This window comes from Ciconia boyciana, chromosome 9 (assembly GCF_034638445.1).
Source record: "Ciconia boyciana chromosome 9, ASM3463844v1, whole genome shotgun sequence".
In the NCBI taxonomy this organism is placed as follows: Eukaryota; Metazoa; Chordata; class Aves; order Ciconiiformes; family Ciconiidae; genus Ciconia; species Ciconia boyciana.
In genome coordinates this window covers 1,929,585-2,140,124 of record NC_132942.1, presented here as the reverse complement: position 1 = coordinate 2,140,124, position 210,540 = coordinate 1,929,585, and the positions used below count along the sequence as shown (strand labels likewise).

Sequence of the window (210,540 nt, the reverse complement as noted above, 5' to 3'; positions counted from 1 at the left end):
GCATCTGCAGCGCAGGCAGCCCAGCCTCCTTTCTGCTGGGCAGGAGCAGATCTGCTGGCTCCACTCTGCATGACCTGGTGGCTCGCAGCCCGATGCTGCAGCAGTTATGAGTAAACACCTCAGTATCTCAATACTTTGAATTGGGGAAGTCAAAAGTCAGTAGTGGTTGTGTGGCTTAGCTCAAGCTAACCTGCAAGCTGATTACTGCCCTCTTCGCTATACCCGCTTTGTCATCTCTAACAGGAATAGGGGGTTTTTTTTGCATGCTGCATGCTTATCTGTAGAGCTTTCTCACCATGCAGCTCCAAGGATCGTATCCTTGCAGGAACACGGACTCTGCACCAGCACATCACTGGGAGCTCTGCGGAGAACCTGCCTGGTGCTACCAGTCGCCCTCGGGCTGAATTTGTAAGTCATGCAGCTGAAAATATTAAGCCTCGTTCTTGGTCTGCTGTGTTTTTGGTGTTTTACAGCTTGTTTCTTTTGGTCTCCCACAAACTCATACTGATTTTTTGGGAAAAGCCATCTTTGGCTGGCACCTGAGCTGTACCTGCCAGCCAGGCTGAGGTTTCACCCCACCACTGGAGACTTCCATGGACAACTTGGTTTTGAATTGCTGTGGGACCTCAAGAGCGGTTGGGAAATCTCTCTTTTTCACCTTTTCCTCGGCCGACGGTCGGTCCGTGCCGTACCGCGGAGGTTCCCGTCCCTGCTGCGAGGGGTCGCCCACGGAGCCGCCTGCCGCTGCCGTGCTCCCCCTGGCCTCGGGTCTCCCTGCGCCAGGGCCGCTCGTCGCAGAGAGCACATCTGTCTCCACTTCTGTTTCTGGCCAGCACAACTGCTGACGGATTTTATGTCTCAGGCCTTTCCTTTTCCCTGCTCTCTTGCGTTTGGGATTTTCAACCACTTCTGCAGAATCCTAGCACTCTCCCAGAACCTTGAATGACCTGTATGATTTTTTTTTTTTTTCCCCTTGGCAAATTTTGGTTTTTTTGTGTTCAGGAGACAACTCCCACTTCCAAGAATTATAGGGTATTTTTGTTGCACATATCAGTAGTGCAAGCTGGTCTTTCAGCAGGGCTTTGGCTAGCTCCCAAAGGAACAAGACTGGTTCTTCACCATTGCATGACCAGTCTGTCTTCTTGTGACATGCTCCCAAATTGTTAGACTTTGCAATGCAGGGGTTTTTCTTTTCCTTCCCCCCCGCCCCCTTTTTTTTTCCCTTTCTGCTTGAGATAACAGAACTGCTCAAGTGCTAGTTTTTCTCTCTAAGCTGGCTTGGTGTCCCTACACAAATTGCAGTCACATCTTCCAGCCTCAGGTTCGTTATTGTTCAGATGGGTTTGGGTTTTTTTTTTCCATGTGAATGCAGGGTTAAGAAGCTGAAGGACAATGTAAGAACAAAATAGGGGAGTGTAAGCAACAGGTCTGACCTTCTCGATGCTCTACACCTTCGATCCCTATAGCTCTAGAATTTGTCTGATCTGTGAGTATGGGCAGAGAGAAGGCACCACAAACACTGACAGAATTGGTAAGGATAAGGATAAGGATAAGGATAAGGATAAGGATAAGGATAAGGATAAGGATAAGGATAAGGAAAGAAAATATTTCTGAAGAAACTCTGGAGGCTGGAGAAAAAGACAGTAAATGGAAATCCAAACTGTTGGATTAATCCAAAGTGACTCAGTTTGAATTTGGAATGAAGAAGAGTATGGAAGTGAATAAATAATGGAATTAATTAGTCACTTCATTAATTCTGATACTAATGAAATAGGTATTTCAGTGGGAGTCAGGGTGTGATAAGCAATGTTCATATGGCTGATTTAGGAATATTATTGAAAAAAGAATCAGATGATGCTACAAACGTGAAGACAAAGCTATCCTAAAAGCTGTGCAAGGTGCTGCTGATGCCAAAGCTGCAAGCTGGGATCATCACCCGGGACAAGGGCTTCTCTGCATCGAGGAACGGTGATTCCCATGGGTACGTGCCCGCACTAACGGGCTTGATAGACGTGGTGAATGCCTTGTATGAATTCAGCAAGTCAGTCTGCCCTCACAGCGTGCTCACCAAGCCCGTGACAGGTGAGACTAATGCTGAGCTTGCTTAAGCAGGAGCTTTTCTGAACCTGCTCATGGCTCAGTTGCATTGCCAGCACCTGGGCAGCTGTGGGAGCTGCTCAGCACTTTCTGCCTGGTCCCCAGTGCAGGATCGATCCCCTGGCTGTAGCAGTGCCACAAAGCCTCTGCGGAAACCACGGCAGCTTGAAACACTGCGGTGCCCAGAGGAGGTGGACCTAAAGTGGCACACAGGAACTAGCGAGCTATTGTGTGCTACTGTCACCTTCATATCTTCTTGCTGGCATCATTAGCTGGAAGCTGCAACTGTTTGCAGTAGCTGTTTTTGCTCCTTCATCTAGATAAGCATGAAGTTACGATGCTCAGATAAGGCTTCATTACTGGGGCAAGTATGTAATGCAGCGTGGATATGGTGCAGTAGCTCGTGCCTCTCTAGCCTGCCGGGCTCAAGAAAATGGAAATTTCTGAAAATCAGGGAACAGACTTCATTTCCTAGACTGTCCTTCCCCTGAAGACAGCAATGGCTGCTCGAAGCCACCTGCGCTCCTCTGCCGGGGCAGGTCCCAGGGGAGGTGGAGGACTCAGCGGAGCAGGGTGCAGGTAGTGCTGCGGGTGCCTGGGGGTCGGGAGCCCTCTGCGAGTCCCCCCTCCCGTCCTGTCCGGAGGTGTCAGGAGCGAGGGGTGTCCGAAGGGTGTCCAGGTGTGTCTGAGGGGTGTCCGAGGGGTCTCTGAGGGGTGTCCAGGGGTGTCTGAGGGGTGTCCGAGGGGTCTCCGAGGGGTGTCCTCTGGTGCCCCAGCACTGCTGGCCAGGGCGTGCAGCCCACAGGCGCTGTCGGGGGGGGACACGCTACGAAATGGTGTGTGAGTGTTTTGGTGGTAAATGGGACGAATGTGTGGGGGTAAATGGAGCCCTAGGGCAGAGTGAGATTTGTGACAGGCTCGGCGTTGTGTCCTTTTCCTCCCTTAGCTGAAAGGGCAGGCTAGATGTATGAGATCATGGGGCTTTGGAGACCATATCTTGTTTTTTAAATCCTCCTTAATAAATAGGCAGCTTTAGACTAATGTAATCTCGCACACGGAAACTACATTTCATCAGTTAACCTCATTAGTGTATGTTATGTCTCATTTGTTAAAGATAAGTGTTTTCTAGGCATCTCTGAAGTGGCTGCGATGTCCCACCTGAGCAGATGCTCTGTGGTCCCGTATGGATTTCAGCTGCAGCCAGTGCCGCGTATTTGGCCACATAAAAAGCTGCAACCACGGTTTTTGGGAACCCCTCCCGACCGGCTCTTCTCTCCGCTCCCGGGAAAGCAGTGCGGCTCAGGACCGCAGGGTTTGCCTCCTCCTGAGCTGGATCCAGCCCAATGCCAGAGACGAGCCCGTGACTCGGTGGGGCCAGGAGGGCTCCCCGCCACTGGCCGTGTTTCTATTAGAGTACGAATCTGCTTCTACTAACCTGCAGAAATGCTCTGAAATGCTTTCTCTCACTGATTATGTTTCGAGATTTTGTGCTGGGGGCTTAGTTTAAAGCAATCCAGCTGCAACAGAGTTTTCTCTTATCCTGGCAAATTTTCTGACCCCAAACTGACCCATCTCCTGGGGTTGTAGAGACTGTTTTACCTTTAGTTATACTCTCCCCTCTCCCAGACAGCAATAGAGAAAAGCCAGGTAAGTGCAAAAAGCAGGTCATATTCATATGAATATGAGTCATCTTCACAGTATTTAGGGAATGAATACGTAGCTATTTGCTGCCTTCCACCAGTGCATGCCCCTTGTTAGGGCGGCTGGTACAGCGAGGTACGTACTCATGTGCAAAACCAGGCTGAGGTGCTCCCGCAGCGAGCAGAAATCCTGCTTCGTGCAACGGAGAGAAAAGATAAACCCCTGGACTTTGTTCTTGCTGTAAGAGCATCCCAACGCAGGGCTGCTCCGTAGTGCAGTTCCTGCAGCACCTCTGCCACAGAAACTGCTCTGGTGCTTGTTCAAAGGCCAGTCCCAAGCCAGGGAAATTGAGAAATTTTGTAAAGGCTGATCTTGACCTAAATTACACAAAGTAAAATCTTTTCTTAGGAAACGGGCTGTTAGGAGGAATGTTGTTTACAGTTCTGTAACGGTCGGTGGGAGTGACTGCTTTCTGGAAACAATATGCGCAATATCTGACCGATTTTTCAGGGGAGAAAGGTTTTAACTCCGCTTGGGGAGATCGGAGCCTGCCAAGCAGAGATGGACTGCATCAGGGATACACTGGGAACAATGCTCTGGCTGGTTTTTACAGTGTTAGTTTAAACCTCGTATGTAAGGTTTATTAAGTATGTACTAATTAATGTACGTAATTTATTAAGTATGTATTACCACATAGACCACAAAAGCATAAAGGATTTTAAATGCAAGGACTAACCAAGGCTGTTGTTTTCACAGATTTTCCCTTTTCCTGCACAAAGTGATGCGTAGCAAGAAACGCCTGGTTTGCCGGTCTCCTCGGTGGTGTTAAAGACAGCGGGAAGAAAAGAGAAAGCGTTGGCAGCGCAATGCTACTCGCTGGCGGGGTGGGGTGAGAAGCAGAAAAGGCCTTGACTCTGTGTAAGCACTGCTCAGCAATAACGAAAACATCCCTGGGTTATCAACCGAAGGAATTGCTGAGCATCCCACCACTGCTCCTCTGCCTCGTCACCTCAGGGAATTACAGGACAATTGTTTAGATTTTTTTTTTTTCTTTTAAACTATTCTGGCTACCTTTTCCACTGACATTTCTCATGACACTGAAAAGCTTTCTAGTACAGCCTGGGCCGGCCAGTGGTCATGCCTTTGCTCCAGGCTGGGGCGGAGAGCGAGCAGCAGATGGCATCCCCATTTCTGTTAGTCCTGGCTGAGTTGTGAGCGACAGCTCGCTCCTCTGGGTCATCTTCCTGTCCTTGGCTTTCCTCTTCTCTTCTGCCTTTCGTCTTCTCTGTAGGAAGTGTCCCACATTTTGCAACAGCTTGGTCAAGCTGGGCTTAGGGTGGCATCTGACAGTGTCCCACTGATGACAGTGTCCGGTGCTAGATGGGAACTGTGCCGCTCTCCTCGCCTACCCGAGCAACTTCTGCCCTGGCTCGCCTTTAAGAAGCAGGAATAGAGGACTGCAAATAAACAAGTCAAGGTCATCTGGCCACCAGCATCTCCGCTTGCAGCAGTGAACAGCATTGTATATCTTGAACGTGAATTTGAAAGGTTGCACAGCCAGCCTCACAACTTCCTCTGCCCTTGCGTGTACAGCCTTTCCCTCCCAGGACTCCTAAAAAACCCTCATTCATGTGTCTTGATGACTCTGGTTTGAAACAGCACCTTTCCTTTCTCTTCTGAAATGACTGGACAGGTTGGCCAGATTGCAAACGGATGATGCACCACGCTGGCAGCAGAGTCCCTCTGCACACTAAAAATACGTTTCTCCCACTCAGGGTATTTTAAAATGCTCCCAAGGACTCTAAATTGTCTTATAATCCTGGCACTAGTATTCCTGAAGAGCAGATAGCATGAAATGAGAATTACAGGTGCTCCAAACTCTGTTAACCTGTGCTAATGCAGAAAGTAAAATGTTTCCAGAAGAGCAAAATGGACAGAAAACAGATTTCCCTGTGCTCTGCCCCACGTGGACAGACCCACCGCAAGGTAACGCGAAGGAACAGTGAAAGAATACGCTTGTAGGTATGAGCTGAGCTTACACAAGGTTGCGAGAAACTATGCTGTAATTAGAGCTCTCTGCTGCTTAATTAGCTAATTAAGCTCCAGTGTGGTCTTTTAAGCAGTCAGTAGCATTTGTCTGTGTTTGCCTCGTGAGTTTTAGGCTGGCATTTGCTGAGCAATATTGTCCCCACCGGTAGGTACATCCCATTATAGCCGACACTTTTAACACGTTTTAGCATGCTGTGGAAGGAAAGGTGAGTTTTTAGGATGCCCTGTAGTAACATTACAGTCACTCAGCAATGGTTGGTTGTTCAGGGTTTCTTTCTTTTGTTTTGCTTAAGATTATATCATTTCTGCAAACATTGTGGTAAAACGCCGACTTTGCTGCTATTTTTCAGTTTTATGCAGAAAGCTGGAATGAACCATAAAATAAAAGAAAAAACTGATGCATCAGGTCTTCTCCACCTTGCATCAGGTCTTCTCCACCTTGCATCAATTTCAGCAGTCGTGCATCATTTACAGTTACTTGTGAAAGCCGTTGTTCAAGTACTTAAGACCCCCTCTGTATGGGTCAGGCTTCCCGGCTTATTGCACCTCCAAGGATGCGCTGTGCCTCCTCGGGAGCTGCGTCAGAGGAGCACTGTTTAGCGAGGGACCTTCTCATGTTTGGTTCTTTCAAAATTCAATGTTTTGCTGTTGCCTGCTCTTGCTAAACCTCCGGCAGTGACTAACAGCACGGGCATTGGCTTGTGGGACAGCGTCCTTTGCATTTCCTCTTTACCGCTGTATTTATTTGCTCCGGCTAAGGTTTATTAGTTTCACAACCCAATGGATTAGCCGCTGTCACACTGCTTATAACAGCGTCTGGTTTCATCCTGGCTTTTCTCAGTCACCAAGAGGGGAATCGCTTTGCTGTGCACCCTTCCATTTCTTTACTTGTCACGTCTTACCTATCTGTTACAATCTTCACAAACCTTCTAGTTCTGTGGACACAGTTATGCTCAATTATTTATTAATGTGGTTTACTTCATTGGCGAGGGTCTATGACTTCCCAAAAATACATCTATGCCAAGTCTGTTTGACTTAAAACTTACACAACGCCTAGCTGGGCAGGTCCTCAAACTACCTCATGCCCCAAAAGCCAGCTCGGTGAATCCACTGCATTTCATTTGGAAACCAATGTACACTTCCATACATTAGCAGAAGTGTCATTTGCCTCTGACAGTTCAGATTCTAGAAAAATGTATTATCTTTATTAAAGAAAAGTGACTCACAAATACATTCTTCACTTCATGAAAAATACAGCTTAAGGCAATCCTGAGAAAAAAAACAAATCCAGCCTAAATTAGACATCCTTTGCTACCGCCGTTGTTTCTGTTGTTACAATTATCATCACCATATTTCTACGGCAAGAACCTGAGAGACCTGCTCAAGGTCTCATTTTGACCTGGCACTGAGCTGACAAACACAAATTCCTCACTCTTGGCTCCAAAGTTTGAAGATAACATGGGTTGAAAATAAATTTGGAGTAATATTAAAATAAATACGATCTGCTGTCACAATAAATATATTAAATAAATAAAGAATGCATAACGTAGGTATACTGCACTACAATTATGTCGTAGAATTTCAGGGAATCATCCTGATTTCAAACTTAATTATGCACATATTTAAAAGATAGCCTTTTCTCATTTTTTTTTCTCCTGCCTTCAGAAAATAAAGATTCTGCCAATTTTGTAAATGTCTGCAGTAGAGCACATTAATGGATCTGCCTTCTAATCTGTACTTTTTAAATTTCACTCACATAGTTTTATTCAAGCCTTGACATAATACTTTAATTATTATAGCGCACAAAACCCACAATAGAATTCATAATTTTAAGTTCTTTTATTCATTATCACTTTGACCATTCTGACTCTGTACAAATATAAAAGCTCTCTATAAATTAAATAAATATGTTAATACCTGCAATAAGACATAAATATCTGATAACACACATAGAAAACATTCACGTTAATGTTGTGCTGTCTCTTCGTGGCACTCTGTGGCAGCTTTGCAGTATTCCGTCAGAACCGGCTCTAGTGTTGGGTAAAAGATGTCTCCGACTAGCTGGGTTGCCGGCACCCATCAGCAGGGCTTCAAGCACTTCTCGTGCAGCTTCTGAAAGAAATTCTCGTAGCGCTTCAGGGCGTGCTGCGGAAGCATCTCTGTCATCGGACAGGAACCATCTTTCTCAGGTTTCTAGAATAATAAGAACAATGGGTAATACTGATAATAAGGGAGAGAATAAGAAGAGCATATTGCTGCGGAGTGGTCAGTGGCTGTTCAAGGCGATATTTAATCAGAAAGAAAGAGAGTTCTTCACGAATGAACGGAAAGAAGACTTTTGAGAATCTGGAATGCTTCTTCCTGGCTGGCTTTGCTTACTGAGATGTGGCTTAGGGCCTCTTCTTATTGATCTCCTGGCCAATAACAAGTCCAGGATTTGTCTGAGGGCAATGAATCTTTTAGAAAACTGTAACTTCTATCCAGAATCTATGAATTTCAGGTAACTATTTTCTATAAAGCCATTGCTGAGCGGCAGCCATAATGCTCAAGAGTGTGAAATTAAGAGCGTGCAGAGATGGTATCAAAATTCTGCTATTGACTTTAGTTGACCAAGATGCCGAGTTGCTTAATTTTATATGTTTTGAAAACAAACGAGCAGTCCATTCACAGTAATTTCACATTTTTACCCGTTTAATCACTATAAATAACTGATAAGAAACTTACTGTACGTCCTTTATTTAAAGTTGATATTATGTGGTCCATGTTTTTCTCCATCAGAGAAACCTGTGGTCTCATTTGATCATTCTTAAAGTAACGTTTCAGCCATTCTACGATTCTTTCAAGGTGACAGGGAACCCGGTTGCACTAAAAAAAAATACATCAAACAACAGCAAAATTAGATTCTGCCAAATTAGTCAAATTTTATCTTTCATTAAATTCAATAACTAACTGCGTGCACGGCAGAAAGAGAAATTACCTATTGTCTACTCTATTTCTGTACAATTAGGGAAAGGGGTACTTTCCTATCTTTTCTGGGATTTGATGATAATCTACAGCAGGACAGAAAAAAGCATATAACCAAAAAAAATCATTAGAAAGGAAAAAGAGGTAAAAGAGTTGTAAAAGAGGAATAAAATCCATTGGGGTTGCAGTTTTATCAAAATCACACTGAGTAGCCCGGGGAGATTAGATCTGCTAACTGCCTTTCACAGCTACCATCTCCGTGCCGAAGGACAGAAGCACCGTACTCTTCTGCCTATAAAGTGCTGGAGTTCTTTAAAGCTGCAAACTCTAAGCATTTTTTCCCCTAAAGATAAGACCTCCCAACAACAGGCTGCCTGTTTTTAGTTATTTTTCATGAACCTTTTTTCAGTTCACAGAGCCTCAGAAATCTGCAGACCACAGGCTGAAAACCACTGATCAGCAAGGCTGTGTGCAATAACTCGTCATGCCTGCAAAGTGCTTCCTTCGGAGACAAACTCCATTATGCTTTATAACACTCAACTCGTCCGTTTGCCAAGAGGTAAAGAACATTTTAGCGTTTCCAGTACTAACCGTATTCACCGCCTTCTGCTCTAAATGACAGCAGGTCACATTCAGGGGCTGTACCTCATGTAGTAATGTGGAGAACAGCCTCAGTATTAAGCTCTCTGTGAGAGCTCCTGAGATTGACTTCAGTAGGAGTATAACCAAATCTCAGAGACCCTGGTCTCAAAATTGGTTATTTATTTCCATACCTTTTTGCATACAAGGAACTTCACTGAATTTGATAGAGCTGCTCACGAACATACCGTTAGCACACGTATTCCCTTTTTGTGAGATTTGGTCTTTTTTAGTAGTCTAACTCTCTCTTTCTCTCAAGATCTGCTACAAAGCATCATCATTTTCCAAATGATTAACAACAGAGGTAATAAAGAAGCTTTAAAAGTCTTACCTGAAATTTCCCAGCAGGTACTGGAAGAAAGATCTAAAATTTTAAAAAAGAAAATAGTGTTAGAAGGTATTTCTCTTCTAAGTGACTGCCACATTGTTAAGCATCTCTAACTACATATCGTCTTCATCAGGTTTTCTATTTCTGAACTTCCTTTGGGGAAACAATTGCAGCGCCAGCTTCTGAGGAGAGGTTGATAGTGCCTTCAGCATCTCAAGTTTAACAAACAAAACACAGGACACGCAAACTAGAGCTGAAGCTAGCCCAGACCCGATTTTATACTTCCATCAAAAGAACTGTAGAAAATGAAGAAGAAAAGATAATGACCCACCTCCTTGCTTGTTAGAGCAACTAGAGCCTTGAACTTTACTTGAAATTCTTCTATTGCGCTGCCCCTTGAGCCAGATAAGCAGCAACTCAATAAGAAGATGTAGAGCAACAGCATTTTCGCTTCCAGGACAGCTACGTTTGATTTATGCCTTTTTAACACTGCATGTTGCCTATATATACTCATGTACACCTTGAATATTGAATCAAAGGGAAAGTTTTCTCATATAGGAAAAGGCACAAGAGCATAGTGTGAATTATTATAGGCACTGTGGGATGCCTCAGTGGGGACAGGTTGGGGGTTTCCTTCCCTCTGACATCAAATAAGGGGAAAATACCTTTGTAGATAAGAGGTGTCATTTTCTTACACGATATCAAAAACTCATCACAGGAAATAGGAGTATTCCTTGTATAACACACATCTTTATGTGGTTCCACTCTTACTTTTGCATCACACAATCAGATAGGTGGAGATCTGGAAACCTAAATAGTTCTTACCTTCCACTCAGTAATACGACATCCTTTGTTCAATAGGATTTTCTAACGTGAACTGCAGTTCTAGGTGTAGTGAAAAATAATACCAGATTCTTAGACATACACAGACCCTAACACCACCTAACCAATTTGACTTCTTTAGTCTTCCTCCTTCACCCTTCCTGTTCTGTCTAATTCAGCATGTAGTACATAGCTGGGAAAAGCAGGGGTTTAACAAGCAACAGGCAAATAGTAAAACCATGGTAGGCATTAATGGCAGAAATTAGCAGTCCTGGCATCAAGTAAAAACCTTGTCCTTCAACGTTAGTGGAAAAACTCTATGTACTGAAAAATACTGCAGTGCTTATAAATGGCTAAAAACTACTTTCAGGTGCCTGGCAGGGGCTTGTGAGAGGGCAAGAGTCATTCATTGAAAGGTTACAATTTTCCAACAAAATCAGACCAATCACCCAACAATGTGAGAAGAGTCATCTGGTTTTCCATAGCTATCTGCTTGAGCGTCACAGAAGCAAAGGAGACCTTGTGCACATCAAATAATTAATTTCTCAATACATAATTTTATGAACAGATCTGTTTAAGTCTGGTTGAAAACACTGCTAAACTAAACTTGGAAGTATTTTTTTAATATTAAAATACCTAGTCTTATCCTGAAATTCAGCAAGAGAAGTATAACTAGAGGTTAAAAAAACCCTCTTGAAAGGATCTTTTGATCCTAACTGACAAAGCTCCTGAAAAAGCTTTTAACACCAGGCTGATAGAGCATCCTCTTGTCAGAGCACATCCAAAGGAACGCAAGAGGCCCCCCAGCCCCAGCTGAAAATGTTTGGATCCTGGAAGAGCACGAGGGGAATAACACAACATATACTTATTCCTCCATAGAAATCAGCGTTTGACTGCTCTTAGAGACAGGACGCTGAGTAAGATGGACTTTTGCCTGACCTGGTATGGCCACTCTTTCCTACAGGGAGAGGGATAAAAAGCGTCTATGATAAACTGGGCAGAAGAAAAGCAGATCTTCTGCAAGATTTCCCTTTCCCACAGTGTGGATATAAAGCAAGCATTTTGTGATATCTCACAAATAGTGGTAGTTTATTAAAAATTATGAGTATAGAAATCAGCATGTCTATCATATCATATGCTAATAGAGTATGTATTTTATTATATTTAACAAGAATTAAAGGAGTAAATGTTTATTCTTCCTATATTGGCCAATGATCTAATCTTTTGGGGCTGTTGCCAGCATCTGAATCACCAACAATGTCTTAGCCATTTTTTAAATAATGAAAAATTTTGCCCCAAAAAGATCACACCCATGCTGACAAACCACCAAGGTATGATTTGGGAGAGGAACAAGTTGCACATGATTTTTAATAATGGAAGACTTTTGCACATCATCCATGGATAGAACCATGGCAGGTTTTTGTATCACAGTATCAATGAGTCTTGCAGAATTTGAATAAAGAAAGAGCTGTGACATTACGGGAGGTACGTGGGAGTAGAATGGAAAAAATGTATGAAGGCAACATAGGATAAGTGTCTCCCAGTAAAATGCCATTCACTCAACTGCAGCAGAAACAAATGAGATCGATATGTAAGGTTCCATTTCCGAGCTGAGTGCAAATATCTTGTCTGTCAGATTTTACGTCCATACTTATCCTGTAGGGTAGAGTGAAATCAGAACTGACAGTACATAGGAATTTAAAAAAAAAAAATCAGATAAATGAATCAGTGGTTAAAAACGTATCAAGGAAGAATGGGCACTCAAAAGAAAAATCCTGATATAAGATATTGTGAGGTAAGTGGTGCAGTGAGTGAAGAGCAGCATATGAAACGACGGGGTGGACTGCAAAGAAATGAGAAGGAAGACAAAATGATTTGGCTGGGTCAGCAGCTCAGTCCTGCTGGCACAGTCGGGCATCTGTGGCGTTCCTCCAGGCCTGACTTGGACCTGAACTGAGTTTGCAAATCAGGGGATGATAACATCTACATCCCCCAATTCTCTATGAAGTGGTGCATTAAGTTACATGTAAAAAGCAACTTGGACTAGTGAAGGCTAGCTCTTCTGATGTGTTGGCCGTTAGAACAAGTTTGGAAAGAAACATATGTTAAAGACACAGAAGTAAATGGTAGAATAAGACAAAATGTAACATTGATTGCTGTAGATGGATCATGCCAGAGTGACCAGATATCCTTGTTTGATAAGATAGTTCATCCTGTAAGAAGGCAAGGATCCTAGGTATCTTGGGGTTTAGTAAAGCACTGTATCAAACGATAATGTATTGGTTAATCTGGAGAAGATGTGAAAGTATTAAGGCAGATGAATATTTTACTGGGCTATGGTAAGAGTCGTGTTGAAAAGGAAAGTTATTAGGCTGAAGGAGGTAACTAATGAATGGCCTCAGGATGTAGTCTCTGTCCTACTGTCATTAACAAAGTTGTTGACCAGTTGAACAAAGAACTCAGACAGTGGGAGAGCTTGGCTTGATTATCTGCGAAAATGAAGGCTGAGAATAAGTGCAGTCTATAAACATATTGAGAGATAAGAGCAGGAATAAGATATCTTAGATACAGGACAATGTTCAGACAAATTTCAGATGGGGAACGCTCCAGCCACCAGCTGTTTAGGCTAGAAATATAAAAGTTTGTAACCACTAGCTGTTCTTCTACCTAATGTTCCAACCAGTTTTATAAAGGAGTGTTGACAGATTTCTGGAAGGGATGACATGATAATATGCGCTGCAGCAGACTGGAAACAGCGACTTGGGTAGTCCCTTCTGCTCCTCAGCCTTTCATGTTCATACTTTCACATTCACAGATTTATATACTCTGAAAGGCTGAGAACTGTGCTGAGTGTCAGTCAAAGGAGGCAGATCACAAGTGAAGAAATCATCCCCACTAAACCATCCCACAGCAGCATAAACAATGATTTAGAGAATAGATTTGATATTGGTGGGAAAATAGTGTGTGTGAAACAGAAAACTCTTACCAGAAACAATGCCAATAACTAAGTCTCCTAATTAACAACTTTTGGAGAATATTCCAGAGGTCAGACTGGTTGCAGAGTCAGGATATGCTCTGTGCACCATCCACCAGCAACGTGGAAAAGCATTGCCATGGAGAAAGCAGCAACAACAGAGACCGATGGCACTGGCCTCCTGAACAGCTGAGTCATAAGGAGGCAGCTACAGCCCAGGAGACAAGACACCAATGGAGTATAATCTAGTATCACCTGTCTAGAGGAGTTGTATTTGCTTCTGAAAGATGGGTATGACTTTTATCTTTGACTTCGGCAATATTCTTACAGCCTGCTGCGCCAGTAACGTCTCAGTGAAGTGAATACTAACCTTTTCTTGTCTCAAGTTCTGTAGTGGCCATAGCTCATGTTTTGTAAACCTTTTTCATGCTCATAAAAAGTAGGATTATCACCAGATTACGACCATAGAGAAAGCCTGAATGGCTAGCCACAAAACCACCTGCTGGCTGCCAGCTTATGATAAGGTCCAGGCTTACTTCATCTATCATTTATATGTTACTCATTTTAGTTACAGACGATGCTGAGATAGAGTACACAGGGCTGTTTTCCAAAGTTTGCCGCCTTTGCTACCTAACCATGATCTGATACAAGACTGGTTGCTTTGTTTCCCTCCATGGAGGATGCACAGTAAGCACTAAAATATGCTGGTAAAGTTATTAATCAATTTTGGAGTTGGCTGAAAGCGTAGGCAAATTAGATTCCCAAGACTGGCAGCTTGCCTGGTTTACCTATAGGTGAGCCTGAGATGGCTCCCACCTGGACAGGGGCTGCCGGGAAGAGGTGAGGGTGTTCACAGCATCTGCAGCCAGCAGCTCGTCCCTGCAGTTAGTCCTGGAGAGACTCCTGGTCCTTGGGAGCAGCATAAGAAAGTCCCAGGGAAGGCAGGAAGGAGCAGTCCTCTGGCTTTTTTTATTCTGGTTGGATATTTTTCTAACTGGAAGATGAGTAGAGGCTATGGAGCAAAGAGGAAGAGTTGCTTCTTGCGATGGACGTGGGAGAAGACTGGCACAAGGGGGCAGAGGAAGTCTGTGGGCCCTAGAAAGAAATGACCAGCCAAAGGGAGAGATCCTTTTTCCTACCCCCAATCACCTGGAACCTTCCTACAGTCCCCAAAACTGCCTCAAAACTCTGGTACTCCTTTCCAGCCCCTTTGTAGACCTCAAAGCGTCTATGAAGTGTTGAGTAAGCTCTGATTAAATGGCGCCCAATGGCACTAGCTGTGCAATAGACCACGTCTTCTAGATCTGATGATACAGAGCTCTTGACACACTGTTATCCTTATAATGCTCTTTTAGGTGATTTCTGAATGCGCTTTGTGCACGTGATCATTATTAACAATGTTATTTGGTGATCTAAAATTGTGAGAGATTGACTTTCTCATTGGGGAAATAAAGGTCAGTTGCAAAACTCCAGATCTGGCTTAGAATTTCGGACTGTCCTAATGTCCAGGATTTTTCCTCGAATTCTTTTCCAGGACAGACTGGAACGTTGAAAGTATTTAACAAACTATGCTAAGATCATAAATGTCAGAAAATCAGGAATGTTAAGAGTTTATGTTTTCACGGGTATGCAGAAAAGGATAGATAATGGTTGAGGACTTTATCAGAAGCAGCTGAAGGTTTTTGTATTGCAGGGAAAGTAGTTATTTCCCCTTTCCCTATTTTCTTCAGAGTAAGAAATAACTTACACGTTTTAAAGTGATTTGAACTTCTACGTCTTCATCCTAGTGAATGTTGATAGGAACAACATCTCTTGCAGCAGTTTCTGCCATTATATCCAATAACAGACACGCATATTAGCCATGATTCCCTGTTTAACTGTTTCAGTTGTATTATTTCGTGCCAGTTTTGTAACTACTTGTTTTGCTGTTGAGAGCAGTATGTGCATTATACTACCTACCACGTGGTATAAAACATGCACCCTTGCTAAAGGTATTACGTCTGTTTTCATTTTTTCTCGTTTCCTCTTATTTTCCTAAAAAAAAAAAAAATTCAGACTTAGCACTGTGACTAAGAAAGTATGTAAAACAGGCGGACTTAGTGGCAAAAAGCTGCATGGAGTTTCGACTACATTATTTAGCAACCTCCCTCCAGATACGTATAGGAGGCATGTCTGAATGCTTTCTAATTTTGTTCTAATTTAATTAGGAAATGGAGTTTTTCTTTGGGTTTCTTTCCAGATCATAGAAATTGCTGGAGCCACTCAGCTAGCAGCATGAAGTTGCTTTGGTCAGCTGCCATTGAGCTGTCTGTGGAACAATGGAAGCTGTTTGCATTTAATGCGAAAAGCTGCTGCAATTTATTTTCCCATTTTCGTTAAGTCCAACAAAATTCACCTTTGTGCATGCCGACTGTCACTCCGCAAGACAGATTTTCAGCAAATTACGAGCAAATAAAAAGTAGGTTTGGTAACAAAGGTAATATTGTTTCTTTACAAAGAGCTTATATTCTGTTTCCAACAATTTTTGTAGGGAGGTGTAAAATGTGGAAAAGAATACTATATGCCGTTAACTAAACATTTCTACTTAATGAGAGGCCACCTGATCTGCCGTTAAGTAAAACATCTCAACTTAATGAGAGGCCACCTGTCTGGGTTTCACACTCCGTGCATCAGAACGGTATTTGAACGCTCACAATGACCTGCATTAAATCTCTAAAAGAGGAAGCTGAAGTAGGAGGGCTAGTGCCCCGCCGCAGCTGCCCTGCGCAAGAGAAGCTGTTCTCCTCGGAGGACGTGGCAGAGGGTCCTCGCACATTTCATCTACTCTAACAGCACTTCTCTGTACGCCCGACGCTTTTTTTGAGTCCTGCTAAGATGTCAACTTCAAAAATATCTTATACCACCTAGTTTAGTCATTCTTTCTCTAGTTTTCATATGGATTTGAAGGGAAGTTCCCCTCAAATTAAACCTGAATGGAGCAATCCTACAATCAGATATATGACTACACTTTATCCTCTTCCTGCACTGAGCACAAAGAGATTGATGTGGAATTTCTGCAGTTTGTATTCTAGATTTCCTCCTAAGGAAGGTGAATTATCAGATCACATTACACCTCAGACTTGTAAGCCATTTCCTGACTCTCATTTGTCGCTGTGAGAGAGGGATGTATCACACTTACACTCCCGACAGCGTCATGGTGAACCACTGCTCACCCACAGCCCCGAGGACTCATGCTATTGCTGGAAATACTCGAGCACACACAATTACTAACAGGACTGGCATCGCTACAGCCAGCCAGGTAGCTATCGCAGCTCTGATGGTGCTGTGCCACCTTTTTGCATGCCGGCCATTGATCCTGTGCTGGCTCTGATTCAACAGCGCATAATGGGCAGAATGAGTGGACATCAAAGCCGGCATCGGAAATGTGGTTTCTGAGACAAGAAGCACCGAGCTGGATTGCTGCGGGGATCCGCAGATTGGCCTTAAAAGTGGGACTCGGCGATACAGCCTCACGCTCCCCACAACGCAATTACCCCCAGGTCTGTTCATCGCTTAATCAGACTGTCGGAAAAAGGGGGCTTGTCTGTGGGACGATCCCCTGTCACTCGGCTCCGTTTGATGAAGGGGCTGGAGGATTTGTCTTCCAACAGGCGACCTGTCTGCTATGAGGGCGAGGGCTGGAGCTGGGGCTGGCTGGAGTTTTCCACTGCCGTAGCTGCCGTACCAGCTCTGCGGGGGCACTGAGCCGTGGCAGCAAGCTGGAAACATGCTTTTTAAACTCTCTGAAATTATTATTTTACAATTGTTTTGTGTTTTTAATAAAAGCACTAACAGCTTCTTGGGGGGGGGGGGCGTCGCTGGGTGCCACTGGGGTCCCCAGGACAGGGCAGGCAGGAGAGGTTGGGGGAGACAGGCCATGGGGATGAGGAGAGGGGCTGGGGGACGAGGAGAGGGGACAAGGGATGAAGAGAGGGGCTGTGGGGATGAGAGGGGGCCATGGGCATGAGGAGAGGGGGCCCCGGGGAGAGGAGAGGGGCTGTGGGGATGAGAGGGAGCCATGGGGATGAGGAAGGGCCATGGGCATGAGGAGAGGGGCCGTGGGGATGAGAAAGGGGCCATGGAGATGAGAGGGGGCCGTGGGGATGAGGAGAGGGGCCACGGGGAGAGGAGAGGCGCCGTGGGGAAGAGCTCAGCGGGGTTTCCTCATCGTTGCTCCCCACCCCCCTCGACCCACACGGCCGGTGGAAGAAGAGCGGGCGGGAGACGAGGGGCAGCGACGCCGCCGGCTCCCTCTGCGGGGCCGCGGGCGGCCGGGCTCGGAGGGGGGCGGTAGCGAGCCCGGGCCGGGGCGGGGGAGCGGGCGGGGTCCGCCATTGCCGGGGCGTGGCGGCGGCGGCCGCGGTGGTTGCTGGGGCGCGCGGGACCGCGGCGGCGAGCGGAGGTGACCGGGCTGGGGGAGCGGGGCGGCGGCGGGCTTGGGGGGCGGCGGCGGGCAGAGGAAGGGCCGCCTCCGCTGCGGCGGTGCCATCGCCTCTCCCTGGAAAATGTCCACCCCCGCTGCAGCGCGGAGCTCCGGGCGGGAAACTCCCGCTGCCCACCTCTCCCCCGGCAGCGGGGTTTCTCCAGGAAATGCCCTTTCCCGCCCGGTGCCCCCCCCCCCGCTGCCGCCTGCCTCCGACCGCAGCGGTGGCCTGGCCGGGCCGAGCCCCGCTGGGCCTCCCCTGAGGCGCCTCGGGGGAGCCCGGGAGGCGCCTGGGCTCGGCCATGCGTGGGGGAAGGGCAGGGGCGGGCGGGCAGGGCCCTGAGGGGAGAGCGGGAGCCCTCTCAGCGCCGCTCCTTCGGCCGTATGAAGCAGCTGAAATACACAGATACACACGCTTGAAATACACGTGTTCACCATGGGTCGGTAGCGGGTCTTGGGGTAGGAGTTGCCTCCATCAGCTACCCCACCCCTGTGACAGGGGCAGCTCCCACCCCTGCACAGGCCCGTGGGCCCTGCCTGCCCCTGCAGCTGTGGCCTGCAAAGTCTCCCGCTTTTCTTCTTCCCCCTCAAGTTAGGACAAAGGCCATGGTGGATGTCCCATACAAATTTGAATGCGGCCCTGTCAGAAGCGGGCGGTAGCGAAGCTCTGGCACAGCGTTGGGTATTGCGGTACAACAGTGGAGTTTTAAAGGGAAAATATATTGGTGCCTCTGGTGTGTTTGGGGCATTCTGAAAGCGTGCGTGCGGGTTTTGTGATGTGGAATAAAGCGCGTTTCTCGTACGCTTCGAGGGGTTTTTTTGGCCATTGTTTTTGATTTAATGATAGTTCTCTTAACTTGGAGTTGATTAGCTTCTCAGCTTAAAACAAATGAGAGCTTTGCCTTTCTGTGTTCTGTACCTTGAGTCGTAACTAAAGAGCCATAGCTGTGTTTTTAAAGATGTTCATAATATTTTGTGCTTGCATAGATGTGTTGTCAGCTTTCAGTGACATGCTGTGATTTTTGCCTTCTAGATTTTTCACGAAGCTTTATTTTACAGGATTTATAACGTCTATACTACTGACTGTGGAAGAGAAGAAGTTCTGCAGAAATGTCGAAGATTGAGAAAATGAGTATTCTCGGAGTGAGGAGTTTTGGGGTAGAGGATAAAGACAAACAGATTATCACTTTCTTTAATCCGTTAACTATTTTGGTGGGACCAAATGGTGCAGGAAAAACGGTAAGATTTACTATGTGTTTGGTTTTGCACTGTAAATAGCTCTGAAAGGCCTCAAAATATGACTAATGATCTCTACAGAAGAGTATTAAGAATAGTGCAAAAATCTTGCTGTTTACTGTAAATATGGTGTTGTTTAGCATTATTAGAGATCTGCTTTCATGCCTGGATTTTGCAGAGCACCAGTTGTATTTTTCGTAGGAAATTGATCCAGATCCTGATTAAAACCGATTTTGCAAAGTACCATATTCTCATGATACTCAAAAAATAAAATGTTATTTCTTATTTCTCTCTCCTCACATATTTAACTCATTTGTAAATATTTGGGCTGTTACTGTGTTTTTGCCTGTAGTCCCTCTTGTTTACTCTAAATTGCCATTATAACTATATACTTATTTCTGTTTTCTTAGACTATCATTGAATGTCTTAAATATATATCCACTGGAGATTTTCCTCCTGGCACCAAAGGAAAGTCATTTGTTCACGATCCAAAGGTAAAAGTCGTAGTGACTAGATTTAATGTGTGTTTACTCTGAAGTCACATACTTAACTGCACTCAGTGTTGTGATGAGAACAGGGATGCTCGAGTTCTAGGCAGACCTGAGCTGATCGTATTGTTTCAGGAAAAACAAAGAGCTGGGGGAGATTAGAACATTACCCACAGCTGGGAAGGCATGTATTCATTTGGATGTTGAGAAGAATTTCCCTTATTCAGGTTTTTTGTTTCTACTAAAGGTTGCCAATGAAACAGATGTTAGAGCTCAGATTCGATTACAGTTTCGAGATGTAAACGGAGAGCTCATAGCTGTCCAGCGATCCATGGTCTGCACCCAGAAAGGCAAGAAAACAGAATTTAAAACACTTGAAGGTGTCATTACTAGAACAAAGTAAGGGTGGTTTTTTTTCTTACTTTGGCATGAAGATCGGTTTGGGTTTTGTATATTTTTACGTGTAAGACAAGAGAAAACTTCATAATGTATTCCTTGAAGTAGCTACCAGTGCTCTTAGATTAAAGCTATGTAGTTTCATCACTTTATTAGTTGACTCAAAAAATCCTACAATTGATAGCCACTACTTTAAGAACTACTTATATCTATTAACTTGCATTTATTTCGAAATTGTATTAACAATGATCAGTTTGAAAGTAGCATTGTGTGGAGTAGGTAGGTTTTACTTCCTTTAGCACCATTTTCAGTTTCAGGTCATTGTTGGCCCGTGTTTAACTCCGATCTCCACTGTTTAAGTGTATTCACTTCATTCAAGATCGGTTTTGCTCCCTCTGGTGGCTCTGCATAGTTTTAAAATGTGTGATAGTCTTGAGTACAGATATTTACAGTGTTAAATGCATGTGTTGGACATGGTGATGATATGCTTAAAAATTGTTACTCGTTACGTTTCTGAATCGATACATTGCAATGAGATTATACTGTTAAAAATGCAATTTACTTTTAAAAGAATTTGCCAGTAACGTCTTTGGGGATTTTCTTTATCTGTGCTACATAGGCATGGCGAGAAGGTCAGTCTGAGTTCCAAGTGTGCAGAAATTGATCGAGAGATGATCAGCGCCCTTGGTGTTTCCAAATCGGTGATTAACAATGTCATTTTCTGCCACCAAGAAGAATCCAACTGGCCATTAAGTGAAGGGAAGGCCCTGAAGCAAAAATTTGATGAGATCTTTTCAGCAACAAGGTTTTTCTCTTTACTGTAATTAAATAAAAACCAAGTAAGAAATGTCGTCTCTAATAATGTAGGTGTTAATTAAAATGTCTAAGGCATTGTTTCATACATCAGTATTGCTATAGTGCCAATAAGATCTGAAATTCTGGTTTTTTTTTAAGGTATATTAAAGCACTCGAAACTCTCCGTCAGGTACGACTGAAACAAAGCTTGAAAGTAAAAGAGTGTCAGGCAGTACTGAAGTACCTAAAACAGAATAAAGAAAAAGCACAGGAAATCCAGGATCATCTTAACAATAGAGAGGCCCAACTGGCTGCTTCTAAGGAGAATGTAAAATCTATCGAGAGTCAACTTAATCCTCTAAAGGTAATTTGTGTGACGATTACGTTAAGACTTTAATACAGACTTTAATACAAAACAATACATAAGTACTAAAGAACACAGAAAGATGTGAAAGCTGGACAAATTTCTTGATTAAAATCTTACACTTTTATATTGTGTTATCTAATCCTTTGCTCTGAAGCAGAATCAAGCCTCATACCTCAGCAAACCTGGCAGATGCTGGTCTAATCTGTAAACAGTCACTGGAGGTTTAAGAACATAGTTTTGTGAAATTCTTGTAGCGGCATTGGTGTTTTGTAGCTTAATTTAAAATCTCTCTTTCTCAAATTTAGGTGGTAACTAAAACTTATGAACTGTAACTAAAACAAAAACTAAACTAAAACTTAAAACCTCCTATTTTTAAAAAATACTTTATAAAGCTGAAGGTTTTACACTTAGACTAACTATACTGTATAGGACAATTGATTATGGGATTCATAAGCTGGTGAGATATTTTACTTACAGCATTCTTTCCCTTGCAGACTTCTCTGGCAGCAGTTGAACAGAATCTCATGAAAGTAATGAGGCTAGACAACGACGTAAAAGCCCGGGAGAGCAGGAGGAGGCAGATGGAGAAAGATAATCAAGATTTGCAACAGAAGATGGAAAAGGTTGCCTTTTAAATTCTACGCTGCCATCCTTTCTGCTGAAGAATCAGTCTGTCTTTTGCTACCCAGTGAACTAAGTATATATTTTATTATGCATCAGATGTTGGTGAAGAATGTTTTCATAGCCCATGTAGCTTGCTTGATGTTATCAGATATTGCAAACATGGCTCAGTAAAGCTGTATTGGTTTCTGTGTGGTTTGAGTTAAATTGCTTTTTGTAGCTTTTCCCTCCACCATAGACTAGCTTGCCAGGAAGGCAAATACTGACAAAAATTTTCATAAAAGTGATAATTACTGGTAACAGTGCCCTGCGGTGTGTAACTTGAAAATATCTACCTCTCACTGTATGTTGGTGACAGCCAGCGTTTGTTTTGACCAGTAATATTATTCATCTCCCTGGAGATTTTTTCTTTCTTTCTCTTAAAATAAGAAATAATTGTCAGTCTTCTGTTGTGATTGTGACAAGGCATTTAAAACCATTTTGAAAAATGGAAAGAAATTCCGTAGTGGTAAAAACTTAGATTCATTTGTTTTATCAGCCTAAGAAAAATAATTTCCTTTTCCGGTTTTGCTTGTAGCACATTTAATTTTTCTTAATATATGTCTTAATGTAGAAATTCTGTGTGGAAGGTGTTTATGTCTTATTTCTTGAATTCTGTTATGGTAAAAAATATACTTTTTTAAAACATCATTAATTGGCTTATAAATTTAGTTAAAAAGCTAACTTTATTCTGTATTGTATTTGGCGTACAGGTTTTTCAAGGGACAGATGAACAACTGAGGGATAGATACAAGAACCACCAGAGAACAGTGAAGGAGAAGGAGGAGAGGTTATCAGACTGTAAGCGTGAATTAGATAGAGCCACTAAAGAATGCCAGAGATTTAACAGTGAGAAATCAGAACTACTTATTGAACGAGGTATTTTAGACTTCATGTATAACCTTGTATTTGTTTTTTAATGTAATTAAGATCTGAAATGGAACTACTGATAAGAATTGAAGGGATTTGAAATGGACAAAACCCCTAAAACGTGTGTGAGTTTGGGGTCAGCCGCACAGTATGGTATGAGACCCTTGCAGGTCTTAGCGTTCTTCTCCTGGAGTTTCTAATGTGCATTTGTTGTTTCGAGCTATAATTACAACATCTATACTTGTCTTCTTAAAAGGACCATTCTTTATAAAAATATTCCAAATAGATAATTTATGGTGGCATTAATCGATGTCAGCCTAGCAGTTTACAACACAATTGTTTCACTGTCTGAGCTTGTACTTTCTTTAGGTGATGAAAATGCCTGCTAACCGGATGTGACTGTATAAGTGTGTTTTCACCAAGAAAAAGGTGAAAGCTGAATGCTTGGCGTGCTCAGTGTCTCGGGTGGGGGCTGGGGACTAGTAGTCAGAGGGCTTTGGGATAATATTCTTTCATGTATTGTGTATTCTCTTTTAGATGGACTATGGGAATTTCAGTAAAGCTGTAGTAGTTGAGACACAAAATATATGCTTACATAAAATATGTTTGGGCTTTGTTTATATTTATCAGAATAATAGTGTTCTAAGAGGCTTTCTTTTAAATTCTTGATTTATTTAATTAATAAAAATTTAGTTACCTGAAATAGCAATCTCTCAAGCTAAAGCTTGTTTTTACTCTGGAGCTTTTTGTGTTGTTTAAAAATACTTCAGTTTCAAGGACTTTAAGAAAATAGTTGCAACTGACTTTGAATCCTAAATGTATCTTCTGCCTCCGTTTTTGAGCGTTTATGTCACGTTTTCTTTTTGTGAAGGTCGTCTTCAACTGCAAGCAGATCGTCATCAAGAACACATCACGACGAGGGATTCATTAATTCAGTCTTTGGCAGCACAGCTGGAATTAGATGGTTTTGAGCGAGCACCTTTTAATGAAAGGCACATTACCAGTTTTCACAGGTTGTTGAAGGAGAGACAGGAAAGAGATATAGAAGCTGCAAATCATTTGATGGTAAGAATTTTGTTGGTTTAGTAGCGTAGTTAGGATTGGTTATTAGTGTGTTATTGGCCCCTATGTGTCTTCATGGTGCTGGGAGGAAGAATGTCGGGGGGGAAAAACTGAAGCCTTTTTTTTTTTTCTAGAGTTCTTTATTATGGGTTGCCTGAATCTTTCCATGGAAATTAGTTTTGGAACTAAGAGTGGTCATCAAGTGATCTGAATTGCCAAAGCTATTGAACAGGCAGTTCTTCAGATAGGTTTTTCTCAGCAGCCCTCTCATGCAGGTGGATCACTGACAAGCTAAAAAGCCTGAGGAAGAATTACAGTGGGCAACTGGTTTAAAAATAAGCAACTTTTTGTTGAAGTCATCTTCAAAATGGAGTTGCTGTCACAGAACGCTACCGGTATGATGCATCTGCATTTTCCTATCAAAACATTTCAGCAGAAAATTTTTGACAAGTTCTAGTTATCTGAGTATTTCAATGTCTTGTAATACAGTGGTGAATATTTGCAAGCTCCTGTGAAGAAGTGTTTTTAAATGTTGTTTTCCTATGAAAAAAATAATAAGTATGTTATTGCTGACTTCTTTCAGAGAGAATTTGCACGAAAAGAGGCAATGAAACAAAAACAGATAGATGAAATAAGAGACAAGAAAACTGGATTAGAAAGAACCATTGACCTGAAATCAGACATTCAAAATAAGAAAGAAGTTGAGCTGAAGAATGTAAAATATGAATTGCAGCAGTTGGAGGGGTTTTCAGGCAGAATTCTGGAGCTGGAGCAAGAGATTGTCAAGACAGTGAGTTACTGTAATTGAAAAATTTGTAGAAGTTTGAAGTAAAAACTTTTAGCTTTATCATTAAAAAATAAACAAACAAAACCCTTGATGTTTACGTCGTCTGCTGCATTTTTTCCCTTTTAGTACCCTCTCTGTGCTTTGTCTGTTTAGATGGTGTGCCCTTTGGGGCAGGGACTATTCAGTACTTTGTTTTTGTACAGTGCATGCATAGAATACACTGCTTCTGCTTGGTGAGTTATAACTAGGGTAATAGCCACAGCTGGTGATTTCATAAAATTAGTCAGTCTTAAATTATTGGGCCAGAAAAACATGACCTAAGGTGCTACATTACCTGCATTTTTCCAGATAACTTGTCTGTGAGATGGGCTACTTGGCTATAAGTGTTTTATCCGATGAAGTATTATAAAGTTACAAGCATTTGATGTCCCAGTTGAACAGCTGGTTATGCCTTTGTAGCCAAATATTTTATGTTTGTTAGCAGTGTATGAATTCAGTGCTTGACAGTGTTTCTTCTAGCCTCCTCACTAGGATAATTCCAAATTTAATGTACAGTACATGCTAAAATACAGAGAATCAAACTAAATACGAGTGAGCTTCCTGAAGTTAAATCATGTGGTCATGGCTTATGGTAAAAGCGTGAGCAACTTGAGGCAGTACTACACTTCAGAACAGTGTATCCGGTATCTGCTGTACATTCCCTATGCCAGCATCGCAGCCGTTGTCCTTTTTCATGTATTCTTTACAAATCTTCTAAGTGTCATTCCTGTAACAGCTAATGATACTGCTGCCAGGCAGCTTAAGAGCTTTTTTCTGTTTCTTTTAATCAGAATTTTATTGATTAGTGTAATTATTTAAGTCTTCTGGACTTTTATTTTTTGTTTAGGGACGTGAGCTGGAGAAGGCTGAGAGGAACAACAATGTAGAAACACTCGAACTGGAAGTACAAACTCTGCAAAATGAGAAAATAAACCTGGACAAAGCTCTTAGGATGTTGGATCAAGAGATGGAACAGTTGAATCTACACACCATGACAATTACCCAAATGGAGATGCTGAAGAAAGACAAAGTAATTTTTCTATCATCATCTCATAAGAGGGACATGGAGGGTCTATATTAATTTCAAGATTTGTGTATTTTTCAGCTGTTTATTAACAATCGTGTAAAGCTTCTGTCTGACTTCATAGAAGCCATTAACTTCATGAATGCACTGAGTGACATAAACTTAAAGATAGGAAAAAATGAATTTCAAATGCTTCATTTCCTCAGGCAGACAAAGAAGAGCAGATTAGAAAAGTGAAATCAAGACATTCTGATGAACTGACATCACTGTTGGGATACTTTCCGAATAAAAACCAACTTGAAGACTGGCTTCATGGTAAAAATAGGAAGATTAATCAGACAAGGGATAGTCTTGCTGACCTTAAGTAGGTATTAATTTAATTTATTATGTGTCCATAAGTATTTACGTAATGATTAATTTAAATGTTGGAAGGCTTAATATGCTTAACGTACTTGTTACTTTAATTCATTATTGTTTATTTAGGTATCTGCAAAATCAAAGAAAGCCTCCTGCAGAATTTTTGTAATGTATAGCTGATATAGTTTGTGCTGAGTAATAAAATCACAACATTTGTGGTATGTCAAAGACAGCGCTAAAAGCAGGTAGCAAAGTATTGTTCTTGGAACATCCTTAATTGTTTATGCTAATCCTAGCTGAATGAATATGCTTGGGGGTGGAAATTGCTGGTCTTCTGACTTTCTTATAAGTCACAGAGTGGTTAGTGACTGTGTCACGAGTTCATGTGTGATCACCTGGTCCTGATTTCATTTGATTATATAAAACAATTTGTTAGAAAAAGTAGGTAACATCAGCACACTATGCAGTGATACACATTAAACTTCCACAAAACAAAACCCCCAAGATTTTAAGTATAAGAACATTGCAGAACTCAAAAGTATGGAACATGAGTAGAAGGATGCCGACATTCTTTGCTTAAGAGGTTCAATAATATCTCATTAGCAATAATTGCTATAGGGGGAAGAAAGTTGATATTGTAGTATTCTATAAAGTTTTGTATGGCTTTGTCATTAGAAATTAGTTTCTCATCAGTAAGCACCTAGAAAACAAAAGGGAATTAAAATGAAACACTTTATGCTGTACTTAGATTAATAAAAAGTTGACCCTATAGATTTCCTGAAAAATCATTAAAGAACAACTGGCAAACAGCTCTGTAATATCTATTTCAGATTAACTTCCCATGGTTTTGTTTTTGCTTAAACAGTTTGAAGTCTGCATTTTTTTGTAATAAAAGAGTTTATGCATTGATGTTTCAGCAAACGACTGGCATCAGTAGAATGTCATAAAACTTATGTCAGTAATGAGCTAAGAAAAAAAGAAGAGCAATTGTCCCTTCACGAAACAAAACTTTTTGATGTTTGTGGAAGCCAAGATTTTGACAGTGATCTGAACAAACTTCAAGAGGAGATTGAAAAAAGTTCAAAACAGCGAGGTAAATTTATCTATAGCTCTACTTTTTTCCCTGAAACTTGTTTTAAATGTAAGCCACAGATATTGAGGCAGTCTGTTGCTTGTGCAGGGCAAACAATCCGCACAGAAACTGACTTAAGGGAGATTATTACTGAATCTTACTATTTTTTAACAAATTTTCCTTATCTTTACTACCATTTCTGTTTTACACTTAAGCAGGATCAGTTGTTCTAATTCTTTCAGTTAATTCTCTTATTATGTGTAAATGAAGTACCTCCTTTGGCTTACTGTGTAGGTAGATCATGACCTTCTCAAAGCTAAGGAAATGTTTGAGTGTGTGGACCTGCCAGGTGCAAAGACAGGTACAGAACCAGGCGTTTGGCGTGGGTTTGGCCCATAGGGCCTACTACTAACTGAAGGAAAGGAATTTCTGAAGGAAGTACTCCTTTCCACTGCTAATTCCAGAGGGATGAGCATGGTTTAATAAAAGAGACTCATAGAATAATTCAGGTTGATGAGGACTTCAGGAGGGGGTGTAGGGCAACCCGCTAAAAGCAGGGACAGCATTGAATTCAGACCAGGTTGCTTGGGCCATTTCAGTTTCCTGTCGTTGTGATTTTGTGGGTTATAATTTTGTTTCATTTATGGTGAACACATACCTAGTTTAGATCTGATTATGCACTGTTTATGTTTTTACATAAAGTCTTTTGTTTCTTTTTCAACCAGCTGTGCTTGCTGGAGCCACTGCAGTTTATTCACAGTTCATTACACAACTGACAGAGGAGAACCAGGCATGTTGTCCAGTTTGTCAAAGAGGTTTTCAAACAGAGGCCGAACTGCAAGATGTAATTAGTGATCTGCAGTCTAAGCTGCGTCTTGCTCCAGACAAACTGAAGTCAACAGAGTCTGAGCTTAAAAGAAAAGAGAAAAAACGTGATGAAATGATCAGTCTTAAACCGCTTCGGTAAAGTACTTAAACCCTATTGTTGCAAGCTGTTTCCTTTCAAATGCTTGGTTTTTGATAATTAATTATTATCTAGGCATCAAGGAAGCTTTATTTTAGGGCTAGTTAATTCATTTAAAAAATCTCATTGTTGAGATAAATAATTTGCTATCATTTGTTCTCTGCTCATTTGGACTTTAATATTAAACTATTTTCTATTTTTGGTATTACTGATCCTTTGGGACTTCTTGTGAGAGTGAGGCAGAAAAAGTGGTTAAATACTTACTTTTGTACCGACTATTTACGCTATACAGGCACAGTTCCCCTCCTTGTTATTTATCATTGTAACTTAAAATGGACAGACTGGTTTTGTTGTTAATGAAATGTTTTCATAACATGTCAGCTTAAATGTGTTTCTTAAAAATGCTGAAATGGAAGTTTGTCTAGACAGAATGGGACCTGAACCTATATTAAACACCCTTTAATAATAATATCTTGATTTATACTTCCTTTAACAATACCTTTTGGTGCTGGCAGTTTTGTATGAATTACGATGTTCTGGAAAGGCATCTCTGGGTTTTATAGTGGATTCCCAATGCTGTTTATGTTTCCTTGAGATTCAGTTATGTGCAATTCCATCATTTGGGAATGCATCTCTGTCTCCGATACTGATAACCCCTATTAGATTGGACTGAATTTATTCCTTTGTTTTAGTTATTTAAAAAAACTTTTTACGTTGTGATTTTTTTTTAACTTGCAAGGTAATACAAAGTGTAGGTAATATTATGAAATTCAGAAAAGGTGCCTACAGTATTTTCCAATTTCCAGGCTGAATTTGTCTGTATTTTTAAGGCTATGGAAGTACTAGACAGGCTGTTTTGTTGTTGCTTCCCTTTTCTCTTCCTGTTGCCTCCTTCCAAAATATAAACAAATAACACTAGCCCTAAAGAGTTTTTGTCAGAGTCCTGGGTTTTTTTTTCTTAGCGTACAAACAGCATTTAAAGTAAGAGTATGCGGGTTTCCCGCCAGCAGGCGAAGAGGCTCTAGTCTCAAGAAATTTGCAGACCGTTGTTCTGAGAGAATTTGGAGAATATATGTTAGAGGATAGACCTTTCCTTCACAAGAGGACACTCTTGTATAGTGGATTTAGACCCTCTCATGAGCATTTGTTGTAATTAAGTTAAAAACCAAAAGAGATTTTGTTTGCTTGTTTGTTTCATCTCACCTGTCTAAAATGAGGGATGTATTACCTTAGCTGGGTATATAACATAAGCTCAATTGAACGTGGGCAAGGGTAAAGGGAAACTACTTTTGGCTAAATTTAGTCTTCCACTGTTCAGTCATATCACAGATTTTGTGATCTTGAACGTCTGGAATTTATGCTGCTGGTTTTGACAAAGGAAATTTTACGGATTTGTGTTTTATTTAAGGCGAACTGTAGTTGAACTCCAAGGTAAGGACATACCAGACTTGAGGAACAAGATACAGAATGCAAACAGGGATTTAACAGGCCTGAAGGGTAAGATAGAAGAACAGGAGTCACTCTTGCGGACAGCTTTGTCTGAGGAGGAAGGTGCCAAGGCATGTTTGCAGGATGTAATCCTAATGGAAAGGTACCAGGTATGCTTTGGTAATTTCTTTTAACATGTATAAAATGATACTCACTCGCTAGCATCTAAATATGTAGGTATTCAGTAATATGACAAAACTTTGAGGTCTTGAGACTTTTCAAGCAAAGTAAAAAATACTTTAAAAGACAGCATAACATAGGTGATCTTGGTACTAATAAAACTTAAAAGTTTTATGTAATGATTTTTGCTTTTGAGGACAACAGAGTCCCTTGAGTTTTGATTCAACTCTGTGCTATAGTAACTGGGAAAAGAGGTGTAATCCAGAACTTGAGCACAAACACAAGTACACCAAAGTGTTTTTCAGTCTTTGTAGTCAGGCTTCTGTCATTATCATTCAGCATGCTCTCAGCATCTGCTCTGTGTGCTTTCTGAAATCTTGTCACATACGCTTCCTTGTTCTGTGCCATCTGAATATATGGTGAAGGGGAATTGATATCCTACACTTCTTACTATTCTGACGTAGGAGACTGTTTTGAACAGTCTTCATGCCTTTATTACTAACACAAAATCTTTGCTCGACTGAGAACCACCGGAGGGACAACTGCGTAGAGAACCTGGGGCCAGGCAAAGGACTGAGAACATTTCACAGGTGGGAGGTGGCAACAGCTCTTGGGGCTCCAACAGTTCTGTTGTTGCAGAGACACGTAACTGTTCTGAGGTAGCCTGGGGATCTCAAAAGCCCATCCCTCCGTACTGACTGATTTCCTCTCACAATTAGGAATTCCAGTTTCTAGCAGCCTGTGGGCTGACATAACCTTACTGATAATGATGTGACATTGCTCCAGCAGAGGAGATAAATTTGAAGGTCTTGAGTCAGGTGTGCCTTAAGCCCCAAGCCTGTTCTTGTGTGCCAAAGATAGAAAATACATTGTTAACACTAATACAATAGTAATAGTACTTTTCCTCATACTTTCAGACTGATATTAGGGATGTTGAACGAAAAATTGCTCAGCAGGAAGCTAAGCTGCTAGGGGTCAATTTAAGTAGAACTGTTCTACAAGTAAGCCACGAAAAACAAGAGAAAAAACACTTGTGGGATACAGGTAGGTCATACAAAACTGGTATTTAATTTTTATATTGAAAATAATATTCTAAACTTGCTGCCATTAAAAAATTAAACTTTATTTTACTTATTTTATATTCTGAAATAACTGCATTCTGATAGTTTGTTGTTTCATTTTCTGGGGTGATACTAGCTTAATTTAGAGTTAAATTTTCGTAAGGAAGACAATAAGTGTTTTAAAAAACAGATGGACGCTGTGTTTGTTTTCATCTACAGTTACTGGTAAAATTGAGTTAAATCAAAAACTCAAGCAAGACCAGCAAAATCAGATTCAGCAGCTAAAGAGTACAGTTAATGAGCTTAAAGCAGAGAAACTTCAGATCTCCAGCAGCATGCAGCGTCGTCGACAACTGGAGGAACAAGCAGTGGAATTAACCACTGAGGTTCAGTCCTTATGCAGAGAGATCAAGGTGGGAAATACTCTTTAATTGTTTAACCCTTAGCTTTGTTGCCCTGGGAAAAAAATAATAATCTTGTTATATATAACACTGTCTGTAATCCTAGCAAATAAGACACATTTTTAAATGTTTGTCCTGTACTGCTATTGCATATATTTGGGAATTCCCAGAACTTTATTAAGACATGTTTTCACATCTATTTTTCAACACAAAAAAAAGAGAAAGAAGTAACCACATGACTTTTTTTACCACTTGAAAAATTGTTGATCTTTAAGAGAATGAGAAAATAAAAAGGACTTTCTCCAACTACTTTTCAGGAAGCAAAAGAACAGGTATTTCCTTTGGATTCAACTTTGGAAAAACTGCAGGAGGAGAAGGAGGACCTACTGAATAAAAGGACTGCAAGTAACAAAGAAACACAAGAGAAGGTTTGTTTGCTTTTGACATAGCTGGGAGATAGGATTATATATTGGTTTTCAGGCATGGATGGAAGCTAAGGTACTGAGTTCACTTTCAGGAAACAGCAGTGACTTCAGTGAATGCTTTAGATTGGTGGAACGTTTAGGGAAGAAAAGGACATAACCACGTCAGGAGATGAACTCAATTGTAATTAACCTTTGGCAGTCTTGTCAAAGGCTTCTAGGGACATTTGACAATATTTAGTGACCAATGGTATTAAAAACCCTTCCTAATAGATCTAAGAGAAATAGCAAGGATGACTGTAACCTGTCCTTGCCAAAAGACAGACCTGTTTTACTCAGATGAATTGGCCCTCTTGTGTAAGCACAAATGAGTGATTCACCATTTGCTTTGGAAAACATTTTCATGGTAATAAGGAGGATCTGGGTTTCAAAAGCTGAAGGCTTTACTACTAAATTTAAGCAAATTATGGTAAGGAGTTGTACTTAGATAATGACGTTATCCAGTATCTAATCTTTGATACAGAGTGTACCAGTGGACGTAAGACTGCGTTTCATGTGAAATCTTTTCCCTGCAGATAAATGGCATAAAAGAGAAAGTTAAAGATATAAACAAGTACGTGAAAGAAATTGAAAACTATATTCAACAAGGAAAAGAAGAGTATAAAAAGGTAACCTAAAAAACGGTCAATAAAAAGTTGACATTAAAGGCACTTTTGTGTTTAAACCATATACCATTTTATTTCTTTAGCAAAAGGAGTCTGAACTTGAAGAAGTAAATTCTCAGTTAGCTGCCCGTGAGAAACAGAAGGAAATGATAAGTAAAGAGATGGAAATGATTCGACAGGATATTGACACTCAAAAGGTAGATGCATCGTTTTACAATGAAGTATATTTTGCACAGTTGAATTAATTTCTGGTTTTGGTTTAAGTCTGCCTAGGTCTGTAGTGGTTCAAAGTTTGTCTCGTCCTGATTTACTTAACCAGTTGTTAGTCAGAATAGCTGCTAAACATGCATTAGGCTGAAAAAAAGTCTTGAGATTTGTATATGCAAAAGTAGAAGCATTTTAGAGAACTTCTATCTCTAACTATAATTTTGTGGGGTTTCCAAAAGGGGTAAGTCTGTTGAGATAATAGCCAGCATTTTCAAAAGTATCTTTGTGTGGAGAATACCTGCCTTCTGAAGTAAGACTGCTGTAAGGTGTTTCGAATTACAGGTACCAAAAGTTGCTAGTTACTCCAGGCTTTGTCATGTACTTTAAATTCTTGTGTGTGTATTTCAAATACTGTTTACATTCTTTATAGGAAAGTTGTCTTTCCCCATTCTACCCCACCACGTACTGCCTAACTTGTACAACTGAGATGGGGGACTTTGTTAAATCTCATCCTAAATTACTTACCCTGTTTGAAACATTGATTAATATTTGCACACAGGATCACTTTTGTGTTTGCCTGTGACGATAAATACTGTAAGTATTATTTCAGGTTGAAATATGAAATAATACTGCTGATTTCCATTATACCCTATTTCTAGCACAAGGTAAGTTCTCACTGTGATAATTTTCGTTGTTGTCAATTATTTTATGCTTGCAGCATGTTTTAGAGCTGTGCAGAACTCATACTTTGTAATTGAGAATCAATATACTGAAACATTATACAACTTCTTGCTTTCTGTGGAGATAGATACAGGAAAGGTGGCTAGAGGATAATCTTACTTTGAGGAAACGGAATGAAGAGCTAAAAGAAGTTGAAGATGATATAAAACACCTTGTGAAGGAGATGGGAGAAATGAAAGTCTCGCAAATGAAAAAGTAAGCATCTTCAAATCAGAGCGGCATGTTTTGCACAAGAATTCACTGAATATCTGAATGTAATATTCACTGTGTTTTAGTGTGTTTCCTGGTCCACCTTTCTCCCCATTCATGTAGACCACTTCCTCCTTCAAACTTACATTTGTATAATATCCCCATGACGACAACATAAATGACTCAGTGAAATTATATAGTGCTTCTAGCTAGAAATACATATATGTGTATATGTGCACATACCTGTTCCAATCTAATCCATTTTTTTTAGTGTCTTCCACTGTTAAATCCACATTTAAAAAATAATTCATGTCTCTGGATAAGAATATTTAGTTTTCATTTTCAGTCTGCCCACTTAGGTCTCAGCAGCAAATTTTATATTTATTTCAGTAGTTTATTATAAATACTTTTGAAAAGGAATTAGCCCTATGCTGGTTCTTATGTGTGACTCATGCATTTAGCTTTCTAGAGGTTACCCAATTAATTAATCTTATTTTTCTCGGTATCCTAATTTAATTCCACCTATGAAATTAATTATTTTCTGTGTTTCTACATATAGCACTTTGGCATTTGAACTTGATAACTTGCTTCTCCCACTCAGATTAGGGATTTCAGTATGTTCTTAACAAACTAAAAAATATTTTTATTTCAATAATGTCTTAATTTCAGTGACGTTAGTACTATAATTTTAACTGTTGCAGACTTTATAGATACAATATAATGAGATACTGTCTAACATAAACTCAAAATTAGAACCCTGATTAAAACATTGTGAAACACTAAATACAAAAGACTTGTATATCAATTCCGGTTTCACAGCGAACAAAAGAATTTAGAGGAGAAAATAGAATCTCTGAAAAGAAACCATCATGTTGCACTCGGCCGACAACATGGATTTGAGGAAGAGATTGTTCGGTTTAGGAGGGAACTTCAAGAGCCACAATTCAAAGATGCAGAGGAAAAATACAGGGAGATGATGATTGTTATGAGAACAACAGAGCTGGCGAACAAAGATCTGGACCTTTATTACAAGGCTCTCGATAAGTAAGTATTGTCATAGTATTATGTATTGACATAAGTATGTCATACTTATGTATGACATAAGTATTGTCATAGGAGGGTAGTTCTTAAATGTTTTAGGGTTTATCACTATTGATAACCTTGATGCAAAAGCAGCTTTCAACTTCAGACTTCCTAAGAGGTAACTTAGGGATAGTAAATTGATGTAATTCTTTGAGGTATATAATTATTTCTCTTTATAAAATCAGGCATTTAAATATTAAGATAACATAACAAGATACAACTTTTTAAGTAAATTAAAATTACTACAAATGGCACAGGATTGGTAGGATGTAGGAAATTTGTAAGTTAATGTATATAATGTACATACAGTTAATGCATAATGTATATAATGTACATACAGTTAATGCATTGATGGCAATAATTGGAGTTTAATATAGTCATAGATAAGTCCAGTGATCATTATAATTTTATTCCCAGTTCTCTGTAGGACCCTGTTTGAGTTACGGTTGTACGTATTAGGACTCTCATTTGCAATGCAACAATTCAAGTTGGGAGATAATAGTGAGAGAACCCAACACGTCACCCACCTGTGCCTTCTGTGCTGAATTCTCGGTGTGAAATGATCTTTTGCTGTGTTGCCTGTGGTGGTTAGAGAATGTCCAGACAATAAACGCATTCAACTTAGTTTTTCATATGAAAGCATGTGGAAGAGCCAGTGGAGCTGCAGGCTGTTCCTCTGACCCTATTCCTCTGTAGCTTTTTTTTCCACTTGAAGGCATTTTTAGGAAGCTGTTGTAAGTGTGTGTCTCAAAATTGCTGATGGTTTTCCTTTCTTCCTGTAATTTTGGTTTGGGGGTTGTTTTGTGGGGGGAGTAGAGGGAAGTGTTACAGGATGCGCAGTGGGAGAATGTGTTTATTAAAAGTCTGACATGTTCTCTCAAAATACATAAATGCCACAGTACAAGTTTAGGAAAGGTGAAATCTATATTTAAATCCTTCATTATTAACCCAGATCTTTCTTGCATAGTCTTTTACACTACTTTCATTTCTATAGCAGTATGTTTTAGCATCTTCTGGTCATATCTTAACATGAGTAAGATATGCCAGGTAGATTTCTTGTTCCCCACCATGATCTTCTCAGGTAAACAATTGCATTTTCATTAAAGAACATTACAAGATAGAGGTGTGTTTTTCCCCTTTTCCAGTGTGGGTGGTTTTGTGCTTATGTTAGAGAAGGCAAGATCAAAAGAAGCATGTCTTGCATTTGATGGAAAGTGTAGTAAACTTTGTGATTGTTTCTGCTTCCTCTGGAAGCTTGTTTTCTAGTCTTGGACGGACTGGTCAAAAATAGCATCTCAAAATTTGTAAACAAATACAAAGTAAAACGTATGGCTCCCTAAAAAGCCTGTATGTTCAATTATAATGATGGAATTGCAATGAGCTATTGCAACTTGATGGAGAATGGGGAAGGATCTTGGAATCAGTGGATATGTTTCAGGAAATATGAAATTGGTGCTCAGTGACAGAAAGCTAAATTGAATATTAGGAATAAAAAAGAGAAAGAAAGAGAAACATTTTGGCCACTGTATAAATTCACAATACACCCATGTCTTGAATATAGGATGGAATTTTGGTCCCCTGTATTAAAAGGGGTCTAGTAGGGCTGGAAGAAGGAGCGCAGAAGAGCAGTAATGTGGTTGAGGGTACGGTATAATGGTCAAGAAGAGACACTAAATAGATGAGAACTTTCTGAGTTGAGAAGACAGGTCTCAATGGTTACTAACACAGTGGTCTAGAGGAACCCTGTTTTAAGCAGTTTTAATGATAAAATAAATATGTTTAATATTAGAATGTAAGCTAATCCAAAATTTATTTTGTGAAGATGTAAATTGTTCAGAGCACGTATAATTCTTCTCTTTCAGCATAAATGGAAATGCACTCCAAGAATTTCCCTTTTAGAATTCAGAATCTTTTTGTATGGTATCAAATCATCTATTGTTTCTATTTAAGGCAAAACAGGAAATCAGTCTTGTAATTTCAAGAAAAATAGATAAGCATCACTTATTGGTAATCGCCTGAAAAATCGGTGAGACGAAATGTTAACTCTAATGGCCAGAGATTGAAAGCTGTATCTGTAGCTGGGAAAACCAACATTTTGGGTGTTCTGTGCTATCAGTTGATCTTTATTGACTTAATATTTAGAGGTTTATGATAAATATTGATGAGGAATGCATTCTTTGGTTTAATTAAGTAAATACTTGAAAACACTTTATTCTTTCTTCAGACTTAATAACCTATGAGAGCTGATACTTCACTATCCCCTGGCACAGGTGGAAATAATTCCTGTAAGGGCCAGGGAGTAGGAAAAGTATATGTAAAAGTCCATTTCAGAAATGTATTTTATTTCCACCGTGTTTTTTTGAAAGAAGACATTGGCATAAATTGAGCAAGCATTTTTTTCATTACAGAGCACTTTTTCTTTAAAAAGCCAAATTAGAAATGTAGCATCCTCTCCTTTCTTGAATGCTTTCATAAGGAATCATCTATTATTGAACTGAAGTCATGTTGATACATTAACTGGGGAAATTCAATTGAAAATTAGTAATGACATCCTGTGTTGCTCTTGCTGCTGAAGAGAAGGGTAGCTCTAGTCATAACGTCTGTTTGAGTACTTATAAATTATATTCTCGATACAGAATTCTCTGCTCTGAGGAAACTTCACAGGCTCTTGTTTCCTACTGAGACCCAGTTATTTGCACTGCTGCAGGACTGTGCCAATGAGTAACACTAGTGGTGTTATGGAAGACTTAACATCAGATTCCTCTTCTGGGTGTCAGTCTGAAAATATACCTCACACATAAATTGTAAATCTCTTTAAAAAGTCAGGTAAACTCGCTCTCCGTTGAGTGACTGACTGCAAATCTTTTTGCCTTCATTACTCTCCTACTTCTTGAGACTGAGCTGTTTGTGAGAGTAGAACTATTTGCACAATAGAGTGTGTTTAATCTTTAGATACTTATGCATTCACAATGAACTAGTACTTATTACATTTTTAGTAAAAGTATTTAGGGAATGGAAAGGGAGCTGCTGCCTTCCTTAAAGCTCCTGTAGTCCGTAGCGGTCCATGGCTGCACCTATAACAATTTGCACTTTTTGTTGTTGTTCTTTAGAGCAATAATGACATTTCATAGCATGAAGATGGAAGAAATCAACAAAATAATCCGTGACCTTTGGCGAAGCACCTACAGAGGACAAGGTATGTAATTTTTTGTAGTTGTGCCCATATGTATGCATTTGATACTGACCACCGCATACTGAAAAGTGTTTGTTCAAAATATTTAAAATCCAGGATCTGAAAATAATTGGCACCATTCTAAAGGCTACATCTGTTGGTCACCACTATAATCTCCTTTATTACACATTATGTAGTTAGTTACAGGATAAAGAGAGGTAATTTTCCCTTTTCTGTGTTTTCCAGAGTTACGGTTTCCTTGAGACGGGGGAACTGCATGAGCTTATTCCTTCAATTTTGGAAAAATTAATTTCAAAGATGTATCTATTAGTGGGAGTTCTGAAGAGAATTTTTGATGATTACTGCATGTGATACCTCTCAGCTCTGTTTAATCCTATGATATTTTTAAAGATTTTTGATAATGTAAAAACTGTCTCCTTCCCATTTTCAGATATTGAATATATAGAAATTCGTTCTGATGCAGATGAGAATGTCTCAGCCTCTGATAAAAGAAGAAGTTACAATTACAGAGTAGTAATGATAAAGGGAGATACAGCACTGGATATGCGAGGAAGATGTAGTGCTGGGCAAAAGGTAATAGCGGTTTTTTTATGCTACTGCATTTTAGTATGCAGTAAAGAGGATTCTGAAAACTGACTCAGGTGAATGCAAAGGAGTGACACGTTCTGAAGTGACCGTGAAGAACAGGTGGCTCCAACTCTGGTTTACAGTGCTGTACAGCTTTCCTTCGCTGTATCTGGATTTTGCTGACAGTATGCAATATATGATTCTGAACATCTGAACCCTCTTTTGGGGTGCCAAGGTCCATTGTTTCAGTTGGGGACTGGTCTGAGTCCCTGCGGGAGTGAAGGGTTCAGCTTCCCTCTCTCAAGTTCCAATCCTCCCAGTCTGTCTCCTGCTTGTTACCACTAAGGTTCCCATAGCTTCAGGTCTGGTGACTTGCTCCCATATTTTTTCCTTCCTGAGGGCTGGCCCTTGGTGTTCTTTTCACAACTGTGCCTACCTCTAAGTATGATAAGACCTCTTTTTCTCCAAGTTATGCTAATTTCCCCTGCTGCCTGAATATAACCTTTCAGTTCATGTCACCAAATATACCATGCCATACTTTCAGGTGTTGCATTTCATTCTGTCCTATCTGTGTCAGCTATCAGCTCTGCAGTCAATACTTTAATGACACACACTGGCCAAGTGGCCTGATATCACACCTGCCTTGACAGTCCCAGTGATCAGAGGTTCATCATAGTTAACCACACCTCTTTCACATGTTGGGCCTTGAGAGCTGTTGTTTCCACCTGTCTGTTATGTTATGACAGAGCATCTAAAATATTCCTCAGCAAGAGAGAAGAACCAGCCTTGTTCATCTGCCTCCAAAATCACCATCTGTACTGATTTTTTTTTTTCTTTTTGAAGAGCTGAGGTATGGAAAAAAACCATAATACATGTAGCCATTTGACACTTGGCATATTGGTTATGCAGCGTGGGCATCCAAAGCTACCTGCAGTGTTACAGCAGGAAGCTCTACTTCTTCCTTATGTGAACCATTTCCACCAGAACAAACGATCTTCCTAAATGCAGAGGTAGTAGAAAGGGATAAAAATGCAGCCAGGCTGCTCTTATTTCTCCCCTGCTGGAACACTTTCTTGCCCATCCTTTGTGCCTGCTACACCGTAAATAGAAGACCTGGAGAGCTCTCCCCGACACTTAAGGCTCTCAATGCAAGGTGCCAGGGACAACCTAGCTGGAGGACACTGCAATTGTATGAGGGAGATGCATTCTCCTTTCTCTTCTGGAGCTGGAGCTTTCTGTCTCCCTTTCCTCTGCAGTAGCTGAAAGGGCTATGATGGCAACAGATTTAGATCTCTTTGATGTTGAGGAACAATTGCTATTATCGGAAGTAACAAACTGCCTACTTCCTTACCTCCAGAGTAGGAACTCCCACTGCGTTGCTTACTCCAGCAGAGTTTTGTTGGCAGCCAGGCCTTTTCCACGACCAGATGGTACAGAGAGTAGTAGAAAATGAAATGAAGGAATGGAACAAAATGATACACAATATTTTTAAGTGCATACAGCAATAGAATCATGAAAGGATATTTCATGAGAAGATTAATACTGTATTGTTGCTTGAATATGAAAAATGCTATCAAATTCATTCCCACCTGAGTGTAGATGTGTACTTGGTTTTGAAAATTCCACACTAATTTTGGGGGAAATCCAAATCTTGTAAAACAGCAGCGTAGGCAAAAAATGTGTCCTCTCCTAAAGCAGTCTAGAATGTTACGTTAGAGTCCTATGTAAATGAGAGTGAAACTTGTTCACAGTTTCTTAGTTTATATTCTGAGAATTCTTTGATCGTGAACTGTGATGCCAGCAGTCATGATAATTGGAAAGTATTTTTGGCAGCACAGTTTCCATCAAGTGTTCTGTCCTTTTCACTAGTTCAGGAGATCTAATAATAATATGATTAGGCATGTTAGTACAAAACTAACATGTAAGGTGGTAAATCCTACTGTCCTCAGTTTTAGTAAGTAGTCGGGAGTTCAGTAACTCAGGCTTAGTGGTACGCGTACAGATGTCCACCATCTCTGCTGCAGTAGGGTGGGGCTTGAACAGAGTATAGGGGTAATGCAGGTGACAATGTTGTAGCATCTTTACCTCGGATTGGAATCCTTACTTCCAATGTCTCCTGAATTTTGAGTATTTGACTTCTCTGATATTTTTCCAACAGTACTTTGTAGAATGCATCTTTCAATTCAGACTTGAAGTTTTAATGTAGTTTTTCAGTAACTAATTAGTTATTGTAATTTTGTGAACTATCAGCACGTTGTTATGTAAACTTTAGTCACGGTTTGTAATGGCCTTAAAAATAGCATGTTACATGTAGTTCCTCTAGAAACACTTCGAAGAGTGAGATTTTGGTGGTGTTTTTTTTTCCTTAGGTGCTTGCTTCTCTTATTATTCGTCTTGCTCTAGCAGAAACATTCTGTCTCAACTGTGGCATATTGGCACTAGATGAGCCTACTACCAATCTGGATCGAGAAAACATAGAGTCTCTTGCACATGCCCTGGTGGAGTAAGTGATCTCTTCTTGTAAAGCTTAAAGATGGATGTTTTCAAATGTTAATAGTAGTCAGCAGAAGTGAATTATATTTTAAGCTGGCATGTCTTTGCTGGCATCTGCAAATATGCATGCAAAGCAGTAGTTTTAGGTTCCCTCTCCTCTCTCTGTAAAAGAAAAAATACTTCTTAAATAATTTGGGGGGGGGGGGGGTTGTAGGTAAAAAGAGTTGCTAATCAGCGTTAGATTGCTTGACGGTTCATGTCATTCATTATCAATAGTGAAATATTTTTGTGCTATGTATTTACAAGTTCTATAAAACTAGAATGTGATTTAGATAAATATACACTAGATAATTTCTCTTTGTAGGATTATAAAAAGCCGCTCACAACAGCGTAACTTTCAGCTTCTGGTGATAACTCACGATGAAGATTTTGTTGAACTTCTGGGCCGTTCTGAATACGTGGAAACGTTCTACAGGATAAAGAAGAACATTGATCAGTGCTCTGAGATCGTGAAATGCAGTGTCAGCTCCCTAGGCTCATATGCTCATTAGAATTTCAAGTAATTGCGTATTATAGGCTGGCTTAGCTGCCTAACTTGATAGAGCTCAAATGAAGGCATCTGACAATATAGTTCCTTCATATCATATGCTACTGAAGATTTGTAACAGTTTTAGCTAGAGTATGAAACTATTAGACTTTTAAACTTTGTATCTTTCTACGTATTTCTGTGCCTGGGTTTAAGAATCACCATGATTTGAAATAATTTAAATTAGTACAACGCAGTTAACTTTTAGATGTATTTTACGCTTTAAAAGTGAAAATAAAGTTGTGATGTTCTTTGTGTATGTCCTGGTGGAGAGATCCAGATGCGCATCTGTTCTTCAGAAAAGCTGCACCTCTGTCGATAGAATAGGGCGTGCTCTCCGTCACTGCATTAGGGCAGGACTGATTCGTATCTCTCTAGTCAAGGCGTATCCACCTAGCCTACACAAAATTCAGAAGATTCAAAGATAACTTTTACTACTTTCTCTGCAAGGTAACATTACTCCAGCTGTTCAGAGACAGAATCTAAACGAACTATAACAGCTTTCTTTAGAATATCGTCCCATCTCTAACTAGATGAATGAGTGAATGGATGACAGAAGCATATTTTAACCATATTCTCTTTGCTTAGTGTCATTTACCTCCCTCCTGCTTTAAGATGATGACATTTGAGAGTTATGTCATATTCCGATTCTCCATGAGATACAATCAAGTTCTGTGAAACTGATACAAAAATGCCTTAGCGAGTTAATCTGTATGGATGCTGAGCTTCACCTGCACCTCTCAGAGTTCTTCCTGAAGCTCTTTTCCTTGGTACAGCAACACCCGATGGCCCTACAGAACGCAGGCCCAGGGGAACCTGCCACTCAGAATGACAACGGAAGGCCAACAGGGATGGCACGCGTCAAAATGCAAAGGACCTGATGGTCACAAGTCCTGAGCTTTCAGGACTTGTGCCTTGCCCCCTCTGAAGCCATGCAAGCCCCAGGGGATGCAGTTTCTGGGTCTCTGTTTCTTTGTAACCGAGTAAGGGGGCACCTCTTCTACCTTGAACTCTGGGCACCGGGTACAAGTCCACAAGCGGAAGCTGGACTTACAACTCTCTAAATCTTTGCAGACAGCAGTGATCAGCTGAACCTCCTTAGCAGGCAGCATATGACCAAAGCTCAATTTCAGGGGAAGAATCTTTAAACCACTGTGAAAAAAAAGTTGAGCTCTAACATCAGCATGTTTGTCTTTGGCAAATACACAAATGAGGCTGAGAACGTTGCACGCTGCCTCCCTCCTCCTTCAGGGTGCCGGAATCCCTTTATGTCTCAGGGATGAAGAGCAGTTTCCGAAAGCGGGTGAGGACAGGGGCAGGAGTGCGGGCAGAGCTGGCAGGTGCAGGCAGGGCCCGGGGCCAGTTAAGCACCACGGACAGAGGCAGCCCCGGGACGCGCCCCGGCGCCTGGAGGCCTTTGCCCGAGGGGATGGCGAAGCGGGGCCCTGCCTGCCCACGGGGGCTGTGCTGTGGCTCCTTCCTGGCTCTGCTGAGCCCCTCACCTTAAATCATCCCACCGCCGACACCACCCGCTAAAGGGCGTAGACAACATCTGCACCAAAAAAGACAAAACCCAAGAGTACCCCGGGTCTGATTCTTCGTCGCAATGTTCTTCAGCCTTCTACGTGGCCAGAGGGTTAAGTGGGCTTGGCAGTAGGTGCCTTAAAGGGTAATGCCTGAAAGTGAGCGCTTGAGCTAAGGATTATTTCCACTGGAATTTTCTGAAACTGCAAGTCACTGGAGTCAGGGTGGCCCCAGTCATCAGGAAACCACTCAAAGATAAGCGAGTGAATGGGACTTCCTAGCAATTACGCTCTTTCACCAATCCCCTGACAAGGCAATTAACACCAAATGGGGGGAGGGGGGGAAGAGAAGGCGAAGGAAAATGCTACTAACATGCATTACGTTTGCAGTTTTAAATAGGAAGCTTCACTGACTCTAGTACTACTTCCTGAAGGGGAATTTTCTTAAAGATATAATCAACAGAAAAAAAAAATGACTTTTAATTTTCAAATTTTCCTGTACTACCTGTTTATTTTAGCATGACACATACATCCCAGCTCATGAAGAATTACAGTATCTTCAGAAGCAACTCCCCAACCTTTGTGAATTCTGTGCTTTTTATCCCCCCCCACATTAAAGCCATGATTTGCAATTCCTCTATGAAGTAGTTTGGGCACATTTTTGCCTAAATCGGCCTTTCTCTGTTCCCCAGCTGCAAAATTTATCCTCACACACACTTTGGGGATTGAACTTTTTGCCAGAACTTGGAAAAAATACAGAAAATGTGGTGGGAAACTAACCTCTCCTATGTCAAGTGTCAGTATTAAAATGACAAAACATAATCCATGTAATGATTTTTTTCCACGTCTTGCCTTTGAATAATCCATAGGCTCCTCTATAGCTAACAGCATGGAAAAGAGACTCCACCAGCCCCGCGGGTTTGATACGGACTGGGAAACAAAAAAAATGTGCTCGTGAATCAAGTGTAGGAGAAACTTTATACGCCTTCACGATCTGCTGCTCGTGGGCACCTCAGGGAGAGCGAGGACAGAAACGGGCCCCCGCTGCGACCGGCCGAGGAGCAGGCTTTGCTGGCACCTCTCCTGCTGCACCCACAGGAAACAGGGCTGCTGCAGATGGGCGCAGTCAGCCACCCCCAGTGCCTTGTCGAGGGGATCCCTGCTCCGCCGCAGCTTCCTGCCTTGCCGCACGGGTGACGGCCACCGCCGCAGAGCCGCTGTGCAGCGAGCTGCCTGTGGTCCCGGCCAGACGGCTCGGTCGGGCTCGGCCTCCCCTCCAGCCATGTCCTGCGGGTGGAGGATGAAGGTGAGGGTGGCAAGAGGAGCAGAATATCGGGGGTAAGGGGTTGTCGCCCTAACGTGATGCTGCACGAAGTTCAACGCCGCCTATAGTACAGAACCAAGCAGAGGCATTTTAAGGCAAGCCAGGCACAGATTTATTGCAGTACCTCATTGGGCAGGTGACAAAGCGGTGCAGAAACTGGCTCTCCGCTTGCAATTTGGGTGGAGCTGGGGTGGATTTCCAGCGGAGAAACCCCAGCGCAGGAGAGCGGCTCCGCAGCACCCGTCCTCCACGCAGCGACGCACGCACACGCCTTCACAAGGAAGGCACAGCCGCAGGCAGATGCTTGCTCTGATATGCCATGATTTAAGAGCCAAAAATAACAACTAAAAATAATTTTAATGCTTTCAGTGAGTGCGATGGCAGTGAGCTCAGGAGCCAAGAATCAGGCGGTTGCCTGGGACAGAGAGTTCCTCGCCAAGCGGGCACCCAGCACCCCTCCGAGGGCACCAAATGCCTCCCGTGCCTGTGCAGGCAGACGTTGGCAGGTCAGCCAGGGAAAGGGTTAGTTGGGTGTGAGTCCCTTCCAAGGGATTTGGATCTGACTGCCGCCTCGGCCCTGGCGAATGCTTTTAGAGCCAGGAATCTGCACTCGATGGAGGGCTCCAGCATGCACTGCTCAAGCAAATGCCTTTCCTCCCACCTCTATGCCACAGCATTTATTTGTTCAGTAACATAACTTATTTTTGGTTTATCTGCACTTGGTAAGCAAGATAGCAACTACTTTGACCAGAAAAAAAAAACAAAACAAAAGAGGCCTTAAAGACATCCCCGTCTGAACAGTCTTGTCTCTAAGTGGAATTTATATTAGCAGTGGAAAACCAATACTTTGATTTTCTGACGCTTACTTACACAGTATCACACTGTGCTGTCTGCTTACAGACTGCTACAAAGACAGCTGCTTGGCCCAAAGTATTTTGGGTGTTTAAAACTTCAGAGAAGATGATTTTTTTTCTTTTTTTCCAACCAAAACTGCTTTCTGACCTGCCTGAAGTAAAAAGTGACTTACACAACACGTAACTTGCAACTTCCAGGAGCAACTTCTCCGTGAAGTGTCTAATGGTGGCGGTCCGGTTTTCCTCCTGCATGCCACGTTTTAGGCAAAAAGCTTTTGCATGCCCTAAAAATTAAAAATACAAAACCAAACAGATGTGATTATCTAGAAATAAACACTACGAACCAAACCCATCAATATAGATGATGCTTTCAAAAGCTTAATCAGTTACTGTCTCCCTCTGACTTTGCTAGCATTTAAATGTCACCCTAAATATCGTTTCTAATCTATTTCAGTATGACGGTTTGTTTACTACCCCCCCTCCCAGGGCAAGCTGCCAGGAGCCAGCACTTATTCTCTACTTACTGCAAGATTATACCTTCGGGAAATGTGATGCAATTTGCAAATTCTCCTTCATCCGGCTTCATCCTACTCTTGTGTAATTTGATGTATGCAGAAAAAAATAAATTGCTGTAGCTGTAGCGCACCTTTCCCTCCAGCTGCACCAGCTGAAGGAAGCAGGTTGGCTCCAGCGCCGGGCTGCAGGGCTGTCCCAGCACAGGGTCTGAAACACTCACAGTTTGTAAACTCAACCACTGATTCAAGAGATATTACATGTGCTGATGCAAGACATTAGGTGGTGACCCACATTCGAGGGGGTTTTTTCATGTTATAAAGTGTTTTATTTAACTTCTCCACCGTCTTCTGAAAGTAAGGAACGGCACACACGAGCAAACGGCCTGGAAGAAAATGTCGTGGCTTCTCAATGAGGAGTTGATAAAAGGCAAAGCTGGAATAGTGTTGGAAACAAGAAAATGGTTAGTAGGGTTGTCCAAAATCAGGCCCTCAAAAATGATAGAAGAGACCTGAAGTTGTTTATGTCACCTCAATTACAGCATCCACTGGACCTCATGAGTTTAATTGCATGATCCCGTCCTGTCCCGCCACAAAACCTACGGCTCTGTGCAGCTGGGACTGCCGTAGGGGTGAACGCAGCCGCTAAAGCTGCTAAAACAGCCAGGAAGAGGCGTACGGAGCCTGCTAGGAAACTGCGGGAGGAGAAAAGGCGGCCGTGCGCTGGGAATCGATTTCCATTGATTTCCATCCACGTCCAGTGATGCCATCCCGTGCTGGTGGTGGCCGCGGCTCCAGCCTACCCCGCTGCTCTTCATTTGTGTGTGATGGTTGTGGGCAACCAACCTTGGCTTTGCTGCTGGGAAAAAAGAAAAAAAGAGGAAAAAAAAAAAGCCATGGCTTTGGACACAGAAGAAAGCAGAATTTCTGGTTTCAGTTGCACTGAGGGTCTCGTCAGCTGGTTCCTCTGTTTTCTGGTGTCATCGTCCAGGGATGCGGCTGTGGAAAGGTCTGACCGGCACCAGCCCAGTGTGCGTCTTCACCCCCCCGTCCTCTCCTCCACGTGGGGGGACAAGAGGAGCCCGATGGGGAAAATTGCAACACCTAAATTAACCACTTGGATCATTTTTTTTAATTGGTTGGAGACCAACTTGGGGTGGCTTAAATCAGGCATGAAGAGCGTGGGGTGCGAAGCGGGGTGGGCACAGCCCCCCCAGCTGCTGGACCTCCGGGACCTGCCTGTGTTCTGCCTCTGGCCACAGCTGGAAGCAAAACCAGCTCTTTCATGACGAGGAGACCCAGTTCGAGCTGGGTTCACATGCCTGCGGTCCTGTGTCCACCCCGGCCGGCAGCAGCAGGCTCAGGGACGTGGTGTCCCAGCCCCACACCCCCCCCCTCCCTTAGGGAAGGGCAGTGCTACCGGCACTGGCACACAGTGCTACCGGGGGTGATGCACAGGCAGCAATTTCCCTTATTATTCACAATCCCAGCTAGGTTTATCACTCAGAGCGACCGAAGACGCTCTGAACGAGCAATTTCGGCTCCCTTCAGGTCAATGACGCTCCCGAAGGGCTGCGATCCCCTGTCCTGTGCCGCCTCTCACCCGAGCCCCCGGCTCGTCGCTGTTTCTCAGAATTGGGCTCTGCTTTCTATCTATTATTTTCCACCCACACGAGCCAAATTGATACATGTCAGCTTTTCCCATCATCAGGTTCATGTTACCGTATCAATAGTTTGGGGGAATGATTTTATCTGCCTTTGGGGGAGGTGACGCATGCTCTCCATGCATGGTTTGCAGAACGGGGTGTTGCCGGCCAAGGGCTTCCCACCCGCCGCGGCCCCCCGTGGCCCCGCGATCCCCCCGGGACCACCGCGCCGCGGCCGGACCCCACGCCAGGGCACAGGGGCTGGGACCGTAAACGTCTTTGGTGCGTCCCGCTCCGGCATCCCCGCTCCAGCAGCTTGGCTCAAGGGACGCAGGGACACCGGCTTTGGGACAGACGGACACAGGCACGCTGCGCTGCGCTGCCCTGGATACGCACCAGCTCCTACAGCTTCCTCCCAATGCCTGCGATGGGAAACCTCCAGGCTCCCGTCTGGCTCTGATCCAGCCTTTCGCTGTTGCAGGACATTCAGTGATTGGGAATCATCACCACCTTTTTTTTTCCAGGAAAACCAAATTTTTTCAGGCTAATAAAAGCAACGAAACTGGAGTGCTGCAGCCCAGTCCTGCCATTGTAGTGTTAGATCTTCCACTACAAAAAAGAATGCAGTGAAACGGGAAGGGATTTGTTTGAAATGAGAAGTTCAGCGCTTCCTCGGGCTATGCAACACCTTGACTTTACAAAAAAAAAAAGGGTTAAAGTTTAAATATTTCTACATTTTCTAAATGAATTTAACAATTTACAACTATTTACAAGCCTCTAAGCAGGTATAAGGTCTGGGGCTCCCCTGGACGGGATTTGCCCGAGCCGGGGCCGCGGCACCACAGGGCTGCCCAGCAGCGTCGGTGTTGGCGTGAGCAGAGCCATGAGGTGCCGCTGGCACCGAGCCGCTTCACCTCTGCTTGCAGCAGTGCTTGGGAAAAGGCAGTCAAGAATGTGGGGAAGAAATGAGCCATTTTGGCGAGTCAGCTTTTTTTTCCCCTACAAAATTCCCACTAACAGCACGGTTCAGCCATGGTGGGAAATAATTGCGGGTTCATGTCTGCTCGTCTGCTGAAGGATGCGGTGGTTTGAATCCCTGAGTTCTTGTTGGTTTTCTGATGTCCTCTGGGATGGCGCGGGGCAACGTGGGATGGTGTGGGACGGCGTGGGTTGGCGTGGGACGGTGTGGGTTGGCGTGGGATGGTGTGGGATGGCGTGGGCTGGTGTGGGACATCGTGGCCCACGGGCACGGCACTGCATGGGGCTGAAAGGCGCCGTGCCAAGCCGGGCGCTGCAGGAGCTGTCCTCGCAGGATGGGATACGTGCTACAGAGCTGAGCAAGTCCTGGTTAAAACCCAAACACCCACACGCCAGAAACCCCCCTCAGCTACTTCTTCCTTTACATGCAAGAGCATTTTTTGGTTTTTTTGCAGATGTTTAACATCTTGATAAAAGGTTTGAGGTTTTCTTTTCTTTCAAATCTGACTTTGGCTACTCAAGCTTCTCTGAAGTTCTCAAGCCGTTTCCTTCTCTGCAGTGTTGCTGTCACCACCAGCAATGACCAAGCTGTGGCACAGGGCACTGTGGTCCCGGCATGTCCCCAGGGCCACCGCTGGGGAGAAGGGGCCACGTGCGGGGAGAGGTCCTCCACGTCAGTGGGAAAGTGCCAAGCGGTCGGGGTGCCCTGGAAAGCAGCGCCGGGCACCGGGGTGCTCCCACCCGCATCCCGTGTCGGCGGTGTCCCCGGGACAGGCGGGTGCCGAGCCGGCTGCAGGTCCCTGCACAGGCGGCAGAGGGGCACGTTCGAGCGCAAAAGCCAATGTCTGTTTTCGTGTCACTTCGGCTGCTGGATTTCTAACCTGAGAGTGACGCCGATCCCCGGGCTGAGCCGCAGCACCTGGGCACAGCCCCGCCGAGACGGCAGAGCTGGTCTGGCTCCCGGTGCACGGTGGGGAAACGCTCCCAAATTCAACCAGACGCTTGCTGGGGCCGTGCCGTCCCCCGTGAGACATCGACATCCAGGGCAGGAGCCGGGAGCCCGGCAGGCGTCCAGCCACATGCATCCCGGAGTCGGTCCTTCTGCGTAACTGGTTGTCTTTTGCATCGGTGAGACAAGGAAAGCTTCGGCAGATATTTCTCCACACGTAAGATCATGGCCTGACTTTACTCGAGTCTTGCAATGTGCTTGGTTCAGTCATGCACATGTTCATGCAGCACGTTACAAACACACTTGATAGTAAATAGATCCTCAAACATCAAAGAGAAATTCTCATCTGCTCATCCCCGTATCTCTTCATCTATCAATTAGGTGATTAAAATCTGCATGGTAGCTGAATAGCAGATAACGTTGGTTAAGGGCGAAAAGTCTTCACTGTCATTACATAATGCCCTTCTTTGGGGCGAATGGCACTTCCCACCGTCTCGCCTGATCAGCACAGGAAGACACCTATATTTGGTAGTCAATGGAGACTATAAAAATGGTGCTCTGCTAAGCAGCCAGGCAGAGAAGCCCTGGCCAGCCAGCCCAGCCGGCACGGGAAGCACTCGGACGGCAGCGACAAGATGCTCCCCTCGCTGAAGGCTGCTTTTGCTCTCCTCTCCCTGCTCCAGCTCATTTCTTCCAGGCCGCTGATGACTACCTCTCCCAAACTAAAGCTGTCAGAGATCACCCACCGCATCCAACAGCTCAACTCAGGAGTGCAGGTAAATGCCGCTACACCTCCTGGCATTTCTTTGCTTACAGACCAGAGGAACATTATTGATGATGATGTTCCTTGGTGCTTTGGGCACCCCAGCTCGTTTCAGCCCAGACTTTGGATGCTCAGCACTTGACTTGGTGGTACAAGAGGCTGCTCGGGTCAGGCAGGGTGAAGTTTTCCACCTGACATTGGGCACATTGCAGAAAAAAATGCTGAGGAACAAGACACCCGCCCCCAAACCTCCCTGTCCAACATGCAGAGCTGCGTCGGGGTGACCGGGGCAGCTTGGTGTTGGGGACGTGGTGGCCCGGCACTGTGTGAGCTGCCGGGGGGGGTCCCCACTCTGCGCCGGTCCATAGCACCCGCATAGCACCCGCTGAGCAAACAACTGCTTGCAAGTGCTGTGCAAACCCGGGTCCCGTCTTCCCAGACGCCTGTTTTGAAACAATTTGCTGAAACACAGAGCTCGGCGGTGGTGGCAGCAGCACCCGGGCACATCCGTGCCGTGTCCCACCAGAGAGGGATGGGGACACGGTGCCCCTTCCCGGGGAAGGGCACAGCGGGCGGCTCCTCGGGGACGGTCTCGTAGCGACGGTCTCGTAATGACTCTCTCATACTGACGGCTTTCCCTTGTGTCGCCTCTCCAGGTCCCCTGCAATGACACCCGAGTGGCACAGGTCGCCTTCACGGATCGAAAGGTAAAAGATGATGGAGAGATAGGCGGAAAACGCGTTTGTAATAAACACACACATAGCCGGCGCCCTCCTCGCCGCGGTGCACAGCCCACGTAGCAGAGGTAGTTTTATTAGTCACCGAGGAAGAGCTGCTCAAGTGCCAGTCGCTGGGGGTGAGCACACGGCTCGATACCGGCTGCGCCTGAGGACCTGCCTCCGGTGCCGCTGCCCCCCCAGCTCCCCCCGAGCCCTTTGGGCACAGCCCAGGGCCCGAGTCACCGCACGGGGCTGCGATTACAACCGTAAAATGAAAGCAGCTTAGGAAGCCGCTGTGAAATCTCCCACCCGTCCTGGACACCTTGATAAGTAGCATCAACTTACATCAACTACTTGGTTCTAATAATGTTTCCCCCCTCCCCGTGTTTGCCAGCTGTCGGAGCAGGAGCTGCTGTGCCAGGCTGCCACGGCGCTCACGAAAGTCACCAGATGCAAGAAAGACTACGAGCCGTTCATCATCAACTTGCAGAGCCTGCACGGCAACACGGTAAGCAGGAGCTGCAGCCTCCCCGCTCGCCGCCCCACTGTGCGGCCGTGGCCCCCGGAGCGGCCGTGCCCCCCACGCCGGCTGCTCCCATGCACGGGCCCCGCTTCGGTGCCGGCTCCCCAGATGTACCCACAGGACTGATCAAGCCGGTATTTGCTGTCTTGCACGGGGCCAGACCTGAGCATTGCAGACCTGCGCAGGGCTGCAGTGTAATTTGCCTCCATGGGAAGAGGGTGAACGTCCCTGCCAGTCCCGGCCACCCCGGGCCAGTAGCCATGGGGCTCACTCCGCTGGGCACAGGGGTCGGGCGCTTGTCCTGAGCAAACTCCCAACCTTGTGGGGCAGCATCCTCGCAGCCCTTAACTGAATTATTCACTTTGGGCGACAGAGGCAATGGAAACAAACCATCTGCTTGGGCTGGTAGCCTGGCTGCTCGCCATCTGAGCCGCTAAGTCCTGCTGTCACCTCTAACGCTTTTATGCTTCTCCTTCCCCAGAACTGTTCCCTGAGCAACGACAACGAGATCTACCTGCGCAACTTCTTGCCGGCACTGGGGAACTTCACCCAGGGGATGTACAGGCGCCTGGCCACGTCGGCTGCACAGTGAGACGGGCACCGCTCCGGCGAGAGCCGCCGCTGCCAGCCCCGAGCCCAGGGATCTTACTGCTCGTAGCTCTTAAAATAGGTTTTGCTCCTCGTTGCATGCACTTCCTCAGCTCTGCCCCAGCCCTTCTAAACCCAACGCAATCCTAAAAGCAAGTCCCAGCGGGTACGCCGGGCACCTGGGATCACTCAGCCGCCTGCCTGTGACCGGGTGATGGGAATCGTCCCCTTCCCGGCAGGCGCCTGGCATCTCCCAAGCTTTCTGTCCAAGTGCCGTGTGTTAGACATTGCTCAGCCTCCGCAGGAGAGGTCTCGTCTGGACGACGCTGCCCTTAGCACTCCCTCGCAGCCCCGCGGCTCTTCCAGCCGGCACGAGGCAGGACGTGAGCCCTCGGGAGGGATGGATGGATGGACCCCCCCCGGGAAGGATGGCTATGAGCCCTCGGGAGGGATGGATGGATGGATGGATGGATGGACCCCCCTGGGAGGGCTGCGACCCCCGGGCAGGCTGGCAGGAGGGTTTGCCTGGCCGGGAGGAGCCGGGCATCACGCCTGGACGGGGCAGCCGAGGAGGCTGAGCTTTTAACTTGTTCACCTCCTCCTGCAGCGCCTACCAAAACCAAAACCAAGTTATCTGCTTCCTGTTCCTCTTAATGAAGGGAGGCTTCTTCATAATCATCTTCTCTTCCTAAAGCGATCGCAATCTAGGTTGAAATGATGCATTTTTCGCTACGGCAGCCCAGGGGGGCCGACTCCCCGCCGGCGCCCAGCGGGAGCGGAGCTGGGGAAGTGCAGCAGCCGAGAGCGAAAGCCGGGAGGGAGACAGCGGAGGGAGGGGGCTGCCTCGCCGCCGGCCAGAACTGTTAACGGTCCCTTGAATGTGTCTTTGACCTTGTCAGTGGTCTTTTAAGTTATTAACAGTGAAGGCAGGAGAGTCTGTAGGATAACTTTGGATCTAATGGGTGCTCATCGGCATCATACTTCTAGCATTTATTTATTATTATATTTTATTTAAATAACTTATTTTTATACTGTGTAATCTAAAGATTCAAGACCAAAAAGTCCGGGCTGTTGAAAGCTTTTCTTCGCTTGGGACCCAAAACAAAAAGGAAAAGCCAGTATTCAGAATAGGTGTTTTATTTTTAACTTATAGAAGAGTAGTTCTGTGGAAGACAGTCATATTTAAAATACCGCTACCTCATTCTTAGGGAACTATTAGTGCCTAATTGCCTTTCCACGACAACAAATGAATGTGTGCTGATTCGTAATTTATTGTTCTTCCCTCTATTTAAAATATTTGTATTACGACAGAGTTAATATATTCAGATTATCATGTAGTTGGATGTCTTTTTTTTTTTTTTTTTTTCCATTTCGACTTTGCACTGATGTTATAAAAGTGTCTCAGGGCTTAAGCAATAAACTACTGACTAACGAGCTCTTGGTTCCAATGGTTTATGCTGTCGCTTCCCCTCTTCTTCCCTTCGGCAGTTAGGGGGGTGCTGCCTCCTTGGGCAGGCGGCACAGGGGAAGGGGGTGGGGAAGGATGGCATTTCTTGGGGCAGTTCCCAGCAAATCTACCCAGTCTGCCATCGAGAACAAGTTTTCAGGAAAGCAAAAAGCACCGACGAACCTACCCGGCTTGCAGCGTAGGAAAACACGGGGTGAAGGGGAAGAGCTGGAGGAGCGGGGATGAGAGTCCACGTTTGGGAAGAGGGGCTTGCGCACGGGGCGATGATGAAGGGGAGCACGTCGGGGTGCAGAGCGCGGTCTGGGGAGCAGCAGGGCTGAAATGGGAGCCAGCGGGCGGCAAAGCGGTGCTGCACGCAGGGGAAGGCACCCGGGCCGATGGGCGAGGGAAGGGCCGGGGCCGGCTCACGGGCGAGCGCCCGCTTGGGTTCTGGCAGTGGCAGGTACACGAGTAGGAAATAAATAGGCAAACCGGCTGTTGGGAATTGTTATAAATGCAGGCAATTGCTGTCAATGCATGCGCTGGGGCATTAACTGCAGCCTTTGGATTTGCTCTGGATAAACCACAGCACGAGTAGCACCTGCACCAGACACGGCAGGCAACAGAAATGCACGAAAACAGCAGAACGTCCCTGCCACCGCCAGCTGAAATGTACCCTGGGCAGCACGTTACGCCCAGGCAAACCCTCGTGGCCCTTTCTCAGCGGCTGTCCCGGAATCGCTCCGGTTTGGCCCCAAGAAAGAGCCGGTGGCTGTGGCTTTCGGCGGAGCCCTGGGCTCGGTGGCTGCGGGGATGCCGGCGCTGGGAGCCCAGGCAGGATCCCCGTGGGATGGGGCGATGCTTCAAACCACAGAGCACAAGGGGGAGAATGGAAGTGGAGAAAAATTGCGGACACGTTTCTGAACCCAGCACCTGCCTTCGGTAGGGAAAGCGGCAGCAGGTTCATCCCGTGAAGATCGCCGAGACGAAGGTGCTGCCGGGGCTCTGGAGATGACCCTCCCGCCCAGCATGGGCAGAGACGGGGACCGTGCCGGGGCCGAGCCGTCCCTCCAGCGAGCGATGGGGCCGTCACTGCCATCGGCCGCATCCCACCCTCGGGAAAGGACGTGGGAATTTTTTCCTTCACTGGTGACTTTCCCATCGCACAGTGATGCAGTTTTCCACCATGATTTAGCCCGAGTAGTTCAAAGGTTACATTTTTCTGTTAATTTAGCGTTTTCTGTTCATTTATTCCAGTTTTAGAGCTTTCCACCGTGATCACTGGGGAAACCACTGTGGCTGCAGGATGGAACCACCACCTCCATCCCCTTCTCCAGCATCACTTTTAGGCAGGGAGCCTGCCACCACCCCCCGTCCCAGACCAGTGGGGTGGCTTCGGGCATCCCGGCGAGGAGCCCGGCCCCACAGCCGCCATCCGCAGAGGCCGCTGCCAGCACGGCACGGTCCCGCTCGCTTATCTGCTCTCCATCGAGAGCGGTGCAGGTAGGAAACGGCGCAGCGCTCCGCTGCAAATCCCTCGCAAAGGTCTTTCTGAGTCAGTGGCACTAACTTCATCTGGGGCATTTCATAATTAGACAAACAAAATTACTCTCAGTCTGGCTGCTCCTGGATAAATCGCAACTCTTATCAAGCATCTGATGGCAAGTTGCTATTTGAGTTAGAAAAATACCTATTAGTTATTACAAAACTCCAAAGTTTCCCAGCTCAGCTAATTTCTCAGCGTGATTTCCTGCGGCAGCGCCGGTCGGTGATGCCGGCAGAGCCCATCGCCTGAACCTCGCGCAGGCTTTTGCCCGAGCAGGGCAGGACGGGCCGGGGCAGCCTCCAGCTCGCCGAGACGCCGGGTGCTGGACTGGAGTCGCAAAACCCCGTTTTCCCACGCGAGCGCCGGCGCTCCTGGGCACGGCTGCCACGGGACCACCGGCCCCCGTCCCTCGCCCACGTCCCCGCAGGGTGCCACAGGCAGGATCACGCTGTTTCGGGGGTCCCGTTTGGCCAGGAGAGCCCCCAGCTCTCCATAAACCCCCCGGCCCCGGGAGGCGGCGATGCCCCGCTCCTACCCCGGAGGTTTTTGTCCCCGCGGGCCCCAGGCAGGGCTCTGCCGCGCTTTCTGTTTCTCCCCGGGCACAGGTTAAGATAACCGTAGACAGAAAATGGTATGCAGATGAAGGATGCTTTGCATGATTTGGAGATATTCAAATGAAACGCGAGATGGAAGAGCTCGCAGGATCGTTAGAGAAAAAAAAGCAAAGCTCCCTTATTTGAGCGCGGTCAGATCCGTGGTCTCCCCGGTTTGGCCACTTCCACCTCCTGGTGTAGAGGAAGTCTTAGGATACGGAGAAATGAAGAATCCCCAAGCCAGGCAGTTTACATACTTTTCTTTTGTATGTGACCTGACTCCTACCACTGTTATCTTACGGTGGAAATTTCCTACGTTGAAACGTAATGCAAGATCAGAAGAAAATCTTGACTTCTACAAAAAAGACCTGTTGTCCTAATTGGATAGGAGCAACTTTGGAAAGTGCAGATAAGGGAAAAATAAGTTTTTCCTACAGGTTCAGCAATTTTACAGCCATAAATTGAGATGTTTCTTCCAGAAAAGCACACACAGGTAAAGATCACCAAAATATCCAGAAACTGCGAGCTGAGGGGTTCAGCCCAAGCAGGCCATGAGCATCCCGGTCCCAGTCCTGCTCGTCTTCCTGGCGCTGTCAGCCTGGCAGGGCCACAAGGCCGCTCTGCTGCAGACCTCCAACCTTCTGAAGGAGAGCATCAGGCTGCTGAGCGAGCTCCTGGAGACGAAGGTAGGGCTCGTTCGCACGGCTCAGCCTTTACCCGCTGATGGGAGGGACAGATTGTTTCGCCGGGCTCAGCAAGAGCGATGCTGAGTCAAAGAAAGGTGCTGAGCGTGCAGCGCCGAGGCAGAGCGCATGGTTCACAGCGCTCCCGGGGCCGAGAGCGGGCGGACAGACGGACGGGTGTGCGTCCGTGTGCGCACGTGTCAGGATGGATCCATGTTAGCCGTTTCTCTGATTGCTCCTCTCCTTTGTGTCTTGATAAAGGTTTCCTGTGACAAGATGAACGTGACAAGTATTTTTGCAGGAGATAAGGTAAGAGAGAAAAAATTAACTCATCCTTCTTCGAAAACAATCATACGGCCACCATGGGTACTGGGAGAGGCTGCTGGGGGCCGGAGGAGAGCACGGGGCAGCCAGGAGGCAGACGTGAAGCCCCGGGAGTCCTGCCCGTACCGGTGCGGCACTGCACGGAAGCAAGGAGCCCATCGCGAGCCCCGAGCAGCGATGCTGGGCTGCCAGGCTGGTCCTCGCCGCTCCCGGTGCCCAGCACGGGTGCCCTCACCTTCCCGCGCCCATCTCCACCTCCAGCCAAAGCAGCATCGGCTGCTCCCGGCCACCCCGCAGGCGAGAGGGAGGCCCGAGGGGCAGGCAGGAATGGCACCATGTGTTTTAGCAGCATACAGGGTTTTTCAAGCTTTTCAGAAAGGAAGAGAGGAACTTCTTCCTTTGCCTTGGAGCGGTGTGTCACCGTCTCACAGACACCCACACATGCCTATCGCGCAGCATCTCGAGCTCTGGTTAGACATACTATCCCTCTTTAGCCCCTTATCTGGGGGAAGGCTCTTCAGTTAGCAGAAGATTTAATAGCAGATAATAAAGCCTATTTCTGATCTGAAAATTGCTGCCTAAGCCAAGCTCTCCGGCACCAGAGTTCCTGTTTTCACAGAAAGCCGATGCCCTCACCTCACGCTGCACGGGCAGGCGGCAGGCGAGGGGTGCAGCAGCCTCCCTTGGGGGACCGAGCACCCCCTCGGAGGGGCCCCCGCACCCCTCCTGCCACAGGGACCGGCCCTGGGAGCGAGAAGAGACGCCCGGGATGCCGCAGGACCCAACACCCGCAGAGCTGGCCGCGCTCACGGGGACGGGCCGGTCGCTTATTTGGTGGGGCCATTTGGGTGAAAGCTGAGGAACTGGGAGCGGGCAGAGCTCTCGGCGACCTCCCCACGCTCCTGCAGCGAGGTGGCCTCGGGAATGTCCCCAGGGAAGACAACTGAATAGTTTTCTTATTACCGCCAGCACTTCGCTTATTAGCTCCACGTCTTCCACGTGTCAGTGCTACGGGGCTTTACCACTCAAAGCACCTGACGGAGGCAACCTCTTCCCAAGGGCTTTTGTTATTCCCATAGAGCCTCCCATATTCCCTCCGGCTTCATTCCCGCGGGACCCCACAGGGAGCAGCTCCCCGAGCACAGGGTCCCACCCCCGGGTCCCACGTTCGCACCCACGCCGGGAGCACGATGCTCTAAGCACGTGGGTGCTCGCTGCTGCGCCAAACTCTGCCACGACTTCGCACCAGCGGCCGACGGCACCCTCCTCGCTGGGGACGGGAACAGCCCCGTGTGCGCACCCGCACGGCTGGGAAGCTCCAGGGGAGGCTTGGACATCTCGAGCTGTACTTTGTACCTGCCATTTAGAACGGAACTGTATTACTTGCGCTGTTTTAATCTACTGCTAACGAAGCCGGGAGGCCGGAACCCTTAACAAAAGGGTTTCTAAAAAAGCCACGTGCGTCTTTTCCCAGAAAGACGACGATATGGAGATCTTATGCAAAGCCACCACAGTCGCTTGGGAGGGCCGGAGCTGCCACAGGCAGCTGGAGGGCATTTACCTCAACTTGCTCCAACTCGTCCGAAGGAAGAGCGCAGTCCACAAGGTAAGGCAAGGCTCTCCCCTCGCTGCCCGCCGGCGCCGTACAGCCCTCAAGCTTTCTGCACGTCCAGCTTCTCCCTCGGTCCCCGTGTTTGCTTTCACCCAGTCCTCTCCCGCACCACCGCTAGCAGCCCAGACCGGGCTGGAGAAGCCGATCCCTCCCCCAGCAAGCATCCTAATGGCCATTTTTTTCTCTTACAGGCACCGTGCCCCGTGGCAGCAGGCAACACTACTTCACTGAATGATTTTCTAGTGGACTTACGCAGAGTCCTCCAACAATTAGTAAAAGAGTAGAGTTTGAAGTGAAAAAACACAGTTTGTTTTTTTGTTTGTTGTTTTCTTTTTAAACTATAATGACACTGTATTTTGCAAACATTATTTATAATAATTCTTTAAATAAATGTATTTTTGGACTAACTTTGCTGGTATTGCATAAAATGTTTCTCGGCCAGAAACTGGAGAGCGCAGGAGGGGGTTTGAGAGCTCGAAGGTGCCAGCTGGAGCATGGGGCACCGGGCTGCAGGACCCGGCGGGCAGCACCTATGCGCCGAGGAGCCCCCAGCTCCCGGGGAGACGTGCTCAGCCCTCTCCCACCACCCCAGCTGAAATGCCGAGGGGCCCAAGAGGAAGCCATGGGACAGAGCACCGAGGCCAGTCCAGAAGCAACGGGAACCAGGCTGATGGCAACAGGGGGAAACGGCAGAGCAGGGAAGGAAGGATGGGTATTTTCTATCCACGTTGTCGGAAAGGGGCAAGTTTGTGACTGGGTTGGAAAGCAGGGCACAGAGGGGCAGCGCTGACTCCAGGGAGCTGAGCAGCGACAGGTTTCTAGATGGAACTGGGGCTTTAGGAATAAGGGGGCTCAAAACCATGAAGTCAGAAGGCATTTTTGTTACTTTGCCATAAAAGTGGCAAGAAATACACGGGGCTACAGTGAACAGAGTCCAGAGCCCCCTGGCACAAGGGTGGTGCTGGCAAGAGTTGCCAAAACAAAGTATTTGTCCTGCTATGGGGTTAAGGCTTGTACTGACACGAGGAAAGCAGGTCTAAGCAGAGGGAAAAAGCCCCAGAGAAGCCCCGTTGGAGGACAGGCCACATACAGGGCCTGCTTCTAAAAGCTGTAAACTCAGAAGTGTGCTAGAGCTGCAAAGGGAGATGCCAGGTCTGTAACTCAGCAGGCCCTTAGTTCTTACCTCACAGTCTATTTATAGCCTGTATTTATATTATAACCATATATTTATATATATATATGCCAGTTATATATGGCATAGCCCTTTGTGGCACAGGAGTAAAGAGGCTCCAGCAGCAACAGCAGTGACAGAAATAGCAACAGGGAGCAAAACTGCACTGTCAAAGGGATGACTCCAGCCTGCAGCAGACCTGGGTGGTGGTTAAAGTCTCTCTAGCAACAAGGGACCCGAGTCTTGCAGGTATTTAGGTGTCTACCATTTTGCAACTTTGGCACAGCGTGGGAGAGCACTTTGGAAAGTCCCAGGACTGTGCAGGGTTTGGTTCGTGCATCAACTGAGTCACAATACTCGGGAGCTGCAAAGTTTGCAGACCACAAAAAACCTGTTACCTGCTACACGAGCAGGCTGAAATGTCTTCCAGAGGAAGAAACGCACTGCAGATCAATACAGCTTATGCAGCAAAGGAAACAGAGCTGAACATTTCCAATTACTGCAGGTAAATTCACACCATCTGCACGAATACAGGGTGTGACAGGCTTGCCATGTAGCACAAGGACAGTTTTAAAAGCCAGAACAGTGTGCAAAGCCTTCTCCCCATCAGCTGTACCGCCTATGCAGTGCACATATGCACGAGGAGGCAGAACACCTGCAGCACCGACTATTTCAGTGGACAAGCAGCTGCTCTGGCAGTGCTCTGGCTCAGCTGGGCTCTCCCCTTCCCCAAGGGCAGCTCAGAACAACCCCAGCAGAGGATGGGCTTGAACAAGGGGCTCATCAGCCCCTTGGGGCACATCTCCTGATCCGCATACCGGCCTCATCCCCCTGATCTTCTCCGGAGTCTTGCAAAGCATCCTCTTGTTCTGCCCTGTCTACCTCTTCCACAGGAGCTTGTTGCCCACTGCCCTGGGGCTTGGCAATGGGGGTCCCCCATGCACCCCAAATTCACTTCTCTAACTTCTCCAGTAAGTGCTGTATATCACAGAGCTACACAGCCTATTTTAGCTACCCTTCCTGACATATCTTCTGATTCAACTGAGTTAGAAAGATGCTATATGTATAAAGTTATTTGAAAAACATGCACAGAGGTGGAACTAGGAATCAAGGATTTTATTTCATGGTATGAACATGCTCCAGGGACGCAATACTGATATATACAGTGTAATGAATAAAGTTTAATCATAAAACAAAGAATAATCAGAAATAAACAGAGTTAGAAAACCAATAAATAGGAAGACAAATTATACAAACAGACTAGAGTTTTTCCTATATACAGGACTGGCTAAGCAGAACTGTTGAAAGGTGAAAGCTGAACATGTGCAGACAGTGTAAGTCAGTGAAAGGCACTAAGGACCATCTTCCCCTCCTCTTAAAGAAAGGAGCCGGAACAAGTTAAATATGAAATAATTCATTTACACAACATTAAACAACATAAAGCGTCAAAAACCTCATGTTAAGGTCGATGTTCTGGAATGAGGGGAATCTTCTGGTAGCAAGATGCAAAGATGAGCACACACAGTATATATAATATGGTAATATGGTTTTTGATAAATACTATAGAGCACGTACTGACCTGGGATGAGAATGGCTGTATTAAGCTCTTAAAAACCCACACAACCCAAACACCTTCCTCATTAAAACATGTCATGGACCCATTAGGCATTCACAGATTGTCCAGGGCTACGGAGAGGGCCCATATGGTAAACCCGCAAGCCAGACTCCCAGTTTTAAAAGAAAGTTCCCAGGACTTCAACAAAACACACCAGTTAAAAGGTAAGCCAAGCTGATAGAACATCCTGACCATGATAGTGTTCCACTTAAAATAAAGTCCTCTTGGGAGAACAGATAATTTGTTCTCCAAGCCCCCGTAACAGGAGATTACAACCAGTTTCTCCAATCTGCCAATTACAAAGGTGTGCAAGCAATTATTTATTAAGTGTTTTCTCTGCCCCAAGGCTCACTTAAATATGTAGAGTACTATTGTTTTCAGCAGCAGGACTGTCACATTAAATCGTAAAGCATATGCCTTTATAGTTAAGTTTTAAATATTTTAAATGCAGTGTCAAGGTTCACAGTAGTATCTTTAAGCCACTGATGTCTGTCGGGTAAAAGAATTTTCAATGGTCTTTTTGAAAGCACAGTTCAGGAGAAACTCCCTTAAAAACAGATCACTCAACAAGTCTTAGTACTAGACGTAACACAAAGGGAAATACAACAGTTATCCCAGGTTCTGAGAACTAGTACAGGCCAACATTATGCATCTATCTGCTTGGACTGAGAACTGACATAAGGCCTAAGACAAAACAGCATTTAAGCCATTTTCAGTCTGTCTTGTTTGACGAGAAGCATGCAACACAAGATAACCCAACTCTACCCAAGCACATTCAAAGCAAGGTCAGCTCTTCAAGGGCAAAACCAACTACAGCTTAGACCAGACAAAAAAATCTGAGTATTTACATCTTTAAATGCTAGGCCAGAGAAAACAAATGCCAGTGTTTGTATTTATCTTGTATGAACTTAGGTGACAAAGCCAGACCTTTTATGAACTTAGGTGACACTCCCTCCCCCCCCCAAAACAGAAGACAATATATTCTTCTAGGTCATGATCCTGAAAAACACATTTTAAAAAAGCAGGGAAAAGCTTACAACTCATTTAGAATAGCACTGACTATATTTCCAGAGCAAAATATGCCCTTACAAGACCAGTTTTAACTATTACAGATCCTGTTACAGACCCATTAGAGAGCCACAAGGTACATCCAGTTAGGTATCTTGACAGTAAGAAAGGGCTATCAGCTTTGAACTACTCTAAGGACTTCACAAGAACATTCTGGTAACTGCAAACATGGCTACTGGCAAGAACTCAGGACACCTAAAGAGCTGTCTTGTTCTTTCTGTCATGCTTAAGGACTCAATTTCTCCTATTAGTAATCACAGCTTTTTAAGGTAACACTAAGATTACATGGACATCACAGCTAATTACCACCACCCTGGCATGGGAACCGTTAAGATGCCTGCAGCTGATGTGCTCCAGCCCAAGTTATAAAGCACACACAATCCAAAAGGAGATGCATTTTCTCTGGGACACAAAAGCAATGTATTAAAGTGATATGTGTCTATTAGCAGCATAAATACCAAAGAAAAAGAGCAGCCACCACAAATAAATGGTTATCAGAGACCAGAATTTTTTTCCCTCTCAGAGCACAGCCAGGGACCCGAGATGATACAATCTACACAGGAACACCAACAGCATCAGCTATTTCAGGGGATGTTACTATTCTGGGAAAACTGGAAAATTCATGCCTGTTTTAATATAGGAGAGTCAAATTCACCCTCAGTTTAGAGCACTGGTCCAGTGCCCTTGTAGCCAAGGATGAGAAAACGGAGCCATAATGCTCACAGTCCCAAGGCTGAAGCCAAGTCCTAGTATTACAGCATTCCCCTTAAATAATCTCTGCTGTTCAGATTACAAAACAATTCACAGACATTTAAAAAATTCCATCTCAGAAGCATAAAAAGCAGCCAAAGCAATGCTGCAACACAACCTTAAAAGGAAGGAAAAAAAAAGCTCTCTTGCCTTTGCATCAAAGGCCTCCCTCCCCACAGTGCCAGCAGATCACACGCAAACAAACAAAAATAAAAGCAGTACTTAGACACACTTGTTTTCTGTTGCACTTAAACAGAGCATGGTCCCTTCCCAGAAGTCTCAGACTTTTGTAGTTCATGTTGCCCCTACCCAACTACTTTCTTTGTACAGCAAGACAGCAAATGAAGGGAACAGGGCTGTGTATTTGATACACAATACGATCAGGTTACTAGCCACAGTGAGGAATATTTAAATAAAAGGGTTTGATGCTCTTAAAGGTTTGCAGCAACCACATTCAAACACAGATCAGTGCAACAGAGGACAACAGTGAAAGCTGCCAGTTATGTGCAAAGCAGGGCATAAATCAGATTTACCAGCCTTAAATTTTAAGATTTCATCAACCGTTTTGAGCTAACATGTCTAGCACTTAAACACACATCTAGGACCCTTATTTTCTATACATTTCAACAAGGATTGCCAACAACAGTTTCCCTGCACAACACGTTTAACACATGGAATTTCACAACCATCATATATACCAGTTTAATATTATGTTAATATAACATACAATATACGGGCAACTAAGGAAAAATACATTTTTTTAAAATAAAGCTCCATACCAGCAAGGCATGGATTTTATAGCCATGTCAAACTGTGCCATCTCTGGAATTCCATATTCTGGCCAAATCTTACACTCACTGATTTTTATGGCAATTCTGAACAGGTCACACCTACTGCAGCAGAGAGTCAATGACGGCTCCTGGCCTTGCTGAACGTTTTCTGTTTGGAGAGCAGAAAGGAAAGGGAAAAATAACACCATACACACATCATTATGCTGTCTAGGAAAGACAGGGACCAGCCACATTTCAAGTGAAAATTACACAACGTTACTCTTCCACAAGCATCTGTCAAAACCAAACAAAAATAACCAAGAAAACCCATGCTGAAATCTCCCCTAACAGCACATTACTTTCCACTAATAACAGTATATGCACTGCCAATGTGTCAGATGTTAAACTGAACCACAAGACACAGTAAAATAAAGCAAGAAGCCAGAAGAGGGGAATGCAGCAAAAGGGCATCAGAAAAATCCCCAGACAAGTCTTTCTGGCCAAGATTTTGCTGTAGTAAAGAGATTTCAGCTTGGTTCTGTCACACTTGGCACCAGTAAACTTTATGCCGTGCAAAATTTTAGCATTTTGTCTTCTCATTAAGCCAATGTTTGAAGACTTATGGTAAGTTTGCATGCACAAACTTAAGCCTTCCCCTGGGTAAATCCCCCGTTACATATAGATACTCCAAAGTTCTTCACCTTCTACCCGTCTTGGGCCTGGATCTTCCTTTTGAAGTCCTCGGCCTCTCCAGCTTCATCAGAGATTGCCTCAAGCTTTCTTCAGTGTAAGCTAAGTAAACATGGGAAAGGTCCACTTCAAAGGGCTAAAAAAACAAAAAACCCACAAAACAAAACCATCAGAATCATTTCATACACTGATCAATGGTGCTTTTGTAATACTAGACAGACTCATCTCTTCAAAAGAAAAGAAAATTGAAATTGCACAGTTTCCCCATAAATATGCAGTGGTAGGCACAGACAGAACTTAGACCTATGCAGTTCAATACATGCTTATAAAGAGTGACTCACATCTTTTTCTTTTTTATCCAGGACAGGCGTCTGTTTCCTCATATTGTTTCCTGTATATGCAACACATTTCTTAAAAAAAGAAAAGGTCTGTTAGTAAAATCTACTGTGCACAGTAGAACTTCATCAATTTACTTGTGGGCTCAGTTAAACTCCTCAGAAGCTCGTGCTAACATTCGCTTGCACATGCGCCAGTTGGCTAGCTTACCAGCTGCCATTCCCCAATGTCCTCGTTCCAGTGAACGTAGTTTTCAATCATTTCCTAGAAAGAAATTAGAACAGTAATTGTTATAGACTTGCACAATCAACACTCCAGATGCATTTTCCAGAACATACATTCCTAAAGGCCTGAACAAGCTGCTTAAGAACAGTCTCGACCATTCCAAGTTGTTTTTATCAGGACAGCCACATCATGTTCAAAAACCCCTGTTGACACTCTGAAGGCTACAGAAGAGAAAAATACCACTCCCAAATTGTATGCGTTGGAATTCCCACTAAAGCACGGGTTTTCCATTATGCCTATGCCATCAGGATACCAATAAACACATTGTAATATGGAAAAAAGATTAAAGGAAATAGTTTTTATATTTTCTATTAAATAGTGTGCATCATATTTAAGCTTATCAGGAATTTTCTGGATATTGGGGTCACAAAGAAAACAAGAAGTGAAGAGTTCCAAGTTCAGTCTTACTACTTTGTATTAATATCAGACATGAGCAAGCACAGCTTCAAGCACAGTGGAAAAAAGGTTTTGAACAGACCCAGAGCATGGGCACACAGTGAATATACCAGTTAAATACATGGTGAATGTGATTTTTTTTTTTAAACTATTAGGAAAATATGCTGCAAGAGAACTGAGATGAGTATATCCCTCTGCCTACAACCCCCAACACATTATACACTGCTTCCCTAAAACAGATTCCATAACCATGGAATTGTAGCCAAAGTTACCAAAACCCCTGAGAAATACAACAAAGCCATTCTGCATTCATTATTCATATCATCATGCTGGTTTTGGAGCCAAATGCACCCACTAGCTCTGATCTTCTTCCAAGTGAACTTCAAGCAGAAGTCACTTGACAAAAGCCTCTTTTCCTCCTTTAACATCACCTGGTTCTAACAACACAGATAATGGCACAAACACATGAATGCAACCAAGCTGCACCTGCTCAGCCAGCCCCAGCAAACAAAGGCTCACAGCAATACACACCAACTCATTTGTGCTACAACTCAGCAGACAAGTGTCCATCAGTTCACCATCAATACCTCACAAAGAGAAAAGAAGCCAACTCATTCCATTTCTTGGACAGCAGAAAAGCTAGAGGGCTGAGCGTACGTAGCACAATCCTACGTCACAGGCTTAGGTTCTTTGTCTTTACCTGGTAGTCCTGAGGAATGAAGTTGTCTATGATAAGCATCTGAAGACGGAGTTCCCTGCTCAGCTGCCGAATATTCTCCAGTAGTCCTTCAATCTCTCTCTGATGCTCTTGTTGCAGATCGGCCATCTGAAGACAAACCAGGCATTTGAGAGGCATCAGACCTAGCTTAAGACATGGTAACAGCCTAAAAAAAGAACAGTCTTCTGCCTATACAAGGTTTTTGGGAAATGAAAGCAAACTCTGGTTATAAGTACTAGAATATTTATCTCTGAAGAATAAACCCTCTGAAATGTTCCAGCTCAGAGATGGCTGAAAAGAGCATTAAGTTCTCACTTTCATAAAAATGAAACTGGCCTTCTGCCAATCCAAGCCCTGCATCAGCTAAGAGCAGATGAAGAGTGTGCAGACAAGTTACATCCCTGGCAAGATTTCAAGGAAAGTCTCTGATCCCAAAGACAAAATGCACTTTTCATGAAGCAGGAACTCTAGATACCAGCCAAAGGACACATTGATCCAGTGTGATTGAGGAAGAGACAAGGGCAACAGGTAGCAAGGACAGACAGCTAGGAACAGAGGAGCATTTGGGCTGCTGTGAAGTAGGAGACTGGGCTGCCAGCAAACAATTTTTATTTTGTTTCAGAAATAACCAGTGTTTTTCCTTGAAGTTCTGAATATCTCGCAGTCTCACACATACCCCCTCTCAGCCTGGCTTGGGGAAAAGCTCTACAACACACCCCTGTGAAGCTCTGACACCAGACTTAATTAGATCTTTTTGAATTACGTGGGCCAAATGGACAGCACAGAAAGACATTTCTAAAGATATGGTACTTTTTCCAGTGTTACAAAGCTGATGGCTTACACTTCCCAGCTATAGTCCCTCACATGATCAGAGGCTGAGGACTTCAGACACTAACCTCTGATTTTGCAGCCATAAGCATGGTCCATACTTTCTTCAGCTTTTTAGTTTTCCCCTGTGCTTCTTCCTGGAGGCTGGTGTACTTCTCCTCGATGTCCAAGCGTTCTTGCTGTGTGCAACATTTAGCACAGACATCCACACATTAACACAATCAAAGAAACTATCTGCAATAGTCTGAACAAGAGGAGAAACTACTTGAACAAAACAAAGCATTTGCCAAGGGCACAGAGAGCTGGCTTAGCCAGGCTGGCTCAGACCCACAGCAATCACACTGCCAACGCGTGGCCTAGAGCCGCATTTCAGAGTAGAGCCGCATTTCGCCCACGTGAGCAATGCCAAGGCACACAACATGGTGTGTCCTGCCATTGCTATCTTCAGACAGCTACAGCATGTAACCCCACCTCCTTCTCCTCAAGCTCCTTGCGAAGCTGTTCTGCTCTCTTCCTTCGTTCTTCCAGTTCCATATTTGATTCTTCTAGAAGCTTCTCTTGCTCCTCTGCTTTTGCCAGCAAGTCCACTCCTCCCACAATCACTTTCTTCTCCAATGCAGACAGTTTCTCCAACAGGGACTGGTGCTCTTGTCTAGAGAGACAGGTAAGTGAAAAGCTTCCTATCCTACAGTGCTTGCAAGGCAGCAGGTTCAGCTCAGTTTTACAGCCCAGACAGCATTCACAGGGCTGGAAAAACTTGTCTTGCTGCCAAGGGTTTAAGTGGGGGTGAGGCAGTGCAAGTGAACGCAGGGAGTTCCCTGAGCTCCAGCTCCCAGCGCTTTCTCGCAAGCAAAACCAGGTCAGCAGAGAAGACTCTCCTGCTGCAAGTCGCCTCTGTGAGGGGCTGCAAGACACCAGCAATATTACCAGGCTACCCAAGGCACCCTCTCCCCAAGGGCCCTGCCAGCACAGCAATGCCCAGAGGCAGCTGCAGAAATGGAAGCAAGTGAACAGAGATCAAGGCAGGGCAGCTGAGGTGCAAACCAGGAACGCTGGCTGCTGTTGGAGCAGCCTCTGACAGCAGGACTGTCCTATTTGCATGGGCCAGTGCGATCTCAGCAGCTTTTCAGCTCCAGAGTGGAGAACCCCTACACCCAAAATGACATGCTCGTGACAGTGTGCTGCAGGAAACCTGGCTTGCTACACAGCTACTGCCCACTGACCCAGCAGTACAGCTGCTCTTCACAGGTCTGCAGGGTTTGGAGGATTCGTTTATGTTTCTAGGCTACCTTGCACAACTAGACAAGAGAAGAAAGAAGTGGCAAAAGGATAAAGTTTGTCTTTTCCATCTGCTCTAAACTCTGAAAGCAGTGTAAGCTCCTCTTTCACTTTGATAATAGCAAGAGCTGATGTTCAGTTTATACAAAGTTTGACAGGCACCTCACCGTGCATCTCCAGATATCCATAACCGAGTGGTAGATTAAGGAAGGAAAAACCCACACAACCACACAAACTGCTCAGAACAGGGTACTCACTGAGCTTTAAGCAAGTCTTTTTCTCTCTTCTCCAGTTCAGCTCTGGCTTTATTTCTTTCTTCTTCTTCCATATCAAGCTTAGTTTCAAGAGCTTTTCTCTCCTCTTCAATCTTTGCTTGCATCTCTACCATCTTATCAGGGGAAACTTTCTTTTTGCCTTTGGAAGAGATAGGGAAAACAAATTAGTTCACAGAAAAATAAGACAGCCTCTGTATCACAGCATTTTTTCCAAGTTCAGATTCAATACTTGCATTTAACAAAAATGAATTTAATTAGATGTCAGCTCCAAGCTGGGCACAACTCAGTCTTTCAAATCCCATTTTAACATTGACCAGTTGTCACTAGTTCCTACAGAGAGGGAACGCTGTATAACTAACACTGCAACATAATTCCCCCACAATAGAAAACATATGAAGAACACTTGGAGAAGGAACACTGCCTAAAGAGAAGTCTGAGCTGGAAACTCAGATCTTCTAACTATGTAGATTAGGCCAAATGAAGGAAAACAGAAGACTGCCTCAACCTACAGCTATAAGAGCTAAGCTACGAAGAGTTACTCAAATTCCAGATTACCATCCCCACCACACCCCTCGTTCATTGTCCTCCTTACAGGTTTACCCACTGCAAAGTGAGCACGTAGATATTTTAAGAACGCACAACTATGAAAATACAGAGACTAGAGAAATTCAGAACAGCCCTATGAAAAACAGGCAATTAAAGAAACTTCTTGATGGTATTTGATTTATGTAACAGCGACTACCCACAGATTTGAAAGTACTGAGGTTTGCTGTGACTTATTAACCATGTCTTTACAGCATAACTACTACTAAGCAAATCAGGTACATTTCATAGCGGGTTACAAAGGAAGTGGCCAGAACAACCCATTGAACCTATCGGCCTGAAGGGTTGGCCCCAAACCCTGTGATTTTGACACAAAGTGTGAGACTGCTGCTCTTGGAAGTCACTCTGCAAGTCTTGAGTGAACTTTCATTGTAATCCCAAGAGTGCCTAAGGTGGGTGAACAGAGACCCTTGGGGGTTCCTTGGAGAGAGAGAGCGCGCCCAGCCTACGTGCATTTCCTCAAATCCACAAGACTCCCACAAGTCCTAAATCTCCCTTTATTCACTACAAGCAAATCCTTCATTTTCATGTTTTGCTCTTCTCCAGAGATAAAAAAACCCCACAGAATCCAGATGCCTAGAAACTAACAGAAGCCATTGACTGTCAAGGGACTGTTTTTCATAGTGACATAATGCATCTGGTCAGAACATGCTCAAAAAAGTCATTGTTCAATAAAAGGCTTCCTTTCCCTCCAGTCTTCATGGCATTCAGCTTTATTTATATACAGGTATGACCTCTAGCAGACAGGCAAAATGCACTGTATTTGTAAACACGCATGCACATATGTACATATCTGTATGCATATTTATTCATGCACACAAAAGAATATAATTAGTTTTGTGGCAAAGTAAGGATTTCAGCACTACAGCAAACAACATCTTAGTTTCCATCTGCTAAACTTAGGAATCAGATAATAAGCACTTATGTCTGGATACGTGGTGAAAAAGTCTCTCGCTAATTAGTCTGAGTAAGAAGCTTTCTGAAAGCGCTATGCAGAGATCATCATATAAAAAGAGATAAGCCAGATAAAGGCTTCTTACTGTTAGTACACATTTCTATATATTCTCAGTTTAGGAGAAAAAGATGAACTCAACCCAGTTGTAAGAGCTTTCACAAGCTCTGCAATTGTGTTATAAGGAGATGGAAATCAATTACACCAACCTGCTTGATCTTGCATTAAGAGGAAGTAGAAAGCAAGTCGCAGAGAGGCAGCATATGCATAAAAACAGGAGGAAAGAAAATATATTATTGCTTTGATCATTTTGGACAAAGATCATCAGCATCAGAACAAGCATTGATTTTATATGCATGTTTCTAGAGTAGAAAACACAGGATAATAATCACTAAAAAACTCCATTAGAGCAAACATTAATGCATCGTGATTTTATGCTAGAGCAGAGAAAGTTTCTGTACTTCAGAGTGCTTTGCATATCCAGGATAATCTTCAGCTCACTCTTGCATTCTTCTGCCCATTCAATGCAATGCAGAATCTAAATGTAACATTATGAGCCTGCCGCAAAGATCATGCCCTAAGAAACAATTAAAGAGGGTAGATTTCTTCTTCAATAAGAGACTTAATGCTTCCCCCCCCACCCCCACTCAAGATAGCCAATTCTGTTATATTACCTGTGAAATATTAGCATACAGAAGACTCGTCCTAAGTTTTAACCAAGTTTCCAAGCCAATTCTTTGCAAGATACATGACAGTTGCACATAGGGAGTCTCAGCACAAGATTTCTCCATTTAATTACACAGGGTATTAGTTGGTTAATTTGCAGTAACTGATGCTTCCATAGAGGTATATAGCCAGTTTTGGTTATTCAAGCAAATGCAGCAAAAAAGGCAGGACAGGAAGGGGATAATGAAAGACACCACATGCAAAAGGGTCACGCTTGAGGACAGTTAATATCCCAAACCACATATAGCCACACTTATCCTAATCACCAAAAGCCCAGTGCAACTTCCACAACAGAGCTGTCTCCAAACTTGCAGGAGATGGACTCATCCACCCACTGCCCCATCAACAGTTTGCTATTAACTGTCCTCATCCAAGTAAAATACTCAGGTTTCAAGCAAGCTTTGAAAGAGCAAGTTTGAAGCAAGCAGATTCCAAGCCTACCATCATATGACCCACCAAAGGTCTCCCTTAGGTCGTGATCCTCCTTAGCCTGCTACCACACTTTCTCTGAGCTGATGCTTTCCACTAATGTAACTAGCGTAAGTGTGATTGAACTATACAGCAATACTTTCCAGGCTCTCTCCACACAGGGAGGAGAGTGGGCTGCATCTACACAGGATAACCACAACAGTGGGTGAAGTCCTTACAAGCCAAATCATGAGATGTGATTTATTGCTTCAGTCATCACTCATTGATGGTAGGATTTTTAAAGGCACAGACCCCTCTCTCTGACCAGGAGCCTACCAGACCTTCCTCACTGCTAGACCAAAATCTAGATCCCTTGTTCCTCTGAACTAAGTCCCACAGTGATCAAGAACTTAAAGCCATGGGGCAGTTAAAACCCAACCACCATAAAGGATTTTTTTTTTTCAGTATCTGCCAAAATAAAGCCAATCAACCAAGCCTTACGACGTTTTCTTTGCAAGTATAAACCTCGTGTTGATTGTTGACTGCTCCGTTAATTTTCTCCAGACCTAATTTTGAGAAGGCAGAGTCCAATATAACATAGCACGACCCATTTCACCTGTCTAGCTGTCCTTTTTATGAACTCATATTGTAGCAACTCCCATTAAAAAAGTTAGCTCAGACTTTTTTCTGATATTTTAGAGGGAGCGTTTAACACAGAAGTTGCAAACTGTTTTTTTTAACCTATTATTTCTCAGTCATTTTTAAATCTTGCTCAAGCAGCATACTAAATTGCTTCCTATTCTCTCACATATCTGGCTAACAATGTGCACATTGAACAACTGTTTCAAGCATGGAAGCAGCAAAGGAAAGGCATGCTTTAGCAGAGTTAAAAGTTCAGGTTTATCTTTCCAACGGACATAGCGGGGAAGAGTGCAGCATTGCAAAATGGAGTGTGCGGATTATGGAAAGGCCAAAGCTTAAAGGACTTAAGAGCTCCCACTCACTAGTGAAGGACTTATCCAGAGGTTTCTCTATGACAGAGCATGTGGAGTCTGAACTACTGCTGCTGCTACTGCCTGGAAAACAGAAATGCGTCCCACAGAAAAACCCAGAGAGGAAGAAACATGCAGATGGGAAGTTAGTTCTAAAGGAAAGAAACCCAGGAGGGCCAGCAACCTAGTTCAAAGAGGCACAGGTTCCCATTAGGAAGCATTTGCTAGGATCCCTCCCAGACTCAGCTTGCAAAGCCACCGTTTCCCAGCACAAGATAGCATGCTCAGAAAGACACTTCAGTTAAAACCCATCTTAACCAGCCTACAGCTTAAAACAACATGCCAAGGCAGCTTCCATTTCAAGCAACAACAGCACAGAAAACTAGATCATAGTGGTGAAGGCTGTGGATATCTGCAGTAGCAGAGGATTCAGTGACCAGGAGTCCCTTCCAGCCTTATGCACATGGCAATGTGCACTTTTCCCTCTGGAAGGCAGAATCAGCTTACACAGAGACAGTAACTGTGCATACTCCTGCTGAGCAGCACCCTTACTTAGGGAACTTAGAGTAGCTTGTTTGGAAGTTGAGTAAATCAGTTATTTGCCCTCTACTCCTTTCAAGCAGCATTTTGAAGGAGGTGTCCTCTTGGGAGGAGATTTGGGAGGACTTGGTTCTTGATGGAGACAGCGGTCAGTCTTTTTGTTTCTAGAAATTACCAAAAGGTGAAAAATGAAGTTGTTACAGCTATCTCCAAAGGCATGACAAAGGTCATTTACGACTCTACTTGGACAGATACCAAAATGAAGAGAGTGCACCTAAAGCAGGAATGCTTTAATAGGAATTTTTTTTAAACAGATGTGGGTGCTTCAGGACAGGAAGGCAGTTTGAATGCCAAAATTAGTTTACTAGAGAAGCTAGAAGTTGAGATGTAGCACTGGGTTTGACTTCTCTACTCCCCATGAAGCAGCATCAGAGAGGTTCTAGGGGCATAGCAAGCTCCCTGGAAGCCACAGCATCCCATAGTACACAGTGGCCTGCAGTTCTAGGTTCAGCAGCATCCCTTGGGGTTTAGATGTTACGCAGTAGTTTAACACTGGTGTAGGACAAAGCAAACTTCACCATGGGATTTCCAGAGTGCTCCCAAACAAGGGATGTGCAGCTCCCATTCAGCTTTTCAGCTTGCACAAAGACACCCAAAGGTGAAGTTTTTCCTCTATCAACATAAAATAGGACATCAGAAGAGTCAGTTACTGAACATCCATAAGACAGATGAATCCTTTGCCTAAACCACAGCCAAAATTCCCCTCCAACCATTCCCATGGTTATAAAAACCCGTGTCTGCCTACCATCGATCTTTAGTGTCTTCTTCCTCCCACCTCTGTGAGCAGGGGAAGTTCCACACCACCAGTCACAAGCCATACACAGCCACCTTGCGGCAACCAGGGAGCCACCACAAAATAAGATGTTACCACAAGCACAACTACCCAAGTGGAAGCAGATACTACACAGGTTCAGAGCTGTCCATCTACAGAGACGGCACCAAATAGCTTCGTTTCTAGGAGAGGCATGATAATTGCAGCGGCAGTAGGGCAGCTCTACAACTCCACTTTTCCCCGCCTGGCATCAGTTTCTGGTGCCAGCTACAGTTTCTGACACCAGCTGCTGGTTAAGAGGACATTGGTGGCACTGACAGGAATCTCTACTGCCTTACCCCGCCGTTTCTTCCGCTTCTCCCCATCCTCTCCAATCTCCCCATCGTCTTCTTCATCCTCCTCTTCAGAATCGCTAGTCTCAGAACCAGATATCTCTTCCCCTAGAACAGAAGATTGTGCTTTTTGATGTGCTTTCCTTCACCTCATATCAGCTTGTTACTGTGACAGCAGCATTTGTCCAAACCCAGCAGTGTCCAACACCAGCTTATGAGCACCTGCAGAAGTCATTAACTGTTGAGCAAACAGACAGCTTGCCATGGCTCAGGAAACTTAAGGAAAACCAAGATAAGCAATTTAATGCTGAAGTCAGCGTGTATATGTTAAAGCTCAAGTGGGTGCTTTTCAGGGAAATAAAGCACCCTTGCACTACTGAAGTGTTAAGCTACAAAGTTTTCCTAGCAGGATCTCCCCCATACCTTCTCTTCCATCTCAGATGGAGGAGAAAACAGTTAGATTAACAAAGTTCACACAGACTTGCTACTTAATCAGACACCTGTATACATGAAGCTAGATGGCTGTTAACTGAGAAAATGGCCAGCTTCACAAGCATTTATCATTGTTGCCATTGCAGACACAATGCTCAGATGTTTCAGGCTGTTTGGAAACCAAACTGAATAGAATCCAACATTTAACATCCTGGCCTCCCTGTAATGTTAGCAAATATAAGGCTGTGTGTTCTGCAGCTTAGTCTAAAATTTAAGAAGCCACCCTCAGCCCACCAGGGATGAAACAGCTACACCCAGCTCCCAACCCTTGAAGAAAGCGTTACTGACCATTTCCTGCTTCTCCTGAATGGGGCAGACTCCAAACAGCAAGTCATGCTGGAGTTATTGCTACAGCTGTTCTGTGCTGTAAGCATCTCTCTGGAGAGAGGTGTTGTGCCAAGGTCACTGTTTAGCAAGCATCCCTCTGGCAGGGTCCTTCGATGTTGACGGACTAATAGTGTCACAAGGCCACGAAGTTACAGGGCTTAAAGAAGCTTCTTATTTCTCTGTGCATTGTTTGAAAGTCAGCCCCGGTTCTAGCTCCAAAAATTTGGTTCATTTTTCCCCCCGAAAAATGCATCCCTCCTCCTCAAACAGGGAAAACATTTGACCTTTTGTGAGGGTACATTTTCATTCCCCACAGTGTAATTCCCCATTTTAATTCCCCAGGGCACCCGGGCACACCTAACTCAGCCCAGAAGCCACTGCTTAGCCTAGTGCCAAGTGCCACCTAGTGGGGAAAGCCCGGCCCCCCCGCCAGCGCCCTGCTGCCCTGGGGACACCTCTCCTGGCACCCAGCAGGACACTGCCCAGCTACTGAACTCGTGTGACTTACCCAAATAGCGAAGAATGTTCACACTCAAACAGAACGAGCGTTGGAATAGAGAGAAATGCTAGGAGGAAGGAGAATCTCACCTTCTTCCAGTTTTTTCTTAAGCTCTTCAATTTCTTTTTGAAACTGGCGGAGCAAAGCATCCTTGGGATCTTCATTAATCCTGGCCTTGTTCTTTATGTTCTTGGCTCGGTTTGCATACCTGAGAGTGCTGATAGTCTCATCATAGTTGTAGTCTGCTGGACCAATGTTCGCACACTGTAACACATGGAAGACCGAGTTACTGGAGGACAGAGTGTCAGAGCCCAGAACGGGGACCCATCCCCAGCTCTGCCTATCTCACACTGCTACTCCTTCCCAAGCTTTCCTGCTGCTTCTCCACCTAAGCTGCTTTTGGCTACCCATGCACAGCTTCTATTTGATCTTATGCACATGTGTCCATTTGCGCTATGTTTAGAACCTCACCTATACAGAGGCAAAGAGAAAAGACAGAAAAAGATGCAAATAAATAAAAGGTTCCCTAAGCTGCAAACAGCTCTGAAATAAAGAGGTAAATGCCAGGCTGTTCTCATGGCAAAGTCACTATGCTATCCCTGTAAAAATGCAGCTCGATTGCTGGCACTGGAAAGGGCATCTCTCAGCTTACCATCATGGTTTTGGAGTTGCCCCCCAGAGAATCCTGAAGGAGCCGTGTAAGTTTGGAGTTACGGTAGGGCACATGGGTGCTCTTGCCATCCACCAGCGCAGAGATAACATTCCCCAGCGTGGAAAGAGAAAGGTTGATCTTAGTAGCTTCCTTCAGTCGCTGCCCTGTGGCTCCAGTTTTTGCCTGTCTTTCAGAACCCTGGAAAGGGAACAGGGAGCAGAAGCAGGAGTGATAAGAGATCCTCTAATACATCTCCTTCCTCCAAACAGAATCAACTACACCTGAAGTCTTGCTAGCAGCCACATTGCTAACCACCTCATCCGTTATTAGAGAATCTGGCTAAGTACCTCAGACATTGTTAAAGGAACAAGTCAAACGGCTCTTAACTGAAGCTTTCAATGCCAACAAATTCTGGATTGCTCAAAGTAATGCAGCTGGGAAAAAGAGATATTTTTGTCCCTGTGAACAAAAATTTCATGAGAAGGAAGTCAGCAGTTACGATGAACCTCAGCTGGAGCTGCTAAGCACCATCTCCAGCCTTCACTATCAGCAGATCAAGGGAGAAAAGCAACACTGCAATTATTTTAAAGTTTCATAGAGCAACCTGAACATACATCACAAATAAAGTTAACATGCAGACATCGAATGCCTTTATTCTCCCCTTTCCTGTATCTTCTCCAAGGAAAGATACTCCAGTGTAAAGTTTGGGCTAAAGACACATTTTTACGAGCACAATTACGTCAGTTTGAAGTGAGTGACAGAGGGAGGGAACCTGCAAGTGATGACCTGCATGGTCACAACCCTCTAAAAAAACCAACCTCTTGCAAAGACCCAGTTCTGCTGTCCAGAGAGCGCTTTCCAATGTAGTTTATCCATTTAATGACTGATTTATAGAAGCAAGAGAGCGCTTTTACTGGGACAGACTCTAGCTACACTAAAGGCTCTTCCTGGTACACCTCTGATTTAAGGCCCCAAGAGAATATTTCACAGAAGTCAAATGTCAAACAGAAGTAGGGGCTTTAGCTGTGAAACAGGGGACATGTCCTTTACTGTGCCTTCAGCTGTGCATACGTGAGCAGCGATGCCCACCATGCATTATGGCAGACCTGGCTGGTCCTACTTACAGCAAGATCGACAAGGTGAAGTTTGCCCATGCGCACGTGCATGTTTCCATCAACCCCCTTCTCGCTGCACTCAATAGTGATAGTGAAGATGGCGTGCGAACGAGAGCTGTGCTCATTCATGTTTGTGGCACCAACAGAACCTTTTAATAGGGAGAAAAAGCAATGTTGTCTTCAGAATGAACCACGTGCTCCTGTAACACTCTTCCTGCTCTCAAAGGAGGCTTATGCCTGCCTCTTCACCCAGCCCTGTTTTTCAGAAGATGGAAGAGGGATGCTCAGACTGAGCAGCAAACTATATTCTTGGGCACTGAAGTTGCAGCACATCTCTAATCTGGACTGGCAGAAGTGTTACAGCCTGCTGTAGCTCTAAGCCAACCACAGACTCCCATCCCAAGAGGAGCAGTTTCTTTAAGGCTACAAGATCAGCAGCCTAAGGCACTCACAGCTGATCCCTGAGAACAGCTGTATTTTGAGAAATAAGATCACAGCAGTCCATGCCAAGAGCAACAGCAGTCAGAACCTTAGGTCATAAAACAATCTGAGCTTAACTAAGAAGTCTTCCAGAAAACATAAACCACCTCCCACTCACAGCATAGCACAGGCTAGTAGTTGTTCATCCCGATCAGAACTGCAGAGGGAAAAGAACCAAGACACACACTGGTAGTTCTGACAACACTGACTGCCCTCATTGCATCCTCCCCTTCACCGTTTCCCCCACTGGCACTGGCCGATGTGTGAGGCACAGCCTTCTTTACCTGCCCCTGCACAAAAGGGGTTTGGGAGGAGACATCCTTTTTGCTCTGCTCAGCTGAACCACCTTTCCAGCATTAGGACTAGGATCTCTTACTGTGGTCTCATAACCAGACCTCTGTTCTGTCTGAGCTATAAACCCGCCCACAGCAAGGCTACGTACGGTTCTTGTGGCCCAGAGTCATGATTCTGTCCATATCATCTGCATTGTTCACGACATAAGCTGAAAGGTCTTTGATATAAACTCCCACATCAGGTCTCTCTTTAACCTAAGAGAGAAACAGTTTAGATGGAGCATCCTTAGGAGATCCTCAATAGCAAATTTCAGTGGTACTGTAATAGTACAGTGATTTATTCCTTCAGGTTCTGCTTTGCACATAAAAGAATCAGAGCAGCTAAGGAATCAAGACTCATGCAGGACAATATTCCACAGGTTTCCCCCAGTGGCAAATAGTGACTCCAAATCTCAGTCTCCAATTCCTAGAAAGACTGCAGAGGGGCCTTTGGGGTAGAACTGCAGGCACAAACTGACTCAGACGGAACAGCCAATTTCTCACGCTGCAGCTGACCAAGTGGAAAAGATTCAGAGATGTCAGTAGTGATATCCAGCTACTGTATCTTAAAGGGAATAGTACATGTGCTGAGGAGCCCAACCTCCCACTTCCCTTCGAGTGCTTCTCTGGTCTTTAAAATATAATATTGCTCACCGATTCAAAACAAACATCACATTCAGAACAGCAGGCTCACCTCTAATCTCTGCGTCTGGTCTTTTCCTAGCAGGTCCCGCACTTCTTCATTGTAAATTTCCAGGTAAGACACACGAACTAAAAACCTGAAGACAAACAGTTGGGTAGCCTTCTTAGCAAGACATTTGTTGAAGTCCAACACACACAATCACGGAGTACAAAGAAAATGCAGTGATATACCAACACAATCCTGCTACCCCATCAAGAACTGCCTAAGTAGGAGCCTTTCAGCTAGGGCCAGAGGTACCATTTCAGTTGCCATTGTCAAGGTCAGGCTCCTACTACAGATGGACACACAAAAGACAGAAGCAGTGAAGAAAAGCCATTTACCTTGTATCCCCCTCTGCCTTGGCAATGTGACCAAATATATGGGCAAAGGAATTGGGAATGATGCCTCTAAGCTCTGGAACTGCTCGGACCCCTTCCATGGTGAAAGTTTTGCCTGTTCCAGTCTGCCCATATGCAAAAATAGTACCTGAAGGATAAGACGATATATGGACAAACTCTAAGAAGTTGCTAACTGCAGTTTTACTTCATCCCTTCTTAGCCTGATAGCACTGAACACCTCTATTTTTATGGAGTTGAAACTTTCCACCCACTCCAGTAGATACTGTACAAGGCTAGGAGCAACAGAAATGCTGGACAACCACAGCAGGCAGGGCTGAGCCGCTGTTTTTTATCCAGCCTGCAAGATATCCAAGAAAAAGTCAGCTTGTTTTAACTGTGCAGAGTGGTTAAAGTATGGAGTGCTAGTACACTTAGGTCTCACACACAAATAATTAAGGCAAGCCCAATTAATAACATGGTCAATTAGAGGAAGATCATTATATACCAACTGCAAAACCAACTATTGCTAGTGCTCTAACGCCACAGCAGAAACAGCATGAGGCTTCTACAACACAGGCCAAAGCACAAGCCCAGTTCTGAACCTGCAGAAGCGGCTACAATTGGGACTAGATAATCAGCCTGCACAGGAAGACATCCAGAAACTTTACTGAGATCCCAGACTCTGGTACTCCAGAAATGCACTGTTCTTAAGTTTAGTCTAGCACTGCTGAAAACTCAAGTTTGGATTGTCAAGCTACTGACATTATAGTTCGGAAAAGCTGAATTTTCATCAGCTGAAACCTGGGTGGGTTAGCACAAGAGCTTACTAGGCATTTTACAAACCTTTAAAAACTTTGTAATCTGTTGTTGTTTACAGCATACTGTTATGGAAAGCAGTAATTTGCTTCCTTACTAGCATCTGCTTTCCTTTACATAATACATTTACATGCACAACAGACACGCACAGAAGTCACGGTCATACTCTTCCCAGCTGTAGGAAGCAACAGATTATCTGTGGGGTAGGGCAGATGTGTTTAACTAGTCATCTTAGTTTAAAACAGCAAAGTTTAGAGGAGAAAATGCAGCGGTTATATGCACAAGTCTGGTATGCATACCTAGTTACTGCAGGACCGTGGCAGCTGCCTGGTTACTGAAATTGTATAGTGAAGAGCCGCTGAGAATTCTGATAATGAGATAAAGTGTATACCTTTTGCAAACAGAAGATACAGAATAAAAACATACAGCTAACTGACCTCGGCTGAGTCTTGTTCATCACCAATCTCCCACTGTTAACGATCATAGTAGGTACAACCACTGAGTACTCAGAACAGTGAGTACCTTCAGGCTATTTTAAGTTAGAAGCCACAACAGAAACAATACAGGGCTATAGCCCTCAGAAGGTGAAACTCCCTTAAATAAGATCAGCAGGAACTCTAACAATGCAGAGAATAGGAGATGGGATCCTTGACTTAAAACAAGGGACTTACCATTGTAACCTTCTAGGACAGAGTCAATAATAGGTCTTGCAGTTAAATTATAGACATCCAGCTGTTTACTCTCTGGTCCAAACACTGTGTCAAATGTAAATGTCTTGGGAGGCTCATTGGATGAGTCTGTTTTATGAACAGTTATAGTTCCTCTCATTTCATCTACATTGACTGCCATTTTGTAGCCCGTAGCTTTCTCTCGTTCATTAAGAGGCCGGCATCGAACAACGACCTTGACATTATCACAGCTCTCTGGCTTGTCCAGCTTCTCAGGCTTGTTGATCTATAATTATTAAAAAAAAGCAAAAAAAATACACAGGCTGCAACACTATTGTTAACATACCTGTGCGTTTAAGCACAAACACTGCTGAATCAACTCAAGTAGATACATAAATCTCCGTGGGATCATTAACTTGGGGACTTAAAACCAGAACTGGTTTATAATTAAAACTGAAAGAATAACATACACTTATTCAGTCAATGCAATCTTCTTCTGTTTGCTAACGTGGCAACTGATTGAGTAAAACTTGAGAATTCAATATCATCTATTAATTTCTTCAAGAAACAATTTCATGCTTGCAAACAATCGGTAAGCAGTTTGCTGGAAGTCGGTGCAGTCGTGCCATTCTTTTACATTAACAGGGACCACGCTCTCTCACTGGAGCACACACATCTCAAACCTTACAGGTGACATAAGCAGCTACCAGCAAGCACTGGCTGAAGAGAATTAATTTAAGTCACAAGTTTCAGTGTACTTGCTGAATTTCAATCATTTAGAAAATTCAAACATTGTACAAGCTCTCAAGCTTTTTCTTTCACAAAGTAGTTACAAATACAAATTTTGAAGCACCACTGATTAATTTGATGTCACATGCTCCTCCTGATTAAATAAATCTAAAACGCATTTGACCTAGTAAGGTCTAAGACACTACCCTTGGGGTAGGTGCTGTAGCTGAGCTTTTAACTACTTCTAAAGCAGCTGTCTTGGAAACAGGGTTTGTTTCTCGCTGACATCCAAGCGCCTCTCCCACCAGCTGCCATCTGCCTAGATTCCTCTCAGGCCTCAGCAGAGGCCAGCAGCAGCTTCTGTTGCTCTGGTGGAAGCAGAGAGCTGGTTAGTCTCACCTTGGTGGAGGAGACGGGATCCTACAGTCTTATTCTACCACCGTAGGTACAAGAGAGTTTCCAAAATCAGCTACAGAATCAGTGAGTCACGATGAGCCACATGCTACCTCTCCATTGCACCGTCATCCACAGCTTCCCAGAGGAAAGCGCGCAGGGTGACAGGCCGTCCGAGCAGACGGACAGACCTCGGCCCCGAGCAGACAGACAGGCAGGCAGACCCTGGCCCCGAGCAGACGGACAGACCCCCACATTCCTCCCACCTGGCACTTCCCCAGCCAGAGCCGTTCGCCTCACCGCGCCCTGCGCTGACAGCAGCGGGCCCTGCCGCCGCGGTGAGCCTGCGCAGCATCACCGGGAGCCCGGGGAGCAGAGGCCAGACCCTCCCGTGAGGCGAGGCCGGCCCTCTCCCCTTGCTGCCAGGGGGCTCGCCCCGCCCGCAGCCCCTCACCCCACCGGCCCCGCTCAGCCTGACAGGGCGGCACACGCCGCCCGCGATTCCCCATCCCACGGCGCAGGCGGCTCCCATGCCCAGACGGGAACGCAAGCGGAGGCCGAGGCCGAGGCCGCGGTGCCGCCGACCCCCCCCCCTCCACGCCGGGCGCCGCGGCTCCCGTCAGCGACGGGCCGAGCAATGCAGGAACCGGACGGCACCAGGGCCGGTCACACCGCGCTCCCTCCCCGCGGCGGCCGCAGACCCGGCGCGGCGGGGCTCACCGGCATGGCGGCGGCGGCGCGCGGGCAGGGAGCGGCGCCGGGCGCGAGGGACCCGCCGTGCGGCACAACGGAACAATAACAGCACCGCGCCTGCGCCCGCCCCGAGCCGCCCCGGCCCGCGGCCAATCCCCGCGCGCTGCGGAGGCCACGCATCCAATGGCTGACGAGGAAAGGAGGGGCCCGGCCTGCCCCTCGCGGCCATAGGTGCCAGGCCCCGGCCAATGAGGGAGGCGGAGCGGCGGGGATGGGAGGGGCGTCGCCATGGGAACGGCGGGGGGCGCGGGGCGGGGCGGGCCGGGCCGGCTCTGGTGTCACTGCGGCTCGATGGCCCCGCCCGGGGAGGGCGCGGGCGGCCTCGCCCGGTGGCCCCGGTGCTCCGCGACAGGGCTCCGGGGGCCCTCCGGTTTTAGGCGTGACGAGGCTCCAGGGCTGACAGGCATCGGTGGGGCTGACAAGGCTCTGGGAGTTCTGACAGGGCTCTGGGCCTGGCGAGGCTCTGAGGGGACTGACAGGGCTCCAGTGGCTCTGACAGGGCTCCGGGGCTCTGACAGGGCCCCAGTGGCTCTGACAGGGCCCCAGTGGGTCTAGCAGGGCTCCAGAGCTGACAAAGCTGCAGCCCTAGCCAGTTCTCCACACAAGCAGAAAATCCATCTCCTTCTTTTCCTGATCCGTGTCTCACTCCCCCCCAGGTACTTCTGCACGCCCAAATCCTTCTGTTGGCAGGTCGCAGAGCGTTGTTCCGGTCCCACTCCTCCTCACGCTGCCTCTGCTCTGGACACCGAGGCCTGGGATCCCAGAGTAAGGCCAGGAATAACCAGCAGTAAGCATCAAGCGCAGAAACAAACTGAGGGCTGTAAGTCAGTTGCGCTATATTTTTGCCAGAGGGCTGTAGGCGGGAGCAGGAATGTGGACAGGATTGATCTGGGGCTTCCAGAAGAGTTTCTGATCTCAGCCACCAAACTCACTGGTGTATCGCAGGGCCGGGAACACACCGGTAATGACAGGACAGGGCTGTTCCCTCACCCCGAGCCGAGCGTCACCAGGTGAGTCAGGAAGCTCAAGGACAAGGTGTTCAGCAAACACAGTCACTTTGCTATTTATACATCGCCATAGTATTACTCAGAGCTGTACTGTATGCAAAGATTTGTAGACTAATAGAATAATTTAGCACCAAAAATCTATAACCCAAAGGGCTGGTGAGAGTGTGTGGGAGTCATGTGTGGGCAGATAAAGCTGAGGAACAAGAAAAGGCTTAACATAAAATATTGGAACCAGTTCGCCACAGAGAGAAAAACAAAGGGAACCAGGAGGCAAGGGGAAAGCTGAGGAGAGTGGTTGCGGGAGGTGGAGAGACCCTGGCTGGATGCAAACACGGGGTGAAACACGGGTGCTGGCAGAGTGGCCCAGCCCTAGGAGGGGACAGGGGTGCATATGCTCCATGAAACACACAAAAAAGGATCCTTCCCAGTGTCTGGAAGGAAAACAGCTCCTGTCAGGTGTTGGGGATGGTGTGGATGCAGCAAAAGGCTATTTTGGACAGGGCCGTGCCAAAGAGAAGGGGCAGTACATTTGCCAAGGCAATAACCGATGCCAGGAAAGGGGGTAGGGGTGGATCTGGGGGCTATGCTGAAGGTTACCATGTTTTTCACCATGGCAGAACTTCATCCCGATCTTGGGAACGCACGGCTTTGCCTGACAACGATCTCTGTGCAGGTGAGACAGACCCAGGCGGGCCAAGACAACCTTCACCCGGGAAGTGCCAAGCGCTTTGGACCAGGAGAGCGGTGATCTGGTGATCCAGCGGAACCATTCCCCCTGAGATCAAGCTGCCGGCAGGACAAGGCCGCGCTTTCCCAGGACAAGCATGCTGGCATGAGGTTGTGCTCAGAGACCCACCGAAGCTTGTAAGAAAAGGACTTTCTCGCCCACCAGCCGGTTGTGTTTTTGACCGCGGTGGCTTTATTACACAGCAGTTACTGGCTGAGGCGCTCGGCAGCGCCTGCGGGCACGGAAGGGGAGCGAAACACCTCACGGAGCCGTGCTGGGCCTCCGCAGCCATCGCCCCCCCCGGCCCGGCCACCCGCCAGCCTCCCCGGGCCGGCCGGGGCGGGCCCTGCGCGCAGCCGCGGATGCCAGCGGGCGGCGCGGCCCATTCCCGTCGCGCCCGGCCGAGCCGCTCTCCGCTGCCGGGGCCGCACCGAGCGCCCGCCCGCCGCCCCCATGCCCGGCCGGACCCGGCCCAGCACCCCCGGCGCGGCCCCGCCGGGCGGGTAAGGACGGTGCCGCGGCGCTTTCTGGCGGGGTGCGGGCCGGGGTCGCCTCCCGGGGACGGGGCGGGGCGGGACGGGGCTCCCCGCTGCCCCCGGTCGCTGTGCGGGGCTGGAAGGGCAGTCCGGGCGCTGGTGGTGCGGGAGCTGCTCGGTGTCGTTCTCGGGGGCAGTCGCGTTCAAACTAGCCGGAGGGTGAGCTTTTAATTAACTCCTTTTCCCCCCTAGCTACAGAGAGAGAAACTTTTCAGTGCATCAGACTGGACAGATGAATCTTTTCCAGCTCTCCTGCTGCTGAAATGGTCCGGGCAGTCAGGTTTGGGTGCTCTGACAGCCAGTGGCAGTAAAAGCCAAAGTCATGTGCGGTTCCTGTGTCCGGTGAAACGCACACATCACAGAGTTTCAGCTTTAGAAAGGTAGAACAGTTTCCAGAGGATTCATGTCGCTTCGGGGTTTTTAATGGAGCTGTAGTGATAATGGTGTGAGCTTCCAGAAAACACTGATGAGGAAGCCCACATCTACCACTCTTTACAAAGAAAAGCAGAAATTTTATATCTAGAAACATCTTTTTTCCGCTGTTAAACAGACACCAAAGTGTAAGCATTGAAATACTCAGTTCCAGGCTGAGATGTTCTCGCTGCTTGGTTCTTACGTGATATTATACAGAAACGTTTCTTTGATGTAAATACGTGCTTAGTCTGGAGAGTGGAATTTCCAAAGTCTTGCTGTTGCATATCTTCAGCAGCACAGAGAAAGATTAGACTGCTTTAAGGAAAACTGTTACCTGGGAATTAATAAACCTCCTAAGAACAGTCTTCTTTGAGCTTTTGTACGGAAACAATAGACCTCTATTTGCCAGAAACTTGAAATCAGGTGATAACGGGTTGCAACCTAATAGCTCTGCAAATGGAGAACTGAATGTGTGAAACAAGGTAAACAGAGTAATATGTACTGCTCACCCAAGGTTACTCGAGCAAGCTTTTACACAGCCCGGGAGGAAAAAAGCTCAACCACACTCTTGTTTAGCCATCTGACATGCTTTCTTTCATCATGAGCTTCTCCCAGGAAAATGCATGACAGGATTGCTCTGTCTGCAAACAAACAAGTCGTATGGCTGCTCCCGACTTACTTCTCCGCGTTGGAAAGGCATCACGAGAGGAAATCATACTTAGTACAAGGAGCTGGGATGCTGCTTTATAATCCTTTTCTTGGTTTTGACAGGGGCTTCCATCAGGGAAACTGGCTCAAAGACTTGCCATGAAGTGTCCTGGACCTCCAGAGAGCTCGAGACTTGCCTTCTTCCTGGAAAATGCCTTAGCCAGAGAGGCTAGGATTTGGAAAGTGCCAGTGTTCCAGAATCTCACCCTGAAGGTATTTTCCGTTGTCCTCTTTGGAAGTGCCTAAGGGAGTCTGCAGAGATGCAGCGCTGGTCCTGCCATCTAATCCACCTGAATGCAAAAGTCATCCTGCATGCACTAAGCTTAAGGGATGGAGGGGGAGGAGGGTCTGTATTTGTCCCATCTTACATCTTAATAATGCCCCATGTAAACCAGGTGCTTTGCATTTTGTTTTGACTCAAGTAGTTTTGGGAAATCTGGTGGAGCAGGTAAGAGCAGACAATCGATGGTAAAGCCATAAATATGTCACGTTAGAGTTAATTGTGCTCGACACCATCTTTGAGTCCTATCTATTCAGATGGAAGAAAAGGGAATTCACTGAGGCCTGACAGAAACCCAGCCCCATTGCCGGCTGCTAAAGCGAGTCAGTCTGCTGCCTTAGGAAGCTAACACTTAATGGCCCTCTGTGTACAGTGGAAACAGTTACGCTCAGCTGCTTCCGTACAGTGCATCGGATCCATGGAAGAATGCACAAAAGTGCCCTGCCAGCCTTGTCTCTTCTTTGCAATAGTGTAGAAATGCTGGTTTTTACCAAGTATTTTTACTACCAAATAAAGCAAAGTAGTGAAATGGATAATGTGATGAGTAATATTAAATGAATTGGTGGTAAGTGTTGTCTGTTCTGTCTAGCTGCTTGGCCCTTTCAGTTCTCCTACAGTAATGTTCAAATAGTGCCATGGGTCGTGTGTGGCGTTGTAATGGCAGCCAGAGTAAAGTCTTTACTCCCGCCTGAATGCATCTTCAAATAAGATACAAGAAAGAAAAAACCTGAGTACATTTTGCCTTGTGCCTTGGGGGAGTCATAAACCTGGCTTCTGTGGTCCCAACGCTAAGCAAATTCAAGGGCTGTTAAAAAAGAAATCTTGCAGAGTAAATCAAAACCTGCTCCTGACTCCAGTTTCTCTCTCCCCGTCGAGACTGTCTGAATGAAGCACTTGCTGCATCGGAGGCTTCAGTTTTCTCAGGAGGGGGAAATAACGAGCGCGTTCAGCACCTTGTTTGTAAGAGCTCAGTTCGGTGGTTCATACGCACTGTGCAAGGGGAGCGCTGGGTGCTTCCCCATTGAGTACGCAGTACAATCCAGGACCAGTAAGCACAGCTAGAGCCTGACTGGGTGGGCAACACGCATGAGTGCTTTAAACTGCTCCGAAATTTGCCCTTGCCCTCACTCTGTAGACACAGCTGACAACTTGCTTCATTTCAAGCCTCCAGACATCTGAAATGTTAATTAGAGCACTTAGAATTATCTGAGTCTTCCTTTGGAGATATGTTAACAAAATCATCAAAGCACTAACTGTATTTTTCTTCTAACTTTTTCTTCCCCTCAGGGCACGGATATCTCTCTGTCATGTTACAAGAAAGTGGTTCTCTGGATTGCAGAAATAAGCTCTCAGTTCCAGTTCTACCCCGAAACCTTTGCCTTAGCTACCAGCATCCTTAACCGGTTATTGGCATCAGTAAAGGTAGAGAATCTCTGTCAGGTTTTTTCCTGGCTAGATTACTGATTGGGGATGTAAGGAGTATGTAATCAGTTTATACACAAAGCAGGTACTATGTTTGGCAGCAGATTTAGGGAGCAGGCAGGGTCTTCGCTGGGGAAGGCTTTTAAGCGCATATATATATATATATATATATATATGAACTCAAGTGTTTGATGAGGTTCCACTGATTTACAGTCCTTGCTAGAAGTGTTTGTGTGAATTGTAGTCCAAATGCTGTGATAAGTACAAAGAACTCATTCTCATCTGGTTGTCTCAGCTAAACAGAAAACATTTGCATTATCACTTTTAATATTTGAGTTTTGAAACCACCACCTTTAACGAAGCTGTGGGGCCAACTTTTTCTGCTATTGAAGCAACAGCAAAGTTATGAGTTGAACTGAGCCTTGCAGCTCTCGATTCTATTTAGATCGATACTGGCATTTGGCAAAAGCATATTAATTAATATCTCAGCTGAGAAGAGCAATCACATTGCATTGTAAATACCGTGGCATTGCATAGTCTAAAAATTGTGGGATACATGAATAAAAATTGCACCAAGAAGAGGATTTATTTTGTTTCACTTTGGATTTCCTTGCTCTGTTTCCAGCTTCAAATGAATCTTTCCGCAGCTAAACTAGTTCAGAAGCAACTGTAACTTAAATGAAAGTTTGAAACTTGTGCATCTGTCATAGAATGACAGTTCTTTCCCCCAAGACTGTTATCTTCTTTACTCAGTATTTTCTTCTTCTTCTCCCTTCAGGCCCAATTAAAATATCTTCAGTGCATAGCAATTTCCTGCCTTGTCCTTGCAGCAAAAACCAGTGAAGAAGATGAGGTCTGTATGTTTAATTTTAAACCCATTAATCTCATCTTTTGTGTTCAAGTTGTGTTTCCAGGTCTTTCAACAACTTGGGCATAATGAGGATGTGTTAACTTGTTTACCCTAAGTAGTCCTTAAGGGGTGGCAGTAACATTTTCAGTCCCTTTCATCGTTGCTTGGAAGAATTGTGATGTTTATGGATGAAGGACTTGTGTTTGCTTATCTAACGGATGTATTTCCCTCCTCCTGCCCATAAGCCTCTCTCCTCTCTTCAGAATCCACAGCTCGCAGTAAAGCTTAGTCTGGGGGGGAACAGTCAAGATGCACATGCACAGTTCTGTGCACGCAACATCGGAGTGCTGTAATTCCTTGTTAGAGGTTCTGGGAGGGTAAGGTAGGTGAGACAAAGCAGAGGTTCTTCAGAGGAAGCTTAAAATAGATGAGTTTACTTGGAGTCGAAACTGGTTTCTGAACCTGGTGAGGAAAGACTCAGGTCTGCACCTCAAGGTGAGCATGTAAAATCAGCAACTACCCATGTAAGTGTGAGATTACACAGGATAATCTCTCATGGCAGAAGTGCACTGATAGACTTCTTCAGACATTTACAAACATGACCAAAAGCATTTCAGATTGCATTTCTCCTCTTTCCTTCATTCTGTTTTGAAAAGGAACAGGAAACCCAAGAGTTGGAGTCAGAGGTGCATGTCTCTTCAAACAACTTCTGCTGTAGTGAAATGCTCTTCATAGCCTTTCTTAGGATGTGTCACACTGAGGTTATTCTTTTCCTCTCAGCTAAAAAGGAGAAGCTGAGTCAATGACCACAGGAAATAAGACAACCACAGAAGGCCCTGTAGAACAGGAAGCCTCCTCCTTGTCAGAGGAGCAAAACTAATGAGACTGGTAGCAGGGACCATGCATCACCGATGCAGCGTTAAGGAGGCTCACAGTGACCCGGGAGGCGAACGGCATCGTTCTCGCTGTGGGTTCGTGGCGAGCATGGGCCCGGCTTCATTTAGGATGGGAGTTAGCTAGGAAAGTGGTCTCCTGAACGAGCATTCTGTGTAGCACTTTGGGATGCGTATAAACTTGTCAGATCCCTTTGCAATACAGAGAAACACACACAGCACTATGTAGGACGTTGGCTTCTTTATTATTTTTATTTTTTTTAATTTTTTTTTTTTCTTTTACAGGTAATACCATCGGTGAAGATGCTCGCAGTGCAGAGTGGTTGTAAACGCTCTCCAGCTGAGATCTTGAGAATGGAAAGAATTATACTAGATAAGCTTCACTGGGATCTTTACACAGCAACACCAATGGATTTCTTAAACATTGTAAGCACTAAGTTTTGCAAATTTATCTTCTTTAAAGAAACAGTTCCTTATCAAATAAGACTAGAAAACACAGATGCGCACACATACACACACCCACACATCCTTCCCAAGATGCTTTGCAAACTACCTGATCTTAGCTATCTGCAAGTCTTTTGAAGAATGTTACAGTTATTTTTTTAATTTATTCATTTTTAAAATTTTCTACTATTTAAAACCTTTCATTTTGCTCAAAAAATTTACTCCCATCTTTAAAGGACAACTAAAATGGACGTTAAAAAGATTCTCATAATGCACAACTATACGCCATTTTTATTTTTTTAAATACACACTGCAAAAATATTTCTAACTATTTCCATTCTATTAATACTGTACATAGAAAGCTGTCAGAGTTTTGCTACATTTCACACACAGGTTTTTTCTTAAACCATTTTCCTTTCCATCCCACTAATTATTCACCCCTGTTTTAGGCGATGAGACTACCCCAATCTGGCACTTAGTTCACATTGCAGTTACTAAACATTTGATAGAAACAATTAAACTTTGTCTTCAAGAAACGATCATGTGCTAGTAAGGCAAAAATCATGTAATACAAACACATCCTGGATCCCTTTTTTAAGGTTATGTGCAAATATTAAGCCATCTTAGGCTGCTGATTGTGAAAACTGCCTTTCTTAGGTGCTTGTTTCCTCAGTAAATTCAGAGTGCAGTCATTATTATTGGCTTTTCTCTATTCGTATCTGCTGGCCTGAATTGAATCTCCTGGATAGCAATCTGGATAACGTAGAAACTTCAGAAATTGTTAGGAAACACAGACCTCGTAAAGTCATTATAAGCTCAAAAAAACCAGTTCAATGGTTGGCAAGTACAAACACAAAACACAAAAAGAAGGGGGGGGGGGGGGGAACCCTTTAGGTTTCCTGATATGAGATGAAATTAGTCTGTACTTCTGGTTGATAACATACGAAAACATACAAAGTTCACTGACCTCTGCTTTTTTGTTTTTTTTAATATATATATATGTATATATATATACTTTATCTTCTCTCCAGTTCCATGCCATGGTGATGTCCAACTGGCCCCATCTACTACATGGGCTGCCTCAGATGAATCCTTCCCGCCATGTTGCATTCTTGACCAAACAGCTACAGCACTGTATGGCGTGCCACCAGCTATTGCAGTTTAAGGGCTCCACATTGGCTTTGGTGATCATCACCTTAGAGCTGGAGAGGCTGACTCCTGATTGGTTTCCTGTTATTACTGATCTGCTAAAAAAAGCACAGGTAGGAATCAAAATGGCCTTTGGTCACAAATCTTGAGGCCAGGACACCGATACATTAATAAAGCGCACGTGTATTTGCAACCAACAGGGCACTTTAGCAGCTGACTGAAAAGCGTGTATCCATGTTCTGCCTTTGCTGCAGACCTCACTAGTGCTAACTAGAGAGGGAATAAAACTGCACTTAAGGGCTGGGACTGGGGAGAGGCCTTTCCCTTCGGCAGGGAAGGGAGGTTTCCAAATTGCTTGGCCACCGATAGCTCCCTCCCTGCTGAGCAAGGAGATATTTTCCCACAATGGGAGTGTCTGAGAGCACCTAAAAACCTGCCCACTGTGTCCCCAGCCTCCCACTGAAGACTGTGAGAACTTCTAACTAGAGTTACATCGCTTTTAAAATATAATCAATTTGGCTTCTAATGATACACGTTAAAGGCAAGCTCTGTTGTTTGGTTTTTTTAAAAGCTTTTCTCCAGTTTCATAAGACACATGCCTTTTAAGAGAGTATACCTAGAAGGCTAAAGACCCAGGCTGTCAGCTTACCATCGACCCAGTTTGTGGTCTTGAATTTGTCTGAAATAACCTAGCCTCCTGCTGCCCCTCCTGACTCTTGTCGCCTCCTAAAAAGAGGGAGCGCTTGCCCACCTTTTGTGTAGTAGTTCAGGAGCTCCTGCGTAAGTGTTTTGCAGCAGGGCCACCATGCATATTGCTGCTATGCATCTGTTGAGGCATCCCATACAACCTGTCCCTGCCCTCCCCCTAATTACAGAGTTACAGGAGCAGTGGCCAGAAGAGAGAATAATTAATTGTAAACTTACAAAAAATCTGCATCTTTCCTTACAGGTTAACAGCGCTGAATTCATCCACTGCAAAGAGCTTGTGGATCAAGAGCTAAGGCGCTTGCAGCCATCCAATGCTGTTTATATTGTCTATCCCATCAGTCAAGCCATGCAGAGCCATCCCGAGGCAAGGCTACCCTCCCACGACCCTGCTGGACTGAAGAATTCCCATCAAGTGAGGTTGAGGGTCGCCGTAAGCCAGCCAGTTTTGGCACCTTTCAGGCCTACTACAGCCCAAATTCCTGATGACACCATGGAGACTGATGAATACTACGATGGATTCAGACACCTGTACAGTGAGGATGGGGGAGTGAGTGGCAGGAGGGTGAACACGGGTGGCTCGTGCCCTCCACTGAGGCCTGGAGAATGCAGCTCCCCATGTCCTCCCTTACAGCCGCCTGAAAGGGACTAGCGGAGAATTACTGCCTTGGCAGCAGCAACTGCAGAAACCAGTAGGTCCCAGCGAACAGAAGAGCCGACACAACAGAGCAAAAGTGCTGCTGTGTTTTTCAGAGGATAATGACAAATTGGTATGATCTTTATTTTTTATGTTCTTCCTAAGAAGTGTGTGCTACCCCCTCCATTTTTAATATCACGTAAATACAGAAAGCAGGGGAGAGGAGAGACTTGGTTGCAATCCTATAACTCAGGGATCAAGTTGGCAGAAGGCTACGAACTGCACCAGAGAGAACCAAATATCTCAGAGTTTATTTTTAAAATAGTGGTGATGAAGTGTGACAGATCGAGCCTTTCATCCAGCTCACTCCACTGTTCTCTTACAAAAGCTAATCTGACTTGCCCCATGAGAGAGTGAACAGGAGCTGCTTCTGAGGAAGGGGGAGCTCCCACTGCTAGCTCTGTAAGAGTCGTCCTCAGGTGGAACCAAGGTTTTGATTTAGTAGTGAGAAGACTGAGAGCCAAACCTTCTCGTTTTTCTGAAGGCCTTACCCTGGAATCCAGGGATCTGAGGTCTGTGCTCCTTCCTGGTTAAGCCATTAAAGACCCAAGCCCAGTTTCTGCGAGCTGGGGGAAATGGCACCTTGTCCGCACTCACTGTTGCCTTGGCCCCTCACCAACCAGCACGTGCCGTTCAGGGGGTTTTTAATTTAGTCTGTCTCACCAGACTGGACAATACAAAATGCTTTTAATTAATTCCCCACCACCACCACCACCACATTAGTTTTTAATTAACTGCTAATCTCCATAGCAAAGCAGTTTTACAAACTACAAAGGTCAGTTTAAACTTCTATTGCACTTTTAAAAACCAGCCTTACACATTCTTTTAAAATAAGTGGTTTCTTAGTTCTTTTTGTTTTAAACAATAGGACCAGCATTTTCAGGTGATTGTTATCCTAGTTTGAAGGCATAGTCCAGACAGTACTGGATGAATAACACCACCACACCTGCAAGTCCTGTCGCAGGAAAGGGTTTCATAGGGACCGGCACAGGCTAAATGCTGAGCAGGTGTCTCACGTAATGACACAGGATAAATAAATAGGGGACAGGGATGAGCCAGGAGCAAGGAGACCCTCATGCTGCGTAACAGCAGCACTCAGCAGTGCAGGAAGAAAATTTCTGGCCTTCGTTCCCTTGCTCATCATCTTACCTTGTAGGAGAGGAATTCCTGAGCGTTGAACTGTGCAGGACTGATGTTCTGAGCAGCTCTGCTAACAGATAACGCTTTCTAAAGCGCCAGAACTAGCACTGAGAACAGAGTGAGCTTTGTGTGCAGGGAGAAAGCCATGCTTTTCTTTTTAAACCGCAAAGAAAGCGGTGCCTAAGTGTTCCAGAAAGAAACATTTAGTATCAGAGACTTAGCGCAAATGACACATGTGAGCAGATGTGACTTGAACCAGCGGTGAAACCGAAGGAGGTCCCATGGGGCAAGTCAAAGCTACTGCAAACTGTGAACGCTGTGCTCAGGGGGAGCCTCTGCCCTGGCCAGGGGATGCCGCAGGAGCAGGACTCAGCACCTGGTTTTAGCCCAGACGAGGTTTACGAGGTACCCATGCAGGCGGGGGCCAGGCAGTGGCACGCGTGGGATACGTTCTTTATTCATGCTGCCTACGTACCACAGGGAAGGTTTTAATTTTGTGGTAGGGCTCTTCCCTCCCCCCCCAGCACAGCACCTTCCTTTTCTATCACAAGCTGTGACTTGACTGCCTGACTTTTTGAAGGAGGCAAGTTGTCTTTCGTAGTTTTCATTAAATAAAATACAAGCTCGGTCTGTGCGTTCTCGGTGTGCTCCTTGAAGAGTCCAGCCAAAAGCCAATGCCCACACTGGTCCTTGCAGGAAGCCGGGGGCGGGGTGTCCAGTTCCGCTTTCCTCCTATCCCTCTCCCCTATCTCAAGCATCTTCACCAGCTGCATAACCAGTGGAAATGCTAGCAGAAAAATTCTACACGCAGCAACGAACAGGCTGTAACTTTATACCACAACCACCATACCTCATGTTTTTTTCCCCAGCTTTGCGCCTACGTGCATACTTTCTTGCCTGTAAGCTGGATGAGACACATTAAAACCCACGAGCAAACTGCTTTTCAAAACCTCCGCAGATCTATATGATCAACGTTCAAAAGTAGACAATAACAGGGAGTTAATTCTAAAAGATGAAGTCACTGCTGAAAGGCCCACCAGGGTCCTGTGTTCCCAGTCAGTGTGCAAGATGCCGTGCTGGGATGGGAACAGTAAATCTGGAGCCTGCCTGCTCTCCCAGGATACGCCACTTCTCTGGCAGCACAGGTCCCTTCCGCACACCTACTCCAGCGCTGAAGTTACCATCAAGGAACTGTAACACTCCTGGCTTGGCCTCAGCAGGTTAAAAGTGCCGCTTACCTTTGCGTTCCCGTCATCGTTAAGAACGGAGCTTCCTGCCCTAAAGAACAAACTGCAAACTCCAGGAAGAAGCTGCTGTTGCAACGGGATCATCCTTGCTACGGAAAGAGCCTTTTTTGATACTGAGAGCTGCACAAATTCCCTTCTTACTGGCAGAATGGAGTCTGAGGCTGTTAATATCTTTCCCCTTACTGGCTGTACAAGTAACGAGTAACACGACCAACACACCGCACATCCAGCTGACAGCAGTAATCATTTTGCCCAGCCGAGTTTCACAGATGACGACTCTCTCATTTCTGTGCCTGCCTGCTGGGATTGTGCGTGGCATGCACGCTACAGACACAGGTTTATCCTACCTGCAGCTAAGCTCAGCGCTGTGGATCCTGTACACACTGCTACACACCAGTTACGGGCGAGAACGTGCCAGGTTCAGCCAGCACAGCGAGCGCTGGCACAGATTGGATGTGTTTAGGGCTAGTTTTGTGAGGATTGCTATTTTGGGGAATATTTGGTCCCTGTAAAACAGAGTATTTTCAGGGAGCTCTTACGGTGCCTCCTCTTGGCCTGGTAAGGAAGGCTGCTTTCTCCCTCTCTCTGGGCAGGAGCACGGCACAGCTCCCTGTCCTGGCTCTGGCCCTCGGCAGAGAAGCGAGGGGGGATTTCCCTCAGCAGTGGCAGGATCCCTTCCCCTGCAGGAGCCTCCGCCAGGTGAGGCACACACCTCAAACCCACGCTCCTTTTGCTGCTGCCTTACTTCAGGCCAGATTTCCAGATGCCTGAAGCCAACAGCACCTTGTACGCAAAGCTGCAATTACATCTGGAATCCCTTACAGTAAGTATCCAGGGAATTGTTTTGTCCTTCAAGAATTTTCCTGGCAGACACCGCTGCTGCACAAGGATGCTCAGATTCTGAATCAGAACCGAAACATAAACCAAGCATTAAATACCTACAGAAACAGCGAAGCAATTCAGAGCCACCCCCAGCCACCCCCACATCTCCCATTCACAATCCACCCCCAGAAGGAAGCGTGTCACAGCCAGAGCAAGTCACCCAGGAACCGTTCCGTGTAAGGGTGTCCCTCACTGCGGACCAGCATTCACCAGAGTCTTTCAGATAACAAACCTCACTCGGTATCGCTACTTACGGTGGGCGTGTGATGACCTAGAGGAAGAAGAGTTCATTTATGCAGTTGCACAAATAAAGAAACTTCTGTGGTCAGAAAATTAGATCAAGATAGAAGAAAACACCAGACGGAAAAGTAATACAATGATTGTTTGACCATATTACAGGTTTCTGACAAAATTTGCTGATACGTCAAAGAAATGCACAGAAGCGACTCACAGCAACCAGCACCGGGATCACAGAAAAATCTTTCAGAGCACCCAGCAGGACGTTACCGATACCAAGTGCTTTCCGACATGTATAAAGCCTTTTATGTGTTTATTCTTTTGGGCTGCCGTTATAGCTCACTTGTGGGGTTGCCTCTGTGGTTGTTTTTTTTGTTTTTGTTTTTCTAATTGGCTTTACTATTTTAAATTCAATTTGAACAGTACTTACAGTTCGATTCTTTAAGAATGCAGGAAAGTACACTTAGATCGAGTGATGCATTAACTCCTGGCAGGTCTCAGCAGCTCCCCCTCGTTCTTCCTCAGCAATGCACGCAACCTGAATCCCACTGGTGACCAAACTACCGTCATGGCAAACAGAACTTAAATCTTCTGAGAAATTTGGAAAAAAAAGCGCTTTCATTCCCAATTCACCTATCCAGATGCGAATCTAACTCGACAATAGCTCCAAACTGGATTAAAGCTTTGCCAAAGGAATTAGACTGGTTTGCCTCAAAGGAGAACACAGGCAAGTTTAAAACAGCCAAAGCAGCAGCAAAGGGCATTTCATTGCTCAGCTCAGCCTGAGGGCCACGCTCTGCTTCAGCTTTCCTCCTCTTTGGTGCAGGGCACGACAGACATGAAGACAGAGCGAGCCATCCTGAGCGGACTTCCAGCTCTGGACCCACGGCACAGCCTGGTCGGACCCTGGCTGCTTCTCACCTGGTCCCGCTTCCACTGAAGCACGCGGTGCCTCGCCCCTGCCCGCTGCGGCAGCAGGGACAGGCAGGGATGAGCAATGTGGGATGAACACGCTTGTCACGGGGTTTAGTCCCTACTGCCTGCAAGCAGCAGGAGTCTCCAGAACTTCCCCGTGTGCCCAGCTTGGTTATTTTCAGGCCACATACCTGTGACTCGCCGAGATTTACTTCCAAGTTCTAATTTATGCCAAGGGCATCCAGAGGTTTCAGCGACTGTCACAAACAACATACCCCGGGGACAGGAGCTCAGTGCCTGCGGCAGTCGGTGCCCCTACACCATCCTCTCCGTCTCAACAAACTCTTGGGCGGTGATGGAGACCCAGCCTGCTCAGCACGGAGCCTCAGGGGGCTCCTGTCCCACACCCCGCTGTTCACAGCCAGACCTTGTCCCGCTCTGGTCACACCACCCAGCACAAGGTCGGGGTACGGGGTGCGAGCGTCCTTCACACCTCCTACCAAGGACTGGTTTTGTGCCAGTCCTGCACCCCCAGCCCCATGGCACCGGGGCAAGCAGCAGCTGGGAGAAGGGGAGGGAGGCTGCTGGCAGCAGCCGCCCCGGAGCTATGGGGGTGCGCAGGGGACATCACACTTTGAACACAGATGTACAGGGCGAGGGGGTTAACAGAGAGCAACCGGAATAATAGTGAGGGTTGTGAATTTGGGCACAGCACTCTGTTGTTCCAGTGACCGTAACTAGTGTACAAAAGGTGGTTTTAACAGATGTTTGTTAAACAAGTCAGTTTTGTTTTTATTAAACCCAACTTTGGTACAAGCAGGTCATTCCTGAGATTCATTTACAAGGTTTTAAAACAAAGATCAACTGGGGCCTCTCCCTGCTCCTGTGTGAAGTTAGACCAGGGCACAGACCACACTTTTTCTTTTCCTTTTTCTTTAAACAAGTATTTGCGTAAGGGGAACTCAGTCTGTTAAAAACACAGAACTCCCAACCAGGAACGCTGCGTCTCCAGCTTTAAACCGTTTCCCCTCCGTTAACACATAACATTTAGCTGTCCCTTAAAATGGTTCCATTCTCACCCACCGCATCCCAGTAGGAAGTGCCGGAGTCCAGACTGGCCAGACTGGATTGCCTGTCCCTGAAGCAGCGAGCGGGGAGGTGGGCAGGGAGCTCCGGGGAAGGGGTTAAGTTGTGAGGCACGCGTGTGCAGCCCTAGGAGAACTAAACAAATGAAGGTTGGGGGATTTTGGTTATAAAACCCGTTAAATCTACAGAAGAGAGCTACACGGAAGAGTTATTGCTAAGAAACGTGAGAATCCAGCCGCAAGGTTAGGGACGGTGGGAGGCTCCAGTTACACCCCAACGCCAGACCGAGGAGAGGACACGCGGAAGCCCCATCACAGCGGCAGCTCAAGCAGCAAGCTGAAATCTCGCCTCGCGCTAACCCAGCTTTGTCCCTCGTCTCTCTGGAAGTTCGGTCAGTGGTAAGTGCTGCGTACGGGCTCTCGCCCAGAGATCAGCGTTTTGGTTTTAGTGCAAGCCATGCAGCAGCCTTAATTAGCAACTTATCTTTTGGCAAGTATCTTAGATTTCAACTTTATCAAGAAACCTGATCAAGCAAACTTTTCCCAATCAAAAGAGATGGTGCATCTTAGTCCTTGCTATATAATCTCTTCTGTGCAATATATTGCAAGCTTAAAGGTGAAAGCACCAATTAATTTCTTCTGCATGAGATGTTTTGGCCTTAATAAATCTTCTAATTAACATGTCTTCCTGATGTTATGGAGCACGCACTGGGAAGACTAAAAAAGCTACAGAAAGAACAAAAGAGAATCAGTATTTAAGTTTCAGTTATTTACATTAATTAAAGACAGCATGAAAGGTCAAAGCACAAATCTAACGTATGCCGCCTGATAGCGTGGGGGGCTGGGTGCATAGGAGACATTTGAATTTAAACCATCGCAACTCAGAGCAGCTCTCACGGGCTGCCAAGATCTTGTTTGGAACTGGTAATGAGAGGATTGGTTTAAAATTTTAATGAGGAAAGACTGCTGACAGGGAAGATCTGAGAAGTCACGTGCTACGGAGACACGGCATGGGCAGAGGTGTGGAGCCGTCTCCAGCCCGGCCAGGACCGCAGGTGCCACCGGCCAGCACAGGCAGCCGAGCCGGCTCTCCCCACCGGCAGAGCCAGGGGCTTTGCTCTGTCCTTGCCGCGCAGGTTACGTCCCTCACAGCTGCGCAGTTCTCCCTGTCGAGCAGCCTAGCACAAGGAGACGAGGTTGGGTTTGGGTTCTCTCCTGAACTGAGAGCATCAGCGTGTCCTAGGGCCTTGGTCAGAGCTCTGGAACTGCAAAACGTGGACAGTACCCACCTCGCTGCTGAACTGCTTTTATAACGACGCTTCGCGTTTCTCATTCTCTCGCAAGCATCTCTAGGAGCTTTGCACAAATATTAATGAATGATCTCAACATTGCTCCTGTGGAAAAATACTTGCCAGTGATATACCTCATCCTAAACCCCCAGGTGGCCCGTCTTTACAGGGACCAGCTACTCTGCCACCTTAGTTTCCCAATTAATTCTTATGTACCTGAATGCACTTTCTCTTCTCTGGCCTCCTAGAAGATTTGGCTTTAAAAAGTATTGGGATGGAAAAGGTTATAAAACATTTCAAAGAGACCGCTTCGTATCAACTGCTAAGCCCCCACTAAGGCGTATCCTTAAAAAATTTAACAGGCTCAAGCGACACAACTCTAACCCAGCGCAGGCTCGGGCTTTCTCCTGTGCTCTTTGTCGGTGATCGCTACGGGCAATATCACACCAGCTCCAGCCACCGCTTCTGGTCAGCTCTCTGCGGGCGGATGTGCCACGTCCGCACAGCACGGTACCCCAGCGGGGGTAACCATCCTGGCCTCGTAAGAAGGCGGGATGCAAACAAGAGCACATCAGATGACCAGAACTGCCCTCTGCCTTTTCAGCAAGCTGCGCATTAAATGCAAAAAGCAGAGGTCTCTCACACAAGCCAACTCCTGCAGCAACAGCACAGTCCATTGCGCATTTCTAAAAAGATTTCAGAAGCAGCCAGTGTCACCGCCTTGGTTTTGTTCTTGAAACCGGGGCTGCAGAAAAAGCTCCCATCAGAAGCACCGCTTCAGCAAGCACTGTGCATCAGCCAGACTCCACGTGTTGGTTTTGTCTTAAGTGCAGCACTGATCTCAGTCCAATACCAAATAAAACCCAGACAGACCCTACATTAACTGAATATAACTCCATACGTAGCAGTGCCCCACAGGACAGACACCGAGGTAAAGCTTCAGCAGCAGCACTCTCTGAAAAGAGAGCCCCAAACTAAAGCTGTGCTTTTTTTTTGGCCTTGATCTAAGCGTATGATGTGCTTCTCCAGAAAAAGCATACAGCTTTGGAAAGCAGCACCCTCCATCTCGGCTCCCTTTTCATCCTACCCTTAAATCACCTCTTTGGGCATCGCTGCAACAGCAAAGCTCGTAGTAAATTACCCGCTCGCTCACCAGATCCCACAAAGGAGAAGTGCCAACAAGCTTAAAGGCAACTTTTGCCCAAACAGGGATGGCATTTGAATTAATACCTTAGAATTTCTCCCCAGATTACAGATGAGGTGCTTTTCGGCATACTGTATGATTAGCTAATTGTTAATTAATTAGCGAATTATATTTTTTAATGTTCCCAGTAGTCATAAGACATCCTGTGACTGGTAAGCTTTCCATCGTTACACATTGTTATTTCAACAGAGACCCACTAGATAACACAGGAAACCCACCGCTAAATAAACGACACCACAAAAACTCAAAATACATGTGAGATTTAATAAAAGAAAAAAAAGTACAAAGCGAGTGGAAAGAAATGAAAGCAAAAAAAACCAACCACAACCAAACCCCAACACATTCGGAATGACGAAGCGAAGGGATGCAGCGCGTCCGGGAGGCTGCTACCCCCCGGGCAGGTCCCCAAGGCACCTCCACGTGCTCCGAGCCAACCCCCCCATCTCCACCCCTGCGGCATCCACCACAGCCAGACGTGAAGCCTACAGAGCTCAGAGCCCCGCAAAACACGTTTTAAATTAGAAAGCAGACAACGTGCACGATGGTAAATGTTTAAATGATAAAAAAATGGATAGTTTTTCCCATTAATACCAACCTTTTACGGATAAATGTATGAAACAGCTGAAAGATGTGTAACTGAACAGCTTCAGTCATTTCTGAAGGGTTTTTCTTTCACTTCTAGCCTACAAGGTGAAAATCTTCGGACTGGAGTGAGATTAGCATCACCATGCATTTGTAACTTGTTAAATAAAAATAAGATACAGAACTACCCTACATACCACATACTTAAGTCTTGTCTCAGCCAAAAGGAAAAATCAAGTACTAGAGAAAAAAAAAGCTACTGCGTCCCATTGGGGAGATTATGATGTTGACTGCTCTAAAGAACAAGTAACTACGAGGAAAAGGTATGTCCATCACAACATAAAGTCAACATATATATAATAATCATCAGCTTTAAAATATTGTTACATACATTCTGAATGTCTTCATCAGAAAAAGCTGGGAGTTTCTCCACAATGCCCATGGATTTGAAGGGTTTTATTCTTTCATTATCTTTGTTATTCGTAACTACCTGTTATTCTAGGAAAAAAGAATTGATCTCTGACGAGCCAGGGCAGACAGAAATCCTTTGCATAGATCTTGCTGGCTGCAGCATGAGATGGGGAGAAAACGATCGACTGGAAAAGTGATGGCAAGGCAGCTGTCTGCATACCCAATATCATCAGGTTTTGTTTTATCCCAGCCTTCGTAGCATCGGCCTTGAGAAGCAAAACAAGGAACCAAATAGCGCTGCTTACTCAGGCAATTAGTGCACCAGAGCTTCTCTCATTAGCAAAAATCAAAATCCTGCCCCTAATTTGCTACGTGATTGGACTGCAGTCAGTGGTGAGTGGGAATTGTCTCCCTGCGTGTAACAATAGGTTGGGTTCCTTGTACATTTCTGAGAAAAACACATTAACCCTCCTACCATTGTTGACAGTTACTCTTTAAAATACATCTAACCTGGAGGCACAGCCTTAGAAATTAAATGTTCAGCTTTCAGCAGACTCCTAATAACTGCGCAGAATTTTTACTCTTTGAAAAACGGCCTGTTCTAAAGGGTACCTGTGAGATCTTCATGAGGTTCTTACACGCATCAGGTAGCACTGACATGATTTTCAGTATCTCCATATAAAAGGCCAATGTCCATATGAAAACAGTTTAACACCTGAGCATGTATTTGGGGGGGGGGGGGGAAGGCTGTTTTAATGGGATATGCAAGTTAAAGAACCTCATTTCACAATCCAGCAAAATGCTACCCTCAAACAGACCTGTGAGGGCTCAGGTGCAAGGCCGTGCACCTCCACCTGCAAGTCAAATAAGGAATTTGCTGACATCTTAGCTTAAAGACAAGCCTTTAAGAAAAAAACCCCACAAAAACAAACAATGGAGAAATCCTGTAACATTAATAACTAAATCAAATGCACACACCCACAACTAACACTTAGCCAGCCAGTGTTTTTATAAACTCTAAAGACACTATGTGGGGTTAATACAAAATATTTGCTTTCTTTTAGCCTGTCATCTGATGGATGGATGGAATTGGGTCCAATTATTTTTCCATGACAACAGAGCTAGTAAGTCTCCATTCAGTTATCGTCCTGCCTTATCACAAAATGGTTTGAGTGGAAAAAAATAATATTGATCCTAATTATTCCTCTAAGCTCGGTTGCCCAGGAAAACAAGGCTGCGATTTCTAGGCAGGAGGAGTGTTAGAGGCAGCACCTCTAAGAGGAATAGAGCCTATCAGCATAAATACGGTGCACAGCTCAGGAGCAGGGGATTCTCCTTATTAGGCACATAATAAGTTTAAGGTTAAAGAGTAAAAGTAAAGATGACCGCTTAAATAGTTTTCCACAACAGTAAAATACATTGGTAAATGCCAAGTGAAAAGTTACACAAATCCTGTAGTTCCACATTATACAACAAACTCTTATGAAAAATCTTTCTATATAAATGTTCTACTTTAGCAGTAAAGAAAATTCAAAACATTGTTCCATGAATTTTATTAACCACTCTCTCTCTTTATATATATATATATATATTATAAATGATGTAGAAAGTGTTTAGAGTAATTCAGGATTAAAATATATAATTACTGGAATCAGGGTTACTCAGACTAAGATTCCCAGGGCAGAAAGGCTAAGCCATTGTGTTTTTCTACCCATTCTAAAAACTTACTCAAATCGAGAATTTTGTTAGAAAAATAAACGTTTCAGCATTCTTCATACCACTCCTCACATTTGTGCATGTACAGGGGAAGGCAGGTGAGTCTCAAGCAGTCACCTTAGCCAATTAAAAAACCTAAATCTAGAAAGCAAGTATTTAGCTGGTGAGTAAGATGAGTTCAGACAAACAGTTATGGTCACTTTATACACGGCCGTTCAGCCACCGGGTTTGGAACAAAACATCTTACTTTAGGGATTAGTTGACTTTGTTTAACAAAATGTACATGGCAAGGTTACTTCCTTAAAACCTCCTGATAAATTCTGTACAGATAACAGCGAGTCGTTACACTGCAACCACCGAAGATGCTCATTTTCTCTTTCACTTTGGTCCACTCACACAATGTTATGAGAAGGGTCACAGGGTGGGAAACTCAAGCAACTTAACACATGAAAGCACCAAGTCCACTCTTGGCCTGAAAGTCTGTGTGTGATTAACTGAAAGAAACAAAACATAAAAAAAGCATGAATTAAAGTTATGAAAATTAAACAAAAGCAAAATGTAGCGAAATAATGTTAAAAACAAAAAAGGAAGAGAAGGGCAAACACTGCTCGGGCATCTGAAGGCTCACAGACGAGAGCAACGCCCCGGCACGCTGAGCACCGCGCCACAGAGCACGACCTGCTTGGCAGCTGCAAGCGCAAAAGAGAACCTCGGCACAAACACTTTTTTCCCCCCTCGACACCCGCCATTCTTCCATCTCCATTTTTTACTTACTAAAGCTACTAAAAACACTGTGTTGAAACAGGAAACGATAAAAAGTTCGACTAGCTCGTCTAAAAATTTAAACGAGAAGAAACACCCCCTCCCCAAGCTCCCGATGCGTTCCCAGTTCCTGCAAGGTCCCAACATCTTGCCCGTAAGCCCGGGACGTTCCTCCACTCGCATCCCCGTCCCCCGGGGAGCGGCGGGGGCTCTCCCAGCAGCGATGAGCCCCTGGCATCCTCCGGGTCCCGCTCCCCTCGCACCGCCCCGGGTGGGCACCTGCCCCCGTGCAAGCAAAGTGCCATCCCCTAGCTAATATTACACTCAGACCTGTAAAGCACCAGCTCCTCGTCTACCAAAGCCACGGGCACAGCCCGAACCCAGCGCTGTGCCGGGGAAGCCTTGCCGCCGGTCCTGGGGGGGGACACTGCCTGCCACCAGCTCCCCAAATCCCAGCTGCCTTCCAGTCCGGTTTGGTTGAAAGATCTCGGTAAGAAAGGTGGCAAAGACATTCCTGCTGCTTGCTTGGGAATACACAGATCCTCTTAACGCCCGTGCGGTCTGTGGGGTTAACATCAAACCCCACAGGGATGGGTTAGGGCTGTGTTCTCTGACACACAGGTTTCACAAGAGCCCCGGCTCCTTTTGATGCCTCCCAGATGAAGAGGGGGTCTGGGAAGACAGGTCACTGGCAAGGCCAAGGGGAGGCACCTTCCTTTGCATTTTTTATTATGTATTTCATTATCCTGCTTGAGCAGAAACCCCCAAATACCACATTTTGAACTAGCTCACAGGTTTGAAAAAACAAAAACAAAAACAAAAACCCCAAAAAACCCCACCAAACAACCCCAAAACCAATCCAAAACCACCTCCTCTCCCTAATTTATTAATTTTATTCCTGGTGATGGTGCACCTCCTCTAGCCGTGCTCCGGAGCTGAAGATAACCCCCCTGCCCCAGCACCACATGGGGGTCCCCACCACTGGACGGGGTCCCCACCGCGCAGAGCACACGCTGCGGGTGCCCCTCGGTCCTTCGTACGCCGCCCGAGCTGCCTTCTCCTGGCCCCGCTTCTGGCCACAGCCAGTTTCTAATCACCACCCAGAAGAGGAAGGGCGTCCGGACTCACGTCTGCAGGTGGGCTAAAACCAGCAAAGCGCAGGAAACCTATTTCTATCGCAGACAGACGGAGCGGAGGGGAAGCTGCAGCGTTTCTGCCTGGCCAGCACACACAGTACGTCACCGCCGGAGCATCCCAGCGACCGGCATCGCTCGTGCAAGTTAACAGCGTGCAGCTCGGCGTGTTCACCTTCTTCAAAGCAGACCTGGGCCCCAGGCTGCCCTGGTATTCAGCCCCTTATTCACGTCCAAGTTTAGCTGGATTAAATTATATTTTCAGAAAAATATTTTACAAAGCGTTTTGGACTCTGTGCATGAGGTGGGACATGCCCAGAGCATGCTGAGAGGTCTGCAGAAGAGAGTGCTTTGGTTTTAACACCAACACATTTACATTCCAAGGAAACAGGTTAAATAATACGCACTGTTATCTTCCATAGGAAGAAACAAATCACTAGCATGGCAGTACGCAGAATGAGCTTTTCTAGTGCTGCAGTTCACAGCAGAGAAATGACAGAGCACAAAATCTCATCAGCAACGTGCAGCCGAACGTTGTGCTGTCAAGAGCAAACGTGGATGTTGCTACTCTCGATGGTCTGTTTTTTCTTTTCATCATTAAAAGGCTCAGAAAGCACTGCCACCGGCCGGTTCTGGATTTGACAGAATGCAGTTCAGACTCTTAAGCTCCTTCACGCAAGGGGAAGTAACAAAAAATGCTGGAATAACAGAACTACCAGCGTGCATGATGGTGCTTCTCATTTTGCTCCCTAGCCAGTGTTCCTTGAAGACTGGCTTGAATGGAAGCAGGATCACCCCCCCACACCTTTTCTTCTTAAACCTGTTTGCCCCATTCCTGCTCTATCATTACACAAGCAGGCAGCTGAAAGAGCATTATTTACATGCCCTCGCTCCATGCTCTTGCTGGCTTCAGCAATGTCAATTAACTTGCAGCAAGCTAAGATAAGAATTCTGCCTTTAGGGGAAAAGAGCTTTCTCGTAAGCAGAACTGTGTCTTGGAGCCCTATTTCACACGGAGCCCTAATGAATTTCCAATGCACCTTCGCTCTAAGCTGCTGTTCCCTTCTTTACAGCTCTACCTCTAAAAATAAAGTAAGAGCACTCTCCAAAGAGGGCCCCAAGCCTACAGATCACAGGGAGGTAGTGCATGACGGGGGACCTCATCTGTAAGACCTTACAACTGTGTCAAGATTGTCCCCGCTCCGCTCTGCTGGGGACAAGATGCAGCTTATTTCTAGTCACCTTCCCGTCTGTCTCCAGGAGCAGACAGCTCGCAGGATCACTTGAGCTGGCTGTCACAGAGGCAAGGGCAAAACCCGCAGGACTCTCAGCCTTTACAGAATGGCCCCAAATTGTGAATCCCCCCCACCTGCAGCCACCAGCACTTCCCCAGGGCAGTGCCCGGGCACAGGTGGACCCCGTCTCTTCTCTGCTTTAGGCAAAGAGTCAGAAGGGTCGGAATTAGGATTCCAAAATCCCCTTTTCCATTTGCTGTCTAAGCAATTGACCAAACATTAAAGCGTCTGAGCGGACACCCAGCTTCCCAGCGGCAGAGGAGAAAGACTCAAGTTCAGTCACTTACTTTTTCTTGTCTTTGTCCTTCTTCAGCGGCTGCTGTGAGGTAGCCTGCAAGGATTGGGACTGCAAGGTTTCCACCGCTACTTTCCGCCTGTTGAAGGCATTCATCTCTTCCTCCAGCTCCCTCCTCTTCTCCTCCACCTTCCTTTTCTCTTCCTGGTGTATCCTTTTTAAGTGCTCAAATTTCTCATGCAGCTGGGAGGAGACAGACCCTCTGAGCACCGCATCCAGCACGACCGTCGGGCCGCGCTCCCCCGGAGCCGCAGTCACACCTCCCGCACGAATCCCCACCACCCCACAGAGACTGACCAGCCGGCGGGGTACGGCAGCCAGCGCCCCTGCACCGTGGAAGCCCCTCGGCAGAGCTGACCTCTGGGCAATCACAGCCTCTTCACCAAAAGCAGCGAAGACACAATATATTCAGTTCTGCCTGACGCCACGTATCAAACGGGAGAAAGCGCGAGCCCTGGATAAGCGCACTGAGGGTCTCAGCTCCGTCTGCAGCCCTGCCATGGGGCTGTGGGCATCGCGGGCTCTTGCGTTCCTCACTAGTTTTGAAGATGGTCCATTTATTTCCTCCCCAACCACGGTAGCTGCCCGTGGCCACACACCAGTGACCCAGGGGACTCCAGCCCAGCTGCCTCCTCTACCCTGCTGTCCAGTGAACCTCCAGGGGTGAAGTCTACCCGACATGGATGCTCACCAAAACGTCCTGCATTGCCCTTCACTCACCAAGCAGCAGCCGAGTCTCCTACACACTGCACAGGACGGGGAAGACTGTTGTTTCTGAGGCACCTAAACCAGTGATGCTGTTTTGAAAACATTACCCCGTGTCCCCTTCTCTGAGTGGGGGGAAGTGTGTGTGAATTTGTGCTTTGGCTGGTGAGGTCTGCTCAAGAGCTGCCTGTGCTTTCCAGGATTCATACGTTGCCCAGACCCACATCCTATGCTGGCTGTATTTTGGGCTCCTCTCACAGGTTTTTGGCACACCCACCTCTCTCTCCTTCTCCTTCAGCTCTGCCTCCGTCTCCTTGACTTTGTTAACAAACATTTGTCTCATTTCTTCCTCTTTCTTCTGGAGCTCGCCCAAGAACTCTTTCCTTTTGGTCTCGTATGTTTCTTGGAGGCTGGGGAAGAAAGCAAACGAAATCCAGACTCTTTGGATTAACCAATGAGTTAGAGATGGGGAAATGCAGGCCTGTCTGCATTGCTTAAAGACAAACAGGCAGGGAAGGGAACACCACCAAAGTCAGCTGCAAAGTTCAGACCCAGTGCTAGTATTTTCCAGCCCAGCATTGTGGAGACCACCTACAAACCTCCCATTTTTTGGGGATGTCAGTGCCAAACTATTGCTCTAAACTGATGCTAGATGTGAAGGCCGCTCACCTGAAGGGCTGGCTGTCTGGATCCGTGTCCTTGAAGCCCATCTCTTCCAGTTTGCACCTCCTGTACAGCTCGTAGTGGCGGGTGTGAGTCTGCTCCCGAAGATCCTCCATGTTGACTCGAATCAGCATTTCCCGCAGTTTCACAAAGTCACAGTGACTTTCATTCTCAACTGATGGAAGCAAAGGGAGAAGTCAGCAAACTGCACACACGGCAGGGGAGCACTAAAGCATATGCAGATTAACTCCAGAGACTCCCCTCCCAAGGCTCTCTACCTGTTGTCCCACACAGGGCACAACACAGCCCCCTGGATGCAGGGACTCCCGTTGACCATTACTACCTGCCAGTAGGAATGGGGATTCAAAGGAAAGATTGGCCAGCCCACAAAAGGCTGGACAGGACATTTCTGCACCGTTCAGCGCAGGGCACCTTCATGCACACGTGCCGGCGGGAGGGCAGAGCTGGAGAGGGTGCCAGCGTGCGCACGGGCACGCACAAGGCAGGTTTGCGGCGGGTGCCCGGCTCGCAGCGCCTTACCTTGCACCACTCCCCACGGGTACTGCCGAGCTCTCACCAGCTTGTTCCCGACTTTCACCTCCTCCGTGCTGCCGACCACAGCGAAGGGCAGATGAGCCTGAAACAGAGCCAAGGCCAGGGACTCAGCGCATGGGCTAACCCCTCAGAGATCAGCCTGACCATTAGATCCCCCTCACCCAGGCACAGGATCTACTTCGAAAAGTCCTTCCTCTGAAGCTATCAGTCTCCAATACTCAGAGCAGTGTCTACCATGAACTGGGATATTACGACAGAGAGCAGCATATTACGACGATAGGGCCACAGCAGAGCTTACTAGCAATGCTGGCTGGACTGAACTGGATGGGGAAATATTGTAGGAACACCATGATCATTACTGATCTCCCTCTATCCATTTGTCAGGTTGTTCTTGCAGCTGTAATCTCTCCACGCGCCAAGAGCAGGGCACTCCCTGCCTGGCAGAAAGCACAAAGACATCCGTAAACAGGCCTTGGCACAGCAGTTTGTGTGTGGGCACTGGAAGGGACATGTGCAGGATACAACATGTGCTCGCTGCTCTCCAAGTCTGCAAAGCATCAAGCGCAGTAAGGAAACGGGGCACTGGCCTCAAGCACTGCAGGAAAGGAGCCACGGAGCAGGCGCTTCGGTAGGACGAGGTTGACAAAATCCTTCACATTTAAGAAGAAATGGATGCGGAAGTGTGGAACTGGTAGAGAAATGGCCAAAAATATTTTCATGGGAAGGGGGGAGAAAAACCAAGTAAGCGTGACTCCTGTTCTTCTCCCCAATGCACACAGCCTGCCATTATTTTAAAACGAGTGCATCCTCCAAATTTGTCATGAATTTAGCAAAAAAGAACTATTATAGTGAAAACACATATCCGGTTGACCCAGAAATCAATTGGCTATTGACATTAAAAAAAAAACGGGGGGGAGGAAGAAAAGACAAAGCATTTAATCAGAAACAGCTATGCAGGTAAATGTTCATGTCGATGAAAAAGCTACTTTTTATTTAAAAAATTAACATGGAAACATTTCAGCTGTTTCTACTGCAGTAGCTACATTCTGATTTGAGAGACAGGAAACCTGAAAGTGTTTTGCACATGCTTCGGCCAGGTCTGAATTTGATCTTTGAACTTCAAAAAAAGACAAAATAGAGTCTAACAATTTTTCTTCTTTATTTTAAATTGGGTTTTTTCTGCTTAGCCTCCTTAAGTCAGAAGAGGCTAATGTAAATCTTAACTGTAAAATTTTTATTCAAAGTTTTTCCCTCCTCAAATGAAAAGTAGCCTAAAAGCAGACAGAATGAATTTTGAAGAAAGCATTTTTCAAAAACAAATTTTAGAGCTGAGCTGAGTTTCACCAGAGAGCCCACAGATTAAATAAGAGCCCCATTTTAATTAATTCTGTATGCAATAGCCTTAGGCGTCTGTCAGATCCACAGCTCAACTTTCAAACAGATTTAGCGTCTGGACAATCCCAATGAAACTTGCGCTTCAAATGCATTTTTGTGCAGCAATTCAATTTGTCACAACTTCTGGAGGCAACGCGATTGGCAGCGTTACTCACATTCATCACAGAGTTGATCTCAGCGACTGCTTCGTCATCTGTGGGGAACTGATAGATCTGCACACCATTGCTGACCAGCTCGCTCATTATCTTTATCTTGAACTTGTGCAACTCGCTCTTGGAGATGGTGTCTGCTTTGGCGATAATCGGGATGATATTCACCTACAGCAGAAGGAAGGAAGGAAAAATAACCAGGTGAGCAGCAGTCAGGCAAGCAGCAATGTCAGGAGCGTGGGTGCCCGCGGGGTGACCTGGGTCCTACCCCGGTGTCTGCTTTACATTTCATAAAACCACAAAGGTGCTACATTTTGCACGCGAGCTGCAGCATGAGCCCAACTGAACACTAGAGGGAAGAGTGTTCCAGGAGTAATTTGGCTACAAGACTTCCAGATAAACCAAAGACAAACACGCTGCAATAAATACACAATGAGCCCATCAAAGCCTCTGCTCTTGCCTATGTATTTTGTTACGCACTTCGAGGGAGGCAGAGACAGCATAACTGTCACATCTCGAGTTATCACCTATCCACTGCTGGCTGCGCTGACAAGCCGTTTTAGAAGACAAGCGCAAGGATGAAACGCTGCAGCGTGCTGGTGTGAAGCCTTCCCATGCTTAAGCAGAAAGAGCAGGGACTCCTCAGACGCTTTCACAGCAGTTGCGGATCCTTCCCGAGGACTCCCTGAGCCTCTCCGTGAGGATCACAACTCAGGCGTGCTGTGCGGATTACGCGGACCCCCTGGGAAAGGTGCAGGGTGCCCCACAGCAGACAGGAGATTTGTTTTCATGCTGTTGTTGCTCAGCTTTGGTTTTGCATCAGCAGTCGCCAAGCGCAATACCCCGGGCAGCTTCTTCAACCCAGGTTTCAAAGCCACCTGCAAGCTGCAGGGTGGGGAGGTCTCCCCATGCCCAGTACATACCAAGATCAAGAGCAAACGAGGGCCACAAGCCACATCCTTCAGGAGGGATGTGGTTCACTACGGCCCCGTGCTCAGGAGAGCTACAGCAGGGCAGGATCTATCACAGGAACCTCTGTTAGATAAAGCTGCTACGCCCAGAAAAGCCAAGCGCAATACTGCAAACCACTGCTTAAACAACAAAACTCGTCTGTCTGAACGGCAGCCAAGTTCATAGCAGTAAAGCAGAATAATTCAGACAAAAGAGGGAAAAGTCTGATTTGCCATCTAACATTTCCCAAGAGCCAATGCTTTTTGTCCTACAGAGCAGAAATTCGTAACAGCCATTAGGTCTCCAATGGATGCCCATTAAAATAAATGACTTCGCTTTCCAGCTCAAGTTCTCTTTGTAGCTCAGTGTTTTTTCCATACTTCTTGTTTTTTCTCCCCCCCTCTGGTTTAGCACTCACTAAATACAAGAGCACTTACTGGCTCCAAAAGAAAATCGTCTCAATTTGCTCATTGCAAATTTATCTGAGAGGATAAATTCCTTATTTTTCTCAGCCACTGATCTGGCCTCTTTTACCAAGGACCGCAAACCCACACAGAACAAGGTCTGCTGGTCTCACTCCACTCCTCAGCAGGTCGATGTCCTCATTACAAAGGTAAAAAGGGCCGTGACCACAGCTGGGTGTCTCGCTGACCTGTTAAGAGCTGAGGAGGCTTGGATCCACCATCTCACACAGAAAAAGGGTCGGCTCAGGGCTCAGATACCACCCGCTCAGGAGCGGCATCTGCAAGGGGAAAGGCACTGCCACGGAGCTGCTGTGTGCAGGGCTTCGCGCTCTCCATCCAGCCAGGCACGCTGACAAACCAGCACAAGAGGTAATTTTAGTCCATTTTCAGTTGGCCTAAGCAATTCCCCCCTCTTCTTCCAACAAGCACCAGCTCAGCCCTGCTTGCAGCGAGGCAGGAGGTGCAGAGCCTGGAGCTTGGCACGGCTTGCCCAGCAGCAGGAGAAGGCAGGCTCTGTGGTCACAGCTGCTGCCCCAAGCAGCACTCAAAGAAGGTGCAAACCAGGTTGGTTCAAGTCCCTCCAACCAGGGTCTTCACGCTTTGAAAAGGCAACTCAGTCAGCACCTGCTGCCAGGGAGTTCAAAACCCAGAAGGGTTTTACAAGTTGTCGTATTTCCAGTAATCAGTACCCAACATCAATACTGTGGAGTCCTGGAAATGGCATTTGGGTGTTATCTTCCTCCTTCTCTCTTCTTCCCTTGTGAGTTCCTTAATATTTTAAATTATTACTGTTTTTATTTTGATTTCATGCATGCCTTGGAAACCCACGAGCTGGAATCCCACAGTTAACAAGTGATACCTGGAGCATCATACAATTATCTTCTTTTTCCTTTCTCTGATTTTGAGCATTGGCACCCAAAAGCTGTCTAAGTCTAGAATGAACTCGTCCCTTTGTAATAAGGAGAAAGGATGGAAAAGTTTGGACACAAGAAACAAACGAGATACGAGATGCTACCGACCCGAACTGCACGTCTAATCCTGCCCTCCTACAGCACCTTCCACACATCCATTTCTATGCAAAGGCCACAGTACGCGGCACAGAGATTAGTGCCAAATAAACTGATATATAACTAGCTAGAGAAGAAAAGTCACCTCTCCTCTCCTTCCTGAACAGGTTTTAAAAGCCCAATAAAAGGACGTGATGCCAGAACCATGCGAGGTTTCTCTCTCCACTCTTACTTTTACGTTTTTACCTTGGGTTGCAGGCAAAATCCCAGAGCAACATTCTTATATCTCATGGTGGAAGAGTGATATTCTCTATTTAAAGATCTAGTAATAAAATCATGATGTCGACTACTGGAGTGTCATCCCCCTGAATGTGACAGGCGCGCAGCATTCCCTTGACTGTCAGTCCATGTGCTGGAAGTCTTTGCTGGAGCTGGAATTACGGCCAGAGGAAGTCTGTGCTTCAGACAAGACAGCGAACTCACAGGCACGCACATAAAATGCACCTCCTTCTCAAGTCGTTCTGACCACAGAGTTATTTCTCGTCTCCAAAAATAAAACTGACGAGAACGTGCTGAAATAAGTCGGTTGGTAGAAAATAATTTTGCTAATAGAATAAGGCTGCATGCATTTTCACCCTGTGAAATACAGCTGGCTTTTTCCCCATCTCCAAAGTGTTCCCAAATGCAAGTCCCAGTGAAGCCAAGAGGCAAATCCTACCTTGGAAACCAAGCAGCAGAGGCACAAACTGGCCTGAAGCGTCCCCGCTGGCCAGTGACCCGCCCAGGATGGGTGAGCTCACGAAGGGCGAGCAATTAGCCACAGCTCGTAAACAGCACACGCTGGCTGGAAACCATCCAGGGAGCCCCGGCACGGCCACGGCAGCACACAGCTGTGCCGTCCCTTTCCAGGGCAGGGCTGTGGTTTAAATCAATAAATCGCCTTCTCATCTGATACAGAGGCAATTTTATTTATCTCCTCCTTTTCCCGGGTTAAACCCAATGGAAAGCCAACCCCTGCCAGGTCATATGTGCTTCCCACCTACCAGCCAGCCACGTTTCATCTACCTAGAACCACTTCTGAAGATGCTTCTAGCTCTCTGGCTGTAATTAAATACCCTAGACAACAGCTGGCCAGAAGCTCAGCCAACCAAATATTGTATCACAGTACAATGGAAGATTTTGTTTACAAACCAGCTTTACCCAGAATGGATTGGGTAAACTTTACACTAAAAGCAAGATTCATTATTGGAATCGTCACAGGGATTCAAAAGCCTGCCCAACACCTGATGCCATGGCACTGGTGTGCTAAAGCAAAGGTGTGACTGAGCCAGGTTCCTACAAAACCCTTGTTAAACTAGCCTCAGAGGCTGAGCCAGCAGAGCACGGAGCAAAGCACTGCCTCTGGTCCACCTTTTGTCTCCATGGTCTCCGTTCTTCAACTGTAAAACAGGGGCCACCAGCCACGTAAAGCTTCCCAAGAGGAAAGCCAGGTTCAGGTGTGCTGACACGGCTGCAGGCGTGAGTCAGTGCATGTCACCTCTCTGCTCAGCCACGGTAACCACTCGCTGTTACCTGTCTGGAGCAGGCAGAAAGCTGCCTGGGGTTTGCCGACATCCCACTTCACTCTGCCCACGCACCGGTTCATGTGTACTGGGAAAGGGGCACAGCGCTGTCATGCACAAATCTTTAAGGAGCGCCTGGAAAGCACCCTGATGTCCTGGGATGACACAGATGCAGAAATGCAACATAAACCCGACACCCCAAAAATATCAATGGTCTCTACTTGCTTACTCATTTCCATGTGCCTGCTTGTGCGAGGCCACCACACCATGAAATCCGGGATGTTCTCACACCGCGGTAAGAAGGGAGATGAGAGCAAGGGGATAAAATGACTTCAGAGAGGACTATTTAAGTGGAAGTTTAGAAATATAAAAAGCTTGCGTGCGCACAAAGTTCTCATCTCTGCACAAGTACAAAGGATTTATTTTGGTACTACCCAAGGACCACATTAAAGGCAGCCACGGGATACGTGAAAAGTAGGGAATGCAGAAGGAAAAGAAGAGAAAAGCTTTGTGGGACCACCAGCACCAAGGGGAATAGTGCAAAAGCTTTCCTCCAAACATATTTCTGGGAGCACGTAATGCTGGCACCGCACCAAGAGACAAGAGTTTATTAAGGGAAAGTTTTTGGATTCCTGATGAAGTCAGCGTAACAGCCACCACGGTTACAAACAGCCCACTGCAATGGGAAGCCAGTGCCTGCTCTGGAGTGGGGCCAAGGAAAAGCAGGCCAACAGCCCTGGGTGGCAAGGGCAAACAGCAGGGACTCCACGAGGGGGAACTCTACCCGCCAGGAAAGGCCGATAGAGCTGCACGTGGACAGCAGCCAGAGAAGAGAGCAGTCCCTCAACGTAATCCAGGGGATCCCCAGTTACTGCAAGGTCCCAGCTGCCTTGCTTGCCCCCTCCGTAGACTGATCAGCATCTGCCATCTGAAAGGAACCACCCTGCTGCTAAAATACTGCTCTGAAAGACAGGAAGTTCTTGCAAAGAAAAGAAGAGATGCTGCTGTCACTAGTGACCTTTGAAGCCTCCTGCAGCTCCCTGGAAGCCAGCTGGAACAACCAAAAGTGTGTCAGAAACCTCCTCCGAGCTGCAGGATTATCAGTGATAACCAGTTAAGTAACCCACTGCCCCCTGAGGCAGTAACAGTTTACGCACAAAGAAGCAACCCCCAGCTAGACCCTCTCACGACCCACTTTTAGGATTCCTATCACCTTGAGAATTTCTCACCATATTTACATTTTCAGAAGATATTGTGGTCTCCTATCCAGATCATCTGGCACGACCAGCAGCGACAGCTCACGCGCTCCCTGTGCGCCAGCATGCACAGCCAACGCTTCTCTTCAGCCCTTGTCTCCTCTGTACTGACCACCACCTTAGGACACCTACAGTTTTGGTGGCTCTCAGCCCCTCTGCCCCTGCTGACGGGTCAGGACAGCAGAGGTGGCTCCGCAGTCTCCACAGTTCAACTGCAGGAGCTGGAACACATCGTTACCTGCACACCTGTAAAGAAGAGCTAATAAAGTTGCAGCTGATGGCTTTGATAAATATGAACTAATCTGGGTAAGATTCTTACAGTGATGGACACTCTAGACTTTACACAGCTAGCTGGAAAACAGGTTTTTCACCTGACATTTTTCAGGAAAGCCAGTGAGAAAACAAGCACAGGACCTCCAGGGCAGATGAAGTTTTACCAGAGTCCTAAAAATGCCTCAGCTAACATGCAGGAAGGAGTCCAGCACTTACACGGAAGGAACAAAACCTTCTGCATGACAATCAATATTAACAGAAGCATCACAACTTCCAGAAAGAGGGACCATGGTCTCCAACCCCTTACCTTGCTATCCAGCTTCTTCATTGTCACCAGGTCCAAGGACTTGAGCGAGTGCCCAGTTGGGGTGATGAAGTACAGGCAGACGTGAATCCTCGTGTCATGGTAGTTGAAGAGAGATCGGCGGATTTTCAGCTCTTCTTGCAAATAGTTTTCAAACTGCGTATCAATGTACTCAACTATCGGCCTGTAACTAAAACCATACCATTAGCAACCCACATACTGGAGCTCAAAACTAAACAGTTTGAAGGCTTAAGGAGTACTCCTGGACATACCATGGTATCATTTAGAAAGTAGTTATAAGACTCAAACAATTTAGCCTTACAACAGGAAGAGGGTGGCATTTACACAAAGACCTTATAATCCAAAGGTTGCTGGAACTCTCCCGAGGCTGCACTGCAAAGTCTAAGGAGAGTGGAGCATGGACAGATGACTACTTCCACACATCAAACTTTGCTACAGCCAGATGGCTCAGCCCTGAGATCTGGGCAATGCAACATGACCAAGGAGAGACCTTGGAGTCCCAGAAAGCCTTTACCTGGGGCTTGAACAAGATGCCTGTGCAATTAAATGAAACAGGTCCAGAGACACTGATCACTGCCAGAACAGATAATTCCCAACCCTGCACCGAGGACAGCTTGTTAACTGCTCACGCTCCTGGAGGACACCATTCTCTGCTGGAAAGACCTCCTATGACCTCTCTTTTTGGCTCCTCACCCAACTCCCTCTACACTTAGTCCCCAGAACCAGAGCCGCTGCAGGGAGCTACTCTATTAACAGAAACACAGACATCTCCTCTGCAACACTGCAAGCAGGACTGCAGGCAGTTCACGTCTAAGCATCAGAGGCAAGCCCAGAAATACCAAGCAGATGGCACGAGACCTGCCTTTCATCTTTATTTATCTGATCCCCAAATCCAACCGCATCCACAATTGTTAGCTTCAGGTGGACGTTGCTCTCCTGCAGGTCGTAGGTCCGTGGCCGCAAGCGAACCGCGCTCTCATAGTGACTGGCTTCCTCCGTCTCAAATGTGGTATTGAAGAGGGTATTCATTAGCGTGGATTTCCCAATGCCAGTCTCACCTAGGAAGGAGAAATCATCAGCTTACTGCAGCATGAACTTGTCACAGGTACTTCAAAGAACATTAATTACAGAGCAGAACTGAATTACACTGTGAAAGGTTACTACAAATTGCTTGTGGACAGACATATAATTGTCACAAAGGTAACTGCGTTCTCGAAGGCCTCCCATGCTCAATGCAAAGCTAACGCAGAGCACTTTGGTCTCATCTCCCCGGTGAGGATCACACAGCACAGCAGAACACGCTATCTTCCCCTCCATGTACCCTGACTTTGTTTGGGATCCTGCAGCAGAGAAGCTGGGGAGAGTACAATTTTAGTGGAGTCTTTTGAGTCTTCAGATGAGGAGGAGTAAAACTCAGCTACTCGCACTGACAAGGACTATCTGGGTCAGTTGTTGGCTGTCCCAAACACAGCGATAGCTCCAGGTCACACTGCAGATCAGCACAAAGCAATGGGTGTTTGGTGTGCTGCGGAGGGGACAGGGAATTCCGACAATGAGGTTTCCTCTCACTCCTTTCTGTGAGATTCCTGACTTTAATAGGCTTCTTTACCACTTTCTCTCTTTGCTTTATCTTGCCATTAAAGTCTCTGGGGACCTGCCCTTTTTGAGAGTGGAGACCCCTGTGAGGAGGGAATCTGGAGGCCTGTTTCAGTGCAGAGAAACAGGCAGACAGCTCTGGACCTGCTAGGACAACTTGCCATCAGACTGAAAACCTCTTTTCACAGCAGAAAAGACGCTGGATGAAGGCTTCAGGATTTCACTGTGCAGCTGAACTTTGGTCTGCCTGGAAGCCTTAAAGCAGCTTGTCCCTCTTGCACAGCCTCAACCCTGTAGTCCCACATGTCCCATTAATAACTGCCACAGAACTAAAGCCCATTCTGCTGTAACCCTTTCCCCCTCCATCCACGCAGCAGCTACACCAGAGTCGACTCTGTGGCTCTTTTACTCTCCCCTCTGAAAAGCACCGCAAGCTCCACACGAGGCACTCAGTGAGCTGCTAAGATCTGGCTTGGTACATGCAAAATGTCCAGGATGGTCCCATTCCGCACAGACACACCACAGACAGCATATCGATGCTTTGAGATGACAGGGCCACCTGTGCAGCAAACAGCATTGGTCAAACTGGAGGAAATAAGCAACAAAATCTTCCGTCACATCAGGCACGAGCTTCCACAGGCATCCAAACAACCCCAGCAAGACAGCAGCTGCCTGACAGAGAACAAGGGGTGCTGCTCTGCCCTGAAGAGCTCCAGCGGCACAGGGAGATCTTGCAACCCAGTCCAGATGATGGTATTCGCAACGCAGCTGGTTTCATCTCATATTGCTCTTGATTTCTGGAGTTTCCCTTTAGTATTTCTGCTTCCTTCAAGGCTGCCCTGCTGCCCCATGATTCTTCATGCCAGATCAGCCAAGGGGAGACAAGAATGCTGTTTAGGGGAAACCAAAGTGAAACCAATACCAAAATGCCATATAGCATCTGTGACACAGAGGCCAAAGCATGACAATGTTTTCAGAGGCCACGCATGTTCCACAGTGCATTTTTACTATAGACCTCAGCAGAGCCCCGTGCTGGAGCACTGAAGCAGGGTGCTTCCGAGCCATCTTCATCTTTTGCACAATAGAAAAAAATTCTTCCAACTTGAACGTCTGAGATACACAGAGGGAGAGAACACGGAGTCAAGAGGGGATGGCAGCGAAACTTGGTAGGGAGAGAATAGTTCTTGGAGAATCAGTAGGGGCAAGATTAGGAGAAGTTTCCCATCTGTAGCCCCCCCTGTTCCAACAGCCACTGAGGGACACCTGGGATGCATCACAAAGCAAGCTCCATCCCAGAACATCTGGCTCACAGGCTGTCTGTGAGCCAGAAAGGCTTTGAACTGATGCTCCTGGTAACTAAACGAGACTCTGATATTTTCCAGATTGGCCTACAAGGGGCCCCATTTAAACTCCTCATTCACTACACGCAGCCCTGTGGGCTAAGGGAGTGAAGAGAGGCAAAATCCAAGGAAATAGCCTTCTGCTCCCCGCTCATTTCCCAGGCAGTCCATCGTGCTATACCTTTGGCACAGACAGCCACTGCTTCTACTGAGTGCAGCCCCTCTCGCTGAACCCAGCCACTGCCGAGGAGCCCTACAGTGGACGCGCCGATGGGAGAGCACGTTTCTGTTCAAGGGAGGTGCCACGCCTGCTGCCAAGGGGTTTGGGCTTTTTCCTTCTTCCAGCACCACAGGTTCCGCTCTTTGCTGGAGAATAAATACCTCATGGTGCCCAGAATAGGGCAGAGGCACACACCGCTTCCTACCAGCTGTGGCTAAGAGTTGTGCAAGGAAATAAAAACAGTCTGGTGCTCTAGATTAATCTGAAAGGAAAGTCATATGGAGAACTCACTACTGACGCAAGCCACATTCTCCTGTTCAGTTGTGGGCACAGTTGGGAGCTGGCAAACAGGGGTACAGGGTTTTTTTTTTTTCTCTTGTCCAAAAAAAAAAACCAGTAATTTTTTCCAGTGGGTCACAAATGGTATGGCCAGATGAGATGCAGGAGTATCCACTCTGGTGTCCCCAAGAACGACACTAACTAAAAACATACTGCCCTCTGCTGCAGTCACCCTTCTGCTAAGGAGCAAGTCTATGAAGGTCAACTGTGAATTCAGCCATGCTTTTTACTTGTGCTTTGGATTCGCAGGAGTGTCTTAAGTATGGCACAAGCACCTTGTGCAAGTTGTCAGGGTTTCACTGTACAGTCTATACAGAGCCTTGTTCTCTTCGGGCAGATTGAGGGGCAGGCAGGGAGCTGCTGTCTCTGCATGTATTTCTGCTGGTCTAGCAGGTTACAATACTTCAGACCTCATACACAATACAAGAACCATCCAAAGTAAAAATAATGCTCATCTCATCACTGGAAGGAATTGGTTTCTAGTACTCCAGCCAGCATCGCCTGCTAGATCACGTCAATACCAAAAATAGAAAAACAAGAATATAAGGAGATTATTTTGAAGTCAGCCTCTCGCACCCGCTCACAATCTTCAAGGCAAATACTTTACAATCCATAAAAACAGGAACACTCCCTCTCCCTTCCTAGCACAGAGATGGTCATGCTTCAAGCCCTTTGACTCATCCTGGGAAAGGATCAACCAGGCACAGCTCAGATACAAACCTCTTACCCCTAGCTTTGGGGTGCAGGCTTACACTCAGAAATGGCCAGGTTATCACCAGCAGCTCTCAGCTAACACATGGTGCCTCTGACTGCATCTACCTGGACACCGTATTCACTGAGAAGCTGCTCATGCCAGCCACCCCAGTTTGCAAAGGGAAACATTTAACTCACCACATACAGTTTTCCCTTAATCCTTCCTATTGCAAAGCTATTGCAGCGGAGGAGATGAGCAACACCTCGCTGATTATGGAAATTCTTCTGGTTTGACCCACGAGGCTCAGCCACGTGGACTTCCCTGCAGCTCAGCTCAACGCAGGTGAGCTTTCCTTTCCTTCCTTTCCCCCTTGCTGAAGGCAGAAAGTTGATATATTAAAGCCTTTCCCAAAACTCTCATTTTGGGCAATAAGCATCCAACAGTCACTTGTGAAAGCCACAACTCAAGCATCAAGCTCTAGAGAGCTCAGGTTCATTGAAATTAGTATGCATTTTTTAAACAGAGTTAGGCATTTCTGAATTGCTTAAAGTCACTGCCAAGGCCTGGGGCGCAGCAGGACATGCAAGAAATCCTGGTCCCAACCTGACCGCGCTGCCAGCTCAGCCCACGTCTGTTTGCAGAGGACCGTGCTCACCCACACAGAGGATGTTGAAGCTGAAGCCTTGCGTGACAGACTTGCTGACCAGCTGATCGGGGAGACTGTCGAAGCCGACATGGCCCCCCAGGGAAAGGTTCCTCTTCTCTTCATTCTGGTAGGGAGAAGAAACCAGATTAGCAGAGCTGCACTGAGAAGGCAAGTCAGAGACACGAGAGGAACCACCAAGCCCAAGAGATAACCACCCTCCCAGGCACTGCAGAGCCACCGACACAACCCCTAACACTGCCCACAAGTGCTTGCGTTTTGGCTCGCCACAGCTCAAACCCTCCGACAGCCACCAACAACAGAAAAGAGAGGGAAAAATACTGATCTTAATGGGGAATTGGGAGAACTAAGCTACCAGGCTACAAAGAAAAGAAAACACGAGCATGAGCTCCAACTACATGCAGCTGGGAGAGATTAGCAAAGGAAAACCCACAACCATGTGTTTTAGCACTCATTTCTCCTCATTCTTTTTTATTTTCTTAAACCCTCCAGCACTGAATTCAGCTCGACAGACTCTGCATTTTCCCCTGAGTACTTGATCTTTTTCCCTTTGCTATTGCCATAAGCAGCGTGGTTTTGTTCGCTCACGCATCCAGGGGTGCTGGTGGCACAGGCAGGGTGAGGAATCCTCTTGCTTTACCATCTGTGACCACAGAGTTTTCCACCATTTCTCTGCTGTTCCTGTTCCTGCCTCCCCCATATGCACTTTGTTCTTCCTTCTGTTTCCTCCCTCCCTCAGAGGAAGACAAAGGTGATCACCTGTAGGAAGCTTTGCTTAGAAACTAAGACAATAAAGATGCAAGGAGACAACAGGTCTGTGCCCTGCGTTATATAGAAAGGCAGACCAGGTCAGCTATAATTCCAGAAAAGCTGATTCAACAGAGGGGTCATTTCTGTTTCTAGTGATTAAGAACAGTAGAGTTTGGATTTGTACAAATATTTCACCAGATGTTGCCACCTCTCTACACAACTGAACAATGTCGTCCGAACCCAGGGACCAGACCACGGCCCCTGCAGCCCCTCAAGCACTCTTATCCTTCCACGGAGAAGCAAGGATACATGATTTCAGAGCACGATTCATTCACCCTCATGGTTCCTTTGGTAAATGACTCTGTTTTCCTTAATCACCAGCACACAGTGGAAGATGGGGATGGAGAAAGTGTCTGCCCTTTGCCTGGCTCTGGGTCTTCGGTCTGTCCCTGACAATTCGGACTTAATGTCCCAACACAAAGACTGCGAGACAAGAGCGTACCCTGAGAAGAGCCTAAGCTGGCTGTCAAACTTTAAGTTAACTCAAGAGGAAAATAAAAGAAATGACGTGATAAGCCTTGCGTATTGCTCTATGCCTGCAATAAGACTGCTAAACAAAACACCAACCTTTGTTCAACTGCATCTCGAGTCAAAGCCTCCTTTAGTTCTGCCTTTGATAGAACAAATACTCTCAGCTTTGTAAAATAAACCATTTAAATCACAAGAACAACTTGTGAACAGCTGAAGCAGCTCCTGTGCCTCCCGTACAAACCTTCTGGCTGTCCTGCTTAGCATTTGTTACCACCTTTCAGATGATTTCAGCCCAGCGCTCTCCCAAGGGACTCCTCGGACAGAAACACAACCAAACCGTAGCTGGGCTCCTGCGATCAATTCTTTTTCATCCCATCAGGATCGATCGCGCTCACTAACTAAGCGGAAATAGCAATCATTTAAAGTTTTCCTGTGGGAGAGACGGCATCAATTAAGGTTTTAAGGTGGCCAAGAGTTTAGATTAATTAAAAAGGGCCCCTAAGACAGGGAAACCTCCAAGTTAAACTTTCTTCCATTCATCTGTCACCCCACCGAGCTGCTAAAGCTCAGACTAACACCTCTGCAGGGACAGACCCCAACTGCAGGACAATTCCCCAGCATACAGAGAGAAAAGCGAGTCCGTGCTGATCCGGGCAGCCCAGCACTGCACTGCAGATCCGGCACGGGACGGTGCAACCGCACCGGGAAGCGGAGCTTGGACACATGGGTGCTGGGAAAGGGCTCAGAGTTGTTTAGGTTTGGGGTTTTTTGTTTTTCCCCCTCTTGAGGAGACTCACAAGGTGCAGGAAGCCACTGCATGGCTGAGACCCAGCCTTGGCAGAGCTCGGGGGGCTTCCTGGGGCTCTCAGCCCCCACATCTCCTCTCCCCCTCCGAGCCACCACCTTACAGAGCTCAAAATGCCAGTTCCCACCACTGCAATGCAGTGACAGCCAAGCAAGCCGTTCCCACAGAAAGTCACCGAGTTTGATGGTTACGCTTTGTGTCTTTTCATTTTAAAGAATAAACAAAACCAAGCAAACAAAAACACAAACCAGAAGCCTGGGATAACATTTTGGATGGGAAATAAATACAGGCTGCCGATGGCTATGATTAGGCTGAGAGTGCCCGAGGCTGGGAGGAGGTTTCCAGGCAACAGGCAGCATCGCTGCTCGGGATTTTAAAATAGGCTCCAGCTCGGCAAGGCTGCATTTTAAAATAGGCTCCAGCTAGGCAAGGCTGCATTGAGAACTCAGTCATGCTTCGGCCGGAGGAAACCCAAATGTGTTCGCACAGGGCTTTCTTTTTCTCTTCTTTTTTTGGTGTTTGGTTGCTGTTCGCTACAGGACGAGAATACGCTTACTCAAAACTGCTCGCCATCTCTTCAAGCTGCTAAATCCACGAGCCAAGCTTCAGTGAAATATTTTTGTCAGTGACCTTGAAATGCGCAGTTTCCTTTTATTTCTGTAAGCAGCGATAATAATCTGGTTCAAGTCCAAGACGCTGCTGATACCAAAGCAGAAAACCATTTGCTGTGCTTGCAGTGCCTTCAGCTGTCATTCAGCCTCCAAAGGGATTTTGCTATTGTTGCTGTTAGGACAAAACAACAGCAACAACTGCTGGAAAGTAATAAGACTAAAAAAAGAAAGAAAAAAAAAGTTCTCTGATTTTATTCTTTCCCTCCAATCCATCGAGCTTACAACCTTGACAGCCTTGCAAATACAACCAATTTTTCTGCTCACTTGTGTTGTTTGGTGCGTTGACCTGCCCTGGAGAGGAACCGACCCACCACGCCGATGAGCAACCACCGGCACTCCTTCCTGCAACTCATTTGCGAGTCTCACCCCGAATGACTAACCCTTCTGGCCAGCTCCCGCTCGCCCAGGCTAGCTCAAGGACAGCTTGACATGGTTCACCTGCTAGTAAAGACAACAAGGTCACACTCAAAATTGAATTCTTTCCAGCAGAAGGAGCCAGCCTGCAGTGCTCAGCATAAATAATCAATCCAGAATATAAATGCTGCAATAAATGAGGGCAGCAGTCATGCAGCAACGTGGGGCTTTTTTGTTGTTTTTGTTTTAAACAAAAGCTAAGAATTTCAGGTTGGTTTGGTGCCAGCGATGCGACTGGCCTGCAGGACAGGAGCAGGCAGGTTACGTGGCAGAGCCGGACGGGATCGGCCACGGCGAAAGCCAGGCAGAAACACAGCCCTGCCCTTTCCAGTTGCACTGGTGTCTGCAACACTCCCAACCCGCCGCAGCACCCGATGAGAATTAGGTTCCTCATCTCACGGCCTGGAGAGGTAACTCTCCATCAGTCCTTTTGCAACATTATAATTAAGAGTTTGTGATGGCTCTGAGCGCAAACTCCCACCACAAACAGCCACTGCAGCCCTGAATATCACTTCTTGGGTCACTAATGGCATCCTATGATGGGCAGCTACCAGGGTTTTACTTGGAGCCTTTGAACATGCTCTTTGAAGATCTTCTGTGCCTTGAGCTGATCTTCGGGGCTTGAAGCAGAGAGACAAGGGGATAATTTGTATTTTGAATCTGGAATTTGGTGGGAAGCAAAAGAGTCGTCAGAAGGTCAGAGCAGAATTTATTAATCCAAAGTCCTTCAAACATTTTCACAGATGCTCCGGCCGGGCCGAGAAGCAGAGCCCGTCAAGGCAACAGGCGCACAAATGGCATCTGGGGGCACGGCCACAGGAACAACAGCCATCCCAGAGAGAAATCAATCTTTGGCTCTGCTTCGACAGCTACGTCACAGGACCCTTCTCCCGGCACACAGCAAAAAGATAGACATGCCCTTGGTAGCACAGATGGCCACACTTAGCCAAGCACCACAAGAACTGGAAAGAAACCTCCAAACATAGCGCTTCAAACCTGCTGTAAGGCACCAGCCACCCCGGCTCCCAGCCACACTCCGCTGGAGGCTGGGGATGCACTTGGGATGCACGACGGCTCGCTGGCCCATTCCTGTGGCCACACCAGCACGAAGCTGCCCAGGGAACCGAAAACAGCACTTCAAACCCACATCAGCTTCCTAAGCCCATCCACAGCAGGGTCCCACAACCGTGCCGTACAGCGGGACCACGGGGCTGGGAGGAAGCAGGCACGGGCAGCAACGCTGCGGGCAGCTGGCCACAAACCACATCCGTAGAAGATTATATGTTATTTGGCCCTTTATTGCAAGCGAGACAAGAAAAGGCACAGAAACACAATCAGCGAGACCAAATCCAGATCCCTATAAGAGGGTCAACACAGTATTCACATATTAATTAGGCTCTTCCTAGTAGACAGAGGGATTAAAGAAACCTGTGAGGAGAAGTGGCACAGGCTACAGCATCAACCAGCGTGCCTACGATCCTTTAAAAAATAAAAATCTGATCACAGTTTCTCTTCTTCCAGTCTCTTCATGCTTCACCTCCAAATTAGCATCAGTTTCACTTTGCGTCACTACATTTTTCAGCAACTTCTCCCAGGAAAAGTGGCTTTATCACTGCCTGCGCAACCCATGGGGGATGTCAGCAGCAAGAAGTTCAGCTCCACATTCAGCTGCCCCTCAACTGCACAGTTTTCCCAGCTGGGGCTCCCGGTGCAGAGCGGAGCAGCTCACTCTGCTTTTAGATGTGCTGCCCCTGTTCTCCTTGCTGTCACACCAGGAGCAGTATGAACAGCCTGGAACTTGGATATAAAAGACCATTCTGACATCAGTTGGTTAAAAAATAAAAAAATAAAAAATAAAAAAAAAGAAAAAAGATATTGAGAAGTACAATCTTTGAATTAATCTCAACAAGAAATGCTCTTTGGTGACATATGCTTGTGTTTTCTGCTTGAGACAACCCTCAGTTTTGTTTTCCTGAGTGAAGCAGGTGAAAGCATATGGGTAAACAAAAGCGTAATTGAATGCCACAATCATAAATGGTGGGGATGTTTTGGGTTTTTTTTTTTAAGAACTTGGCATGATGGAGTTGTAATGTAAATCTTGGGCGCTACAGCAGACTCATCAGTGTACAAGCAACTTGTGAGCGTGCCCTGTAAAACCAAGAGCAAAAACCAAAAATCACATGGTTTAGATGTTTATCAGCTAAACCATGACTTGAGCAAAGACTCCTGGTTTTATACCCTGAGGGACAGCACAGCACTTTTCTGTATCTAAGGTGCCTTTTCCCATTCCTACAGCCCAACAAAACATGAGCGAGATGAACAGCTGACATTTTCCAAGGCAAAACAGCAAAGGCTTACAGGGGAAAAAGGAGGGGAAGCTCAGTCCTTTCTTCTTTCTGCTAAATGAACAGGCCTTACCCTTGAGCAATGACCCAAGGATATCTGCTGCTCCCGAATGCTCCCTCCAGCCCCTCTGTAGGCTTCGCACCACCGACCCGGGGTCTCCCTGAGCTGTGCCCAGGCTGCAGCTCCCCAAACGCCAACGCCGCACGCAGGGGAGAGGCACGGCTTTCTTGTTCCAAGACCTCACAGGCAGCGGTGTTTCAGGTCCCTCTCTTCCCGGGCTTTTTCCATGTATGTTTTACACACACACTTATAAAATAGCAAGAGGCAACAACACAACATCTGCACAGCACTTCTCCTTAGTGCTTCAATTCCCATTACCGAGGCACGCTTTTGTTTATAAATTCCTCAATCCTGGATGACAGTTTGACCTTAAATAATACCAAATCCTCCAGGACTTTGCAGCATGGGTCCCCCTCCAACCTGGGTCTGGTCTGTTACCTTCACACCAATGCCTTGCAGTAGCTCTATAGCACTGGATATACCCACGGGCGCATCGTTTCGCACTGCAGTAGCGCACGCAGACGTGGAGTCATGGATCAGCGTGCCAGGCACCCTGCAAAGTGCAGAGCACAGCCAGATCCTCTCCCTTCCAATTTACAATCAAATCAAAACAGAAAGATAAAACAGCGCTAGCAGACAGATTGCAGCTCCCCGATCAGCGTGACTCAGAGACCAGCAAGAGGAAGAGCAGGGAAAGCTCCTGCGGGCCCCGATCCGCACGGCTGTGGCACCTTTGGCAGTGCTCCCGTGGCGGGACGGAGCGGTCATCACTCTGCAGGGGCCGGCTCAGCACCCAGCACAGCTGGGGACTGCTGTTAGTCACAAAGCAGTGACTTCACCGTCTTGATTCCCCGTCCACAATCCACCACCACCACCGCGCATGCAACAGAGATTAATACGTATACCAGTGGGGTTTGCAGGATGCTATTCCCTTGTCTCCTGAATGGAAATGCATGGAATCAGGAAATTATTCGGTCCTGATGCAGGGAGTCTCATTTGCAACTGAGCAGAGAAAGGACTGAGTGAGATGTGGCTGTTTATTAAATCCAAGCAGAGCAAGCTGGTCCCACGTACAGGCTCATGCACGCTGGCTCCCCGAGCATTGCCTGGCCCCTCTCAGACCGGGCAGGGCAAGTCGAACTGCCCACAAACCCACGGAACAGAGAGGTCCGCTTCAGGGTCCAGCACACGCAAGGTCCCTACCCCAACCCCACAACTGTGTGCTGTCGAGGGGATGTCTCCCAAACACCCCTCCCTGCAAGATTCGTTACAGAGGTGCTGATAGTTTTATCGTCATTTCACAAGTAAACCGAGTCATGGAGCAGTTGAGTACTTGCCTAGAGACCTTTGGGCAAACAGTGTCGGAAGCCAAATTCAGCTTCTTTGTCCAAGCAGGCACTCCCTAGGGCTTGGCCCAGTTTCTGGATCAACGCAGAAAAAACTGGCAAATCACCTCTCCGGAGATCCTACCCCATCTCGGAATACTGGCTCAACAAATGCCACTTGACATTTGCAAAGAAACAGCAGCACGTACAGACTCAGGTTTCCATGAAGAAAACATTTCTTTTGCCAAGCTCAGCAGCTGAGGGGTAGTAACAGCAACACCACACCTGACGTTTGAAAAGCACCTCTATGGTGCTAGCAACATTCAAAACAGACACTATCACACATCAAAATATTATCTTTCCTGTACTCCCAGGCTAAGGACTATTAGATGTATTACAGCATCCATGAATGAGCTTGCACTTTGCAGTCTACTAAGCAGAAAGAGATGGCCCAAGAGAGGTAATGAGAGCAGATTTGAGCTTGTCTAACAACAGTCAGAGGACGCTGAGCGTAGTAAGTCTTGACAGAGGGCTTAGGCACAGTAAGCGTGACCCCATGAGTGCCTTTGGCACTGGAGATGAAAGGAAGCATGCTTTCAGCTGGGGCTGGCCAGTGGAGATCTCAGCACCTCTTAGGCTAAAATTGTCGCACCTAAATGCCATCTAATCTCAAGCAGATTTGCAAAATGCAAGCGCATATGCAACTCTGAAGGTTTTCAGTTAATCTTAAGCATGTGCTCAAAATTCCAGATCCCCATTGTGGAGCACTTAATAACAGGCTGGGGGAAGAAGAAAGGAAGAAAAAAACCAAACCCTACAGAGATAATTTTAGATGTGGGGTTTATACTGATTCACCACTTGTCTTACAATAGCAACCTGCTGTGCTTCAGCTTCTCTGCTGCCTCTCACTCCGGTCCACCCTGGTAGTGGTGCGTGGCCAGTCAAACAGGACACATCTCAGACAGCGTGAGGAACTCTGCCTTCACTAAAGAACTGTAAACTGTAACACTGCTCTTCCTTCCAGCAATGGCAGGGCAAAGCCCCAGTGGCCTTCACTGCCTTCTCTTTCCAAGGGACAGCGCACCGGAGCACAGCCACGGCTGAGCCATCCATCCCTCCGCCATCCATCCCTCCGTGTACACGACACCGTTTCAGCCAGTCATCTCCAGTTGCTTCATGCTCACAACTCCCAGCCCACACTGCAGTCTCCCCCAATAAAAACCTCACACTAAAAAAAAAAAAACAAAACACAATTCCCAGCCCCCCTTTAAACCGCTCTCCTAAGAATGCCAAGAATTTTCCCAGACACTCAAGCCTTTATTCATATCCCTCCCGGCTCCCAGCTGCACTCCAGGCAGGCAAAAACATCACTGAAGAAACCAGATATGGAGTCACCGCCAAGACAGGCCAAATAAAAATGAAAGCCACTCTACATTACAGAGGCAAGGCGACTCAAAAGCTGAGATTCCCCCCTTTAGGGCTAACTAAAGGTTATGTTGCCTGAAGTGATGCCTTTCTTGAAAGCTTTTGGACCCATTCTTAAGAGCTGTTCATAAACCCTCAGACCAGCGAGGGCATTGCAAAGAGCGATGCTCAGCATCTTGTAAAAACAGAAATTTAAAAAAAAAAAAATCACTGGTCCAGTATCAGTGTTTCACAACATCCCATATGCCTCAGGCTAGTCTCGGGGAAGAAAACACTGTGCCGCACACCTGTAAAAATCCAGTGTGCTGAACATGCACTGTGGTCACCTACCCATAAGAAGGTGGACAGGGATTCAAGTGAGAAAGCAAAACTCCTTTTGAGGGAGGAACTCCTTAGGCAAACTCCTTAACTCCTTTCCTGTATCCAAGCTACTGGTGCCAAAGTGGTGTTTTGATTCCTGCGGCACACCTTGTGTACTGATAGCCCAGCAATATGCCGGACGCCGAGCGCTCCCAGCAGCAGGATCCAGCCAGGATCAGGGATCTCCCAGCCAGGAGCAGGATCTGCACACTCGACATAGTCCCCTTCTGCACCAGCCTGCTCACTTCAACATTTGCGAGCAAACAGCTGAACTGCAGGCACTGCCTTCAGCTTTGCTTCAGTCTCAGCAGCCTTTCCTCCTTTAAAAACAAAACAAACCCCCAAACCACAAAACATAAAATAAAAATCCTACACACATCTACAGAATCAAATGAATTGGCACAGGCTTAAAACATCAGGTTTTGCTGACTTTGAGCTAAGTTTGAAGGGAGAGTAAAGCTTCTCATCTTTTCTTATACAACATACATCCAAGATGATACATTCATTCACAACCTGTGAATGCAACATCAGTTTTAATTTTCTGCAAACAAACTGACTGTTTCTGGCTTAAATTCCTCTGACTTTTTAAACTAAAAGCAAAATTCCCACACGCTTCCTTTTCTTAAGCTGTTACTTAGCTATTTCCCTATAACATTTATGAAGCCTAATTAATTAGGTCTTTCTTAATTAAGAAAGGATTAAACATGCATTTTGTCCCAATCACAAGCCCTGGATGAGAGTTTACAAAGGAGCAAAACAAGATTTGCCGGGCATTATGCACACAATGTTTTGCAACCATGAATGTTGCCTCTGAGAATAAGGAAAGTTGGTTAAAACAGAAAACTATGGAACCAAAAATGAGAGACATTTCCTCCAAAATGACCTTAAAGGATGAGAAAGTTCAGCTTTTCGTCAGCCTGAGAATTCCATCCCCCATGAGCTATTCAAAACCAAGAAAACAAAGTCCAAAACACAAACGTAACTTTTCCTTCAGCCTGTTTAAAAAGAACCCAAAATATAGACCAACAAGAACACACCAGACTACCCCAGTTTGTTTCTTTTCAAAATTATTTATTCAGAAAGTGCTGAGGCTTTTAATTTAACAGAATTTCACAATTAACCCTGACAAGAGACTAATCTTATCACCTTAGCTAGTAAGAGCCTTTCCCAAGTTCACCCAAGGCAGCAGATGCATTCCCAGCTTGCACTCAACTGATCTGACCAGCAGGACCTCTTCCCTTCCCCACCATCCTACCAGGAGGAAGAGGAGGAGACACCTGGCAAATACGCATGGCCATGGGACAAAGCCAAGAGAGAAACTGAGCACCTACCCCTAAGGAGTGGCAGAGAACAGGCTTGGGGCAGTTTACAAGAAACGTTGAAGAATGAAAAAGGATCTGGATCCTCATCATGCCGAACAAGCCATGCTGGATATCAGCCACCAAGACTATCTGTTTAGTTACCACTTAAAATAAACATAGCTAATTCCCACATACGTTTCCAGAATTTATTGCCCGATTACAATAAATACTATTATTCAGTTTATTTTTAGACAAGGGAACAGAGATATAATGGGAACCCAAGAGTTTTGGTCACCATTATGCTTTTTCCCAGTTTGCCTTATGCAATCATCTCGCAGCATCTCCACAAACAGCACTTCCAGCTACGGGACAAGTCTCCTTGTGATACTGCCTGGAAGACACCAGAAAGAGAAGTTTTACATACCACAGCCACCCAGCTCCAAGAGCTAAACCAGAGTCATCATGCTAATAAGCTGACTGCTATATATCCTATTAACACATACCTCCAGAAAGCCTCAAAGTGTATTAGCACAGAATACCTTTAATCTGAAGACTCGAGGCAACAGAAAAAGAAAAGAAAACCTCTATCTGAAGTAAGCGTATAGCAAAAAGATAAGCCGAAAGAGCCGTTCATTCTGTATGAAACTACAGAATAAATCTATATTCACCAATATGAGCTGGAAACATCTTTGCTGCAGAAGACAGGGGAAGGAGAGCGTTCCTGGGAGGCCAGCTCTGGCAGCCCTTTTTCAGGCAACCTTTTTACTGTGGCAGAGCTGAAAGCCAGATCAACTTGGATTAGGATCCAAGGCCCGGAGCAGCCTGCTGGAAGCAGGGTCTGGATGAGACACCCAGCAATGTCCCTCTGACCCGAGCTGCCCTGCGATCGCAGTGCTGTCCCGGGCACCTGCAAGAATATATACGCTATTTAACGCTGCACGCTCAGTCTCCTCTCCCAGCAACCGACCTGAGCAACCTCGGCTGCTGCCGCAGGAAGGTTTGATTTTCCAGCGTGAACAACACAAGCTCTGGGAACATGCTTCATGCCAGCCCGCAGTTGAAGACATGCCTGTACAGTCCTTTGCAGGCAGACATGAACTCAGCCGAGCAGAAGCTGAGGGATGTGTCCTGCCTCTCTGTTACAACAAGAGCCAGCCGAAACGCTCATTGCCTGTGGAGCACTCCGGATGCATTCCCCGCATGCTTCCTTGCACACGTAATGCAGCGGTGGCACAGACTCATCACAGCACCTCATGCAGCAGCGAGGAGAGGATGGGAGCAGCCTCAACTCCCTCGATGGAAATCCAGCACAGGCTCTCTCGCTCCGCAGCTCCCTGCGACGATCTGGTTTTGAGGCTGCGTAAGCCAGAGAGGGCCAGAGCCCGGAGGCAGGGTGCTGCATGGGAACCTCTCTCTAGCTGTCTGACATCTCTGGAATTTCATGTGTGTGGGAGACGGACGCTTTTTGGCTTCACAAAGGAATTTGAACATCTAAACAAAGTGGTGCCTCCACAACGCTGACCCCACGGGCCCTGGTCAGCCCGCAAGCCGAGACCAGTGACTAGGGATGTATCTGAGAAGCCTGTGGTTCTCACTAACACTGTTCTCCCCCAGCCCTCTGAAAATCTCCACTGTCACCCCATTTTGGAGGGTGCCAACTCCCTGTCTGGCTCCACCTTTCGCACCCAAATGTCACAAGTCGGAGGCGAGCAGGGCTGCTTGTGCCAGAGAAGAGGCTCTGGAAGGAAAGCACATGGCTGGGACTGAGGAGAAGCAGTACCTGCAGGATTTTTTTTCCCCACTTGAGCTGCTCTGGCAGCAGAGATGGGCTCTCCTACCCATCTGACACTTTTACAATACATGAATACAAATGCAAAGCTTCAGGTATAAACCCAGAGCTCGCTGCAGCTACACAGATGTGGGGAAGGGGAGAAACAAGCAGGCTGTGCACAGGCCCCACCTCATCCAAACACAAATATGGGACAGGACAACATACTTTCTAAGGGTTACAGCTAATCTGAAACAAGCAGGGCAGCTTTTCCCATCCAAAGCCTGAAATGTGCCCAGGACACGCTCTGAATAATCAAAGTTAAACATGTAGATGTGCCCCTAACCCATACAGGTGGGGTGGAAACAGCGTGCCCACGCCCTGCACGTCTCCCTCAGTCCCATGGCCTCCCAAATGCCTCCTCTTAATTGCACAACCCAGGAAAAGCCAATTCAGCATCATGCCATTTCTTCCCCTCCCAACCTCCGAGCCAAACAAGCACGAGAAGGAAAGGAGACAAGCACGACCGTCACTCCCGCAGACAGACAAACAGCCCAGTCCCCAGAGCACTTCGTTTGCACGGTGATGCCTCGAGACGACCGGGCTGGGGACAGCGGGGGCACTCGGAGACAGGGCTGCGTCTCTCCCCGCAGCTGGCGACAGCACTGGTGTTCTGCTACAGAAGATAATATTTAGGGAGCTTTTGGCCTTCCAGCAACGCTGGAGACTGGCTGACAGCTGCCACCACAACACTGACACCGAGCCCTGACACCATGCCGGCCTCCTGAAAGAGAGTTATTCTTCAGGCTTTCATTTGTTTTGCTGATGCAGAGGGCACACATGGCTTCAGCATTCGCCAGCTCACGTCCTTCCACCCACTGCCTCGGCGCTTGCTGCGATTACGAGCGGTTAAGAGCAGCTCTGGAGCTCCCACGCAGAACAACATGTTGCATCTCTGCTGCAAGAGGAAGAGACACTCCAGATTCACCAACAGCAACAGCACCGCAGGGGGGAAGTGGGAAAAAAAAAAACCAACCCACCCCAAAAAATCTTTTTCTGGGTAACATTTGTTCCCAGCACATACATTGAAAATAAGTGTGTGACTGCGATGGACTGTGGTTGAGCTAATTGGTCCTGCGGTTGAAACAGTCAGAGCCGGCTTCCTGTATGAGCAGAGGCGAGCCTCCCAGGGAGGGATCGCGGGGCTCGGAGAGGCAACCACCAACGTGTCTCCTCCAGCAGAAGACCATTTTCCCCATCCCTCCTTCCCAAAAAAGTGTACGCTAAAGGCAGAAGAGCTGGCCAGGGCAGGGAGGGAAAGGGCTGTTCCCGCTGGGCTCGCTTCCTGGTGCACATTACCAGCTTGGAGAAAAATCTGTCACTTCTGTTCCACACTGCATGGGGGATCACTTGAGTTTTTCCAGGCTAAAGGTAAAATAATTGAACGACAAAAACAGGCAGGGAAATTTAACTCTGGAACTTCCAAATGGTGCCGCTGGCTGGGCAAAAAACAGGGCAGGGGGAATGTCCAAATCCAAACAAACCCCCCTTTCCACTGGAATTGAGCCATGGAAATGTTTTCCTTGAGAGTCTGAAGAAAAGAAAATGTAAGCCTATGCTTGGGACCTGCAGTGATAATTCTTCTGGCAACCACTCTGCCCTAGCCACGGTACACAGAGCTGTTCTCAGCCCACTCCTCATGCCCATCTTTCATGGACTAAGGTATAGCACTGGCCCCTTCACACGGAGGAGCGGGTTTAGGCTGTGCAGTCCATAAGACAAAACGCGAGCTTACAGAAAACAGCAGCAGCAGAAATGCATGAAGTTTATCACAACCCGGGCAGTCGTGGCAGGAACAGGCACAGTTCAAAGGTCCCTCTCCTCCCACAGAGTTGGGAGCAGGTCACAAGAAGGCAGTGGTGTGTAAACAGGTAACGATCACACGAAGCTGCCAAATTGGCCAGACCCCCCCACAGCTCAGCAGCTCACCGCAACAAAAAAAAAGAAAAAAAACACATTGTCCATTTCCAGTGAGGAAGATGTTGTTCAGCTTTCCTCTGTATAAAGCGGTGTTTTTTCTGGCAAGATCTTCTAAGGGGCATTAATTTATAGTAAAGCAACCAGTAAAAGCCTAGCTATCAATCACTAACACAAAGGGACTTCTTCTCAGGACTGCATGTAGACAGCCACCCCGCAACCAGAGCTCCCACACAGCTACAGGCATGCATCCAGTGCTCTCTTCACTGGGCATCGATGTTCACAAATCCCTTGTCCGTGCATGCAGCCACAGTACGCACGCAAAGTAATCAGCCACGACATTTTCAAAACTTACGGCTTAATGTTAAATTCTTAGCCCAACCGTAAGGCTGAGGACACCTGCTCCTCCTCACGTGCATGCAGCTGCTTAGTGCAGAGCCCAAGCAATGGCCTTTGCACTTCCAAGGCAGGCAATGGGTTAATGCAGATTGTCAAGTGACAGCATTTTGGGAGGTCAATGGGTTTTATTTAAAAAGACAGAAAGCAACAGATTCGGGGATTTGAAAAAGCTTCTCAAAAGCAAAACAGTCTTACAGTCTCAGTCTCGCATCTCATCCCATTTGTTCTCCTACACATCTCCAGTCGCTTCTCCATCACTTCTCCTTCCAGCTTTTCTAGCTTCCTCCAGAGCTTCTGCATTTCCCTGCTGCATTTCACACACTTTCTGGCTTCCACTTGCACGTGGTGGTTGGGCAGTTTCCCGCTCAACATACAGACATCCTTGCAAATACTGCCAGTGTCTGCTCCAGCACACAGTCATCACGTGCTAGCTCAACGCTGGCCAGAGCAGGCAACGGAGAAGCTCTCAGCTTTGATGACAAATTTCATGATCAAACCAAACTTTATCAGCTTTCTTTCCACTCTGTAACGAAGGCAACTGGCCTTGGGTGTCTAGAAGTGATGCCTGCAGACCAAGCCCTGAACACAGCAGCGGTGAGCCGTATTCTCACAGCAGATCAGCAGAAAACTTCAGTCTCCAGGGGCTGAAGCCAATCTCTCTCACAAGCACTACATTCACAAAAACAAAGGCAGTCTTGAGCACCACTGGTGTGATTCTGCTGCCTTAGAGGCAGCTTTCTATGGGCGAGCTTCCTTTCATTTGCTTTTGTTGGTCATTTCCAACAGCAGCACTTCAAGGGAACTTTATTGTGCTGGAGACAGAGGCATTCTGGAGGACTGTACAAGGGAAGCATGCATCTGGGGAGTTTTGAAAACACATTATCCAAACCTAAGGGTCACTACATTCCAGGATGTCAGTGTCAGCTGGACACTTATAAATAGCTTCACCAATCTGAACAGCATGACCTATTGTATATCAAAAACCTCCTTCAGAGGCTTTCCCACCATTACTACTTCCCACTGCAGACACAAACAGCTGGTAAAAATAAATGAATTTATCATCACCTCTTCTTGGCACTAACGAGCTATTCCCACCCAGACTTAATGCTCAGGAAACTGAGGCACGGTGATATAAAGTGGCACCACGAAAGCTGTAAACCCTGCAGAAAGAACAACTCGGAACACCTTCATCATGAGGTTTCCATGATACTGCTGGAGGAACAGCATCAGAGCTGAGACATGCGCTGAGGATGAAGGAAACAGCAGCTGGGACAGCCCTCTGCCCTGCATCAAATGGGAACGAGATGTTGCTCTCCCTCCCGCTTCTGCCAGATCCATGGTTCCAGGCGAAAGGCAAACTAGTCCAAAGACAAAGATCAGCAGAGGGATCTACCAGGCCTGCAGATCCCTATAAACCCACCCTAGCTCCCTGCGCAAAGTAAGCAGATTTTCTCCTAATGGAGTTGGGCACTACAGTCATGTTGGAGCCCAGCCATTTCACTTTGGTGCCCAAATGAGAGCCAAGCACCTTCGGGAACTCTTTTTTTTTTTTCCCTTTTCTTTTTTTAAATAAAAGTGACAGCCTATTGACGCAAGTACACCAAGCATTCAAGTACCCACACCAAAGAATGCAAGATTAAGTTTAATTTTCTCCCGGGCTAGGCAATATTTTAGGTTCCTGTTACACCTATGAAAACCTGCGCAGGCACACCAAATTAACATTAGAAGTATTTATATATGATACAAATGCAGAAATAATTGCAGCGAGACAGTTACGGTGTTTCCATTCCCTGCTGCTGAGGCTTTACCTTAATCCCCTCTCCCCAGGGTCTAGAAGCATTTGCTTTCTTAAATAAGAGCCCACAATCAATTTTCCTTTATGCAAGGTTTAAGCAAGTTACAGTCTTGCAAATTCATTCTTGAGCTGGAAACTTTTAGGCCAGGATTCAAAGAAATGAAGCAGAGTTTGAGATTCTTGGCAAAAAGTAGTTTACAGAGAAAACAGTAGCAGGGACTTGTTTGTGCTCAGACGGCATGCCTATAATTCAGACAACCACCACTGCTGTTCCCATTTATTCAGCAATATCACACCAGACATTTTTGACTTTTGAGAGCGAAGCTATTTAATGCGGTAAAAACGTTTTTAGCTCTGAAAGGCTGCAAGGACGCATTGCCGAGCTATTTAATCGGAGCAGCCTTCCAACAACAACAACAAATTCAAGCCTTAGACAAAGAATAGTTTTAAGCCGACACAGATTTTAGCCAGATTGACTTCCGATAGCAGTTATACAACATGCGAGCTGCAGAGAGGCAGCGGTGCACGGGTCACGCTCCATATTTGCTGTACAGCATTCTTCATACACGGGCTCAGAGACCGGTTAGCCTCAAGGGTTTGCTTTACCCGTGTTTGAATCAGCGTGTCTCTCACGGTATTATACACACACCGTTAAGTTACTCACTGTTTCAGAGCGCTCCGATACCAGTGGTTCGTAAACAATTCTTATTTAGGAAGGTCTGACCCCATTTCTTTCCGCCCCTCGTTGCGGGGTACCGTACGCCTGCAGCCGCACGGATTCGGATGCCCTCTGTGAGCATCCCGGACGCCCAAGGAGGGGCACGGCAGGCTTTCGTTACCGGTTTCAGCACCGGCCCGAGCACCGAGGCCTCGGAGCCTTCCAGCCCACGCCGCAAGGCAGGACCTTCCCGCAAGGGCTCTCCCCGCACCCCGCCGAGGACGCCGGCTTCGCCCCTCGCCCAAGACCCCCTCGCAGCCGAAGCCCACCCCCGCCCCGCCGGCCACCCCGCTCGCCGCGGACACGCAGGGGGCTGGCGGGGCAGCGGCCGCGCACAGGGGCCGGCGCCCGGCGCATCCCCCCGGCTGCCCTGGCCCCACCATCGGCCGCATATCCCCCCCCCCACCTTCCCCGAGGGAGAAAAACCAAGTTATTTGCCCGAGGAGACGCGCGTACGGGAGCGGGGAGCGGAGCCGGCCCCTCCGCTGCTCACCGAGAAGCGCTCCAGGTCGGTGGCGGCCATGGCCGGGGCTGGCGCGGCTCCGGCGGCGGGAGCGCGGCTCTCCCCGCCGCGGGTGGATGCGGCTGAATGGATCCAATATGGCCACTTCCTGGAAACTCCCCTCCGCCGCGCCGCCCGCCACAGGCGCCGCCCGACCCGGGGACCGCGGGACGGGCACCGGCACCGGCCGGGGGCGGGAAGGGGCGGGAGCGGCCCCGCGCAGCCCGACCCCGCCCGCGGCCGGGAAGGCGGGAGGCCGGGCCGGGAGCAGGCGGGCTCCGGCCCGCCCCCCTCCCTCCCGCCTCCAGCCGCGCAGGGGGAGCGGAGCCGGGGGAGAGGGGGCTGGCGGGCGGGGCAGGGCCCCGGCGGGGCCTCACCTCCCCTCAGGGGGTCAGCTGCAGGTGGGGGGAGAGCGCGGCTGGGGCTTTGGGGACGAGCGTGTCATCCCGGTGGCGCTCCGCAGCTGCGGAGGGCTGTGAGGCGGCCGTACGGCATCGCCCTCGACACGGGCGAGCTCAGCGTGCGAGCGTGACCGCAGAAGCGCCAGCAGCATCCTCTGCAGGATTCAGGGGATGCGCACAGGTATACAGAGACCCATTCCCCCACCTCGAGAAGCTTCAAGCGTCCAGCATTCTGGAAGGCCCTCAGAGAGCACAGGGCAGCAGTGCCTCGGCGCTGACGTGCCTCTGTCACGCACGGGAGTTACCCCGAAGTTGCGGCCGCGGTGTGGGTTTGAGCCGGGATGCCGAGAGCTCGTGGCCGGTACGCTGCCCGTGTTGACGGTAAGTTAAAGTGCGCCGCAGAGAACCGTCGAGTCTTCCTTCATCGTTCCTTCCCACACAAAGCACAAAGCCAGTCCCATCGCCAGCACCCTCGGTCTTTGTAACCCACAAAGACATCAGTATTTTACAAGCTGTTAGCACAGAGCAAAGATTTTCTTGCTTTCTGGTGCCCTCTGCTGCAGTCCACCTATCAAGGAACAGCTTCCCAGAGCCACACGTCCTCTTGGTCACGCAGCTGGGTCACCAGACCAGACCTACACCCCTCATCTGTCTGCTGCCCTGGTTTTGTCTTAGGCTTTCCCCAGTCTTCCTATCAGCCACTGTGGCCTCGTCGTTTCTCCTCATCCTCTCTCTTGAAGCAATGCATACTTGCAGTTGGAGAGCCGAGTTTGGGCAAAGAGATCAAATACTTCTCCCTATGACACTGACTCCATGTGGGGAAAGGACTGCTGAGGATCATTTTGAACACCCCAAGAAGAGCAAGCCCTCTTGCAACTCACTACACACGAGAGCCAGAGAAAAGCTACTGTCCGCGCAAAAGGGCGGCAGTTAGCGTGCAGTCCCTGAGGGCACAGCAGCAATCCCCCCAGCAGCTTCGGACACACGCTCAGCCCTCCGCCTCTCTTTGCTGTTAGACACGCGCCTGCTCGGCTTAGCTGCTCCTCAGATACCATCCTCAGGGCTGCTTCTCCACTCAGTGCATGCACCAGCTACAGCGAGTGTTAAGGAATCAAGATAACTTTGAGTATGGGCTGAAGCTTGATGCTCTGCTCCCCTCCTCAGGTAGGGCCAGAACTTGCTGTCCCATCTTTGTGGTTGTTGGCAAAGACTGTCCTTTAAGAACCAGTTCACGGCCTGAACTCCCCTAAATTATGCTAGATGTGGGATGCTAATCTCACTGCACAATGTAACCACCTCCCAGGGAATGGATGAGGGAGAGCTTACCTGGAGTGACTCTGTCCAGGAGACTCTTCCTTGTCTACTCAGGTGCTCCTAGATCACCTCCAGCATCCTGCACAAAGGAGGGCCACAAATACGGGCGTTACCTGAGTATGATACAGCTAAAGCTCCAAGCCTCACCCCAGTTCCTAGGAAACAGTGAGCAACTGTGCTTAGGCCCTGTTTCCAGTTGTTTTTCAAAAGGTTTGCCAAATTTCAATTTTTTGGCAAGATAAGGAAAAGGAAAGATACCCAATATCCCAGTTCCTTTTATTCATCGCTCACAAAAGCACAGTCCCTGGAGAGCCCTAAAGCAGGACTGAAGTATTCAAAGACAACCAAACCTCAGCAACCAAATTAAAACAGAAGTTACGTTTCATTACAATACTCGATGAGCTGCACTCCATGTTAACGTCTGTCTTCTCCCTCACCCGCCATTTGCGATCTTAATAAAGGTCTCTTGCTCCCACGGCAATATAATTAAATGAGACCACACTGTGCTAGCGGGCGCTGAGTTGCTGCGTTACAGCAGGTGTGCAAGGTCGTATCTTACATCTCCACGTCTTTGATTCTTCCCAAGACTCCTTGGGATCCACCTGCGCTGCGCTGCAGGACCTCTGGGAAGCACTGTTCATCCCAGAAGGGGACTGTGCTTATGCTGGAGAAATAAAACAGGATATAGAAATTAGATGTAGATAATTGACGGGAGGGGGCAAGGGTTATTAAATGCAAGTGCTTAGAGGGATCGGAGATTAGGAAGAAGGCTGTATTCTCCCTTGAAGCAATTTCAAGGCATTTTCTGAGGAGGTCTTATCCAAGCGATCTGCTTTTTGAACTATGAAAAAATCTACTGCAAGTCAGAAGAGCTGTTTTTCTGTCCTTCCTAAGCGGACTGCCTACGACCAAATTAATTCTGCTAATCCATGTATTAGTTCTGGCTAAAGATGGGTTATAAAAATGCTGTATTTCTCTAAAAAGGCCATTGCTGAACACTATCTGTTAATTTATTTTCTCGGGTCACCAAAAATGACCAAAAAAAAGCCCAACCTTCTTCCTGTCACAGACGCAGCTCTTTGTTAATGCTGCCTTGTGCTAGAGCTGCCAGGGATAGCAAAGCTGGCCTGCTGGGCTTTGGCTTCTAGAGCCGAGTCTCCCTCCGCCCGCAGCAGTGGTATAAGCTTGCTGAACCTTTTATTCGTTTATCCCTTGCGAGTGAGATGTTTGTGCAGACCAGACACTCACTTTGCCGTCTCGTTTCTTTGGCCAATTCCCAAAGGTTCTCCAGTGCTCCCTGGGTCCTTCAGCGAAAATGGGGAAGCTAAAATCTGGTATTTCTGGTGTCCAGATGCAAGTAGAATAGTTTATATAGAAGCAGAGTTAACTTTCCAGGCCACCTTTATATATCACAAAGAAGCAAAAATAAAGAGATAAAAAGGTTAAAAAGTTACTTTTTTTTTTTTTTTTTTTTGCTTTACAGGCAAGCTTTGGAGTCCTGATTTAAGACAATATAAAACTCTTGCTTAACACACACTTAAATGTCATTATGCCAGGTACTTTGGGAGGATTGATTGACTGAGATTCATTAAGACCTCTTTTCCCTGCCAATAAAGTGCAGAATGTAACACCACAAGGCTCACAAAAGCTGATTCCCAGACAGCTTCTGGTTTCTGCGAGCTGCAGGTCAGATGCAAAGATTCACGGCATAAAGGAAATTCTGAGACATTGCAACGGATCAAGGGACAACGCTGCTGTCACTTGGCGCTCTGATTGAGCTGTGTTGCCGAGACCTTCTGCAGCTGGAGTCCTCTCTCCCTTTGTCCATCAGCACTGCCACCAGCATGGGGCAGAGCTCTGTGACAGGAGAGCACTGTGTAAAAGCTCGCAGTTATTTTTAAATGCCTTGTTATTTCAAAAAGCATGCTATTTCTAATGCTGATTCAAGAGAAACCCTGCTAATTTCCAAAGCTTCAGATGCATAACAACTGCTTCAAGAGATGAGAATTGGATTTCGTGGCTCCTTTAACTGCTAAGGCATCAGTTGTTATGCAAATTATTCCTAATGGCACGGGAATTAAACGTATATTACAGTGCTGAATGCTCCTGCAAGGATTTTAAACTCTGTGGAATATTTGTACCTGCTAAATCCGCAGTGAATTTGCATGAGCTGTCGATTTTCTACAGGTAAAGAGCTGGGGCAGAGAACACAAAGGGCTGGAGAGGCAGAAATGTGTCCCTGGAACCTCTCTGTCCTGGGGCGAGGAAGGAAAATGCCCTCGCTGCGTGGACGGTGGCTTTGCAGTAGCAGAGTTCTGATGGTGGGGAGATCGGTAGGAGTTGCTTTACTTCTTCACGTTGTGACCCTAGGTACAGGCTATGAAAGTGGAGAGAAATAAACGCTCTCACAGCCCCTTTTACTTCACACAGCCACAGTGAGCAAGCGATCATCCTGCCTGCCACATGAATACTGCAGCAAGACCAAGGCCTTCTGAAGACGGCTGCATCTTTCAGGGCTGAGTAAAATCCTTGATCTTCCAATCCAGGTGGTGCAGATAAACAGAACGCCTTCGCATTTTTCAACGCAGGCCAGAAGAAGCAGCTTATTGGTAACTATTCATTTCCTGCAATGTGTCCTCCTGGGGATTTTTAGAAATCAAATGCTTTCACAGCTACTCTTTTAGCAGCACTACCACCAAGCACCTTATTAAACTTTCATTGGTTATACTGACAATATATGGGACCTGTAAGTCTTTTCTACAGAAGTGCTATCCTGCTAAGCTGGAAGTCAATAGGAGCCGTAGGTCCATTTTCCCTGCATATCCTGCGTGGTCCCGGTGAATGTCAGTGGGATGGCTGGAAACAGACGCCGAATTTCCCTGCCTCCTCATGCTGCAGGGCAGTATTACCACACCGTACCTCATGCCAGGTTTGCATTATCCTCCTGGAATCCCATCAAGTTCACAGGCACCATCTGAAAACCTGAGGACGTTTGGGTTGGGTCCTTGCATCATCTGTGTGGAACAAGCAGTATTTAATAAATACAAACTCTGAGATACATGGAAAACTGCATTTAAAGGGTTGCTGTTGAGAAACATCGTCCGAACTGGTTACTGAGGTCCTTGAGTTACAGCTGAACCTTGCTCATTTATGAGAAAATGCCTTTTATCTGCAAATAATCTTCTCCCTCTGTCCCTGCCCCTTCACAGACTTTTTCTCAATTGTTTATCTATGGAAGGTTACTGCATTTCTCCATGGAACAAAGGAAGAGCTATTTTCCTTCACAATGCATGCTCTTTGTTTTACATGAAAATATCAACAAGGAAAGTGAAAAATCATGGGCTTCGTCATCCTATTTATTCTGGGAACCCTGATTTCATTTCAGAGGAAAATAATTTTTCCTTGGGGTACAAATCCCATCTGTGGTCAAGAGCACCTAAGCTTCGCCTTTCTGCAAAGCAGCAGCACCCTGTCCGACTGAGACTATCCCCCATATTCCCTTTTTCTTCCTCCGTTGCTTCCAACCTGGCACCTCACCTTCCCTACGGCTCTGAGAAAATCACGCAGGAAGGAGCAGGACCTGGGATACCATCTCCTTCGGTTTTGAAGTGTCAGTAGAAACTTCTTTGCTCTGACTAGATGCTTTGCTTGATCTCCCACTTTATTTCCTGGTTTTGTGCGGTGTGAATAATTACAGTCATAGAACCTTTCCCTTCTCCCCCGAGGGGGTGGCAAAAGGCCCCAGGCTCTCTGTGCCATTTACTGCGCTGTAATGCGGATAGTTGGAAAGTTTGTGAAACTTCTTCACGGGAAAGCTAACTCTCCTCAGTCACGCAGCTCAAAATAGAGGCCAGCTCTCTACGGCTTATGACGTAGAACTAGCAAACGGCACTATCTGTGTTTAAAAAAGTAGTAGTAAATTAATTTAATCATGGGTTTCTGTACATTGTTTTTGTCCCAGCCAGTAAATTAAAAATATCAAGACAGTTGGCTAGAAATCTTCGACAAAGCAGCCCACAGCATTCCGTAAATAACCCCACAAAAAATACTTGCTTTCTAGGTTTTTGGTGACATAGAAAAAGAGGCAAAACTTCTCATGCTTTTTAAGGCTGGAAATCTCAGATGCCTGAAGCGCATAACACCCGTAATGCTCCAGGCTTTTATTATCCATATGAATAAAATGCATTCAAACAGCTTAATTTCTGCTGCTCAATCTGATCCGAATATGACCAGCGCTCAGTAAACTCCGAGCAGCTCTGGATCTGGTCCCCTGGTACTTGGCACTCAGACTGAAAGGGGGGCAACCAAAAGGCATCAACAGATAAAGGGAAAGGTTGGCAAACAGGATGCGCCCCATGCTGCGGTCTAGAAATGGTGCGAGGATTAGCCAGAGGTGTTGTTTTCTTCTTAATCACAGGAAGTATAGGACTAACCTAACACCCACTGACAGAGAGACTGTGAAAAGGAGCACAGCCGCGTGGCACGGGTCGCCCACGAAGGATGAAGCGAGCGCACCTGGGACAGGCGGTTGGATGCATCACTGGAAAATTACCTGGGGAAAGAGCTCCTCGCATCCGGGCAGTTAAACGAGAGCAACCATTTCACGCTTGGCATGGCACGAGGTGCACTTGTAGACATCCTCCCTCCTCTTCTGTGACCTCCTGGGGATGTGCCCTTCTGCTCTGCGGCCACGAGGAATGCCAGGACCTGCAGTGGGGAACAGTCTCAGCAACACTCGTCCTTCAGGACCTCGACCCAACGCAAACCCCTGGAGAGGTGATGGGACCTCAGTGACCCGAGGGGTGCCCCCTTGGGTGCTGAGCAGTGAGGCTTCCTGGGGGCCTGGTACATGGAGACCCCTCTGAAGGAGAGGTGCCGGGCTGGGGATAAAATGGATGGGATTTGATGGCACCCTCATGGATCTCAAAGGATACACAGGTGCAGGGGGCCGATGCCTTCCTCAGGGCTGTGGAGGCAGGGACAGATCGCAGCACCTCTCTGCGAGCACCCACAGAAACACCCTCAGCGTAGCCGTGAGCCCGAGGACATACCCTGCTGTGCTTCAACCAATTCAAGCAATAGCAGCAACTTCTCCCTTAACATTTGTAACGTAAGAAAATGTTTTTTAAAAGAGCCTATTCTCCTGAATTATTTTCCCTCCTCCTCTCGCTCATTTGCAGATATGAAGTATAATCCTAGGGTACAGTTGAAAGTTTGCAATGAAAAAATCACGGACTTCTGCGATTTTCTTATGCCTGCAATGGATTCTAGTAAGGAAAAGAAATCAACATTGAAAGCAAGGCATAGCAATTAATGTTTGGATGCATGCTCATTATTAGCTCTCTACAGTAGGGCAGGCAGAACTGTGCTGATGCCATAAGCTAGAAAGCATTGCTAATACAGTAGAGCACTGGACACAAGTGGCTGCCTCAGCAGAGAGCGAGGTTGCTGTGTATGCCATGTAAAAAGGCAGTAATAAGAGGCGTGCGATTCACGTAGAAATACTGAATCGCTACAAGCAGCATGAAGATTACACACTATTATGTGAAAGAACATTAGAGCAGCAAAATGATTTTGAGGAACTGTCTCAGCGCCAGGTTGTTAGCAAGAGATAAAATAGCTTTTCAGGGATTTGCACAAAGATGGAGAGAGAAAGGGAAGGACTGCCAAAGGAAGACTCTGAGCAATCTGCGGGCAGAGGCTCTTCCGCCACCAGTAAAGGTGTAAAGAGGCAGAAAGGAGGTCAGCATCAACGAGAGGGGAGAGAGATGCACTGTGTGGGGATCGACACACCTCGAATTGCCTTCAAAATGGAGACTTTGGCACAGGCCAATACTCCATTTTATTCAAGTTCTAAGACAGTGAAAATAAAACCGAGTCTATTTTCTGTTTTCTTATCTATCCTTGTACAGACAGTTACTTTTATCTCTCTTCATACCACACTGACTCATTCATTCTGTGTTCAGTCTCCCTTGCTGTTTTCCTAGAAAAACTGTTCAGTCATTCAGGAATCGATTTAGCGATCTCAATTGCAACACTCAGTGAAGGAGAAAACAAGTTTGCTGGCTGAACGTCATCCCTCCAGGAGGTCTTCAGTCCTACTCCTTCGCCTCGGGAAGGGCATTTGTCTGGGATTTTTTTTCCCCTGTAGAGCAGAGAACAACAATAATGTTAAATGCTTAAGCAGAAGTAATTGATATGGCAGCAGAGACAGCTCCTCTCTTTGTAAGAAGAGAAGCTCTCTTCTCTAGGTGTACATGAATAGATGCAGGCATGTTGTACAGATTTCATCACTTATATAGATACACATATGTACATTGTAGATGCAATAGAGATAAAAGCCATATAGCGAATAAGTATGGTAATATATATATAGTATCACATGGAGTCAAATATATTTCAAAAGACTGACCCATCCACCTATCTTCTGACTTATTTTGAGGCACGAGACTCTAACCCAGGAGAACTGCAGCTCCCAGAGAACACCAGAGGCTTCTCAGAGAATGGAGACCTGACTTCGCAGAGTGATTCCTCCCTAAAGCTGCACCGCTTGTTTGCTATTGAAACAAACAAAAAATAATCGGTTTAGGAAGTTGGAAGAGGAGTCAGCAAGGAAGCGTTTGCCCCTGCCTGAGGAGCCTCCGAAGAGCTGACACACTCCTCGCCTTACCGACCCGCGTCTCCGCGATCACCTGACGGAGACATCAGCGCAGCAAGCGAAGGGGGACCGGCTCCGGCCGCCGCCCTCCCGCCTCCCCGCCCAGCCCCTCACCGCCACGGGGCCCGCGGGGCCGGGGCCGGGGCCGGGCGGCTTCCCCCGCAGCGCAGCACCGCCCCGCGGGAGGAGACAGGCGCCGGGGCCGCTCCGCTCCCTCGGACGGAGGCGGCGGCGCGGGCAGGGCGGGGCGGGGCGGCTCGATCACCTCAGCGGGAGCGGCCGCGGGGGACGCGCTCGCCGCCGCAGGTGCCTCCCGCCTGCGAATCCCGGCGAGCCCCCCCGCCCCCTCCCCCTCCGCCTCCCAGGGCGGGCTCCCGAGCTCCCTCCGCCGCGGCGGAGGCTCCACCACCTGTGGCGGCGGGATGGCGGAGCTCGACATCAGCCCGGCGGCCGTGCTGGGCTTCTTGCGGGAGCGCGGCGGGCGGGTGCGCAACGCCGAGCTGGTGAGCACCTTCCGGCCGCTGGTGGAGGCCGGCGGGGACGCGGCGGCGCGGGCGGAGCGGCGGGAGCGGTTCAAGGCGGCGGTGAACGCCGTGGCGGTGGTGAAGGAGCGCGACGGCGCCAAGTTCGTCGTCCTGCGGCGGGAGCTGCGCCCCGCCCCGCCGCCGGGGGGCGCGCTGGCGCCGGCGGGCGATGGCGGCGGCCCCGACCCGGACCCGGGCCCGGTCCCGGTCCCCGCCGGGCGGCTCTCGCCGGCGCCCCCCGAGGAGCTGCCGTCGCCGCGGGCCGTCTCCGAGCTGCGGGGCCTCTTCCAGGGCGGCGGTGGCGGGGTGCCCCTGCCCGCCGGCACGGCGGGGTCCCGGCGGGAGCCGCTCCCCAAGCCCTGCATGCTGCCGGTGCGCTGCGTGCCGCCCCCCGCCGCCGCCGCCCCGGTGCCGCCTGAGGAGCCGGGGTCCCCCTTGTCCCCCCCGCCGCCGGAGGAGGAGGCCGGGTCCCGCTCGCCCGGCCTGCGGCGGTGGCCCAAGAACCATCGGGCCAGCGAGGAGACGGCGGCGGCGGTGCCCCTGGAGGAGGCCGAGCACCGGTGGCTGGTGATGGCGGCCGGCGGGCAGTGGACCCAGCAGCTCCACGGGCTGCTGCTGGGCGACGCCAGCTTGGCGGCCCGGAGGGACTTCATCTCGGGCTTCACCGCCCTGCACTGGGCCGCCAAGAACGGCAACTGCGACATGGTGACAAATATCATCAGAGCGGCCGAGAAGGGGGGGGCCCGCGTCAACGTGGATGCCAGGTCGCACAGCGGCTACACGGCGCTTCACCTGGCCGCCATACACGGCCAGGAGAAGATCATCACCATGCTGGTCTACAGCTACCACGCCAAGACCGACCTGAGGGACTACAGCGGGAAGAAGCCGCACCAGTACTTAAAGGAAGGGGCCTCCTCTGCGGTCAGGCGCTTGCTGGGGGACCCCAGCCTTCCCCACAACGTGGAGCCCTCCATGCCCATCAAGAAGACCACAAAGCTTGCGGCCTCAATCTTGAGCTCTACTAGCACTTTCCTGGGGGTCATATCCGATGACATGGCTTTCTACGATCTCACCAAAGGTTTAAGGAAGCCCTCGTCCTTAAACAAGCTCCTGGCTGCCACTACGGGCCCGAGAAGGAAGCCGAAGACCAGAGGGGGCTTCCCTTCGTATTCCTCCCTCTCCGAGGTGATGGAGGAGGAGGAAGAGGAGGTCGTCATGAAACGCAGACCCGTTTCTGAGCTGTTCTTTGGCCACTAGCCTCTGCCTTCTTGGGATCAAAATTGTTTAACAATGTGATTGGGGTCTCGCTTTTTCTCTCGCAGAAGCAGCTTGGATTTCTTCTCTCTGTGTCTGTCTTTTTGGACGTTTAACTAAATCAGTGAGAGGCTCTGGCTCCAAAGGCCACTGGATGAAACCCACCTCACAGGCACCCGTGGAAAGGGAGCTGCCAGGCAGCGTTATAAATGCTGTGCGTGCCGTCGTGCTGGTGTATCAGTGGAGACCGCAAACTTTATACTTAATGGTTGAAAAACTAAAACAACCTCTGTGTGTGTAGACAGGTTAAAATGCTTAAGGTGCAGCCTTCTTGATCTGTGTTCCTCGGCTGGAGAGCAAAAGTAGGGTAAAGAATGGCATATTCTACACTGTGAACAGCAAGCTGGTAGCTGGCTGCTTTAACATGGCTTGTTCTATAGCAGGCTTAAATTATTAGAGGAAAGATGCATAGTTTTCTATGATGTTTCTGATTATTTTGGTAACAGAAGAGGAATATTTCTATTTTAAAAAAATTGTGTACTTTAACTTTTCAAAACAAAGTTTCTTGCTGTCAGAAATACTAACATAACAATCTCAATTGTTGCCTAAAGCATTTTATTAGATGAACAGATTTAAAAAAAAAATAATAAAAACCCAACCCTCAGCACTCAAGTCACCACGACCTGTCTACCTCAGTTTGAAAGCTAGGTTAGCATTTTAGATTTTTTTTTCCTCTTCCTGAAAGACTTTTTAACCAGGTGGTACTAACCACATGTCTTGATGATACTGTGAACATTTAAACTTGACTATAGTTCAATCAATCTGAATAAAAACCTTGTTGATGTTTGGTAGTGGAAAAACTGAACTGAAAAACTGTGAATTGGATCCTGCAAAGTTTCTGAGTAGCCAACTGGAAACAAAGTTAGGCTCGTGTGTCCCATTCTTTTTATTTTAGACTTGGCCTTTGATTTTTGACCTGTTTACAACAAATATTTATAAAAATTGGGCTTTATGTTATGTTACGTGTTTCATGATAGAATGTCTGCATGACCTCTTAAAGCAGTGTTTATTTCAACAGCATGAATCATTGACCTAAAACTAACTCTTCTTCTTCTTCTTCTTTTATATTATAAACATAATTGTTCTATATGTAGAACTACACGTAGCTCCAAAAAGCATGCTAACTGCAGGTTAAGTAATACACTCGCAGTGAGATTATTATTTTTTAAATTGCTGTTTGGTTAAAGTTAATGCGAAGAGGCAGAGCTAAGAATAGAAACTGTCCGACTCCTGGGGCCAGTCTGCTAAACCATCACGTTTTCTCTCAAAACATAACTAAAAACCCTGTATAATTCAGAGGTGATGAAGGTGATGGCAATACTGCGCTTGCTCTGCTTTTCAGGTGTTTCAGTTTCCATACTGAAACACTTGTTTGCATGCTTTGCCTTTCTTTCCAAGTCAGTGACTTCAGGAATGTTTTTTTTCTCAGCCGTGAATTAAACCTAGCACTTCTAATTGGCTGTAATTGGCTTCTCCCAAACGCAAGGAATGCTGTAGGACTGCGCTGAAGGTGGAGGCATTGCCCTCTTTTACTTTAAAATGTTCTCCCTGAAGTCCCTGCAGTTGGTGACATTCGTTGCGAGCGTAATCGGCGATTGTGGAGGGGCCTGATCCATCTGCTCTCGGAAGAGACTGGATTATTCTGCACCGGTCTGCTTCCGTATTGAACTAATTAAGCTGTTAAGCAAATGTTAATGATCAAGCACCTCCTGACTTCTATATCTGGAGTAGGGTTTAAAAAAAAAAATAAAATCCTATTTGCTCCATAGCGGTTGGTGTGACCATTGACCAGCATGGTCATTTGAAACATTGATTTGTGCTGCACTGTGTCAGCTCGCAGAGTTCCAGGAAACAAAAAAGTCTGTCACTCTCTTTTAAAAAGTCTTTCCAAGTTTACTGACACGAAACACTTTTTTTTCTGTATTTCCTGAAACCACAGAAGCATGCATGTGCGTTCGTGTTGCGTCTGAGGCACTGGCAGGACTGACGCTGCCTGGTAAAAGCGTTCTGTTTCTGTGTGAATTGGAAACACTCTCCAGTTTGACTCCATCTTACTGGGAAGTTTCTTCATTAGTTATGGATATATGCTCGATACCTGTTCGGATCACATAGCTGAATTTTTAGTGCTAATTCTGAGTAAAACCTACTTGAGTTGGGGGCAAAGTTCAAGGATGGAGTGATTTCTGTTTAAAAAACCAACTGACCAACCTGTGAAGCGTGGCTGTGACTTCACCATAAGGAAAGCAGGGAGAAGGCTTCCTTGCTCCCGTATTGTTGTGTCAAAGGAAAAGCAAGAAGTCACGGCTGAGATAAGACTTCACTGCAACATGTATCATCAAGGAAATTCTGCACTACTCCTTCCTCGGAGGCATCACAGCGATGAGCTAGTGTGATAGAAAAATGCCCAGCAACAACAACAGAGCCCTCGTCCTTGCAGCGTTCCCCGGGGAGGTGCTCGGCGGCTTGGTAGGAAGGTTGCAACACAAAGGTGGGGAGCTGGCAAGGTCGGGTGCTGTGGGTGGGGTGGGCCAGGCTCTGCCAACAAGTTCGTGCGGTGACTCAGCTCATTCCTCCTCCTTGTTGAGCAGATTAAGGAACAGATAGTATTTAGGCAGGCTGTGATTAGTATAGCCAGTGCCGTACGACTTCAGGTGCAAACAAATACTGAGGGGTATTGAGAATGCACTGCTGTAATCTTACAGAAATAGATACTGCCTTTAGTTTGAAGTAAAACCAGTCCGTCGGCCTGTCTGGGTTTTGGTTTCCTATGTTGCCGTTCACGTTCTGGAAGGGATGCTGTGGGACGATCATGGGAGTGTTTTCTTGGCAGAGACTAAGGCTAGGACTGTTTTATGAATCCTTCAGCTTGATAGATTCTCCTCAATTTCACTGTCAAGCCCAAATCAGGCTGAACGCAGTAGAATTTTCACGTGAATGAATGAGAGCTGTGAAGTTTAGCCAGGATGCTTTCGCAAGCGACAGAGCTGAGAGGAGGACTGCAGCTCCCGTCAGCACGCTGGCCCGGGGCAGAGGCTGTGCGGCAGCGTGTGCCACGGGCTGGGCAAGCGGCCTTTTGAACCTCTGGGCCAGCCCAGAGCCGGGAGCTGCCTTCCGCACCATCAAAGCTGATTGCAGGAGAGGATAAAAACAAAAAACCCTACCCCCCTGGGCTCCGCTCCTGCCCCGTGGAGATGGCCTATGTGGTGGGGGAAGGCTGGCAGCTGCAGAAGGCTGGAGATGGAAGGTGCAAACAAGGCACAGGGTTGGGATTCAGGAGCTCCGGGTTGTATTTTGCCTTGGTTACTAGCCTGCCTACTTGCCATGTCTCAGTTTTCCTGCTATAAAATGGAGATAATCACCCTGGTCAGTTCTTCAAAGCACACAGCTAGTACTGATACTCCAAATTGAAATCCAGATAATTTTTTTTAGACCTGTAGGCAGCACGAGCAGCGTCATCCTCAACCTGTGAATGCTGCGCATTCAGTGGAGTGCCTACGCAAATAAAACTGGCTCGCATTTTAGTTTAGCAGCATCAGAGATCGGCAAAGCTAATGTTTGTCTGACCTTGGCTCAGTCCACCTATCTAAAGATAACTCGGTTCATCCATTCCTCAGCACATTTTGTTCTGAGGAATATCAGCTCAAAAACCTGCACTGACGAGGTTTGCAAACAAGCTTCAAGCCGCGTTTCTATACAAAGGGACAGACTTTGTCCTCCCGGATGCGGCTGTTTGAGCAGCATGAGGCAGTGCCGTCGTGCTCAGGCTTAAATAGATTTTTGGCCGTCTCCATTCCCTTGTGAGTGCCGTATAGAAAGCCCTGGGAAACGCCGCTCCTGCACTGCAAAGGAGTCTTTACGAGATTTCGGCTTCATCACAAAACCAAGGTGCAGCGGAAGAGTCGCTGAATAACTCCAACAGACCCAACGGGGGTTGCAACCACCAGCAGAAGGTAGAGGCGGCCTTTCGAGACAGTCCCCTAAGTCCCCGTTGCTTGTCCCTTCTCTTCCCACTCTGCACGTTTCCACCGTGACCTACATTCCTTGGATGCATTTGCCTCCTGATTTGCATATTAATCTGAGTAAAATGGCAACGTGGCGGCTTTGGCTCTTTCCAGTGATTTGTACTAATGTCATTAGTACAAATTAAGAGGTTGTTAATTTTAGGGGGTTGTTAACCCCCCAAATTAAGAGGTTGTTAACAGGGACTTGGCCGGCGCGTAGCGTGGGCACGGACAGCATCGTGTTTGTTGCAGGGGGAGAACGGGGACAGAGCAGGACGACACACATCAAAAGCTCCGCATCGTAATGAGGAACGTTCATTTTCTATTCCAGTTCCAAGGTTTATTTCACTAATTCAGAAGACAAAGCAAATCATTAAGCACATCTAGCCCTTACTCTGTGTGTGTAACCCCCAGCCGAACCATCACCAACTGCTGGTCCTTGAATGATGGTGGCTGGTCCCCTGCTGGCCCTTTTGGAGTGAGCTGCCCAAAAAGTCCCATCAGGAGACACTTTCTGATGGTGCCTGCAGTAAGAGAGCGTCCTTGCCAAATAACCTAGACTAGTTGAAAACAAGCATTTAGAGACAGATAAACTGCTCTCACCAAACTCATTCCAGTGATCAACACCGTTACACTTGCAAAGATTTCTAACACGGACCTGCTGTAGAAGCACGCAGTGCAGCCCCCAGCAGAAGCAGTCTGGGCCTACTCACTGCTCCTGAAAAGGACATTTAAAAACAAAAAAACAAAAAGAAAAAAAGCCAATTGCACTGCAAAGCATTTTTGGGTAAATATACATCAACAAACGCTTCTGGCAGAAATGCAGATTCTACAAGGGAAAGACAGTTTCTCTGTGTAGAACCCGCACCATTCCTCGAGTGGAATAAAACATGCTGGCAAATAAGATTTTCTGGCCAATCTTGAGCGTATCTACCCAGCGCCGGGGCTGGGACAGGATTTACTGCAGCAGCTCTGCCAGTGACACCCCCTAAGCTAGCCCGAGCCTTGGCGACTGCTCTGAAAACACACAGGACGTGCAGCCAGAGCTGCACCCCACCGCTCATCTCCCCAGCCCCCACCTCGCGTCTCGCCGTGCACCCATCGCTTCACGTAGTCTCTCCATCCTGTTTGAATCGGCCGCCGCAGCATCCTTCCTTTCGCTAGCTGACTCGAGGCAGCCACGGCCCGGAGTTCGCCTGTCCGTGCTTTATCAGGCTTGAAACAAAGCACAGATTTGAAGGGGCTGTGGTGCTGAGAACGCCGCACTCAGACCCTGCCCGCGATGTCGCGCTGTGTGCTGAAAGCGTGCTCGTTTGTGTCGCAACCCTCGGCGGGACCGGCAAGGCAAGGCAAGGCAAGACGAGGCGCTGCGTGGACCCGCACCACCACGGCCGGGCTGGGAAAGCCCCAGCCTCCCTATGGCCCCCGTCTGCAGGCAAAGCTGCGCTGCCTCTGTCCACGCGGGGTTTGCTTGGCGGTCGCACAGCCCTGCGAACCTGAATCTTTTTAGCTTGGTATATTCAGGGTTTGGGTTTTTGTTTTAATTATTACTGTGATGAAGAAAGCTCCGATCTTAAATTGAAACAATAATCTGCCTGTGAGCCCAGGCAAATTAGATCCGTACTGTTAATATTAGCACAACTTTATTATGTCTTTTTCACTTTTTGTGAAGAAAAAACTAGGGACGTGCACAACAAAAATTACGCTGGCAGCGTTCAGCTTTCCGTGCCTGGGCAGGGCTTTGTTCTGTCTTTGCCCCAGGTTTCTTCATCTGAGAGCACAAGTTTCCAGCCAAAGCCAAACCACCCTGTCCCGGGAGGAATTTCTTTCATCCCGTTTCCTTCCTCCACCTCCATCCCCATCACCTTGAGACCCTCCAGGCGAGGTAAGAGACCCCAGCTGAGAAGCGCAGCAAGCGCTGCAGGCTCACCGCTGACACAAACCAAATAACCTTCATTTTCACCCAATAAAACGCAACGCCCAAATGCACAACCCCTGACACAAGGTCGCGGTATCGGGGTGCCAGGCCCTCGCTCCCCAGCGTGCCTCCAGGCACCGCGGTTGTCCTCACCCACTGCCGAAAGCATCCTGACACCGGGGTGCTCCAGGGAGCGGGGGGGCTCCCGTACCCGACTGCCAGAAACGCTCTCGCAGAGACCGCAGTCCATGAGCTTTTGCCCCATAAATAGCGTTTTTAAAGAATGTGCAGATGTGGAGGGGAACATATGGAAAACACACTCCGTGGCATAGAAGGACGGAGATGTTTAGGCTCCCGTGGGGCTCGGACGGAGCGCGGTGGCGGTAACGTGTCGGCTGTGCGCTCTAAGCCGTGCACCCTTCTCTCTGTAATCGGCAGCACTGCTGGCCCATCTCTCCCGCGCGAGGGCGGGTGGTCTCAGCACGGCCACACCAGTAAGATTCACCACTTTGGTCACAGCAACAAACTGCAGTGGTACAAACAGACTTTCTCACCATGTTTTTTGTGTTGTATTTTCTTCCACCGCTCTCCTGCGGTAGTTTCCCCCTTTGCAGCTAAGCAAGACAGCTCTGCTCCGGGCTCGGGTCAGCTCAGGGCCGGAGCAGCTTGCTCCTCTCCAAGCAGCCATCCCTCCGTGCACCTCTGCTCTCCGTTAGAGACTTTGGCCCATCAGTGAGAAGCACTCAGGCCTATTTTTCTCCTACCACCAGCTTGTGCTGCCCGCTGTGACATCGGGTGACAGTGACCCGATGCTCAGGAGGGAGCAGCTGAACCCCAGAAAGGGGTGCTGGGGCCACCAGCCACCCCGTCAGGAGCTGTCACAGGAGCGATTGTTTCACAAGTGGTTCCTTCTTGAGGTAGTTTGGGATGTTCTTGTTCTTGCATCGTGGGCTGAAGGCCATTAGACAGACACCTGCCTGTTCGTGCACATTTTTACAAGTGTCTCATATTCTCTAAATCAAGACTATCAGTTCAGCCCATATTTTCTCTCCGTGGATTAATCCATGAGATGACTCAGCTTCAAGGCTCACGTGACATTTTCGAGTCTCTCTGATAACCTTTAATGCCTCTCCTCCTTTAGCAGCGAAATTCATGTGCTGCTTCTTGAGTGCATTTTGTGAAACGTAGAGGTTGCGTGATTCCTACAGCCTGATTATTCTTTACTGTATACGTGGGCTCCCTTCAGGCGTAGAAGATCAGCTTTGCAATGCTGCTCTGAGGTTATTTTTAAAATTTTATTCAGATGGTTGCCATGAATTCCCAAAGCAGAGAGAACATCCTTCTACTTATTAAATGCAGCCCTCACAAGCACCAAATAGATCTTTTGCAGAGTACATTTACATTAACCCCTGCACCCCTCCATTCCTTAATTAGCTCCACATGCATAACGCCCCAGTGAAGAAAACGAGGCCGGGGTTTAAAAAAAAAATTTAAATCCTTCAATTTAGTGCCTGAGAGGCTGAAACAGCAGCTCCTGATCCAGCAGTGACTCCCACACATTGCAGTGGGTGTTAAATCAAATTCTAAATGAGCCGCTACGTCTAAAATCCCCGCGGTTGCTGCCAAGACCCTGTCAGATGGGCATGATGCACTGTCTGCTTCCACTGACCGCTCGCTCTGCCCCACACCTGTAACGCTTGCTCGTCTCTCTGGCTCTAGGCAATAAAAGGTATCTTTTTATCCTGAAAGCAGGCCCACCTGCTTTTGCTTAGCAGAACATAAGCTACTGCAGTTTCTTCCCCCACACTGCTTGTGCGTGGATGGCCAAATGAGTTACAGAGATTGTTCCTGGAATCCCACCAGCCTCCCCGCAGCCAGCACCCCGCGGGGAGATCTAGGCTCTTGCGTTTTGCCTAACTCACCTTATTCCTTCTCCTCGGCGCTATTGTTTTGCATTCTCCTGGATGTAGCTGTAATTAATTCATACAGCCAGCTCACCGCAGGTCTCCGATAGCAGTCCTTCCGTGGTGCTGGGGTCACATTACCTTCTACCTGGGATGTTAAGAAAGTGTTAGGCTTGCAGGCTGCAACAGGAGACCCAAGCGTTCCGCTGCCTGCGGCTGGGCAGCAGCGGGGATTTCCTGCCTGCTCTCCCCAGAGGGTCAGGTAGCAGGGAGCTCCTTCATTCCTTACATTCCCCCAACACACGCACCTGACTTGGCCTAAGAAGTAGCTCAGCAGGTCTCAGCGCTGGTGAGTTGCCAAGGCCCTGAAGCCCCTGGAAGCCAACAGCTTTCCAGGGCTGTGGGCAGCAGCTGGGAAGGAGAGCAAGCAGAGCATTAAGGCTCCCCTGGTCCGACGCACGCTGGGCAGCGGCGACGCGGTACCGTTGCTGGAGAAGTCACAAAGGGAAGGCTAGTGAGTAGGGGTATTAACAGTAATAACGTGCAAGCACTGCACAGCGTTTCACTTCCATAACCCTTACATTTGCAAGATCTGCTTCCCTAAGACGACCACCAGTTACTGCTATTTACAGCTCAGGTGTTAAATTTGTCTTCTGCTTGTATAGGGTCAGAAAAAAAAATCTCTGGAGCAGATCACAGTGTTGTAAAAAGAAGGTGCTCTGCATTTCTGGCCATCCTGGCTTCTGCGCTCCAAGAGGGAGGAAAGGAAGGCAGACGAAACGGGGGGAGCTGCGTGAACTCAACGGCAGCGGTGCCGGCCGAGGCCAGGGTCGGCTGCCTCGGCGCTGCAGCGATGGCAGATGCACACACAGGTACTTGGGGTTCTGCTCTCGCTGTTGCTGCAGGAACCTGTGGAAGGAGGCAGCAGGGCTGGAGAAGGGAGAGCCCGGGAAGGCTGCAGGAAATCTGTCTGTTTACAGAGCTCTTCAGGCAGCTCAGGCTGGAGTATGAAGTCTTCTCATGTTATTCCCCAGAATAAAGTTAAGGGAATAGCAGCTAAACTGCACGACTTGAAGTTGGGAAAAAGCTGCCACATAAGCAATGGTTATTGGTATGGGGGTGTAATCAGTGCTTTAAATACTAAACCTTTAAGATAAAGGCAACCCCTCCTTTTTCCCCAAATAGGATTCACAAGCGGGTACTGAAACCATTTCTTCACTTCAGTCTGTACTTCCGAAGACTACAGCTGACCGGCGCAGAGAGGGACGCTTACTGTATGTAAAACTGGCTGAGCCGCAGGATGATTCAAGGTCTCACTCACTGGGACAGCATCCTGCAAGCCCCACAAACAAGCTCAGTTTGCAAGCTCTACTTCAGAGAATGAATTTTAAGCGAGTAATTTAAACTGATGTGAAGACAAGAAGATCACCCGGAGGATGTGGACACCGCCTGCCTGATGCGGTCCTCTCTCCCAGCAGCTCAGAAGGAAAGAGCATTGCCCTCTCTGGAGGGACTTCTTGGCCAGCACATGCCACCTCAGCGCCACTCCACGCTGCCAAAGGGAGATGCAAGCCCACCTCTAAGAGCAGAGAGCATCCCCTTTCTCCTGCAGGTCACGGCTGCAATTTTGAGCAACCAAAGAGCCTATCACCAGCCTCGGAGGTACACAGGGCTGCTCCTAGCTATTAAAAGGGACCCTCTGTGAAGCTCCTAAGATGGGATCAGATTAAATCATTATTTGCATTTGCACCTCAGACTGTGATTTTAAAGCCCCCATCTTGGTGTGTCGGTGTGCCAGAAACGCTGCGCATGACTTAGGTCCAGTGTGAACTACCACCATTACCGTGGGCTTGGCCCCAGTAATAAATCGGTAACAAACGATTGGTATCAAAATCAAGACCCACCTGACAATCCAGACCTGCCGGTGCTTTGGAAAGGGGGTTTCTGCTTGCCAGCAAAGAGGTTTCAATGTCATCGCTGTATCCATTTTTCACTTTGCCTGAAATTCACAGTTCTAACAAAGTAACAAGGAGCACGGATATGTGACTTTTTGGAAAATAGACTGAGTTATCTCTAATTGTTGCTCTTCGAAGCATACCTGTGAATGCCAGTGTGGTAGGAGCAGCAATCATCCTCCCCATGACACAAAAGACCAAAAAGATAAGAGAAACTAAACAGGGCAGACCCATTCTTTCCCTTAAAGGTAAGCATTAGCTTCAATTATCAAACATTCATTTCCAGTCGGGTGGATTTTCCTCAGGTAGGAATAATAATAATAATAGAGTGCACCTTCAAGTCAGGCTTCTCAAATAATGCCAACAGCTCATTTAACATAGCTCATATTTTTTTAAATTCTCCATTAATTCCGTTAGCATCACTTCTGTTATTTTAAAGACCATTTTCAAAAGGCAGCTGTCAGATGTACATGTTAAAAGCCTGTATTTATGGCCTTTCAAGAGCCACTGAGCAGATCTACTCACAGGATCTACAGTGTCTGGCTGTTTTCCCCAGGTATTAAGGCAGTAACCACAGTACACACGGCAGCTTGGTCCCTGCACTCCTGGAGTTACTTGTGCCCAGTGAAACAGGGCTCTCAGCGTTCAGCACAATCTGTTTTGTTCAGATCACTGGAACAAGATGTTAATATTCACAAAACCACTCTTTGCTATGTACCATCCACCTGCACACTTTATTGCAAATATATTTACTGATACTTGGTACACATCATAAAACTGACTTCTGACACCAAGTCTTCGCAGCCTTACACAGGGTACTATGTTGTTTCTCTTGAAATGTGAGCAGGGCTATAGATACGAGTACTTCTGCATAAAGATGCAAACTTAAACAGAACAAAGCCTCTTTGTTGGAGTCTGGACAGCACCTGATGATACACTCGTTTATTGTGAAGACAAATACAGAGCAGCTGACAACCTCGGAGTCTGGCAAGCTGTTTGTGCTTTATTGCACTGGCGCGTAACTCCCAGGCCACTTCTCAGTTTGCTCGTGGGGAAGCGCAGCACGCTGTACCCTCTCCGGTGCCCTTTCAGCAGGCAGGAGCGTTGGCAAGTTATCCTTAACAAACGCCACGCACGCAGAATGCACACAGTGGTCTCCTTCTCGTATGCTGTCATTTCTTGATCAGTTCATTGATGTTGCCCCAGGGGGTAAACTCGGATGAAGACTGTGATCTGAGGTAAAATGAACCCAAACCATCGATCTGAACCCATGTCAGTTCCCCATCCTGGGTGGTTGCGTGTTTATTGAAAGCTCATGCAATCCCAAAGGAGAAGATGCCTCAGGAACGGGACAGCTTCTCTCAGCGGTGATGATACTTACTGTAGTCAGGACACACACCGCTAGTAAAACGTTTCTCGGTAAAGCCTAACGTTGTGGAACAATGAACATCTATTTTGCCTGTGGAAGAAACCTGAGTTCGATTAGTAGCCGCCTTATTCATGGTCTAGGTATGCAGCTCAGACGGACTATTCCTCTCACTGAATACTTAAAAACAAACAAAACCCACTCGAATTTTAAATACAGCAACATCACTGGTTTGACTCAACACACAACATTAATTTAAAAGATTTTTGCCAAGGGATTTATATAAAGCCTCATTGAAACGGAATAATTTCCTCCACTCATTCCACCTACCTTCGCACTGCAGCAGAGCGTTCCCCCCACGTCCAGCACTTCTTGTGCACGCTGACAATTGAAAACTACCTGAAAACAAACCCCTGAAGGTGCTGCTTGAAAAAGAAATACTTCGAAAGCATAGCGAGGACTTTGCAAATGACTCTGCAGGAATAAGTTCAGAGTTTGTCATTCCCAAAAGTGTTCGTTTAAGCTGGCTTCATCACTGATCGACTCTTTTTGGTGTCAATGAGGACCACCCTTTTTTCTGACCTCCGAAGATCTACTACTGAACAGCCTACCGGGGTTACACAGAGCCAGGAAAGACTCATGGATGGCAACTGCCAAGAAAGGAAATAATAATTTTCTTCCATTACAGTGTATTTTTACTGTGTCATACGTATAAACAGTAGAAACGAGGAGTTTCACTGAAATGGTCCATAACATTTCCTATGGCTTTGTGCAATCTCCAACTCAAATTTGAACACCCACATCATTTTTCATTTCAAACACTCAACCCACCCACAAGAGGAAAAGATTTGTATCGTTCTTTTATTGGGGTTATGTCAATCTGGAAACAGATGGACAGACAACAAGAAGGGGAAATACACGCCAAGTTAATAGGAACAACACATCCTATCAGTCATCTCCAAAACGCAGTCTGCTACGTACTGTAAGATGCTGTCAGTCGGCCCGTCCAAAGGGGAAGGCACGTCCAGCATGTGCCTAGAGCATCCCCAGAGCATCTAAGCACTTGTCAATACTGTGGCACTAACAGGATTGCAAAAATTCACCAAACCGAGCCCAGGGCAGCGAGCGCCTGTGGATTTCCAGGGAAACGTCACAAATTACAATGTGTAAAAACGGATGGTCTGTTGGTGGGTGTTAGAGGGGGATGCTTTTCTCAAGATTTTCTAATTGTTCTTCGAAAAATTTGATCTGCTCTTCGAGGTCCTTCTGTTCAATCAGCAAGGAGGTCTTGACTTGAACAAAGCGTCGATAGTCCTGGAGCTGCTGCTCAGTCAGGTATTTGGCAAGGATACCAGAGACCACTCTTTCCCTGCGATCTAGATTCTCTTTCAGGTCTTTTGCATCTTCCCGCTGTCTAGACAAGAGCTTGTGCCGTTCGTTCAGCGATTGCTAATAGAATGAAAAAACAAAGCAGCACACTATGAAAACTCATCATTCCTGGCAGACTCTAGATCTTCATTTGGAAGCCACAGTCGATTTAGTTTAATTACTTCCTCTTGTGGGCTTTGTGTTCCACATGAGTTTTTTCTCAACTGAATTACTCATTCTTGTGGCTTGTAAGGTAAAGACACCCAGTAAACCCCATCAAGGCTCACTTCTTCCATGCTGCCCTCAGGAAAAAAAAAAATCAATATACTTAACATTCTGGTAATTTTAAAGTATCCTGTATCTGTCTTCATTCAATTAGAAGCTCTTTAAGGCACATATCTTTGTATTTTGTGAGTTGCGTGTGGCCAGAGTGCCAATGTCATATTAAAAAGACAGCGTGACTTCTATTAAAAGGTACGTGCGGTAAAGTGACTTCGATGCAGACAGTAACTGTTCATCAAAGGTTTCTTTTGAACAAACCCATGAGAATCAAGCCTTGCCTGTTCTACGGGATTTTAATACCTTTCACATTTTAGCTAATTCTCTTTCAGCTGTAATGATTTTCACAGGGACAGCACTGCTGGAAGATGTCCCGTTTCAGGACCGTGTCCGTAAGTATACCACAGAGCAACAGTCACCACTGACACCCTAAAAATGGAGTCAAAGATCGAGCCTGCTGGTTTTGCTAACATCGGGGCAACTGCAGTGACTGGGAGATGGTTGTAAACATGCTGGCACGTAACCAAGTCTTTATTGAGCATGTTATTCAAATTCTTGAATAAATTATGTTAATGTGTTTACTATGAAAAGTATAAACATAACACTGAAGAAACAGCAGCCCCCCTGCCAACCACAAAGTCTGTTGGCCAACGTCAGCGTGAAATACTGCTCAGAATTATTAATGTTAACACGACTGACACTTTGGAGAATCAATCCTGATTCTCCGTATCACACTGCACGGCAGGGCTCTCTTGGTGCCCTTCTGCATGTGAACTGCCATAAACCTCTAGAGCTACAGCTCGGCAGCAGCACAGCTCCAGGAAATCCCAGCTTTTCTCACTCTGTGCTTTTCCAATTTCCAAATGAGAGTTAACAGCAGGTATTGTATTGAGAAAAACATGTCTAAAAGCAATAAGGACAGCAGGAAAGCATCATTCCTGGGATAAATTTGGCTTGTCTCCTCTAGCAAAAAAGAGACTTTTCAGACTTGAAAAGATTTCCTGGTGACATGAGACAATTCCTACTTTTCCAGCCAAACTAGCTAGTGAGCTAAACTACAGGGAATTTTCTCTCAAGTTACGACCACATCTTCTTCCTGCTCGCTATAGTTAAGACAAGCCCGTAAGTGAAATAGATTTCAAAGGCAGTAATTACCACATGAAGTTACCAGTGGAAAAAAAAAACCAACAAAAAGCCCTCTGAAGCACAGGTTTGGAGCTACTCCACAGGCAGCAGCCCGAGGGTTCAAAGGCCACCCGCCGGGCTCGGACCCTCTCAGGGTTTTGCTGCTGCTGCCACCCCAGCACCCAGCTGCAGAGCTCAGCACCCAGCTCTGCACTTCTGTTCTCCAGCACCGAACCTGTGGTCCACACCAGAGGTCCACTCTGCTTCGGCCGTGGAGACGCAGCCCGTCGCGTGGCAGCCCGTCTGCCTGGGCAACGGCTGGTTGGGATTCATGTGTAATTTACAACTTCTGTTTAGAGCTGTCAGAGAAATGAGAGGAGCACAGCCCCACCTGGGAAGAAGTTAACAAAACAAATGAAATTCCCAGCTCGCTTGTCCTCACCTTCTCCTCAGCATCTGTATTGCCATCGATCCTCCTCATGGCATTTTGGACTCGGGCAAGACGACTGGACAAGCAGAGCAAGAGGCTCACAACCTTCTCCAGGTCACCGATGAACATCATGTAGCGCTCAAACTCATTGGGCTTGCAGACGTCCTGCACCATTGCCTCCAGCTCCTCGCCTCGCTCGGCGCACTCCCTGGCTTCAGAGAGGACGAGCTCCCTTTCCTGCCACAGGGTCTGCAGCTTTGACCGGAGGCTGGAGATGAGTTCCAGCTGCAAAGGGAGGGAAAAAAAAAAATCATAGAAAGCTGTTAATGCCAAAAAGAATCCGTATCATTTCTAGAGAATGCATTTTCCTCACATCGTCTTTGCCAAATTTTGGACTTTGAAAATAATTTGAAGGTCTAGGAAAGAAAGAGAGAAAAAGAAAGGTTTTCTAAACTGTACTTAAACTCTGAAAAGCAAATTACTGGTAATCGCCTTAAATGGTGATATAATCCCTAGCTCAGAGAGCTTCCAATCAGTCAGAAGTGAACTGCAATAAAGATTACAACATGATTACACACAGTTATGCTCCAAGACATGAGCATGAAGTCACAGCTCTATTACCAAGCTTTACAAGAACTGACTGGAATTTCATTTAAAATATGCACAGAAAAAGTCAGTTCCACGGGCAATTCAAGCAAGCCACAGTGCCTGGGTAGGGAAGCGAGCGGAGGAGGCTGTTTGATACAGAAATGTTGATATGGAAAAGGCCCCGAGACGGGAGCAGAAGAACTCTATCAGCTTTTTTGGAAATCGGCCAATGCCACCATGAACAGGAGCAGCAGTTAGACAGTGGGTGATGAAAAATATCACCACATGCAGAGCAGGAGGAGTTTCAGGAAGGCAGATTGCCATTACCTGGGATGGAGCGTGGCCAGGTCTCTACAGGAAGAAAAAAAAATCATCTAATTCTTCAAAGCTACGTATTGCCCTTCCAAGCTGCTGTATTTCTATCGTAGCCCAGCTATGTCCAAGCTACCCCTACTCCCTGCACGTATGGAAATTAACAGGGCACTGTAGTGTACAGACACTGCTGCCAGCTCGCTCAGAGTAAAAAATATTTCTTATTTAGGCTGCCAGTTGTAATGAATTTTACAGGTTTTGAGACCAGATTTGAGTGTTAAACTGTGAGTCAGCTGCTGCACAGGAGCTGGCCTTGCAAGGAAATGTATAACCAACCCTGTGTGCTTGTTCAGATACAGCCCATCCCCGATGACCTGCTGAAGAGAAGTATGTGGGAGGAGATCCGAATCAAACCAGGCAGGATTTAAACATCACCATTTATGATCAATATGCCAGGACTTCACCTACTGGCAAAAATGGATTCAAAGTTATCTGTGAAACATTATTATTGGGATAAAAGTAATGAATAAAAATATCCACAGTAATATATGTGACATTAATAACAACTTCTTTGTCGTGGTGAAGAACGGCGGTTCCTCCGATGGTCATCTACGTACTTTCTTAGACGTGATGTCATCTAGGTCATTTGTGCTGTCTCTGCTCCTGTTCAGGGTTTGGTTTCCCTTAGAGGTGGGATCTTCGCTCCTTTGCTTGGCATCGTGCTCAGATTCAGGACATTCTTCTGTTGCATCTTTACTACTTTTCCTGCTATTGGAACACAAATAAATACCTGTGGCAAACACTTAGAGTTTTGTTCACAAACGTTGTGTTCATGTTTCTATGCATGTTGACTTCAGAATCACTCTCCTCTCTTTCTCACAGCAGCAATTTTTCTATGTTTTTAAAAGACATAGAGCAAAAGATTTGCAGCCCAGGTTTGTCACAGCCCCTTTTAATAAGGTATCACTGAACCACATTTCTTCCGTCATATACCCATGGCCTCTGATATTTCTTAATATGCAAATCAGAGAGCTAAAATATTTTGCTGATTAAACAAAAATAAAAAAATATGCTCAAGTCATCTTACTGCTAGTATATACATGATATTTATTCACTAAAATAGCTTAAAATACTAGGTAATTGGTTTTGTCTACTTACTCATTCTCCTGCGCGTGCTGTACATCTCCCTTTTTTCTGTGTGATTTATCCAGCATGGAAATGTTAACAGGAAAAAGACCCTCCATCAGGTCTAGAGCAGTTTTTCTAACAGGATGAGGCATGAGAATATCAACCAGAGAATTGTCTTTGGCAATGATTTCCATAGCCAGTTCTTCATACCGCTGGTCTTCAGCAGACTGCAGTCTCCTTTCGGGCAGATCTGTCTCTCTCTCGGGGAGAATATCATCTTGGCTATTGTGCACGGATGTTTCCTTTGCAGTTAAACCTTTGGCTGTATCTTTGTCTGCTTGCTGAGGCTGAGCTAATGCGCTGTGGCAGTACATTACTTGCTCTGGAGAAGCTGCAGGCTGCTGCTCTGGACACTTCATTAAAACATTGTCATTCAGAGGTTTAGTTCTGCATTCCTCCTCCACCTGAGCATCTTCCTTGCTTCCGCTTCTTGGGATAGGAATAGAAGTTTCAGGTCTCAGCTCCTTAGTATCCTGACAACACGCACATCCAATTATGTCATTGTCTTTATATTCGTGATTCTTACATCCATCTTTCTCAGGATCACGGGAACTATAAGAAAGAAGACACCTCCTTTTGTTTCAGACACTTCCTCTACAATAGATATTTTTGCAGACTGTTTAAGCAGCTACAGGTAATTGTCATTACCTTTCCAGCTTCCTCTTTTAATTAAAGTTTTCTGAATTCAGATTCCATAATACCTATTAATTTTGCTTGGGAAAAAAAGGGAGTACGTAAAAAGTCTAGCTGCACCACTCCACGTTGTTTGAATCCCCATTAAATTTCTCATTTTCTAGTTATGACCAACATACATGTTTTCTGAAATAAACCTGTGGTAAAAAGTGCCCTAAAATGTCCTACTGATGCTGTTTGACAAGTGGATGGAAAGCTCGCAGCCATCCCACCCGCCTTAGCGAGCACGCTGCCGACAGGACGAGGCACTGGTGGGGACCGGGGCTTGCCGAGACCTCTACTTTCTCAGGCCACATCTGGGCACCACCTGGCAGCAACAGGAGGACAATTTGCGTTTTCCTCCACCGGCTCTCTTGTAACACAGTGACTGTATTGCACGAGGGCAAACCTTTACCATCTTGCTCCTTACACCTTCTTATTTCTACAGCGAGAACGTTTCAGCCGAAGAGCGAGAACCGGTTTATGCTGTCACTGTCTCCTGTGCATCACTTCTCAGTCCTTCTTAGAGAAGGCATCTAGTGCTTCCTTCTCTTTAGGCGAACTGGAGACCAACACAGAGGAAACACTGGTCATCTGAGGCTTCTGTTTTGAAATGGCCATTAGACTTAAGTAAAAGTTTTATTAAATCCTTTCAGTTAACCATTTTGAGGTCAAACTTCTACTTTTGAGTTGGCCAATGCATGTCTGACCCAGTGTTTTGAGTTTTCTGATATAACACTTCACAAGAAACTTTGATGGAAAAAGCTACTGTCTGCAGGGCATAAATAATTATATTCATGATGACAGAATAAGTAGGTATATGTAATTTAAAAATACACTTTGGACCAGAATTTGCAAGAATAGAGGAGCACTGTTGAACACAAGATGGTTGGAGTATGTGTAGACCACCTTCTGCAATCACTAATGTTCATGTATACATCCACGTAACTGCTTGTGAAAATAGTTGGTGCATCTGTTATATAAATACTATTGTCTTAATCATGACTGAGTGAACAAATCTATTTTTTCCTCTAGCAAAATTTTTCATAACCTAACAAACAGGATTAGGAGGGGACAGTAGAGAAGAAAGCTAGAAGGATGAGATGGCAGGAAGATTTATAAGCCCCCATTTAACTGCGTTGACCTGACACACATGCTTCAAAGTTGTAGGCACAAAGCAAGACTTCTCCCCCTCAAGATGGGCATAGAGAGTTCACTGCAGGTTTTGTCCACCTTTGTTTAGCTCTTTCTCTAAGGTCACATATAAAAGCAATGCAGCAATCGGTCCTTCCCTCCCCTAAAGGTACTAGTTAACCCTGTCTCTATGGATGGTGTGAGTCTTTCCTAAGCCATATGTGGAGATACAAAGGTAGGCATTTTCTTTTCCTAAAGCAGACCGGGCCAGTGGAGAGCGATGAAGACACTTAATGTCTAACAGTGGAGACTGCAGTACCCCCACTGAAGATACACGCACACAGAACGGTTTCTAGATGTAAGAGAATACCAGCAGTCTGTGCTGTGCTAGGAAAGCTTCCACATGCTTGGACTATGCTGTTTAATCCACACTATCTCCAGCCGTTGCTTGTCTGGGCAGGTTTTCGGACGCAGATCTGTGGAGAGCATGGACGGTTGGCAGCTGAGCTGCGCTTACCCAGCTCAGGCAGGCGCTGGCACGATGCAAAGCTTCTCATGTGGCCAAACTGAGCTGTGCTGTGGCTCAGCAATGAAAGCCTTGCTATTTCTGAAATTCCATCTTCTCTCATAGTTTCCCTTCTTCCAGCTCTGCTTTTCAGATTTAACACAGTCACTTTAGCTTTTCATCAAAAAAAATGAAGTCAGCTTGGCAAAGGGAAATTTAATCATAGTTCGTACTAGATAATTACTAACAATGTCACTTAGAGATATCTCATCTATTATGTGCACCTTTTCACTGCAATTAAAAATAAAACACTCATTTGACCTTGACTTGAACCACCTGGTTCTGGCAATTTAGTGATGCCCTTAATGCTGGTAAAGCCTTTGATCAAAAAGGTGCTAGAAATACCCCCTGTGAGACACCACGGCATCTCAGTGCGATGCTGTACTGTGACACCTAAATTAACGTGATAAAGATACAATGTTGTGATCATAGATTGACAAATGTTTATGGAGTGACAGATGACGGAGAGAAGAGATCCAGAGACACCTAAGGAAATCACCGCAAACATTGCTGGGCCTTATTCTTACTCATTCTCAGGCCTCATTGCAATAGCAGGGGGTAGGACCAGCTTGTAGGCTAAACAAACTACCTGCAGCAGTTATCCCAGAAAAAATGGATAATATCAGTGAAAACTACCTCAAAATTATATTGCGTAATCGAATAAATGCAAAATACGCATGAGAACATTCTCAAGCTTTATTTCACTAACCTACGGACACTATTGCTGTGAGTATGATCATAGCTTGCTCTTCCTGCTGGTCCCAGCTGGAACTTTTATTTGAGTAATTAAATCGCAAACGTACCCAGTCTAGTCTGGATTTTCTACCACAGCTCAGCAGCACTTTCTTGTGGAGGAAAACAAAAGAGAAAAAATGAGATACAACTATAACAGAATGAAACCTGTACTTACAGCTATTTCCCAAAGATGATAATCTAAATTAATTACTAATGAAACCAGTTCTGGATTTCTCATCTTCTCATTACTTAGTACATATTACAGAGCTGTGATCAAATATGTTTCTGATGTTACTGTTCTGTCCAGAACTTCCAGTGACATTCATGCTGACCTGCTAAGCCTCTTAGCTAAACTAGGAAATCTAAGAAAAACTTCAAAATCTTACTAAAAATACAATTTTTTTTTCCCAAGATAATCAAGCCTCCAGAAACCCTTTGGATCTCTTTGAATGACTGAAACAGTGGAAATTCTATTACTACACAAGTTCCAGCATCACTGCCTTGTTGAGACAAAGTTCAGATCTTTTTCTCCCCTGATGCTCCTCAAACAAGCAAAACAAATATCGGAGTTAACACACAAACATTCTCGTTAGCCATGTGTAAATGGCACAATATTTTTTTCCTTTAAAAAGCCACACCAAAAGCCCCTATTACACCACTCTGTGATTACACATATTTTTCAAGACTGGGCAGATCCGAGCTGTTGCAGGCGGTGTTTTCGCTGGAGCTCAGATGAGGGAGCTGTGATCTCAGATATCTGAAGAAGAGCGGCTGTCGCAGGGAGAGCAGCTCAGGTACACTCTGCATTTTCCACTTTTGCTCCACGCAGTAGAAATGATTTTAAAGACTGCCCCAAAACGAAACAAATAGTGTAGCGGATGAATATTCCCATACGGACAACAAAGGATCCCAAGATGCAAGGACAGAAGCAGACAACCACGGCTGCCCTTGGGGTTCACACATCTTGGACACAGGCTCTACCTAGGCACAGCCTTCACAGCCTTACCTGGGGGTGCCGAGACAGCTCTCGCAACGCCGAGACGGTGCCGCTGCACCACTGGCACATCTGTACGTGTCCTGGAAATGAAAACAGCACACTGGGACCACCAGCATTTTCAGACTAGGCAGCTGCTTAAGTTTACTCCCATTTTTGTTATCCCCAGAAACAGAAGTCAACAGTAGATCTCTGAGTCAGCTCACCAAGGTTTTTATTTTTGAGTTTGCCTATCTCCTTTTATTAATGAAATTGCTGTTATGCTCTTCCTAGGTAGCATCCATCTCTTTTTCCTAGAAAACCAAAGAACAGCTAGTAGCAAAATGTATACTCTCATTGACTCGCATAACTATTCAGAAAGTAGGCAGCATTGGTGGAAGTTTGTCAGCCTCCTCGGGTAATTTTAGTAGTATATGAGATTATTTGTTTTTCTGACCCTTTTACCTTCTTTATTCTCCTTGACAACAATATTGACAGCTACTGTCCTTCAGATTCAGGTCATTTATAAAAATCTCTCTATAATAACCTTTTCTGGGATAGTGCTCTAATGAAGTTGCTGTAGGTAACAAGACCACTGAAACGCAAACAGCGTCATCCTGCACGCAGCACGTGTTCTCTGCTAACGCGTCTTCCAAGTGCCAGGCCCCACGCACACCCCTCGAGCTCTGGAAGGGACCCTCACATGCCTGGCGTTGTCCAGCCCTCGAGCAGAGCCTACGGCACTCGCACAGCCTGTCCCTCGAAGCAGAAGCTCCTCTTCCTCCCTGCCTTTACCTGGGCACTGGCTGAACGATAAGAAATGACTCTGCCCAGACCAAATATGCGTTTCAGTCAGCTGTTACGAAGTTCCCATCCTTATGCAATTCTCTTGTAACTTTTCACATTAAAGAACACCTTGTTTGCAATACTTTCTTACAAAATACTTTCAAGAATAATGAATTATCATTAATCATAAATATTTAATGCATTTAAATTGGTTGCACTTCTCCCAAAATCCCCCCAAATTGTTTCTCCTGTACACTGCAAACCAGAGCACACATTTTGCTTTCAAACAGCTACACAGCATTTCCTATAGATTAAGCAAATGTGGCTTCTCCTCCACATCTATCATCTCTCTATTGCATGCTAAAAAAAAAAAAAAAGAAATCAAGTCTTAATTCCTCGTTCGTGATGTTCAGCAGTTTTTCATGTGAACAGTCGCACAGCTCTCTAAAACAGGCAGATAGTCATAAGCTGGACTCAAACAATAATTACACTCTTAGTATCTTTCTTACCTGTGTGGAAGGAGGAGTCGATTTTGATCTCTCGTGAGCTCTCCCAGACGCAGGAGCATCTGCCTGCGGGAGACCGTCAGCTGACGCACACTTGCCGGCACAGCTCCCCTCCGCTTCGCTGGGAGACGGGTCGTGCTTCAGGGTGGCTGTACCAGCAGCATCAGAGCTGGGATCGCACCTGCTGGTCACGCTCAGCGGGGGAACAAAAGCCAAAGGAGGAAAAACATCTGGCGATTTTTCTTCAGAGAAAACTTGGCAGGAAACCTCATTGTTTTGCACCTTCCTGCTCCCGTTTGGATTGGAAACCTTGCCAGAAGGCCATTTGGGATGTGACAGCCTCTTCTGCAGGGGCGGCTTATGTGGTGGGAGGTGTTGTGAACTACCTGGTCTTTGATTAATCTTTCGTTCCATGTATTCAATAAGTGCAGTATGCTGGATTTGTTTCAGCTCCGTCCTGGACATACTTGAACTGGAAAGTGCCCTCCCTCTGTTCTCCAGAGTCTTTCTCCTAGCTGCCACTATATCTTGCTCAGTGATTTCATCCCTGACTTGACTCCATGATACTTCTTTATCTGCCAGCTGATCCAGTTTCTCAGGTTCAGAATAACAGAGTTTCTTTTGCTCCTTTGTTACCCTTTTCCTTCCCCCTATTCGACCTGTTTGTGGCCTCTTAATTTCTTCATCTCTATTGAAACTTTCCAAGGATTCTACATGAGAAGGGGAACAAGGAACAGGTTTGGCATCCTCACCTGCACTGGATAACGAGAAAGACCTAAGGAGTTCAACTGAAGGCCTTTTAGAGGGTTTCTGTCTGAGTCTAACGGGCAAACTCATCTGTAAGTCTTTTCTTTTAAAGGAGGTTTCTCTCAGAACCTTTTTCTGAGCCACTTTAAGTTTCTCTCTATAGTCGTTCTTGAAACTCTCATCCGTGGATGAAGCAGGACTCCCGAGAATAAGATCTTCAGTCTCAAGCAGGAGATCATCAGCACTGCACTGATGGTGGTGGTTGGCCCTTTGAGGCCGACTGCTTTCCCTTTGTATCTCTAGACACCGCGCTGAGGCAGAGTAGCTGCTTGCTGGAAATTCCTTTGGTGAGCTCCTCGAGTCCGCTTGACATTGCGCAAGCTTGTTGCGGTGGAGGATGTTGGTGGTTTTCCCCCCAGAAAGATAGTAGAGCATGGGAGTCGTCTGCCTGGTTATTTGTTCACCAGCAAGATCATCCTGAAGCTGTCTTGAGAGCTGTTTTTGAAATTCAGGTTGATATTTCTGAACAGGAGGTTTCTCTTCTTCTAGGTGCGTGCTAGGGTCAGGACTGCTGTTATTACCCTGTTTTTCTTTCTTGACTTCATGTAAAAACTGAGATGTGGAATCTTCCTTTGGTCTGAAAAAAGGCATTTGGTTAGTATTATCATAGCATTGCTTATTTCCCTGATCTGACTCCTCACGGCGAGCGTGCTCAGCTTCTCCAGTATCGTAGCTGCAGGACAGTGATGATCTCTGCATTTTGGCTTGCTGATTCAGGAGTGGTTCCCTAACATCACTCCCAATTTTTCCTTCAGAGTCATAGCACTGATTTTCATCTGTACAACTGTTCAGCTTCCTGGAAGCATTTTTAATTAGAAGAGCATTCTCCATATAGTTTAAGTCACAACTGTCCTCAAACACATCTTGATCCAAGTCTGAATGCAACTCAGCACGGAGCAGGCACTGTTGGCTGGGTTCTGGCACTGCGCTTTGCAGATCTGCTTCTCTGAAAGTTGGCTTACGTACACTGCAGGGATACTGTTTGTCTTCCTGTGTATCATTAACAGTGCTAGGGCTGCTATGCACTGGGTGATAGGACCTGGAGTTCACCTCTTCAGGAATTTTATAAGCATGAACTGAATTATAAGCAGAAAGTATTTTAGGGACGTTAGTCACAGAGTCAGTCTTTAAATATTCTTGAAAAATGAATGAAGAAGGTCTGCTGAAAATGTGTGGATTGCTTTTCTTCACAGGTTGTTGGGATGGGCCCCACTCTCCATTTTCCTCTGTCTTTAACCCCTGAATTTTTGATACAGACACCTCATTTGTAGAGTCAGAAGAAGAAAGGCCCTTGTTTTCCAGAGTCTTTCTCCTAGCAGCCACTATATCTTGCTCAGTAATTTCATCCCTGTGTTGGCTCCATGGTACATCCCTATCTGCTAGGTGATTGTCCTGCACGCAAGGAGCAGGCTGCACGCTACACTCGCTGTGACTTCCAGAGTTGCATCTCGCTCTTGAGTTTTCAAGGTGCCTAGTGACTTTATAGCTATCGAATCGTGTGGGAGGAGAAGGTGGAGGTGCAGCCAGAGGCAGTGGTCCCTGATTTAAAGTCCCACGAGTAGGAGTGCTTCCACAGCATTCAGCGAGACTGGTGCTGTGACAGTTATTATGGATGCTCAGGTCTGGTGCCTTGTATGGATGCAGGCATCTGAGGTCAGAGTTTGCTGCACTGAGATTAGAAATACCTCTTACGTATTCTGAGTCCATGTACGGTACCTGCTCTGGAGGCAAACAGCAGTTTTCACCATAGCATGATGGGGTGGGATACTCTGGAACGTTTGATCCCCCTGAGAAAGAGCTGTAAGCAGAGTCTACTCTTCCAGGGAGGTGCAAGAAATGATCTACACTGCTGACTGATTTCACTGGTGAAAGACGATTACCATTTTCAAGAGAGGTCACAGGCTCTACCAGCTCTCCAATTCTGCCACCTTGCCTGTGAGTCCATCTTTCTATCTCATTCCCAGATGAAGCCATGTTGTAGCATTTCCAGAAACCAAACTCTGATTAAACGTCCACAACCAAGTTGTTAGAAAAGCACATTTTTCTCTGTAGTCACATTCCAATAATATCTAGAAGATCCTAAAAAGGAAGAGAAACATGTGAAAGACTCAGTGGGAGGATTCTGATTGCAGCTGGGGAGATCAGGCACATGCTCAAGGTGAGAACTTGGAAATATTATTTAGAGCAGCTAGAAGTAAATTTCTGGCTTCAGTAATTATCAGGATCTTGGAATGATCATTTCCTCTATCATAGAGAGCAACTAAGTCTTTAATAACAAGAGTTCTCTAGATCTTCATTAAATCTGAAAGACCATACACACAGTTAGAAGATGCCCTCTCATTGTGATTGCAAAATATCAAGGGCCAGAATCAAAATTAGTTTCTGAATCTGCCTAGAAATAAATCTGAGAGGTTGAAAATCCCAGCTCAGATGCTGCCTAATCCTGGAGGTGCTTAAATACAACATGCACCTGGCTGGTTGAAGTTTCAAAGTGACTTAGAGTTGTGCTTCCAAAAATGCTCACAACCACGGATCGGTGCCTAGCTCTCATTCAGATGGATCCAGCCCTGATCTGAACAGCACGGGGGTTTGCAGCGACGTGACTTCAATGACATTACACAAAGTGTGCCCCAAGCCCCACCAGTGTCTCCACGTTTCCTTTCAGAAAATCTCACACAGAAATACGGACCCCTGGACAGTTAGTTGGACACGTCAGTGCCCCATGCACAACTGTACTGAACAAGCAGTCCACAGATTAACCCAGAAGAATTATCAAATGGGAAGAAATCATTATTATAATCAGTCTTATCAGCCTTCTCCCCCCTCCTTAAAGGCTTCCAGTGTTTCTCAGAGAAGCAAGAACCAAATCATACTTTATTTGATGAACGTGATGAAAATGGTTTGTTGTTTAAGTGAGCTTCCATGCCATTTCCATCCGTGCTCAAGAATACACATCTTGGAAAACCTTTCCCAGAGGCTTATAGAAAGTGGCTTGACGAGAGATTGATAGAGTATCTCGATGAAAGATTCTGCTGTCAGTAACAAACCACAGATTTTAAAAGACAGCCAAATATTTTTATGACTGATGCTAAGAACTCCCCTGCAAACACAGACAATGTACTAGAAAAAGCACCAGCTTGGAGTTCTTGTACGACAAATACACAATTTTTGCAGAGTCTAGAAAACAGCCTATGTTTATTAGCAGCACTTGAAATTTACTCTCTGATTGTTTGTTAAACCGAACCTGTATGCATCATGTATAACAAGGTCTCTACAAGCAGCCCGCTTAATAGGCCAACAGAAGACACGGAGGTGGTGGCCACGCTCTACCAGTGTGACCCCCTCAACCACCTCTACCAGCTTCAAACCCCTCTGACATCCTCACAGGCCATACGAACCCCTAATAAAAGACTGAACCTCGCAAGCCAGACAGGTACTAGCCAGTGGCCTTGTTTAGTAATTCTCATTTAAATCAGTTCTAAAGACTGATTAGTTATTAAAAGAAAGCAAACAGACAGACAGTCTTGAAAACCTTTGGTGACAAGCTGCTCCATGTGACACATCTTCTGAGGAGATACAAACTGTTTCCAAATCCTACCAGAATATCACGTCTGTTTTCTTCAAAACGGTTGAACTCGCCAGACTTTAATCTGCCATTCCCAATACCATACTTCTGCAGTGGGGCCTCAAAGCTGGCAGGGAGAGAGGCTTCAGGGGTGATGTTGCTGTTTAATCAAAAAACTTCCCATTCCTGCCTTATTTCAAAGACAGTCTTGGTATCATTCATTTTGAGCCAAAGGAAGAGGTGGATAGGAGCCAAAATACACAGGTTAATCTATAAAGGGAACTTGGACTGGTGGGGCACAGTAAATAAATTAACTAGTTTCTGGGAAATAGCATAACACCACGCAGTGGGAATTTCTGCTGGGCTTTTTTGGAAATCTCAGTGAGAAACCAACTCAAGGATGCCTGGAGAAGTTACCTCTCTCTTTAGAAATTCTCTCTAATGCAGCTGTCTATCCCTGAGTAACAGGGTCACATAGGAAACACGAAGCATCAATGGCTGATGACGACATTCCCCATCCTTTTCACCATGGTGCTGAAGAATTTAAAGAAATAAAAACCTTAGATATCTAGTGAAAGGAAAACCTTGGATTTTCTGAAGGTACAGAGAAAAAAAAAAAGCAGCTGAGAGAATGATTGCACTGACACTACATGCAGAATCCAACTGTATCACAGTTGCTATCACACCACTGTTATGTTATCTAAACGAACAGACTGCACCGGAAAACCTGGACCACCGCAGTGACTGCTGGGTCTCTGTGGTATCTGGAGGTGCTGGGAGGTGCACAGGATCAAACCCCGTGGGAGCCACATTCCACGAGAGAACCAGAAGGCAGATTCCTCTGTCATTCTTATCTCTGGGTTTTTAATCAAAATTTTGTTCCAGTGGAACTTCTCCAAGCAGCTCCATTACTTGACCGTTGCTATTAATAGACGGAGCCAAGTCTTTGTCTGGGATGTGCTGGCACTGTTCCACTGAAGTTAATAGGGCTACCCTGATTTACAACGAGAATTTGGCTCTAACTTTTCACAGCTATGTGTAGAATTTAAATAACAGTTGTGCTTTGGTTTATGTATATCAGTGAAAGTACTCTCTTGGTTTCCTATACCAATGGTTCCCAAGGTCTCTTTTCCCCCATTATTTCAAGATACCCGTTTGTGATGTACACTGAGGTCAGCAACAGAATGAGGAATTTTTGTCTCAGGTTTTTATGATGATACCAGAAATAATAGGAAATATAATTTCAGTATCTTAGAAGGAAGAACATCTGACTCGGAAACAGCAGCAGCAAGCACTGAGTCCCTGTTTGCACCAGGTGCAGGAGGACATTGCAGCTCAGAGGACATTCCCTCCTCTGTCTGCTCCTCCTGTGCAGTCTCTCCCGTTGCCTGTCTGAAGCTACCTGCAGCCCTTCCGTCTGCTCCATGGAGAAGTGCCAGATAAGCAAGAAGACTTCCCCCCCTCCCAGGTGCCCTCCAGTCCCACTCTTGCCATGGCTCACATTTTGCATCTCTGTTTTGCTTAAGTTTGCAATTTCACATCCTTGAAGTGACTAAAAAAGTTATAAGAACTGAAGTAATATACTGTTCTCCAGAAGTCTCTGCTAAAATTTAAATAATACAATACCGAAACACATCTTAGGGAAAACCTGTCATATTTCTTTTGGGGAAGATGTTTCCTAAACCCTGGAAGCAGAATCTTTGGTCTCAATGTGTTTAAAGAACTCTGCGAAAACTGCCTTCTCTTTCACATGGAAAAGAAAAACATTAATGTACTTAAAACTCAACTGACATTAACAATGACGTTATTGTTCTCCTCAGCTGGTAGAGCACCCTCATGGGCTACACTGTCTCTGGGTCTTAGAAATGCCCTGGCAAGGCTGCAATACAACGTGCACTTTCCAGACAGGCTCGCAAGATTTTAATTGTAAACCTCTGTAAGCGAGAAGAAAAACATTAGATTAAAAGTATATTGGAACCAAGAACACCGGAAGACAAAGGGAAGCGTATTAACAGTGTGTCACTCCATGCCCAAGGAAGAAATAAAGCCACTAACAACCTATTAAGATCCAAAGTTTTGTTGGTTTTGTGTTGTGGGGGGGTTTTTGTTGTTGTTTTTTTTTTCCCCAAACAGGCTAACTTGACTTCCATCCACTTATTTATTACTTTTACTCCAGTACTACCTAGGTAACCCTACACAGGGCACAGCCCTCTATGCACAGAAGTTTGCAAACATAAAACAAGCACTCTTTGCTCTATAGATCTGACAAACTAGACAGATGAGATGAACAAAAGCGTGGAAGAGAAACAGGGTCTCCGTAGGGAACGGGACTTGTCTAATGCTTCACAGCAGGCTGATGGCCGAGGAAAAACAAAACCCAGATGACACAGGACGTCATGTACGCTAGGCTGGGCTGTCTCTGGGCTAAGATAATGATCTTATGTCTCAAAACAAGATCTGTTCCAAGTTTCCACCATAATAATAATAGAAAAAAAACCTAGTAATGGCAAGGCAGTGCCAGGAAATTCACATTGTTACAGCCCATGCTGTACTTTTCCTCAGCTCAGGTACCAGTGCTTGCACTGAAACTTCTTCACCCAAACATTTATCAAGTCCAGTCCCTGAGCACCCAGTGCAGGTTCAAGTCCTGCTGAAGTCTCCAGTCCCTCAGAGATCGCTGTTAAAATACCAGCCGCCACCACCTCAACCTCTTAATTCTAGGGAAAGGTGGTTTGTATCGCACAATCTTGAATTCCTTGCAACCAACTTAGTAGGTCAAAGCCTCATGGCTCTGGCAAATTAACTCTGTACAGAGAAAAATCAGCAACTCTAGACTGCAGTCAATTAACAAGCTACTCGTCTTCTAAGGGCAAGCTTTCTTCTACTTACAGTTTGTTCTTGTTTGACCTCATTTAGATTGTATTAGGTGCTGCTAATTAATCCATAACGCACCTGCAGTTATATACAATGCTTGCCCAAAGTGTCACCCAGCTGAAACCCAGGTATTTTCTTTATCAAGCCTCTGATTTATCCTCAACAACCCAGGACAAACGGCCCTTGGCACTGAACACAGCCACGCAGTACATCTGCATACTTGTGCAGTTCTCAAAGTTTACCAACGCAATCTTTCCATCAGAGAAGCAAGAATGAGCATTTTCCTTAATAAACACAAGCAGGTTCAAACCTTCTTTTGAGACAGGGCTATTGGTGTTTATGGGTGAGGAATTGTAACTTTGGAAAACCAAACAGGATTTCTCCTCCAAAACACTCCGGAGACAAAGGCAACACCCTGCTAACATGTTGGCATGTGGAAAACTTCATAGATCTATTTCTGTAAAACTGCCCTCTTTAAACAAACGGCTCCATGGAAATAAAGGGGAAAACCACAGCTATTAATCCATATCGAACTACAATATGCAACTGTTCTCCAAGCAACGAGAATGATAAGTGTGTGAAATGCAAAGCAAACACCGTGACCAACCTACCAATATTATGTCATGTAGATGTTTGTGAATGACCCGTTTCTTATCAAAGGGTAAACACCCGATGTAAATATTAGCCAAAATTCTTCAGATTCCAAACAGTTGCACAGTCTGCAGCACCTGACCCATCTGTTTCACAGACCATGAGATCTAATTGCTACCAAAATACCATCTCTGAGAGTCTTGCTTTAGCAGGCGACCTTACTGGCTGTCCCAGGGAAGCCAAGAGAGTCTGCTGTCCTGGGGAAGGCGAGTACAGTCTCTGGTATCACAGACGCCTTCGCGAGGTCATCAGTTGCTGATCTAGCACAGGTTCCCAGGTCTCTGTCCAGGTCTTCCTGGACAGAAATGCATGTACACGCACGGCATGGATTCATTCTCAGTGACTGTATCTCATTTCCAGACATCTCACTAAGAGCTGCTCCTTTGACCAGACTGTGAAATATCCAGAAATTCCAGACAAATGTCTGAAGTCTTCAAATTCCATCACTTTCACATGATTGTTGAAAGGGCAAGGGAAGGGGAAGGACATCACATCGAGGAAAGCGTGGCTGTATGATCATCTTTGTGCCCAGCATCTCTGAAAGCCACTGTTTCTTAGCTTTTTTTTAAAAAAAAAAAATTATTATTTTTTTCTAATCTATAATCAGCAATTTTATCCCCTAGGACCTCCAGCTTTAGGTTTCAAACAGGAAGGCGACATAAAGAGAACATATCAGATGACAACCCCTTCAGATGACTGGAAAACAGACATTCTGCTAATCTGTATTTTTCTTGCAAAGATTCCTGAAGACTAAAAACCAGATTTCTCATTTAATGCAATTTCCGGAACTATCATGCAGGTAGCTAACGGGTGCCAAGGATATCATACATCAAAACCCAAGGACAAACTTCCAAGTTTGGCTTACACAGGCCCAGTGGGAAACTTACCCTGCTACTGAGAGCCAGGGAAAGTCAAAGCATCAGACATTCTCAAAACAGAGCCTAAATGGGATTTAGATGAGGTTTATGCCTTGTGTGCACAGAAATAAATTTCACCATAGTTTGAGGAACGTAAACATTCCCACTAAAAACCACAGATACAGACTTAAGGCTTTCTGGAGCTATGAACATGTCTTGAGTAATTTAGAGGAGGATGAAAATAATAATGCATCTCAATATCCCCCCCCCCCTTTTTTTTTATTGGGGGGTAGAACTCTTCCAAAACTTCCTTACCTAGCTATGCCTACCTCTCTAGAGAAGGAGAAGATTCCTGCTGACTAGCGTGGGACCGTTCCTTGAGCCACGATGCCAGAACAGGTCCATCCTACACCTTCCCTGGAGTAATTTCCCATACAGTGGTGACATCTCACTGCTGGACACAAACGTTTGGCATTTCAAGAACATGCATACTTGGCTGATGAAAAGCTGTGGCCTAAATAAAATGCTTTTGGACCCGAGAACCATGGTCCGATCTCTGGCCAAGGATTTAATGAGGAAGATCAGGTTTGGCAATTCTTCACAGCCCTGTGAGAGACCTTTTCTGAGCACGCAGCAGAATCTGACCTTTTAATTAGAGCAGTCACCCGCCACATACTTCTCCATTGTCCTTGAATTCCCTGACTTTCCTTATGCAGCCTCAAAAGTTTCTCTGGGCTTCCATCATTATTACTCCCTAATCTACTAAACACCAAACACGTATTTTTGTTTCTACCTCTGAAAGCACTTCACAAAAAAAATGCTTTTGCCAGAAATCACAGCTTCATCCCAAACGTAGACATTTCTTTCCAGTTGTTTCCATTTCATCCCTTCTTTCTTCATCACAATTTTTTTTTTAATCTAATCAAGTTCATTTGATGCCATAAATTTACCATCCATACTGCTTTTACAGGCCATAAGAACAGACTCAAAAATATTCAAGAGCGTGACAGAATTACAGACTCTAAAGAACTCAAAACTTCAGAAAGAAAAACCCCTAATTATACTGTTCATTCTCAGACATGCTCCTTTAGAATTAGTATATATTATCCAGTAGTCTAGAGAACACAGAAGAAAATTCAAACTAAGTAAAAAGACTTCACTAGCCTCCTTCCCCCCAACAGGTTCAGGAATAAGGCTGCTCTTTAAGGGCAGAAAACTACTTTTCCCTCCCCTGCTTGACTCAGTACAACTAGAGAGGCAAGAAATCTCAAATAGATCAGGACACATTCAGAGGACCGCTTTCTCCCTGATGGATAAGCCATCATATTTTAACAGATAGTAAGGAAAAAGAGATTTGATTTCCAGGAACGGGGTAAGCTGCAACATCAGCATGTGCTCATAGATCAGTGGTAAGAGCAGTCTCAGAAGATCTTTTCTCATTTCTACCTCATTGACTGCTTGCCAGCAAGGCTGTCCAAGAAACATCAGAGAAAAATAAAATTCTCATCGTCCCCCTGACCTGCTCCTGACCGCACTGAGCTTCCCACAGCTTAGACATCAAGTCAAGCCCAGGAGAGAAGAAACTGGCCTCCAAATAGGTGAAATCCAGTTCAACATCTTCTTCCACGGATGTGTGGTTTGACTCCAGAAAAACTAACAGTACGAGTTGGTTAGTACTCTGTGCAAAACAGTTTTTAAAACACGTCCATTATTAACAGCCTGCAATTAGAAAAATCCAAGTGCTTGTAACAGGCAGCTCCACCAACTACCACACATCCCAAACCAAACGTATTCAGAATTTGCCTTTCCTGGGCTTTATTAGAGCTCTGGGAGAGCTAACTCGCACTCAAACTTATGAGTAGAGTTGGCTGGCTGGGAAATGCGATAAAGGCATCTTATCTTTTGAAGAATAGTGATTTTCTGGCAGCTATATGTGCTTTCTTCTGTAACAATATAAAACTATTCTCAGAAGCTTAATGGATGGTTCTGTCATTACAGTCCAAGAGGCCCAGACAGAAAGAGGCTGTAGACTCCGATTTCTCTGTGCTGTAATTATGTTTTCCACAGACAAAACTGCCGTGAGAACAAACATTGCTGCTGCTGCTCCAGCTTTAGACCAGATTGATCCAGAGGCTGGGTAAGGGGCAGTGTCCAGTTCGCATTTCGTCAAGTGGGATTATATATATTATTTACATATATAAATGTGTGTATATATATTTAGATTATGGCCTTTAGATGTAATAAAGATGAATTAAACAAGAGAATCTTTCTGCTGAACTTGGAGAGCTTTAGACTGCGTACTATGAACTTCATGAACGATACAGAAACACTCGCACTCCCTTTACTATATTCCCAAAGTCATTCCCACCGAAGGACAGCCTACACATAAAACATTGGGCAGAGAATCCCAGCAGATCTTCCCAGAGCGGAGGGATGGCACGGCCAAGCTGGCTCACCCAGAGACTCCCAGACAACAGGAGAGCACAGTAATCACCTTGTGCTAATTGGAAAACTTCGTAACAGTGAACATAGGTGAGGAGGAGACTGAGCACGTGAGGAAAAACAGAAAAAGAGAGAAAGAAAGCAGAGATGTGGCAATGGAGCTTCATCTAACAAAACCACCTCCTTGTACCTCAGAGTATATCTTACAAACTTTAACCGTATACTGTCACTACCAGCAGGGCTATTTGCCTTACCATAAAACCGTCTGAGAGTCCCACCACGGGAACAGAACCCAGCACTCTTGCCTCCTAAGCACTTCTCCTAACTACAAATTAATTTTTTAAAATAACTTACTACCCTCAGTAAAGCATGTAACTTTCCCATTCTTTCATAGCTCATTGCCAGTCTAAAATGTAATTAGCAAACAATACTAGCACTTTCATTTTCTTATATACAAATTAAGGATTATGAATTAATATTAGTTAATTTGGTATTTTGAAAGCCACTAGCTTTTTAACTTTCTTATTTTGACAAAAGAAACGGAAACTATCCCTTTCCAGAGGATGTCTGTTTTCAGTCTAATTCATCCAGATGTTAAACATAATTGTGCCTGCCTTTGGGCTGAGGGAGACAGTAATGTAATATCCAGTTTCTACAGAACATTCCACTGGAACAAAAGAAAAACACCAAATGTATACAAGAAATATAATATACCAGACTGGCCCATTCCTTTGGCAAGTATTGCATTCGAGTATTTTCCCATATCTTTCATCTGGACAGAATTCACAAGCGTCTACTCTTACTCTGACTGAACATTATCATCACTGGTTTCCATAACAAACAACGAGAAACTGTATTAGTAGTTAAAACTCATCGGGAAATGTCTGTTAGTTACATCAGTACAGGTTTAATGGTGGGGTGCAAGTTACTCGGAATCACGGGCAGAAATTAAACACCCGGTCTGCAAACAGTATTCAGCCACGCTGCAAAACTGACAGAAGACGTTGGAGGAAAGAGATTGGGGAAAGCATAAATTTATTTCATTCTGGGGAAAGGCAGTGCTTAGCGCAACAGCGAGAGAGACTTTAACAACGCAGCTAACGCTGGGGCAGGCGCTCAGCCTCTGACAACAGGCGAGGAATTCAGAGAGAAGTGGAAGTTTCACTCAGAGGACCGTCTGGTTAGCATATAAACGAGAGAGCAAGCGGTCCCTGCCTGTAACGCTTCATACCAATTAGTCTCTATCCAAATAGAAAGGTGTGAGTTTTTTCAGATATGGCTTTCGACATTTAATCTGTTCTACGGAAACTTTCCCTTCAAGTTCCCAGATCGGTCATCCATAACCTGCATTTCATCATCAACCTCGCCACTTAAACGCTGCCTATGCTGGAGGATTATTTCGTGCATTTGTACCAAAGTAACTATTTTCTGTGTAAAAAAGTCTAACTGCCAGACCTCTTACCTCCTCTATTTAACATGGACCTAGATTTTATTTATTCTGCAAAAAAATACATAATCTGCATGCGCAAGGGTTGTGTTAGACTGATGGGCATACCAGCGGTGACACCAGACTGTCCATGTCCACAACAGGTGCGAGACTGGTCCCTTACACATTGTAACACACTAATAATTTTAGCATTTTAAAGATAAATTTTCTGGTATAAATTACGTTCTGCCCTTGTTCACTTATTTGGTTATATTCATGCATTTCCCTATGAAAAATGTCATCTTGCACACGCAGAGATACAGAGGATAAGCCCTGAAGTCCAGGCTACCATGTGTAATCACATGTGCCTAAGGCTGCTTGCAACCCAAGGTTAAACATTTCGAAATGTGGTTTTAATATTTTCCAAGATACATCCTGCTCCTTCATCTGTTTTCCTGCTGACTGTTACAGAAGGGTGCCTCTGGATGGGAGCAGATGGACTTTGGCAGCAGATGCTCTGGAAAAAACCCAAGAGCCGAGTTAGTCCTTGGTGGGGAGAAAGGATCAACAGAAAACACAACGCTTCGACACTTCGTTTTCCAGCGTTACTCTTTCTTCTCCTGCCACCTCCACTAGCTCACACCTGGGTCTGTTCCTACCAGATTTACAGCAAACAAGATAGGAGCAACACAGAGTAACCAGAACGTTATTTTCATTCTTGGCTTGCATAAAGCAAATATACAGATAGGCATCACAGCAACTGCTGAATTACAGAGAGACAATATATACCAGATACAGCCATCTAAAATATATACACGCACACTGAAATGATGTTTGGCTTAGTTACCTCGAAAGATGTGAATGCACGTTCGCAGTAAGTATAGCTAGTGCCAATTTTCTACCTCCAATTTTCTCTTTAGAAAACAAAACCTAATGCCTTGTGTCCACGTTCCACCTACGTCCGCAGAAAAGATCTGAAAGTCAGGGGAAAAGAAATTGTCAACATCAGAATCTGAAGTGTTTTCAGTGCAACTCGTACCGTGTCAGAGGCGATGTCCCCAGTCTCTCACCTGGCCTGCCACGCGACCGGGATGTCTCGGAGGCAGCGGGCGGCCCCACGCACAGCACGAGCAGTAAAGATGCACAAGTACCGGTCATATACAAACCCTCTGCCTCACCGGTGGAAACTGCCCTTTGGTTTATTACATTCCGCCATGCATAGCGTTACAGTGGCAGTGGAAAAGGAAGAAAAGCAAACACCGGGCTCGGCTATTTCATTATCTCACCAGTCAATTATTAACGATGGTCCTTTTTCTGCCCAGCCATTGGGCAGCAGCCACAACTCCTGCGTGGGCACGACTAAAAAATTCCATGAAGATGCTGCCAAGGCCACAGCGGAGAGAGCAGGCGAAGCCCTTGCCACCCCGGGACCCAACGCACTCCCCTCCCGTGCATCCCACCGGGATGGCATCACCAGAAGAGCATCCTTCACTCCGCCGTGCCTTGTCCTTTGCTGTCCCCAGCCCGGGGTCATATCGCACTGGCCAAGAGCCCTTGGTCTGGGGCAGCTGAGAAGCACTACTAGACAAAAACTAATTAAATCCAACTGAGAGTAGTTAGATTTAATCCAACAAAGTAGTTAGATTTGATTTTCTTTAAAAAATTAGGTACTACTTTCAGAGGGGGAGAGAAAAAGGGTTGTGCAATAAAAGTTAATACAGTTCAAGGAAACACTGAAGCTGTTTTATCTGCTGCAGGTTTTTTGGTAGGTGTTTAAAGTGGTTTTGGTTGGTTTTTTGTTTTTTTGGGGTTTTTTTTGGTTAAGTGTTTTGTTCATAAAACAGCACAGAAGGCACACAGATTGAGGCTTTCATCTATTTTGTGCAAGTCAATCAACTCAAGCCTCTGCAATAAATTCTTTCCTGCCTCCAAATATATGCGATGGAGCCTGATACTAACGTTTTATAACGTCCTTATCCGGTGAGATGAATTCTCACTAGTTTCCAGCTGAGCTTAAAAAAAAAAAAGCCGATTTTATGCCACTATTTTTTTTTCCTCAAACTAAGCTGCCAGATGGATAATGCCATACAGACAACAGCTCTCTGATTTGTTCTTATGTATGTATCCTCTCTCAAGCGAAAACTGGGGATTCCTTCCACATTTCCTACAAAAATAATCTGCTCGCTTGTGGCTACATTGAGTTTTCACGTGGTGGCAAGGAGCAAACTATTCCTCAGTGGGAGGCAGATTCAGCCTTGGGATTTTGCTGGGCTTCACCACACTCCGAAGTGCAGAAGGCCAAAGCCACTGCAGAGAGTTCAGAATCCGTCCCTGGTTTACTGCACAGCAGAAGCAGGAGAGGGCAGGGATCGCTTTGTTGGGAAAAATCAACTCCGCATCTCCTGTGTATGAGGAGAACACAGGAGCCTCTGGAATACAGCTCACTGATGATTCACGTAAACCATGTTTTGAGGTTTTTCTGCAAGCAACCATCCAGGCTCCTCTTCAAAATCCTGTACACAAATAGGAAATCTCTAAGCCTGATTTTTTTTTTTCACCAGCACATGATGTGATCAGTAACTCTCAGAGTGTAGAGAAGGGCTCCCGGGAAGTTACTCAGTAACTAACTCGGTGTTTAGTCATTGCATTAAATACTGTTTTCACAAAGCAGTGCCTTGGTATCTGATCGAGGCAAGTGTTCTGCAACAGGAGGCGAGAGGACCGTTTCCAATGGTCCAAGAAATTAGAATAAAAAAATTTTGCGCTGTGTGATGCCAGCTTGGAAAGAAAAAGACAAACCTGAGCAACTCCTCCTGCCAGGTCACGAGCAAAGCTCTCCTTTGGGGACAGAGCTGGCAATGCTGGTCGTGCCTTCTCTGCGCAGGAGGTTTTGTGCATTTCTTTTGTAACAGGAAGTTTTGTGCAGGTATGTCGAGATGACCGACTTGTTGAAGCGCTGCAGACAGAAATCTGACCTTAGAGCTACATGAATAATAAAGGTTCAAACATCCAACATGAGAAAATACAGAAAGCCAAAGTCATCATTTCTCCACCCTACACCTCACAGGGTTAATGCACCAACTCCTGCCTCTCCCGGGCACAGCGGGGATAGCCGCATTCAGCAGCTAGGCTGTTAACTTTGGAGAGTTTGGTTTAGCTCTGGGATTTGCCGCAGACCTTTGTATGGTTTGATGAGATTTTTTTTTTTTTTTTTTGAGACATTTGAACACATCAAAACTGAGATAGTGTCCAGACTTTTTCAGACACAGCACATGCCTGACTTCTGTCTCCTGACCGCTCTGGACACGAACTGCACAGACATCGAAGTTCAAAGGCCCTTAAATGAAGTGTCTCCTGGATGTAAATTTGGGATAAACACCACCCTTCTTGCCACACTGTTGTCAGGATAAATCCATTAAAAACTGTGAGACTCTCAGAAACAAACACAACTTCCCTCCTAACCTCAGGGTGCCGAAAGCCTCTGCAGCGTGGAGAGTGGGGGCAACAGCTTGGAGCAAATCACTTGAAACTTTGCAAAACAGTGCAAAACCTCAGGAAAATGGCCCTGTCAGCACAGTGTCATGTAACCTGGAGCTCTAAACCAGCAGAAGTTTTACTAGTGACTTGCAATAAGACACAGTACTATGCATACAATAATAGCATTCACTAATTATAAAATTATTTCAAATATAAAGCACGTGCCTCCAAATGCTCCTCCTAAATTATAAACCAGTTGCCTTGTAAAGAAGTTATTAAATATTATATATGGCCTGCAGCTCTAACCATTTGTATCTCACAATGGCAAATTGTTCTGAGGCTGGATTGAGCTGCGTTACGAGCGGGGAGGACTGCACGGCCATGCTCGCCTGCTTGAAATTGCAAGCATGCGAAACACTAGGCAGAGCCAACAGGGAGCAGGGCTAGAGCTCCTTTAGGGCCCCAACTGTCACAGTAAATCCATGTTTTACAAGTATTAACAATTAAACCTTCCCACTGCCTTTGCAAGAACTGCTGTAGATTTGGGCTGAATAATTGCCCTTTGCGCCATCCTCAGATTCCATCACAGAACAGCACAGCTGCTCAGGGGGACAGCAAGAAGAACGCGCTCCTGAGAGATGGGGGTTAACCACAGCCCTGCCCCGACTTAAATGTGATAACGTGTTCAATGACTAATAACGACTGAATGAAATGTGATGCAGAGACCCCAAAAGGGAGAATTTACAGCTGCTCTTGGCAATTAAAAACACTACAATGCATTAGAATCAGAGAATATGATAGAACCAAGGCAGAAACCTTACTCTCGTGTCAGACACGAGCACATCAGCCATTCATTCATCACCACTAGGAAGTAACTAAAGTATTCTCGGGAGATCTACAAGTCATGAAAAACCATGCTTAGGTTTGTTATCTAGAAGCTTACCCAGTAACAATAATAAGCAGGGCCAAGAGTAAAACCAATCAAAGGATTTTGTAAAAACAACAGAGCTGCGGTTCATTTTTATCTGTCCTTGGGTTCCCAAATGTTTAGAGTTCACTTACATTATGTTTTCAAACTCTTCTTCACAACCAGAAATACCAATATACACAGTGGATTTCTTAACTGAGAGCTAAGACTTTCAGGAAATCCTTGAATTTTTACAGCTAATGCTTTCAGAGATGCATAAAATCTCATCATATTCATGATAAAGATGTCAGTAGTTGCCATCAGTATGCCTTTCATTTCTGAACACTGCCACAGTCACTGCACAAAATTGCTTGGAAGTAGAAAAGCAATAATTAGGATTACAGGGCAAAACTTGCCTCTTAATGCTACTTTACAGATCTCCTGCTTAATCTGCACATCGCTAGGATGTGTTCTGCATTTGTGTGCCGCTCCTGAAGGCAAGGACCTGTAACTCTGGATAAAATGCAGAAGACATCAGTGATCAACAACAACCAAGGGAGACGTCTGCTCACCGTTCACCGGCATCTCGCATTCTGCCACTGCCCTTTTAGTACCAGCTGTACAGTACCAACATCACAAAAACATTTACAGACTGTAGGGATATATCAGATAAGCATAACATTAAAATAATTTCTCATGGCTGTGAGAGTCGTCCTTCATACAGCCCCAAATACACCAAAGTGGTCCCTGGTTACTAAGGTGAGCCCCTTAAGGCAGCAGGATAAAGTAAAAACCACAGCTACCTCGGTGCTTCCTCGGCCATCTCATGCAGGTAAAGAGCTGCGGCAGGACCGATCGGAGCCCCCCTCGCCCCGCAGCGCTGCTCCCTGCGCATCTGCCTTCCCAGCCTTTTTTACTAGGTGTTGGAAAGTGAAGTCCACAGCGGGAAGCAACACAAACAGCAAATGCTACCCATAAAAGCCTTCAGTTGCCCAGTGGGCTGTTACCTTTCAATGTTATTTTCATTACTTGGCATCAGCTGGGATACAGATGGCTGCTCAAAGTGATCGGCTTCAAAAACTAGGTCAATGGTGGCACAGATATAAAGTAAAAATAAAAACCCTGGGTTTTACTCACCAAACCCATCCAAATAACAGCAACCTAACAGACAAAATAATATCCCTGCGAGATCTCATCAATCCCAGACTTCACAGATGTGGCTGCGCTACCCAGTAACTAAACTAGTTAGCAGGGCAGAGGACTCAGGCAGTGTTATTACAGACACACATTCATTATTTTTTCACTAGAATCCAATAATTCCTACAGGAGTTAATCCTGCTGCATGACATTACAGCAAACATAATCAGTATTTTTTAACATTTCCTATTATTTAGTTAATTGTTCAGTAATAGTTTATAGAAGAAAGGTAACACAAAGCCACTACCATTGTTCTAAATCATACAGATGTACTACGGATCAAAGACAGGTCCCCGTGTTCCTTTAGCCCCTGATTTGATACAAAATGTTCTGCAGCCAAAGCAACTTACCGAAGTTTCCTTTGCTCATGCTCCTTTTAAGGCTGGTTTCCCCATTCGCAGCAGTACAAGCAGTTGCAAGAAGTAGGGTTTTCTGTTGCAGTGTGGAGCAGAACCAAGCAGCTGTGGGCTGGGGAGAGCACAGTTGCCAAGAATTACCTTAAATTGGTATTAGCTGCCCAACAGCACAGCCACGCTTTCAGCCACGTAAATCTTCACTGGGAGTTTTGATTGAGTAAGGTTAAAGGCTTTGTCCCTGGTAAAATATATAATGGTAAATCTTTAGGTAAGAACAATCAAATCATATTTGAAAGCCTCATTAAAAAAGTAAAACAATATTTAGCCAAACAAGGTTTCCAGCTATAAGCACATTTAAATGCTATACCACCAGTGCCTGAGCTCTTTGAACCCACAGGGAAATCTTTAGAGAATACCATATCACACAACACTGGGACATTCCAGTTTCTGAATCAAGGGGCTGTACCAGCCTGGATAAGTGGTTTTAATTTTACTGTTTAATATTGTTTCTCAAACCAGCTGAACTTCATTTTGCATGGGTCATAGATTACCAGCGATCCCTGGGCCTCAGAGTGCAATCTGCTCAAACCATTTAAATGGAAATGCAGCTGAGCCAATGTTGCTGCTGAAAGGGGAGAGATTGCCTTCACCCCTTCTCTTCCCATTTCTTTCTTTCCTATCCCCGACACTGGCCTTGCTGCAGCTCTAGTGCTTCTGGGACTCCGCCGGGTTGATTCAGCTTGCTAATCTGGCAGAAGCTGTTCAGGGTTTCATTCAGTTTTCTGCTGTTTTATTGAGCTGAAACTGTTCACAGAGGAACTGGGTGAATGTCGAGTCAACGCCAGGGGAGAGGCGAGGAGCACGCTGCCGGGCAGGACGGCCGCGTTTCAGTGGCACCGAGCCATCCCAGCAGCTCGTGCCGTAACACAGAAATGCATCCCAAGTCACTTCATGCTCACAGTTAGTGCGGTGCCGAGCTTCCTTCGATATAAGATGGGAGTCTGGGTGCAAAACACAAAAAGCATTGGGACTTGTCCCTCCAACGTGCGGTCGCCCGAGCTAATGGCAGAGGGTGGACCCTCGGTGCTGCGGCACCTGAGATACGAACGTGTATCCAGCACTCAGCCAGCAACCAGAGGCTTACCAGAAATTCCCGCGGAGTCTGATATTGACTCTGCTCAAATCAATGGCAAAACTCTTTCTTTACATTGCGTAAATGGAAGGGCATTCAAAAAAGAAGCAGGACATTCTGTTTCAGCAATGTGTCACTTGTTGGAAATTGTACGCTTTCTTTTTTCACGGATAACTATAAAACTAGAATTTAAACGAGGCTTGTCACTACATTTAAAAAATGTGTTCAGAAGTCCCATTTGTATCTAAGTATTAAAGAGTAGAGCAGGATAAATTAAAGATAGAGCAGGATATTAAAGTAGAGCAGGATAAATTAAAGAGTAGAGCAGCTAATAAACAACTCCCAAGGAAACAGTGAGCTATTTGTTTATCTTTTAAGCACTGTAAAACGTGAGAGAAGTAAGAAGAGAGGGACATTACAGTTCCCCCGGGACAAGGGTCCAGCTGAAGAGCAGAAATGCCAGCTGCTGCCTGCTTTTGCCATCAGGTATGTGCTCCTCTCTTTCTGCACTTCGAAAAATAAATAAATAGCACGGGCTTCTGGTGGTACATCGATCCAGTTACACGGCAAAGGCAGCGGCAGGCTCTCTGCTTTCTCTCACAACACTCAAGTACAATGGTGTCCTTGTTACGAGGAGGCTAAATAAATAATGTAGCCATTAGATGTCATAAAGAAAAGGAGCGTTACGTGATTAAGTTCCAGATGCAGAGTGGGGCAGCTCTGCCATGCTCCCAGATAAACCAATGTACGGTGCAGGAAGCCACGGACTCTGCCAGCAGCTTGGTCCAGCAGTGTGCATTTTTTAAAGGCAAAAAATTACATTATTCAGTTCAGAATAATGACTGATAACAAGTATTTCTTTCTCATATGCTTTTGTTTACTGCAGTGGAACTTATAAATGTATAAAACCAGCAGGATCCGAACTAATGTCTCTTGAATGTAGCTTTTGAAAAAATCAGTCTGTCTCAACGCAACTTGAGCACACATATTTTCACAAGTAAAAGCAGTATTATACTAAAAAGAGTTTCAGAGGTCTCCAAGCAAACCTGGCTCTTTAATCACATAACCTCACATTTGGTAAGCATTCATTTGGCCAGCAGTCTGGAAATGCCAGTTAGTCACTTAAATTCCAGAGTCTCCCTGAACTTCAGAAGGCATTGGGGTGACAGAATAACATACAAAGCCATTTTACATTTAAGATTAATATTTTAGGAAGCATACTTTTTCTTTTTTATGAACCTTTTCTGCTAATAAGGACCTTATTCTGCAAGCTATGCACAATGGAAATTTCACAACAGCTTTTGGGAGAGTTTTCACTATGGAAAAAAACTCAGGAACACGTTTCAAGGTGTTTTTCATGTGCTCAAGTTGTAATAAGTTATTAACAGAAAACAGGAAGCACAGAAGGTGTCTCTTCTGGAAATTCCTGTACGTGGATGTACAAGATGCTACAATTGATCTCTGCTTTTTTAATCTGATTTTATATATTAAAAGAAGCAATTTTCCTAGGTACACAACATGAAATCCTATTAGTCTCATCTAATAACTTACAATTCACTAACAAAACCCACTAACCTGGAAAGGGTTTATTTTTTCTTTAATATGAGCAAATCCTTCTTGTTTTACCAGTTTGTTTTACATAATTTAGGCAAAATTACTTGCAATATATATAAAAATATATATAAAGGTGCTTTGAACTCAACACTTCCCAGATGGAGAGCTGACGGAAGCTATTCAATGGACAGATTTGGGGCTACACAGCGATTCAGCCACGTTCATGCAATAAGTTAACGGCAAAAGCGGGAAGAGAACAAGTCTACTGTCCAACTCCCTGCTCTGGTGACTAGACCAGACTTCCCGTGTTAAATAACCATGCAACAGGCAAGCTTTGTGGGTGCATTTTCAGAGGTCAGTTCAGGTTATGATCTCAGATCCTTAAGCCCAAGAGACCCAAGAGTATGCGTGCAAGCTCGTAGCCCATTAGTATGTTAGAGCAGGTTCTACTGACCCTTCTGAAACGCCACCCAAGACACCTTTGCAATACCACCGAAGCAATTCTAAAAAGCATGCCACTTCCCATGGGCCTTAACACGGATTTCAGTGTCTCCTCTATGCTAGTGCATGAGGTCTGCCATGGGGAAAAGGAGAGCAGCTGGTGTGGAAGGAAGGGCAGGGAGGGACCGACACATCCCGCAGTCGCTCTCACCCGTGTAATTCTGAGCTTGGTTATGGTTCTGCATCTGTCTGATACGTGGGGCTCCTCAGCCCTCGCTGGAAAACGCCACATGGCAGAAACAGTAGCTGAGCTTCCCGAGGAACAGATGCTGCTTATGGTGAAAGTCATATTCTCCAAACAGCTTATTTCAGTCAAAGGTTTGCAGGGAATTCTCATGAGACTGGGACTGGAAACTCAAAATTTCACAGCGGGAGAAGCGTCAGAGACATGAACCTTGCCAGCCAAGAACTGCCAGGAACGGCTTTCTGGCATTGTCCCATCATAGGTATTTTCAGTTTGACAACTGGATCCGTTAAGTAAGAATTGCTTCAGTTCATATCAAAATCACTTTTTCAGTTTGTCTACAAAAAACTTACAAGTTTTTGTTTTGTGCCAAATAAAATGTTCCAATTCCACCCAAAATTAAACATTTCATTTCAAGGTATTCAGGATGTGCCAAACCATCAAAGAACCACCAAACTGCAGATATGGTCAGCAGTGTAACTGAACAGCATGCAACCTGGCAAGGGCTGCAAATGGCACCTGAAAGCAGGATGCTTTCTTGGGTGGTTAACTCCTACTGAGGTCTCCTAGCAGTACCAGAGGTAGCTACAGCAGCGGACACCGTGAGGACAGCACTCCTACCCCTACAATCTCACAACTAAATTGTCTTAGAGCTTCTACAAATGGTCTTCAGCAGCAGGGACGGGTGAAGGAATCACAGGAGGAGGCAGGGACAGGTGCAGACCGCACACTTGCCATAAGCAGGAAGACCACGCTAGGCCTGGATTAGACAAAAATACAAATCGTACCAGCTCATCCGATCTTAAGCTGGAAGGAGCCTTGAATGTATAAATCCCTCAGCAATGTGGAATATGTGTGCAGGGCCGTCGTGGGGAATCGGCACAGATGACCTCCTTTCAGCCCCGACGAAACAAACATTCCTGACACAAGCCAAGCTGTTACTGCTCGAGATTCACGGGCAGCATTCGAGGGAGCAGAGAATTTCAGCTCTCCGAGACCCCAGGGCACCACATCGCTGCTGTTGCACGCATGCCAAAGCAGGGTGGGCACCACATTCTAGGACTTGTATAAATCTCCTAAATCAGACCTCGTGGTAGTGGGAATACTGTTCCCATAAAAGGTTTGATGGGGTGACGAGCTGAACAGGGCAGTTCGGAGAACTGAGGCACTGGTCGTTTCTCAGGACAGTTTTGATAGTGTCAGTAATACCCAAGGAGCATTACATCGCTAACACTTGGATTTCTGCAATATATGATATGGAGTCAAGGCGTTCCGAAGTCTTCTACAAATGGTCCTGTAAAAATGGCTTGTGATATTTTAGATACCAGAAAATTCAACTTTAGCAATAAATATGCAACGTGATGTGACCATTTCAAAGACAGAACAGTAAAAACCCAGAGATCAGCTTTATGGTGATTAGTCACAGAAGTACAACCAATCCTTGGGTCAAACCTTTACATTTTACAGGCTCTAAGATTATCATAAAACTCAGGTCAAAGAGTGTGTTTACAATCTAAACCATTTGTTTTACAACTCATGCAAAGTTTGTTGACAATTCTAAAATAAATATTTATTTGTAATTTTCTATTAGTAGCTTTTTTCATAAAACAACAACATTTGCTGATTTATATTTATTATCATAAAAAATAATTAACAAGAAACATTTGCTTCAAACCAGGATTGAAATTTGATTAGATACAGGCTCAGTGGACAGCCCAACGCACAATTACTCCTGGACAGATAAGTAGCAAAAAGATGTTATTTTCAAATTCTGATCCTAATTCTTCCCTGTTCTTGAAGCTAGGAGCCTGTATAGCAGCAGGGACAGGTGCAGAAAAGTCCATGATCCAAGAAATAATCTTATATAGCTCCATGCATGGAATGCTGCACCAAGAATAAACTCCCAAAGAGGAGAGATGTCATTTCATATTCGGGATGAAAAATAGACAGGGTTGTGTATTCTAGAAAGGTCCTACGTGTATCAGCATTGCTTCACGTTGCCTGCTATAGGTACTTATTACGACAAATGTTTATCCATTTGACTGGAATATTCCAGCTGGAGATACGTTCATGGGGTCTGGGTGTTGTTTTTTAACTTGTCAGATGAAGCGTTCCAGCTGTTTAAGAACAAGTCTGAGGACAATACATTGTCTTCTCAAGGTTAAAAAAAATTCTGACAATCCTTATGAAACAGTAGCTCTTGTACTTTAAAGTTCAGACTAAAAATCTGGCAAAGAACAGCTATCGCACCAAGTATTTGGTTTTGATTTACCTGTGAAATCTAGGTAATCTAAACTGGGGACTGAATTTAAATCCCTGAACAATCACTCTGCATAAATTCAGTGGAGACTTGATGTGTTAAAGTTTCCATGCAGTCAATCCACAGCTTACAAAGCTATTCTTGGAATTTCTTTCGGAAGCGCAGCATGACCCACAGCTAGTGAAACCAGAGCACCTCTCAGCTGTGCTCTCACTTCTGTGCTGCTTGGATCACGATCAGGTGGAGCAAAGGAATCACCAAATTCAGAGAAGAGTTAGAATCAGGTGGAATATAGTAGAGTAAAAGTCTGTTGAGGCTGGACTGGTAGGCCAGAGGGAAAATGATGGATAGGGCTGTCCTAGCAAGGAGGCTTGAAATAGGAGCCAGTTAAGGAAAAGGGGGGGCACCAAAAAACCAGAAATGCTGATTTGGAGGAGGATGAGGACAAAGATCAGATGGGAAACTAGGGGAGTCAGGACTTGTTTTGACAAGAGATTGGGGCTTGGAAGTAGGAGAGTAGCAAGGAAGAGCTGCAGCACAGGCAGGCAGGCACCGTAAGAGCCAGCAGGAGAACAGGGGCTGTTCAGGCAAAAAGAGAAATGAACAACATCTGAAAGCCCAAGACATAAGATAAAATTAAGCTAATAAAAACAAGGGAAGTATTATGTATTCTTGACTCAGTGAGGAGGAAGAGCATTCTTGCCAAGTAGGCTGGAGTCTTTGTTCAAAAGGCCAAAAACAAGCTGGTCATTCTGGTCATTACTAAAAACTACCACCACAGCATAAGAACTCGCCCTGGAGCAGTACGGCTCAGAAAGCTGAATAAATCACAGGTCCTCCGATTGTCTGAGTCTGATCGACTTCACTCCAGGATACTTAAAGGCCTGGTTAAAGCAGCCTCAGGACTGTTACTCTTTATCTCTGAGGGCTGATGGAAGCTGGTCACATCACAGAAGATGGGAAAAGAGACAAATAAAATGCCTGTCAAAAGAGGGTGAGCTGGAGAGAACAGAGAGGAAGGAAAGAGAAAGCGTCTGGTTGGCTTAACTTTGATTTGACCTTGTCATTGTTGACAAGTCCATGTTTGAAAACAGTCTGTTGACGTACAGTTGCTTACGATCAGTTCATTTGATTGTTTACATTCATTCACTTTGCACATTTTCTGCACTTCATTTGTTGTATGAAGATTTTCCAAGCTCAAACACTTCACATATTCCTATACAGTACTTTGAAAGTATTCAGCCTTGGACAACCTTCTGTCATTCCTCATTATTCTGTGAGTGCTTTCAGTGTCAGATGCAAGAAGTCTTTGGGGCTAGCAGAAAGCTGACGGGGGATCCCCAAGCTAACAGCCAGCACGCAGGGTGCTCAACATGCAGGCACGAGGCACAAGAAGCATGTGTTTTGCCCTGTACCCAATACCTCCCTGAACTAACCGCTCTTCTGACAGGAAGGCAGGCCATGCTTGTACTTACGGAATGATGCATATCTATGAGAGCAAGTACAGGCACTCTGTTAATTTGCATATGAAAAATTATCAGTCTCATTCTGAGACATGTAGTCTCCACCCACGCATGCACACAGAGCAAAAAAAAAATGTAAATTCTTTGTCACCTGTGATGATGCACAGGACTGTATTTGAGCATCATTTCTAAGTGTCTGCTTCCCATTCTGGCTTGATGTGCATTGTACAACCATAGGAACGGGAAACCCCCCGAGTCAGCAGCAGCATCGGCCTCAGCTTTGGTGTAACCGATCACACGTCCAGGTGATTCCGTCAGATGTTCATTCTCACACCTTAGCACCCAGCATTATTCAATGCCAAAAACTAAAACCACTCTGAGCCATAAAATCATCATCCTCCTGATAGCAAAGGATCTTCCAGGTCACCTGAAAATGCACTTGTCAGATTACTTATGGAATATTTCAATAAATGTATTCACTTTTAAAGATATACATAATTTGACAGAACAATGTTAAGTTCTGTTGCTGTCCTTTAAAAATTTTTTTCAAGGCTGACTGAAGTAAATGACACCTTTGTATTGACTTTACTGTTTTGAATCAGACCTAAATCAGACACAAAGAAATGGGCAGGAAATATCCAAAGCAATTAATCTTTTGCATACACTTGTGATAAATACATCCCTCGTTTATAGAAAGTTTACATTTGCCCCCTCTTGTTTGAGTGTGCAAATAGTACACTGAAAAAAAGAGCAAAAAGCTCTGCTGAAACGCAGCAGGGAGGTAGCCAGGGAATGCAGAGTGCCTTGGCTGAGCACACCGCTACTGCAACCAGCCCTAGGCACTGAAATCAGTAGTGCCATGCACTTGGCCAACACTTCCAGCGCAGGCAGTGGACATCTGGCTCTCCAGAATATTCTGCAAGATACCTGCAGAAACAGTGAGCTGATACCACAATACCAAAAAGATGAAAACCCAGTTAATAGAAATTAAAGGGAATTTTTCAAAGAATAAAGTTTACGAGATATATTCAGATTTGACATCAATGATATTTCTAACACAGTTTTTTCCTTTGCAAATAACTTCTAAAGAAATTAAAACTTAATTTTAATAACTAAGATTAGGAAAACATTATAAGCAAAGAGGAACTAACTATGATTAGTTCTTCTTCCCCTCTCCCCTTTGCTTTTGGTTCACTCTGTATTAAAATTCTATACATATAAAATTACGTTAAAAGAACACTCGCAGAACTCCTGTTCCACTTCTGTGTCTGCCCCACCCTTCAATTATTTTACAAATCCTTTTTCACTGTTTCATGCCAGCAAGTCTCCTGTCAGGTCACCACAGTGGGCCCAGCCCGTGCCAGCTCTTAGCTCCAAACCGGCGGAGGCCATCTGGAACCAGCCACGATGGTGACAGTCTGGTTTATCATCTGAAGCCACAGGTCAAAGGCAGCGTCTTCATTTATGCTTTGGGACTGGCACAGAGACAGCCCAGCCACGACTGGAAGCTCTTGGAGATTCCAGTATGTTGAGGACAGACTCTTCAGACATTTAAGTTACTAAAAAATCAAAGCATGTGCATTTTTCAGAGACTTATTAATTGGCCAGACTTGGGAAGATTTTCAGAGGGAACAACAAAAAGCACATCCCTGATGCAAATTCATGCAAAACAAAATTCAGTTCCCTTCTCCAAAGTGTGGGAAACAAAGTTGTTCAGTGACAGGTCAGAAGTGTTGAAAATAGGCACGACATCATTTTTTTCCCTAAGCTTGTTCTTAGAAATACAGGATTCATTTTGTCCACATTTTCCCAAAATTCTGGGCAAAGCAAACAACCAGAATGCAAATTCTCAGATTAAAACCCCTGGCAAAGTCAGAGTGAGGAAATGAGCATGTTATTGGAAGTACCAGACACTTGGTAGCATGTAAAGCTAGTCACTCGGCCTTCCACTCAGAGCCAGACGGGCGATGGGGAGGCTGTGTCTGGGCGGAGGGCAGGTACACTTGCAGGGCTCCCCCTGACCCTGGGCTGGCCGGGCAGGGGAGCTCAGCAGCCCACACCCCAGCCCCTCGCAGCCCACATGCTGAAGTTTCTTCAGATGCTTGATGTGGTTTCCAGTTTCCATGGTTTGCCCTGCACTGCCTATGCAGCCTGCGGGACCCCGGCAGGCTTGAATAGCCCTGGTGGTATGAACCTGGCCCTTTGCAGGTTGGGACTTGCACCTCAGCACTACATGAGGCCAAGCAAGAGACAGTATCAGGGTGTACAAAAACCCTCTCGGGCAAATTTATACATACACACATTTGCATATGCTCTCACCATTGTAAATGGCTGGAAATCTTCTGTGAGTCCCTCCCTCACACACTTGAAAACACTTTTCTTTCTCTCACCTCCCCCATTTATTCAACCTGCATTTCTATTTTCTAAATGCACACTCAAATTGTTTTTCAAGTTTTAACTTTCATATTTTCTCATTAATTTTCACACTTAAGTGCATACCATTTGGAGACGTTTCTACTTTTTAAATACATCACTTCATGAATATTTTGCAAAACGCTGAACACTCTAGGGTTAAGTGTGGAATTCTTCAGAACACACTCCTTCGTTGAAATACATCCAGTTTCTACCTGACACTGCTTCATTCTTGACATTAAATGCTGCTAAGGAGACCTTTCTTTCCGAGAGAAGAATCCTATTAACAGGTCTCTGCACAACAGGAGAAGAAGGGTCCAGGCAATTACTGCCCCCGTGATTTTTGCAGGAAATAATTATGTAGCTCAGGCCTTTAAATTAATAGAAAGATTAACAACCCTCCTGCTGAAGACAGCATAAATAAGCCACATCAAATTACGCATCAAACCTGTTTCAGCACTGTAACTCCACATATTCTGAACTATGAAAGAATGCTTTTTGCCACTGAAATAATATCAGGTTGGATAAAATCACTTTTCAAAACTCTTCCGTTCCTAGCAGACAATAGCCCATTACCCGGCAGCGTGCCTTTAACACCACGCACACGACCAGGAGTAACGCACCGAGAAACACAGCCCAGACCCCCTCGCTCCCTCCTCCCTGGCTCTTCAAACACAGCCAGGGCTGCCCTGCATCGCCCACACGAGTTTCTCCTTCATTCCAACAACAGGTTCCCGAAAAGGCCGCTCTGTAAAGCCTGCCGAGCACCCCAAGGGCTCGCTCAACTTCCAAGGGCTTCGCTGCGGCAGCGCTCGCTCCCCTCCTCCCCCTCCACCCTTCCCGAGTCCCCCCTACCTCTGTACCCCCCACCTCCGTACCCCCCACCTCCGTACCCCTACCTCCGTACCCCCACCTCCGTACCCCCCACCTCCGTACCCCCACCTCCGTACCCCCCACCTCCGTACCCCCCACCTCCGTACCCCTACCTCCGTACCCCCACCTCCGTACCCCCTACCTCTGTACCCCCACCTCCGTACCCCCCACCTCCGTACCCCCCCACCTCCGTACCCCCACCTCCGTGCCCCCCACCTCCGTACCCCCACCTCCGCACCCCCTTCACTTCTCAGAGGCGGGTCACTGCCAGGCGGCTGCGCACGCTTACAGCCATGAGACCCGCTCCGGGCCGTTTACAGAACCCGCATCGGCACCGCCAGCGTCCCGTACATCAGGCTGCAGCTCCCTCTGCCAGCTCCGCAGGGACAAAGCCGCCCCCGAGCATCCCCCCCCCCGCCCCAGGCTTACCTGGACCCCCCCACGCTCCCCGGGCCAGCTGCGGCAGGCAGCGCTGCCCGCACCAGCAGGCAGGCAGGCAAGGCAAGGCAAGGCAAGGCAGGGCAGGGCAGGGCAGGGCAGGGCAGGGCAGGGCCGGGCATTCCCCCCGAGCTCGGCCCTGGACAGAGCTCTCCCGGACTCCGCTGCCGCCGGAGCTACTTGTAGCCCGGGAAGGTAGCGGGCAGGGCCCTGCCCCGGGGGAGGCACGGAGGTGGGGTCAGGGTAATGAACCCGAAGCTCCGGGGAGAAGCGTTTCTCCGAGCCGCATCTCCTTGTGCGAAGGGGGGAAAAACCCCCTCAGCACTGGGCAAACCGAGGTGCAGCCCACCGCGGCCCAGCTCACAGCACGGCCGAGACTGCGCTGCCGGCCAAGGACTCCGAGGCCCGGGAACGGCTGGCAGGACGGAACCACGGAATCCTTTAGGGTGGAAAAGACCCTCAAGATCATCGAGTCCAACCCCAAACCTAACACAGAGCCGCGCACCAGGCGCGTATCCATCTACAAAGTGTGCGAACAGAGAGGCTGGAAAAGAATATAATTCTGGAATTTATTTTCCTGCAATTTTAAGAAGCTAAATTATAATTTAGCATTTTTCTTACAATAAGGGTCACGTAAGGACTTGCACCTTACCCATATCTGCTAGTAGTGTAAAACAAACAAGACCCCAAAGAAATGAAAAACACAGTTTCCCAACTCCTACCTTCAGTCACACCTGAACCCTACAGCAGAGATACTGCAAGAATAGAGCCAGAACTGTTAGTTTACTTAGGAGCAATAAAAACATTTCTGAAAAAAAAAATCACCTGCCTTGTACGCTGTCTCAGGCGGGGTTTGAGGTAACAGCAGCAGGCTCTCCATTTTTCACTATTTTTATTCTTCAGGGCTTGCTTTGCTCTCCAGCTTGTAAACAAGAGCTTGCCAGGCAGGAAAACACACCGGGAAAGCTGAAAGCGATAATAACAAGCTTCACAAACTGAGCTTTCCACACCAGTACGCCAAGGCAGGAGGAAGAACATCCAATATGACCCCAGGTTCCAGTTTTTAACATAGTTTGTTCCAAATATTTTCTTTCTCCCTTCTGAAAAAAAGGGAAGGGAGATAACTCCTGCAATCCTGCCTGCATGTTTATGAAGAGGAGGGCAAAAAAAAAACCCACACAAAAACCCAACTAAGTTCTACCTACTCATTTACATTTTTCCACAGAATCTTTCTAGATACCTATAGTATTTAAAAGGTACCTGGCTAGAGTATTGTATAGCTGCACATTATACCTAAATTAAGCCAACTGGAAGATGCCCTCAAAAGCAACAGGTCACTGTCCCCAACCTTCTTCCTTAACAAAGAGCACACACTGGGCTGCCCCACGACTTCATACTGAGCGTGCAGCCGGGGAACGAGTCAGCTCACAGACCCGGTGAAAACTATTCCACCAACCCAAGGGAAAAGGCCAAAAGGCGAGGAGGAAAAGGCAAACCCCACCCCAATAGCAGTAGCCCTCAGCCTGGATTAAATGCATTCTGAAACTTGACCTGAAAGCCACGTTTTATGGATGCATGTGTAGCACCTCCCTGTAACAGAAACAACATGTGCAAACACATGACGGTCCTGTTCATTAACTTCAGAAGCTTTATTTCAATAAAAATTTAACTATATTAAAAGACTATCTCATCCAGGTTCCGCATGGGCAGTCATATTGGTAAGTGCGCACAAAACTTTCCCTATAATGGCTTTTCAAAGACCTATGTGAAACGTCAATGTCGCAGATCTCACTCTGCAGATAGTGCGTACCAAAACCTGAATGTCTATACTTCTGCTGTACGCCTATTAGACGCTGTGCCGCCTAGAAATAATGTAAATGGAGGTGTCCCTCTATGGCAGGGCCCGCCAGGAACCTTGCTCTGCTACCTACGGCAGCTGTTTCCTGCAGCTGTTGTTTCTTTTCAGAGAATGAGCTCTCTCTATTTTCTTAAAGAATATCTGATTACAACAAGGAGAACCTACTAGTTTTGCATGTGATATTTGCTTGGCAGGTAAAATTTTGAGTGCCATACTTCAGCACTGAGTGTCTATGTTCTTCTCCAATCATGACCTGGATGATGAAAAGTAATGTGCGAATGAGTTGTAAACTAAACTCTTGATACAGAAGAGCTCTAAGAAAGCACTCCAGAAGCATGTACCCTCACGGCAGTGAAACTGAAGAGGTTGGACAAAGATACCACACCAATATCCAAATGGCCACCAGCAGTCCAGCAGCAAAGGAAAAGCTGGGCTCATTTTCAGGGGCTGAGGGAGGCTGTCCGGTTGCTCTTTGCTAATCATTTGTTTTCACAACAGGATTAAGTAAAACTTTTCTCACACTGCCGTCTATTAAGCCACTAAACTCATGTACTAAATGAACCAACTAACTGATTACCCTGTCAAGAACATTTATTAATTCTAGTTGTACAAAGTGTCTGCAAGGTCACTTCTCCTCAGGGTTATTACACGGTCGGTGTACAGCAACGCCAGGTAAGATAACAGGAAGGTAACATGCCCAAAGGCACGGCAGCAGGAGCTCTGAAGTGTACCGCGATTCCAGCTGGGCACTACCTTCCTCTGCAGCCTCTAAGAAACCGTTATGTTTATCTTTAGTGCTGTATCTTTGTACAGCAAACTCCATACTCAGACCAAGCTGTTTCATCTATCAGCTAATATTTTGTAACACTTGAAAGAGTTGCTTATTTTTATTGACATATAAATAGTACAATAAACTAGAGATGAGTTTCATTTTTGCCCAGAATATGCTAACCCAATATAGAATGCATGAGATATTAAAATGTTTAGTAAAATGATACTTCCATAAATCTAGAATTTATTTTCACAACTCTAGCAACTCTGTGTAGAAGAACTAAATTGACTATTGGATCATCTATAGCTAGATCTTTTATCAACAAAGAATAGGTATTGTGAACAATGGAAGTGTAGCTATGATATACATTAACCTTAGGGACCATTGTGGTATAATTTTTGTAAGTGGGAATCCAATACTTTAGTCATGGATGCCTTAGTGAAGCAGGCAGAGGCAGAGGCAATGGTTTTTTTTCTTTTTGGTTGACTCACGGCTGTGCCCTCAGCAGTCTTATATAATATATAACTATAATAAAACCATAGTATTATTATGCCACTGGATAAATCCACAGCATATGCCTGGTCCCCTTAGCTCTACAAGGATATACTAGAAGGCAGTCTCTTTTAGCTAAGGCAGAAAGAATTTTCTTGCAGACTCCTTCTCCTACTACCTATGCAGCTTTGAATGTATCATTTGTTTTCTTTATGTTTTAATTTACCATCACTTTATTATCATTATTTATAGAACCTAGACATTTCCCTAAAGGACCGTGAGCCCATTTTCCTGTGTGCTGCATAAACAGGGACTAAGCTGCCCAGAGAGTTTGTAATCTAAATATGGGACAAGAGAAGGGACTTAGCATATGAGCAGTTACGAAATTATGAAAACAAAGGGGTGGGTGACCCCTCTTGCCCCAGCTCCCTGAGCCAGCCAGCCACTGCCTTTGCAGCAGCCGACACCACTACACAGGGTGCAGTTCAGAGTCCAGTTGTCTTCAGGTACAGGGAAAGGGGGAGACACCCCTTGAGGAGGGGTATTTCTCTTCTGAGCACTCCTTGCTGCCAGGGACACCACAAAGCTCATCTCCTTCCCCTTCTCACCTTCCTCACTGGAGTCAACCACCAGGGAATGATCTTTCCTCGTCCTGATGCTTTGGGGACCTCGGTAGGCATGTAGACAAAGAAAGAGGCCCTCTTGGGCATATCCTCCTCATGCAGGTTTTTCCCTTGCCTGAGGAACGGAGACAATTCTACCTTGTCAGTTTTGCATTATTTTAGGTTCTAAAATATGATTACTGTGGAAAAAACACAGTGTTTCACCATGTCTCTAAAGTACATCATCACTGCTGCTGGCTTCTTACCTACCTGTTACAGCAATATCCTGCAGACACCAAACCTTACTTGAGATGCAGTCACAATCGTGGCTGTGTGCCTAGCTGTGTAGATCTATTTCAGGTCCTTACAAAACTATCATTATCTTAGTGCTTGAATGGTTCATAATGGTTAATATATTAATCCTCAGAGCACCCCTATAAGGTAAGAGAAATATCAGTGTACTCTGCCAACTCCCTCTCATGGGTCCAGCTTCCATCGTTTACCCATTACATTTTCAAACAAATCTTCATGCTGCCCCTGATGCAAACAACAGCAATGCTCTCTTATAATCTTCTTTAAATCCCTAAAACTCTAGTCTTCTATGATGCCAACAAATACAAGATAACTGCTCGTATGCTAAGTCCCTTCTCTTGTCCCATATTTAGATTACAAACTCTCTGGGCAGCTTAGTCCCTGTTTATGCAGCACTCAGGAAAATGGGCTCATGGTCCATTAGGGAAATTCCTAGGTTCTATAAATAATGATAATAAAATGATGGTAAATTAAAACATAAAGAAAACACATGATACATGCAAAGCTGCATAGGTAGTAGGAGAAAGAGTCTGTGAGAAAAAAGGAATTCATAAACTATCCATCAGTGCCACAGCTTATGTCTATGTCTAGGACGTTTCAGTTCTTTTCCAGGCTCTTCAAGAAGGCTGACCTTTCAGCTAGGAAAATAAGTCTTCTATGGAGCAATTACAAAGATGATCAACGGGAAAAATCTCATCCACTGCGTCTGTGAAAACCAGCTCAAATGGCAGGTACGACTACAGAGACTATGGAGACTGCTGTAACGATCTGGTACAAGAAGGCAGGCAGGAACAGAGAGGCAAACGGAGCCCAATCTTCTGGCTATCATCAGTCTAAGGGACTGCTGATGTTACCGTCAAGGAGATAAAAACGGGCTGACTTGAGCATAGGCTGCTATCATCAGTGATAAAAAAAAATCTGGTTTACCCTGTAGTCATAAAATCAGTGGTACATAGTTTTTTAGCTCTGATTCTGACTTGTCAAATAATGACATATGTATATATGCATTGGTTCTTTAAAATAATCTGTTTGATCTTTTTGGTTTATGGCAGGAAGAAGCTATTAGAAGTAGCAGGAAACATTTATTCTTTTTAAATTGTTAGAAATTGCTACAGCTCACATCTGTATAGCAGACACGTAACTCAGCTGTTACTCTGCATGGGCAGTTAGCTAAGTTTCTGCAACATTATTAATGGACCCCGCAGAGAGCACCGGATACTTCTTGTATTTCAAAGTCCACTGAATCAGCTCCGTGAGCCAAAATGAAAACACTTTGTTTATCGGGGCATAACAGCTATACCTGTGATTAATGCTTTTGCTCCCTTGTGGAAACAAATAAACGTCATTATCTAGCTACAGGGCAAAGCTACACATTCTTCAGCTCTGTTTTATAGGAATTTAAAAATTATTATTAGTTTGTGGTAATGCAGACTAGGCACACACTCAGTGTTTCCCAGGGAAAAAAAGGAAAGTATAGTTTCTGCTGCAACAATCTAATGATTAATAATAGAGAGAATAAATATTTAAGATACATAAAACATGAGACTATCGAAGAATCTGATAATGGTCTAGATTTTAAAAAGAGATGATGAAAGTAATCTCCTTGGACGTTGTGTTTTACTAAACAAGTCTTTAATGTCTTAAATGCTTGTGCACGTGTATTTGCAACTACCTACAAGTGTAGGTATGCCAGAATCTTCACTCAAATATAAGTGCAATTTGTAACTCTTCAGCAAATGTGTCCAAGCACTGAGAAAACTGAAGTCCAGTAAAAAGTCACAGCTGGGATGATAAACTGGCTTTGGCAGCGAGTGTGGCTTACAGGGCTCTCTCTTTCCTCTTTCATTCCCTCCCCCAGCTCCTGACTCCCCTGCGAGTTGCTAGGCTTCAGTTCTGCACGTAGGGATTGTTGTGCCTGTGCTGGATCGGCAATCTGTGCAGGGGAACTGGGCTTCAGAGGAAAAAATCAACGGCAACATAAACTCCAGTTTTCTCCCTCTTTGTTATAGGCTACTGCAGAGCAAAGGAAGTCCAGTTTATTACAAGCTGCTCAAGAACTGCCTAAAGTTATAAATACATCCATGGGAAGACTCTAAGGCTTCAGTAATGTTAAGAATCCCTGCATTCCCATAGCCACTCTCAGAGTATTTCAGCTCCTATTTATGCACTGAAAATGATCACATTTTCTAAAGGGTCTAGTAGTCAACATGCCATAGTCACATCAACTGACCTATTAAACATTTCCACAGGTCTAGACCAACCAGTTACTACAAATGTGAAAACTTAGCCCTAAGATCCTTTAAAAGCCTCCACAGCATCTAGAATCATAGAATCATAGCATCATCTAGGCTGGGGAAAAGACCTCTAAGATCACCGAGTCCAACTGTAAACCTAACACTGCCAAGTCCACCCAGTCAGACACCAGGATGAAGGAAAATAAACAAGATCTAACCTTCTTCTACCCCAAAGCATCACAGGATGCTAATCAGCATTATGGTTGACCACGAGATGAGAAGCAGTTGTGTTGATGGCCCTCCAGCCATGACTACAGCAGCTCCCAGCCTTGGCCAACAGAGCACGACGCAGTTTGCATTAGGTTTCTCCCTGTCATTACAGCCAGTGAAGGTGCCTGATACATCGGTTCAGGTTGGATATATTTGGACTTTGACTTCTCTGCTTAGATTTCCAACAAGACAGCTAATAAATGTGGAAGAGTTTTACGACCAGGCCACTAGACTATGCAAAAGAGTGGAACGTATCTGGTCAGGGCTAAGGCTTAAATCTACAGTTAAAAATCTCCATGTCCTTTCACCTGTTTCATGAACTTTTCAGTCTATGTAAGTAAAATTTTCAAAAGCAACACGTTTAAGAATACCCTCTTCAATGCAGCGTATATATAAAAATACGTAAGATTATTTTGGCACTCACCATACAGAATAATAGTTAAGGATTTGCTATGCCTTTAGCATCCAGAAGTACCACTCATGTCCTGTTGAGCCCTGAATTATTCAAGATAGGCTTAATTGTTCTCAGCTTGTCCAGTGGTTTCAGTAAGGTAAAGCAAATATTCGCTTTTTGTTGGATTATTTTCCTACCATTTCAGCTCCCTGACTGGACCCACTGCAAGATCTGATAACATCAAAAATCAGTGCAAAGGAGAGAGCAGGAATGCATATTTGGTTTGTGGAAGAGGGTAGGGTTAAAGGGCAGCTTAAATTGTCATGGAACAGCAGAAACTGTAGTTACATTTGTTTGAAACTAATGTAAAGTGGGACTAATTCAAACCCACAAGGGAGAGAGCAGATGAGCTGGTTTGGTGCAAGCATGCCTGACTGAAGGATATATTTTTAAAATGAATCAAAGTACAGATCACCTTATTCAAAACAGGTTAAACAGCTGACCTTAGAAGTGACAGTATCCCCCTCATCATAATCAAATCAGCTTTAAGAAATCTAGCAGAAAAGGTTATATTGTTTCATATTATAGATTGTTATCTGAATTAACCTTCCACTCCAAATCAAAGAATGCCAGACTGACATTTTTGTAAGTTAATTAAACACTCTCTGAACAAGCAATCCTTACTCAGAAGCCTTAAGGTGTGAAAGTTAGATTATGGGTGACATTTCAGTAGATTCTTGATAACATAGCTCTAATTAAAAACAAATGTCATGAAAACAGATTTTTTTTTCCCTGTATTTTCCTAATTAAATAAAACTAAACCCCATCCCTTCAGTTATGTTCAGCTACAAGAGTTTCTGAACATTTCTGATGCAAACAATATTGCTCCATTTGGAGTCTTTTGGAGCACACTCCACAGACAGCTGATGCTGACTGAAAAAGCACTCTGCTTTTTGGATGCCTTACCTCAGACTGGAGGTAAATATGTGCTGTGTGCTGGAATGAAAAGGAATCTGATGATCCTATAGTCATCGTTACCTCTCTCTCAAGTGGGTATTACTGTCTACAGAGAAGTGAAATGTGAGAAATACATGAACAGAAAATGAAAAACAGTTTCCTTCTTTTTTTATTAGCTTATTCTTTCTAAGAGCAATAATATTTAACTTCAGATAGATACATATTTCTGCAAATAAACATGGGTTTGGTTAGACTAGCCAATACTAACTTGTGTCCCCAGCTCCCTCTGGAGGCTGGCACTCACTCTTGTAATTTACCATGTGAAAAAGGTTAACTCTCAGAATAAGGATTTTGTTTCTAATATGCTTTCGTGGGCAAAGGCTCTAGCCTAATGCGAACAGGCATGTGGTTTCAGTAGCCAGCTGCAGATCTTTCTCTTTGGTTTCTAATCAGAAAGAAACCTCCCTCCCCTTCCACAGCTGCAACATATATAAGGGATCGGGCTCCAGTACTCTTTTTGTCCTGGAATATTTTAGGGGAGGTGTTTTTTTGGCTGTAACCCTAAAGAGCATGGAGAGTACTTGGAGAATTTGTGTTTGTTTCTATTGCTGTCTTCATTGGCTTTCTTCTAGCATCCAGTGTTCCCCCCACTCCAGGGGTCGTGTAGTCTCTGACAAGGCCTCTGGGTTACTGGTAGCTCCTGAGGACAATGCCAGTGAGCTAAATCCATTGTTACAGCTGCCAAAAGGTGTGAGACGTGGATATGCTCCCCTGCCTCCCCTTCTCAAGGTGCTGTCTGACCGGGGACACCAGAACTGGGAAAGCGAGCCCCCCAGGCTACAGCCAGACTCCAGAGCCCTTCGGTACATGAAGAGGCTATATAAGATGTCTGCTACCAAGGAGGGAATCCCAAAGGCTAACAAAAGCCACCTTTATAACACTGTTCGACTTTTCACTCCATGTTCTGAATGCAAGCACCGCCACAGGGACCTAATGAAAGGTAGGTGTGGGGTGACCTGAGTTGCAAAGGATAAATGGGGGTTTTCCATGTGTTCTGTGCTTGCAGCATAATATAAAAATATCTTGCTTCTTCAGAGTTGTTGCTATTTTAATCCTGATGGCTCTTCTCTTAAACTGTAGGAGTTTTTCATAACCTACTTCTCCTTGAATGGCATTAGACATAGACTTCTCTACAGCTTGGGAACTGCCACACAAATGGTACTACGTTCAAGATGATTCTGATGTTTCAGGCTGACTCATAAGATGAGTCAGAGAAAACTCTACAATCAGTTCTAAGTAAAGTAAGAAAAGTGGAAAAAATGGTTAGGCATAATGGGCATCACCTTTCCTTCTACTACCCGTCTCGGTTTTGCTTTTTTCGAGGCCATAAAAACATAGCACGGTAATGAGACTTGTAACAAACTGCCAGAATCCCATTGCAAGATGTCTTTTCTCCTTGCCTTGTATGTTTGCTAGGGAAGAATCACGACCCAAATGTGTGAATATCCAGGAAGGAAGAGTAGAACTACTTGTAAATCAGGCTCAGGACTAAAAAACTAGGATGGCTGGGCACTTTGTAACTCACCGTGCTTTCATGGTTTTCTCAAGTGTGGTCTGGTCACAGCAACAGCAGCTAGAAAACCTTGGCCTTTAATTCTACTTACATGACTGCTGACAAGTGATCTGAGTTCTCCCAACTTGGGTTTTTTCACTTAGAAAGACAGATGACCTTAAACACAAACATCATACTTGTGCACGGTAACAGCACTTTGAGATTGAGGTTCAGTGAAGAAGTATTTACTACGGAAAAATAAATTTTTTTTTAAAAAGTTTATGACTAAAATTTCCTGGCATAGCATAAGCTACTGATTCAGGAATATGTGCACAATTAACAGTTAATTTCATGATTATATATCCTAATGTAGTAATAATTAAAGTAGCAGCTCGGATCTGAACCAACTTCCTACAATTATTGAGGCTATTCAAATTCATTATTGTAGAAAAATTCATTAATACAGGAAATATAAGTCTATCAAGGTCTACAGAGCCCTCATCTGATTTCTGATTATTTGGCCTATGTAAGTTTGAAGAGATCACTTAATGCATTTGTTGTCAAAAATGAACAATTTCTAATTTACAGAAAAAATACAGCGGTGAGTAGTAAAAAACCCAATATATTAAACATGTGCTATGTCCACATCTGGAAAGCAGGCCAGGAAATGGGTTCATCAATCTCAAAATAAGATGGAAATTGGAGCAAATTCAAAGAATGCCAGAAAAATTCTTAACATCAGGGGAAAAGGTAAGAGTAGCGTATCTTACAGTAGGGGTGAATGAGACAGAAATGTGCATTCAGAATAACTTGGAAGCTCTGGTTCTGTTTCATAAAAGAAAAGCAAAGTAACACTCATGAAAGAATTACAATTTTTTTAAGTAGTGCAAATACACTTCTGCCTTTCTATTACTCAGACTTGCTGGCAGCTGCTGGTCAAGATGTTTAAATAGGAGAAAATATATGAGTAGGAAGAATAACTAGAGTTAATGCTAAAAAGCTCTGAAAGCATTCACTTTAAAACTTTAGCTATTTCATTTCATGGCTTGTATAATCTGGAGTGTCTAGATCCTGCTTCCCCATATGAACACTGAAAAGACCACTGCTAACTTCCTCCTGTACTGTTTTTTAATGAAATTAATTCTAATACCTCCTAAAACTGGGGTTTTCTTGGTTTTGTTGTCATTTCTTAACTTTTAAATCTTATGTCCCTGACCAAAGTAGAAATTCCATACAGTAGAAGTAAGGGAGAGCATCTGAATGGGTTTCTTCTGCTGCTGAATTATTTCTACTTATCCACTACACGATAGTATTTATGTCTAGGTGGAAAATTAAGATGCACTAACTCTACAGGATTTTGTTTCCCTTCTCAGGAGACATTCACTCGGTGGATTTACTCTTCAACCTGGATCGTGTTACTGCTCTAGAGCACTTGCTCAAGTCTGTCTTGCTCTATTCCTTCGACACGTCAGTTCCCATTTCTTCTTCCATTACATGCATGTGCCATTTGTCTGTTAGGGAGCGTGATTTTTCTAGCCAAGTATGTCCCAGCATTTCGCACTCTATAGCTTTTAGCCTGCACTTCGAAGTCAGAAAACGCAAGTGGGTTGAGATTGATGTAACTTCTTTTCTCCAGCCTCTAATTGCTACTAAGAGGAGGAATATTCATATGGCTGTGAACTTCACTTGTCTGATGGGTGATCCACCACAGAACACTAAACTAGAAAATCCCATTAATATGGCACTGGTTCCCCCTTCTCTTCTTCTTTATCTGAATGATACCAGCGAGCAAGCTTATCACAGGTGGAACTCACTTCGACACAGAAGGAAAAACCCAGCGCGGCCCAGGCAAAGGAACAGCCTGCTTGCTGATCCTACAGGTGACAAAGGAAAAGAGAATTCACAGGGTAAAAGGGCCTCTCGACGGCGAAGAGATGAGAATCTGAAAGAAGCGCCAGCAACTCCACCTTATAATTTGAGCGAATATTTCAAACAATTTCTGTTCCCTCAAAACGAGTGTGAGCTTCACAACTTCCGCCTGAGTTTTAGCCAACTAAAATGGGACAAATGGATAATAGCACCACACAGGTACAGCCCTCAGTATTGCAAAGGCGACTGCCCAAGGGTCGTCGGGCATCGGTACGGCTCTCCTGTGCACACAATGGTACAGAACATAATATACGAGAAACTGGACTCATCTGTTCCAAAGCCCTCCTGCGTGCCTGCCGAATACAGCCCGCTGAGCGTCCTAACCATAGAGCCCGATGGCTCCATAGTCTACAAAGAGTACGAAGATATGATAGCTACCAAGTGCACTTGTCGGTAGTGGGTGAACCCTCATTGGTTTTACTCCGGGTTTGGGTATTTTTGCATTCTCAGAGTATCTGTAGCTCTAATCAACTGAATGGCGTTGGTGTAATTCTAATAGCTCAATAAAACCAGTTAGGATTTGGCATGGAGTTAGTAGGTGTTTACATCATAGCACTTATTTTTGTAGCCACTAGAATGTGAAATTAAATGTAAATAATATCTTTTTATTGGAATAATTTTGCATTTAAAATGTGGAAAAGGTTTCAACTACGAGATGTCTATTTTAAGCTGTTTTGTTACAGATTTAAAAAAAGAAATAAATGCCTATCAT

The 210,540-nt window shown here is 45.9% G+C and overlaps 8 protein-coding genes across 21 annotated transcripts; 5 read left to right on the top strand and 3 right to left on the bottom strand.

Annotated features, from left to right (window-relative positions):
• Positions 1 to 17,903: 17,903 nt before the first annotated feature.
• RAD50 (RAD50 double strand break repair protein) lies at positions 17,904 to 41,584 on the top strand. Its single transcript, XM_072872821.1, has 26 exons — positions 17,904 to 17,955; positions 19,036 to 19,215; positions 19,623 to 19,706; positions 19,948 to 20,099; positions 20,716 to 20,901; positions 21,051 to 21,255; positions 21,753 to 21,881; positions 22,632 to 22,797; positions 23,660 to 23,853; positions 24,434 to 24,640; positions 25,524 to 25,706; positions 25,907 to 26,064; positions 26,975 to 27,150; positions 27,855 to 28,092; positions 29,502 to 29,691; positions 30,619 to 30,745; positions 30,982 to 31,175; positions 31,481 to 31,591; positions 32,161 to 32,253; positions 32,334 to 32,447; positions 33,266 to 33,393; positions 34,207 to 34,431; positions 37,581 to 37,666; positions 38,094 to 38,236; positions 40,600 to 40,733; positions 41,088 to 41,584. The coding sequence occupies exons 2-26, from the start codon at positions 19,087 to 19,089 to the stop codon at positions 41,272 to 41,274; spliced, it is 3,939 nt and encodes a 1,312-aa protein (XP_072728922.1). The 5' UTR covers positions 17,904 to 17,955; positions 19,036 to 19,086; the 3' UTR covers positions 41,275 to 41,584.
• A 14,241-nt stretch (positions 41,585 to 55,825) lies between these two features.
• Positions 55,826 to 58,177, top strand: LOC140656835 (interleukin-4-like). Its single transcript, XM_072873017.1, has 4 exons — positions 55,826 to 55,960; positions 56,219 to 56,266; positions 57,756 to 57,887; positions 58,085 to 58,177. Exons 1-4 carry the CDS (start codon positions 55,826 to 55,828, stop codon positions 58,175 to 58,177), a joined length of 408 nt encoding a protein of 135 aa, XP_072729118.1.
• Positions 58,178 to 60,171: 1,994 nt separating this feature from the next.
• On the bottom strand, positions 60,172 to 81,788 carry KIF3A (kinesin family member 3A). 2 transcript variants are annotated; one of them, XM_072872641.1, is made up of 19 exons: positions 81,702 to 81,788; positions 79,863 to 80,145; positions 78,379 to 78,523; positions 78,050 to 78,134; positions 77,466 to 77,571; positions 76,553 to 76,692; positions 75,429 to 75,626; positions 74,866 to 75,040; positions 73,465 to 73,566; positions 71,767 to 71,838; positions 69,838 to 69,846; positions 68,056 to 68,212; positions 66,992 to 67,172; positions 66,589 to 66,699; positions 65,675 to 65,800; positions 64,504 to 64,557; positions 64,299 to 64,367; positions 63,969 to 64,093; positions 60,172 to 63,436 (listed from the first exon to the last, which is right to left on the bottom strand). In XM_072872641.1, exons 1-19 carry the CDS (start codon positions 81,705 to 81,707, stop codon positions 63,388 to 63,390), a joined length of 2,193 nt encoding a protein of 730 aa, XP_072728742.1. In that variant the 5' UTR covers positions 81,708 to 81,788; the 3' UTR covers positions 60,172 to 63,387. The 2 variants fall into 2 exon arrangements, with proteins under 2 accessions (XP_072728742.1, XP_072728740.1); XM_072872639.1 differs by lacking the exons at positions 69,838 to 69,846; positions 71,767 to 71,838.
• A 258-nt stretch (positions 81,789 to 82,046) lies between these two features.
• Positions 82,047 to 97,465, top strand: CCNI2 (cyclin I family member 2). 10 transcript variants are annotated; one of them, XM_072873671.1, is made up of 9 exons: positions 82,055 to 82,143; positions 82,391 to 82,521; positions 83,415 to 83,605; positions 85,190 to 85,339; positions 86,694 to 86,828; positions 87,607 to 87,681; positions 88,857 to 88,997; positions 90,047 to 90,277; positions 91,114 to 96,798. In XM_072873671.1, the coding sequence occupies exons 4-9, from the start codon at positions 85,226 to 85,228 to the stop codon at positions 91,519 to 91,521; spliced, it is 1,104 nt and encodes a 367-aa protein (XP_072729772.1). In that variant the 5' UTR covers positions 82,055 to 82,143; positions 82,391 to 82,521; positions 83,415 to 83,605; positions 85,190 to 85,225; the 3' UTR covers positions 91,522 to 96,798. The 10 variants fall into 10 exon arrangements, 6 of the variants coding, with proteins under 6 accessions (XP_072729771.1, XP_072729772.1, XP_072729774.1 ...); XM_072873670.1 differs by having other exon boundaries at positions 82,047 to 82,521; XR_012044223.1 differs by lacking the exons at positions 82,055 to 82,143; positions 82,391 to 82,521; positions 83,415 to 83,605 and adding exons at positions 83,851 to 83,971; positions 97,262 to 97,465 and having other exon boundaries at positions 91,114 to 91,639.
• A 2,344-nt stretch (positions 97,466 to 99,809) lies between these two features.
• Positions 99,810 to 137,336, bottom strand: SEPTIN8 (septin 8). 4 transcript variants are annotated; one of them, XM_072873664.1, is made up of 10 exons: positions 137,056 to 137,336; positions 119,909 to 120,023; positions 115,927 to 116,122; positions 115,047 to 115,233; positions 109,233 to 109,394; positions 107,668 to 107,764; positions 107,134 to 107,302; positions 106,742 to 106,874; positions 105,752 to 105,942; positions 99,810 to 102,768 (listed from the first exon to the last, which is right to left on the bottom strand). In XM_072873664.1, the coding sequence occupies exons 1-10, from the start codon at positions 137,083 to 137,085 to the stop codon at positions 102,765 to 102,767; spliced, it is 1,284 nt and encodes a 427-aa protein (XP_072729765.1). In that variant the 5' UTR covers positions 137,086 to 137,336; the 3' UTR covers positions 99,810 to 102,764. The 4 variants fall into 4 exon arrangements, with proteins under 4 accessions (XP_072729765.1, XP_072729764.1, XP_072729762.1 ...); XM_072873663.1 differs by lacking the exon at positions 137,056 to 137,336 and adding an exon at positions 130,873 to 131,116 and having other exon boundaries at positions 115,047 to 115,227; XM_072873661.1 differs by lacking the exon at positions 137,056 to 137,336 and adding an exon at positions 130,873 to 130,895.
• Positions 137,337 to 145,484: 8,148 nt separating this feature from the next.
• Positions 145,485 to 148,971, top strand: SOWAHA (sosondowah ankyrin repeat domain family member A). The gene has a single exon (XM_072873666.1). It carries the CDS (start codon positions 145,860 to 145,862, stop codon positions 147,216 to 147,218), a length of 1,359 nt encoding a protein of 452 aa, XP_072729767.1. The 5' UTR covers positions 145,485 to 145,859; the 3' UTR covers positions 147,219 to 148,971.
• A 10,313-nt stretch (positions 148,972 to 159,284) lies between these two features.
• On the bottom strand, positions 159,285 to 187,855 carry SHROOM1 (shroom family member 1). Its single transcript, XM_072873598.1, has 7 exons — positions 187,634 to 187,855; positions 169,084 to 171,966; positions 167,822 to 167,892; positions 163,680 to 164,261; positions 163,139 to 163,289; positions 161,634 to 161,906; positions 159,285 to 159,868 (listed from the first exon to the last, which is right to left on the bottom strand). The coding sequence occupies exons 2-7, from the start codon at positions 171,859 to 171,861 to the stop codon at positions 159,614 to 159,616; spliced, it is 4,110 nt and encodes a 1,369-aa protein (XP_072729699.1). The 5' UTR covers positions 171,862 to 171,966; positions 187,634 to 187,855; the 3' UTR covers positions 159,285 to 159,613.
• A 19,062-nt stretch (positions 187,856 to 206,917) lies between these two features.
• Positions 206,918 to 210,225, top strand: GDF9 (growth differentiation factor 9). The gene is made up of 2 exons (XM_072873513.1): positions 206,918 to 207,347; positions 209,273 to 210,225. The coding sequence occupies exons 1-2, from the start codon at positions 206,918 to 206,920 to the stop codon at positions 210,223 to 210,225; spliced, it is 1,383 nt and encodes a 460-aa protein (XP_072729614.1).
• Positions 210,226 to 210,540: the final 315 nt, after the last annotated feature.

What these genes read in the sequence shown, in the direction of transcription:
- RAD50 (XM_072872821.1), top strand. Translation starts at nt 19,087, where the DNA reads ATGTCGAAGATTGAGAAAATGAGTATTCTCGGAGTGAGGAGTTTTGGG. An exon ending in CATTTGTTCACGATCCAAAG is followed by an intron (nt 19,707 to 19,947) that starts GTAAAAGTCGTA and finishes TTTCTACTAAAG; the next exon opens with GTTGCCAATGAAACAGATGT. An exon ending in TGCAACAGAAGATGGAAAAG is followed by an intron (nt 21,882 to 22,631) that starts GTTGCCTTTTAA and finishes TTTGGCGTACAG; the next exon opens with GTTTTTCAAGGGACAGATGA.
- LOC140656835 (XM_072873017.1), top strand. Translation starts at nt 55,826, where the DNA reads ATGAGCATCCCGGTCCCAGTCCTGCTCGTCTTCCTGGCGCTGTCAGCC. An exon ending in GCGAGCTCCTGGAGACGAAG is followed by an intron (nt 55,961 to 56,218) that starts GTAGGGCTCGTT and finishes GTCTTGATAAAG; the next exon opens with GTTTCCTGTGACAAGATGAA. An exon ending in GTATTTTTGCAGGAGATAAG is followed by an intron (nt 56,267 to 57,755) that starts GTAAGAGAGAAA and finishes GTCTTTTCCCAG; the next exon opens with AAAGACGACGATATGGAGAT.
- KIF3A (XM_072872641.1), bottom strand. An exon ending in ACCAGACGCAGAGATTAGAG is followed by an intron (nt 77,572 to 78,049) that starts GTGAGCCTGCTG and finishes TTTCTCTCTTAG; the next exon opens with GTTAAAGAGAGACCTGATGT. An exon ending in AGGAGCTTGAGGAGAAGGAG is followed by an intron (nt 66,700 to 66,991) that starts GTGGGGTTACAT and finishes TGTTGCACACAG; the next exon opens with CAAGAACGCTTGGACATCGA.
- CCNI2 (XM_072873670.1), top strand. Translation starts at nt 85,226, where the DNA reads ATGAAGTGTCCTGGACCTCCAGAGAGCTCGAGACTTGCCTTCTTCCTG. An exon ending in GGTTATTGGCATCAGTAAAG is followed by an intron (nt 86,829 to 87,606) that starts GTAGAGAATCTC and finishes TTCTCCCTTCAG; the next exon opens with GCCCAATTAAAATATCTTCA. An exon ending in CAATGGATTTCTTAAACATT is followed by an intron (nt 88,998 to 90,046) that starts GTAAGCACTAAG and finishes TCTTCTCTCCAG; the next exon opens with TTCCATGCCATGGTGATGTC.
- SEPTIN8 (XM_072873662.1), bottom strand. Translation starts at nt 130,950, where the DNA reads ATGAAGCATGTTCCCAGAGCTTGTGTTGTTCACGCTGGAAAATCAAAC. An exon ending in CAGATAAATAAAGATGAAAG is followed by an intron (nt 115,234 to 115,926) that starts GCAGGTCTCGTG and finishes GTATGGTTTTAG; the next exon opens with TTACAGGCCGATAGTTGAGT. An exon ending in AGATCAACTCTGTGATGAAT is followed by an intron (nt 107,765 to 109,232) that starts GTGAGTAACGCT and finishes GCTCTGTTTCAG; the next exon opens with GCTCATCTGCCCTTCGCTGT.
- SOWAHA (XM_072873666.1), top strand. Translation starts at nt 145,860, where the DNA reads ATGGCGGAGCTCGACATCAGCCCGGCGGCCGTGCTGGGCTTCTTGCGG.
- SHROOM1 (XM_072873598.1), bottom strand. Translation starts at nt 171,861, where the DNA reads ATGGCTTCATCTGGGAATGAGATAGAAAGATGGACTCACAGGCAAGGT. An exon ending in CAGCACGCGCAGGAGAATGA is followed by an intron (nt 163,290 to 163,679) that starts GTAAGTAGACAA and finishes GTGTTCCAATAG; the next exon opens with CAGGAAAAGTAGTAAAGATG. An exon ending in ATACAGATGCTGAGGAGAAG is followed by an intron (nt 159,869 to 161,633) that starts GTGAGGACAAGC and finishes TCATTCTATTAG; the next exon opens with CAATCGCTGAACGAACGGCA.
- GDF9 (XM_072873513.1), top strand. Translation starts at nt 206,918, where the DNA reads ATGGAGAGTACTTGGAGAATTTGTGTTTGTTTCTATTGCTGTCTTCAT. An exon ending in CCACAGGGACCTAATGAAAG is followed by an intron (nt 207,348 to 209,272) that starts GTAGGTGTGGGG and finishes TTCCCTTCTCAG; the next exon opens with GAGACATTCACTCGGTGGAT.